The sequence below is a fragment of the Podarcis pityusensis genome (genome assembly GCF_964106645.2).
Source record: "Podarcis pityusensis genome assembly, chromosome: 2".
Lineage (NCBI taxonomy): Eukaryota > Metazoa > Chordata > Lepidosauria > Squamata > Lacertidae > Podarcis > Podarcis pityusensis.
Genome location: NC_138029.1, coordinates 9,059,466 through 9,345,379, shown reverse-complemented (window position 1 = coordinate 9,345,379; position 285,914 = coordinate 9,059,466). Strand labels below are relative to the sequence as shown.

General features: G+C 45.1%; 5 protein-coding genes and 1 long non-coding RNA gene across 15 annotated transcripts; 3 read left to right on the top strand and 3 right to left on the bottom strand.

Annotated features, from left to right (window-relative positions):
• Positions 1-99,290: 99,290 nt before the first annotated feature.
• HIGD1C (HIG1 hypoxia inducible domain family member 1C) lies at positions 99,291-107,738 on the top strand. Of its 5 annotated transcripts, XM_080995134.1 has the most exons (6): positions 99,304-99,405; positions 101,414-101,532; positions 102,075-102,155; positions 104,076-104,178; positions 106,779-106,913; positions 107,510-107,738. In XM_080995134.1, the coding sequence occupies exons 4-6, from the start codon at positions 104,085-104,087 to the stop codon at positions 107,572-107,574; spliced, it is 294 nt and encodes a 97-aa protein (XP_080851260.1). In that variant the 5' UTR covers positions 99,304-99,405; positions 101,414-101,532; positions 102,075-102,155; positions 104,076-104,084; the 3' UTR covers positions 107,575-107,738. The 5 variants fall into 5 exon arrangements, with proteins under 5 accessions (XP_080851258.1, XP_080851260.1, XP_080851259.1 ...); XM_080995132.1 differs by lacking the exon at positions 101,414-101,532 and having other exon boundaries at positions 99,291-99,405; XM_080995133.1 differs by lacking the exon at positions 101,414-101,532 and having other exon boundaries at positions 99,389-99,405; positions 102,078-102,155.
• Positions 107,739-108,710: 972 nt separating this feature from the next.
• Positions 108,711-176,476, bottom strand: SLC11A2 (solute carrier family 11 member 2). 5 transcript variants are annotated; one of them, XM_080994635.1, is made up of 18 exons: positions 170,216-170,255; positions 168,946-169,109; positions 158,272-158,355; positions 148,278-148,402; positions 146,203-146,328; positions 144,753-144,872; positions 141,025-141,131; positions 137,938-138,008; positions 136,458-136,525; positions 135,542-135,697; positions 132,471-132,629; positions 131,530-131,613; positions 129,600-129,719; positions 128,457-128,606; positions 127,980-128,053; positions 126,010-126,163; positions 122,272-122,325; positions 108,711-111,376 (listed from the first exon to the last, which is right to left on the bottom strand). In XM_080994635.1, exons 3-18 carry the CDS (start codon positions 158,303-158,305, stop codon positions 111,299-111,301), a joined length of 1,680 nt encoding a protein of 559 aa, XP_080850761.1. In that variant the 5' UTR covers positions 158,306-158,355; positions 168,946-169,109; positions 170,216-170,255; the 3' UTR covers positions 108,711-111,298. The 5 variants fall into 5 exon arrangements, with proteins under 5 accessions (XP_080850761.1, XP_080850758.1, XP_080850759.1 ...); XM_080994632.1 differs by lacking the exons at positions 168,946-169,109; positions 170,216-170,255 and adding an exon at positions 176,381-176,476; XM_080994633.1 differs by lacking the exon at positions 168,946-169,109 and having other exon boundaries at positions 170,216-170,289.
• Positions 176,477-183,944: 7,468 nt separating this feature from the next.
• On the top strand, positions 183,945-200,315 carry LETMD1 (LETM1 domain containing 1). Of its 2 annotated transcripts, none has more exons than XM_080994826.1 (9): positions 183,945-184,186; positions 189,487-189,638; positions 191,179-191,294; positions 193,461-193,543; positions 194,922-195,108; positions 197,146-197,247; positions 197,569-197,721; positions 198,588-198,684; positions 199,263-200,315. In XM_080994826.1, the coding sequence occupies exons 1-9, from the start codon at positions 184,065-184,067 to the stop codon at positions 199,331-199,333; spliced, it is 1,083 nt and encodes a 360-aa protein (XP_080850952.1). In that variant the 5' UTR covers positions 183,945-184,064; the 3' UTR covers positions 199,334-200,315. The 2 variants fall into 2 exon arrangements, with proteins under 2 accessions (XP_080850952.1, XP_080850953.1); XM_080994827.1 differs by lacking the exon at positions 183,945-184,186 and adding an exon at positions 189,060-189,137.
• A 1,510-nt stretch (positions 200,316-201,825) lies between these two features.
• CSRNP2 (cysteine and serine rich nuclear protein 2) lies at positions 201,826-240,201 on the bottom strand. The gene is made up of 5 exons (XM_080994676.1): positions 239,953-240,201; positions 216,718-216,966; positions 214,917-215,176; positions 209,187-209,483; positions 201,826-207,818 (listed from the first exon to the last, which is right to left on the bottom strand). Exons 2-5 carry the CDS (start codon positions 216,866-216,868, stop codon positions 206,916-206,918), a joined length of 1,611 nt encoding a protein of 536 aa, XP_080850802.1. The 5' UTR covers positions 216,869-216,966; positions 239,953-240,201; the 3' UTR covers positions 201,826-206,915.
• A 111-nt stretch (positions 240,202-240,312) lies between these two features.
• On the top strand, positions 240,313-243,703 carry LOC308471263. The gene is made up of 3 exons (XR_013982856.1): positions 240,313-240,417; positions 242,856-242,937; positions 243,411-243,703. It is a non-coding gene; the product is annotated as an uncharacterized lncRNA (long non-coding RNA).
• Positions 243,704-247,154: 3,451 nt separating this feature from the next.
• On the bottom strand, positions 247,155-284,680 carry TFCP2 (transcription factor CP2). Its single transcript, XM_080994708.1, has 15 exons — positions 283,940-284,680; positions 265,987-266,138; positions 265,057-265,133; positions 264,541-264,646; positions 262,207-262,313; positions 260,004-260,156; positions 257,788-257,898; positions 255,731-255,819; positions 254,445-254,493; positions 253,973-254,066; positions 253,278-253,368; positions 251,018-251,121; positions 250,383-250,525; positions 249,025-249,076; positions 247,155-248,742 (listed from the first exon to the last, which is right to left on the bottom strand). Exons 1-15 carry the CDS (start codon positions 284,059-284,061, stop codon positions 248,705-248,707), a joined length of 1,488 nt encoding a protein of 495 aa, XP_080850834.1. The 5' UTR covers positions 284,062-284,680; the 3' UTR covers positions 247,155-248,704.
• Positions 284,681-285,914: the final 1,234 nt, after the last annotated feature.

The following is a 285,914-nucleotide window of genomic DNA, read 5'->3' as shown; positions in this document are numbered from 1 at the left end:
GTTATAGCTCTTGTTGTTTCCAACAGAGTCCAGTTGTTACATGCATTTAATCCCAATTCTAAATATTTCCCTTGTTTCTATATGGCCCAAACATGACATCATCACCTATGCATGTAAACTTCTCTGTCTTTGCTTTTGCCTTCTGTGAAATGGTTCCCCCAGACCCAAATGGAAAATATATCACTGAGAAACGGGGGCTGGGGCTGGCGGGGGCCAGGGAGAGAGATGGGAAGGTAAGAGATATTGTTTGAGGAACCTGTGATCTTTCCCCTGGCAGAACATTCTCCTTTCCTCAACCAGAAACATAGGAAAGAAAAACAGCAAGGTGCCCTGCATGTGCAAGTTTGACCAATCGCCTCCCTCCTCTCACACCAGTTTACATTATTGCAAATGCCGCCGCCACAATGACCAACAAACACGGGTTTCAGCATTTGGGTCACAACTAAAATGCAAACTCATAGATCGGATATTAAAATTTGGGTTCCCCGACAAATTCTAAAATTCATATTTGTACCAATAAATTAAGTTGTGGCTGCAATCCTTTACAACAGGGGTCAGCAAACTTTTTCACCAGGGGGCCGGTCCACTGTCCCTCAGACCTTGTGGGGGGCTGGACTATATTTTGGAAAAAAGAATGGATTCCTATGCCCCACAAATAACACAGAGATGCATTTTAAATAAAAGGACACATTCTACTCATGTAAAAACATGCTGATTTCCGGACTGTCCACGGGCCGGATTTAGAAGGCGATTGGACCGGATCTGGCCCCCAGGCCTTCGTTTGCCTACCCATGCTTTACACCTTAAAAGTAAAGGTAAAGGGACCCCTGACCATGAGGTCTAGTCGTGGCCGACTCTGGCGCTCATCTCACTTTATTGGCTTCCGGGTACAGCTTCCGGGTCATGTGACCAGCATGACTAAGCCGCTTCTGGAGAACCAGAGCAGTGCACGGAAACGCCGTTGACTTTCCTGCCGGAGTTGTACCTATTTATCTACTTGCACTTTGATGTGCTTTTGAACTGCTAGGTTGGCAGGAGCAGGGACCGAACAATGGGAGCTCACCCGTCACAGGGATTTGAACCGCCGACCTTCTGATCGGCAAGTCCTAGGCTTTGTGGTTTAACCCACAGCGCCACCCGTGTCCCTTTTTACACCCTTACCTCGGAGTAAAATATTGCTGCAGATCCTGACTCAGTTTGCTGTCTCATCGTTCCAGTTATTTCAAATCAGCAACTATATCACCTGCAATGCAGAATGTTCTCTCCATCACACCTTCCACCCATTCCATCGCTGCATCGCCTCCCCCATAAGCCGTAGAGGAAAACGGAAGCGCTGCTTGCCTCAGCAGATGGAAGAGAAGAGGAGGCAACATGGCTGGGGAGGAACGGGGGCCGAGGAACTGCTGCAACCTCTCCTGCTACTTATTATTATCATCCTTTATTGAACTTACTAGTTGCTTTCTTTACCAGTGTAACTCAAAGTGACAACAATAAATAAATACAGTGGTACCTCGGGTTACATACGCTTCAGGTTACATATGCTTCAGGTTACAGACTCCACTAACCCAGAAATAGTGCTTCAGGTTAAGAACTTTGCTTCAGGATGAGAACACAAATCGTGCTCCAGCGGCGTGGCGGCAGCAGGAGGCCCCATCAGCTAAAGTGGTGCTTCAGGTTAAGAACAGTTTCAGGTAAAGTACGGACCTCCAGAACGAATTAAGTACTTAACCCAAGGTACCACTGTAACACATACATTATAAACAGCGTGAAACACAACATGGCAAAATTTGAAATACATTCATATTTTTAAAAGGAAGTATTAAAATATCCCATACACTGAAGGAGTCCGCAGATAATTAAAAGCCAAAGGCCTGGTGGGAAATAAATAATGTCGGGGACAGTCGGAGAGCATTCCACAAGCAGTGTTGCCACCCTCTAGACCTTCTGTGAAGGGGCACACAAGGTTTGGGTTGTTCATATGTGACAAGGAGATCCCTGAGGTCGTCTTCTTTGGCAATCACTTGTAGCTGAGTAAGATTGCCTTCCATGAAAACAGTCTTCACAGTGAATCCGTAAGTGATTCTGGAGGCTTGAGCCACATAAAACCAGCCCTTGGAATTGGGCCTGGAAGCTCATTGGTAGCCAGTGCAGTTGGGCCAAGATTTGTGTTCTGTGCTCAGACCGTCTTGCCCTGGCTGGCAAACTCTGCACCAGCTGCAGTTTCCAAACCATCTTTGAAGGCAGCCCCACATATAATGCATTGCAGTAATCTAATGTGTGAGGGATGAAGGTGGCGCTGTGGGTTAAACCACAGAGCCTAGGACTTGCCGATCAGAAGGTCGGCAGTTCGAATCCCTGCGATGGGGTAAGGTCCCGTTGCTCGGTCCCTGCTCCTGCCAACCTAGCAGTTTGAAAGCACGTCAAAGTGCAAGTAGATAAATAGGTACCACTCCGGCGGGAAGATAAACGGCGTTTCCGTGCACTGTTCTGGTTATGCTTAGTCATGCTGGCCACATGACCTGGAAGCTGTACGCTGGCTCCCTCAGCCAATAAAGTGAGATGAGTACCTCAACCCCAGAGTCGGCCACGACTGGACCTAATGGTCAGGGGTCCTTTACCTTTACCTAGTAATCTAATGTACCTAGAAACCCAAATGTTTCTGTCAAGCAATGGTGAGAAGTGTATTGTTAGAAGCAGAAAACCATGAGAGAGAAGAAGAAGAAAAATACTGTAACCAGGGGACCCCTGATTATAATGCTGTGTTTTGTGGTTTTTTTAAATTCAGATTGTGGCAGCATTGCTTAAAAAAGCACCTCACACTTGTTCTGATGCCAAACTCAGTCTATTGATACTTTTTATTTTATTTTAGGGTGGTGTTATGAAAGAGAGTAGGATTATCATACCTGTCATTTTTGCAACTTTCTCTAGCTAGTGCATCTGGTGCTGCTATTGTCTGAGACCCGGCCACTGGGCTGAAGGAAACAATGGCTCTTCCAGTTTGGCAACCGCCTCCATTTCCCTGTGCCCTTTGACCCCTTTGTCAAGAACAGTTACATAGCTGGAGCGGAGGGACTGGCCTGCCTGACCCCGGGGGACACAGATGGGCTTGTCGCTGCCATCTGGAGAAGAATGAGGCACAGTATGGAGCCAAACGGATCACTTCTGTATCTCCTCCTCCTCCTCTCCCCTGCCTCCTTGACCCCTAAAGTACTCCCACTCCTCGTTCTGCCTAGACCCCTTCTGGCTCACTTTATCCAGTTGCAAAAGAGAGAGGCTTACCCTTGTACTTTGTCCAAAGAGCAACTGACAGCCCTTTTCGCCTCTCCCTCCCCAGGGGTCCATAGAAGGCTTTTAGCTGGTTAGTGTGTTTATGTATTTTCTTGGTTTACACGGCGCACCTTAGGAAACCTTGGCCCTTAAGCATACTTTGCAACCAACGTTCTGTTTCCACAAACAGTGCGTATATGTTCATACAGAGCGGTGGTTCCAAAATGCATCTGTCGGTACAGAAAGCAGGGGTTACGTTCTAGGTTAAATCAGCTAGAGAAAAACAATGAACTTGTGAATGTGCTTCTGGTTTAGTTGGACTTGGCATCCTCCTCCCTTCTTAATGTTAACTCCCCCCCCCCCCCGGCCACTAAACTTTAACTTGAACTGTGAAGCTTACATCAATAGTTCTTCCTTTAAAACCCTCCATGCTTCTTTTATGGACTCAGGAAAGTTTTACGGGATTTCTGCTGGGGCAACGAGAAGTAAACTCTTGCACGATAAGCGAAAGTCTGGTTTAGATACAGAAGGACACATCATTCCTGGCGAAAGCCATTCAAATGCTCTTTTGCATGTAATACAGAAAGGCATTTTTGCCCACAAAGAAATCTCCCCCCTTATAATCCACTCTTTAATCACCCAAGATCACAGAGAAAATGACCTAGTGGTATACCTCCACTGAACTTGTACTGGCATGTAAATCTATGCATATGTTTCACCATGTCATTCAATTGGATTGCCATTATTATTATTATTATTATTATTATTATTATTATTATTCCATCTTGCCCTTCCCCCTCGTGAGAGCCCAGAGCAGCCCCCCCAAAAAATATCCACCATTAAACATAAAATAAAACCGCAACATGAAGTATTTTATATGCTACCATTTAACAGCCAGTGTTACATTATACTTACAATGCCAGTCTTGTCACACTCCCAAGACTTGTTGCTGAAGCAATGGGGGGGGGGAGGTTTTTTTTTGCCCCAGGTGAAGCCTCCAGAGGGGTGTCATTGAGTCTCCTAGCCTATGTTCGCAAATGTACATGAGGTGTGTGCCTAGGGTGGCTGCATTTTGGGAAGTAAAATTCAGGACACACAAGCTTTTTTTTAGGAAATGAGTGACAATTCCCAGAGTTCCCTTTGAAGAAGGATTGGTTGTTAAATCACTCTAGGAGGGAGGGAACAGGGGTCTCCTAACAACTCTTGCACACCCTTAACAAACTACAGTTCCCAGGATTCTTTGGCCCGAGAAACACAATCAGAAAAGGATTAGGATAATAATAATAATAATAATAATAATAATAATAATAATAATAGTTTATTTATACCCCGCCCATGTGGCTGGGCTTCCCCAGCCACTCTGGGCGGATTCCAACTGAATATTAAAATACAATAACCTATTAAACATTAAAAGCTTCCCTAAACAGAGCTGCCTTCAGATGTCTTCTAAAAGTCTGGTAGTTGTTTTTCTCTTTGACATCTGGTGGGAGGGCGTTCCACAGGGCAGGTGCCACTACCGAGAAGGCCCTCTGCCTGGTTCCTTGTAACTTCCCTTCTCGCAGCGAGGGAACCGCCAGAAGGCCCTCGGCGCTGGACCTCAGTGTCCAGGCAGAACGATGGGGGTGGAGACGCTCCTTCAGATGATGATGCAGGTGGACGCAGACTTGATTCTCAGGAGCTAGGATTGGGGAGGTCAGCAGGTCCACATGAAGCAAATTTAGCAGTGTCCCTGAGTACACATGTTTAAATAAATGTGAATGGCTGCTGCTCCTTCTTACTGGGAAGAGGTCATGTCCTGTGTTGAGAGATTCCAACCCCCGCAGTAGCTCTGGCATTGGGTAAGCTTGGCCACCCATGGCACAGCCATAACTGGGGAGCATACATGCATGCAATGTGTCTTTGAGCACAGACAAACCTCTCCCTGTCCGTGCAAATGCAGTCCTGCCCTCTCCATATAATGCTGGCCTTGGTGCTGGCAATGAATAAATATGCACCCCCTCAAGAGCTGAAATGAATAGCAGAGGACATCTGATTCTAGTTACTTGTTTCCTAGAGAAAAACACTATTTTTTTGCAGATATTTATATCTATATTTGGGTACTTTCAGTTCTCCAACTCCTGGGCAAGAGGAAGGTGGACAAGAAAAAACAAATGTTGCAGTTGTTTAATGGCATGGCAGGATTGAGGGAGCTATTTGTGTTCCAGCAGCATACATTGGTAATTTACCAGTTATAAAACACATACTCTCTCTCTCTCTCTCTCTCTCTCTCCCTCTCACATGATCGTACAGCAATTCTAGCTATTTAACCAGATTAAACAAAGAAAAATGGCTCAAACCCTTTCACTTTAGAGAGATGCATTATTTAGATTATTTTAAAGTTCCCTTCCTGAGCACTGAGGCCAGGCTCAAGGTGGTGAAGCTCCATTTGAAAGCCAAGGTGGTACAGTAGATTGTTGGACTAGGATCAGGGAGACCCGAGTTCAAATCCCCCACCCCACACTCAGCTATGAATGTAAGCAACTCTGCTTGCACCCATTAAAACTCTGACAGCTGAGTTCTGCATCAAATGAAGCTTCTGGGACATATTTAAGGGCAGTGTCATATATAATGTGAAATTAATCCATCTGGTAGGTTACCAAAGCATGGGTTTTAAAAATATATAATTGGACAGCCTGCCACAAGTTTGAGGGGAGAAGCAAGTTACATCTCTGTGTACATTGCTTCAGTCTTGCTCTTGAACTTCGGAAATAATACCTGCAAATTTTGCAAAGATGTATTGGCAAATCACTTAGATCGACCAGAAAATCTCTATCAGTTTTTTTGCCCCCTCTTTATCTAGTGGTAAAGGTAAAGGGACCCCTGACCATTAGGTCCAGTTGTGGCCGACTCTGGGGTTGCACCACTTATCTCGCTTTATTGGCCGAGGGAGCCGGCATACAGCTTCCGGGTCATATGGCCAGCATGACTAAGCCTCTTCTGGTGAACCAGAGCAGCGCACGGAAACACCGTTGACTTTCCCGCCGGAGTGGTACCTATTTATCTACTTGCACTTTGATGTGCTTTGGAACTGCTAGGTTGGCAGGAGCAGGGACCGAGCAACGGGAGCTCACCCCGTCGCGGGGATTCGAACCGCTGACCTTCTGATCGGCAAGTCCTAGGCTCTGTGGTTTAACCCACAACGCCACCCGCTATCTAGTGAGCTCTTGGCAAAAGCCTCATCTTCCCTTCTGGCTAAACATACTCAGTTTCTTCAACCTTTCCTCTTAGGATTTGTTTTCCATTCTCCTGGCCATTCCATTGCCCTCCTCTGAACCTCTTCCCATTCATCTATAACCCTCTTAAGCCAGGCTTCCTCAAACTTGGCCCTCCAGATATTTTGAGACTACAATTCCCATCATCCCAGATCCCTGGTCCTGCTAGCTAGGGATCATGGGAGTTGTAGGCCAAAAACATCTGGAGGGCTGAGTTTGAGGAAGCCTGCTCTTAAGCAGACACAAAACAAGCAGTCAAACTATGCATCATCGCGGAGAGATTCTGTGCTGTAGTGGCTCAAAGACAGAGGCCCAAAGGAGCCAAGATGGCCGTGTTTAATCTTCATATGTCAGAGGCAGTCAGCCTCTGAATGCCACTGGCTGGGAATCCCATGCGAGTGAGTGCTATTGTCCTCATCTTCTACTTTTGTGGGCTTCCTGTGAAGGCCTCTGGATGGCCACCGTGAGACCAACATGCTGGACTAAAGAGTCATTTTTGCCTCATCCAGCGTAGCTCTTCTTATGCTCCGCACTGTTTTAAACATTGGCCTTCAATTTGTGGTACACCAGAAAACATCTGGTACAAACCTTGACTCTGCCCTGGACTCACAAGGCAAGATTCAGAGCCTGACCCTCACTCTAGTCTGCAAAATGGGTATCATATGGGCCACTGGTGTGGCTAGTGGGGAAAGCTGGATCCCAGGTGGAGGGCAGCCAGGTCCTATTTAGGGCTCCCAAACAGGTAAGGTAAAGGTAAAGGACCCCTGGATGGTTAAGTCCAGTCAAAGGCGACTATGGGGTTGTGGCGCTCATCTTGCTTTAAGGCAGAGGGAGCCAGCATTTGTCCACAGACAGCTTTCCGTGTCACGTGGCCAGCATGACTAAACCACTTCTGGTGCAACGGAACACCATGACAGAAGCCAGAGCGCACTGAAGCGCCGTTTACCTTCCTGCCAGAGCGGTACCTATTTATCTACTTGTACTGGTGTGCTTTCGAACTGCTAGGTTGGCAGGAGCTGGGACCGAGCAACGGGAGCTCACCCCGTCACAGGGATTTGAACGCCAACCTTCCGATCGGCAAGCCCAAGAGGCTCAGTGGATTAGACCACAGCGCCACCACGCATCCCTAGGGATTCCAAATAGCCAGCCTTTGCTTTGCAAATGATAGCCTCTGCAAGTGCAATTGGGCATAATGGGGCACTTGGCAAAGCCCATTCCCTGCTGTGGACCACTTCCAACTCTCTTTGCCCTCCTGGTCCACCCTCCCTGCTATTACCTGCTCTCTTCAAACCTACAAGCAGTGATGCCAGCAGGGAGAAGACGTAGCATCCTCAACTTCCCAGTTACGCAGACCTGGGTCACATCCACACCAGACCTTCAAATTGTGCTTATATCACTCATGGCTCCCCCTCCCTCCAGGAATCCTGGGAACTGTAGTTTAAGGCTGCTGGGAATTGTTGTTGTTTAGTCGCTTAGTCGTGTCCGACTCTTCGTGACCCCCTGGACCAGAGCACGCCAGGCACGCCTGTCTTCCACTGCCTCCCGCAGTTTGGTCAAACCCATGCTGGTCGCTTCGAGAACACTGTCCAACCATCTCATCCTCTGTCGTCCTCTTCTCCTTGTGCCCTCAATCTTTCCCAACATCAGGGTCTTTTCCAGGGAGTCTTCTCTTCTCATGAGGTGGCCAAAGTATTGGAGCCTCAGCTTCAGGATCTGTCCTTCCAGTGAGCACTCAGGGCTGATTTCCTTCAGAATGGATCGGTTTGATCTTCTTGCAGTCCATGGGACTCTCAAGAGTCTCCTCCAGCACCATAATTCAAAAGCATCAATTCTTCGGCGATCAGCCTTCTTTATGGTCCAGCTCTCACTTCCATACCTCACCACTGGGAAAACCATAGCTTTAACTATACGGACCTTTGTTGGCAAAGTGATGTCTCTGCTGGGAATTGTTAGGAAACCCTTAACAAACTACAGTTCCCATCGGGGGAAGCCATGCTTGTTAAAGTGGTACTTCACCATCATTTCATGCAGCCTTTGTTCCTTTTTCCTTATGTTCCTTATGTTCTCCCCAAATTCAGGTCTCGGGAGGTTCAGTTTAGAAAGCGCAAGCAAAGGGTAATTGCTGAACAACACACAGAATGCACTCGCTATACTGGGGCTCTGTTTTGAGGGGGGAGAGAGATTTTCCTTTTCTTTCGCCCTTCCTGAAAGCAGCAGGGTGGAGACTGTAATGCTCCTGCTCCCCTGGGGGCAGGGGGTCGAAATGTCTCCCATCAATCAGCAGCAATTCCTCGGGCCAATAAATAGCCATGACTAATGGGCTGTGAACTTTGGAACCGTGAGGCCCAAACTTCATGTTACAGGGAGATATGTGGATGCCACCAGTTCACGTCTCCCTGGTAACACATAGCAGAAAAACACACACATGACATGGCCTCATCACATTAGCATTTATCCTACTTCGCCATCACCCTGCTCGTTGGGATCCACCAGGATCCGTCAAGATCCACTGTGTGGCCAGAATTCTGGACGCCATGTGAGCATTCATTTTACAGTGAGCTGTTGTTGTTGTTGTTGTTGTTGTTGTTGTTGTTGTTTTAGGATGACAGATTTCTAGTAACACCAGAAGGGAGGAAGACAGCATCATCAGCAGCAACATGGATTTGATTCCACTTCAAAGCGCCATGGCTTGTCCTAGATAATTCTGGGAGGTGTTGTTTGCTCTTCCCTTCACAGAACTACAATTCCCAGAGTCCTCTAGGAAAAGGTATTGATTGTGAAACCACTGTGGGAACTGCAGCGCTGGGAGGGGAATAGGAGTCTCCTAATAAACTACAGCACCCTGAACAAACTACACCTCCTAGAATTTGTTGGGGGAAACCAAGGCTGTTTTAAAGGGGTATCATACTACTTTAAATGTTTGGTGTGCATGTGGGCTACGTGTTGCAGATATATCAGCAACGATGGGAGCTGGACAGGGACAGCGGGGGGGGGGGGGGTTGAGCAGTTTCTCTAGTGGCTTCAATGCCATGCATAGATCTTTGAACCCTGGTTCACCCAGAGGAGAAGCAGAATAAGCAGAACTGTATAAATTTGGCAGGACATAGTTTCAAACAAAGCTGCTCTCTCCCAAGCCCACATTCCCAGCATGTTCACACTTCTGTCTCAGTGCCATCTACGCTCAGGTTACCAGATGTTTTTTTCAATGAATCCAGGGACACTTTTCAACTTCAATGGATTTTGTATGGGAAACGGGGACGTCTGGTAACCTTGATCTATGCTAGCTTGGTCATGTCTACAGAATGGAAGATGGCAGGATCCCCAGGGATGTGCTCTATGGGGAGCTGGCTTCAGGCACCAGGCATCTTTGCATTACAAAGATGCCTTCAAACGTGAAGTGAAGGCTGGCCACATCAACCCCACCATGTGGGAATCCCCTGCAGTCGACCACAGTGCCTGGAGACAGATAGTCAGGTTGTACACCCATAGCAGTGACCAGAGGAGGAACAGCCTCTGGGAGGAGGAGCACAGAGAGCATAAACGCTTTGGTGCCTCTGCAGCACCACAACCGGACGCCTTCATCTGAAGTGTTTGGATTTGGATTTGACATCCCGCTTTATCACTACCCAAAGGAGCCTTAAAGCGGCTAACAATCTCCTTTCCCTTCCTCGCCCACAACAAACACTCTGTGAGGTGAGTGAGGCTGAGAGGCTTCAGAGAAGTGTGACTAGCCCAAGGTCACCCAGCAGCTGCATGTGGAGGAGCGGGGAAGCGAACCCAGTTCACCAGATTACAAGTCTACCGCTCCTAACCACTACACCACACTGGCTCTCTGCCCCAGCTGCAACAAAACATATCGGTCTCTACAGACACAACTCTCCAATGGTTTGACTTCACCCCTCCACACTCCCCCACTGTCTCCTGAGATAGAAGGAGGCCAGCAACACCACAAATTTGCTTGAAATTCAGTTGCAAACTGTGTTGCAGAATTGGGGGTGTATATCAAGTACAGTGGTACTTGGTTCTCGAACTTAATCCATTCCGGAAGTCCTTTCGACTCCTGAAATGGTTTGAAAACCAAGGCACGGCTTCCGATTGGCTGCAATCAGAAGCTTCCGAAAAAGTCCGCAAACCGGAACACTCATTTCCGGGTTTGCGGCGTTCGGGAGCCGATTTGTTCGGTAGCCAAGCCGTTCAGGAACCAAGGTACCACTGTATATAGCTATAGCAGTACATCCTATTGACATACCATCTTGCCAAAACACATAGGCTATAAAATTGCACTATCTGAGGAGGAGAGTCCGCCCCACCTGCCAATCTGTTTTATCCTTCAGTACCTTAAGATTCTTGCCATCATTGCTCTGCCGGCTCCTTCATGGCCCAAGAGGCAAGTGAGCTGAGAGTTGACTAGAACCTACAAAGTACCGTATTTTTTGCTCCATAAGACGCACCAGACCATAAGACGCACCTAGTTTTTGGAGGAGGAAAACAAGGAAAAAAATATTCTGAATCTCGGTAGCCAGAACAACAAGAGGGATCACTGCGCAGTGAAAGCAGTGATCCCTCTTGCTGTTCTGGCTTCTGGGATAGCTGCGCAGCCTACATTCGCTCCATAAGACGCACACACATTTCCCCTTACTTTTTAGGAGGGAAAAAGTGAGTCTTATAGAGCAAAAAATATGGTAAATAAATGCCTTCAGGTAAACGGTGCGGTCCTTAACAATTTGGAGATTGTCTCTCAGGGTTCATGCAGGAAGGCTCTGCTCCCCAAGTCTTGGGGAACACAGGCAAAGGAACTGAGAGGATTGGTGTGTTGTTGCTAGCGAAATGCGGGCAGACTGCTAGAAAGAGATGACTGACAAGGAGTGAAGTCTTCCGCCTCAGGAGCCACGGTCCCCTGAGGCATCCAGAGGAGTAAGGAGAAGAAGATCAAGATGTGAAGAAGACTCCAGATTTAGAATTTGTCTTATCAAGAGACCTGTCACTTTTGACAGCTGAAAAGCCTTTCACGACAACAAACATCCACTCCTTTGCAAAGAGAATTGGAGAAACCTGAAAAACACATTTTGTTTCCTCAGTTTGGGGAATAGGAAAAGTAAGAAAAATAAAATATTTTAGCCTGGGAATGAAAAGGTAGAAAGTGGGGGGGGGGCAGTCAGCTGAACATTGATTAGCCAAAATAAAGATAAAAATGTCCCATTCCTTATAAAATCAGACCCTTGATCTAGTCCTACACCATTATGAGTGATTTGAGGGGTGGGTGGAGAATCAGAAGTTACACACACACACACACACACACACACACACACACACCCCACACACACACAACTACTGTTAAACATCTAAACAGTTTTACGATATTGATTTGTGAAGCTTGAGTGTTTCCAAATAAACAGCTTTAAAAATGAACCTCGTTTTTCACACACCTATCGTAAAATACCACATATCTACATGTTGTTCCAGAAACGTACTAATAAATTGTATAATCATATCTTTTCAGCAAATGAATCTTAACTAGGTTCTAAGAACAAATATGTTTATGTAGGGGCTGACAACCGAGTAATTATTTGAGGTAAAGAATAAGCTGCGTAGTGTTTAGGCAGCCTTAGTCTAAAACTTAGTCTAAAATCTCCCTAAAATCCCCACCGATTATGTCTGCAAGCAAAAGAGGTCGTGTACATCCACCAAGTGCCCTGGGAAAATTGGGACATCCTTTTTTTGCGAGAGATCATTGTGGCCATTTTGAGTTCAGCCCGGACACTGAGGTCCAGTGCCGAGGGCCTTCTGGTGGTTCCCTCCCTGCAAGAAGTTAGGTTACAGGGAACCAGGCAGAGGGCCTTCTTGGTAGTGGCGCCTGCCCTGTGGAACGCCCTCCCATCAGATGTCAAGGCAACAAGCAATTATCTTACTTTTAAAAGACATCTGAAGGCAGCCCTGTTTAGGGATGTTTATAATGTTTAATGCTGTATTGTGTTTTTAATATTCAGTTGGGAGCCGCCCAGAGTGGCTGGGGAAACCCAGTCAGATGGGCGGGGTATAAATAATATATTATTATTATTATTATTATTATTATTACTGCTGTGCTGTTGCCTTGAAAAAAACATTTTTTCGAGACCACGATCTTGCACAGAACCCAGAAATGCACATTTTTGGGTGCTGTACTAGATTGTGCCCCAAAACATTATTTTGGCTCCTTACACCTTCTAATCTAAGTCCGTTTCTGGGGAGACCCTGGTGTTATCAGGCAATCAGAACTATGCATGGCTGGATTCTGCAGAAAACAAGGAGAAACGGCATGGAAAGAACCAGTTGACTCTGTATTAAAGACTTGTTTGCCTGTACAAAATGCCTTCTTTCCCAAAGTGCTGAAGGCTTATCTACATCCATACACAGCCTTGTGGGAGTTGCAAAAGCAACATTTGATGAGGCATCCCAGAGGAGAGGTCAATACTCATGGTGCGGTTTCTTGGCTTAAAGTCAAATGGTCCAAACCACAGATTTTTATGTCCAATCTGGGTTTTGAATTTAGACTTTCTAAAAGGGACGCGGGTGGCGCTGTGGTCTAAACCACAGAGCCTAGGGCTTGCTGATCAGAAGGTGGGCGGTTTGAATCCCCACAATGGGGTGAGCTCCCATTACTCGGTCCCTGCTCCTGCCAACCTAGCAGTTTGAAAGCACGTCAAAGTGCAAGTAGATAAATAGGTACTGCTCTGACAGGAAGGTAAACGGCGTTTCCATGCGCTGCTCTGGTTCGCCAGAAGCGGCTTAGTCATGCTGGCCACATGACCCGGAAGCTGTACGCCGGCTCCCTCGGCCAGTAAAGCAAGATGAGCGCCGCAACCCCAGAGTCGTCCGCGATTGGACCTAACGGTCAGTTTTACCTTTACCTTTTAAAAGGTATAGGACTTTTTAAATGTCTGTTTATTTTTATTTTTATTATTTTATTATGTTTATAAGAAAAGGAAGTCAAATTTTCTGATTGGCACACTCCAGACCCTCAGGCATACTTAACAGTGAACTCTGCAGCATGGTCTGTTACTGACAATGGCACAGTGCGCACAGAGCGCTAAGCCAAACCATGTGGCAAACAATTAAATCAGAGGTAAGTCCAATTGAGTTCAGTGTAATTTACTATTTACTCCTAGGTAAGTGAGTGCAGGGTTGCAGCCAAAAGTTATTTCTTGTGTGACTTTTAAAGGGCTGACTTTTAATTTATTTTTTCCAAACAGGGGAAATACTTCCATCTTATAAATTCTGAAATAAGGAATTTGGGGGAAAGCTAAGAAAGAAAGAAAGAAAGAAAAGAAAGAAAGAAAGAAAGAGCGAGAGAGAGAGAGAGAGAGAGAGAGAGAGAGAGAGAGAGAAAGAAAGAAAGAAAGAAAGAAAGAAAGAAAGAAAGAAAGAAAAGAGACAGTAACACTCTGCCTGAAATACACATTTTTCCTATTAGCAGTTTTATTGGGTTGTTCAAATGAACTCAAGCATCCCAGGAATATTCATCAATACACTCCAATTAGACTGACTGTCGAGAATTCTAATGCAAACAATGCATAATAAACACTGGATTGTAAATGGCAATTGAGAAATGAAGGGTAAATAATGAACTTGTAATTGCAGATGATAAATTAGGCTGAATTAATTACCCTTTGGTGAGTCGTATAATCTTGCACAGTGCTGAGAACACAGCCCTTGAGCCCAAACACAATCATAGCCCCCATGGGGTTAGTGATTTGCCATAAGTTGCAGCTGTACTGTGGGACGTGTTGCGTCTGACTTGGAAAAAGCATAACCTCCCCTTTTGTTTAGTTGGGACATACTGGGAGGAGAGATTGCGCAGCTCCTGACATCTATACTGGACAGCCTACTGGAATGTCCTGGCTTCCTTTATTCCTGCATTCTGTGTCTTGGAGAACAATTAAAAGAAGTGGGGAAAATTAGACACACACACACGGTCCTTTTTGGAAACAGGGGGCTTTGCTGGGGGGGGGCATGCAAAAACAGAGTCCTATTTATGCTGAAAATAAAATACCTGCACGAAATGAAGGAAAATTGTGGTGCTGGCTTACGAAGCCCTTCCTATAATTTTGAAGGAAAAGTTAGCCAATCACTTTACGTTCTTTTAATTGCGATGCTTTAGCAGCCGGCCATTTTTTTTAGGAAGCAAACGGGACCTCACACTGCAAGCCTTTACTCAGAAGTCTCACTGTATTCAATAGAGCTTACTCCCAGGTAACTGGGTAAAGACTGTGGAGCCTTACACTACAATCCTAAGCATTTTACTCAGAAGTAAGTCCCACTGAATTCAATAGGATTTACTCTCTGGTATGTTCCTGATCATTGCCATAGTTTCTTTTTTCTTTTTCTGTTGTTGTTGTTGTTGTTGTTGTTGTTGTTGTTGTTGTTGTTTCCTGCCTTATCCCCTCACAGGACTCAAGGAAGCTTACAGCTAATATTCACCATATTTTTCGCTCTATAAGACGCACTTTTCCCTCCTAAAAGGTAAGGGGAAATGTGTGTGCGTCTTATGTAGCGAATGCAGGCTGCGCAGCTATCCCAGAAGCCAGAACAGCAACAGGGATAGCTGCACTGCGCTCCTTCTTGCTGTTCTAGCTTCTGGCTTAGCTGCGCGAAGCCTCTTCAGGGCACGGGGAGCCTTCATCCCACTGCCCTGAAGAGGCTTCTGGGATTCAGAATATTTTTTTCTTGTTTTCCTCCTCCAAAAAGTACGTGCGTCTTATGGTCTGGTGCGCCTTATAGAGCAAAAAATATGGTAACTTCATTCCATTTATCTGTCGAAGACAGATTCATTTTTCTTTACAGCAATCTTGTGAGGTAGGCTCAGTGGAGAGGTTGCAATTGGCTCAAGGTGACAGGTGCATATGTGTATATGACATATTTGTGTGTGGTGAGATCAAATGAGGAAGAAGCCCCCTCGACAAACGACAATTCCCGGGGGGGGGGGGTTCTTGTGAGACGGGTGCTTCAAATGTATGGCTGCCTCCTTGGCTGCTGCAAGAACTGAAGCAGAAAGTGCCCAGGAGAGTTGGTTCACATACACGTTCATCATCTGATGATGACTGCACCATCAAGGGATGACATGCCATTACAGATTTTAACGCAATAAACAGAGCTTATGAATTGAGCCACTCCACACGTTCATGAACCAGCATAATGTGAGAAAGAGAATTGAACAAAGCAAGAGGTTTTTTTACACGGTTGATGGTTATTAAAAAAGACTTTTCCATCTTTCATCTTATTTATCATAAACAAAGCAAGCGCATATGTGACCCAATCTTGAGTTGTGCATTTAGACGCTTCCGCTACAATATCAAAAGTGGAATGCATGATGATGATGATGATTATCAGTGTAAAATAATTTGTGTAAATTCATGTAAAATAATTTATTTTACCTGCCGCCCATCTGACTGGGTTGCCCCAGCTACACTGGGCGGCTTCCAACAAATTATAAAACCACAGTAAAACATCAGCCATTATAAACTTCCTTGTACAGGGCTACCTTCAGATGTCTTCTGGAAGTCAAAGTATTGTTTATTTCCATGATATCTGATGGAAGGGTGATCCACTGCCGAGAAGTCCCTCTGCCTGGTTCTCTGTAACCTCACTTCTTGCAGTGAGGGAACTGCCAGAAGGCCCTCGGCGCTGGACCTCAGTGTCAGGGCTGAACGATGGGGGTGAAGACACTTCTTCAGGTACCGTATTTTTCGCTCTATAAGACGCACCAGACCACAAGACGCATCTAGTTTTTGGAGGAGGAAAACAAGAAAAAAAAATATTCTGAATCTCAGAAGCCAGAACAGCAAGAGGGATTGCTGCGCAGTGAAAGCAGCAATCCCTCTTGCTGTTCTGGCTTCTGGGATAGCTGTGCAGCTTGCATTTGCTCCATAAGACGCACACACATTTCCCCTTACTTTTTAGGAGGGAAAAAGTGAGTCTTATAGAGCAAAAAATGCAGTATACTGGGCCGAGGCCGTTTAGGGCTTTCAAGGTCAGCACCCACACGTTGAACTGTGCTCGGAAATATACTGAGAGCCACTGGCAATCTTTTAGATCTGTGTGCGACTTCCCCCTCTTCCCTCTTTACAGCAGAATTGTGAAAAGAGGAGGCGTGATCCAAGCATGCTTTCAGTTTTTGAGTTTTCATTTTTTTCCAGACAACCGTGTCAGTCTGTTGCAGCAAAACCAGCAAATAGCTGTTGTCGTGCCACAGAACTCATTCTTGGGAAATGAGGAACGGAAGGGACTCCCTCTGATGGTCATGAGGGGCTCAACTTCAAAGTGCCCATGGACTGCCTTGTTGGGTCACAACATGGACTCGGCCCCAAACAGACTGCTGCCTTAGGAGGACAAGATGAATCTTATTTCAGTAGTGATATAACAACAACAACAACAACAATTTATTTATACCCCGCCCATCTGGCCGGGTTTCCCCAGCCACTCTGGGCGGCTTCCAACAGAATATTAAAATACAATAACCTATTAAACATTAAAAACTTCCCTAAACAGGGCTGCTTTCAGATGTCTTCTAAAAGTCTGGTAGTTGTTTTTCTCTTTGACATCTGGTAGGAGGGCGTTCCACAGGGCGGGCGCCACTACCGACAAGGCCCTCTGCCTGGTTCCCTGTAGCTTGGCTTCTCGCAGTGAGGGAGCCACCAGAAGGCCCTCGGAGCTGGACCTCAGCGTCCGGGCAGAATGATGGGGGTGGAGACGCTCCTTCAGGTATCCTGGACCGAGGCCGTTTAGGGCTTTAAAGGTCAGCACCAACACTTTGAACTGTGCTCGGAAACGTACTGGGAAGCCAATGTAGGTCTTTCAAGACCAGTGTTATATGGTCTCGGCGTCCGCTCCCAGTCGCCAGTCTAGCTGCCGCATTCTGGCCAGGTCACCTTCAAAGGTAGCCCCACGTAGAGCGCATTGCAGTAGTCCAAGCGAGAGGTAACTAGAGCATGCACCGCTTTGGTGAGACAGTCTGCGGGCAGATAGGGTCTCATCCTGCGTACCAGATAGAGCTGATAAACAGCTGCCCTGGACACAGTTACCCCATTCAGGGGCACAGTTACCCCATTCAGGACCAAGGAGTCCTCCACACCCGCCCGCCTCCTGTTTCCCCAAAACAGTACTTCTGTCTTGTCAGGATTCAACCTCAATCTGTTAGCCGCCATCCATCCTCCAACCGCCTCCAGACTCTGAGGACAGCAGGCTAGCTTAGGAGGACCAGGACACACTGTCCTCCCAGCACATGACTGCTGCTGACCAGTCCACCCCTGAACATCTGCTGCCCGAGGCAGCTTTGCCTAACGGTAGGGTTGGCCCTGCGTGAGTCCATCTAGCCCAGCATTCTGTTTTTGACTGGGGCCAGCCACATGTTTTCAGGAAGCTCAGAGGCAGGGCGTGATTCTCTATAATTCAGACTATGCTTCTGAAGGCTTGAATGCCCTTAAACAATATTATGCACTAATCCCCTGCGCAAGGATGGCTGTTTCAACATATCATCAGCCACTTTCCCCCAGCAACTGTGCTCTTATTATTTCACAGCACCTACTCATTACAGGGACATTGTGTACTCTGCAGGCAGCACAGAACCCAGCAGAGTACATCAGATGGGCGAAAAGGCCTTTGGAGCAAGATAAGATGCTTGCCCTAGGAGAGGAGGAGAGACAGAAAGGCCAGAAAAGGATATCATGACGTGTAGTTTTCAGACAGATGGAATTATGACATTTCTATACTACAGCTGAGCTGCCAGATTTGCATTTGAAAAGTCAAGCATCAGCCTCTCAAATGACGAGGTCCATGGTTCGTTTTGAGATTTGGGTAAAATAATGTTGTGTTTCTAAATGCATTCGCCTGTATTCTTTTGATCTTTAAGTGCATTTCGGTTTAACGCTTTTTTAAAAATGTTGATGGAAACATTTCACCGTACAATACAGTGGTACCCCGCAAGACGAATGCCTCGCAAGACGGAAAACCCGCTAGACGAAAGGGTTTTCCGTTTTGGAGGCGCTTCGCAAAACGAATTTCCCTATGGGCTTGCTTCGCAAGACGAAAGCCCATAGGGAAATCTCCGGGGACCTCTTTTAAATGCTAGCGGTGGGGAGCAAAGCCTTTCCCCCCCCTCCGGCCTTCAGAAGAGGTCCAGGAAGGCTGGTGGGGGCCGAAAGGCTTTGCTCCCCACCGCCAGCATTTTAAAAGCAGTCCGGGATAGCAGGGAAGCGCTTCCCGCTATCCCGGACGGCTTTTGAAGGCACGAGAGGTCCGCGAAGCCTGGGCGCGCTGATCTCAGCGCGCGCAGGCTTCGGCATGCCGGCAACTCTCCGCAAGCAGCGGCAGCGCTGCCGCTGCTCGCGGAGAGGTCCGCGAAGCCTGGGCGCGCTGATCTCACTACCCAAAATCCAAACTCTTCAAATCCAAACTCTTCTCACTGAACAGATAGCTGATTCCGTGACAGTGCTGATCACTTGATGAAAAGGATGAGGGAAAGGAATCGTTGGAATCTGTCTCCCCACCATCGGGTAGGTTATTCCCCATTGGTGCTGTCAGTTGGCAGCGCTGACCCTCAGCTTGGCAGTAAAGGAAGCTGGCAATGACAAAAAACAATGCAATGTGCAGTCGGGGATCTGTGTGCCACAGCCTGGCAAGAATAGCATTCCTTCAAGTCAGGAGCACAACCAAGAATACACTGAATCCACTCCTACTGCAGAGGTAGACAAGCTGGCTTACAAGGAAGCTTTGCCATCATAAATGAAGCAGCAGGTGTTGGGGTTAGGGTGATGGAATGGGGAGACCCAGGTTCAAATCATTATATTCTTCCATGAAGCTGAATTGTTGGTCAGTCACTACTTCTTGGCCTAAGTTACCTGTAAAGGTAAAGGTAAAGGGACCCCTGACCATTAGGTCCAGTCGTGGCCGACTCTGGGGTTGTGGCACTCATCTCGCTTTATTGGTCGAGGGAGCCGGCGTACAGTTTCCGGGTCATGTGGCCAGCATGACTAAGCTGCTTCTGGTGAACCAGAGCAGTGCATGGAAACACCGTTTACCTTCCCGCCAGAGCGGTACCTATTTATCTACTTGCACTTTGACGTGTTTTCGAACTACTAGGTTGACAGGAGCGGTGACCGAGCAACAGGAGCTCACCCACACTGCAGGGATTTGAACCGCCAACCTTCTGATTGGCAAGTCCTAGGCTCTGTGGTTTAACCCACAGTGCCACCCGCGTCCCTAAGTTACCTGTGGGCATGGGCAAATATGTGAATTCTGGTTTTCTTCCTGTTTCTCATTTTTCAAATCTAAAGTTCAGTTCTCCATATGAATTTGCAATCTCCCCCCTTAAAAGTCACCATCATTTTAGAAATTTCCCATTACTTTGCAAACCAAGTTCCCCCAATTTTGTATGCTGCTTTCAGTAACACATGCATTTATATATGCACACTTGACCCTAGTATATGCAATTATGTACATGTTGCTTGGCTGGAGCGCTGCACTGCAAAATTTGGAGAAGGGCAATTTTCGGTGGATGTCTGTCTCCGTTAGCATACTGTCTTAGAAAGTGTGAATTTGTTCAGTTTGCCTTTAAATGCGCACTGAATCAAATCCCCTTCCATCCCCACCTACCTTGTGAGGAAACCAAGGGGCAGGGACGTGACTACATATAGTACTCTGCTCCTTGCAGGAAAGGTAGGAAAAATAAGAATGTGAACAATAAATAAATATATTGCGAAACCCTTGGCAAGCTTCCAAGGAGCCCTAGGTTTACCCTGAGAATACAGTTTGAACATCATATCGTATTATGCCTTGCACTTCAAGCTTATGTTCCTTTATATAGTCCTTTATGTGCAACCGGTTCATGAGCATCCCAGGCAAAGGTGAGGGAGGTGGAAGGAAACTAACATCAGGTTCCCTGTTCCCCCTGCACATTTACAATAGAATGTCATGTGGGAAATTGTACCTTGGCTGTTATTTAAAGATCAGCATCAACAGAAATAAATAAGGAAAGGTAGGCAGGCATGAGATCAGACGCTGGCCTTCCCATTGGACACATTTCTGGAATGAATGGTAACCTTATACCATAGAGGTCATGTGACATCATACCCCAGGAGTCAAGAGTTAATTTAGCAGCAAACAGCAGCGTATTCTCCTAAATAGGGAAGCCGCGCGAGGGCAGATTGTGTTTCGTTCTGCACTGTGTTTATGGGGCACTTCAGCAAAGCGTTAAGCAGCACTGACCTCCCGCCAGGCTCCTCCCATGGAGTGGCTGCCCTGCCCTCACCTTTGCCAAGTTAGCTGGAGGAGCAAGCTTCTCATAGTGGGAATCGCCACAGCGCAGCCTGGGGGGCAGTGAATCCAGCCAGTTGTATCAATCAGGTTACATGACCCGGATTTGTAGGTGCGATCACTGTATGTTTATGTGTATGAGAGAGGGGGGAGGAATGTGTGTTGTTGCTGCCACCCACTGCTGGTTCCAACCAGTGGCGTAGCATGGGGGGGACCACAGGGGCGGTTGTCCCAGGCGCAAAAACTCAACACCCGGTGCTGTGTGCTTCCAGCACTGGGCTCCATTGGAAACGGCTTCTCAGTGCGAACCAAGAAGTGACCTCTCCAGACAACAGAACAACTCTTCTTTTCTTATCTCTGCAGCTGCGATCTCCTGGGTGGCATGGATGCTGTTAGGCAGTTGAATGCGCATGTGTACTCCATCTGTTACCCTCCCACCCCCTCCACATGGCCCCGGGAGCTGGCAACCCACACTATGCCACTGGTTCCAACCATGCTCTGTGGCAGGGGTCAGCAACCTTTTTCAGCAGGGGGCTGGTCCACTGTCCCTCAGACCATGTGGGGGGGGCCCAGACTATATTTTGAAAAAAATAATGGACGAATTCCTATGCCCCACAAATAACCCAGAGATGCATTTTAAATAAAAGGACACATTCTACACATGTAAAAACATGCTGATTCCCGGACCGTCCACGGGCCGGATTGAGAAGGCGATTGGGCCGCATCCAGCCCCCGGGCCCTAGGTTGCCTACCCCTGCTCTGTGGCATGGGGTCCCCAACTACCCACTAAACTACTGCATGTGGCCCTTAGAGGGGAAAGCTTCTCCCTCTGCCCCGCTTTTATATGGATTCCCTTTTTTAAAAAAAATATGGATTTCCATTTGTATGAATTTCCCCCAAAGCCTCTTCTGACACAATGGTGGGTTTCGACAAAAATAACTTTTAATAACAAAAGAAGTCCTGCCACTGTAGCTGCCTCAGCTGCTTTTAGATTCCAGTATGGGCTCCTCCCACTATCTCTGTTTCCCCCAGCAAAAAGAAGGCTCAGAAGGAGAGCACCTCCAGATTCTGTTATTGCTGCCACTTCACCCGTGAAATTTTTCAAGTGTGCACATAAATAATTTTATATGCACACTTGGGGGAAACAAACCCCCCGAAATGTGAGAAGCTTCAACAACATCAGAATTTAAAACAGAATAAAATGTTTCACATGCGTGGACTGTGGCAAACATAAGTTGTGTGCCAGGGAGATGGGACTGGCCCTGGCTCTCTCTTGGGGGCAACTGTGCTTGTAAAGAGGCGTTTGCCACATTGCAACTTTCTTGCATACACAGGGAATGCTGGTGATTTGAACTGTGGCCCTTCTGCATGCGAAGCAGCTGATCTACCACTGAGGTGCAGCTGCAGCGCTTGCAGAAAGTTTTGTTGTAAACGCACAGCGGTCCTCCACAGAGCATGGGTACATATTGGATAGCTCAGGCCATGGGTAGGCAAACTAAGGCCCGGAGCCTGGATCCGGCCCAATCGCCTTCTAAATCTGGCCCGCGGTTGGTCCAAGAATCAGTGTGCTTTTACATGAGTAGAATGTGTCCTTTTATTTAAAATGCATCTCTGGGTTATTTGTGGGGCACAGGAATTCATTCTGTTATGTACAGTGGTGCCTCGCAAGATGAAATTAATCCGTTCCGCGAGAGTCTTCGTCTAGCGGTTTTTTCGTCTTGCGAAGCAACCCTATTAGCGGCTTAACGGATTAGCGCTATTAGCGGTTTAGCGGCTATTAAAGGCTTATCGGCTTATCGGATTAGCTGCTAAAAGGCTATTAAAGGCTTAGCGGCTTAGATAAAGGGGGGAAAAGCGGGAAAAAAATCTCAAGACTCGCAAGACATTTTCGTCTTGCGAAGCAAGCCCATAGGGAAATTCGTCCTGCGAAGCAACTCAAAAACGGAAAACCCTTTCGTCTAGCGGGTTTTCCGTCTTGCGAGGCATTCGTCTTGCGGGGCACCACTGTACTGAAGTTCTCACCCTGGGCCAGCAGGGGGATACTGTAGATAGTTATGCAAATGAAGGATCGAAAGTGACGTTCAGTGATTGGATAGTTTTTACGCAAATGAAGGATCGAAAGTGACGTTCAGTGATTGGATAGTTTTAGAAAGTTGCTACAGTAACGTTGTACTGGAGCTCTATATAAGCAGGCTGACTGAGCCCTTCAGTTCAGTTCTGTTCCAGCTTACAAATAAAGAGCTGCTTTGGAAGAATCGCTGTGTCGTCTGATATGTTCACCCACAACTTAACACATTCTTTCTTTCTTTCTTTTTCCAAAATATAGTCCGGCCCACCACAAGCTCTGAGGGACAGTGGACTGGCCCCCTGCTGAAAAAGTTTGCTGACTCAGGTGGTGGAGCATGAGACTGTTAATCCCAGGGTCATAGCTGTGAGCCCTACATTGGGTGAAAGATTCCTGCAATGCAGGGGGTGGACTAGATGACTCTCGTGGCCCCTTCCATCTCTGCGATTCTACATAGAGTGCAAACTGAAGCAGATTGGAGGATGGGATATATCTAACCATTTACTAAGCAGGATGTTTTTGCTTTTTCACATAGCTGCTTCATATGCCCGTTGTCTCTACGGCCTTGCCATGTTGTAAGAAGGATTTTGTCACACATTGTGGCTGCCACTGGGCCTAACCAGTGGTTAAGGGGAGCAGGAACAAGCAGGGGTGACGTGCCACTGCTTATATCCATTTTAATCTGTTCTAATTGTGCGGACACGGATGGCGCTGTGGGTTAAACCACAGAGCCTAGCACTTGCCGATCAGAAGGTCAATGGTTCGAATTCCCGTGACAGGGTGAGCTCCTGTTGCTCGGTTCCTGGTCCTGTCAACCCAGCAATTCGAAAGCACGTCAAAGTGCAAGTAGATAAATAGGTACCTCTCCAGCGGGAAGGTAAACGGCGTTTCCGTGCGCTGCTCTGGTTCGCCAGAAGCGGCTTAGTCATGCTGGCCACATGTACGCCAGCCCCCTCAGCCAATAAAGTGAGATGAGCGCTGCAACTCCAGAGTCATCCGTGACTGGACCTAATAGTCAGGGGTCCCTTTGCCTTTACCTTTTAATTGTGCAAAACTAATGTCTGGTATGCACTTGAAACTGTCTTGCAAAACGCTGGCAGTCTAGAGGTGACCAGAAGTGGAGGACAAGATAGCACCCCTTCATTCTATGTATAAAATCTGAACATAAATCTGATCTATTTTTTCAGCCTCGCTGATGGGGAAGCCATTACTCTCCAACATTCTTCAGATGAAAATAGGGACATTTCTCACTCCCTCACCAAGTGACCCTCCTTGACCCCCCCCATTTTTGTGTGTGTCCCCCCCCTCCCACATAGCATTTTCTGACTGCAAAAAGTCCATACTTTGGGGGAAGCAGGTTTGTTGCTCAAGACCCCCAACCAACTACAATCTGAATTTGCTGCTGCGTGACTGAACCGTATCCGAAAACAGAGACCACCTGGAAGCGCCTTTAGAAACTGCTCTTTAAAAATTCAGCCACAATGTGCATAACTTTTAAAAAGCAATCCTTGTTTGGGGAATTGCCTTTCTTTTCCTGGAAAAATGAGATTCCCATAATTGTCCTTGTCCTGACAAGGACAACATGAACCAGAGAATGAAAGAGAACAGCATCAGCCCTGGACTGGCAGCATCCGGGTGTACCAATTTTTACGCTCAGCTTGGATAGTCACAGTAGGCTATTGACTAGGAAAGAGGTTGGCAAATACTCCTGACCTCTATTTCTCACTCCGTGGCTTTGACCTCATTATGCTGCTTTATGCAAGTCTTTTTATAGACCCCTCGGTTTCATTTGTTGTGAACTGGAGGATAGTGACTTAACTTGAGTATTGTTTTGTTGACTAACTAGACAAGATGACAAGACGTCTCTGTGGTTGGATCTTCCAACATTTTTTGGATTTACACACTACATTTATAGTACTCTTATTCCACTTTATCAGTCATTATTTCCCCCAATGAATCCTGGGAACTGCAGTTTGTTAGTGCTTCCTCCTACAGAACTATAATTCCCAACACCCTTAAACTACAGTTCCCAGGAATTTTTAAGGGGAGCCATGACTGTTACGGACCTTTAAACTATACAGACCTTTGCCAACAAAGGTCCGTATAGTTAAAGCTATGGTTTTCCCAGTGGTGAGGTATGGAATTGAGAGGTGGACCATAAAGAAGGCTGATCGCCGAAGAATTGATGCTTTTGAATTATGGTGCTGGAGGAGACTCTTGAGAGTCCCATGGGCTGCAAGAAGATCAAACCGATCCATTCTGAAGGAAATCAGCCCTGAGTGCTCACTGGAAGGACAGATCCTGAAGCAGAGACTCCAATACTATGGCCACCTCATGAGAAAAGAAGACTCCCTGGAAAAGACCCTGATGTTGGGAAAGATGGAGGGCACAAGGAGAAGGGGACGACAGAGGACGAGATGGTTGGACAGTGTTCTCGAAGCTACCAGCATGAGTTTGACCAAACTGCGGGAGGCAGTGGAAGACAGGAGTGCCTGGCGTGCTCTGGGCCATGGGGTCACGAAGAGTCGGACACGACTAAACGACTAAACAACAACAACAATTGTTAAAGTGGTATAAGAGTACTTTAAATGTATGGTGTGTGAATCCAAAGAGTTGAAAGATACAGTCACAGAGATCTCCTATTAGGGCCTCAGTCAACAAAACAAAACTCACATTAAATATTTTAATGTACAGCTTTAAATGTTAGCTGTCACAGGGAAAGATTCAGGTTGGGACCATAGTGCTAGGGGAGAGGCTGACATTCCCCCCTCCCAGCTCCATTTCCTAATGAAAATCACTTTTCTTGAAGCTGTTGTGTGTTCTTCGTATGCATTTAGAGAAAGCTGACATCTACACAGGGTGAAAACACAACTTTTCCCTAACAGGGAGAAAGCAGCAAGGGGACAGAGAGAGAAATACTCATCAGGAAAAATTGTGAGGGAGGGAAAGGTTACAATTTCTCTCCCCCAGTGTGATAGCTGAAATCTGCTCACCCATCTCATTAAAGCCAGTATGGCGATCTCTAGAATTTGAACCACAAATCCCACCATCCTTGACCATTGTGCCATACTACCTGATGGGTGCTGGATTCCAATAGCGTCTGATCGCTTTAAAGAATCCTGATCGCTGATCTCCAACATTTTTTTTGTCTAGGTTGGCATCAAGAGTTTGCTTAAAACTTGCACAGCCCTTCCAGGATATTGTCCCATGATGCTTCGGCCAATAGGATTTTTCAGGTCGTGACCTTGTGATTTGCTTTGTCCCTTTATAACCACCAATTAAACAGCAGATGCTGCAACTGTGGAAGCTTCCCCCATCTGTTTTGCTTTTTCCCAGGTCCTTTCCTCCTCCTCCCTCTGCTGCTAAAGCAAGCAGGTCCCCAGGTGTACAACACAGTGGTGGTGCTGGGGAGGCAGAAAGGACCAGGAAAAGATTGACAGGAGAAGCCGTAGCAGCTGCATCTCTCAGTTATTTGAGGATTTTAAATGGAGAAGAATGAATTTCCAGGCTCCAATAAGGGATACCAACTGCTCAGAAATATTCTGGTCTGTTCAGTACTTTTGCTTTGGGGCCAGGGGCCTGAAATGGTACGAACGTCCTTTCCTCCCAATTTTCAAAGCTGTACAGCTTTGTGCTAAAACTACCGACAATTGCTGTGCTCCATTTCCAGACACACACCCCTCAAACAATAACACTGGTGTCTCCCCAGCTCTGTCTCAGAGAGAGCTGGGACGCAGCAGGTTAAACCGTAGAAATCTTAGATCTTTTCGAGCCTGACATTGGATCTTTGTTTCACCTGGACTCCCTCCCCCCCACCTCGGGAGCAAAAACACCTAATGATAAGACTGGTGGATTGACATTAGTTTTATCCCACTCAGTACCCCAAAGCAGATTGCTGTGCCTTTGCACCAGCAAAGTGCTGTAAAGATTTAGATCTTGGGGAGTTGGGTGGGCAGAGATTGGAAGCTAGCAGAGTTGCAGCCAGTGCTGTTTTCTAGAAAAAGAGGTGCCAGAACTAGCCACGAACACCTCCCTCGTGCTCTTAGAATGGCAATGGTGCCCACCTGAGAGGTGCCAGAACGGAGTTCCGGTGAGTCCCAGCTGGAAAAAAGTCTGGTTGTAACCCTAGTTAGAACTTTCTCCTCATAAAACTCCGACGACTCTGCTCACTTGGTCAGTCAGGGATGGGGAATCTGCGGCTCTCAGAGTATTGTTGGACTACAAGTCCCATCATCCCTGACCTTGGGCCATGTTGGCAGGGACTGATGGGAACTGGAGTTCAACAGTATTGGGAGAGCCACTGGTTCCCTGTCTCTGCAATAGGTGATGGGAGCTCATGATTCACTGAGCTGTTCATTGAATAGGTGTAGTCCCATTGGTAAAGTTGGGCAACCCAACATCTATTTAACTCCACTTGCCTTGTGATCCCCTGGGGTGTAGGATTAAGGAGCCCAGCAATGCCACGAGGTATGAAGACCCCCTGTTATGTACTGAGTTGAATAGGATACAAAATGCAGCAGTCTGATTGGTCCTAAAACAATAGGATTCAGAATGCAGCAGTCTGATTGGTCCTAGAACAATAGGATTCAGAATGCAGCAGTCTGTTTTTTTGTTGTTTTTTTAAATGATATTTATTGAAAAAATTTTAGAATTACAGAAAAGAACACAACAGAAAAAGGAAAAAAAAAGAAAACAAAGAGAAAACAAACCACATCAAACAATGTAAATTCAAAAAAAACAAAAATACACCACAAACAGATAAAAACAAATCCATCATTCTCGAATCCTCAACTTTCATTACCTTCTTTCTTTGACTTCCTCCTCCTCCCTTTTTTTGTATCCTAGTTATTAATTATCGCAGCAAATCCTTTCCATATTTCATAATATTCTGTCATTACATTACCTTAATCTATTTTCATCCTATCTTATAGAAAACCTTAAACCTTAAAACTTAACTCTTATTTTTACCAACTTCTCATAACCATAATATTCTTACCTAATTCTTTAGACATTTTTGCTAGAGCCAAGTAATTTCGTTCCAACATTTTTCTAACATTCATCAATTTTATAAAACAATCCTAGTAATAAAAAGAAAGAAATAAAAACAATCCAATCTTCATCCAGCGTCCCTTCCTCCTGGTCCCGGGTTTTGTCAGTCCTCTTTATCCCATTGATCTAGCGCATTAACCTGGTAACCTTATATCCGAGGCCCTTAAGTCTCTTCCATGTCCCTTCCGCAGCTCTTCTTCATATTCTCCTTTCACACATGGGAACTCCAGCTTGGTAATGTTTTTGACCCTTTTCAACAAATCAGCCCCTTTTCCAAAGTCCAGACTAAACTCCATGTGGTATTCAAAAACATGTTTCAGAATCTCTCCAAGATTAAGAGCCCCCACAGCCCCAAACATCTCACGGCCCATTGCCAGACTCAGAAAGTCCAAACATCCCTGCATAGGGGGGTCTATCCAACCCCCCATTTCCAAACCAGTCCAAACCTTATCTTTCCAAATCTGGCTTTTTCCAAATTCATTTATCAAATCCAAAAGCTCATGTTCCTGCAAGGCCACAGCTCCCTCCATCTCTGGCACCCAAGATTCAGCAACATCCTCTTCTCTCATCTGTTCTGTCAGGGCACACTCCTGGTTTAATTCCTGGGTGGGCTCCACATAGTTTCCCACTGCCTGTTCAAAAATTCTGACCGCATTAGTCATCAAATCCGTATTCTCATTTAACTGTTCCAGTAGGGCATTTGTTTTACAGAGAGCACACAACAGAGCTTCTGAATACATTGTCCTACAAGGTCACAAGTCTATTTCCCACGATTGTAATCTGTAACAGCTGCAAGCTCCCTGGAATTAGTTACAGTTTCACAGTCTCCCTCTAGGGGGAAAACTTCTATTTGTTCTTTCTTTTAAGGACGAATCTAGCAACAAAGTTTCCTTTTTGAGATATTTTGTCAATATTTGTTCCTTTAAAATGTGAAAGGGAACAGTGGAATCACTATGTTTCTCTTCTTTTAGTTATCTGTCAAAAGCGTTTGTCTCTGGTCAATGAGCTTCAAACGTCAGTCCTGACACCCCGCTCCAGGATCAGGACGGTGGAAAGTTACTTTACTTTAAACTCACTTCTGCAGGTTTAAACAGTCCGAAAAAGATCCCCCTTCTTCTCCTGCTTCCAAAGGGGTTTTCAACAATTTTAAATGATGAAAGTTAATCTTTTAGAAGCGATTTTCTGAGCTCTAGTTTACGTTGTCTTTGCTTTATTCTGTCTACAAAGAAACAGAAGGCTGACTTCCTGTTTAGACCTTCCCGTTTCCGTGCCAAATTGAAGTAAATTTTTAAGTCCAATTCCTTTCTGCTCGCAAGTCCTTATTTAAAGTCCAATTGTCCGAAATTTAAGTACTCACGGGTGATTATTTTAGAAGCCAAATTGTCCCAGGAAAAAGGCAGCGCTCTCCGGCAACGGCTATGCGGCTTCGCTCCACAGAAAAAGCAGTTGACGCTCAGCACCACGCCACTTCCCCCTCTTCGCTTCGGAGCCCGTTAGTGGGTTCCTTTGCGGGTTGGGGGGGCGCTAAGGGTGCCCGCCGAGTCCCATGGTCACAGGCTTCATCCGCCTGTGATTTTTAAAAGGGTCCCCGCTTCGCTGTAGCGGAAAAGACCCGTTTCGCGCGGAGCTAGTCCCTCCAGATCAGAGGGAGTCCGCCATTGCTGATGGCGCCACCCCGGAAGTCTCCAGCATGCAGCAGTCCTAGAACAATAGGATTCAGAATGCAGCCGTCTGATTGGTCCGCAGGAGTCACCCAATCCAACTCCAGGTGGAAGTGAATCCGCAACCTGATTGGCCTACCGGAAAATCCCAGAATTAGCCAATCACGTGGGGCCCATTGTGTAAATAATGTATATAAAGCAGACATTTCGGGGGAAATTCCATTCCTCACTACCATGAGCTGAATAAAGAGCATGAAATCCACTCTCGACTCCGAGTATATTTCACCCCCTTTCCTCAGAGAGTGCCTTTGGACACATGCCTGGGGGAGGAAAGCGAAGGGGAAGAGACTACAAGCCGGGGGGGGGGCAAGTTGCACTGTGCCACCATGAGAGAAAGGAGTGAATGGCTGAAAATGAACAGGTGGGCACACTTTTTTGATCTCCTCCTGCTCCAGGAGATTTTAAGGGTACTACCTGTCTGTGCTACGAGATGGCAATTTCTGAGACACATCCTCATACTCTGCCAATAGGAGTATGGGCTGTAACCCATGGATCTGCTCTATCACTTTCAAAGTAAGGTGGCTAACCTGTGACCCTCTGGGCGTCAGTGGGCTACAATTCCCATCATCCCTGCCCATTGGCCATGATGACTGGGACTGATTGGAACTGGAGGGCCACAGGTTACTCATCCCTTCTTTAAAACTAGAGGTGTTAAGTTGTGGGTGAACATTTCAGATGACACAGCGATTCTTCAAACAGCTCTTGTTTATTCACAGGCCAGAACAGAACTGAACTGAAGGGCTCAGCCATGCTTGCTTATATAGAGCTCCAGTACAACGTAACTGTAACAACATTCTGTAACTATCCAATCACTGAACGTCACTTTCGATCCCTTATTTGCATATGTGGACCTGAACTATCTACAGTATCCCCCTGCTGGCCCAGGGTGAGAACTTCAGTACATAACAAGAGGTAAGGCAGGAAACACAGTGATGGTGTCTCTGCTTATTCCTTCCCGCAGTCCTTGTGTTTCTCCCCTGCTTTTTGTAGCTAGGATCCATGATATTCCAGACAGAAGAGGAGAGTATTGGAGGGGGCAGCATGGGGCTCCTCAGTTTCCTGTTGGAACTTGGAGGGACCACTTCCAGGCTGCAACCTGGCAATCCTGTCTGCCACTATTGCTTTAGCACAGACTAGAGAGGCAGTTTAATCATTTGCCGGAGAGGTCTAGGGTTGTGCAACTCCTGTCTCTTGGCAGGGTGGCCTTTAAGCCCTCTGTTTTCAAGGCCCACGAGGCAGAAAAGGTTATCCAGCCGTTTGGGCATTAACCTCGAACATCAGAATTTCAAAACAAATCAGACTTCCGGAATAAGTCAAACTTGAAAGTGTCCTTCCTTCATCAGAGGCCGGTACCAGATGCTCAAAAAGGAAGCGAACAGGAAGCAGAGACATGGTGGCTTGATGGCTTCCTTGTTCCATCTATTTCTGGCATGCCCAGCCTCCAACGGGCTCCATCCCCTGATAAAACTTTGGCAAACGGCCACTGGTGTTCCCGTCTTCCACAAATTTGCCTAATCTTTTCTGAACAGAGCTGACTATCACTCTCCATAATATCACAACACAGCAAAATGAGCTCCAGGTCTTAACCCTGCGATAGACGCTAGGGAGGGATGCAACTTTCAAGAATGCAGCAAATCTTTTACCAGGGATCACAGCACTTTGCTGGGGTAGGGACAATCTGGGCGGATGCTTGGAGCTACATAGTGCTTTTGGGGCATATGCAAAAGGTTTCAGGTACATCATTTCACTCAGTAATCCTTACCAGCAGACCACTGTTATTATCCCGATGTTGCAGGTGGAAAGTTGGGTCTCATAGTTGGTAGGTTGCCGGAAGTCACCCAGCAAATTCTTGGCTGAGGGAGCCACCCAATCCAGCTCCAGGTGGAAGTGAATCCGCAACCTGATTGGCCCACAGGAGAATACCGGAATTAGCCAATAAGTGCAGCCCATTGTGTAAATAATGTGTAAATAATGTATATAATGCAGATACTTTGGGGAAACTTTCGTTCCTCCTCACCACTATGAGCTGAATAAAGAGCATGAAATCCACTCTCGACTCTGAGTATATTTCAGAACTGGAGGCTCCTGAGTTTGCAATTGAATCTCTCAGCCACCGTGGCAAAGTACCGGTAGTTTTTAGGTATGACCCAGAACATCTACCCAGCATTCAGTTTCTGCAGTATTGATGCAATGCTGTGCGCAGTTTTCCCATGGAGACCTGTGTGTTTGAGGCTGTGTGGCTGTAGTCCCAGGGAAGTCTGTTGGTGCGGGCAGTTTCCTTTCGGGTGAAATTTGCTCCGCAGTGCAATTTAATTCCTCTTCAACACTGGAGTTCTTTGTTTTGGGGGCATCACAACCAACTTGACCCATGGGCTCATGTGTAGCTCAACTGATTCCTGTGGCAAAGGCCACATTTAGAACAGCAGAAAAAGTGTGCGTGTCTCCGTTTCCAGCTGGCGTGAGAATGACTGTCATTCCGGTTAATCTCTTGATTCGATCCTCCTTCATTGCAACACTTTGGATTTGCTCCGTGCAAAATTCGTTATTTCTGCTACTCTCTTTTGAAATTCAAAGGGTCGCTTAAGGCCTTCTCTAGTTGGCCCTGGAGAAAATGCAATGGGGAGAGAAAGAATAGCAGCGGCCCCTCCCTCCCCCTCCTCCCCAGAGCTTGCAGATCCCAAAAAGTGCATCTATATTCGGAGATGTCGTTAAGCATCTTGGACTCCACCTTTTGTTTGGAATCTGTGTCAGAGTAAGGATTTTGGTAGCGCATGAGAGAATGTGTGGGTGGTGTGGGGGAGGGCAAGATGAAGCAGCTGTTGTGCGTCCCCCTTTCTCTCCCCCCCCCCTTCGAGGTGGGTTCACCAAAGGACTTGTTTGTATAGGCTTCCAGTTCAGCGTCATTGTTATGCAACTCGTTTTGTCAGGAGAATGGATTCTTATCCAAGAGGCCTGTTCTGGACGAGGTTTGTGCAGCAATTCACCTTCACTCTCTCTCTCCCCCTCGCCTTGGTTTTGATGCATCTAAACCCTATAATTTTACAAACCTGCCTGTCCTGGTTTTGTTTTGTTTTTTATCTTCTTTTTAACTCCCTGATACTTATGAGACTGAACTTGGGGAGATGTGAGGAAGGGGATGCAGATCATTCAACCAAAAAGAGCCAGACATTTTTTAAAAAAAAATGCACGTCAGGAATTTGAGGTTGTTTGGGTTTTCTTTGTTTTCCCTCTTTTCAAACTAAACGCCCTGCATTGTTGATCTCCAGAAACGCTGGGGCTGTGTACGTATTACTGGCTTAAAAAACAGCTGGGTTGTTCTTTTTCTCAATTTGAATGGAAGCTGGTTTGCTGGGGGCGGGAGTGGGATGTGTCTAAAAACAGTATTTCCTAAGAAACAAGATGATGGATACAGGATTGTGGCTAATGCCATGGGTTCAACCACTTCCCCAAACCATGGTGAGAACACACTGGACGCAGAGTAATCAGGAGCCTGGATTTCTTGCAAAAGTAGTAGTGAAGTCACCTGAGACACACATACCTGCCCCCACTTAAAATTCAGCTTCAAAGGAAGAGAGATGTCTCAGGGCTAGACTTTGAACTGTCTTCACCTTGGGGGGGAGTGTGGCAATTTCCCATGGAAAGGGCTTGCAGGTGGGAGGACGGCAAATCTATTCCATGGCAGCAGCTGCCAGATGTACACCGTTTCATGTCAAGTGATGTTCAGAGCTGGGAAGAAGAGCACATGGAATGACTTGGGAGGACGAGGCAAGGAAATGCCGAGGTTTCAGCACATCAGAGCATGAGATCTGCAATCAACTCAAAATAGTCCCGTCAGCAGAATTGCTCCTGGCTGTTCCCAGGAAGCACAGCTGCCAGCCCTACAGATCTCTGCGCCACTCCCCAGAGACAGCTGCTTTGAAATGCGGGTCCTCATCCCCTGCCCACCCCCAGGGGAAGCAGGAGGACTCCACACACACCCCTGCAGGATCTGATTTGCAAATCTCCAATACATTCAGGACAATGAGCAATGTTCAAACAGCAGGAATCTGAAGGATACAACCCGGCTACTCATCCCCATTTTGCTTGTCACAACAGTTCTTGCTTTTGTGGTGTTGGTAGCGAGATATTAGTGCTTTTCAATTATCTTGTTTTGCACATGGGGAAGAACAGAAAACATCATGAAAGCTGTTCGAGACTGAACAGTGAAGGAAGGCTGCTTCACACATACGTGTGCTACACTTGCATGTGTGAACAGATCGTTGCAGGTCTAACACCAAAGATATAATCTTCATGTTGTTGTTGTTTAGTCGTTTAGTCGTGTCCGACTCTTCGTGACCCCCTGGACCAGAGCACGCCAGGCACTCCTGTCTTCCACTGCCTCCCGCAGTTTGGTCACACTCATTCTGGTAGCTTCGTGAACACTGTCCAACCATCTAGTCCTCTGTCGTCCCCTTCTCCTTGTGTCCTCCATCTTTCCCAACATCAGGGTCTTTTCGAGGGAGTCTTCTCTTCTCATGAGGTGGCCAAAGTACTGAGTCTCAGCTTCAGGATCTGTCCTTCCAGTGAGCACTCAGGGCTGATTTCCTTCAGAATGGAGAGGTTTGATCTTCTTGCAGTCCATTGGACTCTCAAGAGTCTCCTCCAGCACCATAATTCAAAAGCGTCAATTCTTCGGCTATAATCTTTATAGCATCTCACATCTTTCCAAAACATAATGCTTGCATCTTCTGCTGCCAATCATTAAGTGTACAGTAATCAAGAAATGCACTGAGGATCTGCATGTGTGAGCTAAAGGTCAGTGTCCAAATTGTGCTGGTGTTCCAAAGACTGGATGATCACTACCCAGATGTGCTGTTTTGTTTTTTTCAAAAAAAAGAGGGAAAGATATAAAGTAGCTTGCCAGCATCGCTCCTGCATCTGCATTGGACTAGCAGGAAAGGAGAGTGAGGAGTCTAGACAAAGCCTAATGAAGCACAAAAACTGAGAGCTGCGGTATGGAATCAAAGACCCAGAAGGAAAATAGTGTTATTATTGCATTAGATCACATGGCTGTAAGAGATGAGCTACATTCGAGGCAAAACATAAGCATTCACCATTTAATCAACCTTCAACTGCAAAGCTTGTTGCCTTCCTTGTACATGTGCACTGTGAGCCCTAAGCAGGTTTACTTGGATGTAAGACACACTTCCAGTGGATTTATTTCCAAGGAAGCATGAGATTGCAGCCTTAGTATACTGTCTTGTTTCTGTATAAAGGAATCCAGAAGCATACTGAAAACTGTCTCTGGAATGAACAAGTCCTGCTAGCTTGATAGCAGGGACAAGGAATTTATGGCCTCTCAGATGTTACTGGACTCTAGCTTTCATCAGCCCTAGCCAGCATGTCCAATGGCTGATGATGATTTGAGTTGTAGGGCCACAGGCCCCCCCCCCCATCCTTATTTTATACAAAAAGAAAAGAAAAAAAGACATCCGCATTCCGTCCAAAACAATACACAAGGGTATTAGCAGAGTTGCATAGCCTTTTGCACTGGACCTCTCCTGGGTTGACCCAGAGCTGGATGTCCCGGGCACAGCCTTTACCTCTCGTGAATGAAAATGACTAGGGCTGAATAGAATGTTGGCAAGCTTTCTCGTTCTCATGCTCACACATAACACAAGCCATTCAAAACTTCAGCTTCCAAGTCAAATGTCTGGGCAGCTGGTCTTTATGGATTGCATGTGAATTATGGCAGAATTCAATGGGTGGGCCATCAGCACATGGGACGATGGTGTGGACTGAAAAAGGCTTGCGTCTATGTTCGAGAAGCAAATGGCAAGTGCCCTGTCATATCCCACTGAGAAATAGAATCGTTCTCGTCATGCGCCCATTCCGCTTTCCAAGAAGAGGGATGTTGCAGTCTTTGTTGTTTCCTTCAAGGGAACACTTGGAAAAGATTCTGCCCTTAGGACAAAACAGAATATTTGTTTCATTCAGCATTTCCTACCCAGATGAAGCTAGAGACCAGTTTAACCATTTTATTTTATTATGTACTTGCACTCCTCCTCCATGAAAGGAGAAAATGAGAGAGTAGCATTTTCAACTTATTTATTTTTAATTAATTAATTAATTAATTATAGGCCACCTTTCTGAGCACAACTCTTTCAAGCCAGCTTACACAGTAAAGGCAGGATATCAACAATAAAACCACTACAATAAATCAGCACTAAAACACAATCCGTCCACTAACAGCAATAAAAAACAATTACGTACGAACTGTTAAAAGCAAAAATTAACATCCCAGTCAGAAAACGTTGTTCATGCATAGACCATCTAAAACCAACAGGCTTTCAAGGCATTCTGGAAGAACTGAAGTGTGGCAGCTTCCTGCAGAACCATTGGCAAAGAATGTCAGAATGTCAGAGCTGTGGGGCCACCACAGAGAAAGCCTTGTCCTTGTTCCCACTAATTTCAGCGATCCAAGTGGTGATAGGATAAGGTTACTCCAGATCACAGGTGAAATCCAAGGAGGCTGTTTGCCCAAGTGCATACAAATCTGATGTGGCTGCTTCCGGGGCATACCTAGGGGTTAGCCAAGCTAGCCCCTACCAAAGCTGCAGGCCTGGGCTGTGTGCAAAAATCTCGCCTCTCCACTCTGGCTCAGAGTTGCTAGGAGCCTGCCCATCTGTCTATGTGCTCCCCAGGCTGCACTTCTGCTGCTCTAGGTCTGCAGGCTCCTCTGGTCACCTTGGTGGAGGAATCACTGGCAGAAGAATCTAGTTGCTGGACCAGGTCTTTTGACCCCATTGCCCCAAAGGTGATGAAAAGCAAACGTGTTGAGTTTCTGGTCCATGGTCTTTCCAACGGCGCAAGGGACTGAGGGAGGGGACGCCAATACAACTCCTTGCCAGGAGCACAAGGGAGCCTAGATATGCCACTGGGTGCTTCGGAATTGGGTCCTCTTTTCCAGTTCCAGCCATATACGTACTAATTTAGTTCTCCCATGTGATTGCATCAGACTGACATTTGATGGGACTCCATGCTGAGCCACTACCAAATTCCAAGTATGTACAGTACAAATGGGGACGCAGGTGACGCTGTGGTCTAAACCACAGAGCCTAGGGCTTGCCGATCAGAAGGTCGGCGGTTCAAATCCCCACGACGGGGTGAGCTGCCGTTGCTCGGTCCCTGCTCCTGCCAACCTAGCAGTTCGAAAGCACAATGTGCAAGTAGATAAATAGTTACTGCTCTGGCGGGAAGGTAAATGGCATTTCCGCATGCTGCTCTGGTTCGCCAGAAGCGGCTTAGTCATGCTGCCCACATGACTCGGAAGCTGTACGCCGGCTCCCTCGGCCAGTAAAGCGAGATGAACGCCGCAACCCCAGAGTCAGTCACGACTGGACCTAATGGTCAGGGGTCCCTTTACCCTTTACCTTTACAGCACAAATGTAGGATGCACACAGCTCCACCTAAATCCCAATTGTTATTTATTCATTACATTATTGCTGATGATGTTCTTGTTCCATTATACTGCTTTTCTTGTCCGCTTTGAGTGTTTTACAATACGGTAGCCAGGTCACTACTCAGCAAGCTGCTAAAAAATTCTCCTGCACGCTGAGGATCCATTTCCAGAAACTGGTTTTGTTTTCCCCCTCCCAACATTTTTGCTGAGATCCAGTCGCAAAGGAAACAGAAAGGGGTACACACCTTACAGAGCTTTAAAAAAAAATCCGATGAAAATGTTTTCTTCCGTATAAAACATGTCGTTCTCATGAATAAGGCCATTTGGTTTTGGACATTCAGTCACTGCATATGAAATTCAATCTCCATGAGGATGAATTTGCTTTGAAACAGGTCATGCCACCACTGTGCTTACATTTAATGGATTGCCTCTTTGCGCTGTTACTGCGCTTGTGGAAACGTGCAGATCTTTCATGCACCTTTCCTATGCATTACGCTTTGATGTCACAATTTTGAATTCATAGAATCCTAGAATGATATTGTGTCAAATATATTCTGATGGTCTGCTTTCCCCTCTATCCAGTCTAGGATCCACAATGAAGCCCTGCAAAAAAAAAAAAAGTAATTGTACTAATATTTTTCTATGAATTTCTGGATCAGATAGCTTCAGAACTTGCTTGTGTAAACAAGATATATGCATTCAATGTCATTATAGCTTAGTCACTAGGGCTGGAGACTCTTAATCTCAAGGTTGTGGGTTTGAGTCCCATGTTGGACAAAAGATTGGACTAGAATCAGGGGTGGCCAACTCCCAAGAGACTGCAATCTACTCACAAGAGTTAAAAACTGACAGTGATCTATCCCCCTTTTGGGGGTTCAGGTCAAAGTTGTTAAGCTTTTTTTAGGAAGAAGGAAGGCCCATTCTGGGGGGTGGGGTCAAGGAGCTACAGTTGTTCAGCTTCTTTGGGGAGAGCCAATTATCTAACAATGATCTACTGCAGACGTCCAGTGATCTACCAGTAGATCACGATCTACCTGTTGGACATGCCTGGACTAGATGACCCTTGTAGTACAGTGGTACCTCGGGTTACATACGCTTCAGGTTACATACGCTTCAGGTTACAGACTCCGCTAACCCAGAAATAGTGCTTCAGGATAAGAACAGAAATCAGGCTCCGGCGGCATGGCAGCAGCAGGAGGCCCCATTAGCTAAAGTGGTGCTTCAGGTTAAGAACAGTTTCAGGTTAAGAACGGACCTCTGGAACGAATTAAGTACTTAACCCGAGGTACCACTGTATTTCCAACTCTACAATTCTAGGATTAATGCTGTATTAGCTGCCATTTTCTCAAATGGTGAAGCATTATTGTGGTGTTTTGTACATGGAGATGGTTCAGAAACTCCACTTTGTACAGTATGCAGCAGCTAATTACTGGCTGGGCAAACTGAATACCTCTTACCACTCTTGAAACGGCTTCACTCACTTCCGATCCATTTCCAGGCCCAGTTCAAGGTGGTGGCCACGGACTGCATATATCTTCATGAATCTGACCAGATATTAAGATCCCCAAAGGTTCTTTCTGTGGGATCTCTTCCATTTTTGCTGAAGTGGAGGCCACTTGGAGATCCTTTTTTGTTGTGGTAGCCTGCCACTAGTATGTGCTCCCAGGGAAGTGAAATGGTTGGAATTAATGAATTAACCGACTGTTGCCATTAGCTAGTTTGAGTGATGTGATGTTTAAAATCTTGTGTATATTTCGGTTTTTCTTTGTATTCTTTTATTACTGGGAGTAATAAAAGAACTGAATATACTTTTTTTCCTGCAGAAGAACAGCAAACACATGCAATAGTAAAACTATTTTTTAAATAAAAAAAAAATCACCAAAGGAAATTAAACACATCTATTAAAAGCTCTCTCAATCAAGCCATTTTAAATCAGCCTAGGTATGGTCCCAAATGAAAGCTAAATCAATCAAATGTGCTGGGGTGAATCTGGAATTTGCAACAGGTTTTAACAAAAGAGTAGAGAACTGAAACAGTAGCACCTTAGTTTGGAACGTTCATGTTGTTTCTTTGTTTTTCGTAATTTCTCTGTTGTACTCAATATTCCATCACAATCATTATTTATCCAAGGCCACTGCTCTTTTATAGCTGATTGACTTTCAACAATGTCTAGACCAGCAGCTCTGACTCATTTGCAAATCCTGATGACCTGTGATGAACCTGTGAATAGGTTTAAGTGGAGCAGGAGGGGAAGTCAATTAGCAAGGCCGGTGCTTTCATATGTTCTGGTGAGCCTGGGCTTGGCGGAAAAAGTGGCAGTCCAACATGCCAGTCCATTCTGGCACTGGCTTTTGATGGGATGCTGTCAGTCATAACTAAATATGAATATGCATGACACAAGAAAGGGCAAAGTTCATTCAGATGCCTGAAAGAATACACATTAATTGTGCAATGCTTATAAGCAGAGCAGCACTAGTTGACTGGTTGGTTAATAACTGGAGGGATGGGGGGGCGCTTTGGTCTAAACCACTGAGCCTCTTGGGCAGGGGTCAGCAACCTAAGGCCCATGGGCCAGAAGTGGCCCGCAGAGGTCGTTTGACCGGCCTACGAGCCGCCCCCGAACTGAGCAGCCCGCTCGTGCACTGTGCTAAACAGGCGCAGTGCGGGGACTCGCTTCCATGGCGCCAAATATCGTGTCTGCGCATGTGCAGATCCTGAAAATGACGCCTGCGCAGATGCCGAAAATCGCATGCGCGTGCACACAATCCGGCCCACAGAGGGATCTCCGTGGTACCGATCTGGCCCAGGCAAGATAAACCTTTGCTGACCCCTGCTCTTGAGCTTGCCGATCAGAAGGCCAGCGGTTTGAATCCCCATGATGGGGTGAGCTCCTGTTGCTCTGTCCAAGCTCCTGCTGACTTAGCAGTTTGAAAGCATACCAGCGCAAGTAGATAAATAGATACCACTGCAGCGGGAAGGTAAATGGCATTTCCGTGCGCTCTGGTTTTCGTCACAGTGTTCCGTTGTGCCAAAAGTGGTTTAGTCCTGCTGGCCACATGACCCGGAAAGCTGTCTGTGGACAAACGCCAGCTCCCTCGGCCTGAAAGCGATATGAGCGCTGCAGCCCCATAGTCGCCTTTGACTGGACTTAACCATCCAGGGGTCCTTTACCTTTACCTTACCTAATAACTGGAGTATTCTGTTCTCATGCCCGAAATACCCCAACCATATTTTTGCTGGTCCCACATGGATATACAACATCAGACCATAAGAAGCACCTAGTTTTTGGAGGAGGAAAACAAGAAAAAAAATATTCTGAATCTCAGAAGCCAGAACAGCAAGAGGCATTGCTGCGCAGCAAAAGCAGCGATCCCTCTTGCTGTTCTGGCTTCTGTGATAGCTGTGCAGCCTGCATTCACTCCATAAGACGCACACACATTCCCCCCTACTTTTTAGGAGGGAAAAAGTGAGTCTTATAGAGCAAAAAATATGGTAGTTGGAAGGAACCTGGAGCGTCATCTAGTCCAGCCCCCCTGCAATGCAGGAATCTCAACTAAAGTATCCGTGACAGATGGCCCTCCGACCTCTGCTTAAAAACCTCCAAGGAAGGAGAGTCTACCAGCTTCTTTTCTTTAAAACGGACCAATTCTGAAAGGGCCGTATGTGCATGCAAGCTTCTTCCATGCAAGGGGGAATTCAGGGACAACCAGGTTTATTCCTCCTGTGGAGCAGCCCTATGTGCGTATCGCTCTATTGAGTGTACAGCTCCTTCTCAGTGATACTGATTATGTGTCCTTCCGGGTCTTCAGTTTGCTGGTGTGTTCCTGCCGCCGCCTCACACATTTCTAAACGCATGACATGGGAAAGATGAAACACACACTCCTGTCATCGGCATCTACATTTCGCAGCTTAGTTCTAAATGCATCTCTCTCACAGTTTAGAAAAAGGAAGCTGAGGGGAATAGGTGAAACATTTTAATAGGATTGTCCTATGATTAAAGAAGCCTTAGGAGCTTTAATCAATCGATTCATCAATTGAGACTGCTTATGCCCCATTCCCTAAAATGAAGGTACATAGTACCCAAGGCCTGTCAAGTCACTTTGCAAACTGAGGCAGAAAATCCCACTGTAGAGCTCCTGCCTTGCAGGGGAAAAAATAGAATAAAATATGAATAACTAACAACTTGCTTCCCTTCCCTAACACCCAAAATTGGCTGCTGCAATTTGCCTAATGGTAGGCACCATCTCAGAAGAGAGGCATTCTGTTCCATGGGTGAGAGAAGAAGAAATACCTTCCATCCTGTTTTTATATTTTAAATAATTAGCTTTTTCTAAAATTTTGCATGACTGAATTAGCGTTGCAGTACATTTGTATCCCATCTATTTTTTAAAAAATTGATTAATCGACATCTTCCTGGTGTGTTTCTTTCATAACTACAAGCCTTTGCTCCTGTGAAATCTCTCAAGGAAGAAGTCCTGCAGCCTAAAGATGTTGTTTACATTCAGTCTGTGTTTTGAATTCACTGCCCCTTCGTGGCCCCCACTATAATCTCTGAGGTTATTTCCTATTGCTGTCACATTGGCTATGCATTCCTGAGCGTTGAGCAATAACTTTCCCCCATAGGCAGATGTTATGAAGCCGCCGCAGACTGCTAAGTGCGCAGGCCTGAAGCACATTTCTCAGTTTAGGGTGGAAAAATACCATTACACTTAAGATTGTACCTTGAGCCTGAAAGAGCTTCATTGATTATTCTGAATTGCCTGCTCAAGAATTGCCGCATACCCCCCCCCCCACCCCAAGTTGTCCCGCTAACACACATTTAGAAAGCAAACAAATTATTCTTTGTATTGAGAAGGTGAAAGAAGGTATATGAAAAAGCCATTAAGCTAGCATGGTAATAATAGTTTATCTATTTCTGCCAAAGAAGGTTTATAAAAGAAGGTTTATGGAAATCAAGCAAGTAGAAATTGTGTTTTAACCTCTCCGAATATTCAGTGAATGCATTAGAGCGAAGCAGGAACTCACGTGCTGCCACACACACACACACACACACACACACACCCCTCTACCTGATACCCGTGTGCTTCTGGACCTGTGACTGCTTGTTTAGTGTCAGGGAGGGGCAAGGCATGATCATGTGAGGATTTACAAGTGAATTTGAAGCATAGCTGTCAACCTTCCCTTTTTTGTGGGAAATTCCCTTATTCCAGCACCATTTCCCGCTGCTTCCCGCTGCTATCCCGGATTGTTAGATATCCCGTAGACTGTCCCCGGGACAGGTGAGGCTGCTGGTCCCTTATTTTTGAGGCAGCAGATCCTTATTTTCAAATCCGAATGTTGACAGCTATGATTTGAAGTGTTGCAAGATATATGATAATTACATACCCTCCCAACATTTCTCCAATGAAAATAGGGACATCCTAAACCACAGAGCCTAGGACTTGCCGATCAGAAGGTCGGCGGTTCGAATCCCCGTGACAGGGTGAGCTCCTGTTACTTGGTCCCAGCTCCTGCCAGCCTAGCAGTTCGAAAGCACATCAAAGTGCAAGTAGATAAATAGGTACCGCTCCGGCGGGAAGGTAAACGGTGTTTCCGTGTGCTGCTCTGATTCGCCAGAAGCAGCTTAGTCATGCTGGCCACATGACCTGGAAGCTGTACGCCGGCTCCCTCAGCCAGTAAAGCGAGATGAGCGCCGCAACCCCAGAGTCAGCCAGGACTGGACCTAATGGGCAGGGGTCCCTTTACCTTTAAGGGGGGGGGAGGACATTATGGGATTAGATCAGAAATTGGGATGGCTCTGTATATCCAGGACTGTCCCTGGGACACTTGGAGGGTCTGTAATTAATGAAAGACTCCCATGAGCCCAATGAACCTTTCTCCACAGAACACAGTGCGCACTCTGCATGAGACGCATCTCTCCTAACCAGGCTCTGCTGGGAGCAAGTCTCTGCATCAGTGGTGGCTGGTGCCCATTAGGCAGGTAGCACAGAGACCAACAGTAGGTGGAGCCAGAGCCAATGACAGGCAGAGCCCACTAATTCAAGCTTTGCCCTTCTCCTCTGCTGAGGGCAATGCTGAGGCTATGGAGGAAGAAGCTGCCAGCAAGTGGATGTAAGGAAGAAGGCAGACAGCTGGAAGTTGACTGAGGGCAGCCTCCACTGTTCTGCAGTGGGTCTGCTTGGACCATTCAGTCACTCCCAATGTAGAGATGCCACAGAATTACCCTTGGAAGAGCATCTCCCCGTCTGGTGTGCCTGAATGAGTCACTGTTCCACACCTCCTTTCTTGCAATGAAAAGGCCCTTCCAGAACAGTGACTCAAACACACAGGGGAGGACCTCTTCTGAAGGTGAGTCACTCCTCCACAACCTAAAAATAAACCTTCTTGGGTGTAAGAGTGAACATCTAGTCAGAGGAGAAAGTGTGCTTTGGCCATCAAAATTTTGGTGTGGGGTGGGGAACATGGCTTTTGCCATTTCTGCAAGTGGTTGGAGCTCTCTGTTGCAGTCTGTGCCCCAGGTACTCACCCATGTAGTGGTGGCAAAACCATCAGTTGTCTTCTAACATGGCTTCAAAAAGTGTGCCAAATGGCACTCATGGACTGCAAGAAGAACAAACCTATCCATTCTTAAGGAAATCAGCCCTGAGTGCTCACTGGAAGGACAGATCCTGAAGCTGAGGCTCCAATACTTTGGCCACCTCATGAGAAGAGAAGACTCCCTGGAAAAGACCCTGGTGTTGGGAAAGATGGAGGGCACAAGGAGAAGGGGATGACAGAGGACGAGGTGGTTGGATAGTGTTCTCGAAGCTACCAGCATGAGTTTGACCAAACTGTGGGAGGCAGTGGAAGACAGAAGTGCCTGGCGTGCTCTGGTCCATGGGGTCACGAAGAGTCGGACACGACTAAATGACTAAACAACAACAATGAAACAGCTGCAGGGGTCAGCAAACTTTTTCAGCAGTGGGCTGGTCCACTGTCCCTCAGACCTTGTCGGGGGCTGGAGTATATTTTGGGGGGGGGGGGAGAATGAATTCTTATGCCCCACAAATAACCCAGAGATGCATTTTAAATAAAAGGAAGCATTCTACTCATGTAAAAACATGCTGATTCCTGGACCGTCTGTGGGCCGGATTTAGAAGGCGATTGGGCCGGATCTGGCCCCCAGGCCTTAATTTGCCTAGGTAAAGGTAAAGGTACCCCTGCCCGTACGGGCCAGTCTTGACAGACTCTAGGGTTGTGCGCTCATCTCACTCTATAGGCCGGGAGCCAGCGCTGTCCGCAGACACTTCCGGGTCACGTGGCCAGCGTGACAAGCTGCATATGGCGAGCCAGCGCAGCACACGGAATGCCGTTTACCTTCCCGCTGGTAAGCGGTCCCTATTTGTCTACTTGCACCCGGGGGTGCTTTCGAACGGCTAGGTTGGCAGGCGCTGGGACCGAGCAACGGGAGCGCACCCCGCCGCAGGGATTCAAACTGCTGACCATGCGACTGGCAAGTCCTAGGCGCTGAGGTTTTACCCACAGCGCCACCCGCGTCCCTAATTTGCCTACCCATGGCTAAAAGCAAAGAACAACAACACAGATCCCAATGATTTTGTTGAACAATGCGCCACTTCATCAAGTATATTTGAAACAGTGAAAGGACAAAGGTCACGCTGGTAGGTAACACACAGAAAATTATGAGTGGCTCTATTAAGGTAACCATAGCATAACTGATGTTACACTAGGCAAACATCCAGACGAGTATGGAATTTAAACTTACCTTAATGAAGGTAATGAGGAATCCAGACACTCAAAGAGAGAAGAGGGGGAGGAATTGGAAGGAAGGATGCACTAGTTTAATTATTGTTTCTTTATGAACATTGATTCTTGAAAGTCAGTTAATAAATACATTTTTTAAAGAGGCCTGGAAACATATGGTGCATTTTATAAGATTCTCTCTTTTTTTTACTTCACACACTGAGCCAGAGGAGCAGGCAAGCATTCAGTGTGCCTTTAAGGCACCTTCGGTTCCCCCCAAAGGAAACAGCATGCTCTTACAGCCCCACTTCTCTGCTTCTTCTCTATAAAAACACAACTTCTGTCTTTCATCTACAAAACTGTTTCCCTCCGCCCTCTTTGAAACAACTAGGAGGTGCTCAGCAGCAGTGACAAGGAGCCATCAAAAGCCATCATCAATGCTCATTCAAGCAAGCAGCTATTAGTCATCAATGCCCATTGAGGCAGCATCTTTAGCTATTAACAAAACAAATCCCTAGAGAGAGGGTCATCTCTACAGGTGACAGCACAATAGTAGTCCTATTACATTATAGATAGGGACCTTCACAGAATGATAGCTTAACCACTGTTTCCTACTTGCCTTCCAGGGTGAAGGGCTCTTTGATGGCACACTGCTACAAACACATGCCTGTATTTGAAAGTATTTTATCCCATTTGCTCTGGTCAGACTGGTTTTGGGTACACTTCAGAGATGGGCAAATTTCTTTTCCTTCTTCAAGAATGCTAAAGAATTGCTATTTTAAAAAATAAGTTTCAGGGACACTTTAGAGTCAGTAACATATTTTATAATGGTACATGTTTTCAAGTTCTAGAGTCTGCTTCATCAGTAATCAGTTATGCACATGATTGTAAGATGTAGGGTGGGCAGAGAGTTGTAAGCAGCAAAATCACGGAGAAAAGAAATAAATGCAAGATCGTGCCAATTCTGCTAGAGCCGCTTGCAAAACCATCACAGCAACTCTTTACAACAGCAGTAATAGGTGATAAAACAACATGGCCGTGCTAAGCTAATTAACATCTGTACTAGAAAAGGAAAGCATTGTCTCTATTCATATCCACATGAACCGAGTGGAACTCCTTTACGAATTTTAATCCAGCAGTTTCATAACAGAGGCATCCTTTGACAGTCCTTCGCTCAATTATGGCAATCTTAAGATCAGTGGCATAGACTGAAATGTTCATCTAGCGTTTTATTACCTTTGCCACTTGTGATGTTAGATTTGGGGTCCGGCATTATTGGGTCCTGTGTGCCAAAAAAGTTACGAGGATAGATGTTTATTAAAATTATACAGTTGGAAGGGACCCATAGGGTCATCTCGTCCAATTATTTGTAGATCTCAAAGACCTGTTGGCACTACAGTGGTACCTCCAGTTAAGTACTTAATTCGTTCCGCAGGTCCGTTCTTAACCTGAAACTGTTCTTAACCTGAGGTACCACTTTAGCTAATGGGGCCTCCAGCTGCCACCACGCCGTCGGAGCATGATTTCTGTTCTCATCCTGAAGCAAAGTTCTTAACCCAAGGTACTATTTCTGGGTTAGCGAAGTCTGTAACCTGAAGCGTCTGTAACCTGAAGCGTATGTAACCCGAGGTACCACTGTATAAGGCCCCCATCTAGAAGCATCCTTAGTGGAATTAGACAAAATGACAGTCCATTATTAAGGAAAAAGTGTATCTCAGATTTGCCAACCAGGTTAGAATATTAATTATAAGGCTACAGTTTTATCGGGATATTGTTGCAGAACGTAGACCAGCTGAGAAAAATGTCCTCCTCAATTCCGTATCTAGTTCAGCAGTCGATGTTGGACCCTAATTAATGGGCTTCTGTGTCTAAATGTGTAACACCCACCTGCTTGGTTGACAAGGAGGTGAAAAGGATGATTTGTGCACTTTTGAGGTCAAACTGCAATCCTAGGTGGAGTAAGCTCCACTGAAAGCAGTGCAACTTCTGAGTAAATATGCATAGCATAGGAGCTGAGGGGTCTTTGGCCCCCACAATAAAATATTTGAGGGGGCTAGGCCCCCAAAAGTTGATGGGCATTGCCATTCAAATGGTGTGTGTGCATGGGGCAACCCAGTAAGATGTGTGGGGTATAAATAATAAAATTATCATTATGGGGGGGGAATGGTGTGTGTGCACCATGTCATATGATCAATTATGCTGGCCAGGGTTTACCTGGTCTCCTCCAATATTTTATTCAAGTTGGCACCCCTGGTGCATACAATTGCATGTCAGAGAACAAGAAAACCACTTAAATTTTGAATCTAGCTAAGAAAGACTGCCATGAGATTTCTAACTTATGAACCAGCATTTCAGGATCACAGAAGACGTTGCTTTAGGACAATTATGACATGTGCGCTTGCTTGCTTGCTTGCTTGCTTGCTACTAAATAAACAGTACAGTGGTACCTTGGTTCTAAAACTTAATCTGTTCCGGAAGTCTGTTCCAAAACCAAAGCGTTCCAAAACCAAGCTATGCTTTCCTATAGAAAGTAATGCAAAGTGGATTAATCTGTTCCAGACTTTTAAAAACAACCCCTAAAACAGCAGTTTAACATGAATTTTACTATCTAACAAGACCATTGATCCATAAAATGAAAGCAATAATTAATGTACTGCCGTCACACAATCAATCAGTAGCTGAACTGGGTTCCACACAGTCACAAAAACAAAAGAGCCGCAAAGACAAAAACTCAAAATAAATAGCAAAAACAGGCAGACCTCAGTGGAACACTCAAAATGGAAGTGTGGCACTCAAACTGGAAGTGCAACACTCGAAACGGAGCATGTTCAGCTTCCAAAAAAAGTTCGCAAACCAGAACACTTACTTCCGGGTTTGCAGTGTTTTGGTTCCAAGTTGTTTAAGTACCAAGGCGTTTGAGAACCAAGGTACCACTGTATGTTACAAAAAGAACTCCAGTACTCTCTCATCCAGATGACTCTGGAGCATACTAAACATTTCACAGTCTGCAACATCTTAGTTGAATAATTTGTTTTCACAAAATGATATTTTTTTAAAGAAATCCTTACCATTGCAGCATGGGCTAGCATCATAACCCCACTGAATTGTTTAAATAGAGTGTGTTTGCTTCACAATTTCATATGACCGCATCATTTAAGTAAGTGGTTTTCAAACTGCAACCAGGGACCCTTCAATTTCTACATTTAAAAAATCAGCCGTGGAAGACTTTTTGGAAACGCAGCTTGACCAGCATCCCCTGAAAGGCACTGCTGCAAATGTATGATGGACACAAATATAGAGGCACCTGTACATCACCAACTTAAAACTGGTTTAATATTTGTACCCTCTTCTCAAAGAACCCCAGGGAGTGGTTTGGTGCTAGTGCTGGAGCCAAGGGAGCTCTAACTGAATTCTCAGCACTCTCACCAAACTACAGGTCCCAAGATTATTTGGGGATAAGCCAAGATGTCATACGTTTGTGGCCCCATTGCTGATGACTACAGCACCCTGGTCGCACCTAACTAGAGTGGGATTTGACAAAACAGTGTTAATGTTTCTTAATGGGTGTGGATGGTCCCTTGAATGAGCAATTTATCTGCAGTGGGGAAGGTGACTGATGGGTTGATTGAAGGCAGGTTCAATGCCTTTCCCTGGCAATCTGATCCTGTGAAGGAACAAATAGGCTGCCTTGCTTGGATGCTTGTTTGCCTCCACTTATGCAGGTGGTGCTGTGGGTTAAACCACAGAGCCTAGGGCTTGCCGATCAGAAGGTTGGCGGTTCAAATCCCTGCGACAGGGTGAGCTCCCGTTGCTCAGTTCCTGCTCCTGCCCACCTAGCAGTTTGAAAGCATGTTAAGGTGCAAGTAGATAAATAGGTACCGCTCTGGCAGGAAGGTAAACGGCGTTTCCGAGCGCTGCTCTGGTTCACCAGAAGCGGCTTAGTCATGCTGTCCACATGACCCGGAAGCTGTATGCCGGCTCCCTCGGCCAGTAAAGTGAGATGAGCGCCACAACCTCAGAGTTGGTCACGACTGGACCTAATGGTCAGGGATCCCTTTACCTTTACACTCTGTTGGTACATTTTTAAATAAATATTCCAGAAAGACCCCGGTAAAGTCTCCCATGATCCACTTCTCACCAAGCAGGCAGTGAGGGAATATTTAACAACCCAATATAAATTAGTGGTCTCAATCTGTAGGAGTCAGCCAAAGTTTGCACAGGGTTAAAGTGAGAAAACGCAATAGACTACGACGTGAACTTGAGTGAGCAGCCTAAAATGCACCCCAGAACTGTCCTTTGCATACAGAGATTTATCAGTGGCAGAAGTTTAAAAATTACTTTAAAAAAATTATCAGTGTATTATCCTACACTACAGAAACTGTCACTTCCTCCTCCCCCCCTCTCCTTTTTCTCTTATTGAACTCCCCCCACCCTCTTATTGATTTGCAAGTGTGTCGGACACACATGCTATCACAAAGGGCTCACAGCTGCCCGGGACAGCTGCACAGGCCATGCAAATGACTTGAGCTATTCAATCACAAAGTGAGCCATGTGAGATATACAGACATCTCAGTTACTTCCTGGGGCCAGGCAAGGGAGAGGGGGGGAAGGGTTTATGAGAAACTGCACACGTCTAAGCCAAGTCCTGGGTTGTGCAAAAGGACAGCTAAGCATGTTCTACAGCTGATGAATATGTAGCCTTCTGATTTTAAGAAGCAGAAAATGAACTCCACAACAACAACTGGTTTGGATATTAACACCTCCCCATTTTCCACCAGTTTACAAAAATCTTTAGGCTCTGTGGACATTACTTTGTAGTCAGCAGCCTCCTTGGCTCTCCTTCCCCATTCTGACCCCTTTCTAAGAGGCAGTTCATAAAATCATCTTACTCATGCAATCGCCATTTTTGTAGCTATTCCACGAACTTTAGATTAACTAATGAGATGCCTGCCATCGTGGTGCTCGGTGTACAATCATGGTGGTGTGACACATTTATCCTTTTGTCTCACATACCAATCCCTAAGCAAAATTTAAAAAATCCTTCCAGTAGCACCTTAGAGACCAACTAAGTTTGTTATTGGTATGAGATCTGAAGAAGTGTGCATGCACACAAAATCTCATACCAATAACAAACTTGTTGTTGTTGTTGTTTAGTCGTTTAGTTGTGTCCAACTCGTCGTGACCCCATGGACCAGAGCACACCAGGCACTCCTGTCTTCCACTGCCTCTCGCAGTTTGGTCAAACTCATGCTGGTAGCTTCGAGAACACTGTCTAACCATCTCGTCCTCTGTCGTCCCCTTCTCCTTGTGCCCTCCATCTTCCCCAACATCAGGGTCTTTTCCAGGGAGTCTTCTCTTCTCATGAGGTGGCCAAAGTCTTGGAGCCTCAGCTTCAGGATCTGTCCTTCCAGTGAGCACTCAGGGCTGATTTCCTTCAGAATGGATAGGTTTGATCTTCTTGCAGTCATAAGAGTCTCCTCCAGCACCATAATTCAAAAGCATCAATTCTTCGGCGATCAGCCTTCTTGATGATCTGGCTCTCACTTCCATACATCACTACTGGGAAAACCATAGCTTTAACTATACAGTGGTACCTTGGGTTGAGTACTTAATCCGTTCCGGAGGCCCGTTCTTAACCTGAAACTGTTCTCAACCTGAAGCACCACTTTAGCTAATGGGGCCTCCTCCTGCTGCTGTGCCGCGGGAGCCCGATTTCTGTTCTCATCCTGAGGCAAAGTTCTTAACCTGAAGCACTATTTCTGGGTTAGCGGAGTGTGTAACCTGAAGCGTATGTAACCCAAGGTACCACTGTACTATAACAAACTTAGTTGGTCTCTAAGGCGCTACTGGGAGGATTTTTTTTATTTTGTTTCGACTATGGCAGACCTATCTGTAACTACACCAATCCCTACTTATAGTTTGCCCCTTATCCTATTTATAGGGATTTGGGGAGTGTTAAAGCACATCACATACAATGCTTCCATAATTCCAACAAGAATCCTGTAAATTTGGGTCAGTACCTTCATAATAGGGGACTAGCAGGGTTTATCACAAGCTGTATGGATGGCCACCAACTTATGGATGGCTTTAAGGGGAGATTAGTCGGATTCATGGAAGATAAGCCTACCAATGGTTATGTTATGATGCCTGCATACTACTTCTAAAATCAGAAGCACCATGCATCTGAATACCAGTTTTGGGGGAACACGAGCTGGAGAATGCAACTGTGCTTAGGGGTGTCCCATCGGTGGTGACATCAGGGCAGGACTCTAGGACAGAAGTCTGGAGTCCCTCGCAGCAGAATGAGCAGGAAGAACCCCAAATACCCCAGGGCTGGCATACCACATTATGAAATAAAACACACCACTAGCTAAAGACTGGCCTCCCTGGAACCCCATTATATCCAGATTCTAAAAACTACATCATTGCACTACTTTCCCACAGGCATCAAGTTGACCACTGTGGGGAACACAATCCTGGACTAGATGGGTGTGATCCAGCAGGGCTCCACTTTTGTTTTTGTTAATTTATGCAATTGTGCAATCAAGAAACCTCCCCCTCCCCAAGACATCTCACCCTTTGAGCTAGCAGGGAGTAGATAAGGCATCAAATAAGGTACCTGTTTTTTCCTATCACTAGTCTACTTTGAGGAACAGCAGAGGAACTAAGACCAGGAGCTTACAGAGAGGGAACACCATTCTGAAAAACAAAGTCCCTTTGCCTGACTTTGTTGTTGTTGTTTAGTCATTTAGTCATGTCCGACTCTTCGTGACCCCATGGACCAGAGCACGCCAGGCACTTCTGTCCTCCACTGCCTCCCGCAGTTTGGACAGACTCATGCTGGTAGCTTCGAGAATACCATCCAACCATCTCGTCCTCTGTCGTCCCCTTCTCCTTGTGCCCTCCATCTTTCCCAACATCAGGGTCTTTTCCAGGGAGTCTTCTCTTCTCATGAGGTGACCAAAGTATTGGAGCCTCAACTTTACAATCTGTCCTTCCAGTGAGCCCTCAGGGCTGATTTCCTTCAGAATGGAGAGGTTTGATCTTCTTGCAGTCCATGGGACTCTCAAGAGTCTCCTCCAGCACCATAATTCAAAAGCATCAATTCTTTGGCGATCAGCCTTCTTTATGGTCCAGCTCTCACTTCCATACATCACTACTGGGAAAACCATAGCTTTTACTATACGGACCTTTGTTGGCAAGGTGATGTCTCTACTTTTTAGGATGCTGTCTAGGTTTGTCATTGCTTTTCTCCCAAGAAGCAGGCATCTTTTAATTTCGTGACTGCTGTCACCATCTGCAGTGATCATGGAGCCCAAGAAAGTAAAATCTCTTACTGCCTCCATTTCTTCCCCTTCTATTTGCCAGGAGGTGATGGGACCAGTGGCCATGATCTTCGTTTTTTTTATGTTGAGCTTCAGACCATATTTTGCGCTCTCCTCTTTCACCCTCAATAAAAGGTTCTTTAATTCCTCCTCACTTTCTGCCATCAAGGTTGTATCATCTGCATATCTGAGGTTGTTGATATTTCTTCCGGCTATCTTAATTCCGGCTTCGGATTCATCCAGCCCAGCCTTTCGCATGATGAATTCTGCATATAAGTTAAATAAGCAGGGAGACAATATATAGCCTTGTCGTACTCCTTTCCCAATTTTGAACCAATCAGTTGTTCCATATCCAGTTCTAACTGTAGCTTCTTGTCCCACATAGAGATTTCTCAGGAGACAGATGAGGTGATCAGGCACTCCCATTTCTTTAAGAACTTGCCACACAGTCAAAGGCTTTTGCATAGTCAATGATTTGCCTGACTAGACCATTGTATTACCTCCTCACCTCTTTCCACAGCACAGAGGGTTATAAACCTGTTCCTCTTTTTAAATTAAGCAGGCTATCTCAAGTATCAGATGGAAGGGCTCAACAGCATTCTGGAAGTAAACTACCAGTTTGCACACACTTCATAGCCATGCAGTAAATTCATTTCCGTAGGCATCGTCTGAAAAACAAGCCGCAGTGATCTTTCTGCTTGCATGAAGCAGAGAGGACGCTGCAAAAATGGAATCTTCCCCCTGTGAATTCCCAGGAATAGAATTCTATAGACAGCTCCACTCTCGGATGCAGGGGTCTCAACCAGATGGTGGAGAAAGTCTGAAAGTATGCATTCTGTGTGCATGGGTGGGATTGAAAAGCATTGCCGGAAATCAGCAGCTCTGAACCAGCTGCCCATCAGACGGATGCTGTGCAAGCAGGGTCCTGCTGAGCACACAGATGAGTCCAGCTGCTGAAAGCCTAAGACTAAGGCAAGACATTACTGCTAAGGTGCAAACTGTCTATCATTGTGATGAGTGGTGTTTGTGGTTAGAAGTCTTCTTCTTTCTTTGGCGATCCCTCGTAGCCGAGTAAGATTGTCTTCCATAAACACGGTTTTAACAATGAGTCCGTAAGTGACTGTGGAGGCCAATTCTGGATCCACACGTCCTTCCACAGTGGGGACATTGATTCCCGGGCAGGAGCTGATCATGGTGTGGATTTGCCAAGCTGGCCTTCCTCTTAGCACGTTTTCCCCTTGCATCCTGAGTTCGAGTGTCTTCAAAGCCCATGGTAAAGGCTGTTCTCCAACTGGAGTGCTTGCAGGCCAGTGTTTCCCAGTTTTCAGTTTTCATTTGTTTAGATTTGCCTTGAGACAGTAATGTGTATACTGCAGGGAAACCCTGGAATGTGTACAGTGGTACCTCGGGTTACATACGCTTCAGGTTACATATGCTTCAGGTTACAGACTCCGCTAACCCAGAAATAGTGCTTCAGGTTAAGAACTTTGCTTCAGGATGAGAACAGAAATCGTGCTCCAGCGGCGCGGCAGCAGCAGGAGGCCCCGTTAGCTAAAGTGGTGCTTCAAGTTAAGAACAGTTTCAGGTTAAGTACGGACCTCCGGAACGAATTAAGTACTTAACCCGAGGTACCACTGTATATGCATGTACAAGGCATTTCTGTGTACCAAACACACAATGCATTGCCCATCCCTCCATCGAGTTAATGGAGGCTGAGGCATTCACTGTCATAATTACTAAGCACTTTTTGCCCCCAAGTACAGCACTATTCCCACCACCCCATAAGAAGCAGCTATAAAGGAGAGTGTTAAAGAGTTTAGTATTCAGGGAGACCACAGGGGTGGGAACGAAGTTTATATTCTGTCCCTGGTGACTCCAGTATTTGGAGTGAGAGTCCCGTTTTGCCTCATATGGAACTGAGCCAGGCAATCTCTTCATAGTTCCTCCCCTTCGTGTACGTACCCCTAACTTGGGTTCCATTTCTTGAGGCTGTACCACAGTGTGGTGGAAGAGAATGTGGGGAAGTAGGTGGGGGAGATAGAGGAAGAGATCATGAACACGCATTATGAAGGCCCATCCTTTCCTCTTCATGGCAGAGAGGCTCCTGCCTTACTGAGGAGCAGGGAGAACATTGTTGGTTCAGCAGAACTGGAAGACAACCGAGATCTGCTCTTCCACTCCGACTACAGTACTAAATAATAATAAAAATAGTAATTTGTACCTCGCCCACCTGACTGGGTTGCCCAAGCTACTCTGGGCAGCTTCCAGCATATATTAAAAACACAGAAAAACAGTAAACCCTAGAAAGCTTCCCTATACAATTCAAAGTGTTGGTGTTGACCTTTAAAGCCCTAAACGGCCTCGGCCCAGTATACCTGAAGGAGCATCTCCACCTCCATCGTTCTGCCCGGACACTGAGGTCCAGCTCTGAGGGCCTCCTGGCAGTTCCCTTGCTGCGAGAAGCCAAGTTACAGGGAACCAGGCAGAGGGCCTTCTCGGTAGTGGCGCCCGACCTGTGGAATGCCCTCCCATCAGATGTCAAAGAGATAAACAACTACCTGACATTCAGAAGACATCTGAAGGCAGTGAAGGCAGCCCTGTTCAGGGAAGTTTTTAATGTGTGACATTTTAGTGTATTTTTGGTCTTTGTTAGAAGCCGCCCAGAGTGGCTGGGGAAACACAGCCAGATGGATGGGGTACAAATAAAATTATTATTATTATTATTATTATTATTATTATTATTATTATACAGGGCTGCATGAGGAGTAAACAAAACAAGTATGGAGGGCATGTTGGAAGGCTCCATGTGGCCTCTGTGTTTAGATTAGAGATGGGGAAGCTGCTGCTCTCTAAGTACTGTTGGCAGAGCCGTCCTTCCTGTTGGGCTTACTGGTGCGTTACGCCAGGGCGCTGGCCTCTCAGGGGCGCCCCAGCAAGTGGGGGAGCTGCGCGGCTTTGCCGGCGGCCCCCCTTTCCCTCCTGCACGCCCACCAGCTGCGCCCTGTCAACCATATGGCTGGCGGGCGTGCAGCTTGCCTCCCAAGCCTCCGCAGGAGGAGAGCGATCCCCGCAGAGGCTTGGGAAAAGGTTGACAACTCTGGGAAATGGGAGGGGCGCACTGGAGGGATCTTTGCACCACGGAGCCGGGTATGCTTAAAATGGCCCTGATTGTTGGGGCTCCAATGCTCATCAGCCCAGCCACCACGGTCAATGATCATGTCTGTGGGGGGTGGAGGGGTTGTAGTCCAATGAAATCTGGAGGGTCATGGGCTCCCTATCCCTGGTTTAGGGGCTTACCATGAGTTTGTTTTATCCATAATCCTCTACTTATTGCACTTGTCTGAGTCACTATGTTTGATGGTAGGTACATAGCAATGTGGACGCGGGTGGCGATGTGGGTAAAACCTTAGTGCCTAGGACTTGCTGATCGTAAGGTCGGCGGTTCGAATCCCCGCGGCGGGGTGAGCTCCCGCCGTTCGGTCCCAGCTCCTGCCCACCTAGCAGTTCGAAAGCACCCCCAAGTGCAAGTAGATAAATAGGGACCGCTTACTTAGCGGGAAGGTAAACGGCGTTTCCGTGCGCGGTGCTGGTGCTGGCTCGCCAGTGCAGCTTCGTCACGCTGCCCACGTGACCCAGAAGTGTCTTCGGACAGCGCCGGCTCCTGGCCTCTAGAGCGAGATGAGCGCGCAAACCCTAGAGTCGGTCACGACTGGCCCGTACGGGCAGGGGTACCTTTACCTTTACCTTTACCTTTACCTTTACATAGCAATGACAAGTGGGGGCAGAAATGTAGAGGCCATATTACACCAAAGGCACCCTTGAAGGACTGGAGGCCTTTGGGAGGAAGGTGGGATATACAACTCTTAAACAAACAATAGCTTTTAAACACAATTAAAAATTGATATCAAGATGACTTTAGAATTTATGTTATAAAGAAAAGCAGGGCATTCTTTATATAATAAACATATAATCTTTAGAAATGTATGATTATTTCTCCTTCCCCATCTTCTGAATGAATTAAGCTACTGTGGCATGCAGGCAAAACACACGATTGATTAGAATCTTTACTTCATTCGATGTATAGGGTCACTTTCCAGTTCCCAGTTCTTAAATGTGCTGCCAGAGGAGCAATGTGATGCAAGAATTGCAATCAGATATAATTTAATTATTATTTTCCCTGCAACTCTCTATTAGTGAAACCAACCTCTCATCAGTCTGGTGTCCTCCGCCAGCGTGGTGTAGTGGTTAAGAGCGGTGGACTCGTAATCTGGTGAACCGGGATCGATTCCCTGCTCCTCCACATGCAGCTGCTGGGTGACCTTGGGCCAGTCACACTTCTCTGAAGTCTCTCAGCCTCACTCACCTCACAGAGTGTTTGTTGTGGGGGAGGAAGGGAAAGGAGATTGTTAGCCGCTTTGAGACTCCTTAAAGGGAGTGAAAGGCAGGATATCAAGTCCAAACTCCTCCTTCTTCTTCTCCTCCTCCTCCTCCTCCTCCTCTTCTTCTTCCAAATGTTTTTGAATATAACTCTGACTGGCTGGGGCTGATGGGAGCTGTAGACTTAAATATCTGAAGGGCACCAGGTTGGCAAAGGCTGAGTTAAGCATTCAGAATTTACTAATCTTTTCTTCATATGCAGTATCGGTCCATTACATTTTCAGATTTCCCTCTCTCCCTTCTTTCTGATCTCTTTATCCATTATGATACAAGCAATCCACTTTAGAGAAACGTATTTTTCTATTGTTAAGATATTCACAATCCAGTCACACTACACAGCCTACATTTTATCAGAGTGTGTCACAATGAGGGATTTGCTAGTTTAAACATGCTGCACTGCTTACATTGAATGACAACCCCATTTTCTTCCTTAATTCTGTTAAATTCTTTTAAAACCCAATTAAAATGATTTTAAAATGGTTTAGAAGATCAGAGTTTTAAAAGAGTATTACATAAACATCTGAAAGATAAGTTCTCAAAAGTAGCAATTAATTTCACAATCGGGATGTGCCTGAATTCTACTTTCTATCACCCCAAAAAAAGGGCAGTTACTTTCAGAATCAGCACAAGACATTTTGATGCCTGTACATTCCATGCACAGAAACCAAACTGACTGGTAGTTCTGAGGGCAGCAGGCTAGTTTAGAGGGCGCAAAACAGAGTGTATGGCACACATAGCTCTGAACTCCAATGAAGGGGAATGTTGGGGTGGGGGCTCAGAAACAACAGCTGTGGGAGCTGTTGCCGCCTCCAGTATTTGCCACCTGAGGCAACTGCCTCACTTTGCCTAATGGTACAATGGCTTGTCCAGATTGAAATGTGTTCTAATATGTTCCTGGTAAAGACCCCTTGTAAATCCCTCCTAAAAGAATAAAGACACCACAGTCTTATTCATAAGTAACAAAAAGTAGTTTTACTCACGATCAGGCAGAGCACAGTGTGATCCCTGAAGGCAGGCTTTAGGCTTAAAATTACAAATATGTATGGGAGATGCTGGAGGAGACTCTTGAGAGCCCCATGGACTGCAAGAAGATCAAACCTCTCCATTCTGAAGGAAATCAGCCCTGAGTGCTCACCGGAAGGACAGATCCTGAAGCTGAGGCTCCAATACTTTGGCCACCTGATGAGAAGAGAAGACTCCCTGGAAAAGACCTTGATGTTGGGAAAGATGGAGGGCACAAGGAGAAGGGGATGGCAGAGGATGAGATGGTTGGATAGTGTTCTCGAAGCTACCAGCATGAGTTTGACCAAACTGCGGGAGGCAGTGGAAGACAGAAGTGCCTGGTGTGCTCTGGTCCATGGGGTCACGAAGAGGCGGACACGACTAAACGACTAAACAACAACAACAACATGGAAGATAACCTAGGGAAACTGCTTGGCTGGCAGCCAGAAGTGCAGGAAGTTCACAGGACGAAAAGGAAGATCAAAGAGAAGATGGTGGCAGTGTGACTGGACTTTTTGTTAGATCAGGTAAGGTCACGCCCACCTACTAGTCACATGCAAGGAAGGATGCTCCAGGCCAGGAGGAACAGGAAGTTCGACTGGCTGGACCAAACATTCCCTTGCATGGCCACTCTAGCAAGACAAGGAATGTTGTACTTGACTGCTCCCAGTGGATTACATCCCACAACTGGATGAAGTGTTCCAGATGCCATCAAAGTGGTAGACCATGCCACCTGCCAAAGACAATATAAATAGCAAAGTTTATTGTCAATATGAAGTAGTAATGGTACATGGTTTTTTGGACTAGAGCTAGTATCCAAGAAGTTGGCTTCCCTATCTATGTCCTTCAAGATTCATGGTGGATTCTGAAACATTTTGGTAATGCATCACAAATCAAATGCATGGCATAATAGTTAATAACGCTGTAGTGCACACTACTTTACCAATAGCTGGGAATCTGCCTGGTTTACCAATGTGAATGAGCAGTCATAGTGTTTGACAAAATAATGCTAATGTTTCTTAAATTCCAGAGGGGTAACTGTGCCAACCTAGCAGTTCGAAAGCACGGCAAAGTGCAAGTAGATAAATAGGTACCGCTCCAGCGGGAAGGTAAACGGCGTTTCCATACGCTGCTCTGGTTCGCCAGAAGCAGCTTAGTCATGCTGGCCACATGACCCGGAAGCTGTACGCCGGCTCCCTCAGCCAATAAATTGAGATGAGCGCCGCAACCCCAGAGTCAGCCACGACTGAAACGTATGGTCAGGGGTCCCTTTACCTTTACCTTTAACTGTGTTAGTCTACTGCAGCATAAACAACAAAACATATTGTGGCACTTTAAGACCACCACCCTACTACCCCAAGCATGTGCAGGGAGGAAAGAGGAAAAACTGCATGTCTGGGTCTTCTGAGTGTGCTATAGCAAGTGTATACTGACAACAAGAGCTGCTTGAAAGCAAATATTGATCCATACAAATCTTGTCCTTAGGTTTCTTCTGATTCCTATTTGCTTGATTGCCTTATGACACTATAGTGGAGCAATGTTACTTGCTCCTTCCTTTCTCTGCACCCTCTTTCCAGGTTCTCATTCATACTGGTAAAGGTACCCCTGACTGTTAGGCCCAGTCGTGGCCGAGTCTCGGGTTGCAGCGCTCATCTCGCTTTATTGGCCAAGGGCCAATAAATACTGCTTCTGGGTCATGTGGCCAGCATGACTAAGCCACTTCTGGCAAACCAGAGCAGCGCACGGAAACGCCGTTTACCTTCCCGCCAGAGTGGTACCTATTTATCTACTTGCACTTGACATGCTTTCGAACTGCTAGGTTGGCAGGAGCTGGGACCAAACAATGGGAGCTCACCCCGTCATGGGGATTCGGACCACTGACCTTCCGATTGGCAAGCCCTAGGCTCTGTGGTTTAGACCACAGCGCCACCCATGTCCCTTTTCATTCATACTGGAGTGCTATGCCAACTGCGATTACACCAGCCAGGTCAGAACATCAAGCAGCGTGCTGGAGTGCTGGACCTGTTCATCCGCTCTGCTCCTCTGTTAAGGACCGGTTTGATTACAGGGGATGCAAGTGCCCATCTGTCACAGCCTTTTCAAATGCTGCATCAAAGAGTTCGAATGGTCCCAAATATTCCCTTCTCTTTGTACCTCTGGGATATACCCTGTAATTGAGATCACAGCTCCTACTGAATAATTCAGGGAGGCACTGAGTGTCAAGTTTATAATAAACACGCAGATTACGATCAGCTCACTTTCCTTAGCAGAAACAAAGATCAGTAGTGGAATCTCCCAATTTCCCTCTCCTTTCTATTATTTTTTAAAAAGTGCTTCCTGTATCCTGCACTTATTCAAAATCCACCTGTTTTTAAGCAGCTTGCTGTTTAGCAACTCGATCCACCCAGAGTCATATTGGTATTCTTTTCAGCGTCTAGCACCTTGAATTCGCTGGCCTCAGTCCATTGTCTTTCTATCCAGCATCTGCTCCTAGTGCCTGAAAAGCCTCAAACTCTCTGTGACCCCTTCCTGCCCCTGAAAAATCACCTCAGTCTACTCACTGAGCTACTGACCCTCAGTCCCTTAATCCTCTCCCTCCCTGGTACAATAATACAATGCAAACCTCTCCTCCACAGATGAGGCCAAGGCAGACTTGTTTCATGTGCCATGTTAAGCCCCTCCCCGCTGACTCTTTGAGGGGGGCCACCATATTTCTCCCCCCCCCCCCGTGTTTTCAAAGTAATGAATATAGCCTGGTAGTCCATATCCGAGCAGCGATGGTGATGCACTTTCAAGATTAATGAAATTCAGTGATATTTCAGGTCTGACAGCCCTATTTATGGCAGCCTCGGAATTAATGTGCTAGGCTGTGCGCTGCAGCTGCTATTAGGAACCTGAGGTACACACACACCAGGATGTGAAGAGGGCTTCCAGATCTTTTAGCTCAAAGCAATGCAGACATTGATCCTGCTAATACATTCTTCATACTGTTTCCCCTCTTTTTTCTCTTTCTTTCTCCATTTCAAATTTCAGAGCCTGCCTTTGTGGAAGGAGGGAAATGCAGACACAGAGCATACCAAGTACGTTTTAGGAATGCATGCAGGCTCGTAGCCAGAAATTTTGCAGCCGGGTAAATGTGTGGGTGTTTAAGATGACACTGGGATGGAAGATTCATAACCAAATGGAAAAGAGCGAGAGAGAAAAAAACCCCTAAATGCAGATAGGCTTACATGATTAAAACCAATGAACAAAACCAAAATACATTTTTAATTTTAAAAAAATTAAAAGCAAGAGCTAAGCCCTTTTGCACTTATTTGTCAGAACACTCGATTAGAGACTTGATTTCAGGGGCATTGCTAGGTACTTAACAGACTCAGGGCACAGTTCCACCTCACAAATTTGCATAACATTTGTGCATGTTAATTTTATCTACCTTATTGGCACGAATATAAGACGCACCAGCAAATAAGCTGCACCCTTAAAAATTCAAGGCTTATTTGCGGGTGCAGCCCGCCTCCTGGCCCTACCGCCCTGAATGGGGAACGGGGGTGGCCGGCGCTCGGTTCTGAGTGCGCTGCATGCTCGCCTCCTGGCATTCCCTCCCCAAGCCGGCGCCGGCCGCCCCCATTCAGGGTGGTAGTGCCAGGAGGCGGACGTGCAGTACTCGGTTCTGAATATAAGCCGCACTTTGACTTTTCACCACTGGTCCTGTTAGCTAGGGATGATGGGAGTTGTAGTCCCAAAACATCTGGAGGGCCGAGTTTGCCTATGCCTGGTTTAAACAGAGGGAAAGGAGCAGGAATCCTGGGCTGTATGCTAAAGATCTGGAGCTTAGGCCACTTAGCCACCCTCTAACAGTGCCCCTGACCACTGGTTTATTTTTTAAATGAAAGCTGAAAATTCAGGGAAGACACATGAAACACACCTAAACGGTCTAGGCTAAGGTTACCAGACATCCCCTTTTCCCGGGGACTGTTCCCGGATTTACAAATCAGTCCCCTGATAAAATCCATCTATTTAGTAGGAAGTTGAAAAGTGTCCCCAGATTTATTGAAAAAAATCTGGTAACCTTAGTCTAGGCCCCTTGCACTACCAGCTATAAATTTGTGTAGATGAAGCTTCTTAGCATTCATATTTCCTTTCTGAGCGTTACAGAGATCTCAGAAATGCCACCTTAAAGCTCCAGGGGTCCCTCATAACAGCTACATCAAGAATAGGTAACCTGTGACCCTCCAGATGTTGTTGAACTACAACTCCCATCGGACCAAGCCAGCATAGCCAGTGGTCATGGATGATCGAAGATGGAGTTCAAAAGTATCTGAAGGGCGCTAAGTTCTCCATTCCTAACAAGCATCTTTGATTACAGCGTTAGTCATTAGCCAGTAAGGTCCGTAAAGTTAAAGCTATGGTTTTCCCAGTAGTGATGTACGGAAGTGAGAGCTGGACCATAAAGAAGGCTGATCGCCGAAGAATTGATGCTTTGGAATTATGGTGCTGGAGGAGACTCTTGAGAGTCCCATGGACTGCAAGAAGATCAAACCTATCCATTCTAAAGGAAACCAGCCCTGAGTGCTCACTGGAAGGACAGATCCTGAAGCTGAGGCTCCAATACTTTGGCCACCTCATGAGAAGAGAAGACTCCCTGGAAAAGACCCTGATGGTGGGAAAGATTGAGGGAACAAGGAGAAGGGGACGACAGAGGACGAGATGGTTGGACAGTGTTCTCGAAGCTACCAATGTGAGTTTGACCAAACTGCGGGAGGCAGTGGAAGACAGGAGTGCCTGGCGTGCTCTGGTCCAGGGGGTCACGGAGAGTCGGACACAACTAAACAACAACAACATTAGCCAGTGTTGTTGGAGGGTCACTTTTAGGATGAAGAGGACTGATGTGCCAAGACCCACACCATCCTGCCAGCAAGCCTAATTCTTACACCCACCAGTTTCCTTTCCTGCTCCTGCCTTAGCAAATGTGGCACTGGGGCTGCCACTTGCTGACCCCCCAGGTCCTCTGCTGACTCCTCTGGCTAGCTATGAATCGCTGAATACCTGGTACAAAGACTCAGTGAAAATAGGCTTTCTGAAGTCTCGCCACTTTCCCATGGTAGGAGAGATGAAACCTGCTGTCAACTTAACATATCCACAGTGAAGCGAAGCGAAAGAGAGCTGCTCATATGTAACTGAAATTTGACAGCAGTGAGGGCTGTGTGTGTGTGTGTGTGTGTGTGTGTGTGTGTGTTCATGAAGAAAGCCTCTGCAGTTTTAATTGATGATTGGGGCTAAGAATCTCAGAACCCCACATAGCTTGTGCCCTGGCACAGAGTCTCTGTGAGCAACTTTGCCTGAAAATACCATGTGCACATCCTTTCTTCCCACTCCAAACTGTTATTTTACTAATGACTCATTATTTTATTTATAGCTGTTTGCAATGGGGAGGGGGAATAAAAAAACAACCACTTTAAAAGTCATGTTTTGTCACCTGTCTCTTAGTTCCCTCTCAGCAGACACTAAGGAAAAGCTGTATTTATCTCCTGACACTAATAGAATGCCTCTCTGAGAAACTGCATTTCATTTGAGTCTTGCTGAGAATCTCATATACATTTTTTTATTCAGGTGCAGTCTTTGTTTCAACATGTCTTTATGGGGAAGTGTCCCCACCATAAATATGTGCTTCAGAACTGCTCATATAGCTTAATGGTATGCCTGTTTCAGAGGCAGAGATTGGTAGGTGAAAGCAACAGTCCTGTTTTGTTAAATAATAATAATAATTTCTGGGAAGTTGGGAGCTGCATTGCCTAGCAGATTGGTTGCATAGGAGGTTTTCTTCACAGAGGAGGGGAGAGACTGTTATATTCATATTGCTGTCACTCTTCTCTTTCCCCTCAGACATGTTCTATACTTCCCTATAACTCCACTTATTTATTTATTTGCTTGGTTACTGTGCCCTGATTTCCAGCTTTCTGTGGCCCCTGAAAGTATTGTTTTGCCAGCATCAACATGCAACATCAAACCACTATTACAAATTAATTCCAGGCAACAAACAAGGTGTCAGATCAACAATCTAACAATATACCACAAACCGATTCATAACTGCAGGCTTAAATTAGCGTTCCTGATGGCTGCTGTGGAATGCTGCAAAATTTTTTGTAATTTAAATACTCATGTTTCAGTTTTGCAATTGGGTTTAATCTGGGGGTGATTATTTGTTTTTATACTGTTTATCAGATTTGCTAGCTGAACCGTCCTGAGATCTATGTGTGAACCACCCAGAGAGCAAGTGTGGTGTAGTGGTTAAGAGCGGTAGTCTCGCAATCTGGTGAACCGGGTTCGCGTCTCCGCTCCTCCACATGCAGCTGCTGGGTGACCTTGGGCTAGTCACACTTCTCTGAAGTCTCTCAGCCCCACACACCTCACAGAGTGTTTGTTGTGGGGGAGGAAGGGAAAGGAAAATGTTAGCCGCTTTGAGACTCCTTAAAGGGAGTGAAAGGCGGGATATCAAATCCAAACTCTTCTTCTTCTTCTCTTCTATGTATGGAGGGTGGTATACAAATTTAATAAAAAATAATAGACAGGGGCAGAAAATTTGAAAACAAAATAACACTTGAGAGCCTGTTGGAAGAGAATTGCCTTTTGATCTGACAATGCCATTAGAGTTGCCAAAGCGTATTTATTCATATTTTATACTTTTTTGTTACCTGATGAGGTGCTGTTTGTGATTGATGATTTGAAGGTATAACTGTATAGACACAAAGGTGATATTTTAGGATGGCATAGAGCATGGGTAGGCAAACTAAGGCTCAGGGGCCGGATGCGGCCCAATCGCCTTCTCAATCCGGCCCACGGACATTCCAGGAATCAGCGTGTTTTTACATGAGTAGAATGTGTCCTTTTATTTAAAATGCATCTCTGGGTTATTTGTAGGGCCTGCCTGGTATTTTTACATGAGTAGAATGTGTCCTTTTATTTAAAATGCATCTCTGGGTTATTTGTGGGGCATAGGAATTCATTCATCCCCCCCCAAAAAAATATAGTCTGGCCCCCCACAAGGTCTGAGGGACAGTGGACCGGCCCCTGCTGAAAACGTTTGCTGACCCCTGGCATAGAGCTTTTCCAAATAAGTTCTGAGCAATGAATGAGTAGTTAGTTCAACTAATATGTTGAAAAACTTCCTGCACACATCTTGCTCCAGGGCAGCGCTTTTGTTGTGGCAATGCCACTGGACTCAAGCAGCAATACTTTACTGATGACAAAAAGGCACCCTCAGTGCAGTACAATTCTCTGCGGGTGCAGAATGCCGCAGAGAGACTCCTTACGGGGTCCTCACTGCAGGATCACATTCACCCGGTGCTTTTCCAGCTGCACTGGCTCCTGGTGGAGTACAGGATCAGGTTTAAGCTGCTGGTTTTAACCTTTAAAGCCTTATATGGCCTAAGACCCTCATACCTACAGGACCGCCTCTCCTGGTATGTCCCACAGAGGACATTACAGTCTTCAAGTTAAAACATATTGGAGATCCCGGGCCACAGGGAGGTTAGGCTGGCCTCAACCAGAGCCAGGGCTTTTTCGGCCATGGCCCCGATCTGGTGAAATGCTCTGTCACAAGAGACTAGGGCGGGACTTGACATCTTTCCGCAGGGCCTGCAAGATGGAGCTGTTCCGCCAGGCCTTTGGCCAAGGTACAGTCTGACCCCCTCTCTCCTTCTGTAATCCTCATAGGACTCTAACCCAATGGTTGGCATTAATTTGATTCTGAATTGATTTTAGAGTGTATTTTGATTGATTTACTGTGTGATTTTGTGTGTGCTGCGCTATTTTTGCTTCTGGTTGGCCACTCTGGGCCAGGCTTTGGGATACAAATAAAATTATTATTATTATTATTATTATTATTATTATTATTATTATTAAAATGCTTGCAAGGTCATCTTATTAGCACCAATGATGAAAACCTTTTCCTTAAGCCTAATGGCCACTTTGGGGAGTAGGGTTCATTGGGGGGCTCATGGGGAGTGAAGGATTAAACCTCCCTAACCTGCACACAAAAGTCCTAAGGAAAAACTCATTGCCCTGAAGATGAATTGCATGCTGCTCTATTAACAGTTAGGGGACGCGGGTGGCGCTGTGGGTTAAACCACAGAGCCTAGGACTTGCCGATCAGAAGGTCGGCGGTTCGAATCCCCACGACGGGGTGAGCTCCCATTGCTCGGTCCCTGCTCCTGCCAACCTAGCAGTTCAAAAGCATGAAGTGCAAGTAGATAAATAGGTACCACTCTGGCAGGAAGGTAAACGGCGTTTCCGTGCGCTGCTCTGGTTCGCCAGAAGCGGCTTAGTCATGCTGGCCACGTGAACCGGAAGCCGTACGCCGGCTCCCTCGGCCAATAAAGCGAGATGAGTGCCGCAACCCCAGAGTTGGCCACGACTGGACCTAATGGTCAGGGTTCCCTTTACCTTTACCTACTAACAGTTAAGCCTTCAGGCTGTCAGATTGCGACCTGAAGGCTGTCCATGGACCTTGATATCTACTGTTGAATTAGGAGAGAAGGCAGCCATTTCTGCTCTCCCTCATCCCAGGTAGTTTAGCCTGCCCCTGGCCTGCTGTGGTGAGCAGTTAAGTCACACAATAGGTGGCGAGAGAAGAAAGATGAAAAAGACACAGGAAGACAGATGCCACAGTTCTCTCATCTTCAGGTACTGCACCAGATTTACAGGGACAAGGGGAATCTCAAGATTGCAGCTTAGCAACTCTACCCATCTCCTCTCGCCTCTTAACTTAATTGGCAATATCCTTTCAGTGCAAGAAAGTTCCAGGAGGAAGCAAAATGCAGGTCCAGATTTGCATTTCTTTTTTCCGGACTGTCTTTCCAGCTTTCAGTGATATCATTAAACTGTATAAGGAACCATAACAGCAACGGATGAATAACTGGCTACTGGCTGAATATTTCAAAGTGATAAAAAGGTTTAATTTTCCATTTAAGAAAGTGCAATTCACATAACAGATCCCCCCAAGAATCAAAGCCTCCTCTTACCTCCAGTCATGCTGTAATCATGTCTAAACTTTCATGCCCAGTGAATGCGATGTGATAGTCTTTGCAAGTCAAGTCAAATGCAATTGTACAATCCCAACACTGAACCTCTGACTTAATCTGGTATCATGGCTGCTAAACTGACAACATCCATGAAATGGATGCAGCCTAAAGTCCAAAAGCATATATTAATATTAATAATAATAATAATAATAATAATAACCACCCTATACCCGTGGGTCTCAGGGCGGTTCACAGAATAAAATCATATAAAACCACAAGATACCCAATGACAATAAAACAACAGACCAATAGCACCCCCCCAAAAAAACCACATTTTAAAAGGGCATTATCAAATGGCAGCATCCAACAATCCAGAATCATATATAAGTATTACAAGAACACAGTCGGTCTTCGCCATTGGCATTTAAAGGGATCTAGTTAAGTTGAAGTCTCTTGATTTCTTATTTATTTTATTTTAATATGTGTTTTGTGTCCTCTTTCCCGAATCTGCAATATAAAACATAATTCCTTTTCTGTTGTTATACTTATATGATATAATCCCTGAAGATTATCGTATACAATTCTTACACTTTTCTACTGTTTGTTCTGTGTATTTGTTTTGCTTTCTTATCAAGATACAATTGTTTGGTTTTTGCTTGGTTGTATCAGTTATCGTTCTTATACAATTGATTCAATGTTTATGATTTATCCAAACTTAATGAAGTAATAAAATAATGACAGAACCCAATTTTCCTTGGTACAGTCTGAGCTACGGATTGTAGCCATTTTAATTTAGGCTGAAGACAGACAATTCAGCATTAATCTATTACTGCACAGCTTTTTTGTCTTCAGCGCTTGTTTTACAGGTAAGGGAGCAACAACAAAAACTTACTACAAGATATCTAAAACAATGCTACAGCATAGTATAAAACACCAGTTGACAAATACTGACAGCAGCTTAAAGGAGCTAAAAAATGTCTTCTTACCTAGCTCCAGGAAGTTAGCAGAACTATGCTTTACCTCCAAACCTGTGCCTGATGCCAAAAACCCACCAGCTATGCCTCTGCTGCCATAAAGTTTAGTACAACCTACCTTGTGCTTTTGACTCATGATGCTATAACATTTCCATGCCAGCAACAGGTGAGGTGAAGAAGCACACAACCATTTGTTCTTATAACAAGTCATATTAAATAAAGAGGAGAGAAGAATAAGACACACCACTGCTGTTTCTGGCAATGTTCTTTGTGTTTCAGAAAGTGTTTTAGAAGGCTCGGTCATTCTCAAGTCTCAAGAAGAAAAGAATTCCATGGTGGGGGAGGGCAGCTGCTGGGGAATGTCCAGCCTTGACCACAAACACAGCAGTCACTATTTTGCTACATAAGCGAAATACATTTAAAGCGTGTCTAAAGTACATGACTCACCCCCGCCCCAGTCATGGGAACTGTAGCTTACTCCTCGCAGCGGTACAATTCCCACCACCCTTAACAAACTACAGTGCCCAATATTCTTTGGGGAAAGTCATGTGCCTTATATATGTATGGTTAGTATGCAGCCCTAGCTGATCTTAACGGTCATAACATACCACAGGAGAAGTCATGATCTCTTAAGCTGGGTCCAGGATGTATATTTGCATTCTTCCTTCTGTAGTTGCTGGAAGGTATTTTGAAGCGCAAAGACACAGGCCAGTTTTTCTGCTCCCTTTTTCCTCACTTCCTTTCCCTCTTCCTTCTTACTTATATCAAACAATTTAAATGAAACAAAACACCCACACACCAGATTTATATCTTCATTACTCAACTTTCAAGTATACTTACTCCCCCATTCACAATTTGCATGGATAGCTCATATCTCAGAAGCACTGCTCATGATAATTTGAGAATGCATTATGAAAGAGATTTGTCCAAATTATTTGTTTCTGCAGAAATAAATGTCTGGGGGAAAGGGCCTTTTGGAAGAAAGAAGAGGCAACTGAAAGCATGACTTGAAAACTAATAATGGAGATCCTTTGTAGAAATATAATGCGTAGAGTTGTTACTTGGTCATACCCATTCTGAAAAATATCATGTAGCTGATAATAGTAATTGGTATCCAGTTTCTCTTTATGTTATGTAAAAACAAATAATAATTCTACAATTGGAGGATTTCAGTGGCAACTCTAGCTGTGCTGTCTGCAATTTGCTAGGTTAAAAGGTGGTCATCTCAATCAAATACCTTTACAATGGTACCTCAGGTTACATACGCTTCAGGTTACAGACTCCGCTAACCCAGAAATAGTGCTTCAGGTAAAGAACTTTGCTTCAGGATGAGAACAGAAATCCTGCTCCGGCGGCGCGGTGGCAGCAGGAGGCCCCATTAGCTAAAGTGGTGCTTCAGGTTAAGAACAGCTTCAGGTTAAGAACGGACCTCCAGAACGAACTAAGTACTTAACCCGAGGTACCACTGTATTTCCAATGCAGATGGGCTTCTTGGATAATTCTGGTGTTAAAGGTAAAGGGACCCCTGACCATTAGGTCCAGTCATGGCTGACTCTGGGGTTGCAGCGCTCATCTCGCTTTATTGGCCGAGGGAGCCGGCGTACAGCTTCCGGGTTGTGTGGCCAGCATGACTAAGCCGCTTCTGGCGAACCAGAGCAGCGCACGGAAACACCGTTTACCTTCCTGCCGGAGCGGTACCTATTTATCTACTTGCACTTTGACGTGCTTTCAAACTGCTAGGTTGGCAGGAGCAGGGACCGAGCAACGGGAGCTCACCCCGTCGTGGGGATTCAAATCACCGACCTTCTGATCAGCAAGTCCTAGGCTCTGTGGTTTAACCCACAGCGCCACCCGCGTCCCCTACTTTCCTACTTGTAGACATCCTATATTTTATTTCTTTGTTTGATTGTTTTTGTTCATTAGTAGTTCCTTGTGTTATTCCATGGTATGCCTTTGTTTTGCTCAGGCTTGTTGGTACATGTCTACTACTGTACTGTCATCCATGCCACTATTAGTTATTGTTGTCTTGATGCATATTTCTCATTAAACTCAACTAATACTTCTCACATTTTCCAGAGACTTTCTGACTTGTCTCCATGAGTTCACCTCAGATGAGACTTGTCTAGTGTTGATTTACAGGGCTTGTTCTACTTTTGCATTTGGCCAATATTTCTTTGGCTGCTGTTGAATTAGAAGTGAATTCTTACTTGCCAGATCTGACCCTCAAGAGGAGAAGTGCTTTTCATATGTGGGTTTTTCCCTTGTCCATCTTCCTAGTATTGTTTCACAACTCCTCAGTTCCCCTTGTGTTAGGAAGTTCCAAGCTACTTATGTCAGCTCCCAGCTTGATTGGGAAGGATATACAATAGCTAGTAGCTACCAGCCATTATGGACCATTGAACACAGCATATTTGGCGCCCATTGTGGAAATATCTTCAGCTGTTAACCTTTTCTCTCATCTTTTACATAGCTATCTCCTTGGTTGATATGTTCCTTTTTTTAAAGAATCACACTCAAATAGTCGGGAACTGGGGTTTTTTTGTTTTTAATGTGCCGTAACCTCAGAATTCTCCTGCCATCCTAGCAGTTCGAAAGCACGTCCAAGCACCTTTACAAGTAGGAAAACAATTGGTTATGAGACCAGGATGCTGGACAACATGGCCACAGGTGAAGAACAATATGTCACACTTCATTTTATTTCTATTCAAGCACAGAGCCACCACTAAATTTACCGTATTTTTTGCTCTATAAGACTCACTTTTTCCCTCCTAAAAAGTAAGGGGAAATGTGTGTGCGTCTTATGGAGCGAATGCAGGCTGCACAGCTATCCCAGAAGCCAGAACAGCAAGAGCGATTGCTGCTTTCACTGCACAGTGATCCCTCTTGCTGTTCTGGCTTCTGAGATTCAGAATATTTTTTTTCTTGTTTTCCTCCTCGAAAAACTAGATGCGTCTTGTGGTCTGGTGCGTCTTATAGAGCGAAAAATACGGTATTTATTTTTTTAAAAAACACACCAAGGCAGCCATGTTGGTCCATAAGGAGGAAAAAAACATTTCCAGCAACTACATTTGGGCAATACACCTTTATTAGGACCAAGCATGATGTTTCTCTTTGCAGGTATCAGACAACACCTAGATTTCTGAGGTAAAGAAGAAATGACTGGTTCCCATTAAACAAGCAAACAAGCAAACAAACAAACAAACAAACAAACATAAAGAGAGGAATTATATGTAGTACTGTGGCAATTGTTCTGTCAGCACAAGCACAAGTTTGTCAGATGAAATGATCTCCCCTCCTCCACCTGTGTGCTGTTTTGGGGGCTCTCCCGAACCCACCCTGAGCCAATATGGTGGTGCTGGTGGGGAGACGAAGGAAAGCCCCACTAAGCTTGCTGAAGTCCTTGTGTAGGTGGACATCTACTACTGGGACTCATTAGTTGAAGCTGCCCCCCAGTTCAGCAATTACCCATATCTGGTTGGCATCTGTCTGTCTTGGGAGACAATGGAAGAGTGCGCCTTTGGGGTGAAGTCAAACCACTGGAGAGTTACAGTACCTGCTGTGGCTGTAGAAACCGATATGGGAGAGACATGTTCTGTTGCAGCTGGGGCAGGTGAAGGTGTCTGGTTAGGCAGATGCAGGTGTACCATGATGTTTCTTCTTTCTGTGCTCCTCCCCGCTGTAGTAGAAGAAGAAGAGTTTGGATTTGATATCCCGCTTTATCACTACCCTAAGGAGTCTCAAAGCGGCTAACATTCTCCTTTCCCTTCCTCCCCCACAACAAACACTCTGTGAGGTGAGTGGGGCTGAGAGACTTCAGAGAAGTGTGACTAGCCCAAGGTCACCCAGCAGCTGCATGTGGAGGAGCGGGGAATCGAACCCAGTTCACCAGATTACGAGTCCACCGCTCTTAACCATTACACCACACTGGCTTTCCAGTAATTCCTCCTCTGGTCACTGCTGTGGATACACAACCTGATTATCTCCAGGTGCTGCAGTTGTCTGCAAGGGATTCCCATGCGCAGTGGTGTCCAAACTTTTTTCAAAGAGGACCAGATCTGATGAAGTGGAGGGCCGTGAGGGCTGACCAAAGTTGTTAACTTTTTTTAGGATTGAAATTGTTGGGCTTTTTTTAGGGTTGAAGTTGAGCTTTTTTTACGATTGATGTCGAGGTTTTTTAGGATTTTACCCCAGGAAATAAACTGCAACAGGAGCCGGATTAAACCAACTGGCGGGCCAAATTAAGCCCCCGAAATGGACTTTGGACATGCCTGCCATACGGTGTGGTTAATGTTGCCAATCTCCACGTCACATTTGCATACATCTTTCTTTTAAAAGTTGGGTGTTTTATTACGTTTCTGTACATGCCAGAAGCCATGGGCAGGGTACAAATAATAAACTGATTATTATTATTTGTAATTTTAGAGTTGGTCTGCCAATGGGTCTGTTGCCTCAAGCCAGCTCCCTGCAGAGCACATCCTTGGGGACCCTGCCATCTTCCATTCCGTGGATGTGACCAAGATGTCACTGAGACAGGAGTGCAAACATTCTAGGAATGTGGACCTGGGAGAGCACATTTTTGTTTGAGACTCTGTCCTGCCATATGATGCCCAAAATCTTCCTGATGGAAGGTCTTGAGGCGTTGCTTCTTGCAGGTGCGAGTTGCCCACATCTCACTATGTCATAATTATTACATTTGTCTTATAATGCAACACAACTCTTTCAGAATGGCCTCTGCATAGTCATGCTATTGAAGGCGTTTGCAAACATTTGTTCCCATTTACTACCTACAGTTCACACGTCTTTTGCTCAGTGCGCATGGAGTCTTGGAAAGGAATAATAGCTCAGTGGGTAGAGCACTTGCTTGCTTGTAGAAGGTCTAGTTCAATCCATGGCCTTTACTATTGAGCCTATGGTTAGGCAAGTGTCACTGGCAATAATATGTACATAATCTGCAATAGAGACCAGCGCAACTCCTTCCCTCACTCAACCACATTCCATTTCATGCTGAAGTGCATGTCTAAACAGGTCACACTATTCTGCAAAAGACTTTTTTAGTTGTATGAAGTTCGTATACTCCTCTGCTTCCGCATGCACACTTCTAAGTGCAAGCTCGATATCTGATAAATAGTTGAGTGCTTGATTTCATTCCACCATCCTACTTTGTTTGGCTGTGCTTCTGTGATCTCATTATTTAAAGGTGCTGTAGTTTAAGGATTGCCTATTACAGCTGCAATGAATGGTCCCTATGGCTGTTTTTTATACATTTGAGATTTGCACAGACTGTACCTCTTGTCTTTCATAACTATTTGACACCACTTTTTGCAATTTTTCTCTTTATATAAGCCAATTGAGGATAACACTTTTAATGAAGCAGACTTTAGCCCACACAGAAACTTATTCTATGAAGTTTACTCTGCAACAAACCCGTTATGTTTTGAGGGTGCCACAATTCACTTTGTTTTGGCTGCAGCAGACTTAATATGATTACCCCTCTGGAAGCATGGGGTTTGAATGCATTTTCAGTCTGTCCGTCCCCAAGCGTTCACACAATGTAATTTGTGCAGTGGAGAGACAACTGATGGGCTTTGTAAAAATAAAATAAAAAGAGAGTGAAGAGTAAACTGCCACATGCCTATTTACCGTATTTTTCGCTCCATAAGTCGCACCAGACCACAAGACACACCTAGTTTTTGGAGGAGGAAAACAAGAAAAAAAATATTCTGAATCTCAGAAGCCAGAACAGCAAGAGGGATCGCTGCGCAGTGAAAGCAGCAATCACTCTTGCTGTTCTGGCTTCTGGGATAGCTGCGCAGCCTGCATTCGCTCCATAAGATGCACACACATTTCCCCTTACTTTTTAGGAGGGAAAAAGTGAGTCTTATAGAGCAAAAAATACGGTACTTCCCCTGCAACCCCAATGGGAATAAGTTAATCCCCTTTAGTTTACATTATCATGGTGCAGACCAGATAACTGATGCCTTTCATGGGGATTGCAGAAAACAGGCACACAAGAATTGTCAAATGGGTAAAATAATCATAATAATCAGCATTTTGAACTGTTTCTCATATATATAACCTCCTACTAATCCTTGCAACAACCTGGTAAAGTAGACCAAATTAACTCTGTACTGCTAAGGGTGAGAAGCAGTAGCTTGCCTAAAGCTTTAACCTGAGCTCATGGTAAAGGTGAGGTTTGAACAGGTTGCTTCCTCCAAGTTGTTAAGTCAGGAAGTGCCTTGGATGACTATGTGGAGGAGCCCGAGGAGCCGGGGGCTTTCACAAAGATTCTCATTGCATGTTGAGACCCCGCAGTCACCCCCTCGTTGGGAAATAACTCACACAGAGACACAGATATTAGGCTTATGTTATTGGGCAAATTTGGCCACAACTTTATTGAATTACAGAATGTGAGCGGTATTGGCTTAGGCATTGATTGGACCCAACTATATCTGACTCCTGCCCGCTGTGCAGGAAGTCCGGTAAGGGTAAACCACCTGTAGGGGGAGCCCTGTTGATGCAAACCAACTCAAGCTCCCCCTGGTGTTCCTGTCGGGGTCGTGTCAAGCCCCTAGCCCCCAACCAGGCTTCAGACAAGATCAACACCCCCGGATTCCTTTAACGGAATACCCTTAAGCATGGAGGGGCTGGTGATAGCCACACCTCCCCTCCCCCCCACAAGGTCAAACAATGCCTAACCGCAACCCTAACAAAGTTGTGACGATTGCTACGAGATAGGTGAAAACCAAGTGGCCAGTGCCAATTTGCCAAGTGGAAAAATTCCTACCAGGCCCCTCGGACAACCAAGGTGACCAACCAAAGTCCATAGCAAGGCCAGTGCCTAACCTGAAAAATAGGGAGGGAGGGTGGGTGATTGAGGAAGCGAGCCAAAGAGGAAGTCCTCTGGCTCACTCCCCAGTTTAAATGGCCCCAGCCATGCCGTCCCCCTCCCCCCCCGCCAGTGGATTGGCTGGCCAGGCTCTGACATGGCTTGGATCCCCCGGGCAACGGGGGACAAAGTCCCCCGCCCCCAGTGGGGAGGGGGTGACCACGCGGTCCACCGCAACTCCTCCCCACTGGGAAGTGGAGCGGATTTGTGAATCCTAATGTAGGTCCTATAAAATATACCTATCCATTGAAGTTATTCAGGAACTTTCACTTTGCACTGAAAGTTATTTATGTTGGTTTTGCTGGTTTCTCAGTTGGAAACTAACCCTCAGCAGAGAAGGAAAAATTACTCATACAACTATGCAACTATTTCAGGGATACTACTATGGATATGGATATTACTACACATACATTTGCACTTAACAGTTCTGGGACAAAAAGCTCTCCAAAAAAGCTGTATCTTTGTTCATTTCATTTCTCTCTTTTTTTTTTAATGATATTTATTAAAATTTCAAAAGAAAAAGATCACATTAATAAGAAAATTAACAATAAAAAGGAAAAATACAAAATGCAAAATACAAAAAAGAAAAAGCGGTTAAAAACAATTCCATCTTTTCATCACTTCTTTTACATTTACTTGTTTCCCGGACCTCCTCATACCTCCCTCTTTTGTATTCTAATTCAATTTGTTAGTCCAGCGATTCCTTTCCCTCCTTTTTAATCCTGATCTTTGTTCATTTCATTTCTCAGAGTAAAAGACTGGCCAAATGAAATTGGCAGAAATAGGATGTTTTTGACAGTAATTAAAGAGAACATTAGTAGCTCAGTAAAGCTATTAAAACCAGCTCCCTTTGCACTGCTAAAATAACCTCTCTGGTTAGCCTTTGGAAAGCTATGATTCCCTTAGCTCCCATCTGGAGCATGGGGATAATAATACAGAATACCTTACTGGTCTGTTGCATGGATTCCTGGGATAAGGTATATCACTATTATATATGTATTATATATATATATATAGTATATATACTATTATTCCCATATTACACAGAAGAGGAACAGGAAGCTGAGGGTGATAAAACAGTGCAGTGGAATGGCTAAGGGCAGCTAGCCAGTTCCTGGCTGAACTGAGATTTTTAATCAGGGACTTCCTGGGTGACAGCTCAATCTCTTTAGCTGCTACACTACACACGCTCTCATTGGTAAGATTCTGGCACACAAGCAAATTAAACAGGTCTCATTGTGTATGAGCATCTCAAATACTTTGGAGTATATTCAGCATTTTCTTCAATGATTCAAAAATAGTAGATCAGATTAGGTTCAGCTCCATGAACATATGAAAAAAAATTGCTTCAGAGTGAGAATAGCTGTTTGTTCAGCTGAGTTATATCCAATGGATACTTGAACCATTTTTGTTGTGAATGGGGCTAGAATCTGTGTTCTTCTCCAATGGAGCGACAGAATCTTCACAAAGGTAAAACCTGATGCACTTAAAAAATACTTAGTGACTTAATCCACCAAAAAGCAAGCAAAATTGTTTCCCTTTTGGCTCCCCACCCTTTACGCAGCCCTGTACTTTCTTTTCTCAGTAGAAAGAGTAATCACTAAAAATACAGTACATGGTAATTGGGAGGAGAAGGCAGCTTGCCAAATGTACAAGAAATCAAAGGCTAGATCCTCATTTAGAGCATTTTGTACACGTTGAGACTTCATTATCTACTGCAGCTTGCTGGGAAGGGATTGAAAGGCTGGGGACTGCAGAAGGGACTGGGTGCAATCCGCTAAGCACCAATGTTCAGTGAACCCTTTCATAGGTTTTAGGCTGGATGAATGGATGGGCTCAAGTTCAGGGATATGGTCAAGTGTTTCTATCTACTAAGCCACAGTACCTCCGTGTGTGTGTGTGTGTGTGTATGTATGTGTATATATATATATATATATATATATATATGAAAACATATACAGACATCAAGATAAAAACAAAGACTTGAATCCTAAGAACAATGAGCGGAGGAGCTCCACTTGCGAAATGGGAATTTCCCTCCTCCTTCCTACTGCAGCCCCCTGAAAATCTGCTCCTATGAATATGAGGACCACCCAGAACCAGTGTTCAGGCAACATAAAGCCTCTTGATCTTCTGGGTCCAATTACAAATATTTGGGACTTGACCTTCTGCCTTAGCTTGGTCAATAAAGTAGCACTTTCTATGTGTTGCACCTGAGACTAGTTCTGGAGTCCTGTATGGCTGCCCATGACTCTGGACTGGTTGCAACAGGCCCTAACTAGGACTGGGCATAACAGATGCTCTGTGGTTGGCAGGGAAACTTGGCAAAGGGCATCCTGGATTTGACAAAACACAGGAGAGCTAATTAAATACTCAAACTCTGTTACCTTTGTCTAAAGCAAGATCAGATTCGCCAGAACTTAAGAGTTAGAGGAAAATGAGATCTAAATTTAGGCCACATATTTTAAGGATTCAACAGAAATTAAATGATTTCCTGTCTCTGGAAAGAGAGAGGAGTTTAAGGGCCCTATCTACTACAGCCATCAGATATCAGTAATGCGAGGTTTCTTGGGATGGGTGGATTTTTCTTTGGAAATGCGGGAAGAGGAGGGAGTTCTGTGAAATACAAGCATTTCCCTTAGGAGATGTTCTGGGGGCATCTATTATTGAGGGCCTCTTAGGCACAAATGATTTATTTGCAACCTCTGTTGAACTCTAACTCTGCCACATGTTTTGCTGTTATTGGAGGAGGGGGAGATAGTTTTTTTAAAGTATTTTTATTGACTAGCAGAATCATACTCAGCTGATTGGAAACAGTCTTTACCCAAAATAGTTAAACAGTGTGTAGGGAGGAGCAGTTAGGAAGGATGCCAGGCAAAGGCGTAGGAAAAGGTGGCGATAACTCCAACAAAGTGGAACTGTAAAGATTTCCAAGCCTCTTTTCTTCAGAAATTAATCTCACATAATGCATCCCTAATAAGTTAGAAACCAGAGCGCCTCTCTTCATTCCCCACCACTTTGCTTTTCATTGTTGGCATTTCTCCAGCTGTGTGCCTGCCGACTGACTATCAAGGAAAAGTCCTCCTCTAGAATAATACAATAACTTGACTGGTAATAGGCAGACTTCAGGGGTCATTTCCACAAGAGACACACAGAGGCCCAAGTGGTCAAAAGCTCCAGGGTGACTGTAGCAGTTCTGGGTTTACAAAATTGATACTGCCACCACTGGAAAGCCCCCTTCAACCCTATAGTCTTGTTTCTTGAAGAAACAAAGAAACAATTAAGGGGTTCTTTATGAGGGGCTTAGGGATGCGGGTGGCGCTGTGGGTTAAACCACAGAGGCTAGGACTTACCGATCAGAAGGTTGGCAATTCGAATCCCCGCGACGGGGTGAGTACCCGTTGCTCGGTCCCTGCTCCTGCCAACCTAGCAGTTCGAAAGCACGTCAAAGTGCAAGTAGATCAATAGGTACCGCTCTGGTGGGAAGGTAAATGGCGTTTCCGTGCGCTGCTCTGGTTCGCCAGAAGCGGCTTAGTCATGCTGGCCACATGACCCGGAAGCTGTACGCCAGCTCCCTCAGCCAATAAAGCAAGATGAGCGCCGCAACCCCAGAGTCGACCACGACTGGACCTAATGGTCAGGGGTCCCTTTACCTTTTATGAGGGGCTTAGTAACTGTGAAAACCAATAGACACCACCCAAAAGCTACTCACCAAACTGAGGCTTATTCATGGACCATCATAGTATATACTAACTCATTCTGAGTGTGAATCCTTATGCAGCCAAAACAGCACCATCCACCCACAAGAGGAAGCAAACAGCAGGCTTGGGGGAGGGGACACAAAATAAATAAGTATTGCTGTCAATCAGGTATCCCCCTATATTTGTACATCTAATTATTCCTGCCTAAGTACAGGACCTTACATTTGTCCCTACTGAATTTCATTTTGTTACTTTTGACCCAGTTCTCCAATCTGTTAAGGCCATCTTGAAACCTGATTTTATCTTCTAGGTATTAGCTACCCCTCCCAGTTTGGGTTCACCTGCAAATTTGATGAGCATCCCCCCCTCCCCCGTTCCTTCATTCAAGTCATTTATAAAGATGTTGAACAATACCAGGACCAGGACAGAACCCTATGGACACCACACTTGTCACTTTTGTCTAGAATGTCAAGGAACCATTGGTGGAGCACTCTTTGGGTTTGGTCAGTTAACCAGCTGCAAACCCACCTAACAATAAAATCGCCTAGCCCACATTTCCCCAGCTTCTCTATAAGAAGGCCTTACTGAAATCAAGATATGTTACATTCACAGCATTCCCATGATCCACCAAGCTGGTAACTGTAACAAAAAAGAGGCAAGATCAGTCTGGCATTATTTGTTTCTTAGTAATCAGATGATCCTTTTCTAAGCACTCACAGAACAAATGTTTAATTCTCTGTTCTAGGACCTTTGTTCATACTGATGTCAAGTTGACTGGTCAGTAGTTTCATGGGTCACCTTCCAGACTCTCACCACCACCACCCCATTTTTGATGATGGGGATATTTACCTCTTTCTAATCTGTAAGGACACCACCTGCTCTCTAAGAATTTTTGAAGATTACACCTGCATGTTCCTTGGATGTGGGTAGGGGCTGGACATCTGAAATCATTCGAAGTAGCTAGATATTCCCTTACCATCTATTTTCCTATCTTGGACTGCAGGTCCCTGCGTGCCTCATTTATTTTATTTTTCACCAGGTTGGGTACTGTTTTCCTTTTGAGAGAAGACAGAGGCAAAGTACAGTGGTACCTCAGGTTAAGAACTTACAGTAATTCGTTCTGGAGGTCTGTTCTTAACCTGAAACTGTTCTTAACCTGAAGCACCCCTTTAGCTAATGGGGCCTCCCACTGCTGCTGCGCCGCTGCTGCATGATTTCTGTTCTCATCCTGAAGCAAAGTTCTTAACCTGAGGTACTATTTCTGGGTTAGTGGAGTCTGTAACCTGAAGCGTCTTTAACCCGAGGTACCACTGTAAGTGTTCAGCAGTTCTGCCTTCCCTCTTTCACCCAACAGCATTTCTCCAACTTTTTGCACAGGACCTTTCTGCGTTTTTCCTATTGCTTCAAAAGTAGCTGAAAAAACAACCCATTTAAAATAATTTTTAACCTCTCTCACAAGCCTGAGCTCATTCTGAGCTTTAGCCTGCCTGACCCTCTCCCTGCAAGTGTTGGCTACTCTAGAAATGATTTGCCCCTTCTTCTATTTCTTATATATGCCACTTTTAAATCTCAGCTCATCTGAAAGTTCCTTATGCAGCCATATGTGTTTCTTTAACTGCCTCCCATTTTTTCTTTCTTGCTGGAACTGTTAGCAATTGTGCCTTCAAAGAGGGCATGGATTCTGTTAGCACAAAATTGGAAAACCCCAAATATCCCGACTGTTAAAGATTGGCAAATTAAATTATTTGAATATATGGATTTGGCAAAAATGACGCAGAATATTAGACAGCAAAAAGGTACAAAGTTTATTGACGATTGGACCAAATTCATAACATACATGGAAACAAACTCTAGAGACATAAAAATCACAGTAGGTTTAATATAATCCTTGCGATGTGTAGACGATGTAAAATGAAAAACTGCAGAATGGATTTAATAGTTACATAACCCAAAACCGAGATGGAGGGAAGTCAACCGTTAATTGTTGTTAATTAATGTTTGTCTTTTGGCTTGTTTATGTTTTTTGTGTTGGTTGATGTTTTCTTTTTTCTTTGGTGTGTGTTGTTTATTTGTCTTTTTCTTTTTTATTGTTGTTCGGTTATAGAAAATGAATAAAAAGAAGTAAAAAAACAACAACAACAAAGAGGGCATGGGTGGGCTCATGCTAGCTGGCAGCACCCACCCAAATGTCTCAGAAGGACCCTTTCAGCAGTTTCATAGGCATGAATTGGGGCTTCCTGGTGGTGGTGGTGTGGTGGTAAGCTGCCTAACGCTTTCTTTCTGAGCAGCCACAATCATGCAAATCACAATGGATAGAGAAGCATTGCTGTTAAAGGTTTGTGCGGTGCCAAACGGTGTAAGAGTATCTCTTTGCTACAGATTATGAATAGATGTAATTTTACATGATAAGATAATGACAAGAATAATGAAACTGTGTGTTTGAAGACATCCTTTGAGGAGTGGGAAATAGCTCATCCCTATCATCCATATCCAACACTGGAGAGACCGAACAATGCATTAAAACATCTTCCACAGAAATGTCGGAAAGATTAAATTGCTAAACAGAAGGTAACAGTCTGGGTCGGTTAATGATCTGGTTTGTATATTTCTAATTTTCATTCATTTTCTTGAAGAGAGAAGAAATTGGGTTTTGATTTGTGTGGGGGTTTTGATGTGATAGTTTTTAAAAAAAAAAAATCACAAAAGTATGCAGCGATGGGGGATGGAAGGAATAGAGCGCTATTCCTTATCACAAACCATGTGACAATACAGAAGTGCCTATGACTAGTGACGGGTGGACTCCCAAGTCCAATTTGTAGTTGGCCTGTTAAAAACAGATTAATTGAAAGGATATCAAAAAATTAATACTTTTTAAAATAGATCAATTAATAAGATTGCTTCCTTTAGCTGTTATGTTGCAAATGAGCTGTTCAGATCAGATTTTTCTGTCTGCATAATTGACCCAAGTGTCCACACAGTGACCCGTATTTTCAAATATTAATTGCTATTTGCCTTCTACTCCAGTGGGTGTAAAATCTACAGTGGTACCTCTAGATGCGAACGGGATCCGTTCCAGAGGCCCGTTCGCATCTAGAAGCAAACGTAACCCGTGTCCGCGCGTCTGCGCATGTCACCTTTTGGCGCTTCTGCGCGTGACGTCATTTTGAGCATCTGCGCATGCGCAAGCGACGAAACCCGGAAGTAACGCGCTCCGTTACTTCTGGGTTGCCACGGAGCGCAACTCGAACGCGCTCATCTCGAATCACATTCAACCCGAGGTATGACTGTATTAGATTTTAACCCTTCCTGGATGCAGGGAGCAAGGAATTAGAAGGGACGCAGGCATCATACAGACTACTCCCCCACAAACTCACAACAACATATTCATAATTGTGAGTTCTGGCTAATAACCAGTTGAGTGTGTGCAAACAAGTTAGCGCCCCACACAAGTTTTCACAATGCACAGCATCGCCTCAAGACTCTTTATCAATACACACTGCACCCGTATAAGGAACTAGATGATGATGTTGTTGTTGTTTAGTCGTTTAGTCGTGTGCGACTCTTCATGACCCCACGGACCAGAGCATGCCAGGCACTCCTGCCTTCCACTGCCTCCCGCAGTTTGGTCAAACTCATGCTGGTAGCTTCAAGAACACTGTCCAACCATCTCATCCTCTGTCGTCCCCTTCTCCTTGTGCCCTCCATCTTTCCCAACATCAGGGTCTTTTCCAGGGAGTCTTCTCTTCTCATGAGGTGGCCAAAGTATTGGAGCCTCAGCTTCAGGATCTGTCCTTCCAGTGAGCACTCAGTGCTGATTTCCTTCAGAATGGAGAGGTTTGATCTTTTTGCAGTCCATGGGACTCTCAAGAGTCTCCTCCAGCACCATAATTCAAAAGCATCAATTCTTCGGCAATCAGCCTTCTTTATGATGCAGTCCTCACTTCCATACATCACTACTGGGAAAACCATAGCTTTAACTATACGGACCTTTGTTGGCAAGGTGATGTCTCTGCTTTGTTGGACTCTATCAACTCTAGCAAGCATTGCCAATAGCCAGGGGTGATTTTATTTACTTACTGAATTTATACACCACCCAGAGTCAAAACTAGGCTTTATTTCACCTGGGTCAAAGATACACACACATTTGTGTATCTCAGGGCTGTCAGGAACAGTATTCTTCAGCCACCAAATGCCTGGGTAAACAAGAATGTTTCCAATTCCTCTTGAAAGTTAATAATGATGGGAGACAGATGTACCACCCTAGGGAGAGTCTTCCACAAATGGGGAACCACCAATGAAAAGCCATTGTCATGGGTCAACCAGGCAGCCCCCAGGGGTGGCACCATCAACAAGGCATCACATGATGATCATAAGGTCCAAGATGGTTGATACTGGAGAAGGCACTTTTTTAGTTAAAACTGGAGGATCACATCTGGAGGATCAGAGGTTTCCTATTCCTGCAGTTCTGCCTCATAAGTGTCTTAATATTTCACATGTACCTCATGGATTAGGTTGCCTGTGTTTTTCCTCCTCTCTGGAAGGATGCCCCACCCCCACCCTCTAATTCCTAGTTTGCTTCCAGCATAACCGAGGGAGGGGTACTCATAATCCCCACATCATTCAAAGCTTGCATGCTGAACAGCTTGAAAAGGGAGCCACCCTACCCATACTTTCTCCCACCAAGAGCATATTTTCTACCATAGGCTCCTGCTGTTTTCTCACCAGCATGGGGTGAGTTGTTACTGTTCCATTCCAAGGTAGTGGTAATTTATCGTCACAACAAACAATTTGCCTGAGCTAATTAGTCGAGAAAGTTGTATTTGTTACGTTTTCTCAAAATATTCATGTTGATCACAATAGTGTTTATTTTAACTGCATAAATCAATATCATTGGTTCAAAACAAGGCACTTGATTAAACTTTGCAAATAAAGCCTGAGTAGAAACTAGCCCACAGAAATGTCTGCTAAACTGCTGGCCCACACATGATTACATCAATCATCTGTAGCACATCGTAGATCTGAAAGAAGGGGAAGGAGAGAAAAGGATCTGGAAAAGCTGGCAGCCATACCCCAGGAGATCAATGAGATGACCAGATTCCTAGTATTTACTATACTTATCTTATGAAACTGTAGAAAGCTGCTGAAATTAAACATATGCATTCTGCTTAGAGGGATGTCACGCTCACTGAAAACGGTCTTTCTTGTTCATTGGTGAAGTGAAAAATCTTTATCACCAACCATGTTGAGACTGTTGAGAGCACCACCCTCCTCCCCATCAATTAGGTTTGGGGAAAATGCTTTAGGTTTTTTTGAGCTTGGGGAGGGACATGGACTTCTTGGATCACCCCCAAAATTCCCCATGCTGCTATTAGCCTTGAGACATCCTTCTATTGGTTACAATATGTGAGTTTTTTCAAGCCTAACTGCATCAGGGGAAGGGCAGGTGGAGATCCTCTTAGGGGTGTCAGGGAAGGTCTTGGTATGTGCACATCTGCCTATAGGTGCCAGGTTTGTAACCTCGTATCCCAACATTTATTTGTTTTTTAATGAAATCCAGCCATGTAGCCCTTTGGCAGTGGCAGAGGAAGAAAGGTCAAGGAGTGTTTGAGTCTTTCCCTCGTCACATCCCAGACAATCTTACTCGGCTATGAGTGATCGCCAAAGAAGCAGCTATTTGCCTGCCCTAGAGGGATGATAGTGTTTCCACCTCCTTATAGCAAACCTATGGCCCTCCAGATATTGTTGGGATTCCAACTATCATCAGCCCCAGCCTTCATGGCCAGTTCTCAGAAATGATGGAGAGCTCTGGACCAAAAACATGTGTACAAGATAAAAAGGTGCATGAAGGTGGCAATTTTGATCAGAGAATGTTGTAGAGAGTTAAACACGCCCTCCCTAAGAACTGTTGCTCTGATCAAACTGGCAATGGGAAATGGGATGCATTTTATTTTTAAAAAACTTTGAGGTCCTACTGTAGATATCCCACATAAAGATGCTGCTTGCTGGGTGGGACTGATCTGATACGCTAGCTTCCTGTTGCTTCCAACTTGCTGTTGCTTACTGGGATATCTACAATAGGACCTCATAGTTTTTTAAAAATAAAATGCATTCTGGATTAGTTGTAGTTTCTGGGTCACCTTCAAAGGTAGCCCCACGTAGAGCGCATTGCAGTAGTCCAAGCGGGAGATAACTAGCTCCCTGGTAGGTGGGCCACTGGAATAAATGTACTCTCCTGGGAAGCAAGAGTGGCCCACCTAACAGGGAGCTAGTGTAGTACCTCTAGTACTACATGCATGCTCTAGTTATCTCCCACTTGGACTACTGCAATGCGCTCTACGTGGGGCTACCTTTGAAGGTGACCCAGAAACTACAACTAATCCAGAATGCGGCAGCTAGACTGGTGACTGGGAGTGGCCACCGAGACCACATGACACCGGTCCTGAAAGACCTACATTGGCTCCCAGTACGTTTCCGAGCACAATTCAAAGTGTTGGTGCTGACCTTCAAAGCTCTAAACGGCCTCAGTCCAATATACCTGAAGGAGCATCTCCACTCCCATCGTTCTGCCCAGACACTGAGGTCCAGCTCTGAGGGCCTTCTGGCGGTTCACTCACTGCGAGAAGCCAAGTTACAGGGAACCAGGCAGAGGGCCTTCTCAGTAGTGGTGCCTGCCCTGTGGAATGCCCTCCCATCAGATTTCAAAGAGATAAACAACTACCTGACATAGTTCTAGTTACAGGTAGGTAGCCGTGTTGGTCTGCCATAGTTGAAACAAACAAACAAAATCCTTCCAGTAGCACCTTAGAGACCAACTAAGTTTGTTATTGGTATGAGCTTTTGTGTGCATGCACACTTCTTCAGGGACACAGTGCATGCACACGAAAGCTCATACCAATAACAAACTTAGTTGGTCTCTAAGGTGCTACTGGAAGGAATTTTTTGTTTGTTTGTTTGTTTCAACTACCTGACATTTAGAAGACATCTGAAGGCAGCCCTGTTTAGGCAAGTTTTTAATATGTGACATTTTAATGTATTTTTAATCTTTGTTGGAAGCTGCCCAGAGTGGCTGGGGAAACCCAGCAAGATGGGCAGGGTACAAATAATATATTATTATTATTATTATTATTATTATTATTATTATTACCCCACCTGGTAAGCCACTTCAAAATAATGTAGCTCACAGATTATCAGGGCTATTTACAAACCTGTGAGATTTTTCTTTAGAAAAAGAAAAAAAGCAACACTTTGATACAACTGACAGTTCTGCTGTTGATTGGAAATCAGAAATGAGGGAACAGAATACAGTGGCACCTCGGTTTTCAAATGTAATCCATTCTGGAAGACCGTTCCAAGTTCCGAAACGTTCGAAAACAGAAACCTCAATAACTGACAGCTAGCATTCAGGATCTTGCACTCAGCGGAAGCCGCGTGGCATGTTCGACTTCCGAAAGGTGTTTGAAAACCAAAGCAGTTACTTCCGGGTTTACGGCGTTCGAAAACAGAAACATTTGACTTCTGAGATGTTCAAAAACTGAGGTACCACTGTATGTATAATAATTGTAAATATGGAAATGCAGGCAGGGTAAAGAGGAGATCATCTCCCTTGAAGAAATACTAGCACTTACTGGACCAGACCCAGATGTAACTGCAATAAAACTAGCCACACATAACAACTGTTGGCCCTGGGCATGGACACCCATCCCCATTTGAATTAGGCAATGCTTCTAGCCAGGGCGGCTCTAGCCAGTTCATCTGAGCTCAGGTGAGGACTGTGTCCAAAAGATGGAACTACAGGTATGAATCAGCACCAGCAGCAAGTGATATAGGGATGCTGGTGGTGCTATGGTTTAAACCACTGAGCCTTTTGGGCTTGCCGATCAGAAGGTTGGGGGTTTGAATCCGCACAACGGAGTGAGCTCCTGTTGCTCTGTCCCAGCTTCTCCAACCTAGCAGTTCAAAAGCATACCAGTGCAAGTACGGTAGATAAACAGGTACCGCTGAGGTGGGAAGGTAAATGGCGTTTCCGTGCGCTCTGGCTTCCGTCTCGATGTTCCGTTGTGCCAGAAGTGGTTTAGTCATGCTGGCCACATGACCTGGAAAGCAGTCTGTGAACAACTGCCGGCTCCCTTGGCCTGAAGCGAGATGAGCGCCGCACCCCATAGTTGCCTTTGACTGGACATTACCGTCCAGGGGTCCTTTACCTTTTACTGGAAGTGATTATACTGGATCCTACTGGAGCCATCACATGGGATTTTCAGTTCATTGGATGTTGGAGAGAAGTAAACCAGTTCACCAATGTTTTGCATTACTACTGTGCCTTTCCAAATACTTGTTGAATTCGGGTTAACAAAGGGTAATCATTCTGGCATATGTGCATACCCTTGTGTGAACACAGTTTGTGGGTATAAAAAGGTTGAAAGGGTAGGAGGGGAGCTATTATGTGCTAATGACTCCATATTCTCATGGAGCTATACTGTTGGTTTCTGATAAATGCTTTTTTCCAGTTTCTAAACTATCCTGCTGAGCTACAGCCTTGCTGCTTATATGCACGCAGGCACACGCACACACAGAGAGAGAGCAGTTTGAAGGCTGGAACTTCTGGCAAGACAAAGCAAACTGGTAGGACAGCTTCTGGCAAAGGATAGCAAACATATGCAGCAGCAGCAGCAGCATGCATGCACCACAACAAATGAGAAAAGGTCTTTGGAATTCCATGGAGTGATGGGGAAAATATCTTTAGAGTAGCTTGTCATGTGGGCTCGGGCAAACTGCAAAGGAAAATGCAGGGGCTTCAAGTGAAATAAATAACCTGGAATGTTAGGACTAGTAAAAAATATTGGAGGGCTGTGGAAGAGAGCTCATGGGGTGGGGCGGGGGGTGGAATCACTTGTGTGTAGCAGCAGTGTAAAGGGCAAATATGTCCATTAGTTATAAATTCGAGCTTTCACAATAATTTATTAACCCTCAAATCTTAAGTCAATGTTAAGATTTATTAGGAAAGCAATTGAAAATGAAATGTCAAGTATCATCGCCATTAAGTAAATCTGATGCAAGCAACATTTGGAGTACTGTGTACAATTCTAGTTATGCCATCTCAAAAGGAATATTTCAGAGCTGCAAAAGCCACAGAAAACATAAACTAAAATTATTGAGAAGCTGGATTGCTTTCCATATGAGAACCAAAGTACTGGTGGATTTTTAGCTTTTAAAAAACGTCACTGGATGGGACAGGCATGGTAGAGGTTTGCAAAACCATGAATGGTGCACAGAGAGTTGGTACATAACACCCCCCGCCCTATATCTCATAATGGTAGATGACTGGCAGTAAGCCCAGGACAGATAAAAAAAGAAAGTACATTTTCACACAATACATAATTAACAAGAAGTGGCGATGGCTCCTAGCTTAAAAAATAATAATTATCACAGAACATAATCTGTTAGTTGTTATGAACTGCGTTTGTACAAGGAGGTTAGCTGACACAGTACACCTCTGAATTCCAGACCCTGGAAAAAAGCAATAGGTAAAGGCTATTACTTGTGAACTTCCCAGAGGCACCTAGCTTGCCTCATTTATTTTAAATAATAAGAATAAGCATATTGTTACGCGTTTCCCGAAAGAATTCTGTAAGGCTATCAGTGTGGGTATATCTGAACAGGCTTATGGGATGCCCTATACAGTGTTAAGTACTTAATTTGTTCCGGAGGTCCGTTCTTAACCTGAAACTGTTCTTAACCTGAAGCACCACTTTAGCTAATGGGGCCTCTCGCTGCCGCCGCACCGCCGGAGCACAATTTCTGTTCTCATCCTGAAGCAAAGTTCTTAACCTGAAGCACTTAACCTTAGCAGTCTGTAACCTGAAGCGTATGTAACCTGAGGTACCACTGTACACTCAAAGCACATCTTCCCCCACTCCCCAAATCCTAGGACTGTCGTTTACTCCACAGAGAGCCAGAATTCCCATGACCCTTAACATAACTACAGTTCCCGGGATTCTTTGAGAGAATTCATGTTCTTTAAATGTGTGGTGTGTACACGGCTCAGATGCATATTGTGACCATCTGCCGGTGCATTTCCAGCTGTTCTTCAACCTATGTTTACTTATGTTTATATTATATTGATAACTCTTTTAAATTGTACTATTACACTGCTTAGGGATTCTTTCATTTAAGTGGCTAATAAGTGATTCTAAATAAACACACACACACCACAGGACAACAATAAGCTTCCAGTGACCTCCTGGCAGAGGAACACAAACTTGGGGGTAAGCGCTACGACCCTAGAACCTCTCACTGCTCGGAGATGTGTTGCGAGGGTAATAATATTGTAAACAGCGCAAGAGATCTCTCCCCCCCCCCTTCCACTCCCCTGGGATCAACTTTTGAATTAGGCTTGGAATGGCAGCAAGCGCTGGAGAGGCAAAGAACAGCCCCTTTTCTGATAGTTGATGGAGGAGGGAATTGCAGAAATGAATACAATGCAGAGGCCCCTCTCCTCCCTTCCCCCACCCACCCTCTCTTATTTCGCTTTTCCCGCCTTGCTCCCGTTTGCTTTGCTTTCCTCTCTTTCTGAATGAATCTCTCCCTCCTTTCCGCCCCCTCATCAGGCCCCAATGCTGGTCCCTCTTTCTTGAAACTCTTGCTGCATGCCAGTTGGAGGCCAGAGTGGGGATGAGAAGCTGGGAGGGGGCAGAGGGAGCTTTCCTGAAAATCACATGATTACCCAGCTTATATAAATCACAGCTTGTTTTTCTCAATTTGCAAGGGATTTAAAGGTACAGAGTTCTCTTTAAAAAAACACCCCAAAAAACTAGGAATACGTTCCTTGGGCCTCTTCAAACTAGAGACCTGATTTGATGTACCCTAAAGGTGCCAATTCCTGATATATTTTTTAACAAAAATCAATTGAAAACACTTGATGACGCTTTCATTTACCAAGCAGGGATATAGCAATCACATTGTATCAGCATTTTACTATCCTTTTCATTCTGTGATGCTTAGAATGTCTACCAGAGCACTTGCAAAGGTGGCTACATCTGCTGTTCTTGGTTTATGAAGTGAGGTACACGCTACACAGAAAGCTTAGCAGTATGTCTACACTGTCCTCTAAATATAGCTGAACAAAGGGATGTTCTCCTGTAGCAAGCATTTTGTGTGGCTATGCCCATGGGCAAATTATTTACTGCTCTTAGCCATAAAATACAAAAACTTCCGTCCAAAGATAAGGAGGGAACTCTTGTAATTATTCTCTGGAAGTTGTTTCTTACATTCTGTAAGGAAACTGAGCCGTTTTGTCATACCATTTCCACCATCTTATTAACACTGGCCACATTCCCTTATTTCCCTCTTTCTTGATGGGAAACACTGCCATGAGAACTGAAACCATTTTGAGTTGCCAGGCTTTTTCTTTTCTTTTTAAACCAACCTCTGTTCCTGTGATTTTAAAAGTAGCTTGATCTGCCATTGGTAGGGGTGTTTTTCATCGTGCTTGGAAAGCATCACCTGTTGATTTCAGTAGATTAAATTGCTGTTATGGCTACAGGAACAGAGCAAACCAGTTTTTACTGGTCAGCTTGCAACCCAAAACAAATTCCATTTATTGCAAAGTATATTGAGTAGAAGCTGTCAGGGAACTGCCATCAGAACAGGGGTGGGGAAACAGAGGGGCAGTTGTGTTACAGGGAGCCTCTGAAAATCCTGCGAAGCAGTTCCTCTTCCGGGAAGAGGTGAAAGGACCAGAGGATGCTGGTAGGAGCCTCAGCACCACTTCTGGCAAAGCTGGCCAGGATGGAAGCACGCCCCCTCCGTCGCCCACCCTGCACAGAAGTCTAAAGCGCAAAGAGGGAAGGAAAAGGCTGGGCGTAACGAGGCTTTTATGCTGGAGGAGATCCAGGAAAGAGGCACTCCCAGAATCTGCTAGCGGTTGAGGAAGACATGAACTTTGGGGTTCTGCACTGTAAATAGTTTGCACCTAAATAAAACCTGTAAAAGACAGGTTGGAGTCCTGCCTGGTTACTTGTGAGCAGCCACCCTTGCCATCTGACAAGAACCCATAAACGTTTTATGAAAACAGGGAAGCATGAAGAGACAATGTAACTCTTCCAGAGGAGACTTGGGACTGGATCATACATTCATTTTCATCACTCGATGTCTTGCAGGAAAAAGTGATGAATTCAAAGGCCACAGCCTCATCTTACATTTAAAGCACTATTACGAGGGGATTAGGGGTTTCCTAACAGCAGAATGTTTCATATTAAACACAATTGCCTTTGAAGTCAGGTAACATGCAATTACAGTTATTCTGCCTGTAGTGTTGTATTTTTGATAGTCCATTCATTCTTTGGCCATATTCACACCATCAATTTAAAGCACAATTACAATACTTTAATAGTCATGGTTTCCTCCAGAGCATCCTAGAAACTGCAGTTTGTTTAGGGTTCTGAGAGCTGGTAGGAGACCCCTGTTTCGCTCAAAGAGTTACAATTCCCAGAGTTCTCAGGGAAGAGGGATGGACTGTTAAGCCATCTGAGAATTATAGTTCTGTGAAGGGAACAGGGGTCTTCTAACAACTCTCAGCAGCCTGAATCAACTGCAGTTTCCATGATGCTTTGGCGGAAGCAATAACTGTTTAAGAGTGCTTTAAATGTCTAGTGCAGATGTGGTCAATGAGTGGGCTATCAAAGATATAACACCAGACAGAACTGTAATTTCATCTCACCCCACTTCAAATGCAATGGCTTAAATAAGAAACATTCTACACATTCCAGTGCCACTCTTAAAGTACAGAAAAATCTTGGTTTATACAGCATATGTGAACTAGCCCCTGGAAGTTTGTGTGCACTGCTTTGCAGGACTTGCAAGCGACATCACCTTTCATATTTGACAGTCTACTTTCAAAGCAGTTTCCAAATTACAGAGACCCCATGTTTATGTAGCAATGGGCTAAACCTGCACTATAATAGCTGGCTCTGTTGGTGTGGTTTTCTTTCCCAATGCTGCTGGCAAAGATTTTGTTTTATCTGCCACCCCCTCAAATGGAAAATGGTCAAGATTGGTACATTATCCTCCTATTGGCCAACAGGAATAGGGGGGAACTAAGAGGAAGCAAAAGGACAGACCAACTTTATGAAAACATACCAACAACAAGGGCAGAGACCATTTGTCTGTCTGGAAAAATGGACCTTAAGTAGTACATCTTGGCTCGGACAATGACAACATACAGTGGTGCCCACATAAATTTTCTTATGTTTCTAGCAAAGCCACAGCTTGTAATATCAACTTCAGTCCAACACTGACCTTTCACAACTGAAACAAGCTCAAAGTATTAATCCAGAACCAGCTCAGATCTTCTAAACCATTTACTTGGTAAAGTAATGGCCATCTGTCATCTCAGAACCTGAGCAAAAATTAAAGCATGTGTCAACTAGAAAACCAGATAATTATGCCATGGGAAGGGTTGGCATGATAAAAACAACTTTTTATAGATGTGGAAATATATACAGGTGTCCCCCCACTTATGTGACGGTTATGCTCTGGACCCCTGCGCACATAAGTGAAACGTAAAGAGGGGAACACCCTCTAAAAGCCTATTTCCCCCTGCTCTCCAGCATGCTCTCGCACTCTCTCTCCCCAATCCAGACCAAAATAACTAGAGTTGAAGCTCTGGAAGCAGCTGGAGGTTGGAGGACTTGTGGCAAAGTGGCTGCGCTACCCTGCATATCAGCTGTTAGGTGGGGAGGTTGAGCAGCCTAAACAAAGCCCTGCTGCGCCTCAGATCTCTTTGGGACTTCCACTGCCCATATGTCCTCTTTGGGCTCCGGGGAGGGTTTCCTCGTGAGCCACAAGGACTCTCCATCTATCTCTCTTGCCATTTCCTGGTATGATAGAAAGATAATTGATGGATCTATCTATTTCCCGGTGCTGTGCATACACACAGTCACACATGAGTAGAATGTGCATAAAGTGGAAGGATGCCTATATGAGAAATATATGTGGGATGCAAGGTAAAGGTAAAGGGATCCCTGACCATAAGGTCCAGTCGTGACTGACTCTGGGGTTGTGCCGCTCATCTCGCTTTATTGGCCAAGGGAGCCGGCGTACGGCTTCCGGGTCCTGTGGCCAGCATGACTAAGCCGCTTCTGGCGAACCAGAGCAGCGCACGGAAACGCCGTTTACCTTCCTGCCAGAGCGGTACCTATTTATCTACTTGCACTTTGACGTGCTTTCGAACTGCTAGGTTGGCAGGAGCAGGGACCGAGCAACGGGAGCTCATCCCGTCACGGGGATTCGAACCGCCGACCTTCTGATCGGCAAGTCCTATGCTCTGTGGTTTAACCCACAGCGCCACCCGCGATGTGGAATGTAGTCACCCTCTAAATTACAACAGCAGCTTTAACTGTGATAGTATATCCCCCTAAATAATCTGTCACCGTCCCATAGTTGATCTTCTTATACTCCAAAGAACCACCTGTTCCTATAATTTGAAATCAGTATAACAGCTAGCGTGAGCTTAATGGAAGTTGTAGCCATGCATGCTTCCAGGGAGAGAGTTCAGCATCTGCGACATCACTACCAAGGAAGTGCTACCAGAGCAAGCAACACCCACCAGCAGCTCCCTCCCCACTGCCAGTCTCAGGGTCAGTTGATAAAGGAAATGTGCTCTGACAAATACTTGGATTCCAGGTCCTGTGCAGTTTTAAATAACATATACAGAGACCTTTTCAGGTGTTGCTGTCTGCAGAGTCTAGCCAGATGACAAATGGAGACAGGGTATTTTCTGTGGAACCATCCCCTGCAATAGATATTCTTCTTGTACCTATTCTATTAAATGTTCAAAGGTGGGTTAAAATGGTTTAATATGCTTGGGCTTTTAATAAATAAACTGCAATGTTAATTTAACTGCTTCTTTTACAACTGGATTGCTATTTGCTGCTGTTTCTTCTGCCATTTTAATGATTGTGTAACAGTTCAGTGATGTTTTATCATTTTTTATTTTTAACTGGAAGCAGTCTTGTAAATTTCTCAAATTTAAAACACCCACTTTAAAGTAAGTAATTAAATAATCCAAAACCTGTATTTATGTTTCCATAGTCTTTGCTCATACATACTGCTTTGGGTTCTGGTGGTGGTGGGAGCACCCGCACTCTGGATCTCCCTACCTCTTGAGATCAAGCCTTCACTGTAAAGTGGTACCTCGGGTTAAGAACTTAATTCGTTCTGGAGGTCTGTTCTTAACCTGAAACTGTTCTTAACCTGAAGCACCACTTTAGCTAATGGGGCCTCCTGCTGCCGCTGCTGCACGATTTCTGTTCTCATCCTGAAGCAAAGTTCTTAACCCGAAGTAAGATTTCTGGGTTAGCGGAGTCTGTAACCTGAAGCGTATGTAACCCGAGGTACCACTGTACTCTTTTTGGGACCTGCTAAAAACATTCTTGTTTAGACAAGCCTACCCAGATGCTTAGAAAGTTGAGGAAATTTTACTTTGTTTTAGAATTTTATCTTTAAAACATACAAAAGTTTATATGTTTGTGATTTCCCCCTCATTTTTATTGTTTAATCTTTTTGTAACCTGCTTTGAGGTTGTTGTTTTTTACAATCAAGTGGGGTATGAATTTAATGAAACAAATAAATAGAGAAATATGGTATGTGAATGTTTGTTTGACATGCACAGAATATGGAATGGTGGTAACAAGAATATAGTGACATTCTTTCTCTGTAGATGTGCCCCTTTCATAAGGCAGTAAAGCATAGAAAGTCTTGGCAAAATCAGTCCCAAGACTTGACACAGGCCTTCTTGCACAATCAGGTCCAGGAGGACCCAAATGTAGGATAACAACTAACATGTGTGCCCAGCTCATGCCAAAACCAAGGCAGGCCAGAGAAACGAAGTCAATGTGGCAGTGAGCAAAGGGACAAAATTGGAATTCTGAGTAGAGTCCACGGGGCTAAAAGATCACCAGCAAAGGATGGTGGATCTGGAATGAAAGATGCTGAGCGGGTATAAAATCAACAGCACGGGTAGTTGTTGAAGACAAGGTCTGGGGATCTTAGAACAACAACAACGTTTTTATTTATACCCCACCCATCTGGCTGGGTTGCCCCAGAAATAAGAGACAAGATGCAGAACAGGGATAACAAATGTGGAATTCAGTGTTCAAGTTCTATACCAGTACACAGCAACAACTGGACTCCTAGTGTGTTGGTCTAACCATATACAGTGGTGCCTCGCAAGACGAAATTAATCCGTTCCGCGAGTCTCTTTGTCTTGCGGTTTTTTCGTCTTGCGAAGCACGGCTATTAGCGGCTTAGCGGCTATTAGCGGCCTAGCGGCTATTAACGGCTTAGCGGCTTTAAGAAAAAGGAAACAAACTCGCAAGAACTCGCAAGACGTTTCGTCTTGCGAAGCAAGCCCATAGGGAAATTTGTCTTGCGGAACGACTCAAAAAACGGAAAACTCTTTCGTCTAGCGAGTTTTTCGTCTTGCGGGGCACCACTGTACAACAATGGCTTGCTCTTAGTGCAGCCCACATATTACACTGCTCTAGTGTAGGTTATGTGGCCACTTATACATTGCCCAAAAAGAGAAATTGCATCAAAAAGGAAGACAAGGGGGGTACTGGTTTGCTTTTGCTAATTATTATTATTATTAATAATAATAATAATAATAATAATAATAATGCCTGCCCACCTGGCTGGGTTTCCCCAGCCACTTTACATGTATAGATACAAATTTGGGGGAAATATATATAATTTGAATATATCTATATGAGTGGCCAGCACTGTGTGTGATAGTGCTGCTGCTCACCTGGCTGATGCAAGCTCAATACGGGCAGTGGGGTGAGGCTGGAGCTCTGTGGCAAGAGACCAGATCAGCCATGTAGTCCTGACCTCATGCTGCTTTATTGATAAACTACACCCATCAACAAAAGGATTAAAGTCATCTAGCAACCATAACAACTTTAAACAAGAGTAAAGCATTAAACTGATCAAACCACACAAACAAAATAGCAAGGAAGCCTTAACACCAATAAGACCAGCCAGTCAAATGCTTTCCAAAATGAAGATGCTATCTGCTTTCTAAATAAACACAAGAAAGCTGGTTATTCAGTATAAATGTCTTTAGACAATTAATTCCAGAGAGGATGCCTCCCCACAACCCCCTTGAACTTTAGGTTCACTTTAGGTGACAGATTTTTTGAGTATCATTGAATAGCAATGAATTGGTAATTGCCTAGTTTATGGTAATCTTACCACCCTGGGAGCACTATATGAATTTTCTCCCTCAGACACCAAAACACTTGACTATCTCTAGCACCATCACAAAAAAGGCTCTGCTTCTCACATTTGTAAGCCCTTACCTCTAAAGGTAAAATTATCTCTAACATTTTTTAATTTTCCATTTAATGCTTCTCTTCACAGGTTGTTAGGGCTAGGGAAGATTTGTGGACTCCACTGCAATATTATTATCTACATATAGGTGTTTTTCGTCACATTTCTAAGCCCATTTTATATTTTATTCCAACCATGCTATGCACGTTCTCTCTCTCTCTCATAATAAAGCAGCAAATAGTATGTAATTAAGTATGACAGCAAGGTTTACAACCTTTTCTCAAACCTTCCCAGCTCCATTTAATCTACTTTTAAAAAACTGTTTTAATTTCAGAGATCAGGGAACAATAGGCTTGTCAGTGAATTGTGAACAGCCAGAGAGCAATGTAATTTAGGATGCTTTGCCTCCATTTCTTTCCTTGTGACATTTCCATTCTTCCCAAACTGGATCTCAAGCATGAAGACGCTGCCAGCTTTAGCAAATTAATTGTTAATGTTCCAAGAGAAATAAGAGCACAAAGGGTCACCATTTGGAACCTATTATGTTTTAAGTTCCAATGATTTTGACCACTGGACCTGGTGTAGAACAGTCCCATTGCACAACTTCATGTGGGTCAAGGGCACCCACACAAATGCGCAGTTCCTCTGCTCACACAATTTATCTCTCTTTCTTTTAAAGTAGAGAATTCAGATGAACAGAGCTTCTAGACAATCAGGCTTTGGTGTTAACATGATTTCCCACATAGCTGTGGTGATGGTGTCACTCTATGGTCATGTTTGCTCGTAACAGTAAGGCAAGGACCATGGTTTAATAAACTGTAATGCGCTTGAGTGGCCATTTTGCTTCTTCCTCAGTGGGGGAAGTAAACAAACCAGGAAGGAGAGAGCTTAGCATTACATTCAAACTGTGGGTCGTGATTTGTTGTTGACTTCCTGCACGATCCTAAGCATGATTTCAGTGAAGAAGAAGAAGAGTTTGGATTTGATATCCCGCTTTATCACTACCCAAAGGAGTCTCAAAGCGGCTAACAACCTCCTTTCCCTTCCTCCCCCACAACAAACACTCTGTAAGGTGAGTGGGGCTGAGAGACTTCAAAGAAGTGTGACTAGCCCAAGGTCACCCAGCAGCTGCAGGTGGAGGAGCGGGGAAGCGAACCCAGTTCACCAGATTACGAGTCCACCGCTCTTAACCACTACACCACATGTACTCCCTCAGTAGAGAATGCCAGCACCAGATCAGAAGATCTCAAATGCACTCTCTCTCCTTGAGCAGGGGAACAGCTCTTTCCCCACCAAGAGCACACCAGTCACTCACTTCTGTAAATCATAATTGAGATCTGTTCCCCTGCTGTTCTCCAAGGCAATGGAAGAGCAACAAGGAGGGCAGATTAGAAATCAGGTTGGGTATGGTTTCACAGTCCAAGCACTTGCCTCACTTTACTGGATTGTGGTGCCAGTCGTGCTAGTAAATCTGCGTCCTATTTCTTTCAGCAGCAACTTGAAGATGAAAAACTATCATCTTTTTATTGTACTGTATAGTTAATTAGGCCACAAAGAGAATTACATAAAGTATCTAACAGGTAAGTGTATTTGTATAAATAATACTTCTGATGATCAATGATGTCACTTCTGAGAGGATAGTGACATCTGCTGGATGAAAGTGCACATTGTTATAAAATTATCTCCATCCAATAACCAACCCTCCCTTGTAGTCATAGCCCACTAAGAGCAGCTTCACAACATAAGATAAACAAAGCAAATATAAAAAACAAGCACATTAAAACATAATTTTAATTTGTGTCACACTATTTATTGAATACAGTGATGAGGAGCATTGGATGTGACTGCTGGTGGTCTCTGTAGATTCACCATAGAATCATAGAATTGCAGAGTTGGAAGACCCCGAGGGTCATCTAGTCCAACCCCTTACAATGCAGGAATCTCAACTAAAACATCCATGACACATGGCCATCCAACCTCTGCTTAGAAGCACCCAATGAAGGAGAGTCATATTCCTTTTTACTCTCTGCTGTGGCAGCTTCTGCTGGAATGGCTAATAATTGTAGTTGTAAACCAAGAGGAGGAGCTACTGTAACAGATTATATTGGAGATACATTTCAAGAGAAGAACAGGGAACAAGTGGTACCACCAGGCAGGCATAGCTGGAAATGCCAGCTGCTTGTGATATTATTCCGGCTGCTTGTGATATTATTCCGAGTCCCACATTTCTAAAGCGGCATCTGAAAAGGAGATGTGTTGCTGCTAGGCACGAGGTAAGGTAAAGGTAAATGGACCCCTGACCATTAGGTCCAGTTGTGGCCGACTCTGGGGTTGCGGCGCTCATCTCGCTTTATTGGCCGAGGGAGCCAGCTTACAGCTTCCAGGTCATGTGGCCAGCATGACTAAACCGCTTCTGGCGAACCAGAGCAGCGCACAAAAACGCCGTTTACCTTCCCGCCGGAGCGGTACCTATTTATCTACTTGCACTTTGACGTGCTTTCGAACTGCTAGGTTGGCAGGCGCAGGGACCGAGCAATGGGAGCTCACCCCGTCGCGGGGATTCGAACCGCCAACCTTCTGATCGGCAAGTCCTAGGCTCTGTGGTTTGACCCACAGCGCCACTGGCGTCCCCAGGCACAAGGTAGTAAGCCGCAATAAGGTCTGTGACCATGCCTTTCATTTGGGAGCGTCAGTGTGCCCCCAATGTGCTCACAAAGGCTTTCCTGGTGACTAGGGGGTGCCCTTGATCGGAAATTAGGCATTAAAAATATTCTGTTGTAGCCAATAAATTTGAAGTGTGTGTTTGAGGAGTGTTTCTCCTCAATTGGTCCAAAAAGGCCATTGGTCCAAAAAGGCTGGCGACCCCTAAGATCCAGACCACAGGAGCCACCACAAGATCACTCAATGTTTTAATTTAATTTAATTGAATCGTTCTGCCCGGACACTGAGGTCCAGAGCCGAGGGCCTTCTGGCGGTTCCCTCACTGCGAGAAGCCAAGTTACAGGGAACCAGGCAGAGGGCCTTCTTGGTAGTGGCACCCGCCCTGTGGAATGCCCTCCCACCAGATGTCAAAGAAAAAATAACTACCAAACTTTTAGAAGACATCTAAAGGCAGCCCTGTTTAGGGATGCTTTTAATGTTTAATAGGTTATTGTATTTTAGTGTTTTGTTGGAGACCGCCCAGAGTGGCTGGGGGGACCCAGCCAGATGGGTGGGGTATAAATAATAAATTATTATTATTATTATTATTATTATTATTATTACTTAAAATCTTCTGTGTGGCAGCGGCATGGCCCAAATTTGGTTGGAGTTGCAGAATTATGGGAAGGGTTTAAATCTCTCCAACCAATTCCTCTGATCTAAATTATCCTCCCTGGCTGCTGTACACACGTCAGAGAAATCCAACAAGGACTCACATCCTCTCCACCTGCTGAACTTCTGCCTGTCAGAAAAATGAGGAATGCAGAAAACTTTGCCTCCAGCAGCCTAATAGGGTTCCCATCCCCCCCCCCCCGAGTTGTTTTGACGTTGTTCTTTGTTTACAAAAATATTTATATACCTCGTTCTAGCATGCCAAATCGCAGCCGCCACCCCAGGCTCCTCTACGAGGCAGCAAAACCCCAACGACTCACTCCTGAGGGAACACTTTTCAGGCGGACGCCTTTCCCGCCTTTGACGGGCGGTAGGCGGGGCTTGAGCCCTCACACAAGAACATCCGGGCCTTTCCTCTCTCGCGGCTTTAACCGCCGCCCGAAGCCACCCACGCAGCAAACCCCCTTTCCCGATTGGTGGCTTGGGCGTGACGTCACGAGCGGGGGGTGCGGGAGAGAGGGAGCAAGGTCGTAACGCCCGCGGCTCTATCGCGGCCCTGCACTCTGCTCCGTCCCAGCGCAACTTGGTTTCTCCTCTCGGCAGGTCGGCCTGAGCTGCAGAGGATGATGGGAAACCGAGGGGTGTGCCAGGCCGTCGTACTCTCGCGCTCTCTCTCACACGCACGCGCAGACCTAGGCGGAGAATTGGGCGGGATTTGTTTTTTGCTTTCTGAGGAGGGAAGACGTGGGGGGAGGAGGAGGAGGGCGAAAGAAGGATGACGAGCTCAGATTATTATCATTATCATTATTTTTTATTATTTCCCCAGGTTGCTAGGAAATAATGATATAATAATGATGTGTGGTAACAATTCTAAAAAAATAATAATATCAGCATCATTAAAAAACATTTAAGAAAACAAGCAACAGAAACACGCCATTGCTGAGGGCAACTTCTATCTAGAGCTTCCCAGCTACGACGCAAATATGCCCAATATACAATTCCCGTTGCAATACCATCATTAGCTCACTTGATGCTTTTAAGTTGGAAAAAATCGCTCTTTTAAGGATTTAGCCTCAGAGATCGTTTACACCGTCAGGGCTCTGAGGCAATTGATTTGACAATAGGGCGTCTCTGAACATGCACAGAGACATTCTCCCCCGTCGCCTCCAATGTATGGAGATTATGTGGCTAGAACTACTGTACCAGATTACATGACCTGGTTTTCTTTAAGTGCAATTATGCAATCTTCCATTTTATAATAAAGAATAAAATAAAAACACGAGATAGTATATTGGGCAGTATGCCCCTATAGGGCTTAGAAATCTGCTTTATATAAAGTCAGACCATGAGTCCTAGTTCAGTATTTTCTATGCTGAATGGGGGTGTGTGGTTCAGATAGGTCAGGAGATGATGAGGGCTGAAGGAGGGGCTTTTTGCATGCAAAGTATGCACTCTGCCATTATTATTATTATTATTATTATTATTATTATTATATTTCTAACTGCCCTTCATCCAAAGATCACAGGGCGGTTTACAATATAAAAACACAAAAATACGTAACATAGTAACCAACAAAAACACAGCACCCTTCCTGAGTGTTTAAAAGGCCATAGGTAGTTTAATTAGCCAAAGACCTGGGAGAAGAGGAATGTTTTTGCTTGGTTGAGATGGGTAGCAACCATACGGAAACTGCTGTAAAATGAATGTAACACACTTGATCCCTGAAAGCCAGAGAGCCCTCTTGTATCCCTCACCTGCTGGTGCAAGTGCAGTTGTGGGCAGGATTCAGTGTCTTTTAACAGTTGGACTCAGGAAATTTCAGCACCTGCCAAAATACTGACTTCGACAGGAGGTCTGTTCTATACTGCATCATTATGCAAGGGGATGATGCTCTGGTTGTACTTGCCGCCCATGCCACAGTGCGCCAGGTTTTCTGGTCGGCAGAAGTTGCTATATGGAGATGCTGAGATGTGGATTCAAGAATACACTACTCATTTGTGCATAAAATAGAAACAGGAATGTAATAAACTAAAGAAGAAATTACTTGTAGGACCTGGTGTCAAAAATGGGAGCTACTGTATTTACATTTGACATATTGATAAAACAAAGAATTGGTGGAACTTGTTCTTCATTCTAATTACAGTGGTACCTCGGGTTACAGACGCTTCAGGTTACAATCGCTTCAGGTTACAGACTCCGCTAACCCAGAAATAGTACCTCAGGTTAAGAACTTTGCTTCAGGATGAGAACAGAAATTGCGCAGCAGCAGCAGGAGGCCCCATTAGCTAAAGTGGTGCTTCAGGTTAAAAACAGTTTCAGGTTAAGAACGGACCTCCGGAACAAATTAAGTTCTTAACCCGAGGTACCACTGTACTGTGTGGACACCTACACCAGGCAGAAATGGAGTGTAAACACAGGCTTTTTTTCTCAGCTGAGACAGGCAGATCCTATGCATGCTTACTCAAAAGGAATAAAAGTGATGATTTGGGCAAGTGGATGTTCTGAGATTAATATTGTTATGTTTGCATAATCGTTTACCCAAAGTAATCTACTGATTCGGAATGTCTGTTCCTCAATAATCACAAGCTTGTCCTGTGTGAATATTAACTAGATATGCTGGTCTTACAATATAGAAGACGGTAACTGTAAAGCGCTCACATACACTGGATCTTGTTTGCTGATCAGATTGTAGGATCTATAAAAGTAACAGCATGCTGTACAGTCAACAAAGTAAGAAAGAAGGTGGCATTTTATAATTGTAATCTTTACAGGCAGAGTGTTAAGCATGTGAAATTAGGGGAAATTTCCGTAGTATGCAGTAAAAGTTGATAAAATACATCACTACCCCAATTCCAGGTGTTTCGACAGTTGTTTTTAAATTACAAATATCATTGATTTAGCAAAGAACAGTTCGCTTGGGGAATAATAAAAAGACTATGTAGTCTTTAAAGGCTTCCATGTTGCTTCAGTTGGAAACAGTTCCAATATAACGCAGGCTCTTGGGAATCTTAGAAACTACTGATGTTTCCCCCCATAGTAGAATTATACCCAGAAATGATTTGATGAAATGTTATGGCCTACTTCATGCATAAAGAGAACTTCTACTCATTAAACCAATGACAGTAGATATTTTCTGCCCTTGTGCCTGCTTCCAGGAACAATTATGATAACAAAGCTTACAGAACCTGGGAGAAGAACTGTATTAGAACAGAGTTTTACCAGATGTTGCCTTCAAACGATCTATAATTGTATTTGTCTCTCATTACCGACAGCAGCCTCAGCCTGCCATAGAAAGATCCTCTTTCTTTTTGAGATCACAGAGTAGATGGACAGTTAATGCATCAGCAGCAAAGGTAACTCAACAACTTGAATTATTGCTTATTTTCCGTATTTCTAACAAAAATCAAGATAGATGGCTGTATCTCAGGTAAAACTATTGGCATTAGTTAAAAATATGGGAGGTCCTCATAGAGCACCCAGTTTAACTGGATCCTGTTTGCACAATGGATTCATTTTTAAAATGATATGAAGGCTTCACTACTGAAGTATTTTATCTTCATGTAGGTATGAAATACATTTTATATATACTCTCTCCAGATTTTGGATGAGACCGAAAGACTGCAAACAACTTCAGAGAAGGGCAATAGGATTTAATTTGGAAAAATGAAACAAATTTTTAAGGAACCCAGTGTGCTCTGTTTAGATTATGGAAGCTAAAAGATTGTGGGATTTTAGCAGGCGGGAAAAGGTTTCTGAGATTCAGTTGCTCTTGAATCTTGCAGAAAAGCAAGAGCAAAGAACTAAAGTTATATGACTTCACTCTTGAGAACCAAGGATCATAGTAAGGGTTGTTTAATTAGCAAAGCTGCTATTTGTAGATCAATTATGTTGGGTAGCCTTTACACTGAGATTAGGCATCTACTTGAAATGAAAATTGTATTCTATGCCTTTGTATGGTTATGCAGAGGGTTGCATATAACACTATACCATGTATATGAAACTATTAGCTAGTGGATTAAGAAAGTCAGAGGAGTGTTGTGTTCAGAGACTAAGAGCAGATTCATAATCCCGGCTGAGTGATAAGGCTAACTGGGTGACCATTGTCCAGGAACTCTCTCTTAGCCTGATCTACTTCATAAGATGATTTTGAGAATAATGCGGGTGGGGGAGCTACCCTGAGCTACTTGGGAGAAGCATAGCATAAACATGTAATAAAAAGAACAGCTAAACTACAGTCATTGTTTATGACACTGCTAAAATATTATGCATTGTGCTATAGATCAACTGGCTTTCGTTTTTAAGAAAAATAAGAGCCAGTTTGGAGATAGGAAAAATGGCTGCTGATGGAAAAAACATATACTGTTTTTTTTTGTTTTTTAATAATCTTTATTAGGTTAAATTACACACATATACACAAAAATTTACAAAGAATTTACACCCATATTGCAGAAAGAAATTTTTTTCTCCCTTTTCCTTTCCTTTTTTCCCTTTTTTCCCCTTTCTCTTTAAAACATACTGCTGTTGATGAGAATTTTTTCCCTACAACACTCCAAATGTTCCACAAAATGGTACCAATATTTAACCATCAGTGTTGTACAGGTTGCAGAGTTATTCTGCAGAAACATACATCCAATAAGACCTACATAAAAAAGTAACTCACAGGTTATTTAGTTCACCCATATAAGAGAGGCACAGAAGAAAAGAGGAAAAGGGGGGAAATAATAAAAGGGTTTATTATCAGATTATTACTAAATGAACACGTGGCTAACTTTCATCCTGTACCTTATCATTCCAGTACTGGATGTACAAGCTCAATTTCTGCATGAATAAATCATGTTATTGTTGAACCTCTTTAGTTCTTACAATATTGGTGGGTTTGACCATATAAGCCAGGTCCCCGAATCATTAAGAACCAATCCTCAACAGATAGCATGAATGAATGGGCCATATGACCTCATGTGACCTCCTAAGGCCTCATCCTGCATGGTAACTCAAAAACACACCGCTCACATATAGGTTCATTGTCTAAGAACCGTTCAGTAATAAAATAGCACCAGGGAGCCAGCACAGGTCAGGGAGCATGGAGAGAAGGAGCTTGGTTGGCCTACGGAATGAAATACTACTAGAGTATAAAAAAAGTTTTATTTGAAATAAAATGCACCACAGCCAGTCCTTCAGTGTGCTTCCTTTCAGCTGCCATAACCAGAACATCTCTAATCAGTAATGCTTTCCCAAGAAATGTTCTATTTCCCTGCACTTATTTTTCTATTCAGACGTGAGAAATGTCTCCTGATGAGTCCTGGTCGCCAGCTGAAGATGACAGCCAAGCATCAAAACTAGCAAGGAAATCCAGAGATGCCCCCTTTGTTCCCATAGGTGAGTTGAACCCTTCAGCACTTTCATGGTACAGTGGGTAGAGTGTTTGGACTTGCTGCGGAGAGACCCGTCAGAGTTTGAATCCCCACTCAGCAGTCTGTCTCCCTGGGTGATCAGTCACACACAAACTCAGCATAATTTACCTTGCAGCCTTGTTGTGAGGGTAAAGGTAAAGGGACCCCTGACCATTAGGTCCAGTCATGGCCGACTCTGGGGTTGCGGCGCTCATCTCGCTTTATTGGCCGAGGGAGCCGGCGTACAGCTTTCAGGTCATGTGGCCAGCATGACTAAGCCGCTTCTGGCGAACCAGAGCAGCGCACAGAAATGCTGTTTACCTTCGCACCGGAGAGGTACCTATTTATCTACTTGCACTTTGACGTGCTTTCAAACTGCTAGGTTGGCAGGAGCAGGGACCAAGCAACGGGAGCTCACCCCATCATGGGGATTCGAACCACCGACCTTCTGATCGGCAAGTCCCAGGCTCTGTGGTTTAACCCACAGTGCCATCCGCGTCCCGTTGTAAGGGTATATACACCCTAATGTATGCCATCTGCAGCTCTTTAGAATAAGGGTGGGATATAACCGCTCCGGCAGGAAGATAAACGGTGTTTCCGTGTGCTGCTCTGGTTTGCCAGAAGCGGCTTAGTCATGCTGGCCACATGACCCGGAAACTGTCTGTGGACAAACACCGGCTCCCTCGGCCAGTAAAGTGAGATGAGCGCAGCAACCCCAGAGTCGTCCACGACTGGACTTAACGGTCAAGGGTCCCTTTACCTTTACCTTTTATAACTCTGAGAACTCAATAAATTGGTGGTGGTGGTCAGTCTCTGGGTTATGGCTTCAGATGCTATTGTGCCAATAATAACGATATAGCTAAGAGGGATATGGAGAGAGTCACTCCAGTCCGTGACTAAATTCCATCTGCTATATCTGTTTCCTATATCTGTTCAGTTGCTAACTCTTGCTCTGTTTTGCTGCATTGTTTTTTATTATATTACTGCTTTTTGCAGTTTGATGTAAATGTGGGATACCCCCCTCTGTTTTTGCATAAATGGTTTTCTTCTAGTTTTGCTGTATGTTATGTACAGATTAGTCTGCTTTGCTGGAGCAGAAGAAGAGTTCATTTTCAAGAACAGAGTGGTGCAGGTAGAATGCCATAGGAATGTCCAGGCTTGTGTGTGAGGCAGTGTGTGTTCAGAGTCATATTTATATAGCTCTCTGCTGCCTTGGTGACCATCCATAAGGTGGCACACCTCAGATTGGAAACTGGAGAACTGAGTGGTCTTCAAGAATATAGAAGTTGGATGCTCCTGGTATAAGAAACAGGCAGGAAACACATTGTGGCTCCATATTCCGTGCCATAGACTTAATACCATCCTTTTTAAAAAGTCTGTATTTTAAACAGACAAGTGAATGACATTTCTTTTTTTGCTAGTAGGATTTCCTTTAAAAAATGTGCCCACATTGAGAGAGGGAAGCATAAGCCTTGCAAACTGTCACAGTTTCACCCATCAACCTTCATTAGTCTTCCTTCCCATTTATCAGCTCCAGCTGAACTGCATCAGACCAGGTGCCTTTCCAGAATTTAAAGTGATTTGTACATGCAATGCCCACGAACACAGGCTAATTTGTATGCACTGTTGCCAATTAAGCTGGCTGCAAGGACAGTGCTTGCCTCCCGCAGACCAGGTTTGCAGTTAAAAGATAAAAAAGAAATGTCATTATATTGAATTTACGCATCAAACACTAAGAAACAAAAAGAAAAATTACATCACCTGACAAATCTCCCAAAACCAAACTGTTCAGGAGATAAAGCTTAACACATCTGGATGTCACTTTAGAGCAATATTTTTTATTATTATTTTGGATTCAGGGAGAGTTGTTATGGTTACAGTGAATGGACCTGGGAATCGAAATCCTAGCCTTCACCCCAGAAAATGAAACATCCTGTTGGAACAAAATGAGCTGTCACTTACCAATCATTGCTTTAAACAACATTTTGATTCAGAAGGGGGTCTGTTTTTAAAATGTTTACACAACATGGTTTGTTTACCACATCTGCACCCAATTCTTGGTCCAAGGAGCTGAGGGTGGCATACATGGGCTTCATATTCACAACCTTTCAAGCTGGGTAGGATGAGAACTAGTGACTAACTCACTTAGCTTACAGGGACATGAACCCAGCAGTGGGTTGAGCACTCTACCAGTTCATCAGGGAGGAACCCAGGAAAGCAAACGGGCCTTGCAAAATGACTATGCGTGTGTGATTTCAACTGACAAAGTAGGAAGGGTATACATCCTCTTTTGGCTCCTTGAGTCGGTCCATTGCATCATCATCATTTTTTTAAAAAAAGTATTAAAACCCAATAGGGTGACAACCACTGCTTTAGATGCCTTTAAGGGAGAGATTCCTGCATGAATAGGAATTGTTGAGACAATGGGCGGGGCTGTTGGCTTCATGTCCTGCTTGTATCCTCCCCAAAGGCATCTGGCTGGTCTCTGTTAGGAAGAGAATGTTGAATTACATGGAGCCTTAACCTGATCCAGCAAGGCAATGTTGGTGCTCAGTGCTGAACTACACCCCTCTCTTTAATATCCAGGTCTGGCAGGCTGCTTTGCTGTAGTAGGCTATGGGCTTTACAAGCTGAAACACAGAGGAAGCCAAAAAATGTCAGTCCACCTCATCCACATGAGAGTTGCAGCCCAAAGCTTTGTTGTAGGTGCAATAACAGTAGGTAAGAGAACATGTTGTTGTGATCAGTGCCGTTTTGTTAAGTAATCTCCCCGCTGTCCAGTTTAGCTTCTGAGGCCATCTCTCTCTCCCCCCCCCCAAAAAAACCCACACCAAGCCAAGAGTCAGAGGTTCCCCACCACACCCACCTGTCAATCAGCTTGTAGCTGAGGTCAAATCCTGCTGGGTGCTGCTTTTCTAGTGTGTTTCCTGCAGGGAATGTGCTAGGAAAGCAGAACTCTTCCCCCTCGCCGCAGTTGGGCACAGCCACCCATCTGTTAATCACCTGATTGCCATCATGGTGTCAGATGATTGACAGATGGGTCGGCCCACTCGCCTGTCAACATTGGCCGATGGGGTGAGTAAAGATCTGGCTCATGGGGCCAAAAACGTTCCCCAGCAGGCTGTAGTGAGTAAACAGGCAGCCCTGTAGTTTTTGATTCAAAGCCCTAAGCTTTTGTTCTTGAGTCATCACCAGGCAACAGATCCATTTACCTGTGCTAAGACAGCAAACGTGACCTTATTTCTGTTCAATACAGCAGTTGCTGGATGATATTGAAGCAGCCATTGCTAACTAATATATCTGCTTTCTTTTGTTAGGAGTTTTATATTCCATGTATACAGATTACATGAAACGTTCGGGCACCAGTGGACCGAACAAATGATCATCATCATCAAAGCAAAGAGGAAGAGCAAAGCATTTGATTCAGTATTATTTTATAAAAACTTGTATGTATAAGTGTTTTTAGAATGTATTCCAAGTATGCCGCCAGGATTCCCACTGCCACCCTCCCCATTTATTAAAGCAGCTTCTATATGCTGAAGGCAAGGTCTGCATTGGGCATCCAGATCTGCGTCAATTTTGCAGCTTTTTCCTGGTTTGAGTTGAACATTCACTCTCAGGTTTCAGAGTTGTGTCCAGTTTTTAGAAACACCAGCAGCTAAGCCCCCTAGGGGAGTCTTAACGTGGCTAATGTCTGGGCATAGGAAGCTGCGTGATACAGAGTCAGACCGCTGGTTTGTCTTCCCAGCCTCTACTCTGGCAGCTGCTCTCTAAGGCTCCCTCCAGTGGGCTCCCTCCTACCTGAGTTCTTTTTGATAATGTCTGGAACCGGGCTTGCGATTTCACGTACACCATGCATGCGGCTTTGCCATTGAGTTGAGAGGCCTTCCAACATCCATGCCAGTGCACCCACAAAAGCAACAACACCAGAATAAAGCCTGCCACACATTTTTAGGATATTCACATGAACACGTGAAGCATAAATGTGGCAAATATTTGTTGGCAAACGTTATCACACACATACACATTTCAGGCAGCTGGGATCATCCATAGCTTCTTGTCAAATGCACATGTGATGGCAAACCCAAACAACCTCAGTGCAGTTAAATGCAAGCTGAGCTCATTCAGACCACCCCAATTACCCTGGAATGAGTTCTTTCACTCGGAGAGGTTTGATCATCTGAATCATCTTGCCAAGTGATAAGAGGGATTCTACTGCTCATCAGGTGATAAGGTGTGGCAAAATGTGTAGCAGGAAGTGTGATAAAATGGTCACCTATTTGGGCTCAGTGGTTTTTCCATATTGCCAACGATAGCATTTTGTATAAATTAGGCCTTGCTCATTTTTTTTTCCTTCCAAAGTAGCAACATTCCTTAAGCAGCCTCAACAGAATTATTTTACTTCTACTTCCCCCCGCTGTAATGATTCCTGCAGCAGTGTCTCCTTGCGTTCTAAGTCAGAAGACAAAGAAAGACTGATGACATCAGATAACAAGATTAGAAACCAGAAAGGCAGTGTATAGTTGACATATTTATTTGAAAACCTGGACCTCTGTTGAAACAAATAATGATCAGTACATTTAATATAAATTAGTGCCAAATATAAAACAAGAATACCAAATATACTTCTGAATTCCTCTTGCTTAGGAATCACAAGTAGTGAGAGTACTGTTGTACTCAAGTCCTACTTGTGGCTTCCCATAGGCACCTGGCTGAGAATAGGGTGATGAACTAGATGGGCCTTTGACCTGACCCAGCAGGGCTTGTCTTGAAACCTGAATGGGTTTTGTAACAGAGCACAGATTGCATATATACCATTCAGCAGAAACTGGCCTTGTCTTGTAACACAACTGCAGATCTTTAGTGCATCCTGAGTGGAAGATACATGTGACATTTTTAGAACAGAGGGGCTGCCCTGGAAGCCTTCTCACCATGTTTGGTTCAAACATATCTATTTTGGCCAAGTTCAGCGGGACACACTTCTTGTGCCCAAGTTTGTGCGTGTGAATGTGGCATGTTTTTTGATGCACACAAATCATCCAATTTAAGGTAGGAAGCAAAGCAACACCTGATTCTATGCATGCTTACTCAGAATCAAGCCCCGCTTGAGTTGAATGCAGCTTACTAGCAAGTTGATTGTGCACAGAACTCAAGCCTTAGGCTGTCCGCAGTAAGTTACAGAATGGGTGACTCTCCTTATGCAATGAAGAAATGCAATTTGTAGAGCAAAGGAGATATTAGTATGATGGTGTCTGTACTGTTTCAAGTGCAATGGCAGTACCAAGTTGTCTCGCATCACAGAGAACATTCAGACAACTAATATATGTGGCCAACTTTGCAAACTAGAACAGCTGCAAATCTGATTAAATACTGGCATTTTCTGCAGATACTGCATGTACATGGCCATATGTGTCTGTTTCTGTGAGCACGAGGGCTAGAAACTTGGGGAAAGTTTCAGGGATAAAACTTAAGCAACAGGTAGGTACCATTTTCTGTTCATACAATGAACAACTCTACTCAAATATCGAGGATTGGCTGAAACCTTGACAGAGCACTGCAAGGCCTAAACTAAATTTGCATCACTTCTATATTGGCTTTGGATTACAATGTAAGCTGCGACTGAATGTGTTGTTAAATTAACTGGGTAAAATGTCACACTAATACAGGAAAAAAGGACCCTTACTTTGCTGTAAATTGAAAACACACATTTACCAGCAGCAGAGTAAATGACGCAAGCTGCAACTCTTTATGAAACTGTTATTTCAAGTTTTACCTAATAAATCAGACGTGACATATTAAGCACAAAGTATGTGCAGTGTGAGTTAAAGGAGTCAGCTGATGTGAGATTTTGCCAGCCATGTCATTTTAACAACTCTGTACCAAATTGAGCAGTAGTCAAAAGGAAAGGAAGGGTCTCTTGTTACGCTGTATGGCACCCTGTACGATGATGGTGCTGTAAAAAATATATAAAAATATTAATAGGGTCAGCAGAAGAAGCAGGAGTTTCAGGCTAGAGTACTTTTGCTTCTCGAAAAAAGAAAAGAAAGCTGTTATACTTGAATCTCATGGACTTAGTCTTGCAATTGCAGCTCTGCGCATAGAACAAGTTTCCTCAGCCACGAGGAAAATTCAATTATGTTAGTTTCCTAATCTGATAGCAAGAAGGACCATGGGTATAGCCAGGCTGGGTGCACTCTGTGTCAAACAAAAACCCAAATTCTCCATCTGGAATAGTGAACCTGCTGGATTCCATTTGGACTCCTTGATAACAGGATAGTAGTGAGGATGAAATGGCAAGAAGGATATATCTCAACTTTCAGAAAAGACGCTTGTCAGTTTTCCAGAAATTGAGGGGTGTGGTGTGTGATCATTTCTCCCTTAGGCAGGAAAGAGTGATCTGCATCAAGCGGAAATCAAATCACCAGTACCTTTACTGTAGTTATGTGTGTCAAGTATGGGTCAGTGTCAAATACCTGTAAAGCAAGTAAAGGGCTTTCAAAAGTGAAAATGACAGACAAGACAGGGGTATGGAACTCTCCGTCTGCTATTGCTAGACCTTGCCTCCAAATAAACAAGTTTGCCCCTGGCACATTTCTCCCAATTTGAGACCAGAAAAGAGATCCAACTAGGAGTAAAACGCTGGGGGTACGGGGAGAGGTAGCTGGGTAGAGAGGGAGGCCAGCGGTTGAATGAAGAGTTCAGCACCCACCTCCCGCTAATTGCTTTTCAAATTTTAGTACCCACACCCCCAGTATTTTGAAGATGTTCGGTGGCGGCCCAAATTTCAAGATATGTGCCTGCCCATCACTATTACATACAATCTCAGCTTCACAATGATTTAACCCAAGCTCTCTGTCAGTCCTTTTGTAACTTTTCTAGGTGACCTTAGGCACAGCTTCTAAAGAAGTCTATTTTCCAGTGTACCAGACGATCCTTAATAGCATACAGTAATTCCTTTCCCCTTGTGCTTCTCTCTCTCTCGAAGTTGCAAATTATTGGATGTTTGCAGTAACATATCAGAACCAATCAAACTTGGCTTAGGGCAGCATAGGAGGGCTCTATGTTCTTTGTCTTTAAAGTCACACCCTTACTAGTTCGGAGGGGATTCATCTAATTGAGGCTTGGTCGGCGTCAATGTTGTTGAGGAGGAAGAGTTCTGGATGACCAGTGAGTCCCAGGTGATACTAGAGAAGGAAGAAAAGGAGGTGGCAGTTAGGACTGCTGTCTAGGAGAAATGAAAACGTAGTTGAAATCAGGTACAATCAGATCTCCCAAGGTTTTCCAAGTGGGAGTCCACACTCTAAAGAGCTGCAGCCATTTGTTAGGAAAGTTGCTGGCTTGTGGGTGGGGAACCTGCTAGTTGGAGCCGAAGGGATTTAGCAGTCAAAACATCTGGATGCACCTAGTTCCCCTACCACATGGCAGCTCCTTTCCCCACACTTCATTATTTCAGGAGGCCAGCTCACCAGCGAACCCGTTCCCAGGAGCCCTTCCTTAAATAAATTAAACCAAAATTTCAGAAGTGTAGCCATGATTGAGAGAACCACCACCACCATTAGCACTGTCAAGGCTTGTTAAAAGCTAACAGATCTATTGTGTTGCAAGTAGGTCACAGCTCACCAGATGTGCGAGCGCCTGAGTGGGTAGGTATATATATATTCCCTGAATACAGAATACAGAAGGGAGTGGGGAAGTGGTTTACTAAGTGAAGCCAAAAAGTCGAGCAAAGCAAGAGGCAGCAGTTGGGTATGTCACACAACTGTGCAGATCACAAAGGAATAGTGCATGAAGTTAATTCAAGATCCAGTCAAATGAACAAAAGACCCGATCACAGCACTCTGGATCAGTGACCCCAGGTGAAGATCAGGGATGGCAAGATTTAACGTGTAAATGCACACTTAAAGAGTTCCAATCTCTGTTACAATTTATTTAGGCAGAGGGCCTTCTTGGTAGTGGCGCCCACCCTGTGGAACGCCCTCCCATCAGATGTCAAAGAAATAAACAACTATCTGACTTTCAGAAGATATCTGAAGGCAACCCTGTTTAGGGAAGTTTTTGATGTTTGATGTTTTATCGTGGTTTTAATATTCTGTTGGGAGCCGCCCAGAATGGAGTATATCCGGAGTATGACGACCTTTCCGATCTGCTACAGAATGCTCTGAGGGATAAGACTGACACCCCCACACCTCCATATTGGTTTCAGAGTCTGATTAGCATCCATTTATTCTCTTGAGCAGAAACTGACTTGTTTGGCCTATATTTATGGCAGGTGATGCCATTAGTTCACCTTAGAAGATATGTCGATGAATGGACCCAAGAAGTATAGATTATGAGAAGATACGCCAAGACTCGGTATGGTAAAGGGACTGATGACTGATGGGGGAGGGGGAAAAAAACTTTCCTTTCTTTCCTTATGTGATTAAACAAGAATCCCCTCCCCTCACAAGTCAGAAATGTCGTTTTAAGGACTTAAGCTGTGGATTTAAGGCTGTGTGGAGATAAACTTTCGAACCAAAGCATGTTTTAAGAAGAGCGTGGAATGTATAAGGGCTTTGGAATGAATCATAGAATCATAGAGTTGGAAGAGACCACAAGGGCCATCGAGTCCAACCCCCTGCCAAGCAGGAAACGATGCAGTTAAAAATGCCGTCGCCATATTGGGAAGTTCTGTCGGAGGACTTAAGTCTGGGAGGAGAAATAGAGAAATAGAGCTGTTTTTATATTGTGGGTGAAACTCCTCAGAGGGACTTAAGAACGACAGTTCTGTAATTAATGATGGAAAGAGTGATGTTATCTATGAAGGCGATGATATATGGAAACCATCTCGATTTGAGGATTGGAAGAACGGAAAAATTCACACAGGATTATTATTGGTGTTTATCGGCTTAAGGAGACTATCAGAAGAGATCATAAAGAAAAAAGAAAATATATGAACAAGATGTGATGTGGAAACAGCAAGATAAGACTGGATAGAATTATGAACTCTGTTTGGACTGATTTGGACTGATTTGGACATTAAAACAGTAGCAAGAAGACGATCAGAATCCCCCTTTGGATCCTGAAATATGGGTCCCCTCAACAACAAAATTTAAAATTCGGCTTTGTAATTCGGAATTTATGTGATGTGATTTAATTTGATTTGATTGGCCGGTTAATAAAAATTATTTTTTTAAAAAAAGAATGGACCCTTGATAACAGAGCTGATGTTGTTTGATTGCAAAACAGACTTGCTCCAGTACATATGGAGGCTGTTGGGTTCGTTGCAGGGTTTGTATCTCTGTTTCATGGCTTATGATTGCTAGTAAGCTGCTTCCATAAGTTGTGGGGTTGTTTCTAAGCAGGGGCAAGTCTTCAGCCCAAGGCCAATGAGTAGGGACGATAATTATCTGCGTTGATGAGATACTGGAGAGATTATAGCTGAGAGCTGAAGGTAACAAGAGAATTTCTATTGCTGTGTTCTGTAGCAAGTGACTCATTGGGAAACTACCCGACTTTACAGAGTGGTTTCCTCACTTTGCTAAACAAATATTGTAGTTTTTAAAAGGATGCCTGATGCAACTGTTTGGGGCAATTGTTTGTCTTTGCCCAAAAGATTGGGAGCAGATGTGACTATACCATAATCTTAGGTAAAGGTAAAGGGACCCCTGACCGTTAAGTCCAGTTGCGGATGACTCTGGAGTTGCGGCGCTCATCTCGCTTTAGTGGCTGAGGGAGCCACCGTTTGTCCACAGACGGCTTCTGGGTCATGTGGCCAGCATGACTAAGACACTTCTGGCAAACCAGAGCAGCACACGGAAACACCGTTTACCTTCCCGCCAGTGTGGTACCTATTTATCTACTTGCACTTCAAACTGCTAGGTTGGCAGGAGCTGGGACCGAGCAACGGGAGCTCACCCCGTCACGGGGATTTGAACCGCCGACCTTCCGATCGGCAAGCCCTAGGCTCAGTGGTTTAGACCACAGCTCTACCCGCGGCCCACCATAATCTTAGCTGTATACAGTTGTGTGGGGGATGCACTCTGGATAGTAGCTGCAGGTAGGTGTGGTTTTCAGTTGCTTTATGGGATATGGTGCAGTTTATATGGATGAAATCACGTTACATGGAGTGGCTCAAATTTAGAGTAATAGGATGTTGTTACTGATAAAAGATCTGGTTGGATTTCTCAAAAGCTCTCCGTCTCACGAGCCTCAACGCTGAAGACGTCATTAAAGTACCACCACTTGAGAAGAGGCATGTAGTGACTGGAGAAAGCAATGTTGAAAGCCAGCCATTGTGTTTCTTCATACCACTGATGCATATCCCATTACAGTAGTACCTTGGGTTGCAGACGCTTCAGGTTACAGACTCCGCCAACCCTGAAATAGTATCCCAGGTTAAGAATTTTGCTTCAGGATGAGAACAGAAAGTGATTGGCGGCGGCACAAGCGGGAGGCCCCATTAGCTAAAGTGGTGCTTCAGGTTAAGAACAGTTTCAGGTTAAGAACGGACCTCTGGACCAAATTAAGTACTTAACCCGAGGTACCACTGTACCAGGGACTGTTAGCTGGGCATCATTATACCCATACTAACCGGATCTTTGAGCATCTGAATGTATGTTGTGCAAGTGAGGGATCTGCGTGTTACAATCCTACTGCTCTCTCTTCCATCGCTTGGCCTTCTGGCATCACTTTGTATTAAAAGAACGGCTCAGCCCCTTCTCTTTGTCCTTAGAGTATACTTATCCTCTTTGCTAATCTCACAGCGTAGGGATTGGCTCATGAAAGCTCATACTGCACTACAATTCTTTAAGGTAACGCCAAACCCTTTGTTGTTTTAATGTCATTGACCCTTCTGTGCCCCCGTCTCAGCACCAGAATGGTAGTCCCCGTTTTCCCTTCGCTAAGTTACACTCAGAGACCCTTTCTTCTCGGTTTATTCAGAGAGGATGTGTTTAAGGACGACAACAATTTGGAGGAGTGAACAGTTGGTGCTTATACTTTGGTTCTCTTTGCTTTTCCTTTCCCTGGGTGATGATTACACCAATTCAGCGAGCGGTATGGGGAAGAGTTGTGTTTCCTCAAATATTTCAATGGAAGATCTGTGGGATGCATTTTCTTTGGGGCACGTGTCTCTGCTCTCTCCAGTGAAGAAGTAGGAAGTTCTTTTGGGGGCAGGCTGGCTAGATCAGGACAGAACATGTTTCATGGGGTTTTTAGAATCATGGAACTGAACTGGGGTCTCGAGACGTAATATTTCAGCCAGTTATAGATCCAATAGTGCCACAAAAAGCTAAACAACCCTCTCCCCCACAATCTTACTAATTTCTTACATGGCATCACCTGTGTGCTGGAAAAATATAGAGCTGTATTTTGGGCGTGCATGGGGTAAGTTCCATTGCATGAGTAGAATAGCAGCACTGGATACAACCCATATGTTTCTGAAGGTAGTTGCTGTAGTGTAGGGAGTCAAAAGGGGCCTACATGTGGCAGAATAGTTGTGCACTTCTAAGGCGACTATGTTCATACGTGGTACATATAACTGCCTAGATGGAAGCAGCATCACTAGGAATTCCACGTGGCATCAGGCGGTTCCTGCTAACTGGAAGTTGTGCAGTTTCAGTGAAAGTTGACATTGTGATTTGCTGCTGGAGCCACAACAATAACGACTGAAACCTTGTCAGCATTTCTTCTAGAAAATACGTTTGGATCTTGGTGGCTCTATGTTGTATCTTGAGATATGTGAATTTCCTGGTTCAGCTGATCACATCTCGGCTTAGTAAGCTCAGTTATGAATGAATCTCTTGCATTCATATGAACATGCAGCCTCTTCTGGCAAGCCACTATTAGACAGCAAGTCCAATATACTATTATTTCCCATTTTAATCAAATTGGGAAAGTATCGTTGCCAGCTTCATAAGGAGTCAGGGAATTAAAGCAACTTCAAATACTGGCTGAAAATGCTGGCTTGCTCCAGAGCTAGTAATCACAGTTTCTCAGGCTGGATGAAACGGGAAACTCTAGCTGATTAGAAATTTCATGGATCACACAAAGGGGCTTTGTGAACAGGCAAAAGGCTTGGCCATATCTCAGCTCAGTAAGCAGAGATGTGATTGTCCAAAGATTGCCTTTGGGTTCATTTTGGCTTCCTGACTTTAATGATACTGAAAAAGACACATGTGCATTATTTACATGTCTTAAATAAATGTATTGTATTTTTATGTTGTGAACCACCCTGAGATCGAAGGATGAAGGGCAATATACAAATGTAATAAATAAATAAAAATTAAAAAGTAACACTTAATGGAGGGCAACTGGTATCTTCTGTAACAGGCATCCCCAAACTCGGCCCTCTAGATGTTTTGGGGCTACAGTTCCCATCATCCCTGACCACTGGTCCTGTTAGATAGGGATGATGGGAGTTGTAGTCCCAAAACATCTGGAGGGCCGCGTTAGGGGGAGCCAGTTCTGTAAGTGGCACAAAAAATAATCCAGGCAATTGTTCTGGTTTTTACTAACAATGTTTTGTATCTAACTTGCCAAAACTATGCAAGATTGATAAAGTGTCACCAATTTGATTTTGAAGTCCACTGACTTTTAAAAGCCATTTCACGCTAATACACACCGTAAAAATCTCTACATACAAATTCTGCTAATCCCATTAAGACTTTGAGAATAGTTTAAACTGTTTATATAAAGGTATGAATCAAAAGGACAGGATGACCAACAGTTTCCAACAGACTGAAACTTACCGTATAGCATCTCAAGAGTTTACATAAAAACATATTGCTTGTTTTAAACATTGTAGGACATTTAAACTGCAAGTTTCTTAGCGAAGCAAAATTACTTACACCTTCCACTTCCCTTAAAGCTGGTAAGGAGAGCTTGTAATAAAAGGGGGAAAGATAACATTTCTATAGCATGTCAGAGCTGAATCTGTTTTATCCAAAAGCTTTAATCTGCAGGTAATGTTGGCCCACAGAGCACTAGAAAGGATTTTGCCAACTCAGCAGTACTCATTTGAAGGCTGCTCCACTGACCACGGATCAGTTGACATTTGATTTGTTGTGTTAATAGGAAACTGCTACTAGATATATTTCTAACAGCGAAGTTGCACTCTGGATTGTGACATACACAGATGATGCAGGAAACACCAACAGAAATAAATGATATAAATAATATATAAATTGTGAGCAGAGGACTCAACCGGGTCTTAATCTGACCCAGAATTCCCCCTCTCCTTTGTTAATAAGCTGCTTTCGACTCATATAAGTATGAAACCTGAGCAAATGACTCATGTTTTATGTACTGCAGAAGTCTCTGCAGAGCAGTTCTTGGTGTTTTTTTGGGGGGGGTCACAGAACCCTTTGAGAACAGACCCCACCCCCTTAACTTTCTCCATAACAGATCAGCTGGTTTTCAAAAATGTATTTGACCTATCCTTCCCAAATTTGCCAACAGCAGCTATTAGCCAGGAAAGCTACATGGAACTTAAAACCTGATCTGGTTAGGAAATAGTTATGCTATTCAGGTTTAATTATTCCTGACCACTGCCATTATTTCTTGCAGCCAGCCAACAGGAATGTTCCTACCGTCAGCTCCTCAATGGCTTGCCACTTTGAATCTTTACCTCCCCAAAGCGGCAAACTGAACATCGCCTTGTGCCAGAATCACCGATTGCAGCCTGCAATGGCAATGCAAAGCATCACAAAGGTTTTGATGTCTGCATGGATCTCTATGCAAGACAGCAGGGTATTCCATTCAACGGCAGGGTGTGCTTTGCAGATGTGGGTGCAGAATCCTTCAATGCTCAAATGAACTGGGGGACAGGGCAGGAAGAGAGAACACTGCCCACATTCCACATCTGGGCGCATTTTACAAATAATAATAATCATCGTGTGCTTGATATGTCAAATAATACCCAAATAATACAACCTTCGTGAGGTTAATTTAAGCAGAAAAGAAAGACACCCAAGTTGGAAAATGTTCCATTCTTTTAATTTAAATTATCATTTATACAGACTGATTTATACTAGAAAAAATAGACATTTGTTTCATAGATTTTACAACCCAAACTGTGTAGCACGGATGCTTTAAGACTGCTACATAGCTACGATTTTCAGAATCTTGTACCATGTTCAAAACGGTGTCAGACAGAAACTGACATCCCAAGAGGCAGGCTTGTCTATCTTTCTTCTGAGAATTTACAACGTTAAAGTGCACCGAAGAAAAAATTACAGCTGCTGAAGGCCGCTGGCCATTTTATAACCATGCAACTCCCCAATAGTGTAAACTATTCTGCTACTGAAAAACCTGGAAAGCAATTTGCCCATGGAGTATACAAAGCATTTCAAGTAATTCTGCAAAGTCCACATAGAAAATGCCAGACGCACTCTCCGAGTTTGCAAAACAAAACTGTTAAAATAATGCCTGCTTCTGAGCTGGGGAAATGTTCACAAAGTTTATTGAAATACAGCAAAAACGAGCAGTCAGATAGGTTAAGCTAGTACAAATAAAACCGGGAGACTTGAGATGGTCAGATAAAAAGCAATTCAAAATTTAGCAGCTTTGTTGCAGCAAAAAGAAATGATCAGTGCCCCTCTGTAGTGAATGAAGATATAACAGCAGCACGGCCCAGTAGGAACCACACCTCTCAAGTGTATGGCCAACTTAAACCCTGGATTTCAGAGGTCCTTCTCTACTGCAGGCAAGGACGTCTTTTCTTAAGTAAAACTACACAAAGCAAACACCAACTGGCCTTGAGTGCAGCCTTTCCCCATCCCATGCTGGTAGAGGATTCTGGGAGTTGTAGTCCAAAAGTATTGGAGTGTATCAGGCTATGTTAGTGTTGAGTGGGGGAAAGCTAGGTACCCTCTTGGCATCATGCCATGCCTATGATGCAATGTCATTTTGTCACCTTTATGGCACTACATACAGTTGTAGGCAGAAGGAAAGATTCTAGCCACCTTGAAAGTCTCAGAACACATGCAATGTCACCTTCTCTTAAGCAAAAGATCCTCACAGCTGCCATTAATTTTTCCCCACAAGTGCACATGAGACAAAAATGTATTGTCTAGATCTTGAGCAGAACTGGATGCTCCCACACTAACTGAAAATAGTTTAATTGTATTTTTCCTCTACATTTGAAATTTAGGTGCACCTTGAAGCAGCAATAGAAAGTCCATCCATCACCCCATCGTATGTGGGCCAGTAGGCTATTACAGCCTTGGATTATTGCTCAAGCACAGAACAAAGCATCCGTTAGGCTGACCAGTTTTAAAAGGATTTGAGCATGTTTAACTATGCCCTGGAATGCAACCTTTGACATTTGTCAAAAACAGGGCATAGGTTAACGCTGATATAAAGTTATTATTCAACCCGTTAAATCTTATCAATACCCAGGGAGCAAAACGATAATGATCACGTTAAAAATGGTACAGAAAAATTGGAGGATGAATCCTGAAGACACTCAGACAGTCTGGCTTCCGGTGACGATTGGAAAAATTAGGGCATTTCAAGTCAAGATGTACCGTTAGTGTTTTTAAAAGAGAAACACACATGAAGGATTGTGTGAGAATGTCAAATGTCTTTGTGGGGTGGGGACATTGGTCAAGTTATGACCAGTTCTGATTCCTACCTTCTAGTGATTATGGGTAGCCCTCTTCAAGCCAAGTGGGTGGTTAGCCTCACAATACGTGCAAGAAAAGTATTAAAATTGGAACCCATCCAAAGCTGTTTTGTTTTTGGACCTGAAACGCAGCTGATGAAGTAGATGCAACAAAGCTACCTTAGCCCAAATTCTAGTCCAGCGAAACCAGTATACTTATCAGTTTCACAAGATAAGGGTAACATTTGAGACCAATGACAATATTTGCAAGCAAGTCCTGTTGAGGCAAATCTCAAGGACTCCCTCAGGTTTTTCTTTTAAGAACAGAAATATATTTGGGAATCTAAATGTTTACCATTTCCCAAATGAAACAGAATACGGAGGTAGTGGAATTGTCTCTGAATTTCTGTGGAGCTCGTTTCACAATGTGCTCCTATGTTCTGTATTGGGCCTTTTCAGACCACGCTGCAACCTTAGCAAGTCACTCTGAATTCTATTTAACAGATGACAGACACATGCATCTCTGAACGATATTCCAGGAGGAATATATGAAACATATTCCATGAGGTAAAAACCATTCATCATTATACCTACACATAGCTCAGTGATGCAATTATTAACGTTATTAATACTATAATTAGCCCTTTCTTAGTATCTATCTCAATGTTGTAATGCCAAAAGGGGAGGATTTTGCAATGCTACCCTGAAGACTGTTAAAAGGAAATGAAGCAACAAAAAGAAATACAGAAAAACCATTTAAGATGACGGAAGGAGTAACTGGAATAATTACACCAGGTTAACTATGTTTTGTTTTTTTAAAAAAATATGTTTGTGATAGTTGGAGACTCCTGGCTAGAAAGAGGATTCAAGTATTCATACTTAAGTATTTTCCTCCAACAGATGCCGAAACCTTCATTTTAACCCTAACATTCATGACACAAAGAGTTACAGGAAATATGGACATCACTTCACTGTCTTAATAACAATTAGTCACAAAACAAACAGTAAAAACTTGTAAACATTGAATGCAAAATTATTTCCCCATTGCTGACCACCAGAATTGCACACTAAGCAAGTTAATTAACACTTTTTAATGTACAGGCCCAGTTTTAATTTTTAGCAGTTGTTCTTTTGTTTAAGAAAAAGCTAATAATTGAGAGTTCTCTAACGGAGAACTCCAATGGAGACAGGAAAGGGAGAAATCTATACAAAAATTGTGGATTTCCTCTCTTTAACTGTGATCTAGCTTTTACACTGAAGAGTACCAAGAAAGCCGTTTGGGGGAAGTTGGGACAGTTGCTTAAGAGAAATAAAGTTCCAGAGCACATGATACATGTGCCCATCTCTTTAGCTGGAAAGCAAGCCTCTAGTGAAGACCAACAATTAAATGACCAGGCCAAGCAGCCTTTCTACCTGCTTCTCAGCCAAAATGTGCAGCCACTCTATTTGTGTGATTTTTTTTTGACAGTAGCCCTGCAGAAGATGATACTCTGGCCATCTGGCAGGCACTAGTACTTTCACTAGTATTGTATTTTCAGAAGTGGCTTGTACTCCTTCCAAAATAAGTTCTCAGCTTTGCAAGGCTCTCTTTGATAAAGGATTCAGAAACAGCCTCAGCATCACTAACTTACACCTGCCTTTAATCGTTATCAGAAGCAGCGGTCAGCCAACATTAATCAACTGGACAGGAGACTGATTCGCTTGCCAGCTTCTACATTTAGCAGAATTCACGGACAATACTTTAATCAAACTGCACTATTTTGGGTTCCAGATAGAGGGCCTGAATGCTCAGCTGTGGGGGTGCTGCCTGCCTGCAGAAAGCCAGCTTCACAGGAAGAAAGATTCAGCATAACGTTTCTCATGCTATTTCCCAACATGCAGGGAGATTCTCCCCTGCTTCCTGCCCATGGGGATTTACCTGCATCCTGAAGCATAGTCCAGAATAAAGATGCATTCCTTAGCACTGAATAATGTTAGCCTTTACCTTGCATTCCAGCTGCCGACACTAGCAAGACTCATTAGGGTCTATTCTATTCAAGTGCAATCACGTCATTTAATTTTACGCCTTTCAAACATGGGTTTTTAAAAGACACGATTGCCATTAATTGAACGAATCCCAGTTAGAATATAGCATTAGTCCCTTGGTTAAAGTTGAAAGCATTTTAGTGTTTGCATTCTCACACTGAGAATCTAATGCTACAACGGAAGCAATGAGAATTTTTGTTCGTTTGTTCTTTAGAGTGTGATTGTTGGGGGACAGCAAGGAAAAGAACCCGAGTATTTCTCAATATGTACAACCACAATTATTGTTTTTTAACACCATTACCACAATCTTAACTTTGTGCAAAAGCGCACATACATTTGGATATGTTCACAGAGTAAACCATAGAAACACACTGGCCCTGATGGCTCCCTGTTGCGTACAGACAGACCCAGTATTTAATTAATTGGAGACGAAGCCGGCTCTTCAATAAGCAACGTTCTCGTGACTCTTACCGTGCGACCACAGGCCAGGAAGGAGGCTCCGAGAGCTATTAGGCACAGCCAAGTCTGGAGGAGAGAAGCAGAATCCCAAATCAATTGTAGGTTTACTTAAAAAGACAGTCCCACCACAAAGTATTTTAGCCACTACAAAGAAAACAGTGCATTGTTCCCGTGTGATCATAGGTCTCAGGTCTATTAATTTCACTGGGAGAGTAGGGCCATTGAAATAAATGGACCTGAATTATATCTATTAATTTGAAATGGTCTGCTCTGAGTAGGACCAGTCTTGGATATACCCCAGAGTGGGTCATTTCGTTTACTGAATTTATATACCGCCCTATACCCGGAAAGGGACATGGGTGGCACTGTGGGTTAAACCACAGAGCCTAGGACTTGCCGATCAGAAGGTCGGCGGTTCGAATCTCCGCAACGGGGTGAGCTCCCGTTGCTCTGTCCCAGCTCCTGCCAACCTAGCAGTTCGAAAGCACGTCAAAGTGCAAGTAGATAAATAGGGACTGCTACAGTGGGAAAGTAAACGGCGTTTCCGTGTGCTGGTCTGGTTCTCCAGAAGCGGCTTAGTCATGCTGGCCACATGACCAGGAAGCTGTACGCCGGCTCCTTCGGCCAATAAAGTGAGATGAACGCCGCAACCCCAGAGTCGGCCACGACTGGACCCAATGGTCAGGGGTCCCTTTACCTTTATCTATACCCGGAGGTCTCAGGATGGTTCACAAACAAAAATCACAATATATAAAATAAAATAAAAACAATAATCCAACACGCCCCCCCCCCAAGTGTCACATTTTAAAGGGTATCGGATGTTGATTAGGTCAGTCAAAGGCCTGGTTAAAGAGGAACGTTTTTGCCTGGTGCTGAAAGGTGTATTATGAAGGCGCCAGGCGAACTTCCCTGGGGAGAGCATTCCACAGACAGGGGGCCACTGCAGAGAAGGCCCCGTTCTCATGTTGCCACCCTCCAGAGCTCTCGAGGAGGAGGTACATGAAGGAGTGCCTCAGAAGATGATCTCAGGGTCCGGCCTAACTTAGTCACTACTCTAAGTAAACTTTAGTTGAAAACCACCTAGGGTCACACCCCTGCCCCAACTTCCCAATGCCTCAGCAAAACAGCAGCCCTCTACCAGGTTTCAAAACGTGAAGGGGGATGTGCAATTCCACCCTAAGAAACACATTGTGAGGGGAGCCAAGAGAAAAATGTGTCACACAACAGTTGCTGCCATTGCATGCCAAGAGGCAGATCTAGTTAACCCGACTAAAGAAATCTTAGCTGAGCGATTCTAGGAGTTTTAATCCAATTAAATGTGCATCACTGCAAGTCAGAAGAATACTTCAGAAGAACAACAACAAACAATTCCTTTTAACATGATGCACATATGCGCCAGGGCCAGAAGCTCCTTAGACGAGGTCATGCCCTCTCTTATAAGCAAGAAGAAATGCTTTTGCTAAAATGGTGTCTATGGTCAGAGCCACTAAGAGGGAGTTATGGCTGAACTAGGCTCAGAAAGCAACGACTGTAAGCTTTCATATATATATTTTTTTGTTTTAAGTCTCTAGCCCCTTTAGAGTGAAAGTTATGAAGCAAAATGTGCAGGCAATATGCTATGGAGAAATTCAGAGTTTCACTCTGGAGAAGGCATTTCGAAACATAGCTTCAAAATGACATAAAGGGCAGATTTATGTTGTTTAAAAGGGGCCAAATTCCCCCTGCTATCTGGTACGTGAGAGGAGATTGTGTAGGACGACATTCAAAAGGTATGGCTATGCATCCACCCTTGCTTTAAATATGTAAAATAAGAGTGAAGACAGGTTGCTCTCAGTCAGCCCATAACATTTGCAAAAGGACACAGAGAAAAGTAGACCATCCCTGAGCCCAAGTATTTTAGGCTGTAATAATACCCCACCCATCTGGCTGGGTTTCCCCAGCCAATCTGGGCAGCTCCCAACAGAACAACAAAACATCAAACATTAAAAACTTCCCTAAACAGAGCTGCCTTCAGATGTCTTCTAAAAGTCAGATATAGTGGTAACTCGGGTTACATACGCTTCAGGTTACATACTCCGTTAACCCAGAAATAGTGCTTCGGGTTAAGAATTTTGCTTCAGGATAAGAACAGAAATCGGGCTCCGGCAGCAGGAGGCCCCATAAGCTAAAGTGGTGCTTCAGGTTAAGAACAGTTTCAGGTTAAGAACGGACCTCCGGAACGAATTAAGTACTTAACCCGAGGTACCACTGTAGTTGTTTATTTCCTTGACATCTGATGGGAGGGCTTTCCACAGGGTGGGCGCCACCACCGAGAACTGGGTTTAGGGCTATCTGCTATCTGGGTTTAGTGCTAGCTGACAGAATATGCCGAATTAAGATGGTTTATCAGAAAAAATAAAGAATAAATCAAAACAGGAATTTGTTTCAAAATGGGAGGTTTTCAAAGAATATCTGAAAAATAAATATAGTAGTTTAAATTCTGTTGCAGCATTTGAGGAACTTCAGTAAAAGTTGCAAGGTAGATATAAGAAATTAGATTTATTAAGAATAAGTTTAATTACTATAAAAGTGTGTATTGGCAATAAGTAATATGAATTTGAAATATGGAATAGACGGGAGGTTGGGTCTTTAGTGTTAAGATCAATAGATGTTTTATTGTTTGCTAAGAAAATTATATGTATGGTTATTCTTGTGTGTAATTTGGTATTTGTGGTTTTTTTTCTTTTTCTTGTATCAATAAAAAACTTTATTTTAAAAAAAAGGAACTGGGTTTAGTGCTATCTGCATAGCCCCACCCCCTTCATTTGCATAGTCACATCCTGGGATTCAATGATGGGAGCTGGTTTTTAAAGAGAGACATTTGGGAGGGGACACACACACAAGGTTGTTGTTTTGTTCTGGGAAGAACAACCTTTTCTGAAAATACACGCTGTTTTCGAAGTAAGTCAGTGAGAACGCTATCATGTAGCCTGAGGTACAAACTGTTAGGATATTTCCATTCCACCTTAAAAGGGAGCAGGATGTTTGTGTCACAGCCTGTGTATTTCCTGTTCACAGGATGTTTCTGTTGTGTCTATGCTTTCGTTCTCTCTGTGTCTGAGGAACTGAAGCTGGCAGTCATGTTTTCTTTGTTCTGATCAACGCTGAATAAACTTGTAAATAATGCTCTCCTGAGTGCATCTTTCGCTGTGCATTATCTGCTGATAGAGCGTGCATCAGCTCTGGAATGTGGCAGGCTATTTCTGGAGCTCATGTCGCTAATTGCTGATACTGCGTGTCTATGGGAGATCGATGGACGTCCGGAGATGACATGGAGTCATGATGGACTTTCAGTCTCCCTGGCAGTATCCCAACACAAACTTCTAATTTACTGGGCAATCCATCTCATTTTCCCTAGATAAGGTTATTTTTAAGTGGGAAATGATGCAGATACAGAAACTGCTATGTGCTGGGATGGCGGAGGGAAGAACTCTGCATTAAGACACCTACACAGTGAGGGGGGAAAGTATTTGATCCCCTGCTAAATTTGCCCCTTTGCCCTCTGACATCTGGCAGTTTCCCAGTGTGCTGGAATAGTATTGCCTGGCAAACGCCATAGATTTAAAAAAAAAACATCTCTGGACCAGGTGGGGGAAGAAAGTCATGCTTCCTAGTAAGATGCTGTTGTTGTTTTCCTTTTTGAAGACTTACAACAACAACAACAACAACAACAACAACAACAACAACGATGCAAACCCACTATTAACTTACCAAATATGCCACGAAGGCTAGGTAGACAATGCTAAGAAGTGAAGCAATCACATAATAGAGGGTTTGTCCCAGGCCAGTTACATACGACACCACAAAGTACATGTTGATGGCGCAGATGATAAGAATGAGAATTCCCCCAGCGATCTTCCAGGCCCTAAAAGTCAAATTAAGAAACAATTATTATAGCGGGAGGAGATGAAATGGGAATGACGTGTAACTATGCGGAATGGTTGAGAAGTGCGACAGAATAGGCTTAATACTCAACCCCCTCCTCCACCCAAAAAAGGCTCACAAAAATAAAGTTATGTGACCACATTTACAGAAACCACCTCATACCCTAGAAGCCTACAGGATGGGACTCTGCAGTGTAGGGACAGGGGAAACTGATGTGGAAGAGCAACCAAAAGTGTGTTCATGTGTATTGTAAATACATACAGGGTGAGTCTTTTAAAAGGGGCCTCATGGAACATGTGCACTCTGTATCCACGGAGCCTCTTTTAAAGGACTCATCCTGTATGTATGTGTGTGTGTGTGTGTGTGTGTGTGCGCGCGCACACACACACACTATATATATATATATATATATATATATACTGTTGTTGTTGTTGTTTAGTCGTGTCCGCCTCTTTGTGACCCCATGGACCAGAGCACGCCAGGCACTCCTGTCTTCCGCTGCCTCCCGCAGTTTGGTCAAACTCATGCTGGTAGCTTCGAGAACACTATCCAACCATCTCGTCCTCTGTCATCCCCTTCTCCTTGTGCCCTCAATCTTTCCCAACATCAGGGTCTTTTCCAGGGAGTCTTCTCTTCTCATGAGGTGGCCAGAGTATTGGAGCCTCAGCTTCAGGATCTGTCCTTCCAGTGAGAACTCAGGGCTGATTTCTTTCAGAATGGATAGGTTTGATCTTCTTGCAGTCCACGGGACTCTCAAGAGTCTCCTCCAGCACCATAATTCAAAAGCATCAATTCTTCGGCGATCAGCCTTCTTGATGGTCCAGCTCTCACTTCCATACATCACTACTGGGAAAACCATAGCTTTAACTATTCGGACCTTTGTTGGCAAGGTGATGTCTCTGCTTCTGAAGATGCTGTCTAGGTTTGTCATTGCTTTTCTCCCAAGAAGCAGGCATCTTTTAATTTTGTGACTGCTGTCACCATCTGCAGTGATGAGGTATGTGTGTGTGTTTGTGTGTGTGTGTGTTTGTGTGTATGTATATATATAAAAAAGTGTAAAGTTTTACTGCAATTATTATAGTGTAAAAGGTTCGGCAACTGGCAAGTCACTGCATGTATTGCTTTTCAAGTATTTATGGTGATGTGCTGGAAGCAGTGGTTGCACACAGCAGCCTGGCGAAAGACAAAGATGTTGCCCAGGAGTACAGCAAACTAAAATGGACACGTGGTCCTGGCATTCCACAGAAAAGCTGCAAAGCTACAGGTTCCACTGGTCGTACTGACTATAAAACACACTCCACACATTGGAGGGAGGGTCCCTGCCCTTTTTTTATTTACAGAGTGAGGAGAGAAATACTGTGTGTATGCATGCACACGCACACAGTCCTATGCTCATGTGAAGAGTGTCACTTCTTAGTAATAAAGTGAAGCCTCAACTTGCTGTGGAATTACATCCAGGTGCTGAGATTTAAAGTGGCTTGCCCAAGTGACAACAGTTCCCAGATACAGTGGCACCTTGGTTAAAGAACAGCTTCGTTTATGAACAGCTTGGATTAAGAACGCTGCAAACCCGGAAGCAGGTGTTTTGGTTTGTGAACTTTGCCTTGGAAGCAGAAAATGTTCCGCTTCCTGTTGAGTGTGTTCCATTTGTAAATGGACTTCCGGAATGGATAAAGCGTAAACCAAGGTACCACTGTACTGAGAAGTGTCTGCTCAGAAGCAATATTATGCATCTCAGTTTTTACCCTTCTCAGGTCCCTCAAGGATGTGCTACACATGCAATTCTTCATACTTACAGGCCATTGGCGAAGTCATTCATCACAGGGCGCAAACTGGTGAATGTGAGGACTGGAATTAATGCAAAAGGAAGCTGGAAAGGAAGAAAAAAAGGGGGGAGGGAGATATTGCTCAAGAAGGTATCCTAAACTTGGGCTTCCAGCTCTGGATTTCCTCCTAGCTGGCCTTACAAAACTCACCCTCAAGTCTATATTTCCCTGGAGGGTGATGGCTTGTCCCCTTTAGCATACGAAATAACCTGCATTGCACAGGTCTGACTTTCCACGTAGAAAACAAATGGGCCCTAGACTGCTAAACCAACTCAGTATGTGCTGAGTTTCCTTTCATTGGACTGCTAGGTTTTATTTTTTCAAATCCCTGCTTTTGAAAACCAGTGCGTCGAACCTGGATTCCGTCATCCCTCCCAAGCCTTTCCGAGGGCAAATTTCGCTGCGGCCAGTAAATGTGCCCCCACAACTATTCTTCAGGACTCTCACCTGCAGGCTCATAAGAACGTTGAGGAAGTCGTTCATGCCGGTCAGGCGTTCCACATCTTGGAAAATGGCAACCAGGAGGGTGGGCGTGATGGCGATGGAGCGAGTCAAAACCACTCGAGCAAAGCGCGACCACTTCAGATTGAGGAACCCCTGAAACAAGCAATGGGGAGACAAATGACCCGAATAGCCAGCAGAGCTCAAATGTCATCAAACAACAGTTTGTAGGGTGGGATACGGGTACAAGGAAGACATTCTCAGGTTAACTAGCTAGTTTTCAGCTTAATGCTCAGAACCTTCACAAATCTATGCTCGCAACCTTCCAGTATTCTCTCACTTGATCATTGTTTACCTTTGTGTGTCTTTCATTTTCATAAACATCACTCCATGGTGATTTTTTTAAATAAAAAAATAATCCTTTTTATTTATATAATCATAAATGGAAAACCCCGGGACGTGGGTGGCACTGTGGGTTAAACAACTGAGCCTCTTGGGCTTGCCGACGAGAAGGTCAGTGGTTCAAATCCCTGCAACGGGGTGAGCTTCCGTTGCTCGGTCCCAGCTCCTGCCAACCTAACAGTTCGAAAGCACGTCAAAGTGCAAGTAGATAAATAGGTACCACTCCAGCAGGAAGGTAAACGGCATTTCCATGCGCTGCTCTGGTTTGCCAGAAGCGGCTTAGTCATGTTGGCCACATGACCTGGAATCTGTATGTATGACCCGGAATCTGTATGTAAGCTATACACCGGCTCCCTCGGCCAATAAAGCGAGATGAGCGCCGCAATCCCAGAGTCGTCCACGACTGGACCTAATGGTCAGGGGTCCCTTTACCTTTAAATGGAAAGCCATGCAAAGTCTGATTTTTTAAAAAAGGTATTAAAAAATGCCATTAAGACAAGTTTTGTTGTTTGTTTTCTTAGTCCCAGCATCTGCTCTGAAGATGCTACACAGCAGCCTAAGTTATTGCACGCTGCTTTTCTTGCATACACCAGAATTGCTTGCATACACCAGAAAGCATACACCCACAGGTAACTGAACTGTTTAGACCAGGTTGCGACATCTCCATCATCTCATCCTCACTCAAGTAAGGAAAAAGGTTCCTGGTTGACAAACATAAGCCAACGTGGCCGAAGAGAGACGAAATACCTCCATGACAAATTGTCCAGAGTATGTTCCCGTCATTGTCGAACTCTGACCTGCAGCGAGAATCCCGATAGCCCAGATGTAGAGAGCAGCCGGGCCAAAAGAACAACCCAGAACAACACCCTAGAACACAGAAGGATTCTTGTCAATGATGTGTAAAAGTAAAATTCTGAGGGGTGATGGCAAATAAAGACTTACAATTTAGAGCTGCCAAGGCAGCGATCTAATGCAAGGGGGCCATTTTATTAAAACCGCTATTTAGATGAGGTTGGCCAAGTTACTCAAACAGAACATGAACTTGAAGGTCAGGGCTACTGCACACATACATTAATTTTCATAAATACACCAGTGCCAAATGACAGTTACGTTGTCAACTTTCCATTTTCCCAAGAGCAATGAGCTTGAACTATTGCTTTGGATGGGAGCAGAAATAAAAAAACCTCCCTGAGGTTGTTTGCAGAACATTAGACCATGGGTAGGCAAACAAAGGCCCGGGGGCCGGATCCGGCCCAATCGTCTTCTAAATCTGGCCCGCAGACATTCCGGGAATCAGTGTGTTTTTACATGAGTAGAATGTGTCCTTTTATTTAAAATGCATCTCTGGGTTATTTGTGGGGCAAAGGAACTCGTTCATTTCCCCCCCTCCAGAATACAGTCTGGCCCCCCACAAGGTCTGAGGGACAGTGGACCGGCCCCTTGCTGAAAAAGTTTGCTGGCCCCTGCACTAGAGCAATGAAGGGGAGACCCAAACTTGTCTAATATTTGCATCTCCTCTCTTGTCCTTCCCTGCTAAATCCAGAGGAAAAACAATGGCTGAAACATTGAAATCAAAACTTTTGCAGGGTGTGTGTGTTGTTTTTTTTTACAGACAACATATGGATTGTTGCCCTAATGCCTGATAAAGCATTGTCTCCAGTTTGAAGTGGGGTTGGTTTTTTTTGGGGGGGGGGGTGTCAGCATGTACTCCACCAGGTTCCCCAAGATCTTTGATAGCACCTCTTTAACATCCTTCCGGAAGCTTGTTAAACCTTCCTTTTTAAGGAAGATTTGTTCACTGTCTTCAAAACGGAACATTTTACGACTCTGCATGTTTTTCAGAGGTAGGTTATGATGGTTTTTAATTTGGACTATGGTGGTTTTTAATTTGATGCGGGTGGCACTGTGGTCTAAACCACTGAGCCTGATCGGAAGGTCAGTGGTTCGAATCCCCATGACGGGGTGAGCGCCCGTTGCTCGGTCCCTGCTCCTGCCAACCTAGCAGTTCAAAAGCACGTCAAAGTGCAAGTAGATAAATAGGTACCACACCAGCGAGAAGGTAAAAGGCGTCTCCGTGCGCTGCTCTGGTTTCGCCAGAAGCGGCTTAGTCATGCTGGCCACATGACCCGGAAGCTGTCTGCGGACAAACGCCGGCTCCCTCGGCCAGTAAAGCGAGATGAGCGCCGCAACCCCAGAGTCGTCCGCGACTGGACCTAATGATCAAGGGTCCTTTACCTTTTAAATTTGGACTTTTAGCCAGCATCCTTATAGAGCTGTGTTTATCACTGCTCTTTTTAAAAGTGATAACAGAAGGAGATAAAAGAGAATGTAGACACTGTACAAGCTAAATGTTAGAGTGTTCTGCTATTCCAATGGGACCTCCTGCACCCCCAAAAATCTGCTCCAGGGCGTGTCTCCGGAAGATTTGAAATGTGTGCTGGGAAGGGGGCATGGGGGAGGAGGATGGAAAGTCCCATTGCACCAGTGGAAGTCTGCTTGCATAACATTAGATTCAACCTTTCCTTGGCTACACGCAAGATTCTTCATGAATTTTAAATGTAGTCAACTTTGTTTGAGGGAGCAAGGGCTGAAACGATCAAATATGGTTCTGAGCCAAGCCCAATATTCCCTTGCTACCTCAAGAAAAATGAATATGGCCGTTCAAAGACCTACTCACCCCTTTATAGATATCGACATCCAGGGTCCCATTTGATTGAAACAACGAAGGTGGAGCAAAGGTTTTATTTGCACACATTTCTTGCTGCAAAGACAAATTTTGACATGTTTCAAAAACTACGTTTTCACAAAGTTGATCCAAGTATGAGGAAAGGAACATATTGCTGGGATATGATATGATATGATATGATATGATATGATGATATGATATATGATATGATGTAATGTAATATAATATAATATAACATAACATAATAAATATAAATATAAATGCTTGGAGATTCCATCAGGATGCAGCAGGAGAAATGGGATGTAATATAATAATAATAATAATAATAATAATAATAATAATAATTTATTTATACCCTGCCCTCCCTGGCCAAGCAAGGCCGGGCACAGGACGGCTAACACCAAATATATAATACATTAAAAACACAAAATCAAACAATTGATTAAAACACAGCTCAAAATCAGAATAGAATTAAGTGACCAACCCACGAATCACAGCCATGAAGGTAGGAATATTAAATATTCGCCAGGCACAGTCACCAGTGCTGGTCCCATATGTATGGTCGCTCTATTGATTCTTTTGAGATCCAAGCAACTCCCCTTTTCCTTGAACTGTTTCCAACAGGTCTTATAGGTATTTTGTAACCAAGAATCAGTGCCTGGGCTTGGCTTTCTCCCTTCTTTTCCCTCCAATCGCATTTGCTTTTGTGTGATCCTCTTTCAGGGTGGGGCCTGCCTTATTACTGATCTTCACATCCACTCAAAGGACGCTTTTTGACAGATGAGTGCGACATAAATGCTTCAAATATTGGTTTAGTTTGGGTCACGCCAAGTTACTGCTATATATCCTGTACGCTTCTGGGAATGCCTTCTGGGAATGCCTTAAAATGGACGAAAGTGTACCAGAATACAAACAAGAGAATAGGGACTCACCAAGTCTTTGTTTGTCTTTCCGAAGAAGGCTTGGGCAAAGACCGAAACGACAAAGACGTTTATAATGAAGGAGATGAAGAGGGCAATGCAGGATTCTATGAAGAAATATTTGTTGGCCTCACTGACCTCCTTCTTGTTGGCCCGATTCACCTGTCGAGACTGGACAGAAAGAGAACAGGTTAGCACAGCCTGCAAGAAGAGGTTTATTCAAGGCCGTGTCCAAGCCAACAGGTGGCATCCTGTGCGAAGTCTGAATATTCACCCATCTTTTGAAGGTCAATAGTTAGGTGGGCTAGGCTGTGTACTAGGGTCTCACAGATACACGCAGTACAATAATGCACCTGTGACTACCCCAGCCTTTCGGAACAGAAGGTTCATGTATGGGAATTTCCACCTTGGCCTACCCTACCCAACAAAATACTAGAACCTGGGTTCATCTATGAAAGCTGAATCCTGGAAGATTCAGAGCAGGTGGAAAAAGAAAGCACCGTATTTTTCGCTCTATAGGACGTACTTTCCCCCCTCCAAAAATTAAGGGGAAATGTGTGTGCGTCCTATGGAGCGAATGCGGACTCCTTGCGCTGCGCTCTGAAGGCTTCGGGTTCTTTAGCTGAAGCCAGGAGAGCAAGACTCTCCTGGCTTCAGCCAAAGGAACCCGAAGCCTTTGGACCGCAGCGCGAGGTCCCGCTGCACTCCAAAGGCTTCAGCCACGCACCTGCCTGGAAACCGGAGGAGGAACAGAAGGATCTCCTTCTGTTCCTCCTCTAGCTTCGCAACGAGGCGCCTGTCCTGCAAAGCCGGAGAAGGAACAGAAGGGTCTCCTTCTGTTCCTCCTCCAGCTTCGCTTGAAGGGGCGCTGCATAGTTCTCCCTCTCTGCGCAGCGCCTCTCCTTTGCAGGAGAGGCGCTGCACAGAGAGGGAGAACTGCGCAGCGCCCCTTCAGCCACTCACCTGCCTGGAAGCCAAAGGAGGAACAGAAGGGTCTCCTCTTCTCCACTCACTGTCTTGGCTTGTGCCATGGCCGCGCGCAACCCCTCCGGCAGGGAGAGGTTGCGCGCAGCCTGTAAGCTGCTCTTTGGGACTGGGGGGAAATAGTATTTTTTTTCTTGATTTCCCCCCCTAAAAAGTAGGTGCGCCCTATGGTCCGGTGCGCCCTATGGAGCGAAAAATACGGTACTTCTTAATGCAGCCCATATGCATCTGCTTGGCTACCATGAGAACAAGGATGCTGGACTAGATGAACTACTGATGTGGTCCTTTTTTAGTTCAAGATGGGAACCACAACACATTTTATACAGGAACGTGAATTTAAAGGGAAAACACACACCGCTGAAAACTATAAAGGTTATAAAGTTGTACAATATCCCAAAGAGGGCTGTTAACTCTGTTCACTCTTCTCAAAAGGTTGACTGGATTTTAGAAACCTATCACGGGCTGCAACAAACCCTGTGGTATCTTGCCAACATAACAGGCAACCAAGACTAGGGTTAAAGTAAAGGTAAAAGGTAAAGGACCCCTGGACGGTTAAGTCCAGTCAAAGGCGACTGTGAGGGTGTGGCGCTCATCTCCCTTTTTAGGCCGAGGGAGCCGGCGTTTGTCCACAGACAGCTTTCAGGGTCATGTGGCCAGCATGACTAAACCACTTCTGGGACAACAGGACACCATGATGGAAGCCAGAGTGCATGGAAATGCCGTTTACCTTCCCGCTGGAGCGGTACCTATTTATCTACTTGCACTGGTGTGCTTTCGAACTGCTAGGTTGGCAGGAGCTGGGACAAAGCAACGGGAGCTCACCCCATCGCGGGGATTCGAACCGCCGACCTTCTGATCGACAAGCCCAAGAGGCTTGGTGGTTTAGACCACAGCGCCACCCACGTCCCTCTAACTAGGGTTATGGTAACAAGTCGCAACTGCTGTCTTCCTGGCTGCTGAGCTAGGGGGGCCTGTGCCATGAGAGAAGCTGTGGCTTCTTCCCAACAGCCTGCATGGTTGTTGCTGTGCATTGATGAATGCCTTTCGCAGGAGGCTGATTTGAAGGCATCAATGGTAGGCACAATTTGACTGCTGGGTGGCCTCTTCTCCGTTTCCCCAGCATTATTATTATTTTAGCACAGCGAGCGGTAAAGCAAAGGCAGCCATTTTAACTACACCACAGGATTGATTTCCCAGTGTGTACACAGGCGTGCAAGACGGAAGCAACAGTGGTGCCACTGTGTGACAGAACAGGCGGCCGCTTCAGAAGCCAAGTGTGCGAAGGTTCACAAGTGTGACTTTGTTGTGTGTTATTCATGAGTGTATGGTTATTTGATTTTTTTTCAATGAATCCGGGGATACTTTTTTTTTTTTTAAGCTGAATAGCAACAGGGAATCAGTAGTGGGGATGTTGAGGCAAAAGACCCTGGGCCCAAGCACACATGCATATTGTATAAAGGTGCAAAGCCCTTCTTGCGCACCCTGTGAAACTTAAATGCACAGAGTTTTTGAAAAACTGGGCAACAGCGTGCCACCTGCCCGTGACTCCTGAGCCTCCCCCGATCTCCTGCCCCCTTCCTCCTTTGTTTGACTGATTGAGGGAGGCTCGGGAGTCATGGGTGGGTGGCTGTTGCCCAGTTTTTTAAAAAAACTGCACATTTATATTTCACAGGGTACAAAAGAAGGGCTTTGCCCCTTGCCTGGCAGAGAAACCATGCGCCTTGCGCCCCTCCTGGGCAGCGCCCGCCCGCCCATGACTCCCAAGCCTCCCCCGATCTGTCAAAACAAAGGGGGAAGGGGGCAGGAGATCTGCACTGCCAGACATCCCTGGTTCCCCTTCGGCAGTGGCGGCGGCAGCGAGCAGCTCCCAAAGCCAGCCAGAGCCAACTGCGCTACCAGGCTGGCTCCAGGCTGCTGAGGCTGCCACTGCCACGTTTCCCAGGGAAAGATTTGCAAATCTGGGGACATTCTGGGGACAGAATTTGTCCTGGGACAGATTTGCAAATCCGGGGACTGTCCCCGAGAACGTCTGGTAACCCTATTGTGAGGGGAAAGACTGAAGTGAAAATCGGCAAAAAACAACAATGTCCCAAGCTTACCTTGACCAGCGCAGAATGCAAGTACATGTTGTGTGGCATGATGACAGCACCCACGATCCCAACAGCTTGCTCTAGCTGAGGGATGCCACAGCCTTCACAGTAGGGCATGAACATCCCTTTCAGCAACTGGCCCTGGTCTGGTCCCACCCTAAAATACTGTAGGGACATAGAGGATGGCCATTAGCACAGCTGGAATCGCAAGCGGCCTTGGGCAAGACACAGATGTCTACTTTTAGACCAATGCAGCAATGCCCTCGCGAGGTATTTGCCCCTCCTCATACAGTGCAGCCTTCCACAGACATTTACTGAACCACAACTCCCACTAACCCTGGCCAATGGCCACGCTTGCTGTGGCTGATTGGAGTTGTAGTCCAAAACACCTGGAGGGCACTGGGTTGGGGAAGACCAAGATAGCAAATCTCTCTTTTCAGCCCACTCTTACATGGCCATGTTGATACAGAGCTACGGTCGCATTAGATCTATTCATCTGTACCCTTGGGGTGTAACAGATTTTGCTGACTGCACAGCTGCTGTTTTGTTTTCATATCTGACTCTGATGAGAAGTTCTAACAATACTTTATTGCTAAGATTTTATATTGTTAGCCACCCTGTGCTTCCATTGAGAGGATGGAGGGGATATAAGCATGATAAAATAAAAATAAATATGAAGGAAGGTGTGAATGTACCACCACCACAAAGCTGCAAATTTCACCCCTGTGGGAAATCACAAGCTCATCCCAAACAATATGAAGACCACTTCTACGGCCAGTCAGACTATGTACCAACACTTACGTGAAACCACTAGAAGATGTCACATAGAATCATCTAGTTCAACATGTTTTGTTACATCCTAAATGGGAAAAGTCACTTTTTAATCTCTAATGCAAAACCCCCACATATTAAAAAGGAATGTTACCTCATATCCAAATGTAAGGGCCATAATAGTAATCAGGAACCCGAAAAAAGCTTCCAGTTTCCTCAAGCCTGAAAAAGACACACATGCACTTTTTAAGAGATACTTGGGGAGCCAAAAGTCCTTTCATACGGTCCAGAATAGTGAAAGCATTTCCTCAGTGCCTCACCTCATCACACTGGGCATCAGGTCAAGCAGCGCCGTGCGCATTTACACACCGCACAAGTTGCTCTCCCGGGGTGGCATTCAACAAAATAGCATGCATGCCTTGAATGTCCAGCACAGTGTGAGGCCCTTCCATTGCGCAAAGAGAAATCCTTGCACTGATGGAACAAGCGACTTAAGTGGTGCGTTGAATACAACTGTTAGGATGCAACTAGATCAGCAGTCAAAATATATTTTCAATCTTCTTCCAGCAACCAGGACAACTATATTCTTTTGCTAGAACAGAAGATCAGCCGTACTATAGGGACAGAGCAGTTCGCAACTGAAGCATGCCCACACACGAACGGGTAACTAATTCAGGAGAGAGTGGGGTGGACAGTCTTCAAATCATTTTAAAGAAGCAAAAGGGTCCAGCGAGTGGTCTGGCACTGGGGGAAGAAGAGGAGAACCATACTGGAGTTTCATTTCTAAAGACCCATATGTGCCCCCCTGTGCTTCAGAGGTGCAACGGAAACAAATTCCAATTCTAGCATGGGCAAACGCTCCCCTTAAGTCAGGGCAGGTAGGAAAAGCTATGTTGCAGCATCTCCAGCAATGAAGAGACCAGCAATTTTCATAAGCAAAGTACAAACCATTTTCCACAACACAACAGAGAGAGACTTGGGATGGTGTGGGAAGAGAACTCAGCAAAAGCATTGCAGCTTCTCTCTCAGACAGGAAGGATTCCATAATACTGAGTGACAGGTGCACACCTGCATCACAAAATGGAAACTCTTTCCAGCCCAATCCCATGACATTTACTCGAAAGGAAAGTCTACCATGGGCCTTCTTTCCATGAAAAGCATACACAGGGATACAAAGCCCACCAGCCCATAGAGCATCAGAGGCCATGTACAAAGGCTGGTTCTTTGGCGGAAGGTGAGGCAGGGAAGAGCGAATGGCAATACCAAACCAGGAAGTTGGTTACTATAGAACAAGGAAAGCCACATGAGAAGGAATTAATCATTTTGAATCAGTAGCCGTTTCCCATGCAAGACATCATGCCGCTGGAATCCACAGCTTTTGCAAAGTGGATTGCGAGACTTCACCTACAATCTGGAGAGCCCTACGAGCTCTAATACTCATTCCCAGCAGGGCCTCCAATGTGGAGTCTATGTTTGCAAAGCAAGTCGCAAGCAAAAGCCCTTTTCCAGGATTTCGCAAGCGTGCCCCAATGAATAGCAGGGCCTACTCAGGGTTGATTGCGAAAGTGCTCTTGCTCCACTCGTCAGATTACTAAGGACAGGAGGAGGAGCGCTTATATAAGAAAGGAGCTTACCGTACTTGTCCAGGAAGAGAAACATAAAGGTGTCAGCAATTGTGATGAGAACTCCGCCCCACAAAGGGATTCTGCGGGAAGACAAAACAGGCGGCGAAGGTTTCAGGGCGTTCTAAGTGCATCGGCTGAAAACCAAGTGGGGCCAATCGCCCTTTACGTTCACAGTCTGTTTAAAAATGTTGGGAAAGGTGGACAAAATACTTGCCTATTGAGAGGCAAAGAACCTGGGAAGCCTCATTCAGCCGTGGAAGGGGAGGGAATCAGATAAGAGAAAGTCACAAGGAACGCTAAGCATGTTTGTTGAAAGTTTATGGGGTGAAACGCTGCGTTTTCCCAGTGATGAAAAAAAATGGGCAACTTAGCAGCAGCCTGGTTGCTACAACTGGCTATGCCCAGCTAAGCTCTGAACCCTGCGGGCATTTTAGAAAACCAGCTGCCCTTTCAGGACGGGAAAGAGAGTGGGGCCAGGATGACAGTGCCATGCCTTTCGAACAAGGGTCATACCTTCCCTCCACAGTAGCCATTGTTTTTAAAAAAGCGATTAAATATTGCCTAGCAATTCTTAACAATGACACGAAAATCCAGTGTTAAGAAGTATGCAGAAAGGAACTGGAAGAAATACGGCAACTATCAGAATGTTGTGGTAGCCCTGCCTTATATAGAGTCAGACCAATTTGTCCCTGTAGCTCAGTATTGTCCACACTGGCTGGAAGCAGCTGCTCAGGGTTTCAGGCAAGGGACATTCCCAGTCCCAGGAACTGAACCTGCGCCCGTCGGCATGGAAAGTCTTTGCTCTACCCACTGAGCTCTGGTGCTTTCTTCAGATGCCATTGTATAAAATAAGGGGCACACGGTTCCATTTAATTTATAGCTGCTGCATCCTGCCCTTCAGGATGGAAGTCTTCCAGAACAACGGAAGAATATCAACAATAAGACATTTAGAACACAGTGTACAGTTGTGACTATTTTTCTGTTTGAGAGGTGGCAACCACCATAGGAAAAGGGCTCAGAAAAAAAGGTAAATAATGTCAAGAAGTTTGAACATTCCTACAAGGGAAAGGGTTGAGATTTATTTATTTTTCAGTTTGCTGGTGGCGATTTGTCACATAAGGACTAGAAATCATTAACATAAAATGTGTAATAGATTATAAACATGGTCTCGTAACAGACGGTATTGTGTCAAAATACCCCTTATGTGGGACTGTGCAGTGCTAGGCTTCCCAGCAGACAAGGGCTATATTGGCAATGGAATTCCCAGTCTGGGGTACTGAATTCCTTTGCCTGGGGAATTTCTGGCCTTGCTGAGCAATTCTGATGCTGCGAGAGGCTTGCCAGAGTACAGCTTTGCTCTGTTACTGTTGGCAAATAAAGGCTTGTTTATTTTTCAAACGCTCTGCCAAAAAACCTGAGCGGATCTCGTTTCTCCAGCGGGTGCAGAATGCTGTGGCGAGACTCCTTATGGGGTCCTCGCTGCGAGATCACATTCACACGGTGCTATACCAGCTGCACTGGCTCCTGGTGGAGTACAGGATCAGGTTTAAGGTGCTGGTTTTAACCTTTAAAGCCCTATACAGCCTAGGACCCTCGTACCTACGGGACCGCCTCTCCTGGTATGCCCCACAGAGGAACCTATGGTCTTCAAACAAAAACATCTTGAAGGTCCCAGGCCACAGAGAAGTTAGGCTGGCCTCAACCAGAGCCAGGGCTTTTTCGGCTGTGGCTCCGATCTGGTGGAACACTCTGTCACAAGAGATCAGGGCCCTGCGGGACTTGACATCTTTCCGCAGGGCCTGCAAGACAGAACTGTTCCACCAGGCCTTTGGCCAGGGCACAGCCTGACTCCCTCCTTTGGCAATCTTTGCGGAGCTCTGGCCCAATGGTTGCCATCAATTTGATTTGAACTACTTTTATAATGAAATGATTTTAGAGTATTGTGTTGCACTGTTTACTGTTTTATTGTTGTTAGCTGCTCTGAGCCCGGCTTCGGCTGGGGAGGGCGGGATATAAATAAAAAATTTATTATTATTATTATTATTATTATTATTATTATTATTATTATTATAACTGCCCACATCTGCAGTGTATTTATTTACTCAATGTTTAATATAAAATTAGGAGGGCAAAGCAGTGGTGAGGCAGGAGGATGAGGGTTTGCAGCAGAGTTGGGGAACCTGGGGGTATCAAGAACTGGTTGGATCCCCATTCCCATCAGCCCTGGCCAAGTTGGCTAGTGGTTAGGGATGATGGGAGCTGTAGTCCAGCAACTTCTGGAGGGCCAAAGATTCCCTACCCCTGGTTTATTCTAAGTAAGGGGGTTGCATTATGGGAGAGCTGGTGGCAGCAAAGAGGAGACAGCGTATGGGAGGAATGACTTTGCATTGTCGGAGCTTCTCTCCTGCAGAAATCAGTGAGCTGAATTGCAAAGGTTTAGAAATGTTGTGTGGACATAGCTGGCCAAGGACTAAGCTGGTTCAGTAATGCATTTGTGGAATCCTATGCTTGAATGTTCTCCAGGATCCAAGAAAAAGACACATCCCCAAACCATTTGCACCATCCCCGAATAAGGAAAACAAGGAAGTTAGGATGAATGGTTCTAGCCTTGGTTTCTCAGTGATGTAATCCTGCAGCCAAGCTGGTGCCAAACATATTGCTCGGCTTTCCTTTGGACCACATCAGTGAGACCGAGAGGGGGGTCTTGTTGTCTGTGCAGCCAGGACCTCCATACACACAGCCCAAGCTTGCACCCCAGGGAGGTGCTGCTAATGCAGTGGTTTGACTTCACCCTTAAGAGGCGCACTCCATTGTCTCTCGAGACAGGCGGGTGCCAACAACTAGGTTTCTACATGAAGGGAGTTTCTTTTTCACAAGGAGGTACATTCAAGCATCTGGACTTTCCCAACTGCATTCTGAAATTTTGACCGTCCTAGCAAGGCTGTGCCATGTTTATTATTTTTCCATATATCGACCAGCCATCAGAAGTTCCACTTTACACACAGGGCACTGCAAGAAAACAAGCCATGTTTTCCCTCGTTCAGAATACCAACTGGTGACACCACTCCAGAAGCAGAGGACAAAAAGGCAACTTACATCCCAACAGACAGGAGGTGAATGGCGATTGCTGAGCCGATGACTTCTTGCATATCTGAGCCAACAATGGCCAGCTCCACCATCAACCACAAGATAATCCGAGGGACCTAAGGAGCAATCAATAATTTTGTTTTATACACACACAAAATGTGAAAGAAGCAAATGGGGAAAACAAGGATACACACCCAGAATTTTTTTAAAAAACACAAACACAACTTCCATTGTTAGTTTGTTAGTATGAATAACCTTCCTACTATGATATCCTAATGGTACACAAACAACCATATTTCCACAAGCAATTAGTGACTTTCTTCCTCACCAAATCTTAACCCCTTTTCTCTCCAAATACACTACTTTTTGCCCATCAATCTTATGTGCCCCAGGGCTCTGTCCCAGAGCACCTGCCACCTTGATGAAAGAAAGTAAGCAGCTCTGGGTCTGCCTGGATGGAAGACTGACTGGGAACCACAAGGATCTCACCCTGAATTCCATGATGACGACAATAATAATAATAATTATTATTATTATTATTATTATTATTATTATTATTTTATTATTTGTACCCCGCCCATCTGATTGGGTTGATGGCAGAAAGGTGTCGCTAAATAAAAAAATAAAACTTTTCTTTTTCCAAATCTTTCTTGAGCAACTGAGGTGCACGCCAGAAAGATTTGCCCACTTCTACTTGATAGGGTGGAGAGAAGGAAAAGGAACCCTTCCTGGGCCTCCGTTTCATTTCTACATAGCAAAACCTGATGGTCAAAAAAACCCACAGAGGCAGCAATACGTATTTATTCACATGAAGCAGGTAAACTTAAAAGCTTGCTAATAACGTTATCTATAAAAAGGTAAAGGTACCACTGAACATTAGGTCCAGTGGCGGATGACTCTGGGGTTGCGGTGCTCATCTCACTCTATAGGCCGAGGAGCCAGTGTTTGTCCACAGACAGCTTCCAGGTCATGTGGACAGCATGACTAAGCCACTTCTGGCGAACCAGAGCAGCGCACGGAAACACCGTTTACCTTCCCGCTGGAGCAGTACCCATTTATCTACTTGCACTTTGACGTGCTTTTGAACTGCTAGGTTGGCAGGAGCAGGGACCGAGCCACGGGAGCTCACCCCACCGCGGGGATTTGAACCGCTGACCTTCTGATCGGCAAGCCCTAGGCTCTGTGGTTTAACCCACAGTGCCACCCGCATCCCTAATGTTATCTATATTTGACAGCTAATATTAGGCCCTAATATTATCAAGTGTTAAGGCTGTTTAAGCAACAGGAGCACCACAGCTTCTGCCAAGGCTCCTAACTGTCCTTTTTCAGTCACAGATCTACCTGTCATGTGTGTGGCATCAGGTATTAGATTTAATAGTTGTACGCCACTTCCCTACAACAATATTGAGCTCAAAGTGGCTCATGGCAATAAAGCCTCACAGAAAAATTAGCAAACGGCACCTCCATTAATATAATCATGTGGAAAACACAACAGCACTGAGTTTTGAAAGAAGAAGTAAACAATGGATGCAGCTCAATCGAAACTCTGAATGATTAAAAAATAATTGATTAGAAATGGCTGCTGAGCTCAATGCCATTCGACATGATCCCTTTGGGGAAGGGAGGAGCATAATCACAGGCAGAAAGTTCTTCCAGCCACAAGGTGGGTGGGGAAACTGGTCTTGTTCTGCCCTAGACAGAAGATACACTCGTTTGCCATGGCATCAGATGAGCCAAAAAAACAGCCTTGCGGCCAAAATTGTGAGGCCTGGTGAACCTAACTGAGCCAATGGGCCAGAGGGAACCCACTGTATTAGGGTCTAATTCCTGTGGATCAAACCAAACACAGCGACAGAAGCAGATTAAACGGGGGCGGAAGATCCCCAGTTACCACAGGCACTGAGCAATAAAAATAACAGCCGCTGCGGTCTTTTTTTAGAAATCAAACACTTCTGATGAGGGAAGGATTCTGCACCTGCTGACCGGCAACCACCTACGTGGATTACACTGACTAGAATTTGGCAAGTCCTGAGCCAACAGACACCAACGAGATTTGTACAGCTAACTTTCAGCTACAAGGGAAGCTCAGTGTGAAGATACGTGCTTTTAAGTTTTTTTAAAAAATAGCCTTCTGCAGAGAGCCACAATGAGCTTTCGGAAGGCACTGCCCATTAGAGCCACAAACAACAGCGAAAGGAAACTTTTCAGCATTTTAGTTTGCAAAATTGTCCCTCCTTGCATTAGCTTCCTGCCTGATGCTACCAAGGGGAAGAACAGCAGAAGTACAAGGCCCGGCGGGACAAGCCTACATTTGCAGCTCTTTCTTTGACTGTATCGGCCCTCCCAGAAACTGGCCCCTCCCACATAGTTTTTGGAGGCTGTTTTGAAGAAGCTGTGCTGGAGCAGTTTCCACACCACCTCAATATCAGGAGATCTCAGAACGCAGCTTCTTCCTCCATCAGTTCAGGAAAAATAGTTACTTGGAATTGCCTGGCTTGGCCTGGGACTCAACTCAAACCCAACTTCCTATTTACTGAGGATGTTTTAATGCAGCCCCCGGGGGAGAGGAAGCAAATAGATGTGTCAAGTTCTGAATACCCCAAGAGGAAACTTAGTCCCGGGTTAGCTATAAACACAGACATGACCACCCAGAGACACGTCACCAGAAATAAGATGGGGGCAGACAAGGAGGGTTTGCTAATCCTGGTGGAGGCGAGATCCACATCCCTAGGCAACTGTGTCTTGCCGAAACAAGCCTCAAACGAATTCCACAGCCAACAAAATACTCCTATGTGCTTGTTTAAATCCAAGCTTTTAAGCAGACTGGCTTCTTCAAAGACCAGCAATTAAAGTGATTATGGAGAGGCAACACAAAGCAAATATTGCACGAGCGTAGCAGAAAAGAGGAGGGAGAAAGAGGCCAAGTTGCAAGCCTGCCTGGAAGCCACAATCCCAGCCCCGCAATTCAAAATGCATTCAATTTACTCTGTGCTGAGAGAAGTGCTCTCTGCACACATTCAGAAGACGTTCAAATACTCACTTAAAAAAAAAAAAGGAAAGTAAGCCCTGGGTTCAAGGTAAGAGCTGTATGGGAAAGTCGGGGCAAGCAGCAAATTCTCCTCCAGGTAACGGAGGTGGTGATGATCTTAAAAGAGGGGTGAACTCAGATTCGCCCACCCCAATGTCCCCTAATTGGGAACCCCTGATTTAAAGGGCTGGCAGAGATGCAGTTTTGCCTATTTATGGTAAGGGGGCGACATCCACAGTGCAGCCGGTGCTTTCTTTATATGCAGAAATAGTGCAAAAGCCAGAGGATCTGGAGGCTGGTGTAGTTTTTCCAGCTTCACTTCTAGGTCTCATTAATCCCACTGCATGTTGCTCTTTGGCACAACGCATCTGCCTTCCTCCCATCTGCTTCTTTTTGCCTTTCTGGATCTGCATCTGTCCCTTGTATGCATCAAGTTCTCTTATACTCTTTGGCTACGGACATACAACTTTGAGAACAGCCTGGCATCTTCAGGAGCCTCTTGGGACTTTCCACAATTCCTGGCCCCCATCTTCGAGGCCTGTTCAATCCTGCCTCTGCTCAACCCCTTGTTACCAGTTATCACCTATATTCCAATCCTGTCTAGCTGCTTTTAACACACGGGGAGATCTGATCCTACAACAAGGTGCATTCCTCTGCTCGCATCAAAAGCACAAGATAAATTTCCAAATGAATGGCTCAATTCACTCACCTTGGGATACTGCCGGTTGCATACTTCTGCCAGATGAAGTCCGGTTACCACGCCCAGCCTCGCTGCCAGACGCTGCAAAAGCAAGCCAATGATCGTGGCTAGCAAGAGAACCCAGAGCAGCTGAAAGGCACAAAAGCACAGCAAGGTCAAGAGCAGCCAAGATATGAGAACTCTGGGAGCCAGCTAGCCTAAGGATTCTGTTTCCTAAAGTGTGTCTGCAATTCTTCATGAATTAAATACAGACACAGCCTCAAACCCCTCTCACAGCCAGAAACGGGGCATGGAGGAGAACACAGCTTTCAATTGCACATGTTTTATCAAGAAATAACTGAAGCAGAATATCCAGACATGTCCAGGTTACGTGACACATCCACTGGCATGTGAACTGTAGTCTAGAGACTTCTCTGTTGGATATTCTTACCCATCTATTAAGAATTACAACCCCCAGCTTCCTTGGAGAATACCAGTTGGCAGGACTGTTGAAACCGGACAGGGCAGGAATGTCTTCAGGAAAATATACTACTAGATTTCAATCTAGCTTTTTATGAACGAGGAAACCAACACATTCCTCCTCTGGTAATGTAAGTAATTTAGCTTAAGCCTCTCTTACCTGCTAAAGGGCAAAGTAGTTAAATAAAACATCTCTCTAGCTGAGTTGCTTAAAACTTAAGTTTTCAGCTGCAGAAGAATATATTATGTTTTAAGATTGTTCCAGAATAGCTTACTTTGCCACCAACAGCTTCACCACTTAATCTTACATTATCAGTAGACCTTCAGGTTTCTGCTCTTACAGAGAAACAAGGAAATAGCTCAACCCCTGATTTAAAGGGCAGGCAGAGATGCAGCTTTGCCTATTTAGGGTATGGGGGCGACATCCACATCTGGGTGGTTTGGGAAGAAAGAGCGCTCTCACCAGACCAGCCTGGCCCCACTGCAATTCATCTTCATGTCAGGAGGACTCAAGAATTTTAATAAAGACAAGTTCACCCCAAGAAGGCTGTGGAGTCCCCTATTCGAACATGGTTATGGTAAACATCTTCTGGCTAGAATTAATATTGGCACATGGAGTAGGAGTAAGCTCTCTTTCAGCTCTCAAAACTCTATGGATGGCTTTTATTTTATTTTATTTTTATTAACAATTTCAACATAAAAAATATCGAAACATATCGTCTTCATTATTTCCCTCCATTCCTCCCCAACGAACCCTCCCCCCCAAGACTTCCCTCAGCTACTCTCTCTGATTTCTCAACACATATTGTTCTCTGCATACTATAAAATTGTATAGATCCTTATATTATCTATCTACTATATTAACCACGAATAAATTTGTGCATGTTTTTTTCAAAACCTGCGAAGGAGTCCAGTTCATTTTGTTGTCTTTTTAGATAATTTGTAAAAAGTTTCCATTCTTCGTTGGCTTTTAAATACTCAGGAGCAAGAGGCTACTTACCTTAAAGCCTGCAATGGCACCAGACTGCAGATCCGATTCTATATTGCCTGGATCCAAGTAGGCTATGCTCATAAGAAACCCTGGCCCAGTGAAGGCCCAGAGTTTTCGAAAACTGAACCATGGATGCTTAAAAGGAAAAAAAGGGGGGATTAAGAGTGGGGAGATGTTTTTCCACAGAAGGGAAGGAGTTGTCCGAATGATTATTAATGTCACAATCAATCAACACAGAAAGTTGCTTTGTTTGTTGCTTTCTTTCTTTTTTAACCGATGCTTTAATTCCAGAAGGACCATCACGCTAGGAACAGAAAAGCAGCAAACCCACCCAACGATACAGCATCGCACGAAGTCTACATCACGCCAGAAACGTTTATCTTAGCAACGGCCTAAATTTAGAGCATTTACTTTGAACTGTGCTCTGGGAAGGTTCCTTAAGGCTTATCAGGGCTTGCTCAAGCAGAAGACCAGTGATAGCAGGCAGGCAAGCTTCTCTGAAAGACAGCTCCCATCCAACACTACCAACCTCAGACTGCAAGGGAATGTTGACTGCACTCTAGGAAGGCTTAGCTGATGTGGGGCAGCCACAAACTCAAATAAGCCTGAGCAGTGGCCTGCATACGTTCTGTGTGCCCTAGAACAAGAATGGGGACAAGCAAAGTTTGGATCTACTTAGCAATCTTTGGGTGATCTGCAGCAGAACAGCAAGGGTATCTGACTCCCAAATGTTATGGTCTGGTTTTGGATAATGCTTCTCCTTGTTGCAGATGCTTATTTTGAACCTCAACATTGCTTTGGTTAGGAAGCCTTTGCGGTCGTCATTAGCTGCAGAGGTTATCCACAAGAAGCTAAATTTATGTCCATGCTTTACTTATCGAGGGACTGCCAACACACGCAGCCTGGAGGGAAAGGTCTGTGCTGCTGTGACATTTCAAAAGTTAACATCAGTAGCTGTCCACAGAGCACCATTGTTCCTCTTCGCTCAACCATTACACTGGCTAGGTTAGCAAGGAAAATGACTGTTTCATTCCTGCTCCCTAGAAAGTAATAGGAAGGTACAGAGAGGCCCATCTCTCACTATAATCATCTTCAAATAGTATTACACGTCCAACATATGGCCTGGAACTTGGGATTTGTTTAATAAAAAGAAAACCTAAGCAGAAGAAAACCCACTGAAAGCCATTTTAGTTGAATATCTGAAACTTTGTATTTCTAACAGCAAAAACATGCTTCCCTTTCAAATTAAACATTGGAGACAGAGAGCTTTAGATGATACGATGATGATGATGATGATGATAATTTTATTATTTGTATCCCACGCATCTGGTTGGGTTTCCTGAGCCACTCTGGGTGGCTTTCAGCATATATAAACATAATAAAACATCAAACGTTAAAAAAACAGGATACAGTGGTACCTCTAGTTACGAATGGGATCTGTTCTGGAGGCCCGGCCGTATCCCAAAAACTTTGTAACCAGAGGCGCCTTTCTGAACATGCGCCGTAACCCAGATTCGGCCGTAACCCGAAGATTCCGTAACCTGGAGGTTACGCAACACGAGGTACCACTGTATCTTATACAGACTAAAACCAATAAATCAACAGAAATGAAGAGGAGGAGGAGGGAGAAGAAGTTATACCCAAATTAAAATAACTGCCACCCCCAACTAAACATTTAACCAACCCCAACCCAACTCAAACAAAACAAAGGAACAAATATACCCAGAATCGCCTATCTCTGCATGAGTTTAGTGTTGGCCTTAATTGGAAAGAAGGAAGCTCAGGGGAACAACTCATGCAGCCTCATAGGATAATGGATTAATTCTGTTGCATATGGCACCTTCTGCAGAATTACACCCCTTCCCAGAAGAAGCTGCCTGGAAGGGAGCCTGGTCAAGGCAGGGACACAGTGGTCAATCTCTTCCACAGGTTGTCCCTTGGGGCTCAGGTAGGTTATTTCTCCCTCGGTGTAAGCAGTTCTTCCGTGGCGTAATAGTAGTTCCCCAACACAGCATTTGGGGAATACTGCCCTGCACACACCTCTATTTCCCCTGAAGGAGAGGTGGCCAAGCACACTTGCTTACCTTTTCATCTTCAGGTACAGGTATTTTCTGATCAAAGTAGGTGGTAAATTCATCTGTAGAGTCGGAAAGGTGAGATGGTAGTGTGGTGTTGCAAATGGTGCTCACGCCATCCCCCGAGGAATCTTCTGCAAATGGAAATTTTGATAAGCAGAGTGCAGCTTAAAGGAGAAAAATTCAATGCCAATCTTCACATCAAGTGAAGTCAAAGACACGGTGCCTGTCAAATGTTGCTGGACCAGTTTCCATCAGTGCCAGGCACCATGGGCAATCATCAGAGATGGGAAGAGGCTTGTCGTCCAAGAACACCTGGAGGAAAGTTTATTGGCTACCTCAGTTTTACACAAGATTGTATGCTATGGCACTCTCTCTGTGCCTGGCTTAGAAGATGGGGGGGGGGGCGTATCAAAGGATTATCCTCTAGAGACCTGATTTTGCTGGACCTCTCAGCCCTCATGTCCAAAAGTAGTGACTACAGTAGACAGAAGGGACGCGGGTGGCGCTGTGGGTTAAACCACAGAGCCTAGGACTTGCCAATCAGAAGGTTGGCAGTTCAAATCCCCGCGACGGGGTGAGCCCCCGTTGCTCGGTCCCTGCTCCTGCCAACCTAGCAGTTCGAAAGCACATCAAAGTGCAAGTAGATAAATAGGTACCGCTCCAGCGGGAAGGTAAACGGTGTTTCCGTGCGCTGCTCTGGTTCGCCAGAAGCGGCTTAGTCATGCTGGCCACATGACCTGGAAGCTGTACGCCGGCTCCCTCGGCCAATAAAGCGAGATGAGCGCCGCAACCCCAGAGTCAGTCACGACTGGACCTAATGGTCAGGGGTCCCTTTACCTTTACCTTACAGTAGACAGAATGACTGTAGACAGAGATAAAGCAAACATGGTAAATTGCTTTGCATATTAGAAACTTAATTCATGCACACTGACATTGTCTTCATTATCACAGGCCCATTTTCTTAAAAGGGGGAAAGAAAATTAACGTTAAAATCTGATGCCCACTGAACTGGGATTACAGAAGCAAGTCCCACTGAATTCAGAGTAGTCATGTTTAGGATCTCGCTGTCTGCCAGTCAGGTTACATAGAATTTTAGGAACTGCATGAGGTCATCTGTCCCTCAACAATGAAGCCATGGTTAATCGCTCTTAAAACTATCCATATTTTGCATGCATTTAGTTTGTGTATGTGCCCTGTCATTTGCAAGAAGAAACTTATTCTCCTGTTTCAAAGCTGCAAGGTTGTTTCTGGGGTACAAAGATGAAATTTGGTACAATCACTCTAAAACCCTGACTGCAAGAAAAGTTCTTTTAAGAAGCATCTCCCTCAAAACGCATGATATGATGTCTTCCTCATTAGTGGCCGGCTGTTGCTGAAGAAGAAAACAAGCTAAGCCCCACAAATTTAAGAATGGAAGGATGCAAGAGAGCACACTTCACACAATTCAACAATTCTGCCAATGGCAAAAGGAACAGGCAGAAGATAAGAGAGCATTTATAGTGTTGGCTAATAATCTACACACAACATATACAAATAATAAGAATAGTACCAACAACTTGCACACAGTTAACTCATGCATCTTCAGATTTACATACGTAGCGAAAAATTAAAAATGGGGCAGAAAAGGGTGGGGTTTCAGAAAATATGACTTTAGCAATCCCACCCGCCATTGAACCCAATGGATCTTGACTTTACAGAATTTATGTTTTAGGTGCAATTTCCAGGACGTAACCCCCAAGTAAGTTGCAGGCCTACTGCAACACTTTCCCAGAACACACTTTGATGGTTTCAACATGTTGGGTCCCTGCAATTGGGTTGGGTGGGTGTCAACAGGCAGGGATGCAGTTTAGCTGCGCAGCCTATATATGACTGGCTTCCTCAGAGACCACAGGGCTGCCCTTCAATGGAGGTGAAGAGGTACCTTCCTTCTCGGGGACATGCCTTCCCCTACCTGCACTTGCAGGTCCTGCCAAGCCCAGAGCCCAAGAGGCTGACCAGCTGCTCCTTCCTTGCAGCCAGATTGATTCCAGTCCTTCCCTTGTTACCAATACCTTTCTAGAATGAGAAGCCATTTCCTCCTGTTTTCCAAACCAGATGATCATTTGCTCTCTCCCTTCAACATAACTTCTTGTTGTTGTTGTTTAGTCATTTAGTCGTGTCCGACTCTTCGTGACCCCATGGACCAGTGCACGCCAGGCACTCCTGTCTTCCACTGCCTCCCGCAGTTTGGTCAGGCTCATGTTTGTAGCTTCGAGAACAACATAACTACTAGTTGGCAAAGCATCTCTCTTCCTCCATCATCTTCCCTCTTCCTTCCTTCTCCTTATCAGTCTGTTTAGATTGTAAGCCCGTAAAGGTAAAGGTACCCCTGCCCGTACGGGCCAGTCGTGTCCGACTCTAGGGTTGTGCGCCCATCTCACTTAAGAGGCCGGGGGCCAGCGCTGTCCAGAGACACTTCCGGGTCACGTGGCCAGCGTGACAAAGCTGCTCTGGCGAGCCAGCACCAGCGCAGCACACGGAAACGCCGTTTACCTTCCCCCTATAAAGCAGTACCTATTTATCTACTTGCACTTAGGGGTGCTTTCGAACTGCTAGGTGGGCAGGAGCTGGGACCGAAAGACGGGAGCTCACCCCGCCGCAGGGATTCGAACCGCTGACCATGCGATCGGCAAGTCCTAGGCACTGAGGTTTTACTCACAACGCCACCCACGTCCCAGTGTAAGCCCGTAGGCAGGTTTTAATGCTACGTACTGTAAGCATCCTATTCTTCGGCGCTCAAGAAATCCCAGCAAAAGTCTGTTATTACTGACATGCTTTTTTTTTTTGCTCTAGACATAAAAACATATCCTTCATTTGAAGTCCAAGCTCGTTCTGCTCATTGACTGAAGTGCAGAGGCTCCATTCTGCACATACCAAATTTCTATAAAGTATTCAAGTATTCCTTATCTTGATGGAATGGCTTTTGCCTTGTGAGTTTCCCAAAGGCATTTGAGAGGTCACAGGAGGCTAGATTAGACAGACCCTTTGGGTCCAGTCCAAGAAGGGCTGAAAATAATGTTCACCCTTTAACACATCTTGCAGCTTTATTCCAGATAAAAATGTGGGTAACGCACAGAATTCAGGTACAAAGCACAACTTCTTTTTTTTCAACCATAGGGAAGTTGTGGATTAAACTGACTCTCCCATCAGCAAACAAGAATTGCATCAAAGAGTGCTACGTAGACACAGATCTATGGAAGGCATCTAACAAGGGTTTTCCCCAAAGCAGCCCTCCACTCTCTGCAAAAGGGAAAAGTTACAAGACACTGGAAAAAGTTTTACATCAAGTCCTGAAATGTTATTCTACCCCCTGCCACTTGCCCCAACGCTCCGGTTCTACTCACTCTTATACTCCAATTTGTATTCCCCACGTGGCATTTTGCTTCTGCTTCCAGGGACCAAGAAAGCTGAGCTCCACTTACACCAGCCTCCTTGGAAGCATAGAAGAGACCAATATATAGTCGAGAAACAGGAGGATGCACATAACACACGGTTTTCTGTTGCAGCTGTGAAGTCAGTTTCTCCTCCTACACCTCTGCCTTCCCCGCCTCCCAAATTAAAGAGGCGATGCCACTCAGCAGATCTGTTGACATGGTGGCTTTAAAGCAACAGTTGTGTAATGAAAACCACCATTGCAGGAAGAATTCCACCCCCAGATGAGCCAAACTCACCTTGCCTAGCTAGTTAAACAAAGACGAGAAAGTGTAAGGAACAAGATGTAGCAAACAGATGCAGCCTGTTGTCGACTTCCCTGAAGTTGCGTACTGAAAAACTGGCCACTTGACAAAAAGCGTAAGCTGTCGCAAGGCCTTGGCAGAGAGAAAGAATCTGGAATGTCCTCTTTGAAAAGGTGTGTAAGGCTGCCTGGCAAATATAGGTCAGCAAAAGGAGAGAAGTTCTGTTTTAGGGGCATGCTAAATGATTTCGGTCTTTACAGGGATAGCTTGCTTCAGTCTTGCACAGGGCTTTCGAGTGGGAAGGGGAATATCAACCTGGTGCCTGGGGATTTCACTAGATCAGGGGTCTGCAACCCGCAGCTCCGGAACCGCATGTGGCTCTTTTACACCTTTGCCGCGGCTCCGGGGCGGATACTAGCGAGTGGAGGAGGCGCAATGTGCGCCCCGACACTCCCCACTGTGGCGGGCGCTGTACTGGCTGTGACATCGCATGGAGGCGGTGCGTGCGTTAGTCATGCACCGTCCCGACGTCACCTTCCCGCCCGCCTGCTACATTGTAAGGGGCATGTACGCTGGTCACTGCATTGAAAGGGGGCATGTACGCTGGTCACTGTTTTGAAGGGGAGTGAAGAACACACACACAAAAAAAGGTAACTTGTTAATTTAACGTTTATTTCTATGAGGAGGAGTAATTCTGAGGGGTCAAACAAAGAAATAATTAAAAAAAGTGACAAAAAAGTTATTTTTATAATGACGAGTTTTACGGCTCCCAGTTTTTTTTCCTTCGGAAATGGGTCCAAGTGGCTCTTTTTGTCTTAAAGGTTGCAGACCCCTGCACTAGATGATGGTGAATTTTTTGCTTTGTTCTTTTGAGAGCAGAAAGCTGTCATTTAACCCACAGGTTTCACTGTTTATCCAAATATTTGGCCATGACAAAAATGGTGTCAAAACTCCACACTCCTAGAAAATAACACCACCGTCGTGTCAAAATCAGACGCCATCAAAGTGGCATATTATTTTTTTAGTTTCTGATCTGCCCATAGCATCACACAAATGGAAGATAACTGGACAGGCCATCTAGTTCAACCTCTGGCCAATGCAGGAGACTTTCTGCAATGGCAAGGAGTTGGAGTATGATGCTATCAACAGGTAAGCTACTAGAACTCTTAAGGTAGCCTTTTAGCAACACATGGGGAAGAAGGTAGAGAAGCCTTTAGGGAAATCCACAGTCCGCATGCAGAATTCTCCAGTTTTAGCCAAATCATCCCCACCCAAATCCTCCTAAAAACAGTTGCCATGATGGTCAACCATGATCAGATTATCCCTCTCTGGTCCTTTGAAATTCAAGCAGTGATTCAGCTGATCTAATCATTACTCAGCTAATGTTCCATTGCTAGTTTGGACATTTTCAAGACTAGGCTGTTTAAAGAGAAGAAAAATTAGACATTACTGCAGGATTTCCAAATACCACACCTAACAAAGAACATGAAAAGCATATAGAGATATTTTCCGTTGGTGGTTTCAGAGAGTTATGGATGCACCTTTCCTGTAAAACGGCAAAGACCTGGGGAGATTTGATTTCCTTCTTCAGGTCTGAAAAAGCCTAAAAGACTGCGTGCAAAAATCAAGGATTGTTCCTTAGGAGCTGAGTATTTCAAGAGTTCTGAAAAACCACTCCGTGGAGGAAAGTCACCTTGTGTTTTCTTGGCTCTTCTCTCCTGAGGAAATATTGTTTAAAAGCCTACTTCCGCAGACTGATAAAACTGCTGAACAAGAGACCAATTTGCTATTCAGTAGTGAAGTGCAACTGAATTACACACATTTAAAATATGTTGATTTTTATAGCTGTGACCACATCTAGTAAAATCAACATATTTAACAGCACAAAACATGCGAGTCGTTATTTCAAGAATACTGGACAAGAATCGTCCTTACCTATGCATACCACTGAGCAACATTTTAACTGGAGCATTCAGAACTGTAACTGGCATTTGGTCATCATTTATATTATGGTTTTAAGAAGACAGAGAATGAGAGGATTGTTCATGAACTACTCAATTTCCTCTACGCCAGGGAACGGGAACCTGTGTTATGTATAAACAGTTACGTTACATTCCTTAAATCCCATCAGAAAATCGGCTCTTAGAAAATTCAGTTATCCACCCAGAAGCTAAAAGTAATGGGTTAACTGAGTCGGTTTCAGCTCAGATGGACACGAGTGTTTTCTTTTAGAAAAGCTGCATGCCCAGCCCGAAAAGAAAATAACTTGTGGATAGTTGGAGCAATTCCCCCATTACTGGCAAATTCTACCTTTACAGTAAACTCCTATGCATGGGTGGCGCTGTGGGTTAAACCACAGATCTTAGGACCTGCCGATCAGAAGGTCGGCGGTTTGAATCCCCATGACGGGATGCGCTCCCGTTGCTCGGTCCCTGCTCCTGCCAACCTAGCAGTTCGAAAGCACGTCAAGTGCAAGTAGATAAATAGGTACTGCTAGAGCGGGAAGGTAAACGGCGTTTCTGTGCGCTGCTCTGGTTCGCCAGAAGCGGCTTAGTCATGCTGGCCACATGACCCGGAAGCTGTACGCCGGCTCCCTTGGCCAGTAAATCGAGATGAGCACCGCAACCCCAGAGTCGGTCACGACTGGACCTAACAGTCAGGGGTCCCTTTACCTTTACCTTTGCACATTTACTCAACAAACCCTATTCCATTACACGGGGCTCGCTTCCATATATAGCGGACCCTCCATTTAAGCGAGGGTTCGGTTCTAAGGGGTCTGAGCACAAAGGCAAAATTGTGCAAAGGAAGGGACCCCCAGAACTACCCTCTGCAAGGTGGAAGGCTGCTTACTAGGGCCTGGGAAGGTTGTAGGGGGCCCTGAGAGCTTCCCAGGGTCCTCCGTAACCTTCCTAGAGGTGCCTATAAGCGAAGAGGTGCCCTTCTTACGGGCCTCTGGGGTGCCTGGGAAGGTGGCACGAGGGCTCTGGGACGCTGCTCTGTTAACTGCCTTTGGGACGGCAATGAGAAGGCTCTGGCAGCGTTCCAGAGCCATCACACCTCCTTCCCAAAGCCCGTCCCTTCGCTTACTGGGCTTTGAGAATTAAAAGGAGAGCAGAGAATGGCGGGTTTCCCGGCTCTCAGTTTATTTACTTATTTCACACACACCCCACCCCGCGCAAGGTTGCGATGGTGTGAGTAAAACGAGCTCAAGTTGTGGGATCGCTGCATGTAAACACGAGGACTGCAGCAGTAGAGATGGCCCACAATCCACGATTCACACATGACTCATTTCTGCCTGACAGGAAAGCAGGAAAGGAAGACGCTCGATGTGGTGACCAAAATCAAGCCAATACCAGTAAAGGTTAATGCTGAAGTTTCTGGGGTATAACTTTCTTTTACAGAATTCTCTCTGCAAGTCAGGAGCCGCATGCAGAACAGTTACACCAGTGTTGGCCTTTGCAAGGAAAAGTGAAGTTTCCCTTCCCTTCCCTTCCCTTCCCTTCCCGTGCCAACAGGCATCTGATAAGACGCAGCCCTTTTTAAAAATTGAAATATTTATTACATTTTTCACCTCAGGAAGAAAGCGATGTAAGTTTAGGCTAAACAGTCACCTCTCTAAACCAATGTATGCAAAATGTTGTATGTTTATATGTTTTATATGTGCATTTTATATTTGACTTGACTTTGTAATGTTTTCTTTTGAAATGTTTAAGGTTTTTTGTTAACTTTGTTTGTGCTGAATATGTATTTTGTAGTAGACCTCCTTTGTAATGTTTTATTTTGAAATCTTTAAGATAATATTTTAGTTTCCTGTTAACTATGTTGCTTTGACTGTATATTTTATATTTGACTTTTTTAGAAATGTTTGATTTTGGATTGTTGTATTGTTTTAATATGCTGTAAACCGCTTTGAGATTTTTCTTAAAAATATAAAGCGGTATAGAAATGAAATAATAATAATAATAATAATAATAATAATAATAATAAGCAGGCTAACAAACACATATGCTTTCAACTTGGCAAATCCACCAAGACTGTTAGAATTAAAAAAAGCATTAACAGGCAATCTATAAATAACTTCCAAAGAGAAAGGGCCCACGAGTTACAGTACTGCTTGAAATTTTCTTGCCTAGAAGGCAGTGGCTGGAACTATTCATGGAAGAGCCGTAGCTCAGAAGCAAAATGCTCACTTTGCGAGCCGAATGTTCCAGTTTCAATCCATTCAATCTTCATGCTGATGACAGTTTTTTATCCTAGCTTTTGACACCCAATATGTGCATTTTTAGGACACCTCCCACCCAAGGTTTTTGCAACTGCATGTTGCTTTTAACATTGCATTTTAATTGCTGCAACCTGACCTGGGACCTTAGGGTGAAGGGAGAGTCATAAATTGGAAATTATTAATAATAATAATAATAATAATATACAGACAATTGGTCTGACTTGGAAAAATGCATTGTCTTATGTTCCTATGAAAGTGATGTAGATTTGTGAAAAAGATCTCAAGACTGAAGCTATTCAGGAAGCAGAGTGCTAAGCTATGTCCACATCTGGTGAAAGGGGCTCAGTGGAATTATTTCTCTTTCAGAGGGCCTGGAGGCAACAGAGGGTTTTGGAAGGTATTTTTTGGGTTTCATGATCACAGGGATCTGGAGCCCATTAAAGCCAAAGTTGTTAGCTGCACGGAGGGTCTACGTTTACAAAAGGTAAAAGTCATCTCAGAGGTCCATCTGATTTGACCTTCCCCAACACCACTGAAATTCAGACAGAACCAACCTCTTAAAGGGCCTTGAGAACATAGACCTATATAGCAGTGTTTTCTAGCTGCACAAGCCCATAGGCGTAATTCAAGACAAACTAAAAAGCGTTCATTACAATGACTGGGAGGTGGTGATAACATGAATGCAGAGCCCGTAAAAATTATCTTGTGCAAAACTGCTGGGTGGATTTAACAAGCCGGCAGTTAAAGGATTTCCTAGAATGTGTCTCCCAGTTCCACAGTTTGCTTACAGTTCTCTTGGACAAATGATCTTCAGTCGCAGGGGCTTGCTCCCATTTCTTATCCCGTCCTAAAAGCAGGGATGGGGGCAAAGAAAATGGGACCTTCCAGATCAGGGTTGGTTATCCACTATTGCATTGTTATGAGGGTGGGAGGGAAGACTCGGCCCCACACACTGTGCCCCTTTCCAAAACATCTGTTTCTGCATGTGTGGAGTGGAACGTATAAGAGAATGACTATCACCACCGTGGTATATTTTTATGATGCAGCGGCACATAACAATTTTAATAAAGAAATAAGATCAAGCTTGCCAAACCAGTTCCTTTGTCTAGCTTTGGCTGACTAGTTAAGTACGCGATTTACAAATCCGAAGAAGTTGCTATAGAAGCAAATTGGTGGGCATTTGCCCTCACCACCGCTTGGCTGGTAGGTAGAAGAACAAAAGCCAGAGTTGGTGGGTGGGTTGAAAAGCTGAATGCTAGAAGAGGCAAAGACAGACACCTGTTTGCTCTGTGCTGGAAACCTAATGAAGGAGGAAGATCTGCTGGAGGAAGACCTGCTGTGAGCCTCTCCAGCCTACATGCACAGGTTGTATATATGTGTAAATAAAATAATATACCTTAAAGACATCACAGTCTTCACAGACCTTCATTTCAAGGAAAACATATGAATTGAACCGGACCCTTCAATCATTACCTGAGGCCCTTCTTCGTGTGCCTCCTCCACGAGAGGTCCAGAGGGTGGCAACATGAGAAGTGGCTTTTTCTGCGGTAGCTCCCAGCTTGTGGGAAGCTCTCTCTATGGAGGCTCGCTTGGCCCCTTCATTGCATATCTTTAAGCACCAGGCAAAAACATTCCTCCTCTCCCAGGCCTTTGGCTGACCTAATCAACATCTTATCTGCCGCCTTTTAAACTGCCGGGGTGTGTGTGTGTGTGTGATTTTTTATTACTAAGGTATGTCTTTTTGTGTTTTTATATTGTAAACTTCCCTGTGATCCTCAGATGAAGGACAGTATAGAAATTTAACAGTTTCAGGTTAAGACTGGACCTCCGGAATGAATTAAGTACTTAACCCGAGGTACCACTGTATAGAAATTTAATAATGATGATTTCTTAAAAACCCAAACACTGTCCCGAATTAACATCTCGCACTGGTACGTAAGACAGAGAAAACAGTAGACATTCAATTAAAGACAGGAATTTTTTTTTTAGATTTTCTGTCCGTTGAGTCTGAAAAGTTTCATCAAGTTCCTTAAAACGACGACGAATGAAATAGCAAATTTACCATATAATGCTTCCCGCTCCTTCCCCGGTGTCATGGTGGAAACTTTCTCTGTAGAGCCAGGCTCTTTAGAAGAGGTCACATTCACTAGGAGAGAGCACAAAGAAATAAAAATCATTAGGACATGGCTGCATGGGGTGCCCGAAGTTTAATGAGACTCTGCAACAGTCCGAGTCTGTTCCTTTCACCTTTTCCACAGAAGATGGGGCTGGAGATGCAAATGTAAGAGAACACATCGATCTGTGATGATGGAAGGAAAGATGGTGGAGAAGTGGAGCACACATGGAACCACACAGCCAAAGTGTGGTTCATGTCCTTTTGAGCACAGCCTTTACAGTGGAGGATGTGGGTGAATTGATGAGATGGTTGAGTCTAAAAAAGACATAGTGTTGCTGCATTCAAGATGCATGGACCTTAAACAGCTCAGAACCACAATACCTCAAGGACCGCTTCTTTCTATATGAACCTACCCAGACCCTGAGATCATATTCCGAGGCCTTCCTTTTTGTGTCTCCTCAAGAGGTGCAAAGGGTGGCACCACGAGAACAGGGCCTTCTCTGCAGTGGCTCCCTGTCTGCGGAATGCTCTCCCCAGGGAAGTTTACCTGGCGCCTTCATTACACACCTTTAGGCACCAGGCAAAAGCGTTCATCTTTAACCAGGCCTTTGGCTGACCTAATCAACATCCTATACCCTTTTAAAATTGGGCTCTTTTCTGTCATTCAGTTGTTGTTTTCATTCTGATTATATACGTTGTGATCTTTTCTGTGAACTGCCCTGAGACCTCCAGTTATAGGGCGGTATATAAACTCAATAAAAAATAATAATAAAATGCTGCACTCCCAGCGAATCAGCTTGTGGACACGCCAAAGCATCATCTAGCTCAGTAAATCCATGTTGAAGAGACAATAAAGCAGGGTTTCCTAGACCACCATTGAGTCCAACCCAAATGCCTTGTAAATTTCTATCCCACTCCAGGCACTTCTCAACCCCAGGTCCCATCGATCACAGGTAGTCACTACCAACCAGTGCTGTAAAGGATGTAAGAGCCCAATTCTGCGTCACGTGGATGGACCTGTCAATACGACAGACCTCATCCACTCATAAAATGATACAACCAGAAGGCAGGTGTGACTATGGAGAGCAGGTAATTCCTCAAGGAACATTTTCCTTATTTTATAGTTAGTGTCTTGACTCGCTTGATTCGTTTGGAACCAGGGATCATTTTTTGTTTGATGCATTTGGGATGTTTTCCATGCATTTATTTTTCCTCTTGGTTTTAATGTATCTACGTAGGGTTTTCTATCTGTCTGTCTGTCTGTCTGTCTGTTTGTTTGTTTGTTTGTTTGGATGTAAGTCGCTTTGGGCTGCCCTGGGCAAGATAAAGCAACTAACAAATTAAACAAACGATCTACCAAGCAACTCCAACCAAAAGGCTAGTGTTGCTAGAATTTACACTTTTCAACTCCACTTTTCAACCTGTGGAGTATTTTTATTTCAATACTACATTCAATACAACAATACTACATTTCGATACTACATTGAGAAGTGCCATTTCTCGAACTTGACTGACAGGTGCCCACTAGAAGGAGACACAAAAAAGAAGAGAAAGTGGCTGCAAGCAAAGGGTGATTAACATTACAGTGGACTCTAGGGTTACGTACCACTCTGGATATGTAATCTTCGGGCTGCAAAAGCGGCAAACCCAGAAGCGTATTCTTCCAGGTTTCGCTGCTCGCGCAGGCGCAGAAGCGCTCTAGTGTGCCATGTGCATGCGCAGAAGCAACACCTCTGGTTATGGATTTTTCAGGGTGCACATGGACCTCTGAAATGAATTAAATTCACAACCAGAGAGTCCACTGTAATTAGCATTTTTCCTCGGGGTAGGGAAGTTTGGTTCTGCCAAAACTGGCAGAAGAGTGTCTCTTTGCCAATGTGGGGAAAAGGTTAAGAGTGTCAAACGAGGACCTAGAAGGCCTGTGTTCGAATCTTCACTTGGCCATGAAGCTTGCTGGGTGACCTCGGGCCACTCACTGCCTTTCAGCCTATCCTACCTCACACGGTTGTTGTTTGGGAATAAATGAGCAGAACCATGTATGTCACCTTAAGCTCCTTGGAAAAAAAGGTGGGATATAAATGCAAGAAAACAACAAGCCTTAAGGTGAACATACAAAATTCCTGAGTTTCTGTCTGCAGTTCCACATTCCCCCTTCTTCCCACCTTGCAGGAACAGACAGCTTTCAGTGATACCAAAGTCCAATTGCAGTTCAGTCTATATAGCAGAGACAGCTCTTCCAAGATGTGTCTGAAATAGTTTGTTCTTGTAATCTTTCCCCAGAACAAACAAGCTCTTTCTTTCCTAATAAACACTGAACTCTCTCATGCCTCTTACAAAGGAGGTTGCTGGAGCCAGAACTTTGATATGGCATTTTCTACTCTCAGTCTAACAAGGGTGCAGGCTTGAGATAAGGAGGGTTTAATGGGGAGCCCAGATCATCCCTTTTACATGCTAGCTGTCTCCTTCAGGGATTAGAAATCTTTGGCCCTCCAGATGTTGCCAGAATGCATTGCCCAACATCCCTGACTACAGGCTATGCTTGGCTGAGAATGATAGGAGTTGGAGTCCACCAAGATCTGGAGGACCACAGGCTCCTCATCCCAGCTTCAGGTTCTATTGGCTGGTCCTATCACTGCGACATTTTTCAAAACTGCTTCTTAACATACAAATATTCCACACCACTTCCTACAACCTTGAAGTTCTGCCCTAGGAAAGCTCAAATCTCAGTGGTCAGATTAAATGCGTAAAGTTTTTTAATACAGTGGTACCTCGGGTTAAGAATTTAATTCGTTCTGGAGGTCCGTTCTTAACCTGAAACTGTTCTTAACCTGAGGTACCACTTTAGCTAATGGGGCCTCCCGCTGCCGCCGAGCGATTTCTGTTCTCATCCTGAAGTAAAGTTCTTAACCCGAGGTACTATTTCTGGGTTAGCAGAGTCTGTAACCTGAAGCGTCTATAACATGAGGTACCATTGTATATGTTATGCTCAACAAAGGGAACAAGTAGAGGGAAGGACAAGGAATACAAGAGATAACAGGCTAGGAAAGGCAGCCACAGAAGAAAGGAATACTTAAAGGACTCAATTTGTCATCCGGTCCTAGGAAGCTCTAAGCAAGTCAGAAGGGAAACTAACCAAGGCAAGTATCATTTTGAATACTTAAATGGCTGCTCATTTTTTTAAAATATGAATCAGGAGCACTAATTGCTGAGAAGCAGATGTGGGTGGCAGGAGTCAGAACTAGGTCAATTTTAGCATTGCTTTCACTTCAAGGAAAAATACAGTGGTGCCTCGCAAGACGAAATTAATTCGTTCCGCAAGTTTTTTCTTCTTGCGAGTTTTTCGTCTTGCGATGCACGGTTTCCCATAGGAATGCATTGAAAATCAATTAATGCGTTCCTAAGGAAACCGCCTTCAGACCAGGTCCGGGGACAGTCTGTCCCCCGACCTCTTCTGAAGGCTGGGGGGGGGGACAAGGGCTTTTCTTCCCACCCCCAGCATTTTAAAAAACCCCGGGACAGCGGAGGACTTCTCCGCTGTCCGGGGCGATCTTAAAATGCTGGCGGGCGGCATTTTAAAATCGCCCGGGACAGCGGAGGACTTCTCCGCTGTCCGGGGCGATGTAAAAGCCCCTGGGAAGGCAGGCAGGGGGGGACAAAGACTTTTGCCCCCCGCCCGCCTTCAGAAGAGGTCCTGGACCTCTTCTGAAGGCGGGCGGGGGGCAAAAGTCTTTGCTCCCCCCCCCACCTGCCTTCAAAAGCCGTCCGCGATAGCGGGAAGCTCTTCCCTGCTATCCCGGACTGCTTTTAAAATGCTGGCGGTGGGGAGCAAAGCCTTTCGGCCCCCGCCGGCCTTCCTGGACCTCTTCTGAAGGCCGGAGGGGGGGAAAGGCTTTGCTCCCCACCACCAGCATTTAAAAGAGGTCCCCGGAGATTTCCCTATGGGCTTTCGTCTTGTGAAGCAAGCCCATAGGGAAATTCGTCTTGCGAAGCGCCTCCAAAACAGAAAACCCTTTCGTCTTGCGGGTTTTCCGTCTTGCGAGGCATTCGTCTTGCGGGGTACCACTGTACATGAAAAAACTTGTTATACAGAATTATGGATTAGCAAGCAGCTTGAGAGCAAAAGCAAATAGGATCCTAGTCTGCTTGTGGAGTTTTCCATTACAATTAAAATATTTAACAATCAAGTTCACCTCCACGATATAATACAGATAATATTTATTTAGCTGAAGCCATTGCACGGATATGCTTCCATCAAAGAGTGGAGGGGAAGCATCCTGCCAAAATTGTCCCATTCAGAATTACACGGGTGGCGCTGTGGGTTAAACCACAGAGCCTAGGACTTGCCGATCAGAAGGTCGGCGGTTGAATCCCCGTGACGGGGTGAGCTCCCGTTGCTTGGTCCCAGCTCCTGCCAACCTAGCAGTTCGAAAGCACATCAAAGTGCAAGTAGATAAATAGGTACCGCTCTGGCGGGAAGGTAAACGGCGTTTCTGTGTGCTGCTCTGGTTCGCCAGAAGCGGCTTAGTCATGCTGGCCACATGACCTGGAAGCTGCACACCAGCTCCCTCGGCCAATAAAGCGAGATGAGCGCTGCAACCCCAGAGTCGGCCATGACTGGACCTAATGGTCAGGGGTCCCTTTACCTTTAACCTCCTCCAACTGACTGATGCTGGTGGTAACTGAAGTCCAAAGGGCACCAGGTTGGGAAAGACTGGACTTGTGGTTCCCACATTTCTTCCAAAGAATCTTCCTAACGGATAATAAGGATGCAAAAGCAGGACACTCTCAGAAGGGCAGATAGACTGAGGAAAGCACTTCCTCTGGAGGCCAGGGCCAGGGCATTCCAACAAGTCAGGAAAGAAATGTGCCCTCATTCAATCAAGGTCTTCGGCTTGATTAAACAGCACGCTCTACTACTTGAAGCATTTCCCCCAGAGGCATAGCTGAAGCTTTCGGCTTGCGGTAAACGGATTCCCCTAGCTATAGGGAACAAGAGATGCCCAGTAATTTCAAATCGCACCTCCATTTCAGAATGCAGAAGCAACCCTACTGGAAGTGGCGCTTCTGTTTTACGGCTAATAATGACCGATGGACTCATCCTCCATGAATGAGCCAATCCTCCCGTTTAAGCCCTGGAAGTCGGAAGACATTTCCACATCTCACAACAGTGAATTCCATAAATTAACTGCACGTTGTGTGTAAGAGTGACTTCATTTCGCATGCCCTGAACTTACTGCCAATTAATTCCACTGCACAACCCCAAGTTATGGGATAGAGACACCTCTACCACACCACCTACCGTATTTTTCGCCCTATAGGACACACTTTTTCCCCTCCAAAAATGAAGGGGAAGTGTGTGTGCGTCCTATGGGGCGAATGCAGGCTTTCGCTGAAGCCTGGAGAGCGAGAGGGGTCGGTGCGCACCTTTTTTTTACAGGTGGGACAAGAACTGTACACAATGCTCAGTACTGCAGGCTTGTGCCCTAGCAAGACACGTGCGCAAGCAGTACCCTCTCTGCGACGTGCCATATCACACATTTTGCCGGCACAAGTGCCTCTCTGCTCTTCTATAATCTTTCTATAAAGCTGGGTTCAAGTCTAGAAGTGGAAAATTATGGGCAGTAAAGGTGTCTGGAAGTTTACTATCCTTTAAATCTGCTACATCTGACTTTCGGCAGCAAGGTGTGCAAAGGGACACGTCCGAGAGGCTGCTTTTGCGTGCGTGCAAAGGATGCGCAGCTGCATTGAGTGTCACAAACCTGGACATGCACACAACACGTGAAGTCAATCAATCAATCAAATCCGTTTATTGTGAGGACCATGCCTGTACACAAACATTAACACAACAATAGTTAAAAAATATTAAAATTCATTACATACTACGCCAACAAAACCTTCATCCCACAAAATAGAAAGAGAGGGAAAACAAGCAACGAGTTAAACAGACGATGAAGGGGTCTTTACATTGTCATCCATAAATCTTTCCCTGGCTTTCATGGCCTTCATCACAAAAACCGCTACCACATGGGTAATACGTGGGTTTGCATCGACTAACAAAAATTTTACTCTATCTTCAGGATTGGTTATAGAGTTGGGTATAATTTGCAGCAATGCGTCTCTAAAGCCCGAGTAGATGGGGCAATAGAGGAGGTAATGTGTAAGATCCTCTTTAATTTTCATAAGGCAAGGGCATAAACGATGTTCTACTGGGGTTTTTGTGAATCTACCGGTCAGATATGCAGTTGGCAGTGTTTGAAACCGTGCCATAGTGAAAGCTCTCCGAAGGGTGGGATCAGTGATCTCCACCAAGTAGTTGGCACAGATTTTGACTGCTTTTACTCGGGGAAACCAGTAGGAAAACCCAGAGTTTTTTATCTTTGTGGAGTCCAAAAAGGCGTCTTTTTCAAAGATCCATTCCCGAACTTTATCAGGGCTCCACAATTTAAGGGTATTAAACTCAGGTAGACACGTGAAGTCACCTTAAAGGAAAAGGTAAAGTGACCCTGACCATTAGGTCCAGTCGTGACCGACTCTGGGGTTGCGGCGCTCATCTCGCTTTATTGGCCAAGGGAGCCAGCGTTTGTCCGCAGACAGCTTCCGGGTCATGTGGCCAGCATGACTAAGCCGCTTCTGGCGAACCAGAGCAGCGCACGGAAACGCCGCTTACCTTCCCGCAGGAGCGGTACCTATTTATCTACTTGCACTTTGACGTGCTTTAGAACTGCTAGGTTGGCAGGAGCTGGGACTGAACAACGGGAGCTCACCCCGTCGCGGAGATTCGAACCGCCGACCTTCTGATCGGCAAGTCCTAGGCTCAGTGGTTTAGACCACAGCGCCACCCGCATCCTTACGTGGAGGCAAACTAGCCTAGCACTCTCAGATGACAGGCAGTGGCTCTCCACTGAGGTCTTTAGCAGCCCCGCTAGTGAAATTCTTTTAATGGGAGATCCTTGAAGGGCAGGCAAGGCATGTGAGCTGCTGCAGAGCTATGGCACCCTTGTGGATGCCCATTTCACGTACGCACTACAATTGAAAATGAAGAACAAGCATGCATATATAGGGGGGAGCAGCTGAGTGCGAGATCAGCTCTCTCCAGCAACTTGATTTCAAGTTGATTTCTCTATCTCACATACGCTTCAGGCTCACCTTGTTTAAAAGAACCACAAAACACAGGACACACATGGATTCAACTGAATGCCCAATCCTTGCCTTATTTCAGCAGCTGGCCTTGTACGGGTCAGAAAGGGAGGAAATGGGCTTCCTGACAGCAGAGAGAGAGAGGTGGTTGCTAATATGGAAAGAAATGAACAGGAGAGGATAAGCCCAACCGTAGAGTTCAGAATGGTTCACATCCAGTATTCCTGCTGGGGGAGCTCAGGCAAACCCTTTGACAACAAGCTGGATTGGATGACCCCTGGAGCAGATTTTGGGGGTGCGTGCTAAGCTGCAGAGTGGGGAGGAAAGTGAAGTTTCATTTCTGCATGCAAAGGCCTGTTCCACTCAGACTATGCACAGCCCTGGATACAACCCAACAGTGGGTCATGTATATGCTTTTATAGTTTCCCTGGTGGAAGCATTAAACCATTTCAAAGCCCTTACTAGTTCCCTTGGACCGAGTAACAGGAGATGCTCAACGACTAATATTTCAACTGGCCGGCTTTTATACATCGAACTGGGCGGCGGCGGAGGTCATCTTCCTTTGCCTCAGACAGCAGAATGTCTTTGGCTGGCTCAGATGACAAGACTGCAGGTACCTGTTCAAACCGCCTACTTCTCGAAGACCACCCAGGAAGTTTCATGGCTAAGCCATTCTTCCCCAGAAGCTAATTATAGGTTATGCACAAACACTCATTTGAGTCAATGATGACAACAGGAAAGCAAAAAGCAGCTGGTGCGATGAGACTCTGACCCACGGATGCCTAGAAGAGGTCCTACTGTGACCCACAAAGGCATTTCTGCCAAGACACACACAGCTGTCCCCCTAAATTTTATATGGCATCAGGTATGGGGCAGGTAAGGTGTGACCGCCACCACTTTGGCATACATTTGCAAGCAGTTTGTGCTTGCAGACCGGGTTCAGAGGCGAGTCCCTTTCCAGAGGTGGCTTTTTAAAGAGAATGGTGCTATGTGACACACACATGTAATATACAATACCTTAAAAGTGCAATGGCTTTGGTCAACCTCTGTGACATGACTGCTGTGAGCATAGAAGGGGCTAGCCTATTTACCCAGCTGCTCCCTTGATCACTCCACTCAAGTCACCTGTTTTAATTGCTGTGCTATTTTAATGGGGATTTTTATTGTGTACTTTAATTATGGCTGCTTATATTTTAAATGTTTATGTAACTGGTTTTGTATTGTTTATGTAACTGGTTTTGTAAACCACTGGGAAGCCTACTTTGGCATTAACTGTTAAGTATGTGTGTGTATCTGTATCTCTGTGTATCATAATGTACACCTCCCCAAGTTTCCAGGAAAAGGGCAGAATATTCTCAAGCCAAACCACGGAAACAGTCTGATGAGAAGAGATAAAGGAGGGGAGGGGAAAACCATATCTGTTAGAATCACTGGCACTTATGCCGGTTTGAACAAGGATCAGTTGCCTACAACACACCATCTGAATTCAACCGCTTCTCCCCACTTTTTGATCCAAAACTGCAATCGATTTGGAATTAGGACTGACTCCAGCTTCCCCCAGCAAGAGAGAAGAAATATAGTTTCGCAGCTCAAGTAACAGTGCAAGCCTAACTATGTCTACTCAGAAGGACTTTGCATTGTATTTAAGGGGGCTTACTCCCAGGTAAGTTGAGTCAGGCTTTCAACCTTAAGCATTATTAAACGAGTATGAGAGAATACATATGTATAAGGTGCAACAGTTCAGCGATTAATGCAGACCTGAAATCTGAACCTTCCTATGCCATCCTTCCAATTATTTGCCTCGAAGTACAGTGGTACCTCGGGTTACATACACTTCAGGTTAGATACGCTTCAGGTTACAGACTCCACTAACTCAGAAATAGTACTTTGGGTTAAGAACTTTGCTTCAGGATGAGAACAGAAATCATGCGGCGGCGGCACAGCAGGCCCCATTAGCTAAAGTGGTGCTTCAGGCTAAGAACAGTTTCAGGTTAAGAATGGACCTCCAGAATGAATAAAGTACTTAACCTGAGGTACCGCTGTAAATGCAACCGACTGTTTTTAGTTCCTGCTAATTTCGACTCTTCCTTGCATGGGACCAATAAGTATTTAAGAGGAGTAACCACACGTGGTTAGCAGCATTGAAAACAAATGAATGCTGTTAAACTAGAGGGCCTTTATCCGAGCAAGCTTTTGTGAAAAGCAGTTTTTCACTGTCTGTGTCACAAGACACACAGTGCATCATGAAGCCTGACATCTACCAGTCTTCACCCGCAAGTCTTGAGTTTAAGAACAAAACTCAGCAGTGGTGCTGTTGTTGAATCACATCCTGTTCACTCACCCAGTTTTAGACTGTGTATGATTATTCCTCAGGACAACATATGTCTGGCCAACTCATTTATACTATATTGCCAGAAACAACCGAATCCCCTTGCTTTAAAAATAAATGACTGACCCATGTCAATATTAACTGACTTGTGTCAACAATAATGGCTGGCCTGTGTCTTCGTTGTAGTAACTCAGTGTTTCCCAGAGAATTGTTTTTAAATAGTTACCACAGAGTCTCCCAAACTTGAGTCTCCACCTGTTTTTGGACTACAGCTCCCATCATCTGTAGCTACCAGGACCAGCGGTCAGGGATGATGGGACTTGTAGTCCAAAAACAGGTGGAGACCCAAGTTTGGGAGACTCTGTGGTAACTATTTAAAAACAATTCTCTGTTTTGTATTGGCAATGCAATAATGCAATCCTTGCTGTAAGGATGGCATTTGAGTTACAGTGGTACCTCGGGTTAAGAACTTAATTCGTTCTGGAGGTCCGTTCTTAACCTGAAACTGTTCTTAACTTGAGGTACCACTTTAGCTAATGGGGCCTCCTGCTGCCGCCATGCCGCCGGAGCACGATTTCTGTTCTCATCCTGAAGCAAAGTTCTTAACCCGAGGTACTATTTCTGGGTTAGAGGAGTCTGTAACCTGAAGCGTATGTAACCCGAGGTACCACTGTATTTGCTAGAAAATCTGAGTAACCTCACACAAACATTTTGCAAGATGGTAACAGGAGAAGAGAAATACAGTACATGCACTGGGATTAGTTTTTAGTTCCTATTCATGAAATATTACATATATATATATATATATATATATATATCTCCATCACACAGAATGCAACATAACAAGGCCCAGATGGAAAAGAAAACACTGAAATGGGCAGATTTGTGCTCCACAACACACAGGCTCCCTCTTCGCCAGACCAAAGGTTAATCTAGCTCCTCAGGGTTTCCCAAACTTGGGTCTGCAGATGTTCTTGGACTACAATTCCCATCACCCCTAGCCAGCAGCACCAGTGGTCAGGGATGATGGGAACTGTAGACCAAAAACAGCTGGAGACCCAAGCTGGAGAAATCCTGATCTAGCCCAATATTCTGTTCCCAACAGAACACCCCTGGGGAAATCACAGGCAACCTACGAAAATTATGACTCTTGCCTGTTTCTCCCTGGCACGTGGCATTCAGAAGTACACTGCTCCTGTATTTCAGACGCGGGGCGAGAGTCCTGTACACCTGGAGGCCTCGAAATAAGGCACAGCCTTGTTGCTTGAAGTGTTGAAACAGCAGACAGGATTTAGGCTTCCATTCTAAACGCACTTACCTGGAAATAAAACCCCACTGGTAACACCTGGCCTTGTAAAGTCCAAGTAAACATGCTTTAGACTGGGTTGCAAGTGTCACATGCTAAACAAGAGTCATCCCTATCTCTTTGCTTTTCCCAGAGTGCCCTCTTCTGCCTTCCCAGACCAGAATAAAAATCTGGGATGGACTCCCAGGCAAGGCTTGGTGCATTATTCAAGAATACCATCTCTAGGAGTATCCGCTGGGGGAAGGAGAGGAAGGGGTGGAAAGGATCAGGCCACTTAGAACTGGAAAGGAACATGCCCTCCGGTCACGCTGACTTGCAACTCTGTTTGGTTTGGAAAGAGATGCTCCCCTTCTCTCTTGCTTTCCCTTCCTCCACTGATTTCACTTGAGATAACGACCCACGTGAAAACGCAACCTTGCAATCGTATCAGCAACCTTCCACCCCCCAAACCAGGCGCCTGAGGATGTTTGGATAGCAGGAAAGCTCCTTTTTTCAATGCAAACCACCAGAAAAAAACATGCCGGGTTTCATGCAAAGCCAACAGTTTTCTGGAAGACAGCGAGGGCGAGGGAGTTGTGCAAATGATTCCAGAAGCAAATGGAGGCCAGCAGCAAGCAAGAGCTTCCCCGAATTGCGTGGCAGCTCCGGAGGGCAAAGCATTTCAAAAGACACGCGAAAGTTGGAGACTCGGCAAGAATTAAACCTCTTCCTTTGAAAACCACGTTCAGACAAGGCCAGTGTCCCGGGTCTTCCTCGAAAGCAAGTTTGGTGGCTTGCATTTATTTAGAAATCCACCCAGGGGTGGGAGAAAAAAAAATAAAAATAAAAGCTCAACTGAGGTTCTTTTTTTCCATAATAAAAGCAGCGCCTCCTCCAAACCTTGGGCTGGACAATTAGGCTAAGTAATCTTATTTTCCCTCCCCTCTTTGTCTCATTCCCACGACCGGCTTGACCCCTGGGATAGCAAGACGCAGCAGAAGGTGACACGTGTGCAAACCTCGGCGGACAAGGGCGCCCACCTCCCCCCCCCCGCTGCTGAAATGAGCCCCCCCCCCTTTCAGCAACTGCATGCATGCCAGGGCGCCCCGCGCCCCAACTTGCCCGCCCCCAACCCTTACCTTCGCCGGCAGCACAGCCGCCTCCAGCCGCCTCCGGGCTCCATGGCTCAGTTCCATCAAGAGCCTGGGCCCCGCCCTCCGCTGGCCCCGGCTTCTCTCATTGGCTCGCCGTGTGGCCGAGAGGCGGGAGCGGAGGGAGAAGGCGCAGCTCGGCGCGCAGAGCTAGGAAAATGTAGAGTAGTCCGCCGCGGCGCGGCGCCTGCACTCTTTAGATTAGAGCTAGACGGGGGGGGCGGATTCACACACAAGCCTTAACACAAGAGAGTAATTAAGATGAGCGTAAAGCGCTGTGGGTTAAACCACAGAGGCTAGGACTTGCGGATCAGAAGGTCGGCGGTTCGAATCTCCGCGACAGGGTGAGCTCCTGTCGCTCGGTCCCTGCTCCTGCCAACCTAGCAGTTCGAAAGCACACCAGTGCAAGTAGATAAATAGGTACCGCTCCAGCAGGAAGGTAAACGGCGTTTCCGTGCGCTGCTCTGGTTCGCCAGAAGCGGCCTAGTCATGCTGGCCACATGACCCGGAAGCTGTACGCCGGCTCCCTCGGCCAATAAAGCGAGATGAGCGCCGCAACCCCAGAGTCGGTCACGACTGGACCTAATGGTCAGGAGTCCCTTTACCTTTACCTAAATCCTACAAAGGTCCGTATAGTTCAAGCTATGGTTTTCCCAATGGTGATGTATGGAAGTGAGAGCTGGACCATAAAGAAGGCTGAGTGGAGTGTGTTTTATAGTCAGTACGACCGGTGGAACCTGTAGCTTTGCAGCTTTTCTGTGGGATGCCAGGACCACGTGTCCATTTTAGCTTGCTGTACTCCTGGGCAACATCTTTCTCTGTGTTTCGCCGGGCAGCTGTGTGCAACCACCGCTGCCACAGGTAACAAAAAAAACCCAACAACTTCCAGCACGTCGCCATAAATGCTTGAAAAGCAATACATGCAGTGACTTGCCAGCTGCTGAACCTTTTACACTGCCGTAAAACTTAGTAGAATACTATTTGTGTGTGTGTGTGTGTGTGTGTGTGTGTGTACACACACACTTCTACACACACACACACACACATATACATATACACACACACACACACACACACACACACACACACATATAAATATATACCTCATCCCTGCAGATGGTGACAGCAGTCATGAAATTAAAAGACGCCTGCTTCTTAGGAGAAAAGCAATGACAAACCTAGACAGCATCTTAAAAAGCAGAGAAATCACCTTGCCAACAAAGGTCCGTATAGTTAAAGCTATGGTTTTCCCAGTAGTGATGTATGGAAGTGAGAGCTGGACCATAAAGAAGGCTGATCGCCGAAGAATTGATGCTTTCGAATTAGGGTGCTGGAGGAGACTCTTGAGAGTCCCATGGACTGCAAGAAGATCAAACTGATCCATTCTGAAGGAAATCAGCCCTGAGTGCTCACCGGAAGGACAGGTCCTGAAGCTGAGGCTCCAATACTTTGGCCACCTCATGAGAAGAGAAGACTCCCTGGAAAAGACCCTGATGTTGGGAAAGATGGAGGGCACAAGGAGAAGGGGACGACAGAGGATGAGATGGCTAGACAGTGTTCTCAAAGCTACCAGCATGAGTTTGACCAAACTGCGGGAGGCCGTGGAAGACAGGAGTGCCTGGCGTGCTCTGGTCCATGGGGTCACAAAGAGTCAGACATGACTAAACAATAAAAAACAATCTTGTGCATAGATGTTGGCTGCTTTGACTCTACGTGCGCAGCATGCATGCAGGTGTTGCAGCAGCTGCTACTTATTACCATACTCCCAGATTGATGGGCACTGATCAAAGAGACTCAGAAGGTTTGTCTGCCTTTTCTTCTGTCTGTCTTTGCAATTTTCTACCTTCCCCCCTCCAGTACTGAGCATACAATGAAGGTTGTGACTCTCACCAAACTGAGAGGGGTAGCTAATGCCGCAGAAGACAGAATCAGAATTCAAAGTAACCTTAGCAGATTGGAGAACTGGGCCCAAAATGAATTTCAATAGGGACAAATGTAAGGTTCTGCACTTAGGCAGGAAGAACCAGATGCACAAATACAAATAGGGGACACCTATCTTATGCTACCAGTACATGCAAAAAGGATCTCAGGGTCTTGGTGGACCACAAGCTGAACATGAGTCAGCCATGTGACGCAGCAGCTAAAAAAGCTAATGCTATTCCAGGCTGCATCAACAGAAGTATAGTGTCCAGATCAAGGGAAGTAATAGTACCACACCTGGAATACTGTGTCCAGTGCTGGGCACCACAATTTAAGAAGGATGTTGACAAGCTGGGACGTGTGCAGAGGAGGGCAACCAAAATGATCAAGGGTCTGGAAACTAAGCCTTATGAGGAGCGCTTGAAGGAGCTGGGTATGTTTAGCCTGGAAAGGAAGAGACAGAGAGGAGATATGATGGCCATCTTCAAATATCTCAAGGGCTGTTACACAGAAGGGGGAACAAGCTTGTTTTCTTCTGCTCTGGAGACTAGGACCCTAACCAATGGCTTCAAGTTACAAGAAAGAAGAGTCCAACTAAACATCAGGAAAAACTTTCTGACAGTAAAAGCTGCTTGACAGTACAACAGTCTCCCTCTAGAGGTTGTGGACTCTCCTTCTTTGGAAGTTTTAAAGCAGAGGTTGGATGACCATCCATCATGGATGCTTGAGCTGAGATTCCTGCATTGCAGAGGGTTGGACTAGATAATAATAATAATAATAATAATAATAATAATAATAATAAATATACAGTGGTGCCTCGCATGACGAAATTAATCCGTTCCGCGAGTGTCTTCGTCTAGCGGTTTTTTCGTCTTGCGAAGCAACCCTATTAGCGGCTTAACGGATTAGCGCTATTAGCGGTTTAGCGGCTATTAAAGGCTTATCGGCTTAGCGGATTAGCTGCTAAAAGGCTATTAAAGGCTTAGCGGCTTAGATAAAGGGGGGGGAAAGCGGGGGAAAAATCTCAAGACTCGCAAGACATTTTCGTCTTGCGAAGCAAGCCCATAGGGAAATTCGTCCTGCGAAGCAACTCAAAAACGGAAAACCCTTTCGTCTAGCAGGTTTTCCGTCTTGCGAGGCATTCGTCTTGTGGGGCACCACTGTAATACCCTGCCTATCTGACTGCGTTTCCCCAGCCACTCTGGGCGGCTTCCAACAGAATATTAAAATACAATAACCTATTAAACCTTAAAAGCTTCCCTAAACAGGGCTGCCTTCAGATGTCTTCTAAATAAAATCTCTATGATTTTATTATTCCTTGGGCCAGCCCTAAAGGGAGGACACAATTGCTCTGACACTCACTTGTTGGAGTGTAAGTTGCATTGAAAGCAATAGAAATTACTTAGTTGATAGGTGCTGCTTGCATACTTCGCTCATGTTGAATTATGGTCCACATGCCCAGGACCGCAGGGCTAGCTTCTTTCCAGCACCAGCAATTAATATTTGATCTATAAACTTGGCGGCTCATCAGCATATCAAGATCTACATACAAGGTATTTGCTATTGTTGATTTACAAGCACATTACCATTTACTCCGGCTCCCATACGCTCCCACCGCTGGTGTTTGAATGCAGAGTGCAGTTCCTTGAGAAATAGTGCCATTTGGTCCTATTTCTTCTCTCAACTCCTCTTCCATCCAAGAGGACAACGTAAGCCACATTCACATTACAGTTAAACTGAGATGTGTAAATTTGAGGCAGCTGTTGGGCATGTGCAGAAGACTGTGCATGCTTGCGCAGACGACGTCTTCATTGAACAGGAGTTGGGGAGGTGGAGGGAAACAAATTAGGCAATGTACATCAGGTGTGTACAGCAATATGCAGATTAAGCTTGAAACACAATGGGGAGAAAACAGCCTTGCTGCCTTTTAAGCCACCAATGCATACATTGCTGGAGTCCTTAGAAGAAGAAGAAAGCTAAGAGAAACAGCTCTAAGTTGCTTTAAACCAAATCAAACAGCATTGTCTCCTCTTAACTGCCAGCAGTTCTGCCGTAGCCCAAAGGTCTTACCCATCACCTGCTACTTACCATGGTCCTTTTAACTGGATATTCTGTCTTTTGCAGCATTTTGTAAAAACCGAAACAGGGGTGAAGAAGCGTTATGAGAATTATAAGGTCTAAGATATAAAATAAATGTACCAAGCAAACACACACATAAATATATAACCCGCATGTCTGAAACAGTACAGGGGGAAAAAGGTCCTGAAACCATTTTGTCTTTCCCAAATTGACATCAAATGTTTCTCTGCAAGGAGGGAGGAAATGGGGAAAACCTCCCCATTGTCTCTTTGCTCACAAATCCTGCCTTAAGGGCACATATAAGATATGAATAGGGCGAGCCTGTGACCTGGACCCAGGAATTAAGTATTTATCATCACAAAAGACTAACCAGGCTGTCCAGGTAAACCCATTAACAGCCAGGTAAACCCATCAACAGGTTTCGTGTCAGACAGGATTCTGTTGTAGACTGCCCCTTCTCTGATGTATGTATGATGTATGGGGGGATGGTCTTGGGCTCAAGGGTGGGCAATTCCAAATGTCTATATAAGGGCTTGCGCACCATTCTTTGGGGTCCCTCCTGCCTCCTGTGTGTGGTTGTGAGCACCTTGTTGCAACAGTTAATAAAGATCAGGCTTACTAGCTGCTTTGCTTCTCAATATTATCTGGCTGGCCTCTGTTATTTTCTCCTACTGACAGGGAACCTACATAAGGACTCTACACGGGCTCTTAGGTACCCCATAAGGGACAGGGGAGCAGTTTTTTTCTTATAACAAAAGCAACCCTTGACCTTAGACATTAAAAGTCACCTGGGGGCTAAGTTTAAAGGGAGGAAATTAAGACTCACCAGAGCCAATGGGCAGTTTCAGCCCTTGCTTAGTGCTTATACAAATGTTTTATGGGCACTTTTTCTTTCAAGGATGTCCCAGCAGCCGATGCCCTAGCTAGGAACCAGATCACCAAGACACATTGCTGACAAAATGCATGTTACAGTTGCTCACTGCAAGTCATCTATCTGCTTTTCTTTTTGCAAACTCACAGGATTCTTTTAATGAAGGGCAGTCAAGAAATACTTTAGATAAATATTTGTAGACTGCTATTATTTTGTCTGTCCAGGATCGCGGATTCTTTGAATAAGAAGGCCAGGAGGACCTTCTGGCAGGGATGGGTAAGATACAAAGAAGGATAGGGCTGTTTTAAATAAAATCAGCAACAGATTTGTAAATGCAGTTTTTCAATTAATCACATACAAGGAAAAATGGAGGGAGGGGGACATCTTAAATGCCTATACAAATAAAATAGTATTTGTTCAAAGCTGGGGAGCAACCTAAACAATACAAGAAAGAGGGAGAAGAAAGTAAGTTGTGTTATTTCAGGTTCAGGTACCTATACCTTTAACAGCTATGTGTATAAAAGGGTGTTTCAGGCTGTGTAGCTGACCATGCAACAGCATCTGCTACAATGGCTTCTGTGGGCACCTCCTCCTCCTTTGTCTTTGGTTACCTTGCACAACCAAAAGCCCATCACTTCCAGTCCCTCCACAAGGAGACTGCATCATCCACAAATTAGACCAGCACATGCAATCCAAATCACATTTCCAGAGAATGCAGGAAAGGGGACCATCAAAGCCTTATCTGAGTCACAGCACAAGCCCTATGCATGTCTGCTAAGTAGTAAGTCCCATTGACCTTGATGGGGAAAGTAGACACAGGATTGCACCCATCTGAAAGCAGACCCTCCAAATGTCCCTATTTTCCAGGGACAGTCCCGGATTTACAGAAGCTGTCCCGGTTTTCTGATTTGACCCCAGAATGTCCCACTTTTCCTTAAGATGTTCCTATTTTCTTAGGGGAAATGTTGGAGGGTATGGAGTTATCCAGCCCTCTGAGCCACGGAGATAGGTAACGATACAACCTTTAGAATACATCTGTATAGGGAAGGTTTTTTGATGTTTTATTATGTTTTTATATATGTCGGAAGCTCCCCAGAGTGGATGGGGCAACCCAGTCAGATGGGTGGGGTATAAATAGAATAAGAATAGAATAGGATGTCCCTATTTTATTTTGAGAAATGTTGGAGAGTATATGAATGCTACAGGAAAAACCTAAACTACGCAACAGAACAGAAACCTTATCTCCACTTGCAGCCTAAATAATAAGCAATGCTAATACTTACCCATCTCACAGTTGGGCTGTGAGAAGTGTTTTTTAGTCATTTTATGTGGATGATGTTAGCTTCTTGCTCTGCAGATTCCTCAACAAAGAAAAACCCCACACCTATTTCACTATATATATGTGTCTCCAGCTGATAAGAATTCTTCAACCAGACTTTACCTTTCCCAGGCTAGTAATGGACAGGGTTGTTTTAAATAGCCTGGCAAAACCAATTATATGGTTGCTTTTTTTTTTTAAAGACATACACCCAATTATGTATAGTGGGGCAGAGTGCTCTGAAAATAATAATATAACTGACACACCAATAATTAATGGAGAATTAATTGGACACAATAAACTTTGATCCTAGTTCTGTTCGCTAGTGCAATTGATCATTCAGGACTTGGTCACAGCGGGCTTATATTGGGCAAATGTTACTGATATGGGGGAAAGAGTTTAAAAAGCCATTTGGTGAAAATGAAGGAAGCGTTCCAATGATTTGTGCATAAAATATAATGAAATCTGGAAGAGTTTGTTTTGGGAGGGGTTTCTTTTTGTCATTTAGGAACAGAACTTGGCACAACTGCACATTTTCCATCTATGATAAGTGCAGCCCTGATAAGTCTCATTAGATAAATCAATACAATACAAAGTCTATCACTGATCCACTGATTCAAATGCTCCATCAAGACTGAATTTATCAGCCAGTTGTCCTAAAGACTTTCGGTAGCCTTTCTGGCTTCTATGTGGGTTTTCTTCTGATAAGAAAGAGCTGAATACACAAGACCTCAGAGACCTCCACACACCCACAAGAGCAGACGTATCATTGACTCGGGGGCAGAGGGGAATATGAGTACATGGCTATCTTTAAAGGACCCTAGCTGGACCAGTTAACAAGTGCCTTATGCCATGATAAGGCTTCCAGTACGTTTCCGAGCACAATTCAAAGTGTTGGTGCTGACCTTTCAAGCCCTAAACAACCTTGGTCCTGTATACCTGACGGAGCGTCTCCACACCCATCATCCAGCCCGGAAACAGAGATCCAGCACCGAGGGCCTTCTGGCGGTTCCCTCGCTGCAAGAAGTGAGGTTACAGGGAACCAGGCAGAGGGCCTTCTTGGTAGTGGCGCCTGCCCTGTGGAACGCCCTCCCAGCAGATGCCAAGGCAATAAACAACTATTTTACTTTTAAAAGACAACTGAAGGCGGCCCTGTTTAGGGAAGTTTGTCGTGTCTGACACTGTATTGTTTTTTATATTTGGTTGCAAGCCGCCTAGAGTGGCTGGGGAGACCCAGTCAGATGGGTGGGGTGTTGTTGTTTAGTCATGTCCGACTCTTCATGACCCCCTGGACCAGAGCATGCCAGGCACTCCTGTCTTCCACGGCCTCCCGCAGTTTGGTCAAACTCATGCTGGTAGCTTTGAGAACACTGTCCAGCCATCTCATCCTCTGTCGTCCCCTTCTCCTTGTGCCCTCCATCTTTCCCAACATCAGGGTCTTTTCCAGGGAGTCTTCTTTTCTCATGAGGTGGCCATAGTATTGGAGTCTCTGCTTCAGGATCTGTCCTTCCAGTGAGCACTCAGGGCTGATTTCCTTCAGAATGGATCGGTTTGTTCTTCTTGCGGTCCATGGGACTCTCAAGAGTCTCCTCCAGCACCATAATTCAAAAGCATCAATTCTTCGGTGATCAGCCTTCTTTATGGTCCAGCTCTCACTTCCATACATCACTACTGGGAAAACCATAGCTTTAACTATACGGACCTTTGTTGGCAAGGTGATGTCTCTGCTTTTTAAGATGCTGTCTAGCTTTGTCATTGCTTTTCTCCCAAGAAGCAGGCGTCTTTTAATTTTGTGACTGCTGTCACCATCTGCAGTGATCATGGAGCCCAAGAAAGTAAAATCTCTCACTCCCTCCATTTCTTCCCCTTCTATTTGCCAGGAGGTGATGGGACCAGTGGCCATGATCTTCGTTTTTTTGATGTTGAGCTTCAGACCATATTTTGCGCTCTCCTCTTTCACCCTCATTAAAAGGTTCTTTAATTCCTCCTCACTTTCTGCCATCAAGGTTGTGATGGGCGGAGTATAAATAATAAATTATTTATTATTATTATTATTATTATTATTATTATTATTATTTTATTTATTATTATTATGACATTGTGTCCCTGTGGGGAGATGACATATGAGTGAGGACATGTACCTGTATCATCCCATTCTGAGTACAGTCGTACCTTGGAAGTCAAACAGAACCCGTTCTGGAAGTCCGTTCAACTTCCGAAATGTTCAACTTCCAAAGCACGGCTTCTGATTGGTTGCAGGAAGCTGTGAAAATTTGTGTCCCAGCCTTTTTAGAGTCGTCTACCCATGTACTATCTGAAACCCAAGGGGCACATTGGTTGTTGGATGTGATTTTTAAAAAAATCTCTCCTAGCCCACTTGAGTCCATTGCTACACAGGATTTAGGAGACGGTTGGACAACTTTACCAAATTAGAAAACATTGGTGTCAATTTTTTTTTAATAAAAAAGATTGACTTAGTAATCTTACTTTTTCAGCTTTGGACCTCAGTCATGAATATTTCACCCACAGGCTGGGTTATTTTAAAGCAGTCTGTGTGAGGGGGTGGTTTCTGCTCCCCCCCCCCCTTTTAACTAACCTTGTTGATCCGAGTAAATGATAGCCCTCTAAAAATAAAAGGTAGGAGCAGAAAGAAAACAGAAGTTACTCAAGGAAAAGGGAACTTTTAAAAGCAAGCAGGCAAATAAGAATTTCCTTCAGACTTTCCTTAACTCAGTAGCTGTTTCTGCCAGATCAGCAGAGGGGAGCATTATACTCCCTTCTGAGGACGTGACAGTCTCCACGCTTGCGATGGCGGGACTAAAGGTCAACACCAAATATACTGCGTTCTTTGCTCAGAGGAATGCAACCGGATTCTGATCACGTGAAGCAATGCATAAATTATTATCACTCGGAACCACCTTTGTATCCTGCGCTTCGTCCAAGGGCCTCAGGGTAGAATACGTGGGGCAATTCTCTTTCATTCTCACAACTTTCTGAGGCAGGCAGGGCTGCAAGTCACTCAGTGAAACTGATGGATGAGCAGGGACTTGAACTCAGGTGTGTCCACAGTCCAGGTCGAGCACTCTGCAATTTACATCGCTAAGCTCTCATTTCATTTGGTCACCCAGAGATAAAAGGACAGCAGGCTATTGGGGATACTTTACAGAGCACATTAATTTTTATTCTTTTTGTAAACTATGTAAGAAAACGTATCTGGCGGGTGTACTGAGAAGTTATCAGTTATTCTTGGATCTACTTCTGAGGCTTGTTAAAAAGGAGGGTTAGACTTGGTTTGTTTCATGCTAAAGGTATGCCTCCTAAGGCCGTTTAAACAAATCCCTTCAACTGTTTCCATAATCTCTTCCACATCAGATTCACATTTCTAGCCCTTACCCCTGTAGTAGTAGTAGTAGTAGTAGTAGTAGTAATAATAATAATAATAATAATAATAATTTATTACTTAAACCCTGCCCATCTGGCGGGGTTTCCCCAGCCACTCTGGGCGGCTTCAAACAGGAGATTAAAAATACCGTAACGATATACAATATCCTTATTGTCATTGTCCCATGCAGAACAATGAAATTGAAAAACTACGTAAAACATTCAAAAACCCCTAAAAACTCCGAAACTCCATTTTAAAATACACTATACTATAGAGACCCCTTATGCTGCGTTTAGAACCAGAATTGCATTTGCGTAGAAACTGTTTCTCAGTCATTAAAAAACTTCCCTAAACAGGGCTGCCTTCAGATGTATTCTAAACATCAGATAGTGGTTTATTCCTTTGACATCTGATGGGAGGGCGTTCCACAGGGTGGGAGCCACTACTGAGAAGGCCACTACCTTTGAAGCACCTTCTATATTTCCATCCTTTTCTTCTCTGCATAAAATGATATTATGTGCTCCCCCACCCGCTGCTTTTCCTTCCCCTCTCTCACGCTTTGTATTGGTGTCTTTACTTCCCTTATGCTGGAAACACTGCTGTCACGAGTGCCACAGAGGTCAGGGAGAAGGTGGGGAGGGACAGGAAGAGAGTAGAGAGTTGGAGGGGTCTGACTCTTGGGAAGGTCATTGCAGGATGGGGAATAGGAATCTGGGGCATCAGGAGCAGTCTGACCCAAGAGAGGGCCCCAGTGGTTTGGGTGGTGGAGACTTGGATCTGGAAAAAGAAGAAGAAGAGTTTGGATTTGATATCCCGCTTTATCACTACCCTAAGGAGTCTCAAAGAGGCTAACATTCTCCTTTCCCTTCCTTCCCCACAACAAACACTCTGTGAGGTGAGTGCGGCTGAGAGACGTCAGAGAAGTGTGACTGGCCCAAGGTCACCCAGCAGCTGCATGTGGAGGAGCGGGGAATCGAACATGGTTCACCAGATTACGAGTCTACCGTTCTTAACCACTACACCACACTGGCTCACCAAAAAGAGCTCAGTTCCCAAGATTCTTTGGGGGAAGTCACATGCTTTAAATGGATGGTGTGTACACAGCCATGCAGGTGTACAGTTACAGTTGTCAGTGTGATAAAGGCAGCGGGACAAACCCTAGACTTGTGGTAGCCAACCTGGTGTCTTTCAGAAGTTGCTCAACCACAAGTCCCATCATCAGCTGGGGTTGATGGGAGCTGGGAGTCCAACAACATCAGAGGGTACCACATTGGCTCCCCCAGCTCTAGCATGTTGCTAGCAAATAAAAACCCCTTACTGGGAATGTGTGCTGCCTTCCTGCTACCACTTGTCTCTACCAGAAGGAAATATAGAACATGGGTCTCTCTCCCGTATGAACTCACACATTGGCAATGCTCTTTTCTTCCCTGTTGCATACATGGAAGTATCTGTATAAAACAACAGAGAGTCCCGGGACACTTTACAAGAAGTTAACAAGTATACATTTGATGGTACAGGATACAGCATTCTCTGTAATATCTGGAGGACTGCAGGTTCCCCACTTGTTTTAGTCTTTTCCTCTGCTTTTAGTTTTCTTTGTATTTCCAGTCACTTTATGATGTTTGTTTTTATCTTTCATTTCCTTAGAGACCTCAAAAATACATTATATTCCTGTACATACACCACAACTAATAACAGTGTGCATCTGTAAAACATGTTCTTATTAAAGGATCTACAAGTTGGTATAAACCTTTGGAACTGGTGTTTGGATTTCTGGAGCGTTTTGAAATGAAATGAAGTTCCACTCTTCTCCTACAGTTATCTTTGTTCCTGTTGCTGGCCTTAACTGGTGAGAAAATTCTGCTGTAAGGGCAATATGCCATACTCTCTTGTACCCAGGAATTCACCTTTTAAGTCCTTCCAGAGTGTGGCTACAGTCATACATGCAGCCACCAAGAGAAATCAAATTAGTACTGTGGTTTATATCCACCAAGTCCTGTCATTGAAGATTGAGGTTGGAGTGGGCCAGGGGGAGTCTGGAGTTGAGGAGGTTCCCAACGTTGGAGAGATCTTGGAATATGCTTTTAAATACTTTTTGGACTATATTGAGGATTGTGGGGAGTGGGACTGTGGGGAATGGGCGGGTTTGATGAAGGGAGATGGAGACAATTTTGGCTTGGAACCCCCCAGAGGCCTACCCCTCAATGAGAAAGGAAAGAAACTAAGAAAGAGACCAACAAAAGACAAGAAAAAGGGCAAGTATAAACAAGAAGAAGAAGAACTGCAGAAGGGACATGGAAGAGACTTAAGGGCCTTGGACATAAGGCTTCCAGGTTGATGGACTAGATGGAATGGACAGTAAGGACTGACACGATCCGAGACCAGGAAGAAGGGACGTTGTATGAAGATTGGAAGAAAATATATAAAGAAAATTTTCTATTTGGGGAATTGGCTAAAAATTAATGAATATTAGGGAAAATGTTGGAATGAAACTATATGACTTTAGCAGAAATGATATCAGGAGTAATGTATATTTGATAACTAAGATTCAAGCTTTAAGGTGTATTAGGGTAAGATAAGGTTAAATTAATTAAGGTAATGTGAATAATAGAATATGGGGAAAGATGGAAAGGATTTGTTGAGTTAATTACTAGATTAAATTAGGTTAGGATGAATTTTTTGACAAAAATTGAGAAAGATGGAAAGAATTTGCTGAAATAACTAATTAAACTAGAATACAAAAAGGGAGGTGTGAGGAAGTCAATGAAACAAGCAAATGGAAGTTTTAGATATGTAATTTGGGATTTGTGTTGTTTTCTTTTTTCTTTTTTTGTTGTATTGTATTGGTTTTTGTTTTTTCTTTTCTTTTTGTCTATTATAGTGTTGTTTTTTAATGTTTTTTAAAAAAATGTTTTTCTTCTTATAATTCTGAAACTACTAATAAATATTATTTTTAAATATATATATATATATAGATATATATATAGATATATATCCACCAAGCCCTGATTCCCCTTGAAATAATTCAGTTATGCAAGTGAATCTGGGACGCCTGGAGGCCCACAGCTGCCTGACCCTCACCCATTCCAGCATCGCAAGGGGTTGGACCCCTGCCCAACTCTACCATTCCAGACCCTCCAAGTGTCCCTATTTTCCAGGGACATAGCTGACTTACAGAAACCATCCCGGTTTCGGATTTGATCCCAGAATGTCCTGCTTTTCCTTGTAACATCCCTATTTTCATCAGAGAAATGTTGGGAGGGTATGGAGTTATGTGACCCCCCAAGCCAAGTTGATTGGAAGACATCTGAAGGCAACCTTGTATATGATTTATTATGTCATTATACAGTGGTACCTAGGGTTACATACGCTTCAAGTTACAGACTCCGCTAACCCAGAAATAGTACCTTGGGTTAAGAACTTTGCTTCAGGATGAGAACAGAAATCGTGCTCCGGGGGCGCAGCGGCAGCAAGAGGCCCTATTAGCTAAAGTGGTGCTTCAGGTTAAGAACAGTTTCAGGTTAAGAACGGACCTTCGGAACGAATTAAGCACTTAACCCGAGGTACCACTGTATATACCGTATATGCTGCAAGCTGCTCAGAGTAGCTGGGGCAACCCAGACAGATGGAGGGGGTAGAAACTATATATGGGAAAGCCTGCAACGCCCCCCCCCCCGAAAAACTAGGTTTTTCCCGTTTTTCCCCAAAGCCGTCCCCCCCCCCGTAATTTTTTTTTTTAAAACCCAGTTTGATATAATTTGAATATTCCATACACTCCCAATTTTTCCGGGGAAAAAAGGCTTTGGGGGAAAAACGGGAAAAAAACTTGTCCCCCCCCCAATTTTTCCAGACCTTCCCATCTCTATTAGAAACAGTAAAAATATCATTATGGAATGGGACGCCCTATTTGTTGGAGGGTATGCGAAACTCAAAACTCCCAACTCAGTCCCATTCAACCAAACGCCCAAGCAAACCGCCCCCCCCTGTAGAAAAGCCCCAACATCCGGGTCCCGAGGTTCTCACGCCGGAGAGGGGAAAGAAGTTCCTCTTTCCGTGCGTCCCATTTCCGCCTATGGTCACGTGTACCGAAGGAGGCGGGGAAAGAAGGAGAGTTCCGCTGGCTTCCCTTCCGCCGAGCCTCCTTCCGCCCGTAGTAATCACGTGGCCCGTTTCCCGGGGTCGTCGTCGTCGTCGCTTTCCTGGCTTCCCGCCCGGACCTCCGCGCTCTTTCCGCGCCCTCCTTCTTCTCCTCAGGCGCCCTGGCAGGATGGCGCTGGCGCTGCGGCTGGTGCTGCGCGGGCGCTGCCGGGCCGGCGGAGTCCCTGCGCCCGCCGCCTCGCTCTACCTGGCTCTGCGCCCGGCGGAGCCTCCCCCGTGGCCGGGGCTGAGGTGAGTCCTTGGCGGGGCCGGGAAGGGGGAGCGCGGAGCCCCGACTCAGGGGGCGCCGAGGAGACCCCTCAGGGCGCCGCCCTCCCGCCTGCAGCGGGGTCAGGGGAAGGCAGGGCGGGTTCCTGCAACCTCCAGCGGGGGCGCGGGGCGGGGTCCCCAGGGGAGCTGCTGTCATTTCCTTGTAGTCGTTTAGTCGTGTCCGACTCTTCGTGACCCCATGGACCAGAGCACGCCAGGCACTCCTGTCTTCCACTGCCTCCTGCAGTTTGGTCAAACTCATGCTGGTAGCTTCGAGAACACTGTCCAACCATCTCCTCCTCTGTCGTCCCCTTCTCCTTGTGCCCTCCATCTTTCCCAACATCAGGGTCTTTTCCAGGGAGTCTTCTCTTCTCATGAGGCGGCCAAAGTATTGGAGCCTCAGCTTCAGGATCTGTCCTTCCAGTGAGCACTCAGGGCTGATTTCCTTCAGAATGGATCGGTTTGATCTTCTTGCAGTCCATGGGACTCTCAAGAGTCTCCTCCAGCACCATAATTCAAAAGCATCAAGTCTTCGGCAATCAGCCTTCTTTATGGTCCAGCTCTCACTTCCATACATCACTACATGGCTTTAACTATACGGGCCTTTGTCAGCAAGGTGATGTCCCTACTTTTTAAGATGCTGTCTAGCTTTGTCATTGCTTTTCTCCCAAGAAGCAGGCGTCTTTTAATTTCGTGGCTGCTGTCACCATTTCCTTATCGTGTATTAAATTTGCATACCGATCCCAAGGCGGCGCACAACAGAAAAAACTCAAAACCTTTCTCAACCTTTGGCCCTCGGGGGTGTTAAAATTGCAGAGTTGGAAGGGACCGCGACGGCCACATTTCCAAAACTTGGGTCTTGTTTTTGGACTACAGTTCCCAGCGCTGAGGGTCTTGGCGGTTCCCTCACTGTGAGAAGCCAACTTACAGGGAACCAGGCAGAGGGCCTTACCTGTGGACGCCCTCCCATCAGATGTCAAAGAAATAAACAACTATCTGACTTTTAGAAGACATCTGAAGGCAGCCCTGTTTAGGGAAGTTTTTAATGTTTGATGGGCTACTGTATTTTAATATTTTGTTGGAAGCTGCCCAGAGTGGCTGGGAAAACCCAGCCAGATGGGTGGGGTATAAATAATAAATTATTATTATTATCCCTAACCACTGGTCTTGGTAGCTAGGGATGATGGGAGATGTAGTCCAAAAACAGCTAGAAACCCAAGTTTGGGAAACCCTGAATTACAGTGGTACCTTGGGTTACATACGCTTCAGGTTACATACGCTTCAGGTTACAGACTCCGCTAACCCAGAAATAGTACGTCGGGTTAAGAACTTTGCCTCAGGATGAGAACAGAAATCGTGTAGCGGCGGCGTGTCAGGCCCCATTAGCTAAAGTGGTGCTTCAGGTTAAGAACAGTTTCAGGTTAAGAATGGACCTCCGGAATGAATTAAGTACTTAACCCAAGGTACCACTGTACCACAACAAAGACGCAGGCCAGCCATTATTATTGACACAGGTCAGTCAGTTATTTTTGAAGCAAGGGGATTCAGTTGTTTCTAGCAACAAAACCTGGGTCTCCAGCTGTTTTTGGAATGCAGTTCCCATCATCCCTGACCACTGGCCCTGATAGCAAGAGATGATGGGAGTTGTGGTCCAAAAAACGTCTGGAGACACAAGTTTGGGAAACACTGATCTGCTCCAACCCACTATGATGAGGGAATCTTTCGACCAAAGCCGCAGTCCTGGAGTTAAGAGTCTCCTGCTCTACCGACTGAGCTATCCCCTCAGTGGTTGCTGGACTACATCTCCCATTATCCTTGACCGCTGGTCCTGCTAGCTAGGGATGATGGGAGTGACTGGGGGGAGGGGCAAGTTTGAGAAAGGCTACCAACCTTCTGGTGTGTCTCCCCTCCCATGTTGTATTCCCATGAGGTCCAGCCATGGTGGCCAGTTGTTCGTTGGGGGTGGGGGAGGTGAGGGGAGCTGTGCTCCAACAGCATATGGAGGGCCACACATTTTGCACCTCTGAAGCAAGTAAGCACACAAGCAACAGTTGCACCATGGCAGTTTCCAGGGAGGCAAAAACAAGGAGTCGTCGTATCTCATTATGGTATACGGGATTCTAAACTACACCTGCTTCTTCCTAGTCACCCCCACCCCAGAGTTTCTGTATGTGAGGGAGCACGAAAAATCCCCTGCCACCTGAAACATTGTCAGGCTGTAAGCTGTTTTTGAGTTTTCCACCATGTAAAACGTAAGAGCCCTCCTGGATCAGGCTAAAGGCTCAGCTTCACACAGCGGCCAGCCAGACGCATGTGGGAACCCCAAAAGCAAGACTTTGAGTGCAACAGCACTCCCCTCCTGCGATTTCCAACAACTGGTATCCAAAGGCATACTGATCCCGACAGTGGAGACAGAATACAGTATAACCATTTTAACTAGTAGCCACTGACAGCTTTACCCTAGATAAATTTGTCCTAATCCTCTTTTAAAGCCATTTGGGTTGGTGGCTATTGCAGCCTCTTGTGCAAGTGAATTCCGTAGTTCCAGCTGTGTGAAGAAGTACTTTTTTTTTTGCCTGTCTTGAATCTTCCAACATTCAGCTTCTTTGTCTGAGTGTTACAACGAGAGGAGGAAAACATCTTATCTACTTTCTTCATGCCATGTATAATTTTATGCTCACCTTTTGTCTTAACTTAAAAGCCCCAAATGTTGTAACATTTCCTCACCGGGGAGTTGCTCCATCCCTGTCACAATTCTGGTTGCTATGCATTTTGGAGAGCACACAGGCTCCTTGCATTAAAAAACAAACAAACGCCCAATCATTTCAGTTCAAAGAAAAGGTAGCTCCATGCAACACTATTCTATTTACAGAGATGCTTGGATTTATGTATTTGCACTTTTAATGCAAGGGGAACAATAATACCATTTCACTTACACAGTCTGAACCTGAAAGAAATACAGTCTGTTCTACCACTTTCTTCTGCATGTGTAAAGCAGATACGTGGCTGGATTTAGTTGTGCAGCAAAATCTTGTAGAATGGCTGGTACTATTGCATACAGCAGGAAGAAGGAATACCATTTTTTAAAATGCACCATTCTTCTTCATCTTAATTCAGCAAGGAGGCTGTATGTGAACCTGCTTTCTCCCTACTGTGCCCTAGTTTTAAAACTGTACTCCATGTGCGGTTTGAAGTCGTGCAGACCATCTCATTCTGAACCATGTGTAAAACAGCTCAAAATGTTCCTGCAGATTGGCTTTGGGAAGACCACATTTGAACTGGGCGATATCTGCTCTTCCTTCCAAGATTGCTTAAAATGGTAACCTATTTCTTGCCAGCTGATTAGTGAAAGGTGGGTTGGTTAGGGCAGCCACTTTTTTTGGGTATGGCTCATATGCCATGAACTCAGGAATAAGATAAGTTCCTGCTGATTTTGTAGCAGTTAAAAGACACAGGTTACACACACAAACACACAAAATTGAAAACTAATAATTTATTATTGGGCTAACTGAGCTTGATAGAAAACAGTGTATTTTCTTGCCTTGGATGGTTCCTTCACAACATTCAGAAGGGCATCTATGGTAACCTCCCTCTGGACCTCCCAGGCTGTTCTAATTCTGGAGGTGATGTTGCTTTCACTTTATCCAAGATGTTTACTGGCCACTGTAACGTTAACTCAGGCAGGCAGCATAAAAATATTTCTACAGTATACCACTATTTAATATGAATTATCAAAGCAGTTTACAACAAAAATACAGAAAACAATATATTATTATTATTAATATTTCCCCAGCCACTCTGGGTGGCTTACAGTACATGTAAAACATAGTAAGACCTCAAACATTTAAAACCTCCTGATACAAGGCTGCCTTCAGCTGTTTTCTAAAAGTCAGGTCCTTAACATCTGATGGGAGGGCCATATAAAAAAAGATATCAAGTTTGTATGGATTAGCATCAGGAAAGGGCCTGTGAATTACGTTTAATTGATAGGTAGAATGGATAGGCTCCTGCCAACCTAGCAGTTCGAAAGCATGTCAAAGTGCAAGTAGATAAATAGGTATCGCTCCAGCGGGAAGGTAAACGGCGTTTCCGTGCGCTGCTCTGGTTCGCCAGAAGTGGCCTAGTCATGCTGGCCACATGACCCGGAAGCTGTACGCCGGCTCCCTCGGCCAGTAAAGCGAGATGAGTGCCACAACCCCAGAGTCGTCCACAACTGGACCTAATGGTCAGGGGTCCCTTTACCTTTACCTAGAATGGATAGGATTGTCTACCTCTGAGACAAAGCTCCATTGACTTCCTTCCAAGTAGACATGATTAAGATTGTGCTGTAAAGCTTTAGCAGATCAACAAGGGTGGCCAACTTTTATTTGTAGGGTTCAGACTAAATGTCACACCTTTTATCTTTCAGTGCTGCTGTTTGGGTTCTGATTTTCTGCTGTAATAAAGAATGACAAAATTTTAGGTTGCCTTGCCAATCAGCCCTTAACCTCAGTTTGTAGAACTCTTTCACTAGGAGGAAAATAGAGTGAAGCCCCTGGTTATGAAATTGATGGTGTCCTTTTGGCATTCTGATTTTGAACTATTCTGATGCTCTGGTAAAATGTAGTTGATTAATAAGCCGTCTAAATTGATTAATCGGTTAAGTAAAAGTTATTTAATAGTTTGGCAGCCCTAATTGATAAATGTTAATGAGCACCTAGAACTGCACTTCATGTATGCATTTTGTGACTGTAAGACATATTAATGTATAAAACAAAAGCAAATTCTTCCCTGCAATAATGTAATTCCAGGAATCAAGTCTATAAAAATATACTTGCCCTTTGCATTTGTGTGTCTTCCTACAGAAAACAAGTTTCATTTTTAGTCTCCTGACAGCCGACTTTTAATATGATAGTCTCATGTTGTTAATCAAGAACAGCATCTGTTTAAGAAGGTATTTATTGCTATTCTTATTCATAGGTGTAAACCCCACAGTACATGACCCCTAGGTTAATGTGTACTTTGGTAGCAATTAGACAAAATTAGCAATTGGACAAAATTATGCACATAACCTCATCTTCATTTATCCCTGAAATAGCCTATGGATTCCCCCCCCCCCCCATCTTTTTGCATTATGGTCATAACAGGCTAGTTTATTGCTAAGCTCTTAGACTGTGCATCAGTCTGCTCACCACATACCCCTTTATTAGCTATTGTAGTTGTGAGTTCCTTTTTGTATTCTAAAGGGCTTGAAATACGTGGCAATAGAACTCAAGACTTGCATGTACTTTCCTTTATTTCAGACCTCCAGTGTGCCAATTTTCTGCAAACACAAATTCCAAAAAACCACTCTCTGCTTTGGTTTCAAAAGTCAAATACCTGAATGAGAAGTATGAAAGGTTTTTGGAAAGAACATTCCCACGTTTCTACCAGCTATATTCAACCTTCTTGAAAGGTGGGTTTTCATTTAAAAAAAACACCTTTGTGCATGTTTCATGATTCTGGGAGGAATGTGATACCTTAAGAACAAATCACTTTTGCATCTGTCAAGGTAAAGTAGTTTCTTTACTTCTAGCCCATCCCTAGGTGGGGACTCCTAGGGATGGGCTAGGAGTGCTGTTTCTTGTGTTGCAACAGGAATGGCGGAGGCTCATGTTATAGTGAGAATGAAGAAACAAGTTCTTGTATCAATAATGGATGACATTTGTAGCATCATGTTTGTGTGTTTGCACAGACCCATTTCAGGTGTAATGGGAAACTGGTGTCCTGCTATGAGGACATGCTGCAGGAAGCCTCAACCACGCATGCTCACACACCCTCCTGGCTCGTTCTTTTTTGAGCCAATAAATAGGAGATTGAAAGCTTTTTTATTTTAAATAAATTGTGGTTTCCCGCGAGGTCCACTTTTGGAGAACTGTGCTTTTAAAACAACACACACACACACACACACACACACACACACACACACACACACTATGGTTTATGATGCCATGATTGCAAACCATGGCTTTACCATATTTGTTCTCGTAAACCCTAGTCTTACGAAGCATAATTCTTATGAGTTTGGAATTCAAAAGGAATTGTGTTTGTTTAGAGTTTGGAACAAAAATTTCCATTTCAGCCTCAAGAGCTCAGAATGAGAAAGGAGAGCATGGAAGCTTTCCATTGCTTGTCCCTGCTGGAAAAAAAGATCTGCAAAAAAACAGTCCATGGTGTAATTTTTGGGGTGGGGAATAACATGTTAAGATTCTGAGTGAAGGCAGTTCCGTGTACATCTAACAAAATTATAGCTGTAGTAAGGAAAGGCAGGAGCGAGAAGAATTTAAGACCCTCTGTAGAAGAAGGCAGTGGATTCTGCAGGATTAGAGAGAAGGAAGTAGTAATGTGTTAGAAGCTCATGTGTAAGAGGCATAGAGAGAGAAGACAAAACCTGTTTTAGAGATTAGGAAACATTATCCCATTATCTCTTGCTTCTGAGAAGTCTGAATGACTTGCAAGGAGCATGTCCTTTTACCCTCGTGGCAACCTTAGACAGAGGTTAGGCTGTGACAAACCCTTTGAAGTGCCAAGGCATTTGGGCTTTCCCCATGATGTCCTGACACTATTAAAGCAAAGAAAACAATTTAGCTGGCTGGAGTTTTACAAAGAGGATGGGATTAAGAGGGGTCAGAAGAACCATTCAAGGCAAGGGAGAGACAGAGGCGTAATATTCATGTATGTGTTACTTTATGCCAGTTGTGGGAATCTTTGGTCCTCCAGATTTTGCTGAACTACAATGCCCATCTTCCGTGGCCATTTGCCATGCATGCTGGGAGCCGTGTTGTAGTTCAGCAGCATCTGGAGGGTCAGAGCTTCCCTAGCCCTGTTCTTTATGCAGTGATGCTCTATTCTTAGGTAAAAGGGGAAGGTAAAAGGCTTGGGAAGGACTTTGGCATGAGGTTGAACATTCAGGGAGAACAGTTCCAGATCTGAAAATATTTCTGTATTTTGCACAGGATTTCGGATATTCTTTACAGAAATGAAAGAAATAAGAAGAATAAAGGCAAACATGTCATATAGAAAGATCCAGTTCCATCAACTTCCATACAGGGAGATGGAGAGACTAAGACAGGTAGGCTTTTACTTTTGTCTGCAACAGTGGTAGTCAACAAGTCAAACTGATTTCAGGCAACACTTGGTAGTTTCCACAGTTGTGCAGCTGCCCTTCTTCCTATGTGAGGAGCCCACTTACGATGCTCTAGCCGTCTAGCAACTTCCCATCTCATACACTGAGGAGTTTCACAAGATAAGCAAATAGGGTTGACAAGAAAAATGTTCAGTTCGGGGACATACCTGCATTGGAAGCATGTTTGCTTCTGTTCGATGCGATGTTGATTTTCTAAACTCGGTTTCATTCTGAAATGGCAAGAATGAGTGACCGCTCCCTTGTCTCAAATCTTGCAGTTTCCTCCTTACGAATTGTGAGTTAACACTGGGTGATTTTGCTGGCCTCTCTCCCCGTCTGCTAAAAACCAACCCATCCTCTGGTCAAAATGTACAATTGCACATTCCATTTGCTTTCTGGGTTTACTTCTTTTTTGCAGGAGGGTATTACTGTAAAATTTGTACAGATGAAAAATATAACTTCATAGATAGAATTGGTTTGGGTTTTCATGAAAGAATACAGAAATAAATCCACAGTAACAGAGTAACTAACTACTGCCTGCCTTCTCCCCATTCCTCAATTGGGATTTATTTGTTCACCTATATCTTATCCTGACGTTCCTTCAAGGAGCATAGGGCAATATGCATGGTCCCTTTCCATCGCCACATCTTTCAAGAAAGACAGGTTAGGTACTGTGTGGGTATCATTGTAGAGAGACTCCCCAAGGTCACCCAACCAACTTAAGAGCCGAACGGGAATTTGAAGCCAGGTCTCCCCTATCCCACTACACTATGTAAACACACTGAGAGCTTCTGAATCGATAAGCAAGAACCACGTGCAACTTTTGTGAGGATCCACTATACTAATACAAATAGGTGGACTAATATTTAGGGTAGATTAATTAAGAGGTTTCTGTACTTCAGCAAAAGCAAATAAACAAAGTCTGGCAGCTCTGCTTGATTTCTGCCAGCCTTCACCCGATGCATTTATTTCTTCCTTGCCTGAACATTTATCATATTGTTGGGCTGAGTAAAAATGTTTCTGTGTAGAGAAGAAGGGCTGAAATTTGGGTTCTTATTCTTGAAAGATTCCATCTAAACACTTTTATTCAAACAAAGGAGGTAGGGAAGGTTTTCTCCTTTTTCAAACGCAATGTGTTGTGTTGCAACATGGAGCTAAGTGACATTTACATAAAGGTTGTCAGTCTAACATCATCACCATGAACAGCTGTATAACAGATATAGACACAGCGGACTGGATGTAGGTCACAGGTCAATAAATTGTCGCTGATGTGTGTGTGGAGGTCCACATATGGAAAATAACCAGCAGAAAAAGCAGGTGTAAAGACACACTATTGCATGGCATTGTCCGTTGGCTGCAGCATAATTATTCATATAGAAGAGCTATTTTTCTCCCATCCCAGTCAGGTGATGGGCAGTAAAATTGTAGCCTATTTTCCATTGCCAGTGCACAATCTGGAGTGCACTTTAAGGTTCCTGGTTGTGCCTTCGCAGCCGTGTCTCTAGCTTGCCTCATACCTGATACCACATATGAATAGTGCTTTCTCACTGCAAAGAAAATGCTACCACTTTAATAAGCTACCAAATGGCATGCATATAGCACAGGGGTCAGCAAACTTTTTCAGCAGGGGGCCACTGTCCCTCAGACCTTGGGGGGGGGGGGAGGGCGGACTATATTTTGAAAAACGACGACAAATTCCTATGCCCCACAAATAATCCAGAGATGCATTTTAAATAAAAGCACACATTCTACTCATGTAAAAACACCAGGCAGGCCCTACTATTAACCCAGAGATTCATTTTAAATAAAAGAACACATTCATATAAAAACACACTGATTCCTGGACCGTTCGCAGGCTGGATTTAGAAGGTGATTGGGCCAGATCCGGCCCCTCGGCCTTAGTTTGCCTACCCATGATATAGCATCCATAGTTACTAAGTTTGCGAGAGACAAAAATAGGCACAGTCTTGAGGCATATAAAATGCCAGAGTATGCAGCGGTGGTCCCTTGCATGCCACTGCTTCATCAGTCCCTTTATATGTGCATTTTCCTCACAGTTGCAGTAGTTTTGGGTGTGTGCATGGCGGCTCTACTGACTAAGCATTTTTGAAGTTTCGCAGAGATCTGATCAAGGCCATTCCAGTTGGGATTCTTTCTCTTCCTCCCTTTGCCAACTACCTGGTTCTTTTGCTCATGTAAGTACAACTGTGCACCTGATCAGATGAAAGGTCCTTGCGCTTAACTGTGAGAAGGTGAATGCTTGGCAACAGTAGTGGGGGTCTCATCACTTACCTGCACTGCTCTTTGATGAGTGTGCTTTAGCAGGTACCAAAACAGACTGCAAAAGCACATTCATATCTTATTAATCATTGGGGGTGGGATCAAGCCCTGACTCTTCTGAGCCTGTGCTTCCCTAGTCACAGCTCCACACTGTATTCTCTCCCGATGCGTAGACTCAGTCTAAAGCAGGCATCCCCAGATGTTTTGGACTACAATTCCCATCATCCCTGACCACTGGTCCTGTTAGCTAGGGATCATGGGAGTTGTAGGCCAAAACATCTGGAGGGCCGCAGGTTGGGGGTGCCTGGTCTACAGGGATTGTTTTTGGTGAATTTCTCTGGGTGGCAATTCATTGTGCAGCAACCATGCACCCTCCCACATTTTTTTCTGAAAATTTACCATCTCTGTTGTTTTCCCAACAGAACTCCCAAACTGCTTTAAACTCCCCAGAACTTTTTTTAAAGGGGGGGGCACTCACCTTTAAGCAGCTCCCCCACCCCTTCCTTGGTCTGTTCCAAATAGGTGTTTTCAGCTTGGGAGTTAAAAACAGTTAAAGATAACATCATTTATGTTTGAGGCTTGCTCTTAACAGCCCCTGATCACAGCCTAGCATGCCGTATACCAGGCACCCCCAAACTCGGCCCTCCAGATGTTTTGGGACTACAATTCCCATCATCCCTGACCACTGGTCCTGTTAACTAGGGATGATGGGAGTTGTAGTCCCAAAACATCTGGGGGGCCGAGTTTGGGGATGCCTGCTGTAGAGGCTTGACAATATCTTAATGTGAACTTTAACAAGAAACAGATTATATCACAACTGACAAAAGTAGCTCTAAAATCCTGCACTGCGTGTTTTTTTTGAAGGCAGAAGAATTTAGAGAAAGGCATCAGGAGATTATTTCAAGTTGGCAGGTAGATTTCATGAGGGAGAAAATGGTCTACTAGGCATTCTGAAAACATTGGGGTTTTTTTTAATTAAAATATTTCATTTTAAAATAAATGAAGGTAACTTGAAAGTCTGTGGACAAGGTCTGGTAAAACTTGCAGAAGCAAAGTTCAGTAGGGCTTCTGCTTGTCGGGGGCTGAGGTTTCAGCCATCACATAACTGGTTGCTCCTTGTCTTGGCCGGAAGAAGCAGTCAAATTTGTAGAAAATAGGCAAAACCTGCAAAACCAACAGAAGCTGCAAAATGCAGAATTTGGGTTCCTGTGGCCCAGATTTGGATGTTCTTTGATACACAGCTGTGTCTTGGTTTTGAAATGTATATCTTCTTGACAATCTTTCCTTCCCAAGGTATCTGTTCCCAAGACAACTCCTGATACGCCACTTCTGGACTTCCAAACAACAAGCTGAATTTCTGGACACCTACCACAATATGAGAAAGGAGGCATACCCAGAAGTGGTTGATGGTCTAATGAACCTCTCTCGCTCCCTAGCTGATTCCCAGCTTCGGAAACAGATGCTAGATCTCTGCAAAAAGGTATCTAATTACCACCCAATCCCAGCTGATAGAGAGGCAGTCTTTGGACATGTCCTGCTTTGCAGAAATAAGGCTTTTGTATATTGAGAGTTAAGGGACGCGGGTGGTGCTGTGGGTTAAACTACAGAGCCTAGGACTTGCTGATCAGAAGGTCAGCGGTTCAAATCCCCGCGACGGGGTGAGCTCCCGTTGCTCGGTCCCTGCTCCTGCCAACCTAGCAGTTCGAAAGCACGTCAAAGTGCAAGTAGATAAATAGGTACCGCTCCGGTGGGAAGGTAAACGGCCTTTCCGTGCGCTGCTCTGGTTCGCCAGAAGTGGCTTAGTCATGCTGGCCACATGACCCGGAAGCTGTACGCCGGCTCCCTCGGCCAATAAAGCGAGATGAGCACCGCAACTCCAGAGTCGGTCACGACTGGACCTAACGGTCAGGGGTCCTTTATGCTTTTTATATTGAGAGTTGGCCCATCACTACCAACTTCATGATGTCTAGATTCTACTTTCCTGTTGTCATGTGAGCAACATACTGCAAACTTCTGAAACCTTAATTATACGGTTTTAAAGTCATTCCAGAAAGTTTTGTTTTTTTAAATAAAAAAACAAGAACCCTAACCTGAATACGAACATGTATAGAAAAGTCATTCAAGTAAGAGACCAGACTGTATAGTTGGCTTAGCAGATGCTAGCAAGGAAAAGGATGCTCTGATACTTGTGTCTACTGATTTGTCACTTATGTAGTGGCTTTCTGGCAATGCACTCTTGAGTACTTGTCAGTTTATAATAATGGCTTGCAATTTTAGTAGAGGACGACGAGAAATAGAAGTAAATTCAGGCCTTTATTATTCTTTATGGGACAATTTTTGGAAGGGAGGAACCAAACAACAGTGGGTATTAGCTACACTGGTGGAGGGTCATGCACCCCCCCCCCCCGCTCAGTCAGATTTTATTGTTTGTAACAAATGACCACTACAATGCAGCTCAAAAAGGATAATCCAAGAAATAAGTTAATCATACATTTCTCCCAAAATAACCAAACAAACCCCAAACAAAACCCAAATAGCCCTTGGGCAGTCAGCACTATTTTAGGTCAAAAAAATAGCATACAACTGTCAGCTAGTGTGTATAAAGCTACCCTAAAGGCAACCAAACAAATTCCACATCAGCCAGCAGCCGTCTAGTTTTGAAACCACCTATTGAACTTCTAGAAAACCTATTGCAAAGTGAGTTGTATAAAGGATAAGAGGATATAATTCAATTTGGCCTGATCTGCATGCATACAGTCAGTCAGTCAATTTGTTGGCCTAATAAAGTATTTACTGGTCAGATACTCTGTGTGCATAGTTTTCCATCTAAGCTGAAGAAATGCCCATCTAACAAGAAAAAAGGTTAATTCTGTTGCACCTATCCCATTAATGCAACTAGGTAATATGGCATAGCAACTTTCCTCATGGTAATGGTGAAGCAGAGCATTGTTAAGGGTTAGTGCTGACCTTTGAAGCCCTAAACAGCCTTGGCTCTGTATACCTGAAGGAGCGTCTCCACCCCCATCATTCAGCCCAGTTACTTGAGGTCCAACTCTCAGGGCCCATCTGGTGGTTCCCTCACTGCAAGAAGTGAAGCTACAGGGAACCAGGCAGAGGGCCTTCTCGACAGTGGAGTGGAATGCCCTCCCCAAACCAGATGCCAAGGAGATAAATAACTATACAACTTTTAGAACACATCTGAAGGCAGCCCTGTATCAGGAAGTTTTAAATATTTGATGTTTTATTATGTTTTTATGTGTGTTGGAAGCCACCCAGGGTGGCTGGGTGGGGTATTATTATTAACAACAACAACTTATTTGGGAAGGGTGTAATGACTACAGCAAACAGGAACTTCTCATTTGTTCCAGGAATGAAAATGTGCTCAGCTGCTATATGTTATAGCAGGATTGGTTTTCAGGTTTTTACAAGATTCCCATCCTCTTTTATTCTTGGAAAGCAGTATGGTGCTTTGCTTTTCTTTCTTTCTTTCTACCAATGATATATCTTAATCTTCAAGGTGCAGGAAGGATGCCACCCAGATGTAAGAGAACTTACAGCTGTGAGGACCTTATTTGTGGGACATCCCTTTGGCATCCAGCAACTCAGGGTTCAGCAGCTGGTGAGTGCCATTCCAGAAATTAAATGGGATTATACTGACGACCCAGCTAAATCTATTGCCACCAACTGCAGCCCCCCTAGGTTTTGACTGAGTTTTTAAAATGAGACTATAAATCTTTCCAGCTATAAATCCTTAAGGTGCAACAGACAGTTGCTTCTCCTTAAATTGAAACCTACTACTGATCTATGCTGCCTTTTTGGAGGGGAATGATCATAACCTCCTGTTAGCCATATTTTGATCTGGGGAAGCAGGGCAGCTCTGAAAAGCTTTGCTGACTACCATCGTGCAGTTTAATCCCACCGTCTTCTCTTCTCCCCCCAGAAAGTCCTAAGCCGTGTTTTGTTCCTAACTCCTCGCTTGCCATCTCTCTTCCTGAGATACCGCTTGCAGAGCCACATAAAAGAGCTGCACCATCTGGACCAAGCGATGCTGAAACTGGGTGTGGGGCAGCTAACCGATGAGGAAGTGCAAGCGGTGAGATGAAGTTTTGTATACTGTAGCAAACTGAGGTGCAGCGTTGCTGGCTAGGAACTGACCGTGGCTGTGCCAGTTCCCGCATGCTAGGGTTAGAATCATAGCTGGGACCACGAGAGCCATCTAGTCCAACCTGCTGCAATGCAGGAACCTTTTTGCCCGGTGTGGGGCTCAAACCCATGACCCTGAGATCAGGAGTCTTGTGCTCTACTGACTGAGCTGTCTCGCACCTTTAAAGGTAAAGGGACCCCTGACCATTAGGTCCAGTCGTGACCGACTCTGGGGTTGCGACGCTCATCTCGCTTTATTGGCCAAGGAAGCCGGCGTACAGCTTCCGAGTCATGTAGCCAGCATGACTAAGCCGCTTCTGGCGAACCAGAGCAATGCACGGAAACGCCGTTTACCTTCCCGCTGGAGTGGTACCTTTTTATCTACTTGCACTTTGACGTGCTTTTGAACTGCTAGGTTGGCAGGAGCAGGGACCGAGCAACGGGAGCTCACCCCGTTGCGGGGATTCGAACCGCCAACCTTCTGATCGGCAAGTCCTAGGCTCTGTGGTTTAACCCACAGCGCCACCTGCGTCGTACCTTTAGGGTAACCTTAAAAGACTATTTATTGTGCCTTAAAAGCTGTCGTGGACCACATTCCACAAGCTGTGCTATACTTCACAGTAACACTGTCACCCTTTTCAGAAATAGTAATGTCAGTCTTATGTCAAATGAGGACAGCTTGAATGGCTTAAAAAAACACACACACACCAGCCCAGCTTTTAATGTCAGAATTTAGCAGTGAATGTCCTTGCATTTAGCCGTTGCTTTTCAAATGAAAGTCTCTCTGATCCAACAGAATGCCTCTCTTCTCTGCAGGCTTGTTATACCCGTGGCTTGAATTCTGTTCACCTCAGCCCACTGGCATGCAGGCTGTGGCTGGCTCACTGGCTCACACTCTCCTGTTCGCTGAAAGGTAAGCCTGCCTGAATTTGGCCACGTGGGGCTTCCCTTAGAGCCCTTACTGAATCTCTCTCGCACAACTAGAAGCAGCTGCTCTTCTGACCCATCCTTATTGTTGCAGTGTTTACCTGAAGAGGTACCTGTTGCCCCTGTACTGTCCTGGCTGCAAAAGAGATGGCCTAGCAAAGTTTGGAAGGCAAATAATTCAGAATAGGGCCTTCTTAGTGGCAGCATCATAGAATTAGAGAGTTGGAAGGGACCCTGAGGATCATCTAGTCCAACTCCCTGCAATGGAGGAATATGCCCTCCCAGCTGTGGACCAGTCAAAACACAAACACCAAGATTAGGCTGGTGCAGACACTGATTAGCTCCTGATACCAGGCAAAAACAACTTTTCTTTAAAAAACTTTCCTGTGACAGATTGTGGGAGGGGAAGCCCCTTTTTACTTTTAGCTATGATTTGGTTCTATTTAGAAGCACTGGATCGTTTTATGAATTGTTTGTTGTGGCCAGCCCTGTGAGAGTTTACAGTGAAGGGTTGGCACATATCGCAAATAGACACAAATGCAATGCATACTTTTCTCTTTCCAGATGCTGAGACTTCACTCTTGGCACATGGCATGGTCTTGCTTTCTATCAACTTCCCTTCTTCCAAGGGCTGACTAAGGGCACCCCTCACTGGTGGACCACTTCTGAAGAGATGCTGCGACAGTGACTCTTGGCTGAAGCAGAGGGAGATAAGGATTTTTGCTTATACTAAAATACAATGAACAAGAGCCCTGCAGAAGCATCTCCCACTGAATTATTAGCCTTGAGAGGAAGGTAGAGGAAACACTGCATTATGCTGAATATTCCTCCTCCTGCCGTAGAGGGAGACAAGAGAATTGCCAGTATGGCCCTAGACAAAATGCCTGTACTGTAGAAGACCACAATATTTCTGTTTAGATCTGGCTCCAGAATGTCCTCGTGGGCACAGCATGATTCCGTACTTCTTTTCACCGCTTAAGTCTCTTGTAAAAACATCTGCTGAAGAAGGTATTGGCGTTAGCCTGTATTGACTTCCTTGTAACTTTGAAGGGTAACAAAGCTGTCAGGAACTTTCCCAGACTGTTTCCCTCCCCCTTTTAAACTTCACTTTTACAATCAACAAGGCTGCATGGAGCTCAGTGCCTTTTGCTGGGCATTCGCAGTGCGCTGCAAGACTTTGAATATAGGACCCCGTTTTTCAGAGCTGCAACTTTTGTTTGAAATCTAGTGGCATGCTCTTCTGCAGGAAAGATACAGCTGTGCTCTCACATGGGCATTATGGAGGGTGCATTTCATGTTGGCAGATGTGGTAAGAGCCTAAAGAATTCAACAGGGTAATTCCACAAGTTAATTGGAGTATCTCTACCCAAAGCACTTAATATCCATTTCTGTGCCTCCAAGTCTTAAATACTACTGCCACGATACTTAAAAGCCAAGTCTTGCACTCCAGAAGCTGGAATTCTGGCCAGATAGTATATAAATTGTGTGTGGTAGACTAGTGATTGAGTCAGTCATTATAAAATGCATGAGAAGTGCGTAAAAGTAAATGAACGTCCAGCTATACCTGATGTGAATGTTTTGTTAAAGATCGCTAATAAAGGACAATCTCACATTTTACCTGGATTGTTTAGAACACTGCTTGTTTTCTATCTTACAGCTTGGTAATAGCTTAGACAGGCACAGTGCTGGGATCATAAAGCCAGGGGTCTCCCAAGCTTTCCTTGCCTCAGGCTGGTGTCTCGAGCGACAATTGCACAGAGGGCGGGGGAGCATGCGCCATACGCACGCAATTTCTGGTGCTTCTCCGACCCGGAAGTGGGTCCCCGCACCGGTAAGAGCGGGTGGCGGCAGTTGCCACGGGCTGGATAAACAAGTGCCTCGGGCCTTATCTGGCCCCCGGGCTGTAGGTTGGTGACCCCTGATCAAAGCTATTCACCTTGTCATTTCCCCAATGAGTCCTGCAGTTTATGCAAGACCATAAGTTTATACTGCATAAAGGCAAGGGCCCTGGCCAACACACACTGTACCCCAGTTCTTTGTAACAAGAGTTTAATTCCCCTGCCAAGTAATGAAACGGCTGGCTCTGCTTGCCAGGGATCTGCTGCGGCAGACACAGCCTGTGCTTCTATTAACTATATTCCAAGCTGTACTCTACAGGTGAGTAAGCCACAGCCTCTCTGAAAGACCCCACTGATATTTCACTATGAATGAAGTAAACAGATGATGCAAAAACAAGGGTAAGCCCAGTTCAAGTTGCATGAACAGGTACTGCTATCCAGTGTGGTCTTGATGCTGTTTCTGAACCATATATTGTGTGTGCATCGTTACAAGGCAGATTCTGCTCCAAGACTGAAATTATAGGGCCAGTTAAACTCAGTAATCACACTAGTGTAAGTCAGCGCAACAGGACTTCTTCCCGTCCCAGAATGATGTGCAAGGCGAGGAGAGGGGAGCTCGTGTCAGCGCATGTGGCATGAACAAGCATCAGCACTGCACTGAATACAACCCATAGTTTATAAACCCTAGATTAGTGGTTTTGCAGACAATATGCACCATGGAAGAGCAGCGGGCGCACGTGAGCTGGTGGCATGAGCTTGGCTCTAGTCAGGATTATGAAAGGTTGCATGTCCATTGCACTATTAAGTGAGCAGCAATAACCTAAACCACTATTGCCAACTTTTGCACTCAGGACAGAAGCTGCTTTGCAAGTTCAAGCATTTCTTTATTTTTACACTTAAATATCCTCTTTAAATACAGCATTATCACAATGAAAATAACATAAAAGGCAAAACAAAATGTAGAGGACCTGACAAGCTTTGGATTCACATTGAAAATGCCACCTGTATACCATGTGAGGCAGGAGAGCGGAGAGCAAGTTATAAAGTTATCGGAGTCACGACTGATGAAGGGGCAGGGCTTGTACCAAATGTCTCAAACTGGGGCCTAGTTAAAGAGTCTCCCAAACAGGTAGTAAAAGGGCCATTCCCATGTAAACAGTTCACTAGCACCAAAAAAGAGGAGGGGGCAGGGAGAGGAGAAAGAAGGAGTGTGTGTGTTTGATCGCTTTGCGACAACACTAGCTCATCGTTATGGGTATGCTGTACCAGCGTTTTAAAAAGTCTTAAAAAAAAAAGCCAAGTGAAGGAAAATCAGATCCATTTCCTAACATGATTTGGAGTTGAGGATTTATATTTTTTTCACTTGCAACCAGGTCATCCCACCCACAAAAGCCATTTTACTTTGTCCTTCCATCAAGGCGACACGCTTTGTTTTTCCAAGGTCACAGGCGCAAAAGGTCAGATCAGCTTTGCTGGCTCATGGACGCAATTAGAGCATAGGGCCAGGACAACAGTGATGCAGCAATTCAGATGCTGCCTGGGTATGTGTCCACGATGCCAGTTTTATCCAGATGGGTTTCTATCGACCTATTTCAACACCCTCTGCTTCTTGGAATGTCAGTCATAATAATTCCTTTTTCAGTTTCAAAAGGCAGATATTTAAGTGCGAAGTTGTTTCCGTTTGCAGAGCAGGCCACCTGTCATTCATGGGCTGCAGCAGCTTAAAAGCACTCAAAAGAACAAAGTTCTTAAATTGTGAGAATTTGCCAGCGGCTGAGGTGTGTCCCATTTGCACCTCTTCCTTTAGAGCTGATCACAGCCAATCCCCAAAGAAAGGAACGTGCAGTGTGGAGTTTAAAGGCTACAAATATAAGGGGCTGGTGGTGAGGCATATAAACCATTTCCTTTAGGACACAACTGCACCACAGTTGCCCATGGCTCCTAGGCCAGTGCTGGAGTGGCCAGCTGGAAGTGTTTAAGTGTTCCGGCGGGGTGGGGGAATCCTTTTTGCCTTGCACGCATCAGCAGGAAGCCAGAGATACAAATGGTGCACCCTGCGAGTGTACACTGCTAGTCGCGCCACAAGGCAGGGAATGGTGGGGACTGGACACACACCATAAAGGCTACAGTGGTGTTATGATGAACTTGGGGAGGTTTATATAATGGGGGCATTTCAAGCCTACTTCCTTTGCACCTTTGGCCTAGGATGACAGGCGGCGCAACTTTGTAGAGGGAGCGCATCCCTTGCCCCCCTGCTAGAACTCTTCTGCTCTGTGAATCTCCAAGCACAACAGACACATACGCTTACAGAGAGGGTTGCATCTGGAAATGACTGCCTTTGAGACTAAAGCCAGCTTTTTAATAGCACCTTTTATTTTGTAAACGTCTAGTATGGAAAGGGCGTGGGGATACCTAGCAATGTCACCTGTGCCCCTTTTTCAAGCCCTGGTTGTAGAGAAGCATGGGAGAAAACCCCAAATATTAGCAGCAGAACTCCTAGCAACGAGGCCAGTGACACTCGTTTGTGTGCACGGCACCCTTTGCTTCGCAAGGCAGCAAATGGGACTGTGATAGACATTTTAAGGCTTTTCTCGTTCCGGTGCTTCTAGGTCCTCTTCTCCCTTCCCTGCCCCATTTCAAAAGTCATTGCACAAAGAAGCCTGGCTCCTGCACGCATTGGCGCCGTTTCCAAACCGTTCACTGCAGCAGGAGGTGGCGAGGCAGCAATTAAGTACTTATTTGTGAGATGAAGCGCAGGAAGCTCAGGTGTGCGGTATTGATGCTAAGCAGCAGGTGGAAAGCTTGGGAGTTAAAAGGAAGATCGGGGAGGAGTTATAAAGTACCAAAGCCTTTTTATATACTTAAATACTCACCATCTGGTCGGAAGTCTCATCAACCCAGCAGTGTGAAGTTTCCATGGGCTGCAATATTACTGTGAGGTCAGGAGCTGTTCCGGAAGAAAGGAAAGAAAAACCTCTCTCCCTGTTGCTGTCATTTCCAGGACTGCATTGCTTCTGTTCACCTTATCCCCCTGGGAGCTAGTGCCATTTCAGAAGGATGGGCTTTTCCAAATGGGTTGGCAAAGGTGCTTAGTTACTAGAGATGTGGAGGTCCAGAAGAAAACCCAAACTGGAAACTTTCCAGAAAAAACATGGTGGGGTTTGCCCTAGAGTCTACTTTCTGATGGAAAAATGGAAATTTGAAGCATTTTCTTTTTTGGAATGACTTAAATGCTTTAAGGCAAGTTTTTGCTCACTCAAAATGTGTACTATGAACACAGTAAAAGTGGATATTCTACACCTATGCTTTTGACCGAGTCCTTCCCTTGTGGTCAACCTTTTCCCCTCTCCCCTCAAGTGACAGTGACACAGACACCCTGTTATAGCATGATCCTTTGCAGCCTGACCGCTCACAATTAAGTCTCATTGGTTTGGCGTAACTGACTCACTCCCAGGTAAGTGTGTCGGGGATGGGCAGCCTACAGCAATTCCGCGTGTGCTTATCTCTGGAACACTAAACAGAAAAGGTATTAGTTCTGGGTAAACATGCATAGAATTGCTCTGGAAATCCCAGAGTAAAATTTTATAAGCCAAGTTATAAATTATGCCTTTTGGGTTATTAAAAGCAGTAAAATAAATGTAGGTTTGGTAAGAATTGCATATTACCTGGTTGGCCGCTGTGAGAACAGGATGCTAGACTAGACGGGACATTGGCATGATCCAGAACGCTGCTCTTACGTTCTTATTTCAATTGCCCCCAAAACTTCCATTTCTAACCCCCCCTCGGGGGGGGGGGGGAAGAACCAGTTTCCACCACCAAGGCTTCAAAATTCCTGCAATTCTTACATCTCTATTAGCCACCATTTATCATTGTGATAAAGGTGGAGGCAAAGAAGTGGGTTAGATGCAGCTGCTGGTAAAATGGTTTTGTTCTCTCTCCATCCCCTTTATGGTTTAAGAGGGATCACGGGCTTGGGGTTCTTGTCAACCAGCCCCTCTTCCCCCAACCACTATCCAAAACACCGGCCAGATGCTCAGCGGTCAGTTTCAGGTAGTCCTGTTTAGGAAGAAGCTGCCTTCTGAAAAGACAACATGCATTTCATACATCTTAAGGGTACTCATGTGTTAGCTCCCAGACAGAATTAAGTGATGAAGGAAGAATGCTTCTTGCATGGGATGCTTATATTCCACCCTCCCTTCTAAATAAATATAAGTACAGCAGCCTTGTACTGCCTAGGGAATCCTCCAGGCAGCCTCCCCCAACCTGGTGCCCTCCAGACAGGGCAACAACTCCCATCTGTCCTTGCCAGCTTGGCCAATGGTTAGGGATGATGGGAGTTGTAGTCAGGGCTTTTTCCCCAGCTGGAACTTAGTGGAACTCAGTTCCGGCACCTCCCAGGTGGGCGCCATTGCTGTTGTAACAAGGGAGGCGTTCATGGTGAGTTCCGGCACCTCTTTTTCTAGAAAAATAGCACTGGTTGTAGTCCAAAAACATCCAGAGTGCAATGGAATGGGGAAGGCTGCAATGAATGGCAGGAAATTAAATATCCCAAAGGGCTTACGCAAGTAATGGAGGTCATGAACAGTCTGGGGAAGGAAAGAGATTATAAAGTAGGGAAAGTTCAGTGCTGGTTTTGAGCTAACCTGGTGTATTTAGAGCAGTGTTCTTCAACCTTGGGTCTCAGATGCTGCTGGGACTACCATTCCTATCATTTACAGTGAGCTTAGCCAATGGTCAGGGATGATGGGAGCTGGAGTCCAGCAACATCTGGAATGCCATTAAGTAAGCCACTCCTGATCTAAAGGCACACCACACGGAAGCCATGGTGATACCCAAGCTGACCCAGAACAGTGAACTGCAGAGGAAGGCAATAATCTGTTACTGCAAAAAAACTAGGGGAGAAGAATGCCAGGGAGGGTGGATGCAGAAAGTGCTTTTGTTATCTTGCAGTGAGAGAACCATCAGTAGGACAAGGGGGAACGTGGCAGCTCTAGGGACACCCCACCTCGTCCTTTTCATTCTAGGACTAATAAGAACAGCTAATTGCACCCCTTCCTTGCAATGCAGATCTCAGGAGATGCATATACAGCTTGGAGGTCTTCTCCACTGCCACCCTATTGCACCCTAACCCCTTGTGCTCGCAACCCAGCCGGCTACAGTTGCATTGCATATTCAGATTCATCCAGAAGGCTAGGGTGCTAGCAAGTAGCAAGGGAGTATATAAAGCTCTCAGATCCACCTCCAAACTAGCGTGCAATTAGAATGGAACGTCTTGAAACAGCTGACGGGAAGGAGAAAAAAATTAGTGGAACGACTGGGCAGAAGGATAGTTACTCTGCTGGACCTCCCTGTCCACCCAAAAGGTCAGATCTTTACCTCCACTGAGAAGATCAAACTGCCCCCCGCTCCAAGTGCATTGAGTGTTCAAGAATCAGATCACAGAAGGGATTAACATCATAGAGGCAGAAAACCCCAGCTCAGAATGGACATTGGAGTGTCATAGGAAGTCCCAGTAAACATTCAGCACATTTTGTTTGTTAGTTAAGAAAGAAACAACGGAACTTGATCGATCTCACCGGACCCCATTCAGAGCCAGCAAGACGGAGAGGAAGCCTGCTTGGGATGAAGCCACTGGGCAAGGGGGATCCCAGAGGCCAATGGTTCTGTATGGACAGTTGCATGCCAAACTGCAGGTGTAACCAGTCACGGTCAGCGTTAATCCATATGGAATTTAAAATGGGGGGGGGGGGAGAAGAAAAGTTTTCCTAGGGAGGGAAGGAAGGGCTGCAAAAATGTCACATAAATAAGAGTTTGTAAGAGCCTAAAGCTGTGCAACTGGCCAGAGCAGTTCAAGCGGATTAAAGGAGGTCACAGTTCCAAGAAGACAGAGCACTGAAAGATGACAAAATGGTACAGGTGGAGGCAGCTGCAATCGGGGCCAGAGAGAGAGATTCCACAGCATGTATGGATTTGTGATATTCCGTAGCAGTAGCAACGTCCTCTTCTACCCCCTTCCCCCCAAAAAGCTCTGGGAGAAAAGGCAGCTCCACTCTATTGCTTCCATGACACACATTCACGTTTGGTCCTTGCAGGATGGGGGATAAGGTGCCTGCCCTGCAACAGCTCCAATTGGACCGTTTCCTGTCCGTGGTCCAGGCGCTTCCGTGTTAAGAGGCTGCCCAATCTGTAGACGAAACCCCTGACCCCCCTGGGTGTAGTTCGTTTCATAGTGAGCCTGTACAAAGCAGTCCCTCTTTCAACGCTCCCCCCCTCCCAACGCCCCACGTTAAATAATCCCCCGGGGGCCTGTGGCCGTTAGATAAATTCTCTGCCAATAAATAGACATCCAAGATTAAGAGCTACAGTGGGTCGGGATGGGTCACACGGCCAGAGCAGGTCCCAGGGAGCACTCCTCCGACGAGGGCAGCTCACAGGCCCTCTCCGGAGACTGCCCCAAACTCTGGGGACGCAAACTGTCCTGCGGCACGTTTGTGTGGAATGACAGGCTTGGCGGAGGAGGAACCTCAGGCGGGCAGCTTTCAGAAGCGAGGGGCTCCGGGGACAGGGCCGCTTTGCCCCCTTCCGCCCTGCCGGAGACGGCGGCTCTGGCACAAGGCACCAGCGAGGTCACCGGGACGGAGTAGACGCTCAGCTCCTTCTCGTCTGGGTAGCGAGGGGGAATGTCGGGCTCCTCGGTGCTGCTCTCGCCCTTCACGCCCAGCATCGACCTTTGGTCGACCTGATAGTACACAACCGGCCCATTGTTCAAGTAGGCCTGGCCGCCCTCGGCTGAGCTGGCTTGCTCAGAGCTGTCCGTAAAGCACAGAACGGAGGAGCCCAGGGGCAGCTGGGCTTGGATGAGGATGGGCGTGGCCATGCTCGGGCACAACCCGTCGGGGACCGCCAGGGGCTCTTCCAAAATGCACACCCCCAGGCTCTCCATGCTGGAGCCGCTGCTGGAGTCTTCCTCGGCCTTCAGCCGCTCCAGCTCCTCGGCCGTCTGCAGGTGCATGACCGCCGTTTCGTTCTCCGCCATGAACTCCTGGAAGTCTTGCGTCTCGGGGGTCTGGGCCCCCAGCCAATCGCCGCTGGAGCTGGGAGGGGCGGAGGCCTCCTCCTCCAGAGTCTGGGGGCGGCTCACCTGCCGCTTATTCTCCAGCTCCAGTTTCATAATCGTGTGGAGGTAATGAGTCCGCACCCGGATGGGATTGAATTCAATGCGCCCCGCCATGTTCCCACAGCCATCTCTGGAACAGCCGCACGGGAAGGACATTCGGTCCACCTGGGTGGGGGAAGTTGAGGGACAGTGAAACTGGGCCCAGCGGGAGAGCACTGCGGAAGGGAGCGGATGATGCAAGCCTAGCCAAGTGGTTTTTTTTTTGGGGGGGGGGGGAAGGCTGGGAGGAAACAGAAGCCAAGTTCCTGTCGGGAGGAGCATGCAAAATTCATGCAGGCTGCCGCTGGTAAGCAATAGGACAGCCAGGTCTGCAAGCAGCCCCATCCCCAAGCCAATCTCTAGAAGCTGAAAGAAAAAAACAGGTCTGCAGGCCAGGACAAGTGATCAAATGCTGCAGCTTTAGTGCTTGGGAATTACATATCCTTCCATTGGAAGCACATCACTGAGGGGGAAATATCTGAGACCTCCCTCCCCACCCCACCATAACTGCACATTTATCACATAAAAAGCGGCCAGCAGAAGAAAAGGATGCACACGTGGGGGAAAATATTAAGGAAGGGACAGAATGCACACAATCTGAAGGACTGGGTTAGAACAGAAGGACAACATGCACAACCAATTCTACACAGTGAAAACATAGAATTTGGTACTGGATGAAGAGGTCAGCATCCTGAGAATCTCAGCTTTCATTTCAGCAAATATAAAAATTAGAACGCAAGTTTGTAGCTCTAACGGATGCAAAGACAGCGTAAAAGAGCACAGGCAATACTACAAGTTTCAGAAGGTGGATGGGGTGGAAACAGAGCCAAGATTTCTGGTGGATCCTGAACAGTTCTCCCTGATGCTCCCCCACAGGAATAGGAGGAGCAGAATAATGGAAAACAAAACAACGAAACATGAACATGTGCTTAGAATTGCACAAATGCTGCAAATTTATGGAGAAAGTGTTCTGTTCATTTCAGAAAGCAGCCAGCAGAGGGGAGCAGAGGGACAGCAGACCTCACATGCAGAGTAACTAATGAGGATACCATGCAGACTGCAAGGACAGAGTTATCGCTCAATAGCAACCAGGGCTGCTCATCCTAGGAACCCTTTCAGCTCCCCTACAACAAAGATCCACCTCATCTTGCTGTCCCCCTCTCTCCCCAAAACCCAAACAGAGTCTGAAACAATTACCTTCTATTGGGGGAAATTCTTCCTAAGATAATGGGAGACTGCCTCTCTCTCTGCCTCAGAGATTGCGAAGGCCCAAGTGTCACCACCGGATCCCACAAGACTTTCCAGTGTGTTAATTTAGCAGGGCACACAGACTTACTAGGGAGCACAACTGATTCTCCTTGCAAGCTCAGGGCGAACGCAGTCACAAAGACCTTAAATGGACACGCTTCAACTTCAAAGGGACGGACAGACAGACAGACAGACAAAGACTGCATGGTATAATTCAGGCCAAAGCCTAGCGGTTTCCCCACTGACCTGGCATTTAATTCCAGCCTGGCTACAGGCACAGGCCTCAGGGTCACAGTACAGCCGGCAGTCACAGCCGCACTCCTCCCGCGACAGGCGGATGGCGCGGAGCTCTTGCTTCTCCTCCGCATCGATGCGATGAACCCCCGAGGCTCGGAGGAGAGCGCGGCGCCTCTTGGTGGGCAGGGGCTGCAGGAAGAAGTAGTCGTCCACCTCCACGTTCTCTACATCTATGTCGTCGTCGGAGACGTCCTCCAGAGTCAGCCCATCCGCCTCCTCCGACTCCACGGTGCCGTTCTTGGTCAGCTTTGGGTGGGGGAGAAGAGAGAAGACACACACACACCAGCAAAGTTAATCTTCAACGCTCTCTAAGCCGCATCCTGCTTTGCAATCTGCGGAGAGACAAGCAATTTCCTTGGGTTGAAATTTGAAAATTTATTCCACGCATCTTTGCGTCAGAGCAAAAACTTGGTATGCAGCGCAGAATGCAAGGGTCCCAAGAATTTTAGGCTTAAAAAAAGTTAAAAATTGCCCAGGTCTCACTCAGAGTGAAGCTGGGAAACCTGACCAGGTCTGGTGAGGGCTTGGCAGGCATTCTGGCAGTTAAGTGATGGGCCATTCGTCGCCTGCACAGTCCTTTATCCCTCTTCCACAGCAATCATTCATTAGTCCCTAAGACACACTTGTCTTCCACTTCCATGCCCTTCTTTTTGTTCTCCCCCCCCCCCTTGCAACTGCTACTTAATAATGTAAGAGCAGCCCTGCTGGATCACACCAAAAAGACCCATCTGGCCCAGCATCCTCTTCTCAGTGACCAGCCAAACACCTTTGGAAGCTGACCACTGAGATACGAGTGCAACAGGGCACTCTACCCTTGTGGTTCTTTGCAAGTCACATTCAGTGGAGGGGAAACTTAGCCACTCAGGCTAGTAGCCAAAGAAAGCCCCACTCCTTAAAGTAAATACATTCCAAACGCTTTGAAAACCTGCACATTCAAGGCGCAATTTGATATGCAAGATGAATGCTTAGATTGAGCAATTTAGGGTTTCTTGGAAAGTAGATGGGGGCAGGGACTTTGGAAGATGTTTCTCTGCGAGTTATTCCTCTTCTCTATCTAGGTCAAAAAGACCAGCTCAGATTAATAGAGGAATAATAATTAAGGGAGAAGACACTATCATCCTTCCTGGGCATTCTTGCATGGCATAGGAGAAAACCAGGGCTTGCCACAAAGTGAACCCCTGGACAGAGAGCCACATCCAATTCCAGCTCCCTGTAACCCGCGGGAAAGAGTCACAGCTCGGTGGCACAGCACACAGAAGGCCCCAGGTTCCGTCTCCAGGGATGGGAAAGAAGATTTCTGCCTGAAACCCCAGAGAGCTCCTTTTCTCAGGGGAGACAGTTCTGGTCCAGTAGGCTGGCTTAGAAGGCAGTTTCCTATGCCACTGTCACATGTCCTTGTAATAGCTGGTGATCTGTTTTAATTTTTGTGTAGTTTTTAATTGTAGTACAGTAATTGGTGTAAGCAGCTTTGATTTTTTAAAAATTAAATAGCATACAAATATTTCAATACATTTTTAAAAAAATCTATCTATCCATCCACTCATCTATCTACCTATGAATTAATGTTTAGCTTAATACATGAAACGGCCCATATTCTACAACAGGCCAGAGTGGTGGTGGTGGTGGAGGAGGGGGCAAAACAAGGGACAAAACAGAACTAGAGCATATGAATTGGAATCACTTAGTCAGCAGAGCATGAGACTCTTAACCTCAGGGCCATGGGTCCAAGCCCACATTGGCTGAAAGATTCCTGCCTTGCAGGGGGCTGAACTAGATGACTCTCATAAAGGTAAAGAGACACCTGACCGTTAAAAGTCCAGTTGCGAACGACTCTGGGGTTGCGTGCTCATCTCGCTCTATAGGCCAAGGGAGCCGGTGTTTGTCTGCAGACAGCTTCCAGGTCATGTGGCCAGCATGACCAAGCAGCTTCTGGAGAAACCAGAGCAGTGCACGGAAACGCCGGTTATCTTTCCGCCAGAGTGGTACCTATTTATCTACTGGTACTTTGACATGCTTTCGAGCTGCTAGGTGGGCAGGAGCTGGGACCGAACAACAGGAGCTCACACCATCATGCGGATTCGAACTGCTGACCTTCTGATTGGCAAGCCCTAGGCTCTGTGGTTTAGATCACAGCGCCACCCACGTCCCTTAGATGACTCTTATAGTATCTTCCAACTCCAAAATTCTGTTTTATTGTGGTACCCTGGCTCATCCGTGCACATCACCCTTTCTGCTTTGGGTTATTTATATAGTGCTATCAACATACAATGCATTTTACAGAGTAATATAAACCAGGGCAGAAAGTCCCTGCCTGCAGGAGCTTGCATTTTTCAAGGGAATGAAGCGAGGTAGAGGAGAGGAGAGTGCAGCGTGTGTTGCATTCTACAGAATCCTAAGGGGGAATGTTTCTAGCCTTCATGTTTGCAAGGTTAAGTTTTAAAAAGACAACTTAACCAAAATGATTGGGGGAAGGCAGCACAATTCGTTTTGCACTCCATTTTCTGTTCTCTGAGTTCAGTGCTGCTTGAAATACCACCATCTCTTTCTTCTGCTCCATTTACACCTAATAAGACACCACTTTCCCCCAAATGCATCTGCAATCAGAACTTCCACCATATAATTCGTCTTTTCTGGCACAAGCATAATAAGGACACCATGCCGACAAGACACAAAGGGGAAGGGGGAAAGAAAGAAGGCAACTGTATTACAATGGGACAGAGGCAAGAGGATTTTTGCCATTTTTATTTTATGAACTTTCTTGGGAAATGCAACCAAACCTCCATGTATTAGAAGCAGCAGGGTTCCTAAGCATGTTCTTGTACTTGTGCATGGTTTTGAAGAGTGACCACTGAATTCCTACGTTAAAGAATTCTACGCACCTCTTTCCGTGAGGACAATGAGCACACAGAAAGCCTAACTACTGCTAGTTCCAGAGCTGTGAACATCAGCTCAGTCAGGGAGCTCCACAGAGGACAGCTGCTCTCCCTCAACTTGTATGGAGCAGAGCGAATTTTGTCCTCTCCCTACCCCAAAATCCTAGACCTGTGCTCACAGCCAGAAGTATTGCCAGTGGCAAAGAGACCTGCCTGCACAAAACAAAGCAAGTGGAAGTGATTTCATCAGACTGGCCACAGGACTACAGAGGGACTACTCCTCAGAGACATGATGCAACAAAGCCTCATCGCAGGAGTGACTGACTGAGGTCGCAGTAACGTTACTTGGCTTCGCTGCTCACGTTCAATGGGAAGCAGCGAGAGCCAGTGTGGTGCAACGGCTGCAGCTTGGTTTTGGGAAGCCCACTTTCCCTGCTGAGGGCGCCGAAACGTGGGTGACCTTAGGTCATTTTACAACACAAGATTGCGGCGATATTAAAACGCACCCATTAACTGTGATTCTTGGAAGAAGCAGGAGATGAAAGCAACAAGGCTGGCGACATGCACACTCTCTCCCCTCTCTCTACTTGCTATGTGGGAAGCAGTCAGAGCCTATCCTCAAGGCAGGGCGTTTGAAGACAATGCAGAAACCGTAGGCTGGGGGTCCGCTGGGTCTGCACCGAGAAGGGAGCTGTTATCTTGCTTCTGAAATTTAGAGCTTTGAAGGCGTTGGTAGTTTCTTCTCTTTTTTCACACAGATGTGGTAGACACAGGGAAAGAGGAGGGAATGGGCATTTGTACAAGAATGCTGCAGGGGTGGGGGTGGGGAGGGGAGGGGAGAGGCTGGAGGTACAGACCCAGGAATAGGTGGCAAGAAGGTGGCCACGTGAAACTAGTTCTCTGGCCGCTGGAAATCTCTGCGTTAACTTCCACCCCCACAACCCACACTTTCAGGTATAGCCCATACTTTTCTAAGCCTCTCTCAGCTGTCTGCCAGAGACGTATGGAAAAGCCAAGGTCTTCTGAAAGCTGGATTCTGTGTGGAGTGTACAGATGCAGTCCTGGCTTGAGGAGACTGCACTTCAAACAGTGTATTTCCCACAGAATTCAGGAGCCACAGATTGGTATTTTTGTAGAATCACTTTCCATTTCATTTGTGTTTGCTTCCTATAATTACAGCCATGTATTTGATCAACTTGCTTTGGCACTACTCCTACTGATCTGTCCTAACCAAATGCTCCTTAGTTGCAGAACTGCAGGGACTTCTGTATAGCATAGGCGAAGTTCTCATGGATGAGTGTGCAAGCCTGTTTCTGGAATGTGCCACTTGAGGCTGGAGTGGGGGGAGATGCTCAAATGCAATTAAATAAGTAAATCCACACCCACGGAAAACTAACACATGAGGACAAAGGGTTCTAGGCTAGCCCCTGTTTCCCCAAGGTGTGTGTTTTCTACATGTACAAATATTATTAATACTTTTTAAAAAGAATAATTAAAATTAATTTAGTGATTGGTATTCAGCAAAATACTAGCGCTTGCCCAACACTCCTTTCCCCTGTACATCAACCCCAGATCTGCTCTGGAGGGTTGAGACAACCCCTTGAAGAGACTTTGGGGGGGGGGCACAGGGGCAGGAGAGGAGAAGAACATTCCAATGCACAAGGAGAAATCCTTGTGCGGATGATGGAACATTCTCCTTAGTGCTACGCTGAATGCAATCTAATGAGCATTAGTATGGATGAACATGTCATCCTGAGAGCCCACCCCTGCACCCTGAAATAGTGCAATCCCAAAACAGGTTCACCTCCCCATGACTGGAAGTATGCGCAGCACAAGGAAGGAATCAGGGGAAGGACTATAAGAAGGGGTATTTGTCTCTTTCGCTCAGCTGGTTGTCATGGCAGCCAGAGACTTATTGGAAATTCTAGGTTTGTAGACAGAAGCATCCAGTCTGGTAAGGGAAACCCAGTTGCTAGGCAACCCCAGGGACACACAGGCCAGACAGCCAGGAGGCATGATATGGAGAAGGCTGGAACAAGGCGCTTGCTTCCAGGGGGTAGGGCCAAGACCCAGAATCTTTCACCGCAGCTCCTCAGCCTCCTCATGAATCAGCTTGGCAGAAAGCAGAAGGGGCTGTGCAAAAGCTGGTGCCAGGTCACTAGGGGAGAATTGGCTGGAGTCACTCATAGACCCCTCCTGGCTGTGCTGCTCTGATGCCTCATTCGCAAGAAGCTGGGGAATCCCTCCACTTCTTTCGCTAGCAAGCCACTTTCTGCTAAAATGACCCTCTCTCCACACGCCCTTGTTGGGAAAGCTCTTGGCAAGCTGAGGCTCTTTTCCCCTAGGGGAAAAACCTCTAAGCTCCCATTTTTGCATTAGCAACTGCCCCTAGCTGCGTCCCAACATCATGTGAAGGGCCTATGTATATCTACAGGGGATGGACGGGCACAGAATTTAGTTTGGGGCACAGAGCTAGCATGGATTAGCAGAATCAGGCAAATAAAAAATAACCAGAGAAGCAGATTTCTTTATCTTTTTCTGACGCAGAACGGTAGCAGATCTGCAAATGCGCCAAGGGGCGTAAGAGGCCACTTGGTCTTTAACGCTTCTTAGAGATGGGTCCTACAGGTTAATACAGCTAATGTTGCAGACTGCATGAAGAGATATGGGCACGCAAAGCGAATTTCCCACGGCTGCTGTGCTAATGGCCCCCATTATATGTGCCGAAATCTACACGGCGTTATAGCCACACACTAAAACCTTCTGCAAGCCAGTGGGAGAGATGCTTGTGGCCACAAAAAAGTACCTTCATTTTCTTGGCGTGGAGCTTCTCCTCCTTGAGGTGCTCTCTGAGAATCTCCCGGTGGTTCACTTCTTGCTCCTGGGCAAATTCACCAAGGGTGTACCTGCGGATGGAGTTGTGGCGCTGCGCCATGCCCAAGGAGCTGCCCCCTTGGCTGGGCACGCTGGTGAATCCCTGGCGCCTTGCAAAATAGTACACCGTCACCTGGTCGAAGCGCACATTCTTCCTGCGCAACTGTTTCTGCCTTTTCAGGATGGAAGTTGCTGGGAGGAGAGAAAGAAGGGTACGGATGCAGCAAGTGCCGAGTATACCTTTGCTCCCTTGTCATCGGGTCCCACAAAGTCCCAACTGGCCTATCATTCACATAATAGGCACTTTACCACAGCGGCTTTCAAAACATGATGGAATCCCTGGGCACTATAGATCTGTGCATGTTCCCAAACCTGGTGCTCTCCAGATGTTTCCTACAATCATCACCAGCCCCAGGGCTGATGGGAACCGTATTTCAGCAACATCTGGAGGGCACCAGATTGGGGAAGACTGTCATGCACACAGACCATGAAGGGCACTGGTCAGGCCCACTGGACTAGATCAAGTGTGCAATCTGCAACATACTCAGTCTACCGTGACTGTGCATTGCAGAGGAATGTCAGCTGTGGTGTAGAAGCTGTCATCCTGGGGTCATCTCACTGAGAAATCCCTGAGAAATCCACGGAAGGAAGCCATGGGTCCCCCGAAGCCGCTGTACTACAATAGCACAGTTTAGTTAAATAAACGAGCAAGTTACAAGAAACAAGTGTGAGAGGGTGTTTTCCCATCTTAGCATTCTTTTATAAAAGCACCTTTCAGACAAGTAAACGAAGAGGAAGTCAGTGTAGAATTCCTTTACTCAGAAGTTCTCTCTCCTCTGGCCGCCCCCGGTTGCCAACCCCCAATTCTTGTCTCCTGAACCATCCCTTAAAACTCTGACTCCTCCCTTGAAGCAAACCGCCTCTAAAAATACGCCTCCCCACAAATACACCAGACAACAGCGACCCTGAAGTTAAGAAAAAATATCGAAACCTATCAGAGTAGCAGCACAGAATTTGACTCCCATCTGTGGTTAATTCTGAACAAAGCTCCTCTAACTACCACCCTGGTAGAGACAAATCCAGAGACTTAAGTTCTGGGGTACAAGACTGTGTGCTCACTGAACAGTTCTCCTTAACATTATGAAAAAAGAGCAAAGTGAGGGCAAAAGTCAATGACTATATTCTGGACTGCACAACTCCTACGCTGGAGTACCTTAAAACTCCTTACGTAATTCATTTGTGCAAGGCCCAGTACAGGAAAAACAGGCAGCACCCTGGATACATACTCCCTCAGGATCATGTTGGGGACAAGAAACCTATTATGCATTCCAAAGTGTTATTAAAACCACCAGTCTCCCAAGACCAAACGATTGCAAGACGGTCGGTTTCATTTGGTTATATAAACAAGCTGATGGGAGTTTAGGAACGGTGACTAGCCACTGGCCACACACAGCTGCCAAAGGCACAGGAAGGGTGCTGCTTTTGAAAAGGTCTCCAAAGTAGTTGCTCAGAGCCTCAAATCCACCACCCTCTTGGTCCACCTTGGGATGCTCATTTTTCTCAGGGTAGACGTTTGATGCAACAACAAGGGCGCTGCTGATGAAGTAAGACTTCTACAGCTAAGTGCTAAACTAAAGGCAAGCAAATTATTCCGAAGATACCATCAAGCTGAAACAAAACCCCTGGGCAGGGTGTGCCACATATTCTGAAGGACGACGGGCCCAACCACTTACGTATGAAGCCGGTGGAGTTGGGTGGATTGACGCTGTCACAGCTGTCTGCGCTGTCGCTGTTAGAGATCTCATCATCAGAGTTGGAGATGGGCGATCCCACGTCCACCTCATCAAACTTCCTCTTGAGGCTGGCACTTGCGATTGCATCCATTTGTCCCTGGCTCGCATGGAGAGCCACAGAACAGAAAGGGGACTAGTGTCAACTGAAGATCTCCAACTCCAGGCCAATCCGTGGGGTGTACCGGGTACCTGGTAACATAACAAAGAGGGGAGGGGATGGTTGGAATCAGCAACTCAATCACACCACACAACTGAATCGCACACAGATTTCACGAAGCGCAGCACACAAACTCATACTAGTACCATAAATTCCTCAAGCTCTGCTCCCCTCCTGTTTCCCATTACTTTCCCTGTGCTGAGCTAAACAGCTTCTATAAAGAGCCACCTTACATCATACCAGCTCCCAAGTATGCGCTGCAGACACAGTCCACTTTCCATTCAGCTGTTTTTGCTGCTTCAAGCAGACCACCCACCCAAAGCCACCTACTACCTCCACTGGCTGCCCCCAGAGGCAGTTGGCATGCTGGGAAGGAAGGCATGAAGCAACCACATAACTCTGCAGCCTCAGCTCTAGCAGCTTCTTCATCCAGCACCAGTTCCACCCACAAGCCGCGTGGCATGGGACAGGTCTTCAGCAGACCAACCTGCGGCTCACTCTGCCCCTTCCCCTTTGCCACAATAAATTCTGGAGAGATTGGGTATGTGCCTGCCCAAGATGTTGACCCTTCCCTTCTGTGCCTATTAGCTTGTTTTATATGCACAGTCATACATTACTGCCTGGTGCCAACAGAAAACATAAATTACAATGCCCTTTACTGGTGCACAAAGCATACCCAACAACATTCTTTTGCACAAAGATGTGTACCAATATGTGAGATGGGGTAACGCAGAGTTAAGAGTGGTTAAGGCAAAGTTAAGTGGCTCAGGTCTTCCTCACTAGGAAAACAATGCTCTGCATAGCTGCACTGCTTTTGTGAGCTCCGTAGGAGGGATGGGGAAGCTGTGCCCCCCCCAGATGTTGCTGGACTGCAATTCCCAACATCCCTGACCTTGGTCATGCAGGCTGCAGCTGCTGGAAATTGGGGAGTTGCTGAACATTTGGAGGGCCCCAGCTTTCCCACCTCTGCCTGACAGGGCACTCAATGGGACCAAAGTCTCTCCAGCTGATTACTCTTTTCACCCCAACACATCCTGCCACAAAACACACAACTTCCTTTTTGTAAGGTATTCAAGTGTTTTTCACCCATCCTGAGAAAGGTTAGTCCCTCCTGGCCTATGGGGCTCCCAAAAGAATTCTGCCAGCCCCACCTTTATAGCCTGCATACACCCGAGTTTCTACATCCGTCTACTATGCGCATGTTTCATACACATCGTTTTGAGTGTTGAATTTTGAGTGTTCTGCTCCCCCTGCCACTATCCCCCCCTTCCTTTTTTAAAGGGAAGAATTCTAGACACTCTGCATCCAACCTATTCTTAGGTGCACAAAGCTGGACTGCAAGCAGTCAGTATGAAACCCTTGCTATTTTGGTTATGGGTTTTAAAAAGCAAACAAAAAACCACACACTCACAGAGAGATGGAATTCTACGGCGGACTGAAGCAACCGAGGGTTCTGAAGATACCATTTGCTTTCCTATTTCTGACCATGTTTACAAGTCAGACATGTGTGGTATGCATGCAGCTGGCTCCGAGTGGTTAAATCTGCTCTTGCCTTTTGTGTAGTTAGCGGACACCAAGGGAGCAAGAGTCATGTGTGCACTCACATTCCGAGAGAAGGCAGACAGGAATCTTGAGCAAACTAAGCCTTACAGCACGACAGAAGCCAATTGGGAAATTGCAACCATTTTACCACACAATGCACGCAGGAATACATTTGTTTATGCCAATTATTCACAGAGGGAAGATCCTTGGCTATTACACAATATAAATATCTGCATGAATATCTTTTTAATGTCATCACTGAATAACTACAAAATGCATGACCTTAGGTCAGATCCTTTTTGGCATCATCTGGGATCTGCCTCAAATCAGGGCCAGCAACAGATGTTCCAGAGTCCAGACAAAGGTGCATCAGGAGCCCAGCATTTGGCAGGGATGGGATAATCCTGCCCCAAGGCAGTCAGATCATAATCTCCAATAGCAAAAGACTAGGTTAAGCCTTTTGGAAGGAACACTGACTTGCACTACAGGGTGTAAGCGAACACAGCAGACCTGATGACCCAGTTCTGCGGGCCACGGCTCTCTCATTCAATGCAGCTCCTATGCCAATATCTTCTTATCCCTCCCCCACCCCACCCCCTGTTGCTACCCACAGTACTCTAGGAAGAGTCAGCCAATAGTCTTGCTGATCTCACAGCAGTGTGGAAGCCACAGACAATAACAACAACCAAAACACAATAGAAAATTCTGCCATCACATGTTATTGACTGAAGGGCAGATGGATGTGAAACACATGCCTGCATCCCTCCAGCAAAGAGACACAAGAGCATGCATTGGCTGGAAGACCAGAAGGTAAGAGGAGATCTGGCACATGCAAGAGTATGGCTGCTGTTCAGTAAATGCCAGCAGGGTGATGGCAAAGGTGTTTAGTATGGGAAATCATGACCCAGCAATTGTCCTAAGGATCATCCTTTGCCCTACCTATGTAACAAGGGAGGAAAATAAAAAGTTCAGTCTTCAGAAAGCCAAAAGGGGCTCCACATTAGTGAAGTAGTATGCAGCCTCAACACTTTCCACTCTTGTGGTGAACGTGTTCACCCTTGGGGAACATTTTGAGACAGAAGTGGTACCTCCTTCTTGACTTTCCAGGAAGCTGTGCCAGATGTTGTGCCAGGGGTTGATCATTCTTACCTGAGAATGAAATGTGAATACCCAACAAATCCTAACAGAACCACAACAAAAGCACTCCCTGTTTCTGGTCAGACTTGCAGCACAAAGCAGATGCAATCTCTGCCATACACAATTTGCTTTTGAGATTGCCCTTGCACAATCAAGCAACCAACTGCTCCTCTTAAGTACTCAAAGGTACCTCAGGTGTAACAAACTGCCTTTCACAACTCTATTTAAAGCACACAAAAAACCCATGAGGTCTCGGATCCCACAAATTTAAAAGAAAACCCCTCAAACTAACTACTCATAGAAGACAAAGTGGTCACATACAGTTTGAGCTAAAATGTACCCACTGCTGTATGCAGGAAATACAGGTGGGTGCAATGGACTCTGTCAATACGGGGAATTTATATTCATTGCTGATGCCAAGCTCTTGCCAATATTTAAGCCCAACCTTCTCCGATACTGAGCACATATCCAAAGAGGGGCAAGCTCTTGCTGGAATTTTAGGAGACTTTCCAATTTTCTCCTCACCTTGGTTTTTTTGTTTCATTGAACATCCCAAGGGCTTTCTAGGTATACGAACCACCAAACAGCACCTCAGATTCTATCCTATTTGTGAATTAGAAACAAATAAATAAGGCAGAAAAGGACAGAATACAGTCTCCCCAGTGGCAGAATCATGCACACACTCCAAGGTCCCCTTTTAGACAGATATTAGAAGCTTAACTCTTCCACTCTTGTCCTTTGTGGTTTAAGCCCTGAATGGCTTACTAGAGAGGGGAGTGGTGGAACAAACTCTCCTTATTACAGGGAGCTGCTAGACTTGTGCCCTCCCATGTAGGTCTGTCCCCTCTTACCCATCACAAAAGCTGCTTGCTTTGCAACCAAAAAAAGGGGGGGCAGGCCAGGGAGCCTCCAAATGCTACCAGAGCTCTTGTCCCTGCATTGAGGTATGGCATAAAACCATGCAGATGCAAACATTACTGTTACGGGGATGGGAGCAGGCTTTGTGTGCTAAAAACATGCTCTGCAAGTCCTGATTTAGCATTAGGCTCTATTTAAAAAACATGAAGCACTGCCATTATTTTCTCTGCATCCTGGATTCTGCCAGATAGCATAGCTTTATGCAGAAACGTGATGGGGGGGGGGGGGGCTCTGTAGGCCCTGCAATGCCCTTTTCCCAGTAGGAGGAAGCTAGCAGCAGCCAGAGGCAAAAGACAATGAGACCTATTAGACCAACACTCAGGCAGCCTTTGAGCTAGGAGAGCATCTGGGTTACATTACAGAGAGGGGGAGGAAGGGGGATGCCAGGTGGCTCTCTTTTTTCCAAAGCATATCATCCTTTACACCAAGGCTGCTCTTGACAGGGTAACAGCCAATAGCTGGTACTGATGAGCGCTTCTCTTGGAGGTTAGCTTGTGGTTGTCAGTTGGCAGAGGGCCTGTTTGAAAGCCAGAAGAAAAATCAATTAATTAGGGGCAAACGGCTCTGCCTTCCTGTAGAAGCTCCTTTGCTAAAAATCTAAGCGGCAGAACCCAGGACAAAGTCTAATCTCCATCACCTTAGCTCAGGGATGGGGAAACTGTGCCCCACCCGTCAGACACTGCTGGACTCCAACTCCCATCAGCCCCAGCTAGCATGGCCAAAGATGATGGGAACTGCAGTTCAGCAATGTCTGGAGGACCAAAGGCTCCACACCCCACCAAAGGCTCTACACTACCACCAAAACAAATCCCAATTTCTGTGGCAGGAGAGGGAGACAAGAGAAAGGAGAGATGTCACTGCACTTCATAGCTGAAGGACAAAGTAGAAGTCTCAAATAAACTCAGTAACTGTAGTACCTTATTTATGTACTTGTTATTATCCCACCTTTTTCTTCAAGGAGCTCATGGCAGCAGACATGGTCCTCCACATATAATCCCCCCAACAACCCAGTGAGGTAGGCAGTGACTGGCTCAAGTCATCCAGTGAGCTTCATCGTCAAGCAGGGATTTGAACCCGGGTCTCCCAGGTCCTAGTCCAGAACTCAAACCACTACACCACACTGGCTCTCCATGTGTTACTCCCCTGCCCTTTGCCATCTCAAAACACACATGCACACACTGTATTTTACCTCTAATTTTTAGTCCCCCCCACTCAATGTTTCAGAACATCTTCCTTACATTCCCCCAAAACCAACTGAACCATTTAGTCCAGGCATGGCCAAACTTCAACTTCCAGATGTTTTGGGACTACAACTCCATCATCCCTAGCTAACAGGACCAGTGCTCAAGGATGATGGGAACTGTAGTCCCAAAATATCTGGAGGGCCGAGTTTGGCCATGCCTGGTTTAGTCTGTGTCATTTGAAAGACTCAGGCTGGATGGCATGCATGCACAGAGCAAAAGAGACAAAATCTTAACAGAACACTCTCTACAGCAGCTTAGCACCCCAATACCCAAATGCCCAGTACTTTTACACCATTTAAAGGAGGGGGGGGGACTTGTATAGAGAAAGAAGGGAGGGAGGAAGCTCAAATCATGCTGACAATTCTTTTTCCTATCTCCACTTTCATGCAACAAGACATTCATTATAAAACAATGACCTTTACTCCACTAGGAGACAGAAGATCTCCATGACCACAGGCCTGTCGTTTGCTGTTGCGCCCTGCATTTCTAAGAGAGAAATAACATTTTTTAAAACCGCCTTTTCTCCCCACGAAATGCAAAAGCTAGAGGCAAGGCCAAGTAGAAGCATGAAAGAAAGACTTTTCCCTCTTTAAAAGACAGGCGCACATGTTGCTGGGAAGCACGAAGGGTGGGTGATGGGGGATTTTTAACCGTCCTCTGTAATAATAAAAGGCGCTAGTAAGTGTCGGAGAGGTTTCTCAACCTTCACAGCCGGAATCTGATGGGAAAGCAGGCCCAAAGACAAAGGGAATACAATAAAAGCCTTGCCAAAAGCTGAAACGGCATCCTCTGAAGTCACAGCTGAGAAAGTGCCACTCAACACCTCTCCCCGCAAACCCCACTTTCCTAAAATAGAACACAAGAACCAGGAAGCCTCTATGTTAAAGTTTGTTGGAGGGAGGGGGAAACAACCCCTGAATTCTCTCTTGCGGTTGCCCCTCCCCCAGAATGGGCCTCTGCTTCTGCTGGTTGATGCAAGCCCACCACCACCCACCCACCCAGCCCTGCCCAGCCCAGTCCGCTTCTTCCTTGCACTTGTCTGTTCCCATCAATGTCCTAGCAACCGTTCCCATGGCAACTAAGCTGAACAAATGGGCTTGAAAGAAACATGCCAGCCAGCTGTGGCAGATGGCAGCAAGAAGATCCTGACTGCGTGGCTCAGCTTCTCTGGGAGCAAAAAAGAAGAGAGAGTTCTTCATGCTGCTAACAAAACGCGAGCAGAGTCATCCTATTCACTCGCGCAGTGTGCCCCACTCCCCACCTGGGAGACTTCCTCTCCTTTCCCCAAAGGCCTCGCCCCCTGCACCTCAAAAAACGTTTTCCAAAAGGTAGGATGAAACAAGACCGATCCAAATCAGCTGAGGCACAGGGAGTAAAAAGTCAAGCACACTGTTCCACTTTGCAAGCCACGAACTCACTACCTGCCACTGCGGTCCCCACCCTTGGGCAGGACACCCAACCCTAGTTTTATATACAGATAGGTAGCCGTGTTGGTCTGCCATAGTAAAAATAAAAAAAATCCTTCCAGTAGCACCTTTAAGACCAACTAAGTTAGTTCTTGGTATGAGCTTTCGTGTGCAAGCACACTTCTTCAGATACACTGAAACAGAAGTTGCCAGATCCTTCTATATAGTGAGAAGGTGGGGAGGGGTATTACTCAGAAGGGTGGTGGGAATGGGAGATTGGCAGATAGCTGAGATGAGCCTGCTGACGACTCTTAACGACTGTAATAGGTCTTACAGGAAAAGGCAAGGGGTGAGAAGGTGAGAAATGGCTTAGTCATGTATAATGGGATAAGAATCCAATGTCTTTGTTCAAACCAGGTCTCTCCATGGTTTTAAGTTTGGTAATGAGTTGCAATTCAGCAGCTTCTCTTTCCAGTCTATTTCTGAAATTCCTTTGTAGTAAAACAGCTACTTTGAGATCTTGTATAGAATGTCCTGGGAGATTGAAGTGTTCTCCTACTGGTTTCTCTGTTTTGTGATTCTTGATGTCAGATTTATGTCCATTTATTCTTTGGCGTAAGGTTTGGCCTGTTTGTCCAATATAGAGAGCTGAAGGACACTGTTGGCATTTGATGCCATACACAATGTTAGATGATGAGCAATTGAATAGTCCCGAGATGGTATGTGTGATGTTGTTGGGGCCAGTAATGGTGTTGTCCGGGTGTATGTGGCAGCAAAGTTGGCATCTGGGTTTATTGCAGGCTCTGGTGCCAGTGTCCGTGTTAAGTCTGGTTGTAGTATTATTGTGGGTTAGGAGTTGTTTAAGATTGGGTGGCTGTCTGTAGGCAATGAAAGGTCTTCCTCCCAGAGCTTGAGAAAGAGAACTGTCATTGTCCAGGAGAGGTTGTAGATCTCTGATGATGCGTTGTACTGTTTTAACTTGGGAGCTGTATGTGATGACTAGAGGTGTTCTGTTATTTTCTTTTTTGGGTCTGTCTTGCCGCAAGTTCTCTCTGGGTATAAGTCTGGCTCTGTTGATCTGTTGTCTAACTTCATCTGCTGGGTATTTTAGTTCTGAAAAGGTTTGCTGTAGATCTCTTAGGTGAGAGTCTCTGTCTGTTTTATATGCGAAAGAACTGAGGCAGCGTTCAGTTTTGGGAGGAGCTGCCTCCGCATGCAAGTGCCGCCACAGCAGCCGAGCCAAATCCCAAGGTGTTTACTGGTTGCCTTGCGTGTTGGATGCAAAGCTACAGGTGAGGGAAAAGGCTTCTGGACCCGCCGACTTTTCCTGAGCTAGGCCAGACGCCACGGAGCTGGTGTGTTTCTGCACATTTCTGCCTTGGCACACGCAACACAAGGGTGCTATAAAGACGGTGCTTTTGGGGTGAGCTGGGGGGAGAACAACACTGCCACTTCCGGTTGTCCCTTCCCCTGAAATAGGGTCTTGGTTCAGAAGCGGCGCAAGTGACTGCCAGAAGAACTTTAATAATAACAATACAGTGGTACCTCGGGTTAAGTACTTAATTCGTTCCGGAGGTCCGTTCTTAACCTGAAACTGTTGTTAACCTGAAGCGCCACTTTAGCTAATGGAGCCTCCTGCTGCCGCCGTGCCACCGAAGCACAATTTCTGTTCTCATCCTGAAACAAAGTTCTTAACCTGAAGCACTATTTCTGGGTTAGCGGAGTCTGTAGCCTGAAGCGTATGTAACCTGAGGTACCACAGTAATAATAAATTTTATTTATACCCCGCCCTCCCTGGCCAGAGCCGGGCTCAGGGCGGCTAACACCAGTAAAAATTACAGTAAAAACAGAATAGGGAGGGGGGGGAAACCCAATTTAAAATACAGGTTAAAATACAATTTAAAATGCAGCCTCATTTTAAAAGTAGCCTATAGATCACATAAAGGGAGGGAAACATAAGGGTCAGACTGAGTCCAAACCAAAGGCCAGGTGGAATAGCTCTGTCTTGCAGGCCCTGCAGAAAGAAATCAGATCCTGCAGGGCCCTGGTCTCATGAGACAGAGCGTTCCACCAGGCCGGAGCCAGTGTTAAAAAGGCCCTGGCCCTGGTTGAGGCTAATCTGACTTCCTTAGGGCCTGGGACTTCTAGTGTGTTGCTATTTATGGACCTTAAGGTCCTCCACGGGGCATACCGGGTGAGGCGGTCTCTGCCTCTTCTATGCCACACGTCACAGGATGCCCTTTCCCCATACAGTTCTGGCACCACTTGCCTGTCTCCCCTTCTCACACGGGGTTTGCTCTCCCTTCTCCCAGATATCTTCCCTATCCCATCACTCAAGCAATTAACAAGTGGGAAGGGAGACAGCGCACAGATAGCACTTGCATACTTCAAGGAAGCTACTTAGAGAGATCTTATTAAATGAAAAAAGTGAGACAAGAACTGTCACACTCAACTTTCTCCTTCTCCCTCTGTGGGCAACCTTCTTTCGGTACGTAAAACTCATTATAGCCGGTAGGAAAGCAATTTGGAACACAGTGATGATACATCTGTGCCTTTTAAGATTTCTCAACAGATTTGTTAAGCGCAGGGAGCAAGTTGCTGTCGATTTCTTTCAAGGCTTGGAGGGACCATTGCGGCAGACGAGCCCAATAGGCAACAGCATGTCAGAGGACTGAACCAATTCATGGAGGTTAAGACTTGCCAATGGCTACTTGGCACAATGGCTCTACTACCACTGTATCCAAGTACCAGTAGCTGGGAATCACAAATGGGAAAGTGCTGATGCTTTCAGACTTCCCATAGGCATCTGGCTAGCCAGTGGGAGAACAAGATGCAGGATTAAGTGGGCCTCTGGCCTGATCCAGCAGGGCTCTGACGTTCTTATGGCAGAGTTTCAGAATAACTGCTTTGGAGTAACCATCTTGTAGAACCACCTTTTCTACCCAGCTACTCAGCAGGTGAACCTAGTTTTCCTTAAATATCCTTTAGGGAAGTAGATGTGAATCCATCTTACTGATTCCCACAATTAAGTTTTAAGTAACCCAAAATGTGAGAAGGCTGCCTCTGGTTTCTGGGTTGGTTCTGCTCAGAAACATCTAATTATGGTCAGTGGATAAGGGTCCCCACCTTCTAAGGAAGACTGTATTACATGCAGGGCACTTTTTCAGCCAGAGCTCAATGGAGCTCAGCAGGTCTCAGGTGGGCGCCATTGCTATTCAAAGAGAACAAGGGAGAAGTTCATGGTGAGGTCCAGCACCTCTTTTTCTAGAAAAATAGCACTGATTATACTGCAACATACCCTACAAAGGAAACTTTTTCTACCAAGCTCTTTGAGATTAGCCACGTTCACTAGACATGCTAAGTCAAACCATGGCTTAGAAACCAAATGCTTTGGTTCCCAAGGAGGAGATCACAGATGATCTGATCCTCCTTGAGATTTTTAGGTAATAAATAATAATAATAATAATAATAATAATAATAATAATAATTTATTACTTACCGTATTTTTCGCTCTATAGGACGCACTTCCCCCCTCCAAAAATTAAGGGGAAATGTGTGTGTGTCCTATGGAGCGAATGCAGGCTCCTTGGCTTCAGCGATAGCAACGCGAAGCCTCTGAAGCGCAGAGGGAGCGCTCCCTGCGCGCTCCAGATGCTTCGCGTTGCTTTCGCTGAAGCCTGGAGAGCGAGAGGGGTCGGTGCGCCCTGAAGCCTCCGGAGCGCAGCGGGAACTCGCGCTGCGCTCCGAAGGCTTCAGGGATAGCCGCCTGAAGCCTCCGGAACACAGCGGGAAGTCCCGCTGTGCTCCAGAGGCTTCAGGTTCCTTTTGCTGAAGCCAGGAGAGCAAGACTCTCTTGGCTTCAGCAGAGAGGGAGAGCTGCGCAGCGCCCCTTCAGCCAAGTGGGAGGACAAATGGAAGGGGCTTCATTTCTCCTGCCGCTTCGCTGAAAGGGCGCTGAGCAGAGAGGGGGAGGATTTTTTTTCCTTGTTCTCCCCCTCTAAAACAAGGTGCGTCCTATGGTCGGGTGCGTCCTATAGAGCGAAAAATACAGTATACCCCGCCAATCTGGCCAGGCCTCCCCAGCCACTCAGGTCAGTATGGTGCAGCAGCTAAGCAAAGTTTCAGAATATCACCTGAACCCAGGCTCATGGTTAAGGTCTCCCCTCCTTGTCTATGACCAAGGTTTGTCCTATGGCTACAGGTTGTGGTCAAGGAAGAGGGACCTTAACTACGATTCCAGGTTTGGGAGACAGGCTCAGCCAAAGCTTGGCTTAGCTGCTGACCTGAGAAGCCCAAGGAGGAGCAATGAAGGTGTGAACATGTTTGCGTGGTCGTGGTAAGCCATATTGTGGCTTACTGTGATGTGCAAACTAGGCCATTAGGATGTCAAGAACCACCCTGACTATTGCTGTTTGCCATTCTATTTTGTGATGAGCACACACAGAGAAAAGACTTAAGCACCTTGTCAAGACTGACGGTAGAACTCAGAAGAGCTACCAAACGTTAGGGATGCCAGGAGCCTCACCTGAATGATCTTCCCCCCTGAACCACCCAGAGTGCAGCAACATGAATCCTGCAAGGGTCTGCACATGAGAGAGAAATGTTTCAATGGGCAGGAGGAGAATCAGCTGCTTCTCATTATGACAAGGAATTCCAAACATGTTGAGGGTAACCCTGCGGTGTTGCAGGGGCAGGGGGGAAGCGCTGATGGAAAGGACAGAAGTGAACTGTGGGAGTCCTCCAGTGAAACACATCAGCGGATCAGGCACAAAGGAGGCAACAAGAATGAGATATGGGAGTTGGGGGGTGGGGGAGAGAAAGAATCTACCAGGGAAGTTAATTTGGTTAGGGAGTAGGGAGGATTTTGAGAAGCAGGGGTCAGAGAGGGGAAGGCAACTTCAAAAGACAATGCCAAGCCAACCGATTGCGCTCAACCTGAAAGGAACTTTCTAGCCTGCTTGCTCTCCCTCCAGGTCTATAGGGAACGCAGGCTGTCCACCTTTCCATTTCAAGGCAGAGCTACGTACAGGAAAGCCAGTCTCATTCATCCATTAGACCCACAAGACTAAGGGTTTGCCAAGGTTATATGGTCACCATTGGCTACAGAAGGCCTTCTTGTATATCTGGAAGAACTATATAAATGAATCATGATCGTTTATGTAGCACTGGGACATGTCCAGAGAAAGGCAAAATAAATGATTTGAGGAGGGAGTGCCTGGAGGCCATATATGTAATGAAGTGGAAGGATCTGCATATTTTTAGGCTGCAGGAGAGACAAATAAGAGACAGTACAATAGCAGCCTTCAAATATTTGAAGGGTTGTCACACAGACGATGGAGAAAATTTGTTTTCTGTTGCTACCACAGGTAGGACCCAAGCTAATGGCTTCTAACTGCGAGAAAGGGAATTTTGACTTATAAAAATTATGAAGAGCCTCCTGATGGTACAAGTTGCTCAGGTTTAGATTAGGTATCTGAGTTTCTAACACTGGTCAGCCTGGGTAAGTTTTTTAAACACCCCTTTCTCCACCTTCTGGACTACAGTGGTACCTCGCAAGACGAATGCCTCGCAAGACAGAAAACTCGCTAGACGAAAGGCTTTTTGTTTTTTTTGAGCTGCTTTGCAAGACGATTTTCCCTATGGGCTTGCTTCGCAAGACGGAAACGTCTTGCAAGTTTGTTTCCTTTTTCTTAACACCGTTAATACAGTTGCGACTTGACTTCGAGGAGCAACTCATAGAACGCGGTGTGGTAGCCTTTTTTGAGGTTTTTAAAGACTTTGGTGATTTTTGAAGCTTTTCCAAAACTTTCCCGACACCGTGCTTCGCAAGACGAAAAAAATCGCAAGACGACGAAACTCGCGGAACGAATTAATTTCGTCTTGCGAGGCACCACTGTACGAAACTCATTCACACAGGAAAATCTATGGACTCAAACAAATTTGTGAACAGGACAGATGAGACATCCCTTGCCTTCTTTCATTAACAAACCACTTTAAAATCAGTCTAGCATTTTTTTTTTACTGACTTTGGTTACTGCTATTCCAATAAAACTCACATCATTGGCTCTGCACGTGCGTTTTAGGACAGAACAGAACGCAGCTGCCACACGCCGCTGCAACTCACCTTTGTCACATTAGTAGTCCTTATGTCAGTTCATTAGTGATGTGGGTGGAGAGCTGCCAGAATGCAGGTTTACATCACCCTCAAGGATTTCCTACCAGCAAGAGTTATGTGTAAACTGAAACAGTCTGGGCTGAGCAACACATGTGCCAACTGGTCTACCTCAATGGCACTATTTGCTATTGGGCACCTGAGAAGGTTCCCTTTGTTTACAAGAAATCCTGGCAGCACATGTGGGCCCCTGCACTTTGCAAGCATGCTGAGAGAAGGTATCCCGTTCATACACTATTTCCACTCTGCTGTGTGCCACTTAGCGCACTTGTACTATGGCTGAACTCACCCTTGCCAGCAAATGTGGCATTAGTTTTGCTGTTGCTCCATGGAAATTTTTGAAGCTATATTTTAAAAATGAAGGCAGAATGCATGCACGGAACAGCCAGTACAGAAACACTGCAGCCAGAGTGTCATGATCCTTCCTCTCAGGCACTGGTGATGACTGGCATGCGCGAGCAAGTGGGTCCTCACAGAACTAACTACACAGATACAAATGGAATAACCTTGTTAGGTCACAAATTCAGAAGCAAATCATCAGGTTACAGAAATAAAATGATGATCCAACACGTGAGAAGCAGTCTTGAAAATCAGAATGAAAAAGGGGTGGGTGGGTGGGTAAAAAGTAATCTTGCTTAAAATCTACCTTCAACTCTCTGCAAATCAGCTTACATGTGTGGAAAATGCACCACTATGCTACAACTTGCATGCTTGATGGACGGCAAACTTCTCGCCAGCCCCAAATTAATTTACGTATAGATTTATTAACTGAATTCTCTGCAAAAAGTAACTGATATAGCATTAAACAAAACATGCAAGAAACTTTGTGATCCCCCCCCCCACCTCATAACTTCTCTTGCGGTGGTATGCGAGTAGGCAGACTTCCAACCCCGGTGACATCTCACACACAAGGCAGCAAACAAGAAAGAGATTCAAGCAGTTAAGTACCACTGGCAAAGTGCTGGCAGAGAAATGCATGTAGGAGTAGCCCTATCACATAATTGAGGCAGTCAAACAAGGAGCTTAAACCACTGACTACAGTCAAAAGGGGGAGAGAAAGAGAAGTGGGGGGTGGGAGGCCAATACTCCTACTTGGAGCCTTTTAATTACTGACCCCCAACCCCATCTGAAGACAGGAACTGGCACAAGCTTGGACACAATGTGGTCTTACTGGGAGGGAGCAGTGAGCTGCTTTTACACCCTCTAGCACAGCCTTTGCCAATCTGATTTTGGAGTACAGCTTGCATCTGCCCTAGGACACATATTTCACCCACTTCCCAGAGAAGCAAAAGATCCTGTTCTCCAAGCGCAGATGCTACTGAACACCTCTGCCATGGTAAAGGAGCCAGGACAGTCAAGAGAAAGCCAATCTCAGATTACTTCAGGGATGAATTTATGTGTATTGAAAATGACTCAATGCCTGCAAGGGCTGTTTTTCCTCGTAGACCATGCTTACGTTGGGGGGGGGGGGATTGCTGCTCTCTGACCTCCACCACAAAAGAGTCCTCAAGTTTGTGGTCATTTTTATTTCAATTGACGCTGTTCTGTACTTTTGAAAGTAGTACACAGATTTCATCCTTCACAATCAATTGACTGAAACGAGAACCGTGTGTGTGTGTGTGTGTGTGTGTGTGTGTGTGTGTGTGTGTCTTTTCGGTTCAGCGCTCTTTACTCTTTCCTAAGTCTACCTTGGTACTTTAACAGCTCAATGACTCTGTGATTACATTCAAGAGTCTCCTACCTCCTTTTATTCCCCTACATCAGGGTTAGGGAACCTGTGGTGTTCTCAGTGTGGCTGGACTCCAACTCCCATCAGCTGCAGCTAGCCTGCCAATGATGACGGGTGTTCTAGACCAGGAACATCCAAGAGATCCACAGAATCCCCATCCCTGCCCTACACACACTCTGCTCCACAGAATGTACTTTTCGCTTTGCACCTTTCTCCCACGGCAGACTTTGCAACTTGAACACTATTCTCTACGCGCAACGCTACCTCGCTCTCTTCCTTCCATAAAACAGGCTGTCAAGCTTTACTCTGCTACCAACCCGAACTCCCCATCTCCATCACTGCCCCCCAACCCAGTTATACTTCACACACAGCTCAAACATCCCCTCTGTCTTGTTGAAACGTGTCTGCTTAGCAGTTTCATCAGCCGCTGGTTTCAATACTATGGCGGAAGAATGGGAAAGCATCCCATAACGGAAAGCGCCAACTTGCAGAGACTACACATTGCCAGGGCCAATATCAAGCCAATTGCCAATATGTCTTCTGGACTGCCCCAGCATACAACCAGAGGAAACCAATGTAGCCTCAGCACTTTCAGCATGTGAACTACAGGGTTTGGCAGCATTTTAGGCTGGATTCAAAACAATTGCTAATCTTCCCAATCACATATATTCATGGCAGAGCATCTGCTTTCTATGCAGAAGATCCCTTGATCCTTGGCACCTCAAGGTAGGGCTAGGAAGAGGACCTGGTGCTGTAACCCTGGAGAGCCATTGCCTGCGAGGGTAGACAATACTGCGCTAGCTGGATCAAGGGTCTGACTCAGTATGAAGCACTCAACAATCCCCCTTAGTAATTGGTTGCAATTCAGGTTTCAAACCTTCATCCTCAGAGGAAACTCATTCCAGCTGCAAGTGTTCCTGGCAACATCTTGCTACTTTCTCCATTTTCTTATCAGTTGTCTCCCATTCCCAGAACATCTCCCATTCCCATCTTAGAACATCTGCGAAATCGTCACTGCTTAACTTCCCAGAAATACAAGCTTTAATAACCATCCTGATGTGTAATGCCAGACTACAAAAGCAAAGAAGGCAAAATGAAAAGGTGTGGTCTTCCAGAAAGCACACCCCAAAATCACGAGGCTGCGCCATATTCAAAGCCTTCCATAGCTGGCTGAATTGGTCCCAGTTCGGAACTGGATTGTCAGGGCTTGTCACCTATTGAGGCCTGGCATAGATGCAACTCTGTCCAGCCTCTAAGCTATGATGGAAAGAAAAAGCAGCAGCCCTGCTCAGGTTCACCCACACCGCCAGTGCTCCCCTCCCTTTCACAGTTTTGGAACTATGGTTAAAAGCACTATGCAAACCTGCTTCTAATCATGGTTTGGCCCCAAGTACTGTTAGCAAACACACACACACATACACGTGCAGGAGCAAATCTGAAGATAGTTAACTTTGAAACCGAGGAGGGGAAGGGGGAAGTCTGCCTAACACACAAGAGGCAAGTCCTGTGTATATCTCCACTAACCTTTAAAAACACTTTATTATTATTATTATTATTATTATTATTATTATTATGGGTAAGGGGTTGATTGTTTCCTCCTTCCCTTCCCTTTAAGGAAGGTTTCATGAGCTGTAGTTGGCAATGTCAAGGCTTCCATTACAGTGATTATCATTCTGCAAACTCCGAGACGTATTTTAAAAGTCATTTTGTCAAGATAAGATGATCTCCATTTTAAAATAACTCCCGGTCTAAAATCCTCCTTCTAAGCTGGGGATATAAGACAGGAGACTCTCTAGATATATTCTTGTGATTGGCATCTTCCAATTTCTTTTCGTAATGCCAGTATTCGGTTTTTAAAAGGAAGCTCCTTTTAGAAGGAAGCATATGTGAACAAAGCCGACACAGAGTGCTCCCACACAGGCCGTTCTCCATGTAATGCAATGCTGTATTGTCTTCCAGAGTTTGCAGGCAACCTGAAACAGAGACAGGAAAGTGCAAGCTTCCTGCCATGACCTTAATTTCACTGGAAGAGCAATTCCTGCAAACGCTGACATTAGAGCGTACTGAAATCACGGTGCTACCTACCATCTCATAGTAAACTGTCACAGCAGACTGACAGACGAAGGGATACAAGGCTCACCTATTGGGACTCTCACTACTAAAGGGAGGCAGAGAGAGATGGAATTAAAAAAAGGAAACACTCCACCAAGAGATGATTCATGAGTGTACAAAATACTTAACTGAGGTTCTGCACCCTCCCAACATAAATCCTGGCTACGCCCATGAGATAACAATATACAAAAAATAAGGCTCCATCAGAGTGCTCTGATGGTGTTTCCTGCTTGGCAGGGGGTTGGACTTGATGGCCCTTGTGGTCTCTTCCAACTCTATGATTCTATGATTCTATTCTATGATTCTACATGGTTCTTGCCCAAATTTGTAAGATTGTATGCCAGGGCACACTGTATGCTAAGAGAGAAATAAATGAAAGACTAGTGGGAACCTGAGGCCCTCCATCCAGAAGGGATGCTGCCCACTTTGTCTCTGCATAATTCGTTGTAGCCTTGCCCAACGAAGTGTAAAGGGAGGGGCCAGAGGTTGGTGCCAAAGTGGGGCATCCGAGTGCCCTGTGGTGCTCACATGAACACCGGGAAGCCCAGGTTTAGCCAGTCAATTGCAATAGGTGAGCCAACACTGACGGCAGGGAGCCTTTGCCCCTTCCTCACACCCAAAAGCCCATGAACGAGGGGAGGACCCAGGGAAGACAACATGGCCCCATCTGCAGGCCTGGGGCTCCCACCAGCACAAACTCCCTCTGTATTGCTGCAAAGAGCTCAGGCTATTTTGGGACTCTACAGAAGTAAATCAAAGACACGTCTTTTTTTGAAAAATTAAGAACCGTCAATCATCAAAGAAAGCTGGCGTGAGCCTCTGAAATAAGGGAGCGTACATATCTTCTTTCTTAAATTGCATTTTTCTTGGCGGCGGGGTGGGGTGAAGAATCAGGCTGTTTGTGATCTCATACCCTTCTGCAATAGAATAACCTCTGCAATAGAATAACCTCATCAAGAATTCCCCGAGTGTCCAATTTCACAAAGTTACCACATATACAGCAGAAGTGACGGTGCCCAGAATGACATGGCACCATCACTGCAGAGAGACGCAAACTGCACTAGTATTGGGTGATGTCATCTGAAGATGCTGAGGAACGTAGAGGCTCTGCAAGTACCCCATACTTACTGCTCTCCTGCCATAAAAACAAACAAACAAACATGGGGAATATCCCAAAGCAACAACACTTTAATGTTCCCATTGCAAACTACTGTAGGGTCAGTAGTATGGATTGTGTTCTGTACAAGGCAAATAAATACTGACCGGAACACAGATACCCTACAGAACAAATGGGAAAAGCCATTATTTTTGAGGGACAGGTCTGGTCAGGTTGCTTTGAGCACAGAGCTATCCTGTTGTCTATGGGTGGAATCCAAAATAAGCTTTTGTCCAGACCCAGTACCAACACTGAATGCACACCCAGTGGACCACACAAGCTCTTGTCAAGGCACCAAGGGCTCTGCCAAACAAAGAGCTCCTTTTTCAAATGCGTACGCTAGGATTTGGAACCAACTTCCAAGAATGTCACAAGAGGGGATGTCGCCGCACTTTGAATAGGGGAAGAGGAGCAATAAATAACATACTCTGCACATATCTACAAATTTCCAAAGAAATAAACTAGGAGGAGGGAGTAGCAAAAATGATTAAGCAACTGCAAGTGTGACCCTACGCAGCTAGGTTCAGGTGGTCATGTTGGTTTAAGAAGCTGAGATAGCTTTGTCTGCACCCACAACACCTACTCTCCTCCCTCTTCCAGGATTTAAAAGCAACATCAAACCATGGTTTAAGATCCCGGTTTGTTCCAAAGGCGGTAACCATGCTTCAAGAGACGTTACTGTTAACTGGAGACTTACGGATGCATGGGTAGGCAACAAGGCTCACTTATCTCTCAGCCCATTTGCCTGAGCCCAGTTAATGTGTTTTGCTGCACTATAAACCAATTAAGTCATTCAGATAACAAGACACAGCTTCTAAGCGACAACATCGGTTCGCCCTGTCACCATACTCCAGAGAATAGGTTAATCACATAGGTTAAATAACGTTTGTGAGCTGAACCTACAACTGAGATCAGAGGACAATCAAGACCACGGTCTTATTGCAACTAGTTTAAACGTGCACTGCTTAGGAAACCAGTTGGACAAGGGCATGGGAGCCCAGAGTTCAAACCCCTGCTCAGTCACAAAGCCCACCAGTAAAACATGGGCCAGCTGCTCTCTCTCAGCCTACCCTCTCTCATAAGGGAGATGTGATGATAAAAAAAGGAGAACAGAGAACCATACACACCCTTTCTTGAGAGCTTTGGAGGAAAGGTAGGAATGAATCTTGATTTTGTGTTCTATTAGTAATAATTTTATTGATAACTATATTGCATTTAGAGAGATTTTTCTGGTTAACCCATCTACAATTTCCCCCTCAATATTTATTTTTAACTGCATCATGTCTGTTGGCCGGATGGTTCTTCTCTATTTCCGGGGGGTTCAAAGGTCAGACATATTTTTTAATAGGGCTAACTTGTCTTTAGTCCTTTTTCAGAGTTTAAAATTCCCAGGTGCCAGGCACATTTTGCGACTGGCGCAGATCCAATTGCAACCATGTGGAGATTTATGGATGGGAGGGTGGCGAATGACATCTCCATCTGGCTGGCTCCTCCAGCTTTCATAAGCAGGTCAGCAGAAGAGCTTATTTATTGCATTTATATCCCATCTTTTCCTCCAAGGACGACATGGTTCACCTCCCTCAATCAATCAATCAATCAATCAATCCCTACAATCACCCTGTGAGGTAGACTAAGAGGCTGTGACTGGCCCAAGGTCACCCAGTCAGCTTCATGGCTGAGTGGAGATTTGAACCCTGATCTCCCAGGTGCTAGTCTGACCCTCTAACCACTATACCACACTGGCTTCTCAGAGTGCTCCTGCTATGGTGCAACTATATAAATTAAGTAGCTAAATAAGTATGGGGAAAGCAAAATGTCACTTAGATAAGGATCTGCTATATTTTCCTTGAAGCTTGAATTTGTTTTATTCTGGGTTGTTTTACTTAATGTTTTAATGTGTTGTAAACAGCTTTGAGATTTTTTTCCTTTATGATATAAAATGACATAGACATGAAATTAATAAAAATAATAGTAATAATGTTTCATGGAGGGAAAACGGCACATTGGCATTACATTGTGGTGACCATAATTTAGGATTAAGATGCCATTTGGCAATTAACTTATATATCTTTGTTTCTAACACTGTTTGCACTCCTTGAACTAGTCAGAATCAGCCTGTTCTGTAACTGAGAACTTACAAAGGATGACAGACAACTCAGACCATTCATTTGGCAGCAATGGAACATGCTGTGGAATAAATAAGGAGCAGATTATTGCTCATCCATGTAAAAAGTGGCTTCTTTATTTCATACCACTGGGGTAAGAATACTATGTTTGAATTTGCTCTCAAGTGCAGATATGCTATATGAGAGTTTTGTTTTTAGCAAGTGTGAAATGCACCATCCTAAACAATTACAGAAGAATTCTGGCTCAGTTAAAGCTATGTTTCTTTGTGGCCTCTTCTATGTTCTCACCATAATTCAGACTTTTCATACATCAGACTCAAAGATAACCTTCTTGAAAAGTCATTATGACATCACTTGTTCTGAGGCAAAGAAGACACGTCTTTGGTTAAACTCCAAGGCAAGCTGTTCCCTCATCTACTCTAGGACCATTTTACTGGGCCTAACATCACCTTCCAAACCATCACATAATCATTTTCATGTATCCTCTTATGAACTCTATCACCATGCTTCAGCAGGTTACACTGGGCAAATACACAGAATAGGCAAGTGTCCAACTCTAAAAAGCAGGAGTACAGACACACATGGCATTAAAATCACTTATTGTTACTATAAGCCCGACATCTTGAAGAGTCACTTGAACACAGTACAGTGGTACCTTGGAATTTGAACGGAATCAGGTCCGGAAGTCCGTTCAACTTCCAAAACGTTTGGAAACCAAGGTGCGGCTTAAGATTGGCTGCAGGAAGCTCTTGCAGTCAATCAGAAGCCATGGAAGCCCCATCGGACGTTTGGTTTCCAAAGAACGGTTGCAAACCGGAACATTCACTTCCGGGTTTGCAGCATTCAGGAGCCGAGGTACGACTGTACAGTATTTTACAAATTCAAAATCAGCAGTAAATATGGTTGACTTTTTCAGGACATCAACATGAGGATTTGGAGGCAGACACTTGAGCTATTATATACCAGCTTTTCCTAACTTGGTGGATTTCATATGCTGTTGGACAACATTTCCCATCATCCCAGACCAATGGCTTGGCTATGCTGGCTACAGTTGATGGAGCGCAATATCTGGAGGGCACCAGGTTGGTGATGGTTGTATTATGCCAACAGGGCTTATTAGGTTGTTGTCACTGGCAATCAGGGAATCAGTTCCCTGGCAAATGTATTTATGCACAAGCGTGGCAGGAAAACCCTCCCAGAGTTCTCTGTCCACAACTGAACACTCATAATGTGGAAGGCTAGGAGGGGGAAATTTTCTCATGCCATGATATGAGAAATACCACCACTGCCACTCCCTCAAGTTCTCCATCACTTCATGCAGGGCTGAGCAATTTTCAAACTTTGTGGAACCCTGTACAGAAGTCTATGCTTTTGGTTGAATATACCATTGGCTTTCATGCAACATCTGATGACTGGGCTGTGTTTTGTATTGCCACTAACTTTGGGGAACCTTCATCATGAGCCTATTGCAATCTACCTTTACGCACTTGGCTCCAACACATTCAATGACAAGCTGAGGTAAGAGGCCACTGTGTTTTCCAGGCTTAACGAAATGACTCTTCAAGATATTAAGATTTTCCTCACACCCCCAGCTCCATTTCAAAAAGGAAGATTTCATCAAAATACAAACCTCATCAAAATACACACAGAAGAATCTATCCAGTGCAGCATTCCAGTGAAAGGGGGCAGCTGACCTTTAATGTATCACATTGAAAGAGGGGGAGGAAACATCTCAACTCAGGAAGTGCCAGCAACTCAGTAAGACAATGCCATTCCATTTCTCACGACCTTCACTCTTGCTAAAAATAACTAATAGGGTATTCTCACATCTGACCCCATAGCTTGGTCATGGGGAGGTGGACGATCTAAGGCGGGGAAAGAGAGAGACTTTCCAGAACCTTCTAAAGAAAAGGCTTACAAGAGCCTTCAAATGCTGGGAAGAAAAGTAATGCACATTGTATTCAGGAATTGCCTGGGATTCAACTGATGTTAAAACACTTGATCTTCAAGGCCAAACTTCCATTATACTGTTCTTAATATTAAACCTCAAAGCATATGAGCCCACCTTGACTCTGACAAACCATGTCTAATGTAATCTCAAGAATAAAAGATCACTGCCTGACATGTCCGAAACATCACTCTGAACTCCATCAATGAAGCAGGAAGAGTCCGCCATGAATGTCATATTCTTATCTCATCCAGTAAGCCCATATAACATTTCCCCGTTCTAGGCCACAAAACCAAGAACAGCATATATATCCATCTTTGATTGAATAGCCATTAAGCTAATCTCTCTAAGAAGCATCACATGAAGGCCCCAAAGATTCTCTAGTCACATATCCGCAAGCCCCACCTCAAACGAACGGTACAGTACCTTAGATTAAGTCCTTACTCTACACCACAAAAGGTCTCAATGCCATAAGGAAGAACAAAATACTTCTTTTCAGAAGCACCTGCCCTTTTCAATCAGCCCAGCTTGGGTGTGCATTCGCATAGCTGCTGTATCAAGAGATAGTTGCTGAGTTCTTCTTGAGATAGATGAACATCTACCAAAGCAGCAACTAGAGGCAAGACACCTGTGTGGGAGGAGGAGGGGGGGCTATTGAGGTAAACTTGAAATAAGTTGAATTCTTTAGCAATTTCAAAGATAATATTAACGCAGCTCAGGATAATAGACACAACAGCTCTCTCTTTGTCTCACATGCATTAAAAGGCATCTTTTAAGATGTGATTATGGCGGGGAGGGAGGGGCAAGACAGAGGGAAAAGAGCAACCTGATGCCTCAATGTTCAGGAGCAGGGCCTAGTTCAACCCAGCTGGGTAGGTAAGCCCTGCATCCCCCCCAAAAGGTGGGCAGCCAGCATGCCATTTGAAAGTGGAAGTCCACCCCCCAGCCCTGCAATGTAAAAAAAAAAAAAGAGTTAAAAGACAATAATCACTTCTTCATGAAGTAGCCTTTAGCCTCAGGGAGGGACTGAAAAGGGATGGGGAAGGAGATGATAAGGAAGGGGGGGATGATGAAGGGGTTCTCACCCCCCTTTCTGAAATCTCAAGCAACTACAAAATAATCTAAGTAGGGAGAATAAGGCTGAGGGAGCTCCCCTCCCTTTAAGAAGTGAGTAAAATCCACTGCCTTCAAACCAGATATAGATATCTACATACAGGCTAATTATGGTCCTGGGATGCTATAATTATAATTAAGGAACTGCAGAAATAATCTAAGTAGGGAGAATAAGGCTGAGGGAGCTCCCCTCAAGAAATGAGTGAAATCTACTGCCTTCAAACCAGATATATAGATAGATAGATAGATATAGATATTCAGGTATCTACATACAATATAGAGATCATTATGGTCTGGGATGCTCTATATCTATATATATGAAGGGAGGATGAAGAGCCTTCTGACCTCCCTCTGGTCCCTTCAGCCTCCTTTCTCTGCCCCCCCGCCCCCCCGGGCCCGGCGGCCCCTCACTCACCGGGTGGGGGCTCCTCCTCCTCCCTCCCGCCGGTCCCTCCTCCCCTCCCTCCGCACAGGCCGGGGCTGCAGGGCGAAGCTCCCCCAGGGTCAGGGGGGGACGGGAGTCAAGCAGCGGCGCCGTGCTTCGGGAGGGGAGGGAGAGGGAAACCGGTGGGGGCGGCGGCGGTGGGGGCGGCTCTGGCAGGCGACAGCCCCGGGCGGCGAGGACCACCGGCCTCCTCGGCTCCGGCTCGGCGATAACAATAGGGCTGCCGGCGCAGCGCCTCCCTTTATATAGCACGAGCCACGTGACGCGCCTCCTCGGCGCGGGTTTTTTTTTTCCCCCTCCCTCCCTCACAAACGCGTGGGGCGGCCGCGGGGCAGCATGGGAAATGTAGGCGCTTCCGGAGAGGCGCCGGGCACGTGCGCGCGCAGACTTTTCCTCAGGAGGCGGGGGAGCGGAGAGAAAGAAACGCTCTCTAAGGTAGCGCATCTCAGCGACGCTTTGCACACGGGGAAATGGAGTCCCGAGGGGGTGGCTTGAAGCGGGATGCGAAAGACAGCGCACGGAAATCATAGAATCATAGAGCTGGAAGAGACCACAAGGGCCATCGAGTCCAACCCCCTGCCAAGCAGGAAACACCATCAGAGCACTCCTGACATATGGTTGTCAAGCCTCTGCTTAAAGACCTCCAAAGAAGGAGACTCCACCACACTCCTTGGCAGCAAATTCCACTGTCGAACAGCTCTTACTGTCAGGAAGTTCTTCCTAATGTTTAGGTGGAATCTTCTTTCTTGTAGTTTGGATCCATTGCTCCGTGTCCGCTTCTCTGGAGCAGCAGAAAACAACCTTTCTCCCTCCTCTATGTGACATCCTTTTATATATTTGAACATGGCTATCATATCACCCCTTAACCTCCTCTCCTCCAGGCTAAACATGCCCAGCTCCCTTAGCTGTTCCTCATAAGGCATCGTTTCCAGGCCTTTGACCATTTTGGTTGCCCTCCTCTGGACACGTTCCAGTTTGTCAGTGTCCTTCTTGAACTGTGGTGCCCAGAACTGGACACAGTACTCCAGGTGAGGTCTGACCAGAGCAGAATGCAGTGGCACTATTACTTCCCTTGATCTAGATGCTATACTCCTATTGATGCAGCCCAGAATTGCATTGGCTTTTTTAGCTGCCGCGTCACACTGTTGGCTCATGTCAAGTTTGTGGTCAACCAAGACTCCTAGATCCTTTTCACATGTATTGCTCTCAAGCCAGGTGTCCCCCATCTTGTATTTGTGCCTCTCATTTTTTTTTGCCCAAGTGCAATACTTTACATTTCTCCCTGTTAAAATTCATCTTGTTTGTTTTGGCCCAGTTCTCTAATCTGTCAAGGTCGTTTTGAAGTGTGATCCTGTCCTCTGGGGTGTTAGCCACCCCTCCCAGTTTGGTGTCATCTGCAAATTTGATCAGGATGCGCTTGAGTCCATCATCCAAGTCGTTGATAAATATGTTGAATAAGACCGGGCCCAAGACAGAACCCTGTGGCACCCCACTAGTCACTCTTCTAAAGCAGGCTTGCTGTTCCAGGCGCTCCACCTAGCGGCCGCTGAGGGTAGATGACAAGCTTAGCTCGTCATGGTTCTCGCCGCCTCCTTCACCCAAACCTTACTTAAGAGGGAGAACTGTCTGACAGGAAGAGATGACCAAAAGCAGGGGTCAGCAAACTTTTTCAGCAGGGGGCGGGCCACTGTCCCTCAGACCTTATGGGGGGCCGGACTATATTTTGGAAAGAAAAAAAATGAACGAATTCCTATGCCCCATGAATAACCCAGAGATGCATTTTAAATACAGTGCAAGCCATAGCTGTCAACTTTCAGATTTGAAAATAAGGGATCATCAGCCTCACCTGTCTTGGGGACAGTCTACAGGATATCTAACAATCCGGGATAGCAGCAGGAAATGGCACTGGAATAAGAGAATTTCCCGCAAAAAAAAGGGAAGGTTGACAGCTATGGTACAAACACACGTTCTACTCATGTAAAAACACCAGGCAGGCCCCCCAAATAACACAGAGATGCATTTTAAATGAAAGGACACATTCTACTCATGTAAAAACATGCCAATTCTCAGACCGTCTGCGGGCCAGATTGAGAAGCGTGGCTGTCAACTTTTCCCTTTTCTTGCAAGGAATCCTATTTGGAATAAGGGAATTTCCCTCTAAAAAAGGGAAACGTTGACAGCTCTGTTTAGAAGATGATTGGGCCGGATCTGGCCCCCGGGCCTTAGTTTGCCTACCCATGACCAAAAGATTCCCAACAAAGGCAGTGGACTCTCCTTCCTTACAGGTTATTAAAGCAGAGGTTGGCTGGTCATCTGCTGTGTGATCCAGTTGAGATCCTGCATTGCAGGGGGTTGCACTAAATGACCCTCGCTGCCCCTTCCAGCTATGATTCAGATGCCTTTGGAAAAAACCTGCTTTGTTATATAAGCACCTTGCTTGATGTTCTAAGGCAGTGGTGTCCTAACTTTTTTCAAAGGCCAGATTTGATGAAGTGAAGGGCTGTGGGGGCTGACCAAAGTTATTGACCTTTTTAGGATTAAAGTTGTTGAGCTTTTCTTAGGGTTGGAGTTGTTGAGCTTCTTTTATTATTAAACTTGTTAACTTTTTTTTGGATTTTACCCCAGGAAATAAACTGCCACAGGGGCCAGATTAAACCAACCGGAGGGCCAGATTAGGCCCCCAAAGCGGACTTTCGACATGTCTGTTCTAGGGGAGTCGGAATTCTAGAACATCAGGATACCATCCCCTTCTGTTTCCATATTTTATAAACAGGAGCATTTTCCTTCCAACTCTACGATTCTATAATGAGACGCATGTGTCGACTTTGCATTGACATTCTCGACAGTGAAAGAGCCAGGGCTTCTTTTTTCAGCTAGAACTCACTGGAACTCAATTCTGGCACCTCTCCAAGTGGGTGCCAGTGCCATTAGAAGAGAACAAGGGAGGTGTTCATGGTGAGTTTTGGCAACTCTTTTTCTAAAAAATTAGCACTGACTATAGCCCTATTGGGACGCTGGTGGCGCTGTGGTCTAAGCCACTGAGCCTAGGGGAGGTCGGCAGTTTGAATCCCCACGATGGGGTGAGCTCCCGTTGCTCTGTCCCAGCTCCTGCCAACCTAGCAGTTCACAAGTACGTCAAAGTGCAAGTAGATAAATAGGTACCGCTCCGGAGGGAAGGTAAACAGCATTTCCGTGCAGTGCTCTGGTTCGGCAGAAGCAGCTTAGTCATGCTGGCCACATGACCTGGAAGCTGTATGCCAGCTCCCTCGGCCAATAAAGCAAGATGAGCGCTGCAACCCCAGTCGGCCATGACTAATGGTCAGGGGTCCCTTTACCTTTACCTTTATAGCCCTATTACTAGATGGGATGACTTTGAAACAGGGGGAAACTGTTGCCATAATTAAGTACAGTACTTCTCTTCACTATAGGGGTGAAGAAATAATTTGAAGGGCACTGAAGTTTCTCACTGTAAGCAGAAGTCATGCAGCATAATCCTATAAGCTGCATACAGGATACATAGAGCCACTGCTTTCAAGTATGAAGATTGCAGCCTTAACCCTGAGGCTAAACAAGTCCAGGCCACTTCATTTTGGTTTTCAGTTAATGCAAGTGTAATTGCTGTGCCACAACAAATTAGAAAAAGGAGAAAAACAAAATTATAGCTCAGACCTAGGGCGACACCGCCCCTGCACCTAACCAGCCCAAAGTAGTTTCGCTATTTGAATACACACACACACACACACACACACACACACACACACACACCTGTAAATTCAGATGCAGACTTAATATTTCATTGGACACCATGCTGCTTTATTTCATTTTATGTGTCTTGAAGCTGGACCTATTTGAACAGAATCCCCCTCTCTCCATCCTATTATTTGAGACTTGTAAATGTGGTTGACCTCCTCAAATGCACAAACCACCTACTCTGATTGCAACTGAAATACAGTAATTGTCTTAAATAGCAGAGACATCACCTTGCCAAAAAAAGTCTGTATTGTTAAAGCTATGGTTTTCCCAGTAGTGATGTATGGAAGTGAGAGCTGGACCATAAAGAAGGCTGATCGCCGAAGAATTGATGCTTTTGAATTATGGTGTTGGAGGAGACTCTTGAGAGTCCCATGGACTGCAAAAAGATCAAACCTATCCATTCTTAAGGAAATCAGCCCCGAGTGCTCACTGGAAGGACAGAGCCTGAAGCTGAGGCTCCAATACTTTGGCCTCCAATACTTTGGCTACCTCATGAGAAGACTCCCTGGAAAAGACCCTGATGTTGGGAAAGATGGAGGGCACAAGGAGAAGGGGACGAGATGGACAGTGTTCTTGAAGCTACCAGCATGAGTTTGACCAAACTGTGGGAGGCAGTGGAAGACAGGAGTGCCTGGCGTGCTCTGGTGGAACTTAGGAGTGCAATCCTATTCCTATCTACTTGTAACCTATGCAAAACTGCGTAGAGACAGTGACGAAAATACCACTATGGGTTAAAAATGCAATCTAAACCATGGGCTACCTTTACATGCAAGCCAGGCCACACACGACATCCATGCTCAAGGCCATTATGCTTTCATCACACACATGAACAATAGCACTTTATTGCTGTTGCTACTAACTAGTAGCTTGGAGCAGCAGGGAAAGAAATGTTTTGGGCTACCCGAGCCAGTGGCACAAACTCCGAACAACTGCAATGCTTACTCTAACTCACAAGGGTTCAAGAGTGAGACAGGAGTCTCTCTGTATTCAATGCAATGGTATCTGATCCAGAAACTGATTTTTGCCACACTTCTTGTTGTTGGCACTAGTTGTCTTGAGAGCCAATGGACGAGTGCTCCATTGGGGGGTAAAGTCAAACCATTGGAGAGTTACAGCGCCTGCTGTGGTTATAGAGACTGATACTGGACATGTTTAATTGCAGTAGGGACAGATGAAGACATCCAGTTGCGCTGATGCAGTTGCGCCATGGAGTGGTGTAAAATTTGCTGTTTAAATAAAGAGATCAAATATCTTAGCCAGGTTGATATCTCATACACACAAAATAATGTGTTCAAAACACATTAGCCAGACACATGGAAGAAAGCGGAGACCGTATTTATTGCTCTATAAGACTCACTTTTTCCCTCCTAAAAGGTAAGGGGAAATGTGTGTGCGTCTTATGGAGCGAATGCAGGCTGCGCAGCTATCCCAGAAGCCAGAACGGCAAGAGGGATTGCTGCTTTCACTGTGCAGCGATCCCTCTTGCTGTTCTGGCTTCTGAGATTCAGAATATTTTTTTTCTTGTTTTCCTCCTCCAAAAACTAGGTGTTTTGTGGTCTGGTGCGTCTTATAGAGCAAAAAATATGGTATATTTTTGAAGAGCATAAAAGCACAAGGATGAAGCATGCTGGAGGTATTTTTTAAAATTTAACAATGGTTTTGTGCTTGCAATGATAATTTATGTTCCATACACCAATTAATGCAAGCTCTAGGCAATCTTTTGCTGCGTCAGCAATGCCGTTGTTGATTATAACTAGCCAAATTACTCCTAAGCAAGCAAAAATTGAATCATTCCTTTACCAAAGTTGCCAAGGCAGAATAGAAGCAAACTAATATAAAACGCAGAAGCTCTCCTGCTTTGCACTTCTTTCTGAACCCCACATAATTGGTGTTCAACACTTCGTATTAATTATTGTCCTGGTCTACTCGACAGCTCAATTTGAACATGGATACAATGTCCGCACACCTGACTGTGGACGCACATAGTGGATGAATTTACTGATGCATTTACACACCTGAAAGCAAAAGCAAAAATGATACAAAGCTTAAGCAAGCATGACACTTGTACATTTGTCTCATTATACCTGTCACACATGATCAGAGAAACTAATTAGAATGTAAATTCTCAGTCCTAAACCACTGTATGTGCAAAAAAAAAATGTACGAAAGCACCACTGGCCCAACATTTGACACCTCTCTATATAATCATAATTTATTATTTATACCCCACCCATCTGGCTGGATTTCCCCAGCCACTCTGGGCAGCTTCCAACAAAATATTAAAATACAGTGGTCTGTTAAACATTAAAAGCTTCTCTATGTACAGCTAATATTATTCTCAATTTCTAGCGGCAGAGATTATTCTGCAGCAAAAAAGACTCCAAATATTATATTCAATTCTTATCTTCTACACCATCACTAAGTGATGCTGCATGGTCTATGATGGCTAATGACTCCCACATTATTAAAGGTCCCAGAATATAAAAAGAAACACAACCCACCGCCATGTTTTAGAGTTTGTAGGTTTCATTCTATGTTTTAGCAATACACACACGTTATGAAAGATGGTTACAACATCAGGAAGAGTGGCATTTTTTTGAGCTTGTGGGAGGGGGGGACCCATGATCATCCTCCAAGTGTTCAAACACAGATTTGGGGAGCGGGGAAGTAAAAAAAATATGCTGCCACTTGTGCACTGAAAATTGCATCCTGCTGATAGACTGTAAAGAGAGAGCATGACAGCCAGTTCAAAAGTTATGTTTGCTCTCTGACCAAGTTTCATATCCAGATTTGAAGGGAGACCTTTAAACCATAGTTTCCTAGTTCAAAATATGACCAGAAACTGTGGTTTAAGAAACCAGGATATCATCACAGGAGCTAGTGAGCAAGGGGAAAACAAAAGGAAAATGACAACTGGACTGTGAAATCATGGTGGCAGAACGAGGCCACTACCTTCTCAACAGGTACCACAAAGCCATGCTCTGCCATTTGGTTTGCACCATCTTTGATTATTGCTGGGAAGACGCTAAATCACAGCTTTATTATTCAAGGGCAGCAGGGAGATCTTTGGCAGTTAACTGCTAGTCTGGCTGTGTGTGTGTGTGTGTGTGTGTGTGTGTGTCTGCCTGCATTCCAACCAGCCAGCTGATCATCACCTTGAGCTGGAACAAGTAGATCTGGCTTTCATCAAAACAGAGGCTACCAAAATGTGAACTTCTCTGGGTCACTTCAGATTTGGTTCCATCACTGTTTCCAGTCTGAATAAGCATTCTGCTGAACCATACAAACTGTTGATTGTGAAGGCTTGGTATTTCTGAAAACAAACGAAACCCCAACTTTGGCCAGCTACAATCCTGGAGGGGGCGCTATGTCATAGTTGTAAACTCCCAGCTCCGAAGACAACTGAGCCAGAGACTGACTGAAAACAGAATTGATCTTTATTGGCATATATATGATGAGACATAACATTTCTACTTAAAAGCTGTGGAGTCGCAACTGCCAAGGTTCTTCTTCTTCATTGACTTTATTTCACTTGACCTTGACCGGACCCAGTTTCTTGCCTCCTTAAGAAGCAACCTACTAAACCTAATTGATTTAAATAAAAGTTCAGCACTTTTTGGTAAAAATACCAAGTCAAAATGATTTTAAAAACCCTCAAATAATCTGGTACTGAGAAAAATATGTAACTAGGTTTCATTTAATGAAATGAAAGTTATTTTTCCCACCTCTCCAACTTAGCTTAAGCACAGCTTACATCAGCTGCCAGCTCTACGGCCAATGCAGTGTCTATCAAGACTTGATTGTGAAACTGACATTGTGACGCACAAGGTTGCAGCTTCCAGAGAATTGCTGCTTTCTAGGGGGACTGGAAGGCTAAAGGAGAAGTGGTCCTTTCCCCTTCAGACAAGTTGTTCGCCTGTGATTTTCACAGCGTCATCACTACAGTTGTAACAGTTTCCCATATTTTTCTCCAGAGCTCAAAAAATGCATCTTGGCATTCATGTCAGAAGGCTGAAGCCTTTACCCAAGAGGCTGGCTGCTGCCTGGGAAACGGACATGCATGCCCTTCTGTCACCATGGAGCTTCCACAGGCTTTTCAAATAAGCACTATGGACTATTGCTGCATGAGCTGTTTCTGGGATAATGTTATTATGGCCCTCCTGTGGGATTTCATTCAAAGGCAGTCATCATTTCTACATATTCCCCCCCCCCCAAAAAAGCCAACACATTTTTTAAAAAAACACAATCTTTGTGCCTCTGTCTCAGTTCGTTGTGTTGCTTAACAGCTCAGGATAGCAATTCCTTCTTTTGCATTTGAAGTCTCTTCAGCTGCAGTGTATAGCAAAGCCATAGGCAACCCTATGGCTCTCACGAGATAGGCGTTATTCCTAACTTACACTGGCAGAGAAGACAGCCACGTATCACTCACACGTGGACAGCTGCACGCCCACAAACCTGTAACATGGTCCGAAAGTCAGAATCGGAACAAAGTCCCTACCCAACCGGCCAGCAAACCTGAAAGTCTCCTTGGCTCTATCAGCCACATACGCCTCTGAGAGGCCTGAATAGCTGGGACCGGCTTTGAAAGAGGACCCTCAGAATAGATGCTCATTTGTCCAGGGATTCCCAGAGCATCCATCACAACCGGCCAAGCTGTTGCATATCAAAAATGTTGCAGTTGCCCACCCCCAATATACATAATTGCAAATCCATCACTGGCCAGTCTGGCTGTTTCAAAAGGCAGTGGGTGCAGCCATGGCACTGAACTCCGAAGAAGCAGCCCCGTGCTTGCAAACTGGTGCCTACAGCATGCCAGCAATGGTACAGATGGTTCACCTAACAGAAGGCAACATGCTGTGGAAGCAAGATGAGTTCTGTTGCTCTTGTGGATTTCTGTCAGTGTGTCCAGGTGCCAAACAGGCAAATGAAGCTGTGTGCATGAGAGAAGATGCAACAAGTCCAAGTCCCTCTATTTTAAGATGATGTGATAACTATCATTGGTTTCAGCTGCAAAGAAAGCAAAGCACCATGAGACTGGATGGACACAAGGAGTACAATCCCCCTGTCTGCCACCCCACAACAATTCATAATTTGTTTGGTTGTAAGTCGCTTTGGGTTGCCTTGGGCAGGATAAAGTGACTAAAAATTTAATAAATACAATGCATAACTATTATGGCATGCTGGTTTTGATACCCTATGGTGGGAAAGAATGGAGCGCTTAGGTTTTCCAGAGAAAAGGAAAAAGACTAGGGGATTGGGATAATAATGTGCACTTAAAAAAATTGGTACCTTTCATAGTATCCAAGACAAAACATGATTCATCCTGAAAGTTCTGTATCATCTAAAATAGAAATGAAAAACCGAAGTTTTTAGGGCTCCAGGCATTACTCAAAAAGAACTGTGAATTCAAGCAATATGACCATCTAAATATTTCTCCTTCCTTTTAGCAATAGGGACTTCATTGAGAAAAGGAAGCCTCCTAGAGCACAATAATGTTGTCTCCTCCGGCTCCTAGGAGGCTTAGTTTGGTCAGAATTGAGTATACACTTCCAGAATTAATGCTAAATACCGTATTTTTCGCCCTATAGGACACACTTTTTCCCCTCCAAAAATGAAGGGGAAATGTGTGTGTGTGTCCTATGGGGCAAATGCAGGCTTTCACTGAAGCCTGGAGAGAGAGAGAGGGGTCGGTGCGCACCGACCCCTCTCGCTCTCCAGGTTTCAGGAAGCTATCCACAAGCCTTGGGAGCCCGCGGGAGTTCCTGCCGGGCTCCCAAGTCTTGCGGACAGCAGCCTGCAGCCCGAAACCTGGGGAGCGCAGTGGAGCCGCCCTGGGCTTCGGGCACCTCTCCGCCACCCTAGGGAGCCCGGTGGGAAGTTGCGCCGGTCTCACTAGGGTTGCGGAGAGCTGCCTGCATCCCGAAGCCTGGGGAGACCGTTGCGACTTCCCGCCGGGCTCCCTAGGCTTGCAGATAGCAGCCTGTTCTGGGGGCTGGGGTCGGGGGAAGCTCAGGCTTCCCCCGCCCCAGCCCCGCGCCTGGGGGGGAAGTAATTTTTTTTTTCTTTATTCCCCCCCCAAAAAAACTAGGTGCGCCCTATGGGCCGGTGCGCCCTACGGGGCGAAAAATATGGTAAATTACTTTGGTTAAATGAGCCACCATAGCCGCTAGATGGCCATGAAAATGTGTCCAGGGCTTTTTAGACTCATCTACCCATGTACTATCGCAAACCAAAGGGGCACATTGGTTGTCAGGTGTGAAATATCTTGGCATTATTTCCAGCTCTCCTACCCCACTAGTATCTACTTTAGTTTAACAGTATTTCACACACACACACACACACACACACACACACACACACACACTTACTCAGCAGGGGTTTATTTTCCCTGTTTAAGCATGCTATTTGCTGTTGTGTTTTTCAGTAAGTCAATGGACAATTAAGTAGAGCTGTATAAAAGTGCAACTTCTTGCTTGCTCAGTCTACTCTGAAACTACAGGTGACAGACCTCACACTGTACGGTGATGGGAAAAGACATCCACTTCGAAGGAGTGGAGACACTTTTGGAAGCAGAGCTGAGCCTGCGATGATACTTTAAACTCCCAAATCTGTTCCCGTGTTTCAGCAGACTATTGGCTCACTCTTACCTCATCACTGATGAGCACGTGTATCCCTGTGGGACCTTGCTTGTAGATCTGGCTGATCTGTTGAGAGGAAATGCTGAAGAGCTGGGCAATTTTCTCTGTCAGTTCCACAGCTGTCAGTTCTTCCAAGTAGATGGCATGGTACACTGAAGAAGTAAGAACAGTTGTCGGCAAGGAGCACATTCTGTCAGGCAACAAGTTCAGCAGGAATTAGCCGTAGAGTAACCTATATTTAGAGTAGTGCTGTTTTCCCTTATATATTTATATTAACCTACCTCATCCTCCTAAGACTCTGAGGCAATCAACAACATATTCAGCTGTACAGTATTCTCCGTAAGATTAAAAATAAATCCACACTCTTTTCTGGCCACTAAAGCTTGCTTGAGCAAGTCTTATAATCCACTTCTTCCAGCAGAATCTGCCGCCTAAGAAACATGTCATGGACATTTCCACAAGGCCTACAAGTTTATCATCATCAGGAGGGCACCAGAATGGGGAAGGCTGGACTGAAGATTGTACCCCTACTTATTTAGAGCTACCACAGCATTTCCTGGAACAGAAGTAAGTACCGCCATTGCAAGAACCTGTGTGTCCATCAGTCAAAAGAGGCACGTAGGCTTCTTTCCTGAAGTTCTCACCATAGAAAGTATTGTTGGCTGCATCCCCATCTTCATGCTTCTGCTGCTCCCTCAGTTGCTGCGACTCCTGGCAGACGTAGATGGTCAGTCTTGGCCGTACCATCCTTGGGAGAAAATAAGACATGAGCACTCCAGAGTTATAAGGGAATGTTTTAAGGACAGGGCCACGAAGAGTAAAGGAAAGAGAGGAATAATTTGATTAAGAAGCACTGCAACAGCACTCACAAGTTGGTAAAATGTTTCACAACTATGCTTGGCCAACTTGGACATGTAGGGGGGGAAAGGCCATGTTACAGACCTCCTAGGTCTGTTCCAACTTCCCACTGGTGGAGAACGCATGCCTGCTCCACTCCCATCAAAAAGCATAAAGGACCCCTGACCATTAGGTCTGGTCGTGACCGACTCTGGGGTTGCGGCGCTCATCTCGCTTTATTGGCCGAGGGAGCCGATGTACAGCTTCCGGGTCATGTGGCCAGCATGACTAAGCCGCTTCTGGCGAACCAGAGCAGTGCACGGAAATGCCGTTTACCTTCCCACCAAAGTGGTACCTATTTATCTACTTGCACTTTGACGTGCTTTTGAACTGCTAGGTTGGCAGGAGCTGGGACCGAGCAACGGGAGCTGACCCCATTGTGGGGATTCGAACCACTGACCTTCTGATCAGCAAGTCCTAGGCTCTGTGGTTTAACCCACAGCGCCACCTGCGTCCCATCAAAAAGCATAGGACCATACAAAAACCCACAAAAGGGGGCAGGGAGAAAGAAGACAATTTCATCTATATTGTGCCCTGCTCCTCACTGGAATCAGAGATGCACAGTGGAGATGGCGCCATTTTTTCCAGTCTGTTGCAACCAGCCAGACTGCCCAATCCAGAGGGACTTTGCTTGGGGAAGTGAAACCCATGTATGCTGTCGCAGAAGGGTGGCTGAGGACGGATAGGCACTGAGCTGTCGTGCAGAGAGGCCTGTTGCAGTGCAGATAGCATTTTCTTCAATTGGGTAGAAAGAAAGAGTGGAGGTTAGAGAAATAAAAAGAGGTGGGTGCTGGCTTGTGCTGGTGAACAGGAAAGAGCATGTGCACTAAGAGGGGACAGAAAAGAGGAAAGAAGGTTCCACACAGGCTACATGGTACAGAAAGAAAAGGGAGCCAGAGAACACCTTAAAAATATACAAAATGTTTGCAGAAAGGGGAGCTTTTGCCTTAGCAGGGCAACTCTACATCTCACCCACTGCATCCCACCCCCAAACACTACTATCTGAACAATCAGAATTGGTCCATTAACTCCATGGTATGATTTGCTATTAGCACAGCACCTTTTGCTGACCTTTGCCAGAAGCCTAACTCTTGTGGATTTGGGAGCTGGCCAACATTTGCTTTTCTTTACTTGAGGGACCAGCTAACAATCACTCAAGAAACAGCAGAGCATGTTAAGCCCTCTCCAGCTCAAAGGGGGCAGGAGGAAAGATCAGAATCAAACAATTGCATATCTATTTCACAAAGGAAATAATGAAGCGAGACTTATTTAATGAAGGAGCCACGGAAGTTCTCTCATCCATCCATATCCAAACCACCTTAAAAGGAAGCAAAGATGTTTCTAGTCGAGTTCCAGTCTTGTACTATGTGCAATATATACTTCATATTCCTAGGTGCCCAAGAAACCAGGTATCTGCTTTGTATCAGTCTGTCCTTAACGCATCTGATCCTATTACAGGATACCCCTACAGTGTCCGAAGTTCCCATCTGTCTTACTGAGGCATAAGCTGTATATTAAGGATGAGCCTGGTAGCCATAGGCAGCAAGAAATTGCAAGCATGAAAGGGGGTGGGTTGGGAGGAGCGATACAGCATGGTGCCTGTCCCATGTCTAAGAAGAACAAACGGGACTGCCAGGGAAGGGAAAGTACAGTTAAGAGCAACTAATATGGTCAGGGGACCAGAGCAGTTCTAACAGGAAACATAGGGAGCTTTTTTGGTTTAGAAAAAAGGTGAGTAAGGAGGGAACATGATTTAAATATCTAAAACTGCATTGTATGTATACAGAGAAGCCTTTCTCTGTCTTGTAATACTAGGGTCATTCAATAAAGCTGAAAGGTGGGATATTCCGGGCAGACCAAAGGAAGCACTACATGCCACCTGGTTTTCAAGTGCCAAAACAAAATACAAAATATGGAAATCCTAAACTGGAAAAGCAGAAATTCCGCACATTAATACAGCACATTAAAAGCCCAAACCATTTAAAAGGAAGTCTAGATGATACATACCGTCCCTTCAAAGCATTGAAAAGTCTGATGCCATCTGCAGGGCCACATATCTGGATGACATCTTCCCTGGTTAATTTCAATAAATCTGCCCCTAGGATTGAAAAAAAGAAAGACAGTTGGGAGGCAGCAAATATATGTTTCAACATAGAAGACTTCGTATTTCCACAGAAATCCTTCTACATAATACCACTTAATGAAAGAGTCGTCTGAGTTTCAAATTCAGTGAACACATATCTAGGGTGTCTGCTGCTGCTTTTAAGGCAGGGCTCTCATCACTGAGGAAGGAAAGAGGCCCTAGATAGCCCACTTGCATATTGTTTTTTAAAGGATAAAGGAGGTGCATGATTTAGATAAATCTAGTGAGGTTTACAGGGTGGCGGATTTCATTAAGGCAACACACACACACACAACTTAAACAGTACACTTTAGTCCATTCAAAGAGGCTAGAGCTGGTTTTGGCTTCTATTAGCACTGGCAAACTGTAAAGAGGTGTTCCTACGGTCATGGTGGCAGGGGGAAATGGACAGAATAGAAGATCCACAGGTCAAAGCGCTCACAACCCCCAGAAGATGCTTCTAAGAAGCTTGCTTGAGGGCAGAATAAACTGTCTGAGGAATCAACAAGAAAGTTGATGGATTCCAAATGCTGAAGCCCCCTTGTGATGTCGCAGAGCGGGGAGAGGTTTTTGCCACTACCTGAGAAGTTGGTGAAAAGCCGTGTGAAAGTTGAGAAGCGGTTCCGGATCAGCCACTGCTGAGCTTCCTGAGGTGTGGATGTCTGCAGGAGGTTCTATGAGAGAGGGAGGGAAACCTGATGCATCCTTGCAAGAGCAGCACAGACAACTTACACGACTTGCAACATATGACCTACAGTCTTTTGCACCGACAGTAGGTCATTCTTATTAATTCAGTTTCTGGCCCAGCCCTCATGAGTTTCCTGATCCTAAGGCAGCTTACGATATAACGTCAATAGTGTAAAACAAAGGGAATAAAATAAAAAGTTAACACAATGCAAATATACAAGATGACCTAATACAACAGACTGAAAGAACTACCTTCTCAAAGCTAGCCACACATTCAGTCCCCTGAAGTGTTAGCCTGCTAACTCAGAGACAACCCCACTGTCTGACATTAGAGGAATGAAACACAAAATATGAATGAGACTTACATCTGTAATGGGAGCAGGAGGTTCAGGCTGGTGATTTGGAGACCCGTTTCTATTTTTAAAAGAAGAAATGAAGAAGGAAGTTGGTCTTTGCTTTCCTTTGCTTGTCTTCAAATCAGCTGTGATTTGAACTGTTCCTCTAGCACAGGCGTGTCCAACAGGTAGGTCGTGATCTACTGGTAGATCACTAGATGTCTGCGGTAGATCACTGGCTCCCCCTAAAGAAGCTGAACAACTGTGGCTCCCCTAAAAAAAGCTCAACATTTTACCTGAAAAAACTCAACAACTTTGACCCGAACCCCAAAAAAGGGGGTAGATCACTGCCAGTTTTTAACTCTGTGAGTAGATTGCAGTCTCTTGGGAGCTGGCCACCCCTGCTCTAGCATATTTAATCAAAGGGCTTCTGTGGACTCAGCAAAGCCTATCTTTTAACCATGGTGAAGGGGACCAGAGACAGGCCAAGGGACCCTGCAGTTCTCCTCCCGATCTTCCTTTGAGCACAAAGTCTTTCACTGGCTTGAACAGTGGTACAGCGACACTAAATTAACTTTGGATCCACTTTTAAGATGGAAGCCATGTTAGGGTTAAAAATAGTTGAAGGTGATGGAGATGCAACCCTTCAATCAGGGTGGTTTGCTTTGGTTTTTCATAGATTTGGAAAGGGACCTTTGTAGGTAATCTAATCCAACCCCCTGCTTAGTTCATAACAGCTACAGCATGCAATTGGGAACCTTTGGCCCTCTAGATGTTGCCACTGGCCATGCTTACTGGGGCCGATGCGAGATGATGATGATGATGATTTTATTTATACTCTGCCCATCTGGCTGGGTTTCCCCAGCCACTCCAGGCAGGTTACAGCATATATAAAACATACTAAAACATCAAACATTTGCATCATCTAGGGGGCCAAGGGTTTCCCAAAGCTGATCTATAGCTATAGCATGCTCAGCCTTTGCTGGCCAGCGAATGGAGAAAGGGAAGGTGGAATTTGTACTCAAGAGGAAGAAGGAATGCAGGGGTGTTCAGCAGAGGGGTTGAAGCTCTTTGCCTTTCTACAAAGCAGTACAGCAGGAGAGAGAGAGAATTAGCAATCTCCCTTTCTTGTCACAGTTTTGTCAGAAGCCACTTTCCCCCTATTTTAACATGAAAAGGCACAAGATGAAAACATGTCATTAATTTGCTCTGTCAACTTGCAATCCTACAGGCTACTGATGCAGGTGAGTGACCAAAAATGTATTAGGAAAGGTAAATGGGCAAAAGCCAGAAAAAAATTCAATGTCCAGACTTACCCTTCGCTAATGGAGAAACTGCTGTGGGAGCTGCTGAAGCCTGGGGATGGCACATTATTGACATATGTGATCTCAGGCCATGGAGAACACTGGAAGAGAAAATCCAATGGTGAGATATTCACAAGCATTGTGGTCCCGAACCTCAAAACTGCTTCCTGTGGAAGAAAGCACGCATGCCATGTATTTCCTGTAGCATGTCAAGGATTTTAGCCTCTGTGCTTGTGGAAAATCACCTGGAATCATGTAAGAACATGTGGAAGAGATGTCGCAGCCAGCTAAAATACACTAGAGCAAATCTTTCAGTAGTGAGTGGGTAGGACACAAGAAATCCATCCTTCTTTCTTTCTCCATGTGTCAAATAAAGTAAAACCTCCATTTCCTTTACTGCTTCAGTCCTTGATAAGCAAAAAAAAAAAGCACACCTTGTTTCTTTGAGCACAACTGTAAGTGTTTACATAGTGTAGTTGTTTATTCTAGGTTGAAGCCACAACACACGCACAGCCCTGACTAAAATGATTGTTTCTTGAATGCTACAGGAGACGTTTATTCATAAAAGTAGTCAAATGTTAAAGCTCACTGCTCCTCTATAATCCTAGCCATTCGTGAGGAATTAAGAAGAACCCAACTGAATTTGTTTTGTTTCTATGAAGATCATACATTTGAAGCTGCTATATTTGGAAGAACAACCTTTGCAGCTAGAGTCACATACTGTATGAGTTGGGATGATTTAAAAGTGGTATTTTTCCAACACACTTTCAACTCATCCTTACTCATGGTGCATGGATTCATATCCATTAGTGACTTGGAGCCATGAGGTCAGGTGTGTAACAAAAACCTTACTCATGTGGTGCTTCATATACCGTATTTTTCGCTCCATTAGACGCACCCAGTTTTTAGAAGGGGAATGCAAGAAAAAAAATATTTTTAAAGGGAGCGCTGAACAGAGCCTGTATGCATCCCAGGCTCTGCTCAGCGCTCCCTTTCATGAGTCGCGTGGAGCGTGTGTGCGGCGCTTGCAGGCTTTTCCCCAGGAGGGAAAAGGGCAGCCCATCACTGATGCTCCACGTGGCTAGTGAAAGGGAGTGCGGCTCTTTGGGGCTTTTCCAGGAGGTGGGGGAAGGGACTGAGGGGCTGCCCTCTGTCCCTTCCCCCACCTCCCACAAAAGCCCACAAAAGCCATGCGCTCTTTAAAGGGTGTGTGGCTCCTGCGGGCTTTTCTCCTTGCGGAGGCTTCGCACGAAGCTAGAACAGCTAGAGGGAGCGCTGCGCGGCGCTCCCTCAAGCTGTTCTGGCTTTGGGATAGCCCCGTGAAGCCTCTGCAGGTCATGGGAATGAAGGCTCCCCGTGCCCTGCAGAGGCTTCACGTGACTAAGCCAGAAACTGGAACAGCTAGAGGGAGCGCTGCGCAGCTCTCCCTCTAGCTGTTCTGGCTTCTGGGATAGCTGTGCAGCCTGAATTCGCTCCATAAGATGCACACACATTTCCCCTTACTTTTTAGGAGGGAAAAAGTGTGTCTTATAGAGCGAAAAATACGGTACTTGTCAGGTTAAAAGTGAATTGCTGGTATTTATATATGTAACACCTGCACATCAGGGATTGATGGCCTGGAGCATGTTGCAGCAGTGTCAACATTACATACACAGCTACCACCCACTTTTATTTATTTGTGACATCGACCACACAGAAACCCATAGAGCTGCAGCTTTGGTTTTGTTGCTGTTTAAACAAACGTGACCAGAATCATGTGCCAGAGGCCACACGACCAGGAACAGAAACTATTCCAAGGTATTAGCACGTACTCTTGCATCGTTTGGCACTTGCTGGACAACAATGGCTCTGAGCAAGTGTCCATTACTTTGGCCAGACAACGTCATTCAATCACACCTTTGCCATGTCTTGTACCTTGGTGCAAACATTCTAACACTTGGGTTTCCGAGTGAACTTTTGCAAGCATATTACCTGTAAGCAAGCCAGCCCACCCACCTGCACCAGCCTTTTAAATGGCTTTGTTCAAAAACAGAGGTTCTAGATACTACGACTCACATTGCGTGCCTCACCTCTGTAAGTATTGTAGTCTCATATGAAGGCTGATACTTTTCCTTCTCATGAGGTGTTCGCTTCTCCATTTTCTCTCTGTCTGTCTTTTGCTTTCTGTCGGCTCCTTTGGGCTGGAAACCAACATGTTAGTGAAACCAGAACATGGGATGTAGGAAAAGGAAGCACTAAGCCAAAGTTTTTTTCAGCTGATAAGGACAGCACTAGGTTTATGTGTGAGTGTGTAATACATACATGCACACATAGTAATACATTTATGTGAACAAATGAAATGTTTCTCAGTGATCCTGGCAAGGGAACTAGACTGGCAACAGACCCATAAAGAGAAAAGTGAGCTGGTGGATGGGAGATACTCATTTCCCCTACAAGAGCTTAAAAGTTCATTCTGGAAATTCATGCAAACATGAAAAACCTGTTCTGCTGCTCCTCTTGCACTTTGAATTCTCTTGCTGAAGCCCTGCAGATTTTTATCTAGCTAAAACACCTATAAAATCTGCCCGAATACCTATAGGTAGCAGTAATCAGAAGTGCTCACTTTGGACAGGGATTATATACAAAAGCCTCGCTTTCCGGTATCCTCAAAGTTACTTGTGCTGTTCTGAGGGAGTCTGGGCCAAACTAGATGTTATGGCTGTAGTCTCATTGTGGCGTCTGTTCAGTTACGTATAAAATCATGTAAGAAAATGAGGGGCAGCCCACCTTCAGGAAATCGTATCTTCACCTAAGCTCCAATATTAGAAGTGAATCTACAGAGAGAAGCTTTGGTGAGGGGAATGGGGGAAGAGGCTACAAAAAATAGTTGACATGGTGTGGAGTTCAGCTCCCCTAATTTGCACATAAAGCTTTTGCTCTGAAACAACATGTCCCCCTTCCCCCACAAAAATTGTTTCTGTGTGACTGAATGAGACAGACTTGGATTTAAAGGAAAATGCATTTGCCACTTTCATGTCTAGTTTGGCTCTCAGAAATCATGTTCAGAAGATTGGAATTTCAAAATGGACTGAAGCCCTTTCCAGTGTTTCTCAAACAAGGAAGCGTGACAACTTTTCTTGTAGGAAATAATCACATACTACACATGTTTCAGGCTAATTCCACACATTTATTATCTGTAAGTTGGAGCTCTTGTATCACATGCCAATGGGAACTTTTGAGGGAGAGGAGATAAAAGGTTGATGTTGGCAAGAGTTCTCCTGCCTCTACAGTGATTTTTGGCTCATATTTCCTGGAGTAAATAAGTTTTCTACAGGATGACCTGGCCAATCAGCTAGGCCCTAAAACATCCACATAAGCAACTGCTCCAATCCAACACATTAATATTGGCTCCAATGCAGTTTCACATGCTTTAAGGAAAAGTAGTGTACTAAACAGTTTTTAAGTGCAGCTATTCCTAATACTGTGCACTGTGCATATGCAGGCATAAACTGCGGTTTTAGTTTCCCCAAACATTCCTCTACTACTAAGTCCTCATCAAGGCCTGTTTATTCCTGAATAGCTCCCTTCAGAAATATCCAGTGCTATTTTGCCTCGGGTAAGCACAATAATATAACTGGTGTATATCACCAATAGCTTAATGCTAGGTCTCACAATGGGCCCATTGAACAAAAAAGGAGGAGGATATGCCTGTTGCCTATGAAGACAAGACTATGTCCTCCCCAGAGTCCTACTTAGAGAGTACATTCTCTGTGGCAGCCCCTAAGCTGTGGGTTTCCCTCCCACAGAGGGGCATCTGGCAGCTTCATGATACAACTTTCAGTGAATGCTATAAAGGCACCTCTTAACTCTGATCTGTTTTCAGGACCCACCCTATTCTGGGGACTGTAATTTGTCTTGCAAATCAATATTTTTATTGATTTTTTTATTTAAAAAAAAATTCAAGTAACAAAACATACCCATGAAGGAAATACAGAGCTTAGTAGTTGTTCAGAAAGGAAAATATCAGCTGATGGTTGTAGTATTAGACATTCCAGTAGAGGCAACCAAATGGAGATGTCACATCATAAAGTTACATGTGTCAATTATAATTTGACTTAACTGTGTTTAATACTGGATTTTAAATTGTTGTAACCTGCCTGGGACCAGCTGGTGAAGGGCTGCAGGTGGTAAGGATACTAATACATTCCCCAGCATTAAAGTTCTTCTAAGAAAGTCAGGTTTTAGTTCACAATTTGAGTAAACGGGGTAGGTGGAATGCACTGGATGGATTAAAAGACACACATACCTTGAAGACTTTGATCTGGCAGCTGGCAGAATGCAAGTGTTCAGTGTATTCCCCATTCTCATTCTCCTTAAAAGTGTCAATCTGGACTCGGAATGGCACACCCTTCTCGCCACCATGCTTCCTCATAGTGAACTCTGTACTGATGCAGTGCACCTGTGAAGAAAAACAGACACAGGCTGCAGGCTTGCTGCTTGTACAATAAAGGTGCACATGAACAGTTTAACCATTACTCCAGGAAAGTGATAGCGTAGGATACCAGCTAGTCTGGGGACTCCCATTTCCAATAGCAAACAAAGCTCTCAAGCACAGGAAGGAGTACATCCTGCTCTCTGGCTTTTAATCAAACTGGGGACAGGGGGCATCAGCAGCCAGGCCAGAAGAAGCAACAAAACGATATTGCGCTCTGCAATTCAGCACAATTGAAATCTATAATTTCTCTACAGAAGTATGCATGCAAGAAAGAGGTAACTTGTCAATGGAAAATGCTAGCAGAGGAGAATAGGGGTTATGGATCAGTCTGTGGGAGCCTAGAATATGGAGAAAACCAAAGTTACTGATTGCTTTTCAAATTATATTCCAAGGTTTATGTTTGCTCCCAAGTTATCTCTCAGCAACATCTGTAAACTGCAATCACACCCAGCAGGCATTTCCTGGATGGGGCTGATCTCTTACGCTGGGAGCACATGGCAGAGCCCCTCCCTCTCCCCCCTTGGGTGTATGCTCTCCTCTTCTGAGCACCAACTGCATCAAGTTGAACTAACTGCAGTGAGAAGCTATCTACTAACCACAGCTTACAGTGAAAAGGGAAGAGAATTTGATCAGAAGTGAAGAGCAGCAAGCCCAAGGAGGAAGGATATTCTCCCAGTATCGTAGTATTTTTTGATCTTGTAATCAGTGTTAAACCTGCACCAAGCCCCCAGAGCTGAAACGGCATGTTGTGGGGTCCAAGGAAAACAGCCTGGGTTTTCCTTTTCCTAGATGCCCTTAATACTTGAATAGGCTAATGCTTCCACTTAGTACAACTGAAAGTCTTATTCTGAAGGGAGAAAATATGGCTTAACATAAGAGGTAGCCAATACACTCCATATGCTGTTGAACTCCAACTGCCATCAGTCCCAGCCAGAATGGCCAATGGTCGAGGGAGCTGTAGTCCCAACAACATCCAGAGGACATTACACTGTGTACCCCTGGATTACCAGCAAACATTATTTTTCAAAATCAAAACCAGACAGTGCTGTCCAGAATGGACTGAATACACACCATTTATTCCTAATGGACTTTGCAGGTGACCTTCAGCACTTCACAGGTTTGGCACTATGTCTCTAAAAGTGACCTACCTCAACAAGCCACAAGGATTAGTGAAATCGTAATATTGACCTAATCCTCCAACAGGCAGATAAGAGATCAAATAAAAAAAATCCCTAGAAATCAGTCTCGAATGAATGTGTGGCCTCATTCTGGTTGACTCATCGTCCTAGATGGAGGGGTCTGCTCCCTTTCGACTTTGCCAGAATTTGTCCTGCCCCCACCACAGTTGAAGTGAACAGAAACCAAATTAAAGCCAGTAATCAGAATCCTTCCCCGGCACCTCAGTGTTCAACACCCTCGCAGCAATGAAATGAATGGTAGCTTTCCCCGTCAGTTTTGGCAGTCAGAATTCCACTTTGTTCTTGTCAAGGGCAATTAGCATTACTCTTTAGTTCAAGAGCTCTCAAAGTTCATTATAGTGAGCCTCCCAAGTAGAGATTACAATTTGTTGAGCCATCTCAGTTGTAACTAAGACAGACAGCTTCTCATCAGCATTCACCGGAGCTGGAAGAATCCCCAGGTACCCATGAACTGACTTTTTTTCACTGTCTCTGCTGCACAGTGCTGACACTTAAAACAATGTCAATTGAAATCTGAGCCTGGCAGCTATGAATTTGTAATGGTACTCAGTGGTTCACTGAGAGCAAGAAGATCCAAGTAAGAAAGGCAGAAGGAGACGCAAGTAGACTTCAGAGGAACACCCCGCAGAAGAATAGGACTACTCTTTTATTCCTCTAATATATGAATTTGGAAGGGTGACAGGGTGATTGTATCAGGTATATGGCAGTAGAGATCCATCAAAACTGATGGCGGCAAATCTCAAATCTATCTTGCTTGCTACAGTCCTAACCAGAGAGAACAGTTAAGAAACACCTCCCATGTAGTATTGATTTACCTGAATAAATACAGAAGTCCTCTTTGAAGGATCCCACAGAAACTCTACAGTATTCAATTGCGTGGGGTTTGCCCTGGGATCGATTATACCCACGGACATTGGAATATCTGCAGAAGACAAAAGCCCAACCCTTTAGAACGAGGCCAGGAGAGGCATGGCAAGTCCACCAAAATTTTAAGGGACTTATGTAGTAAATAATGCACCAAGAGCTTAGAAGACTGGGTAATTCAGGGTACAGTCTGAAGGCACACGATGCACCAACATCACTGAATCTAAGCAAGCTTTGGTCTGGTCAATCCCTATGTGGGAGACCAACTGTTAATCCCATGTATTCTACCTTGAGTTCCAGGATGGAAGACAGGATGTTAATTAACTAATTAAGGCAAAAATCTAGGTACCAGCGTGCCTGTTACAGTATAAAACTGAGGCACTATCTATGTAAGCTGCTTCTGGACTGCCCTGCTAACCTATTTCAGGAAAATTTAGGAATTCAGGACGACAGGCTTATGCACACTTTGCTGGTATCTTCTCTCTCATGCATCATAGATGCTGGTTTATATTAAGGATATATGATCTGTATTATTTTATGAATATTATTGCTGCATGTTTGTCATGGCCTTTGGCTAGAACAATAAACTTATGAACTGATGAAGCATATTCCTGCATTGCAAAGGGTTGGATTAGAAGATCCTCTAGGAACCTACCAACTCTACAATTCTATGATTCTAAGCAGAAACCAATATTATATACCAAGAAAAGCAGAATTCTGAAACCTATAAATTATGCAAATTTTTGTTATTCACTTTGTTTAGTTGCGAGGAGATTCAGGCTATTAAAACCTCCTGTATTGAGCACTGGAAGTGCCACCTAATATCTGCCTGCTTTTGAGATCCACATACTTTCAAACCTATGTTTCCAGCTATAAAGAACAACAATTTCTTTCTGTCAAAAGAGAGAGCTAGCTCAGGCTCTGCATACCCAATTCCACACTTGCAGGGATTACAAAAAAACTCATAATCTGCATGAATCGACAAGAAAAAGAAGTTGCTTTGAATACTTATACAGAGGGAGCTTCTCTTGGGTGGCTCAGAAAAAAGTTACCTGAATAATAATAAAATCATACATCGTGTGCCCATATGGAAAAAAATATATAACATAGAAAAACATAGTAAAAAGACAGCAAACTTCAACACAATAGCAGTCATACTTGGAATTTACGGAGGCGGGTGGCGCTGTGGTCTCTAAACCACTGAGCCTAGGGCTTGCCGATCAAAAGGTCGACAGTTTGAATCCCCGTGAGGGGGTGAGCTCCCGTTGCTCAGTCCCAGCTCCTGCCAACCTAGCAGTTCAAAAGCACGTCAAAGTGCAAGTAGATAAATAGGTACCACTCTGGCGGGAAGGTAAACGGCGTTTCTGTGTGCTGCTCTGGTTCACCTGAAGCTGCTTAGTCATGCTGACCACATGACCCGGAACAACTGTCTGTGGACAAATGTTGGCTCCCTCGGTCTGTAAAGCGAGATGAGCACCGCAACCCCAGAGTCGTTCGTGACTGGACTTAACTGTCAGGGGTCCTTTACTTTTACCTTTAAAGGGCCAAAAGTTTCACCTCAGAGTCAACTATAATAATCTACTGAATTTAAGGCAGTAAGTGAATGTACAGTGGTACCTCTGGCTACATACTTAATTTGTCCCGGAGGTCCGTTCTTAACCTGAAACTGTTCTTAACCTGAAGCACCACTTTAGCTAATGGGACCTCCTGCTGCTGCTGCACCGCCGGAGCCCGATTTCTGTTCTCATCCTGAAGCAAAGCTCTTAACCGGAGGTACTATTTCTGGGTTAGCGGAGTATGTAACCTGAAGCGTATGTAACCTGAAGCGTATGTAACCCGAGCTACCACTGTACCAACAGTAAGAGGCTCACTCTCTCCTGGCAAAAACATAAGTGTTAAGTCATTTGACATAGGTGTAGGAAGCCAGAAGGGACCAGAAAACTGCCTACCCAAATGTGGGGGCTTTTAACTACATAATCCTAGTCATGTATCGCAAGCAGAGTGCAGGTGTAGTGCAGGAAAGTGCTTACAGAGCAATAGGCGCAAGGTGGTATAAGCAAGTGAACTGAGCTACGTTCACATCGGAAGGCAACATTTAAAAAAAACCTGGAGCCACCCAAGTCAAACTATGGCAAACGATTACGCTCTGAGCAGAGACTGAAACCACTCTCAAAATCAATAAAGAGCTCTATACCTCTAGCGGTGGCAGTTTCCAATGCCCTCCAAGGTCCATGCTACAAAAAGCTACAAAGCCAAATTAGTCCACGTTTGCAGAAGTCACTCACCAATATCCAGTATCCTATCACCTGGCCTGTTCCATCGCCAGCCTTCCAGCTGCTGGTGCTCTGTATACTGAAGTCGCCGATCATGGAACACCACTCTGAATATACTCTAGGTTAATAAGGAGATTTTCTCATTGAGTAAACAGCATATGCTGGAACTTGGAACATTTAGATGAGCTTAGGCAAATTGGTGCGGCCAGTTGGAAGATTTTAGCTTTCCTAAAGTGTAACCTTGCACCATCTCTCCACCATGAAACTGATGGATGGTGCGAATGGAGCACACACAGGTTGGCATTTACATGTGCAGGCAGTTTACATTCAAGGTTCATTTCACAGCTAGAGGGCCATGAACCCAACACTACTGGGGTCTGCTTGGATAGACAGTGGTTCTACCCAACTGCTGACACCAGAGATTGATTGAATTACGTTCATAGGTGTCACTAGTTACCTGACAAGCATGTTTAACCTTGTCACCAACCCAGAGCTTTTAGGAGAGGATAGATTATTATGGGCACTCACCTTTACAAGCTTTCCATTTAACTCAGGCAATTCCCCCATTTTCCTGTTGTCCAGCATTCTGATTTCATAGGACTGACCTGAAGAAGAAAAGATCTCTGAAGTTGCTACAAAAAAAATTGCCACTTTTCTTGAGGTCATAGTGTAACAAGTTTGACTGAAAAGAAAGCATCATAGTAACTTACACACACCCCTATCCAGTGTGAGGGGAGGCATTTCGGGTGAAAGGATGTGTGCTTGTCAAAGTCCACTTTCATGTAGCCCCAGACTCCATGTATCCCCCTCCATCCCTTCACCATAAACCTTTCTGCTGTGGTGCAACAAGCACAGGAAGGTTCTCATAGGGAAACCCTGTTGCCCTAGCTTCTGTTAGGAACACTATTTACTTTAATCTGGTCCTAATTTATTTTTTTAAAGAACTTAATCTCTGCTGAAAGAAACAAGGACTTGTTAGGGAGGTAGCATTTCATCTTCCACAACATTTCAGCTATTTTCATTCAGGGTCTTAATTTGTGCTAACACAGCCCCAAAATTCAAATGTTCTAAACTGACAAAACCTACATAGTTTATTCCCATAATATGAATCCTGGTGGTTTACTGAAGCGTGGCATACAAGTATTTTAATTAGATAAATAATTTGGACTTTGGCCTGCATCTTTTCTACCTTTGGTTTCAGACTTTCAATCACTAGGCAAAAACTAGAACACTAATTTCCAACCAAGAGTTCAGAAGAAAGCTATTCACGGCCCCCAAAGAGAGCACAGCATATAGGTTAAAAGACAAGAAAGTCTAAAATAATTTGTGCTGCAGCCTTGAGTGTGCACTCTGGAAAGTGAGCTAAAAGAGGCATGCAGCAAGGAAGCAATATAAATGCCACAACTGGGAAAGCACCTACTCCCCACCTGATGTTCTGGCAACAGAAATGTGACTTACCTTGATTGAGATAGGTGAGAGTTTCATCATGGAGTTTCACAGCAGGGGAAGTGGCAGCACATAAGACATACTGAAAAGGTAGGATTTTGTTCTCATTGTCAGGAGGCAAGCTGGATTCTTCTTGCTTAAAGATGGGCAGGGCAAGGACATCACTACAAGAAAATGGTTTTCGTTAAGAGTTGTTAAGATTATCCATATTTGGCGACTGAACAAATCCATAGAGCATATCAGGACATTAAAACCAAAAATTATTTCCAAGATCTTAAGAGAGAGACAAAATATGAGAAAGAGTGTGTGTGTACCTACTCTTCATGTATAATCCTCAGTCTAGCCAGCGATCCTTATAAGAGGTATTTGATCAGGCTGTATGGCAGACATTACTAATGTATCATCTATAACCATTGGCCATGCTGATTGTGGCTGGTGGATGTTCCCGAGTCCAACAGGGTACCAGTTTGGAGAAGTCTGGCATTTAGGTTTATATGAAGAATTGTTCTACTTCCATCCACAGCTCTTGCAGGAACAACAATTTGGATTTAAAGGAAGTGTAAACAATTATAATCACTGAACAATATCTCTCTATGTCTAAAGAGGCAAACTAGCTGTTGTCCTAACAGCAGGTCAGCCAGCCTTTTGCTTTTGACCCCAGAGAGTGAATGCCACCTGCCTCTAAAGTTTAGATAAGGACTTTCACAAATCGAAAGAGAACTATGCTCCTGTCCTCAAACAGCTACTGATCTGAAGCATTACTACATCATTGGTTATAGCTCAGACTGGGTAGTCCTTTTCTGGGGGGTGGGGGTGGGAATCTGTACAGGATCACATGCCTCATAGAGATGCCACTCTAGGAGAGTCATCACAATATCCCTTACATAAGCTGTAAGCCTCTCCCTACCCAATGAAGGCTAACTTTACTAACAAGAGTTTGAAACAGCTTCAACTCACTGAAGTATAAGACCTAAAACTGTAGATCGGGAGAAGATAACTAGGGGAAAACCCACTCTCCCTCTCCAGGATTTGCCTTTTAAAAACAATGGGTCTGCTGAGATTCCACTTCAGATTCACAATTAGTTCGGCACCAAAATCCTCAGAGAAGTCTTATCAGCCAGAGGTCCACAGCTAATCCATTTAAATTCTGCAGTGACCATATCCAACATCAAACAACCATGATCTTATTCTGGATATGTTCTCCTCAGTTACGTGTGTTTGGGGAACTACCCTTTGAAGCCCCTCAAAAAGCAACACAGAAATTTAGACTGCCTCGTGATGGCAAATGAAGAGAGCTGACTGAAGAGTCTGCATGGCTTATTCCCAGACTGCAACTGGCCTTTTCTGGAAGCTCTGTGATACTGATCCCCTTCAAATCAAGATTCAGCAATGATGAGTTTAATAAAAGAAAAAGGGAGCCAGCAGCAAGACTGAGTGGTCAGTTGTATTCCAAACTAAATGTTTAGAGCAAGGGTCTACCTTTGAATACGTTTGGATAAAGTCTTGTAAAAATAAGGGCTTAAATCCTAGAGCCTGTGAAACCAGGATGCTTGAAGAATTCAGCATTTGTGAATTCCAATACAAACAGATCCAACCCACACTTCCTAGATCAGGCTTACTGGGGATGGGCCGGATCACTCCCGCGGAGTTCCTCCGTGGGCTGGACTGGTGCAGCGCAATACTGGAAATCGCGTCTGCGCATGTCCACAGTGCTGGAAATCGCTTCTGCACATGCCCAGATGCCGAAAATCATGCCTGCGCAGAAGCGATTTTTGGTGCTGCGGACATGCACAGACGTGATTTCCGGTGTCTGGGCATGCGTAGAAGCTATTTCCGGAGCCATGGAAGAGAGTCCCTGTGCCAGTTTAGCACAGTGTGCGAGGGCCTGCCAAGCGGGCTGCTCAGTGGCAGCTCATGGGCCAGTTAAGTGACCCTCATGGGCCGCTTCCACCCCATGGGCCTTAGGTTGCCGACCTCTGTCCTAGACTAATGCGTGATTGAGGCCATAGCTATCACTTGGATTTTGCATGTCTGAATCTTTCAGTGCTATATATATGTGTGTGTGTATTTCTAAATGCTTGTAGAAATGTGTATTTTGAAAGAAAAAGTTTAAAAATATGTACTCAAAAATATGTATTTTTGAAGCATTAATAGATTAATATCTTTACAAATTTTAAGTGGTCTACACTATGCACAATATAAAAACTTTATCCATTTCAACAAAAATACACCCCCAATAACAGTAAAACAATACAAAACATAAAAAAGTAAATCAGAAATCCAGGTGATTCATGCACAAAAATCAGGATCTAATCTTATGGGCCAAGGAAAGCATGGACAAAAATATAAGCCTTTAAAAGGTTTCTGAGGCAACTGAGGGTTACCGTTTCATTTACAGCAGAGGAAAAGGCATTCGACAGAACAGGTGCAACAGCAGAAAAGCATTTTGGGGGTCATTGTCCTACGATACTCTGTAGGGTGCAGTGCCACAAGTAGAATTTCCCCAGATGATCCACATGACCTTACATGTCTATACAGGGGCATATACTGTACAGTCTTTCAGGTAACCTGGTTCCAAATTTTTCAGGGCTAACAACAAAACCTTGACCATGGTCTGGTAGCTGTTTGGCAGCCAGTGCAGTTCCCCCAGCAGAGGTGTAATATGTGCACGTCCAGGTGCAGATTTATAGAGGTGAAAGTGACCTGGACTGGAAACAGAATGATTTGTCTATTCCTACTACGAAGTTTAGGCTTAGAACTAGATATAGATAGAAATATTAACTCCACAAGGGAGTCTCTGGGTACATACATGATAAAACCAGTTTAAGGGTACAGTGGAACCTCAGGTTGCGGATGTAATCTGTGACGGAGGCACGTCCGCAACCCGCAGTGTTCGCATCCTGAAGCCTCCGCGCAGGAGCTGGCGCGATTTGGAGCTTCTGCGCAAAGCGCAATTTAGCGCTTCTGCGCAGAAACCCAGAAGTAACCCGTTCTGGTACTTCCGGGTTTCCCGTGGTCCGTAACCTGAAGTGTCCGGAACATGAGGTATGACTGTATAGTCTTTTTTTTATTTGCTTCTCTGGGGAATGCATTTCTGGAGTGAGGGGCTAGATATTTGCAACAGCTTCACTAAGTTACCATTTCCTGGAGAGGAGCCATAACCTTGCCCACTGGATGATCTCTGGCAAGAAGCTCCTTCTATTGTATGTAAAATGGAAATAACAATTCACGGGACTGAATGCAGATACAACAATACCTGAAAGAAGAGGTCCCTAAAATACTGGTATGGCCTTCAGATTCCTGTTACAATATTGAGAATCCTATCTTTTACTGGGGGGAAAGTTTCTAGCCCTTGTTTATGTTTTTGCATAAATGGCTCACTAAAGTTCTTAACCCAAGGTATTATTTCTGGGTTAGCGGAGTCTGTAACCTGAAGCGTATTTAACCCGAGGTACCACTGTATAAGCTGTAACCCTCAGCTTTCTTTACATCTGACATAGAACCCTTTATGCTTAAGCACTCATTCTGCTGACAATTTAAAAACAAAAAATCCATAAAAACAAGAAACATCTCAGCCATGGTTTGTCTAGTAAATCACAACCATCAACAAGCACACAAACTTTCCTGTGTATAGTGAAACATGCTTGTCACAATTGCACAATTGCACAATTGTACACAAAGTGTACATCCAAGCTAATATCACCAGCTATTGTTTACCAGTGACACATAAAAACTGATGCCCAAACGAACTTTTATGTAAAAGCAAGGCAAAGTTCAGCCTCTTGCCCTATAAAACCCATAGCAGCTTCTGCTATTTAAAGATTGGTGCTACAATGCTTATGCTGCTAGGAAGTAGGGATTTAAATCCTTCCTTCCATCAGGAAGATTAGTTAAGATTACTAGGAATTCATTAACACAGCAGATTTCTACACCATGGTAACTATGTTTTTTTACATCAATGTTCAGAACATACTTTGGAACACTCCTGCCACACGATCTATAGTGGTACAAAAAATATCTTGCCACATTTCCCAGAATTTGTCATGTTGAACAGCTGGCCCAGAATACTAGCAAAACATCAGTTTATTCAACCAAAGGAAATTGGAAAACTGTTCCATTCAGAGGGACTAGCAACAATCCCCCCCCCCAAGCTCTAAAATGGGAAGCTTAAGAAAGCACTGCCCCCCTCCATTCCATTTTGTATATGTATAGACAGATGGAAAAATTGTACTCGGGAGAAGTTGCATGGGCAAATATGCCCATGAATTGCATGTACAGCAAACTGGTAAAAGATTAAGTGCAGATTGGGTTTAGCTTAGTGCAAAGACTTCTAGGGAAACAGTGATGAAGTAATATTCCCATTTCTCTCACAAGCCTGCGACCAGCATCCAAAAACAAGTTGCACTACTCGGACTCTTCACACCACTGAGAGGTTTGGAGAGGGCAGGATGGTGAGAAAAAAGTCAAATGGGTTAGAATTCAGGGCCTGCCTCTCCCAATAGCCATGTGAGACTAAAGTACACACAGCTGTGGGATACACCCCTCATTGGTGACCTTCACATTCACTATTTTCTTGACCCAGACAACATATGTTTGATGAGGTGAATGATGAAAAATGAGAAAGGTTGCTTTAAGTTTATCATTAGAAAGACCTAATATCATTAGAAAGACCTAATATTTCGATTGCTTCTTGTAGGAATTACGGTTTTTTGGTATTAAGACCCAGTGCAGGCCACTGTTTCCAGTATCTTGGTCCTGGTTTAAACGATTTTGAGCCAGTGTGGTGTAGTGGTTAAGAGCGGTAGACTCCTAATCTGGGGAACCGGGTTCGTGTCTCCGCTCCTCCACATGCAACTGCTGGGTGACCTTGGGCCAGTCACACTTCTTTGAAGTCCCTCAGCCCCACTCACCCCACAGAGTGTTTGTTGTGGGGGAGGAAGGGAAAGGAGAATGTGAGCCGCTTTGAGACTCCTGAAGGGGAGTGAAAGGCGGGATATCAAATCCAAACTCCTCCTCCTCCACACCATGCCCAAGATGCACTGTCTCTAAATCTCTCACATACCCCCCTTACCATCCTATAGGGAAGAACTAGACTAGCAGACACACACCCCGCCCCAATTTCTAATGACAGGGTCCCAGAAACCTTTTTTCAAGGATCTCTGGCATCCCACAGTTGATGACTCATGCAGGTTTTGGTGGACTGAACCCTGGCTGCCATCTGCACCCCACCCCAAACTGCTGTAAAGCAGTGAGAATGAGATCCATCAGCTCTTACAAACGTAGGAGGAATGCTGTTTTGAAATGGAATATTGACTCTTAAAAGAATGAAGTGATAAATCCAACACACACATAATCTGAGAGTCTTCAAGTCATGAAGCAAGATGCTTATTATTGGATGTAGCTGAATTTATATTGGACAGCATGAACCAAAACATAGCAGAACTGTAATTTTTACCTTACAGATCTTTGTGAATAATGGAGTTAGCAGAGGAACAGAGAAATACATCTATATGTATGGTGAGAGCCAGTGTGGTGTAGTGGTTAAGAGTGGTGGACTCGTAATCTGGGGAACCGGGTTCGATTCCCCGCTCCTCCACATGCAGCTGCTGGGTGACCTTGGGCCAGTCACACTTCTTTGAAGTCTCTCAGCCCCACTCACCTCACAGAGTGTTTGTTGTGGGGGAGAAAGGGAAAGGAGATTGTTAGCCGCTTTGAGACTCCTTAAAGGGAGTGAAAGGCGGGATATCAAATCCAAACTCTTCTTCTTCTTCTTCTATATGCCACATAACAGCTACCTTTGACACACATTTTGGATTCACTGCCAACACAAGTTGGAGGCGATGCACACCAACACCCTAAATCAGCATCATGAAAAGGCTTCTCTCAAACAAGCAGTGGGGTAGAGACTACTTCAGAAGGTGATTTGCAGCTTTAAGACACATGTAAGTTTTAAGGGGAAGGTGTGGGAAGACTTTCAACATCACGTGAGAGGTTTTGTAAGGTGGGCAGCCCTGCTCACCTACCAATCATATGCCATCAAAATGATGTAGCTGCCTGCCCGCCCACCTGTGAAATTGGGCCTGCAAGGGCAACCCCAATAGGGATCTGGCCCCTGGAGCCAAAAAGCTTCCCAATCCCTACTCTATCAGGTCCCAAATCATCAAAACCAAAATCTATTACCCCAATTAGCTGTTCATCAGGCAACCAGATTTTTCCATGTAAGTGACCCCCCATATATAAAGCGACCTCTACTTTTTAAACCCCAAATTAAGAAATTAAGTTGTTCAGCTTTTGGGGGTTGGGGTGGGGGAGTCACTTCTGCCAATCGCTCACCCACCTGCCCACCACTGCTGATCACACACCTCGCTGCAGGCGCCAATTGTCTGCCTGCTCGCCGCCACCCACCCACCCACTTGCCACAGCCACCAATCACCTGCCCGCCTTGTCACAGCTGCCAATCACCTGCCCAATTGCTGCAGCCACAGCCAATTGCCAGCAGGCCTTGCCGCAGCCACCAATCACCCACCCAATCGCCGCTGCCAATCTCCTGTTTGCTGCAGCCATTAATCGCACATCCCCGCTCTGCATTCACTATTCATGTGTAAGACGACACCCAATTTTTGCCTAATTCTTTTTTTAGCAAAAGGCATCGTCTTATACATGGAAAAATACGGTACATTCTTAGGCTGATTTATTTATGCAAGCTTATAATGGAATAGAGGGATGCGGGTGGTGCTGTGGGTTAAACCACAGAGCCTAGGGCTTGCCGCTCAGCAGGTTGGCGGTTCGAATCCCCGCGACGGGATGAGCTCCCGTTGCTCGGTCCCTGCTCCTGCCAACCTAGCAGTTCGAAAGCACGTCAAAGTGCAAGTAGATAAATAGGTACTGCTCCGGCGGGAAGGTAAACGGTGTTTCCGTGCACTGCTCTGGTTCACCAGAAGCGGCTTAGTCATGCTGGCCACATGACCCGGAAGCTGTACGCCTGGCTCCCTCGGCCTGTAAAGCAAGATGAGTGCCGCAACCCCAGAGTCGTCCACAACTGGACCTAACGGTCAGGGGTACCTTTACCTTTACCTATAATGGTATATTGTCATGGTCCCTTTCTTTTAAAAAAATCCTCTTTCCTAGTTCCTCATGTTTATTTATCATGTTCTGATTATGTACCTGCAAACGTGATGGTTTTAAAGAGATTCAAATTCAAATGCCCTATGCTGCAACTTTGGTATTTCTGCTACCCACTGAAATCCTGTATACCTACTGCCACAAACAGGCTAAGAAACCAACATTCCTATGAATAAGCTCAGTTGCCAAAACACAGACTAAATAAAATGGTCTTGCAGGCAGGAGGCTTGAGAAAAATACTGGACTCTGGGGAGCTTGACACACAAACACCCGCCAGTGTGGTGTAGTGGTTAAGAGCGGTGGACTCGTAATCTGGGGAACCGGGTTTGCGCCTCCGCTCCTCCACATGCAGCTGCTGGGTGACCTTGGGCCAGTCACACTTCTCTGAAGTCTCTCAGCCCCACTCACCTCACAGAGTGTTTGTTGTGGGAGGAAGGGAGGAAGGGAAAGGAGAATGATAGCTGCTTTGATACTCCTTTGGGTAGTGATAAAGCGGGATATCAAATCCAAACTCTTCTTCTTCTTCTTCTTCTTCCTGCTTCCACCAGAAGTAATGGATATGTATCACCTTACTGTAGGACAAACAGCATGTGCCATAACCAGAGAACTGAATTGCTTTCCCTTCCATGCCATTCAAGGCCAACAGAGAACATGTGGAGGTAGTCATCAAGGTGGTGTGTTGGTGTTTCTCCAGCACTCTCCATGGTTCACCAAAAAAGTGGGTCAATATGGGCAGCAGGGAGACTACAGGTGAGGACAAGAAGCTGGTACAGAATTGTTTTCAAGTTAGGAGAGGGATGGGCTCCATTCATAAACAACTTGCCTCTATCTCTACCTACAGCACATCCAAAATATGACATGAATGTTAGCTTTAAAAATATGCTTGCACAAATGCAGACGTCAGAACAACCAAAGGTACATCTAGTACAATTAGTCCATGGGCTGGTAGGGAAAGTATTCAGGAACATAAAAAGGCAGATTTAGGTAGGTAGCAGTGTTGGTTTGACACAGTCGAAATAAATAAAAAATTGTCCAGTAGCACCCTAGAGACCAACTAAGTTTATTCTGGGTATAAGCTTGCGTGCACATGAAAGCTTATACCCAGAACAAACTTAGTTGGTCTTTAGGGTGCTACTGGACAATTTTTTAATAAATAAGGCAGTCATTGAAAAAAATGTTGCCTTGAGTCAACTCACAAGCAGTTCAAGACCCTTGCTTCTAGTCCATCAGTAGGTCCCACTCATCTAAGCTTACTGCCCAAGGGATACGAGAATGTCCCTATCATTTCAGCTCCAAGCCACTTCTGAGATTTTCCATAGGAATCTGAGCAGCATGGGCCAAAATATAGCCTTGAGACATCCCTGTCTAGTGCTGAGGACATGACAGGAGAAATTTGGGGTGGTGGTTCAATAACCCCCTCAAGCCTGGGCTAGCACCAACTACCAGAATGTATTAACCCCAGGGGAAGTTATTTTAATTTATGCCCAATGATTTTGGCAGTTTATGGTGGGATATTATGTTCTGAGTTGGTGAGTAAACAACAAACATTGGTATATCAGGCTGCCAGTTTTGCTTGCCACACCAAATTTTGCCCACAATTTGCAAGCAGAATATACTGTTTAAGGTTTCTACAAGCCAATGAAATACAGAGGAACAAAAAATTATTTTTGATCCACAGTGTTTTTCTACCTCAGCAGTTATCAAAAGGGAGAGCTCCCATGTGTGATCAGTTGCCCAAATGTCAGAAACAGAACATCTCTGCATCAAAGCACAGAACAGACCACTCAACAAAAGTATGTAATTCAGCGAAACAACCTGCAAGACACTGGAGAAGGAACACTGGTTTTACATTAGATTAAAACTTTCCATTTAAGACAGCAGTACCCCCCTTTTCCTTATAGCTCATTTTTTCTTGCCTCAATAACATTATTTTGAGGAAGTCAACTCCAATACACGAACAATGAATACAGAACCAACAGCAATCTTGTCTGGGGCTTACATAACTATTCAAATTCAGCATCTGGTTAAAATGATCTGTTCCAGAAGATTAGCGTGTCTATTAGCCGCAGATCGTAATTGGAAGTGGGCAATGCTATGATATCAGAGGTTTGCAAATTCAGCTGGTGAATACTAAATTCCAACTGTGTTTCCTAAATGAAGTCACAAAACAGCCAGTTCCAACACAGCAGACCACAATGCTTAATTTGAAGGCAAATGTGGGATTACTTCAGTTATCCATATAGAAACGATATGCACAGCTACCTTCAAATTCTATCAGCTCTGGAGAGTACAGAAACAGTTGCTATTTCACCTTTACAGTGGTACCTCGGGTTAAGTACTTAATTCGTTTACGGAGGTCCGTTCTTAACCTGAAGCACCACTTTAGCTAATGGGGCCTCCTGCTGCCGCCGCACCGCTGGAGCACAATTTCTGTTCTCATCCTGAAGCAAAGTTCTTAACCCAAGGTACTATTTCTGGGTTAGCGGAGTCTGTAACCTGAAGTGTATGTAACCTGAAGCGTATGTAACCCGAGGTACCACTGTATTAGGGTGTGGCAGGAGTCACAAAGCAACTGGAAATCTCAACTTGTGTCACTGGGTGGTGCTCCTGAGTCACAAAAAAATGACTGGCGACCTGTTATTTTCGACCCAGATCCGTTACACCAGAAGCGGTTTAGTCATGCTGGCCACATGACCCAGAAAAGCTCTCTGTGGTCAAACATTGGCTCCCTCGGCCTGAAAGCGGAGATGAGTGCAGACCTGATTCCTGTTAGAAGCACCATCAAGGCAGTCGTGAACCCAATCGACATGACTCAGAAGCCTGATCTAGCACTGTGACTGTTCAGCAGTCTCTTATGGTACACACACACACACACACACACACACACACACACACAAACAACCTCAGTCACTAGATTGGTTGTCTATAGTAAATATGGCTCCAGGGAAGCATGTGAGAATGTTCCTTTACGTTGAAAAAGAACTAGCTGGGTGTTTTTCTCTCCTCTTAGGTGTGCTACTAGCTTTCATATGTTCATGTGTAAACCTAACTTCAAGTTACGAAAATGACCTTGGTACTAGATTAAGAATACCAGTAAATCCACACAGAGATGACAACTCAACAAAGAGACTCTTAACAACCAAGTTAGAAGGAATAGGCTTTTTAAAAACAGAACTGTGATAAGAGCACCTAAGCTAGGAAATAAAGCAGTTTTAAGTTATCAGTACTACTGTGGTTCAGTTCTATACAATTCCCATAAGGTCAGCTTCCCATGTCACCCATGTGTAATAAAAAGGTTAACCATTTGTAGGGAAGGTGATAAAGGAAACCAAGTTAAGCAGCTCAAAACAACAACCATCCCCTACAATCCACCACCCAGAATTAGCACCCTCAGTGGAAATTACTTATTAAAGAAGGCCCTTTGACCCTAACACAGTTAACTCTAGCCTCATTTAGGCCAGAGCATTGAACTACCCATTTCTTCACACTGGAATTCTGCCTGTCACCATATCCGGTTTGTGACCAGAAGAAGTTAAAAGACCTTCAGTACTCCCATACTTTTCTGAATCTTTTACAGAGATTCTGCACAGAGGGTTTTGCTCAGGTTCAGATATCAAATGCAGGAATCAAGATTCTCAGCTTTGATTTTTTAAAGAAAGCACCGTGTTTGAACCTCTCATAATTCCTCGTTTTTCAAACACCAGCACAAGGCAGATACAAGAGGCTTGTTTTTCAGAGGAAGGAGCTTCTACACTTTTTATAATAGCCTGCCTGTTCTTCACAGTATCCAGTCACCTCTCTGTTCTGCTTGCTATCACCACAAACTTCTCTGATCTTCCACCACCATACAACTGCCTGTCCCCAATACACAAAATTTAAAGCCAGCATAAGAAGGGAACAAGAGGCGAAACAGGACCACCCACACATCTGTCCCCTAGTAAAAGAGAAGGGAAACATTTTCTACCTGAGGGTCACAAATTCTTTGTGAGTTGTGGGAGGGGGGAGAGGATGAATACCAAAGGTGGGAGATAGGTAGTGTTCTGAATGTGACTCACCTTTATACAATAGGCTACATTTCAGCAAATGAAAAGTCAGACATTTCACCCCTCTACCTAGGCAAGCAAAATGCATTATCGCAGTTCAATGAGGCATTCCAGTTAGGAAAAATCACTTGAAAGAAGGTGCAGAGCAGGACTAGTGAGTAATGTGGCCTGGGGAAAAGTCCCACAGATTGAACTAAAAGGTCTGAAGAAACACATTCTAGCCCCGAGCCCGGAGTCTGGCAACCCCTGCCCTAGAGATAAATATATATAGGACAGACTCACAACATGCCATATCCACAGGGCAATGAGCCCCAGAGCAAAAGGCTCAATTACACAGAACAATCAATTCAAACTACATCAGGAGCACATGGAGCAATGTTAGACATAGAGCTCTAGCTCTGTGGAATCAATTAACAGCTGAAACCAGATAGGTGCCTGGCGCAATCCTGTTTAGGTGCCTACCTGAAGACATTTTTGATTAGGAAGGCTTTTACTGAGTGTAACCCAGTCACCTATAGAATATCAATTTTGTATCTGATGTTGTTTGTATGTATCATTTTGTCGTTTATAAAGCTTGTGTTTTAGTCTGTTTTTTAATGTGTACACAGGCCGCCTCAATGCCTTTATGCTGTGAAATGGTTTAGGTATTTGTTTAATCAATAAAGCTCCAACCTGATGCTCTTAATTTGAAGTCCTGTCCATGCTGCAAGACATTTGCCATAGAATGACCTCTGGTGTACTTGTCATATCCCCTTCCACACCCCTGATTTCTCAATTTCTCTTGTTATGATTGCTTGCATGGGAGCCACTGTAGCAGAGCTGAAGAGGGGACCGGGGAGGAAGAGAAGGGAATGGCTGTTACATCTGGGAAACCCACAAAAAGGGCATGAAGCAACTGGATGGCGTCTGAGGAAAATGGTATGCAGGATTACACGGACTTTATACCCCCACTTAGGCAGATATATTTTATTCTAATAATGATTTGGTCTTCCAGTGCTCATTGAGCTGAAGCCAAAACAGCACAACTGATGCACAAGAGAAAGGCAAGGAGATGCAGGATAACCCTGAGGTTTGCAGACACCCCTCAAAATGGGGTGGAAAAATCCAAAATGGTGCAACAACTCAGTGTTGAGTGAGAGGGGGAGGGAAATGACAAGTGGGGGTGGGGGTGGAATTAAGTGGGTAGAACACTCAACAGAATCATTTCAAACTGCAACATTTCATTGCAGTACCCAAAGTCTAAGGAAAGGAAGAAAATTAAAACTTCCAAGAGTAGAGAGCAGCAGTAGTTAAGCACAACAACACTAGCCAGCCAGATTAACAAATGCCTGCAGAAAAAGATGAGTAAAGAGACAACGAAAGATCATTGAAGAGGGTGCCAGACAAATCTCCCAGGCAGTGTTTCATAACCAGGGTGTGTTGAAAGATAAATGTATCTAGAAGGGCTTTTATGTTCTTACACAAGGAGATTGAACATATAAATACTAGCATCTTCATGGTGGTTATCTACACTCTCTCCCCTTTATCTGCATTTTACTGCATGTTCTGGGATTACATTGTGCCCCATTTAATGCCAATCTCCTTGTGTAAGAACATAAAAGCCCTTCTAGTATTTATATGTTCAATGTCACCTATTGCCCCTTTTAAGACTCAAAACCACCTAGATTAACAGATTGTACATTAGAGAAATGTATTGCTTTCTTCCAGCAAAACAAAGCCTTGCAAACACAGGTTTACCTGCCCCAAATGCAAACCTGTCAGGCATTTGTGCCCTTAAGAAAACCCAACACATGACTCATCCTACAGACAACAACAAAATTCACTTTGTGTCAAGCTCCTCAGCCTTCATCACAGCACGCAGAATGAATCGTTGTTAAAAAGCAGCTTGCACAAGTGTTGTGCAAAACTGGGAACAACCCTCAGAATATAGAACATTTTACTTAAGAAGCACAGCAGATTGCACAAGCAACTGATAAATAGCATACATCATTTGCAAAAGGAATACAGGCAGCATTTGAGAAATAGTTCTGTTATTCACTGTTCCGAGACTGCAGAAAACCAAAGTGTTGTATATCTAAATGTTTCTACAGGGGAATGTCATTCAACCCATCTAATATTCACACACACCCATTTTGTCTACTTTCATTGACTGCATAGTTGGGCTCTCATAGGTACAAGGCGAAAGTCATTTTGCAAGTTTTTTTTTTGGGGGGGGGGGAGCAAACAGAAATGCTTCCCTGCCAGAAAAAGAAAAGCAGTAATGATATAGTGCAGACTTTTGAAGGCAGCTGGAGTAGCTTCAGCCACCTCCACATATGTACAGTATTCCTACATCCACACAAATTCTAATTTTACTACCTCAAGCATCACTTTTAAAAACAACTCAAGAGTCACAAGCGGATTTCCAGAATTCATTAAGTGCTAAGTTACTGAAAGCTAGTCCCTGGGCTTTCACCTCTTTTATTACTCAGTTAATAAAAGCAAACTCCAAAATGCCTGATTTTAAGGAATAATTACCAAGTGGCAGATGGCATGCACCACAACCTGCCAATGTACCTTTAGAAACGGTAACTGTGCTGTAAGTGAAATTCCAGGTTCTTGAAGGCTCAGTCCCTCCTGTGTCAGCAGGTAAAGCAACACAATTAATTGCGTTGTACTGCTGGATTATATGATTGCATCAACATCTCCAAGAGGAAATGTCACATTGGGAAATTAGTGCTCACAGTGTTGTTATTTTTAATTTCCTTTCTACAATGTTTCTTTCTCCTTTGGGCAAATCTAAATGAAAGTGCCTATGTCACCGAAGATCAGCACTGGAAAGAACCTAAAAGCTGTCTAGTGTAACCCCATGTTATGGGATAGAATTGTCTACCCATCAGCCAACTGATCTATGCAATTTCAATGGTATGCAACAAATTAACCCTCGCCAAAACAGTCAGCTGAAAAGTTGATTGCTCCCCATCCCCAACAAAGATGGAAGAGAATCTGAACATTTAGCTTTCTGCTGAAACTAAACCAGAGCAGTATCTTTCAGAAAGATTTGGCTTGACCAGTTCACATTAAGGATTCATCACAACACCACCCTTATAATGTGACAGCACACTGTAATCAATGTGTCGAAAGACCCAGAGTCAAATAATGCCAAACCAAGGTTTACTTTCATGGAAGCAATCCCTGATAAGCCTCAGGCTCACACACTGCCTCATCTACCCCTACACTCTCCAGTCTCGGACTTCAAAATATGGCTTAGCAGCAACTTTCTGGAAGCTAGCATTTGACTATGTTCTGGGATCCGGGCTTGTAGCAAGCACGGACCTTAGCCTGGCTGTTCATTCAAAGAGGCAAATTGTGGTTTGACACTAAATCATGATTGGAAGTCTGGAACCACTGCTCAATGGGGAAGAGACAGTGTCTGAGTTAAGGACTCCTCAGGGCTCCTTCTTGGAACCCAGGACCAAAATGGGAGGAATTCAACACCACACTGAGGCAGATGTGCAATCAATTGCACTGAAACATTCTCCCTTCTCACCCCATGGGCTGCTCTAGAGCAGCCTTTCTCAACCTTGGGTTCCCAGATGTTGATGGACTACAACTCCCATCATTCATAGCCAGTAGGGGCAGCAATCAGGAATGATGGGAGTGGTAGTCCAACAGCATCTGGGAACCCAAGGTTGAGAAAGACTGCTCTAGGGGTTCTCTTCTCCCCCTCTGAGCCAACTTCAGGGAGCAAGCGGAGGGGGGGAAGCCCCGTTGCACTAGCAGAAGTTGTTGTGCAGGCTTCCGCTAGTGGGACTAATTAGCTGAATCTGGCCCATTATGTTTGAACAGGCTTAGTATCAGAAGGCGTTTTTAAAGACATTTTCAGTAAAGCAGTTTCCGTATTCTGCCTCCTTCAGTAAGCAGCAGTCAGGAAAGAGCTGTAAAAGTATACCTACCCAACCTATGAGGCAGCTTTATTTCTGAAGTTAAGCCATCATACATGTAACCATTCTAAAATTGCTGACATCAATCAATCAATCAATCAGATGCAGATTGTGGAGATCACCCCCTGTTTCTATGTAGCTAACTATCAGAGTATACTCCACTGAGGGAAGGTAGTTCTGCATCTAGAGTGACTGAACAAGAGGAATCGCATAAGGCAGACACAGGACATGAATTACCGTATTTTTTGCTCACTTTATAGACTCACTTTTTCCCTCCTAAAAAGTAAGGGGAAATGTGTGTGCGTCTTATGGAGCGAATGCAGGCTGCGCAGCTATCCCAGAACAGCAAGAGGGATCGCTGCTTTTGCTGCGCAGCGATCCCTCTTGTTGTTCTGGCTTCTGAGATTCAGAATATTTTTTTTCTTGTTTTCCTCCTCCAAAAACTAGGTGCGTCTTATGGAGCGAAAAATACGGTACTTAGCTTCCGGGGAATCTAAAAAGCAGCCTTCACCATGTGTGGGCTTTGGGGACTCAATTCTCTTGGTACACTAATGGACCCCAGTAAAAAATGGTAAAAAAAGCACTTCAGGAAAGTCCCAAATGTGCTCAGTTAGAATGAGGGCAGCTGCCCTTACATCTAATAGCTACACCTGACTACTTCTTCCCACCCACACAGAGGTAGTTATTGAAAACAAGCTTAAAGCTTCAATAATCCTTGGTCTGTACACTACATAAAAGTGGCATTGGATTCATTCTCACTGAACAGCAGATCCAGGGCACTAGTGTACAGAACCCAAAAAGCCAAAAAAGCAACCCAAGGGATGGAGGGACTCTCCCAGGGAAGGAAGGTTGTAATGTTTGGAGCTAATTTTTAGTTCAGAAAAAAAGCAAGTGGGAGGGTATCAAGAACATTATAGGAGTGTTTAAAATTATGCATGGCATAAGGAAAGTGGATAGGCAGGACTTCTCTCATAATAATAGAAGTTGGGGACACTTGGTTTCAAGACAGATGCGAGGACAGATTTGTTCATGTGGAAACTAGCTAAACTGTGGCATTTGCTATCATAAAATACAGTGGTGGCCACTACACTGGATAGCTTTAAAAGGAGATCACGAAGGATAAGTCTATCAATGTCTACCAGTCATATCTCCCGGTATGCCTCATGGAGGACCTCAAGGTCCATAAATAGCAACACCTTAGAGGTCCCGGGCCCTAAGGAAGTCAATTAGCCTCAACCAGAGCCAGGGCCTTTTCAACACTGGCTCCAGCCTGGTGGAACGCTCTGTCTCATGAGATCAGGGCCCTGCAGGATCTGATTTCTTTCCACATGGCCTGTAAGACAGAGTTGTTCCGCCTGGCCTTTGGCTTGGAATCAATCTGATTCCCTCCCTCTCTTTCTTTTTTCCTTTCTCCTTCTGTGTTGGAACTCCTATTTGGGGACTTCCCTGGCTTTTTTCTGGCCCATGTAGGACCAGTCTGGATAGTTAGCCTTGGTGAAGACTTGACATTTTTATCCCCCAAAAAGTTTTTGATTGAGTTCCACTGAAATGAGGCTGCATTTTAATGTTTTGTTTTAATTTTGTTTTTTAAGCTGTATTCTAATCAACTGCTTTTATATTTGGTGTTAGCCGCCCTGAGCCCGGTCTTGGCTGGGGAGGGCGGGGTATAAATAAAATTTATTATTATTATTATTATAGTCATTATAGTTTTTTAGCTCCAGTATTAAGAGGTTTGCCTCCAGTACCAGCAGCTGCCGATCTCAAACAGATTACCATTTCCCTCAGGTGCTGCTCATGGGTTTCCCAGAGGCATCTGGCTGGCCGCTGTGATGACACCATGTTCAACTAGATAGGCCTTTCATCTGATCCAGCAGTGTTCCTATGATGTCTATGTCTGCTTCCTCCATCCATTATCAAATAGCAGCAGGTGACCAACACAAAAACATGTGATCTGCCCTATCCTTCCTTTTATGAAGGAGCCTATCCAAGATGGCAGCCTGAATGGCTGCATCTTACTTGCAAGAAAGAAAAATTGTGGAAGTTAGATTCAGAAAATCAGCCATCAATACAGTATGGTTAGATGCATTCTGAAATCCAACTAGGTGTCCAACAAGTTATGCAGTGAAAGCAAGAAAGTTACATTTTGATGACATGAATGTGAACAGTTACTTCGGGAAGTAATAGTAGGCTCTACTTTACCATTTCCTAAAAAGCATTTGTTTTAAACAATCCTATTGCTATGAAGAAAAATCTTGGGCAAAGCTGTACTAGATAATCACTCTAAATAAGGTGCAAATTTGATGTTCATTACCAAGTTTTAATTCTTACAGTACTGATTAATGCAAGAGCAACATGTTAGGAATCAAACTATTCAGGATAAAAGTATGATCAACTCAAGATCAAGCTTAACCTTGCTACGAGATTGACACATGTGCAGCTTATTATGACAGTCTTACAATCTATGGATTTATCTATTTTACAACTTGGTAAAACTGCTTGTTTTGTGAACCCCACTTTCATTCAGCAAGCTACAGCAAGTTATGGGGATGTGTAGCTTGCATAACAGATTAATGTCCCCCCACAATTTTAGAGGAAGACATGACAACATACAGTATTTTCATAATACACCCTCCTTACAAAAGGACATCACATGGTGCAAGCAGGAAGCAGCGGCTCATAGGATACTGGACCAAAAGTAACATGAGATGCCATTAGGTTCAATTACACTCCGGGCACCAGACACAGAGACGAAAAGTGACACATGCCAGTTCAGCCTTCCCAAATAAATATTTCAGAACTCAGCCCTTCGAGGAGCTCCATCAATCAGATGGATATCCTTCAAAAAAGCCACTGGACAGAGCAATAGCCCTTCCTTACCTCATGCTGTAGGCACCAGCGCCCAGCTCCTGGCCAATTCCTGAGAGGCTGGCATCGAAGTCCTGAACCAGGCCGGACTCGATAACTTCGTCTGCGAGGGGCAGCTTCAGAGCCCAAGCCATCTTTGCGCAGCACCTGGGGGGGCTGACTAGCCTCGGGCAGAGAGAAGGGGGGGGGGGCTTCTCCAGGAAGACTCACATGCACGCCAGGATAGCCCCGGGCAGCTTTCCAGGCACCATTACCTATCCCAGAGAGCCTCCCCTTCAGACGAACACCGGCCACGTGGAGGGGAACCCCAACGGCCAAACGCCCATCTTCTTGAGGGGTGGGGGGCAGCCCCGCTCAGCACCCCCCCCCGCCGCCTTTGCAAAACAACCCCCAAGCCTGCACCCCTTTGGGCTGCTAGGGACCCCCCCCCCAGCTACGTTTCCTCACGTGGGAAGGGTAGAGGCAGGCAGGCAGCTTTCAGGGAGCGCGAGTGAGGGAGAAGTCGACCCCCCTCAGCGACCCCAACTGTGGGTAACAACCCGCGCCTGCTCCGCGTCGCCTCACGACGACCCCCTTCCAGAAGAGGGTCTCTCTCCCCACAGCCGCCGCCGCCGCCACCACGTGGACCCAAACACGCCCTCCGGCTCCCGCCGCCCGAGGACGCGGGAGAAGCCCAAGCGGCTCCCTCAGCCGGCGCTTTCCCGTGAGGCAGGCGCCCCCTCAGCCCCACACGGCGGAGCCCGGCCGCCCTCGCTCGCCGCCGCCGCCGCCGCCGCCCTCCCCGCCTAGCCCGCGCGCGCGAGGAAGCTGCCCAGCCGAGCCGCGCTCGCTCCCGCCGCCGCCGCCAGCCCCGAGGCCTCCTCCAACATGGAGGCGGCAGGAGGGAGATAAAGAGACAGACAAGAGAGAGAAAGGCAGACAACTCCGCTACACACGCAGAAGCCCGGCCGGGCGAGCGCCCCGCCCCGCAGCCAACCACGGCCCTCCTCCCCGCCCACTCCTCCACTCAGCCAATCGCAGGGCGGGAGCGAGGAGGCCTCTCTCGACCCATAGGCCGAGTCGCAGAAAGGGGCGGGGCCTCGAAGGTGGTTATTTGGGTGCCCGGCGCAGAAGCGTGGGTGAGAGGAGTGGGGCTTCTCCGCGCTTGCGTGCGTTGGGGTGGAGGGAGTGAGAGAGGGGCCTAGGTGTGCGCGTGCGCGCTAGGTTCCCGCTCCCCCTCGTGGCACCCTTTAAATGCTGGGGCGGGCGAGGTGCAGGGCGGTTGTGCTGACCCGAGTCCGGGATGCGCAGGGGCTGAACCTGCTTGCGCACTTACTCGGAAGACAGCCCCATGGTGTATTGCGGGGTTTATTTTTTTTTAAATTAGAATAACAGAATTGTAAAGTTGGAAGGGATCCCGGAAGTCATCTGGGCCAACTCCCTGCAGTGCAGGAATCATAACACATGGTCTCCCATCCAACTTGAAACCATATCGGACCCTGCTTAGCTTTGCAAATGCACTAGCAGTTTTATTGCTGCACCACTAATTATTTCCCAAGGTACACCTAAATCTGCAACCTTGACCCCACTTAGCTGGGAATGTGCATCTTCCAAATTCAGTTTAGTTATTATCAGTTCCGGGCATATATATGTAAGTAAACCATATTTAATAAAGACACCACAGTCTCCGCTGTGCCTCCTCTGCCAAAGGAAACATGAACCCTGGGTGAGTGCCTGGAACCCCTGGAATCTCACACTGCTTGCAGATTGGGGTGGCATGCAAAACAAAAGTATCTTCCTACACCTGACTAAGGGATCAAAGAAGGCATCTGGTCTGGCGAGAGGATTGCTTTATTTCAGGCCTGTTCCTTCACAGGCCTCCTCCTCCTATGTCCTACATTACTGTCAGCTATATGAACCTTCCTTCTGTAGGCCTCCTCTCCTAGGATGCCTTCTGTGCTATTGATCTCAGCAGGTTTAAGTCCAGGACTCCTATGTCTTCCTGTGG

What these genes read in the sequence shown, in the direction of transcription:
- HIGD1C (XM_080995132.1), top strand. Translation starts at nt 104,085, where the DNA reads ATGTCTCCTGATGAGTCCTGGTCGCCAGCTGAAGATGACAGCCAAGCA. An exon ending in TGCCCCCTTTGTTCCCATAG is followed by an intron (nt 104,179 to 106,778) that starts GTGAGTTGAACC and finishes TTTAATATCCAG; the next exon opens with GTCTGGCAGGCTGCTTTGCT. An exon ending in TGTAGGTGCAATAACAGTAG is followed by an intron (nt 106,914 to 107,509) that starts GTAAGAGAACAT and finishes TTCTTTTGTTAG; the next exon opens with GAGTTTTATATTCCATGTAT.
- SLC11A2 (XM_080994632.1), bottom strand. Translation starts at nt 176,420, where the DNA reads ATGACTAAAAAACACTTCTCACAGCCCAACTGTGAGATGG. An exon ending in CCCTTACATTTGGATATGAG is followed by an intron (nt 135,698 to 136,457) that starts GTAACATTCCTT and finishes ATGTCCCTACAG; the next exon opens with TATTTTAGGGTGGGACCAGA. An exon ending in CTGGACAATTTGTCATGGAG is followed by an intron (nt 128,607 to 129,599) that starts GTATTTCGTCTC and finishes TGCTTGTTTCAG; the next exon opens with GGGTTCCTCAATCTGAAGTG.
- LETMD1 (XM_080994826.1), top strand. Translation starts at nt 184,065, where the DNA reads ATGGCGCTGGCGCTGCGGCTGGTGCTGCGCGGGCGCTGCCGGGCCGGC. An exon ending in AGATGGAGAGACTAAGACAG is followed by an intron (nt 191,295 to 193,460) that starts GTAGGCTTTTAC and finishes GCATTTTTGAAG; the next exon opens with TTTCGCAGAGATCTGATCAA. An exon ending in ACTCTCCTGTTCGCTGAAAG is followed by an intron (nt 198,685 to 199,262) that starts GTAAGCCTGCCT and finishes TTCTCTTTCCAG; the next exon opens with ATGCTGAGACTTCACTCTTG.
- CSRNP2 (XM_080994676.1), bottom strand. Translation starts at nt 216,868, where the DNA reads ATGGATGCAATCGCAAGTGCCAGCCTCAAGAGGAAGTTTGATGAGGTG. An exon ending in CAACTCCACCGGCTTCATAC is followed by an intron (nt 215,177 to 216,717) that starts GTAAGTGGTTGG and finishes CTCTCCTCCCAG; the next exon opens with CAACTTCCATCCTGAAAAGG. An exon ending in TCCACGCCAAGAAAATGAAG is followed by an intron (nt 209,484 to 214,916) that starts GTACTTTTTTGT and finishes CCCCACCCAAAG; the next exon opens with CTGACCAAGAACGGCACCGT.
- TFCP2 (XM_080994708.1), bottom strand. Translation starts at nt 284,061, where the DNA reads ATGGCTTGGGCTCTGAAGCTGCCCCTCGCAGACGAAGTTATCGAGTCC. An exon ending in TTCAATGCTTTGAAGGGACG is followed by an intron (nt 251,122 to 253,277) that starts GTATGTATCATC and finishes TTTTCTCCCAAG; the next exon opens with GATGGTACGGCCAAGACTGA. An exon ending in ACGTGCTCATCAGTGATGAG is followed by an intron (nt 249,077 to 250,382) that starts GTAAGAGTGAGC and finishes TTTCTATTTTAG; the next exon opens with ATGATACAGAACTTTCAGGA.